Raw genomic sequence first — 243,281 nt, 5'->3', positions numbered from 1 at the left:
AATTGTTTTGATTATTTCATAATTATAAAGATAATTTTTAGCTCTTTTTTTTCGACTTATGATTTTCAATAGAAGCAAGAAATATAATACGAACAATTCTTGTTTTAATACTAACTATATTATGCCCTTTCTTATTACTGTTTCATATCTTCCTCTGAATGTCTTAAAAAAATTCAATGCTCTTTAAATGCATCATCTTAAAGTATAGTTTAATGAATAGCAATAATATTAATTGATTGCATACATTCACGATCGTGAATGCTCGTTCAGGATTTCCTCATTGATAAAGAAAAAAAACCATTGATATTATATATCTAGAAGTCACAAGTTAATCAAGAATCCAAGATGGCACAATCAGGAAGCGGAGTAGGAGAACGTCTAACGTCAAGGCCGGCCATCTCCTGCCTTCCACATCACACGCTGGTTAAACAACCACGGCCATTGTCACAATACTGTATATATTGTATACTGAACGTAATAAACAAGAGAATTAACTATTCTCATTCAACGAATGCATTTGTATGACTGCAAACTGGATGTTTTGATTTTATTTTCAACAAATAAACAGAGTTTGATAATAGTCATCTTCCAAGTAACGATAAAGTGCCAAATCCTGTTTGAGTGTATTACCACAATATTGTTCGCGATTATGGATGGCCGTAGTCTATTATCCGATGGGTAAGTTCCATGGAATATGTATTTCTATAGATTTAAGAGGAGTGGTTATTTTTTGCGTCTATCAATTACAACGGCCGGCCCACTCGTGGAGTTTAGCAATGCGTCTTGGCATTCGGCGCTGATCTCTCTTAGATTTTCACTATTGGTATCCACATTAAGTGTGCAATCCGCACATTATTCTATTGAGAACAGGTAACGTTTGCTCCGTACAATGGATCGCCCGAAAATATTAACTTTCACACAAAGGCCCAACATTATATATCTACTATAGAGAAGTTCCTCACTCGTGAACAATGGATTGAATGAAAGACGAAGTGGTAAACAGTGGTTCCTTCATAGATCTAGCTCGGTGCCAGCGACCATTGTGCTTTGTGAGCTCCGAGCGATTCAATTTTAGAGTTCCGTGACAACGAAAAGAACGATGCTGGATCAGCGAATTCCGTTCGTTATTTGTACGGACTTAAAAATATCGAGGAAATCACGGAACCTTTTAGAATTAAACAAAAATTGCAAATGTTTGCAATATAGATGTGCAAATACGTAAATATATACATTACTTAGGACACTAAAATAAAAGTTTACGCATTTAGGAAATGATGAATATTTGTCAAAATGTGCATAACATAAAATCATAGAGACCTTAAAGAGCAAACATAAATTTACATTTTTGGTTCGTCTCACGCTTGTAAAGGACCTAGTATGTTTACATATAATAAATCCAAATCTACCGAGAATATTTCGAACTCATTAAGAAAAAATCTCAAAAATAAATGGACTAATAGGATATTGACATTTTTATTCTATGCAAAAGAGGAAATAAAAGGCTCAAGGGTTTGAATACTTTATTATTTGTGAATATACAAAGAATTGCTAGGAAGTTCTTAGTGGCTCATTGTTCCTAGACGACTCGCGCCGGCGCTTTACTTTTACGTGCTCTTAAGAAGGTTCGAAAACCGATCTATGTATTAAATACCATTGTATGTACTTACAATAGTATTTTAAATACTTTTAACTAGTAATATGTCGGAACCGATGTTTTGTTAACTGTGAATCTTGGATAACCAGTTGCAATTTCATATGGAAATGTTATGAGAGAAACAGATAGATTACCGTATACATACTTAATGCTCGTATTTGGGATCATTCGAGAAGATACGTGACATATATTAATTTATGCATACGCCTGCATTTCGTCATATAATTCATCAAAGCTTTAATTGGTATCAAAGAACTCGGGTTATATAATGTTATTATGAGCAATATAAGCAATAATAGTTTAAATCAGATACGCGTTGAAAGCGTACCTTTTAACGCTGTTTCGCCGACGCATTGTCTGCTCGCCTCGCCACATCCCAAAGGATTCGTGATCGTTATAATACCGGAGAGCATTTCCATAAAAATCATTCCCGATGGTTATCTCCCGGGCAGGTTGGATTCTTTTTTTCGAGTGCATCATTTATTATGTTTAACAAAAAAAGGCCTGGGTCCAAAGCGCCGCCGCGCGCCGTCCCTTCTGGGAAGTGTTCAGATTCGTTTGACACCGTTCCGTGAGATATAGAGCGCCGAGTGGACATCGCACTTCGAAGAATCCGGACGTCCACTTCAATGAGGTGCTCGCTCAACACTTTATAATTACTCGCAGAACATAAACCTCGGATCACATTTTGTATGAAATATGAAACTTATTTGAAACTTGGAACTTCTGAGTTGGGCTAATTTTTTGATTATTAAGAGTCTTTTGTTATCAGTGATGTTCGGTGCCCGTGAATAACAGTTTTCCTATCCAGGATTACGAGCATTGTGATCTTGGGAAAGGGTTTGAAAGGGCTATACTTTTTTGGGTTCAGATCACGTCATTATAATATGCTTATGGTCTTTGGATGTAACGTGTAACCGTCGTTGCGCAATTTCCCACAGTGTCCCAAAAGTAAATAGCTCCTATTGAATCGTGACACAATACAGGGCCAAGAGTCAGGTAAAGCTCTCCGCGGGGGTCGTCTGTAGAAGTTATATGTTTCCGTTTCTTTGTTGGAACTGAAACAGCGATTAATAATTTCCCCGTCTGACCGGAGTCATTGTCACAGCTCCATGCTGTCTGACAAGATTGACTCCTGACAATTGTCCGCTTTTATGCACTTCATATTTTTGAATGACTCGCGTCTCTGATTACCTGGCCGGTGGCTCATGATGGCTATTTTGATTAACAGGTACATATAATGTTGACGTGTCATTGCAATCTGTTTTCTTTGTCGACTATTCAATAATCTTAGGTACATGTTGAAATAACTCTAGTAAATATATATAAATATTAATGTCATCTTTTGTCTTTTTTGCGCGCATAATTGTCCGTGTATTGCGGCGTCGCGGTATTTCCTGTTTGCGAAATTAAATTCAAATATATGCATACTTTTTGTTGACCGCATCACTCGGCGATGTTCAGCTTACTTGTTTTTTTTGGACGTCGTTAATTTTATAAAAAACGAATATAACGAAATAGTAAAGACTGAACAATATCCATGTATCAACGCGAGCTTTTTTATTTTAAAGCCTTAAGCATAGAATTTACATTTTTTCCTCTCATCTCCGACCTTTGCCTGCGACATATTTGTTGAGTTTCGCTAATAATATTGAGCACGCCGAATATAAATTCTCCAATTATATGACAAGATTGAAGATACAGCGATAAACGGGCAGACATTTGGAAGTCAACAGTCTAAGTATTCAAAGAATGCGAACCGAATCGTCACAATAAATAGAGTTTACGCGAGACATAGCGTAAGTCTGCCAAAAAGACGACTGTGAAACAACCAGCACACGCGTGGGCACACTTCCTGGCGCGACACGTAATGAACCTATTAATGTGTTTTATAAGAAAATAATAATATCTTTTTTTAAATATAGTAAGTTTAAAAGTTATTGCCGCCGTTGCCAGACATCGAAATGTCTTAAGAACTTGGTACGTCAAATCTTAAACATTAATCGCTGTTGGCAAGTGACAAAAAGTTTTCGGCCGTATCTAACCTGGAGCGATACGTATCTGTTATCTCTATGTATATATTATTATCATTATTTATGTTTAGGAACGTGTATATAATGAGTTGTAATTCTTGATAAATCTTTATAATCTTCATCGTAAGTGTGACGTGGAACCATTCTACAAATATTTCCAGTAACGATATTCGATACTATTATCGCTGGCACGTGATACACGTGAAAATATATCGATCTGTAACTATTTTAATTTAATACCTACTAAATTGTTAATTAATGGCTTCTTCCATAAAGTCTTTGATAATATATTTGTATGATTGTTTACGCTTTAAAAGTTTTGTATGCAATGAAGTAAGGACACTCTTTGATACATCACAGTACCGTGTTTATATGAATGTGTCATTACTTAGATCGCTATTTGAAAGTACGCATGGACTTACAGATCAATAGCAAGTCGCGTTCAGACCTTCAAAAGATAATTGTATATCTCATAATCAATTTGAACACGTGAAAGATATAATCCCCAAGCTGGTTGTAGCGAGCGCCGTGATAAAGTTTCTTTATCTCGTCATAACAAAATATGTTATTTAAAATCCTTTCTTAATTGATATTACTATGTGTGTTAGATGGACTCTGGTTCGAGTCTAACAGGCGTGTCGTCTCGGTATGTGTCACCGAGCCTTAGCGGGCTACTTGCACTCTACTTGTACTTTTAATTGAGCGTCGACTATACAGGATGTTCAGGAGATACAAAATATGACTTTACCAGAACCATATACACCTTATAATATTTAAGAATGACTAAATTACACATCGTTACGTGTAATATGATATGCGATAATAGTGTTTAAAAATTCAAAAGTTTAAGTTTGTTGTGGGTATGTAGAGTCGATGTTGTATATAGTGTAGGGCACCCTGTATGTGAAAGTGCGGTGTGCGACAGTTATCGTGTTTTTCTCTGGGATCCGGGTCAGCATCACGTAACGGGTGTAACGGGAGACGGAGGCCAGGTCGTACAGCGGGATGATGTACGCGGAAGTGGAATACATTAAACGTATATGCCGACTCTATTTAATGGCGTTCTTAGAATCACTCGACCTATGGAATGAGGATTTCGTTTTTATAGCTCTCCGTGTTAAGTATTCTTCTTTTATCGCCATCGAATAGATGGATATTTGATCGATTACAATATTTCGATTGCATTACAGAAATTTTAACAGCGATATTCAAAAAGATTTTTTATTTCGAATGCATCTATAATGAGTATGTTTTTGAAATAAATATAAATAGTAGTGTAAATGTGTGCGTGTAATGTTAATACGACTGTCAGTGTCAAAAACTCGCTAAATGTTTGTTCAATGAAACTCTTGAGTCGAGGCGAGTCAAAGAAAGCAAGTTCACTGCCACGGTTTCACTAGCCTCGCCGCTGCCTTTGCTGGGGCTATTTATCTACGATGATACAACATTGACATATTCCACATACGAATTATGACACATTTTTTATTTTACTAATATACAAGAATATAATTATTACTTAATGTATTTTTTATGACATTCCATTCGCCATTTTGTTGCCAATATCTATTGTGCCAATCTCAAATAGTTTTTTTTTAATGTTTATACATTTGTGATTCAAAAATTTAAAATAAACTTTTTTAAGTATTATCGTAATTATTAAGTTGCAATATTAATATATTGTAAAAAATAATGTATAAGACGAAGAGCAGATGTTACTTTCATTGTCCTTGTTAAAGTTGTTTATCTGGTACGTTGGTCACTGCACTTCAAGTAGCAACTCATACGAAGATCCTGTTCTACTCGCAAATCTTATATTTTTATTCATCCAAAGCCTTCTGATATAAATCAAAATTTAATAAAAAAAAAAGGAAATTCAGAGAATGTTGTCTATGTTCTTTTAAAAAAAAACTCCTATTTTGAATATTGTTTATTATAATGTCTTCATTGTGACAAATGAGAAGGTCAAATTTAAATATGAGTGTCTTTTATATAGCTGTTAAATGTAATTTATTGGTCTATTGTCAACTCGCTTCTAAATTATCAACCGTATTTAATGGTGAGTAAAACAATTACTACTGGCAAGCTATTTATCGTCTTCTTAATTATTATAAATAATATTGGTCACGTCATTAAGTTGAACAATGTTTTATTGGGAAAGTGTTTTGAGAATATTTGAATATCGTATAAGAACGCTTGATGGGTTGATAGTAAAAGTTAGACAGTCTATCATTTTGTTTTTAACGTTTCCGTTCTCGTTGTTTTCTTCAGTGGCACTGGAAGTTTGAATCTCATTGTAACGTTATAGGTTCAACCTTGCCAGTTTAAACATTTAATTGATACTTTATACTACGTTACAATATACAATTATAGTTTACAATGAAACAAATGTTTCTAAAATATTGTAAAAATCATAGTAATGAAGATTTTTAATCTGTATTATATATAGTGTGATGTTGTATATGTTCGGGCCCCGTGCAGACTGTGGGTGATGTGAGATCGACAAGTCAACAGCTGAACCTTGAGAGTCTGCCAGACTTCGGATTCCATAACGCTTCAACCACCTACGTGTTGCGTAAAAGCTGAATCACAAAACAGAAATGTTATGAGCAAGCCAGAGTCTATCGCTGTGTGATTCAGAGCGGCCGGAAACTTCGCCATGTTGGCTCGCCGCCGCCATGTTAATAGCGTTCCGGAAGTTGCGCGCGCGCCGTCCGTCTTTAGATATCATTTCCACGTCGCGGGATTTGTGTCGGAAATATCCAGCTTCTATTTCGGTCAGCAACGTTTTTCCGCTTCAAGCAGACCCACGAGTTAATCATACAATGACAACTGCGGCGATTATTTTTAGAACAAATTTGACTCAAACAGAGTTCAGATATTCGTAATTAAGTCTGCTTTCGTTTAGAACGACGCGTAAATACAAAGATATTTATTGAGTAGGTCTGTTCGCAGACGGTTTATATATATAAAATGAGACGAATAAGTTTGTGATGCATCGCTGTCTGTCTGCAGCAGAGCGGGGTACGGCTGGAAATTATTCAGAAACGTTACGGAGGAGGAAACTGGCGACTCCGTGATTACTGGCCAGAGCCGTGGCACTAAACAAGCGAGTCATGATATACACAAATGGCGTGGATTACTTACAATATCTGACGCCATCGGTCATTTGTGTTGTTCTTCCGGTGTCATAAAATGTTAAACATATCGAGGTGTAGCGTTCATGGCTATACGCGACCCAACACAGGTCTAATCACAATATTTACCCTCCATTGAATACCGATAAGGCGGCTACTTCCGAATGTGTTAACATGTATTGTTTGCGTGAATTGTTTTTAAATCATCGTCATAGTACAATTGGGCTCACCATAACCTGATGCTGATTACATTTTTATATTGTCTTTATTTATATTTCTTTGTCGCTTCGACCTTCTTTTGTTTCGATGAATCATAGATTAAGAAGAGACAAGTGTGAGTGCACGCAGCCTTAGAGACTTATTGTTTTCACTTTTTTTCCTGTGAAGGGAGCTGTGGAATAAAGAATCCAGATTCTAGGACCTCCAGCAATAGTCTTGGGAAATATTATATGTTATTAGCGGTTGTTTTTTTGTATGGAAGCAGTGGTGCGCGGGCGCGGAGGTTGTGTAGGAATGCGGTCGGGCGGGAGCGGGAGGTTGGACAAAGGCTCTGGAACTGGTTCTGCTTCCTGTACGTGTCGGATGTCCTGCGGCTTCCTTCCCCCTCCCCCGGCTCCCCCCGCCCGGGCAACGGGTTGAGAGAAACCAGGGCTGGCGATGAGCTCATGATTACATATCAAGTATTGTTATATCGCCATAAAAAAAGGCTTTGAAAAATAATTACCTCATAAGTACGAACAAATAAAAGTACGTAAATGGCGTCGTAAACTCACTATATTATATAATTTTGAATCTGTATAAGTGCATTATTTAAGGTCGGGAAGTATTTATACCTTCGCCGTAGATTATGTTAAAAACAAAACAGGCGTTGTATAACTCTTGGTTATATAGATTAAAACTATATTTATTTGTACAATAATAATATATAAGGAACTATATTATTTTCAATTACTATGCTTAATATTATATTTTAAAACGCCGCTTGGATGAAACGTACATAATAGTTTATATTCCAGTAAGAATGGACTTTTCCTTACATATTAAAATGGCTTGTTATGTGTACTGCGTTGTTAAATCACTAAAATAAATTTAAACAATATTTGAGACAGCCCTAGGAGGTCGGATCAAGGATCGAGGACAATCTCTTTTTTTGTTTTTGCTGCGGTCGACGTAATATAACACGCTGGTCTCCAGGATGGACTGCACTCGTTAATTACTTCTGTGACACTTCACTTGATTCTCTATGACCACAGTACATTCTCTTTGGAGTACCAGCCTATGTCATATAGGAACTCCTTCGTTCTTTTAAACTCGCGAGGAAGAATATTGTGTGCATGAATATATGAATAGATTTAATTAATATTGATTATAGCATTCCACGTGCTGTTTGTTTATCTCTTCGATTGTATAATGTATTTATTTTTGTACCTATGTTTAATTAAGTCGTATGTAAACAGTGTGTACAGTTTACGTGTGACGTCATTTAAAATAACATCGTTATTTGGAGAAATTGTATTCATTGAAGACACGTGTATTCAACCGGAGGACGATAAGGATTTCCTACACTATTTATAGAACAAAAACATAATTTAGTCTTATAACAATTGTGTTATTTAAAATGTCCTGAATATATTAGGTATCCTAAAGAAAAAAGATAATTCGTTTCAATCATCACGAAAAATAAATATTTAATATATATATATAAAAAAAATTAAGAATAACAAATATATTTATCAAAGTTGATCGCGAATTCATTTGACAGGATAAAAAGACGAAATGAGTTGACACTTGACAGATTGACAACAGTGTTATATATTTTTTTTATTATATAATAAAATAAAACATAGTCTGTTTACGAGGAAGAAGAAATATGCACCGTAATTAATATAAATGGCTTCCGTATTTGTTATTTCCATTGTACTTAATGACGACAATAATTGACAACTATCTGTGTATTGAGAATAATTGTGTTTCTTTAATATACAATATGTGACACGAGTTGTTACAGTATTTATATAATTTATTATAATATTATACTTGGTAACTTTCAATCTTTAAGTTATCATAAAAACAAATAGATTTCCGAACGTTCTTTGATTAAAATTCTAAGAAAATTATTTATTAATTATTTTCATCGAGATTCGAGGATTTAAAAACCAGCGAAGGCGTTATTTGGGTGTTATTACTGTAATATAGGTCATGGATGAGGAAGTTTTGCATTCAGTCGTTAAAAATGAAATACGAACAAACGAAAAAACTGATAATTACTTATCGTTATATACAAATAAATAAGGTTAAGTCCTAGCGAAGGATAGCAAGAATGTAATAAAACATCATTTAGAAATGTAGGATTTGATTCCATGGAAAATTTCTGAAAATTTTAATATTTAGTGAAAACTGATTTCAATAAAATAGCCAAATAGCAATACAAAGCAAAAAGGTTGTATTAAAATAACCAAAATAATAAAAAAAAAAAAAAAATTACAAACTCTTTGATCTTGTATTTGAATGTAAATGGTTATGGTATTATAACAAATTGTCACCCCGGTGTGGTGGATTGTCGTTTCTCATACTTCAGCGTCGCGTCGCCATTTTAAATTGTTTGTAAATAAATGTATTTTAATTGAGCAACGGACATCATTTCATAAGATATTGTTATATATTTTGTAATGTAGATCCGCTTGTGATGCACGTGCCACGAATTTTTGCAATTGTGTTACTCATTGCAGCCTCAGTGCTTATTGACGTGGGGATTTTTTTAAGTGTCGCAATACGAAAGTCGTTACCCTGTTATTTATTAAGATTGCCAGTGAAATAAACTTTGAGTGTGATTAACATAATATGTATAATATATTATGTAATAAATTTAGCTAACGTCTCATATGTTCGGTATAAATTATTATCTTTATAATTATTATGAACGTCATCGAGAATGACAAGTGTTAAGTTTTCATGCGAAATTTACTGAACGAAATTTTACACTCATATAATATCTATGCATGAATAGAATGAACGAAGACCTATGAAAAAGTTTTATCAACACACGGGATAAATCATTTTAAACGATTTTTTTTTTGATAAATTAACAGAAAATTTAACCAAAATTTACGTAGAAAAAAATAATTATGAAAGTTAATGTTTATTGTTTTGTATAGAGTAAATATTATTATAAAATTATACCGAGAATCTTATCTTTGAGAAATTTTTCATGAATCATATTCTGTCGAAATATTTGTCACTTTAAAGCGTCGATATAAAAAACATAACAGAAGACAACGGCGTGATAAAAATGTTATAAAATAAGGAAAAAAGAATCTGTTGAACGTAACGATCTAACATCAGACATCCTAGATTACGTAACGCGATAAAAAATGATGAAGTCTCAATAGAAATGAATGAAATAGAAGCCGGACACACACGGGTTTCTCACAATCAACTGCCCTTTGTAACCATTATTATATATTTATCATAAACAATACATTCTGTCATTAATTAAACCAACGGGTGCGGTTTTTTATATTCAGCATGAAAAGTCACGTAACGTGACGTTTGATTATTTTTTTTTAATTTTTTCATTATTTGGATTCCGTAAGTATCGAATGAAATGCTTATGGTATATGTAACTATTTGAAGCGAGATACGATCACGATTTATAAAATCAATAGTTTTTTTTTCTTTATAATAATCATCATAGGTACTGTTAAATAATACATCCGGTTACATAACGCTCCTATTGTTTATTTTAAACTTGCCTTTATTTTTTTTTATTGAATAATATTTAATTTTAGAACATCAATAGAAATGTGTTTAAACGAATCCGTTTCAGATCGAATGATCTAACCTGAAAAATCATTATACTGGTTTGTTTCAAGGAATTAATTGAATTTAAGATGTGTCCTTAATTTGCAGATTCTCCTGACTATTCTTATTATAATGCATTCGTTCTATTCGGCCCCTTAAACCTACACCTCGCTAGTCCCAGGCATTGTTGAAAATACTCTCCCTGAAACTAGGGACGGCACCCGCACGGTGAATCCATGGAATGATGAGAAGTTCCACCTGTTTGTTATGAATTGATTTGTAATATTTAACAATAGTTCTAAATAACTTTCCCTACACGATTCACACTGAAGAATATAATCTTAATGAAACACAATATGTATGTAACAAGACTGAATTAAAAAGTTGGTAAACTATCCGTCCACGGTCCAATATCATTTTGTTTTCATTTTAAATGTAATGGATGATATTATTGAAAGAAAATCGTAATATATATAGTATTTTTCGTATAAATTAAATAAGATAGAAAGAGATTTAATGTTTACTCTTTGTTTCTTGTTCACGTGAAATTCCTTAAACTCAGAAAGTGTCGTATCCATTGGAACGTAACGGGAGAGATGTGTACACGTCATTGTTATATCAACGTGTTGTTACATTATTCAATGTTTGCTTTAATTACTTACTCGCGGCAAGTAATCTTTGCATTGCTCGGTTCTATTATTATTTCTATTCGATATGAAGCTACTTGTAAAACTCTCGCTCGCATACTTCATGTTCAATGTCCACACGTCTATAAAATTATGTACATACAGAAAAAAGTTTAGTTTACGGATATCTGTGATTGTAAATTCACTGTCATTTCGGTTTCAAAGGATATTGAGTTGATTTTTTATTAAAATGAAATATCATCGTTTTCGAAAGATTAAAAAAAACACAATTTTTTTAATGTATTTAATTTCATATACCAAGAAACAGAGTTGTAGCTATAGCTAAATTAGAATGAGTTAAATATCGGAAACCGTCAGTTACATATAAAAAATAAAACAAAAAAACAAAGCGTCACTACGATAATGTTATCACACACGAAAGCCAAGATTAGCGACATCCTACACACGTAAACGGAAACCGATAATCGTGATCGATAAAATAATTAATATGAAATACATCTGTCCTTATAAATTGGTCACGAATGTAGAAATCGGGGGCCGACGACTCAGGCACGCGATACCGTCACTCTTCTGCCCTGAGAGGAGAACAATACGATTTCTAACGTTCATAAAAACAAAGATCATGCAACCGTTTAAAACTTCACGTGACAATTCATCACTATTCACTATTCATTATAATACAGTAATGAGTTAATTTTACAATTTTATTACTTATTATTATAGATGACATACAATTTAAATATGACAAGAAAAAAAGTTCTAGTACATTCGTATTAGGTAACTATGTTGTCAATTAATAGACAAAATGACAAATGTTTTTTTTTAATTTTTAATGACGCTATTGACACTTCATTGAATGACGTTTTTTTAAAATGTGTTTTTATATATTTTGTATAATATTTTTTGTTAATTTTATATAAAACTGTGTAATATTATAATCGGATTATTTTTACAGATTATTGAACTTTGTCATAATTAGCGTCAGAACTCGTCAAATCTACTCGCGAATCGTTTCTTAGTGCATAGAATACTTTGTACTTAATAATTATTAATCATAATGTCCGTGTTATCGATATGTACCCAAATAAATAATACAAGTTTTTATCAAGTATTACAAATTTCTTCATTTATTCATTAAAAGTTATTGCAAAAAAAAAAATCGAAACTTTTTTTGACATACATGTACATACATGTATATGTAATACAATTTTTTTACCATAAAAATATTAAATATTATTATCTTAATTATTGTTCTCGTGCAGGACGTTGTGTTGATGATCTGTGCAATGAGAAAGCTGATAAGCGTTATCGCAGAGTCCAACTGCCCCGGAAACTGACCGCTCGATTCTGACGTCCTGCACTCGGAGACCACGTACTAGTTCCTTATTGTTATGTATATTTTACATACATAGATACTATATAAGATTATTTATATAAGTAATATCAAACTACAGACACCTGACTATATTCTGAAACAGTTATATGCCTATATACTTTGTACATAACGCATGTACTGTATTTACGTGTAGAGCTCAGGGCTGCATTATATTTCTTTATCAGTCTGATGTCCAAGATTTTGTTCATTTCACTTTACTAACTAAGGTCTTATGTCCGTCAATTCAGCTAACAAATGTAACAACAAAGTACTAAGAACTACATGTCCAACTTTAACTACAATATAAGTAAATAATATTATTCTATATAAATAATAATGAACATGTTTTTTTTCGCGTATATTGTAAGTTGTTATAATTTAACAACAGTTATCTTCTAGTTGAAGAAATTGATAAGTTTGTATATCTCAATGTCATAAAAGATTAGTGAATATCAAACAATATGAAAAAAATAATAATAATGTACTTATACTAAATAATAAAATAATTGCATGTGTTATTTCAAGATAAGTGCATTATTGGTTTCCGATAAAAGAAGGTAAAAATAAACAAAAAAATAATAACAGTGTAGTTTGAAACACGTGCATAATTAAAGATAATATAAAAATTAAAATTAATGTTAGATTTAGAGTTTATGTTCAATTGTTTTGTTATTATAAAAGAAATAAGAGATTGCTGTCACAAAATATAGTATTGTTGTGAATAGAATGTATTACATAATCACAGATTAGTCAAATGTTGGTGTGAAGGACGAGTTTGAAAAACGTCATATAATTATTTAGCTATTATAGTTATCTTTTGTTCAAAACGAAAATCAGTTAATAAAGTCGGACATATTTAATAGATAATTTCTTTTTTTTTATCTCAAATTACTGTCATTGTCAAAATATTAGCATATTTTTTCATAAACTGTCACCTTAGGTCACGTCAATTCGAATAAAATTATGAATATTAAAGACTTGCTACTTGCTAGAATCCCCGAGGGTGAAATTCATCCTTTTATTTTACTAGCGAAATATCGAATTACGGTCAGTTAAGATTAATCTAGCAGCTGTAACTGCTGTAACTAAAAATGGAGTCATATTAATTTTCTCTGGATGGCGCTCGTTGCGGACTACAGGAAGGGTGACTAGACAGGCACCAATTGAATCAATTGCGAAAAGAAATCAAGATACTATTGTGTGCGTGAAGCGTTCCATATGCGTGTGTGTGTGAGTAACATTATTGCTTTATTTACAATTTACGATGTATATTTTTTAGATTGTCTGAATTTTCATAAAAAAATTGACCTACATATAATAATGAACATTAGAAACCATTACAATATTATTGTTTATTGAACGTATTAAAAACATTGCTTTATTGTCGATCGCCTTTGTATCTACACTATTTCTCCATATACATGTTTTTAATGTTGGCTATCATATGTATTTAGTAAGTAAATTCATGTGGTAGGTAGTAGGTACAGAGCACGACAGATGTTTGTTGAGGCGAGAATAGTTGGAAAGCGGAAGGGTGGCTCAATTGGCGCAATTGCCAGTAATTGTGAACGGAATGTCCGGGCGACGGGCGTCGGTCTGTAAGTTTCAAATATTGAACACTTGCGGTACAAACTTCAACGACTTCTGATTACTGACTTCTTATTTCGCCTGTTTGAACTATTGTTTGTATTGCGTTATAAATTATTACTAATAAATAATAATGTATCGTTTTATGTCAAAGGAAATTAGGATTTTTCAATTGACATTAATCATTAATGACATTGATTCAACTGTTGCCATACTAATATTTTTACTGACAGCTTTGAATTCAAGTAACAATTATAAAATTTCTATTCACATTAAATAAACTTAATAAAATATCTCTTTTGATCAAAATTAATTTGCTATGCTAGAAAATACTTATTTATAATATTATCATTCACACAAATTCTAAACGTTAAAGAGATCTTTCTACAAGTCCTTCGATGCTACGACTGAGCAAGGATGGCAGCATTATTTTCAGCCATTCAAAGTCGCCACTATCAGTTTTACTACAGTAACTGCATTCAAATAGCTATCTTTACTGGAATTAGTCTGTTTCTTGGCTGCAATCGAAGTCTCTTTAAAAGAATTAAATACTTTATGAGATATAAAGTAAATTGTAAAGGATAATATGAATAAATAGTTTAGAAAGGTATATATAGAGGTTTTCTTAATAAATTATTAGCGTGTTTAAGAGTTTCGAATGCCAGTATGAAAGTATAAGATAAGGACTTTAAGACTGTCGTTTCTATAGGTCTTAAGAGAATATTATAATTACATATTTTTTTAATTCAAGATCATCAATTATTTTATATAAAGATCTGTGTAGTGTCGTACGGTAGGTGAGTAGTGTAATGCAGCCGGTCACGATCGCCGTTCACGAGCAGGCCGACGCGGAAATCACACACTTCCGCGTGCCGCCATCTTGACGCACAGATTCACTGCTCTTGAATGTCCCATATAGTGATACAGTTATTGGTGTAGCGTTCGGAAATATTATGCAATTATTATTATTATTATTACTACTTCGAAAATTTTCATTATATGAATTATTGTTCAAAACTTATATTTTGACCCTGTTATATTAATTACAATGTCAAAATATGGAAGTGTTGTATTGATTTAATGGTCTAAATTATGTAGTTACTTTCCACTTCATATGTCAGAGGGTAGTTATTTTCCGGCTCGTCGATTTTCACAGCGCTGTATACATAATATTAACGAGTGAATGGTTTACAATACATAAGAATAAATTATGACATCTCATTAGACGCAATAGTTTTGTGCAATCGAATACTATTTACATGGTTATAGAGTGTTAGTAATGCAAACTGTATTTCTCACCCTCTCACTCTAATTACGGAACGTGTGTAACAAAAAGAGATGACCCACTTACTAACACCGGTCGTACGAGATCGGGCTCGCGCCGTTGCACATATTACGTGTCTGAAGATGTAGTTACGATTCGTACCGATTCATGTGATTTTTCCCGCCCTAGTGACTTTTTGTTTTTCGGATTTTCTGTCTGCCGTTGCGTAAACAACTGCTAGTTTTGTTTATGTATGATATTGATAATTGTTATAAATGAAACGATTTTATGAATAATAAACCATCTTGTTAAAGATAAGTTTTGATTTTACTTTCTTTGTATGAGAATTTTGTTACGACTTTGTTTATGATTACAGATATAGACTTAGGTAACTTAGACTTCCTATTAAGCTCTCCGTCTTACAAAACGGAATAATGTTACAGCTGCATTCCACACTGAATGTTTTGTTTTGAATTTTGATATCCAGATGTTAACTATTTTCTCATTCAGGATAATATGTAAAAAGTAGAAAGACATCATCGCGGTAAAAGGTACGCGAGATAAAAGGTTTTATTATAATTAAAAAAAACATGAGCAGTAATCACGTACATATAATTAAATGTCATCGTTTGATGGCGTCATTTATTATCTGTATACTTACTTTATAAGGAGGTTACCACTGGATGTGGTGTGGGACGGTATGAGGTGGTTGTGTGTGGTAGGTGCAGGTGGTGGTCACTGGTGGCTACGTAATCCACAGCACTTCCTGAAGGTGGCGCAAGCGAATGTCGGCCGGCAAGCATTTCGCGCTACTTTCGTAATCCGTTGCGTGGACTCGCCGCCCCGCAGGAAGTAAAAGTTCGAAGGTAAGAAAGTAGGTCTCCGCTGTAATTGGCAGCCAGCCTGCATACTGATGCCTATTAATAATCGAGCACCTGTATCGTCAGGACATTTAAACATAAAAAAATTATATCCATTAATACCTTTTTTTTTTTTGTTTCAATAATTTTATTTTCGTTCCAGCCGGTGAGAATTTATTTTGTTTATTAATTTTTGAACCATTGACGTAAGTGTTTAAAAAAAAAAACTGCGAAATTATTTCGTAATGTTTATTATTTAATAATGTTTTATCATTTGTGATTTATTTTGCTGCGTTTTTTTTTCTAACATTATGCACGTTTAAATCTACTAACTGTCATTCTTATTCCATTGATGGCAATACATTAATCGCGCCGTTACGTGCATATGACATAAGTTGCGTTGGCGCTAACCCGATACAACTGGGACACTATTCAATTACGTTCATTATGTTTATAATTTCACATGCTCGAATTTCTTTTATTATACAATTAGTTTTATGTTATTATATAGTTTTGCTTTATATTTAAACAGCCGAAGGGTTATGTGTTTAGTGTAGAAAAATTAAAACATGTTTAGTGTTGTATATTAATCGTAAAATATCCGACTAGTGATGTGTAAATATTTTTAATTACGATTTAAGGAAACGGATATTTTTAAATTTCATATTACTATGTTATGGTGGATAAGGGGAAATAAGATTCATTATACACGTATGTATATACGTTTCAATGGAATTGCCAGTTAGTAAAAATATGTTTTCCTGTAACGCACAGATTTCCTCTTTACTGTAACATGTTTTGTAAAAATATTTTATTGAAACATAAGACAACTTAGTATAAGTGTATCCAATTTGAAATGCTGTGTAATGCTATAATAGTGGATTCATCTTTAAATGAGCAGCACGCTTATTCTAATTGTAAGTTTAAATCATAATACTACACACGAAACGTTTCCCTTTTCTCATTAAATACCGTACGTTAATACTAATATGCGAATATTTATCTATGAAAACTCTTAACGCTCAGTATGTATTGTGACCATGTGAATGTAGACTAAGGATTCTCACCCTTAAATTCGGTTCATGTTATAATAAAGTGTGAGTAAAATTTTAATGGTAATATAGAAATGTATTAACGATCTATATAGTAAGTACTATCGTTGTTATTTTACGAGTCCGAGTGAATAAATACCCAATGTTTTGGTTACACAGGAAGCATCGAGTGTCGTGTTACAGAGCAGAGGCTGAGTTTGTTGGGTGTATTACAATTTATTATATATTATTCATAAGAAATAAACATTTATTGAATAAATACTATTTTGAAATGTTGCGAAATAATCGTCTGTACGATGTCCTTGATATAAAAGTATGTTTTAAGTTTTTGAACGTAAAATTCATTCAGGCACTTAATTGCAATAATTTTTTTAGTTCCTCGTAATTTTAATACTTGTTTACTCAAACATAACATATTTCACTCATCTTAATATCAAATCGGCGAAAGCTGCTGTCGGAAACTAATTATTTTTTAATCTATATGTCATATTATACAGATTAAAAAGAAATAATGATAACCATAAAACAGTTTCCTCTATTTCCGTTTCCGTTGCCCTATCGCATTATTAATATTTTAAAAGGAATATATTTAAGCGGGAAATATACTGCTGAGTATTAATAACACGATATTTTTCGGTGACTTGCGTCAGATGGGAAAATGGAAATGGTGTGGGCGGAGGAAATTCTGACTTCAAAGGAGGCCGGAAACCGGAAACGTGGTAAGGGTTAGACCGGAGACGACGCCCGTTTCCTTCGGAAGTACGGCGCCAGGAAGGTGGGTTGAAAGATAAATTCCCCGACGCCATATTGCCTCGCAAATCGATAAATCCGATCGGTTTTGCATGTGGGCTATGAACAGTTTCCGCGTCCTGTTTACGACCTCGTGAATAGCTGACATCTGGGAGATACGGACGATCACATATATAAGAACTACACAGATTTATATGTATAGAAAACCTCTTTAGTGCGTTTAACAGATTATACATATATCGTGTTGATTTTTGTTATTAAACAACTCCGCATCAAGTCGGACGCCAGATGTACAGAATGTTAAAGATCTATTCAAATAGTTTTTATAACAGCCAGTCCGCCAGCGAGTACACCACGAGGAAGGAAACGCGGTGATATTTGGAGTCTCGTCTGTAGGACCGGTTCCGCAAGTGTTATTCCGAACGAGATGTCTCTGGACTTTCCGGACACGTTATTTTTATAACGTCTCGCTCGTTCGTTATTCTGCTTTTTTGTTGACGGACTCCGAAGGTCACTAACTAGTTACTAATAAGCTATAACCTCACACACACAGGCCCTAGACTTTTGACGTTCGCGTTTGTAAACTACAGGTGAAAATATTGAACACGCGACTTATAGGTACTACATTAAAATATTATCTGTGTACTATCGAACGAGCAAGGAATTGTTATTTGTATATTGAATCGAAATAAAAATTATACACACCATTATCTATACATAAATTAATATATTAAAAATATATGAAATAAAGATGAAGTATGTTTCAAAAACAAAAACTCCGGTTATTCGTCGTATGCCTAAGAATTATCTCGAAGTTATATATATATATATATATGTATATATAATTGTCACACTTGATACATATATTTCTTATGTTTATGGATGTGTAGATAAATTTTGAATATGTATAACATCGTCTACCTAACCGCCTCGAGGTCAATGTCACTTGAATAACAAACTCAGCATAATTTGACAGTATGGTATAATTTGAAAGTGATTATCAGATCGCCATTTTGAAATACAAGATTGAGTAACACTCAGCCAATCACCGAAATAATATTAATCTTTTAAAAATCACTCATTAATTTTCTTAACAATTATTAGTCTAACAGGTCACTATAAATTCAAGTTATTATAATGTTGATTTTGTTCATATGTATAATAAATGCTCTTCGAAGCTCTACTGTGTCGGTCTTGACTTCCTCCTTTCAAATACCTTTAAATATCTCGTCTATATACATAATTGTTGATTGTTCGTTGAAAACTGAGACTTCATATTGTTAACTTTAATAAAATATTATTCTGTTGGAGCAATTTAATCGCAGTTAAAATGAGACCGTGACCCAGATTTAAATTTTATACTTACGTCATGTATATATCATTTGTATATTCTGTGGTTTAGTATGAAATGTCGTTATAATTTTTGAAAAAAATATATAAATATAAAACCAGAAAGCAAGCAGGCATGCTCGCTCGGCGTGACAGCGGTCCAATTGGTTGAGATTGCATATTTCCGCTTGCCGGCTTCCGGCCGATAACACCAAGACGCAACGGTCAATGGACTTTCTGCTTTAGACCGTCTGTTTAATCTAGATTCTAAAACTATTATATATATACATTGGTTTTATATTATTGCTATATATACATTTTTATTTTAAACTGGGTTTAAATAAAAAAGGTTTGTTAAGTTTGGATAGTCTATCAAAATATATGTCAGCGTAAACCGCACTCAAATCGGCTTAGTCGTGTTTGTAAATAAAAAAATAGAACGAAAGAAAATCCTTAGCATGGGGTCTACTACATTGTCACTACTCTACACTCACGTAATAATTTTAATATTCATACATAGGTGTGTGAGTGACACACATGTGTGAGTGCATGTTATATATATATTGCACCTCATACAATTGTGTCGTAAATTGATAATCAGTATTTATTTTAAGCTATCACATAACATATTATTTATATACATTGTCAAAGACGTTTCAAATTATTTCACTGTACGCCACTGAGAGGATCCGTTATTGTGTAGTGGAACCAAATAATTTGTTATGCAAAAGAATGTTGCCCACTACAAAAAATGCTTCCAAATATTATAACACTAGTGTTTTTAAGTACATACGATCCTTTTTAAATATATAAGTTTATATTTATTTATTTATTTATTATTATATAATTTAATAATATCGATTTATCAAACTGTGCTTGTGCTTTCCAAGGAGGATCCGGGACTGATTGAATTACATGCAAAGGCCAGACAGTATGAATTAATTATTAAAACTTAACGCATATATATAGTAGTGTAATATTTGTTAAATATAACTTATGATAACATTTTACTTCGTCTTTCTTTGACAAGGTTATTTCAACGAGACGTCAAGTTAAAAAATCAAATTTAAAGTTAATATAGTGTGATTTAAAATATATATGATATATCAACTGCCAGCGAGAAGCAGGAAAATAATAAAAATATTGTTAAATTATTCTGATAATATTATTAAGTAAAAGTCGTGTAATAAAATTATCAATAGCAACAACTGACTTCCTTTATCAACGTTGATGTCCATTGTATGCATGTTAGCTCACTTATTATGATTGTATTGCTAAATACTTTCTCAGTACGTTACATTACTATATTTTTCGTAATTAGTGCATTCAAATAAGTTTTGATTTAAAAATTCTTTGTACTATTCACATTATTACATGACATTGTTTTATTTAATATTTAAAAGCTATTCGCTATTAGTCATTCATTCAATTGTTTTTTTTTATTTATGGCCTTCATGAACGCGAAGTATGAACGGTATTCAGCCAATGTCACGTACAATTATAAAGATGACGGGCCTCTTTGGTTCTTCTTATACATACAATGTTAGATTATCCTCTGTACGTGATCGTGTTGATCGTGGTCACCCTACGTAAAGGAAATAGCTGAGAGCGAGGCGATCGCAAGCGGAGCGGAAGCGGTCGACGTTCCCACGGACAGTCATCCGTTACTTCACCTCGGACATCTTGGATTATATCTTATAACATTCCTTTGTTGCTTATATTAGGAATTAAAAGATATGTTCAAAGCTAAAAGATAAATGGTCGAGAGGAACTTAAACACTCCGAAGACACGAGTCATACTAAAGACACAGTAGCGCAGGCAGCTTCCTAGTAGGATGAAGATTGATGGTTTGTTTAAGGAAATCATTTACCTTATGTCGTTGTCGTGCCAAAGAGTTAATAAACCAGTTTATTTAATGCACCTAATTCGGTACACATTATTTTTTAATTATTTGTTGACATAATTGATAAATTTTTCAATAGCCTGTCTCTCCGGAAGTTGACATGGAAATACTTAAGTAATTTTAAAAAATTGTTTTATTTATTTGATGTTTTTATATAACAATGCTAGCATTATCTCAAAGATACAAGTTCTCTACTACTCAGTGTAAAAGTGTCTAGGTATGGGTTGAGGGTCTTTCGAAAAAACCTAGTCAGATTACCTTCCAATTACCTCCCTGGCTTTTGGCGAAATAGGAACATAATATAAGAGTCCTTTATAATTTATTGAGACGTGACAGTCTTAAATAAAACATTCATAATACTCTTTGAGCTACTGTGGTAATGACCAAGAATGAATTTAATTTTGCTTTCCCTTTGATATAAATCTATTTACTTTTCGCATATTCAAGAGGAAATCATGTTAAAATTGCAGTTGCAATTACTGATTTCAATTGACTATAACTATTTTGTTCCCATCTATTTAATAACATAATTTCTTATAAATTCTTTTCTTTGGTTTAATCCTTGTTTTTAGATATTAAAACAAATTATTAGTTCAAGTTTTCGAAACAGATTCAACTCCTTAGCTAATCGCGCAGCTCGAACTAACCAGTCTCAGTCGTAGTAGTGTGAAGGGAATCCGCCCCTGACAATATCCGACGCGCTAAAGGGTTTTATTGGGTCTCGGAGCGAACATGTGACGGATTCAATTTTCGTTTATCATTTGGAGGGGAGCAGCTTATTGTTTCTGTTTAGGTATTGCAAGAGATTACTTGTTGGATTTTCCAGAATGGAACATCGGCTTTTACCATCATTTTAGGACTGTATGCAGTTAAAAACATTTTCCATTCCACAGGAGGTCTGTCTGATAGTCATGTTTGTGTTAATGCGTACATTGAGATACTTAGACTCATCTTTATCGTCCCTCGATTATCTCTTAAATGTTGTCCTTTCCATTTTGTCTTTAATCTCATCTTCATATCAAATATCAAATGTATTTCGATTCTTGTATAGTGTTACTAGTAGCCGTGATCGTTCTGTCACGTGTGTCGACCCCACAGAGATCAGATTGAGTTCTGGGACAAGCAGTTGTAGTTTGGGGGACTTATTATTATTTTATTCATAAAACCTCCTCCCGTGAAATATAAATTTGGTACCTTTATTAACGTCTTCCTAATAGTTAATTTGCATTTACTTAGTGAGTCAATAATGTAGGACAGAATGGTTTCTTGTTAGAACGAAGAAAAATATAAATAACCTACATATTTTAAGAAAATAATAAAATAAAACATTTGTGTAAACAAAACATCACCTACTTATATGAGGACAAACCTATGAATAGAATCGATTACAATCCTAAAGAGATTAAATGTTAAAGATATTTAATGAACAGGCATTTGATATTTCTTGAGACATATAACGAGCTTAATATTTCCTTGTATCTCATTATTTATTGTGCTGTGTCATTTATGTCTGGAGGTAAAAAAGAAAACGTTTATGCTGTCCTTCTTGCATGACGATTTATTGATTTTACCCGTGCAACTTTTTACATTATATCTATGGTCGAATTTAAAACAGAACAAAATATAATGGAAATTGTGTGTTTTAATTACATATGTCAATCAAATGTTTGTCAACGTTGTGAATGATGAAGCGACTAGAAAATTTAAGAAGACCTATTCAGCTATTTCGAATTTCACGTAACCAATTTTTTAAATCAATCCTTATACATAGGAATGGTAATAGGAACTTTATAGCTCAATTCTAAAACTATTAAACAACGAAAAAACGCTGGCCTAGATACAATGTCATGTATTTCGGGTGTTGTACAATGAAGGTTGTTGTTTACATTTGAATATGAACCGATGTCGCTCGGAACCCACAACACCAGCTGATCTCATTGTTTAGTCTACGAACGAACAGTTCCTACAATTCTCAATATACATATATGACGTGCAATGATACAGACACAAGCGGGGCTTATAACAGACATCGTACTGTTAATGTCATATTTTAATATAAGCGGTTTAATTGTTTGCTACAACGATCAGTTTCTGCGATAAAATTTGTAGCTCACAGTCCTCCGTTCATATCTATAATTTATCGGTTCGTTTCCTTAATGTTTAGATTACTTCGAGACCATAACGTGATTAATAAATACTCTGTAATTTAATGTGTTTGATGTAATGTTCTCTGCGACTTCCATCTATATTTTATATACAATTAAATTAATGAAACATCTTTTCAAATACGAATAAAGTGAAACAGTTCTTGATGGGATACTAATTTACTATTGAATAATAAGGAATATCGAACGCGAACGCCACATGAAGCGCTTGTTACAAAGGTTATTGTAATTTAAAATGTATAAACCGAACAGGTCACGAAGCGTAACGACTCCTAAGGGAGCGGAAGTCTTGCACATCCGGAACCACGACCCGGAGATCCGCGACGACTTAGTTACCAACCGTCGTGACTTACGTTCATTTGTAACGTTTTAAAATAACTTTTCACGGAACTTAAGTTTCATTTAACCGAATATATAATTATATTTTTGAGTTATGCTTACACGGAAATGAAAATAATATTACCTATACTAAAACGCATATGTCAAAGATATACTTTGACAGTTCGTGCTGCATATATTGTGTCAGATTTTTGACGTCCAATTTGTCTTTGTCTCCAAGTATCGGGGTATTTGAAACCTGTATTTATAAGATACTAATAACATAATCTTTATTGCGATGCCCGATCCCGATGCCGTCTCAGTCGGAGCTCACAGATAACGAAGATCAAAATCCTCTGCCGCCCCTCATATCGTGTAATCCGAGAGTAAAACTAGAAGCCGAACAGGTTATGCGTTTCATATTATTACATGCTATTCCTCTATAAGACCAAAGTATACATTTATATATGAGGCATTATTATTATACAATTTCTAAATTATAGGTATCGTTGTCAAACTGTTTTAAATTACATAAAGAAAGGGATGTCAAACGGCAATTCATCGACCGGGAGCATCAACGAGATCCGAATCATCCGCTACAAATAACTTGGCATCCGACAAAATTATTTATTGAAATCAATGATTCCGTGGTCGTCCGTAAGCTGAGGTATGAATAAAAAAATATATCAATGACATAATCAACCTCTTTGCATGAGTTGTATACAGCCAAATTGTTAATAAAAATACACTCTTTAGGATATGCAACGCCAGCTCTAGGTTGGTATATATTAAAAGCGGTCGGTTTTCGAATGAAGCTGGTCGTCTGGGTGCTGGCTGGTGTTGCTTGGCTCGTAACAGGTTCCTCCTGGCCCCGGGCATCGTGGCAGACATTTTTATCAAAGCGACTCCACGAGAATTCGCCCCGATAGCATCAGCTAAAATGACTCTACAGTTGACCGCGGCTCATATGAGAGACCTCGCTGTCGCTTTCTTTGAGGTCCCAATCCTTGTTAATTTTCTTAAACACATACCACCAGAGACGGAGGAAGATGCTTGAGGAATAATACTATTTTTATTACATTATATCCCCTTTTATTGTTTTTATGACATTTACATGTTTTTTGTTATATTTTAATAAAGACATTGAATAAATATCATTGAGCTTCGTCATTGAGTGTTCTCGATTTGACCGTGGACGAATCTCCTCTGTTTGTTCCTTTTTTAGCGTACGGTTTTGTTTATTAATACTACCGAGGCGTCCTTTTCGTAATATTCGTTTCACTTGTTAACGCTGTAGATATCTTTCCGCGTGCGTTTAGTTTATATGACGTAATATTTCAAGAATAGTTGGTGTAGTGATGTGCGTCGGCGCTCGGAATAGCAATCGAGACGGATCGCAAGCCAGTGGCGTTCGCTTTGTGCAAGTGTAATATTAGGATCAACACACGTGACTCATCGGACTCCCTTTGTCGTAAACAATCGAAGATGACACTATTATATAGAGAACACGAGAGTCGCGTAATACGGTATAATTTAATTGGATTTGTAAGACCATAATAACAAAATCAGTTATTTAAAAACATATATAGTAATAGGTATGGCCGTGGAACGAGAAATAGATTTTACGACTGCCTGCGGCCCGATATTTACGCTTGTTTACACTTGAGACGATTTTATAGGAGCAACGACACCGTCCGCTCCTCGCCGTATTAACACCAGCCTGTATTAAAGGATACTCAATAGTTCATGATCATTGCGAAATGAAAGGAACTCATTAAATATTATTACTCTTTCTATTATGTTGTTAAATAATTACGATGCTTTGAGTATTCAATATAACTCTGTTTGTTTTGTGTTTTAGAATAATATAGAAATGTTAAGTTTGTACAGACGTGAAATAACTTGTATTAGTCGTAGATCTGTATAAGAAACAGAGGTGACAGTTACATACAAATAGATACTTCCAAAACCTTTCTTATTTTTTTTTTAAATAAATTATTGAAATAATATAACACTTAAATCGTTGATTAATTCATTGAGATGATTATAATTTGTATAGTAAATAGAATTAGTCACCTCTAGATATTATAAAGCCTAACATCAATGTCAATGTCATTACTGACAATCACTCCTAATATGGCTTCCGGGAATTAATTGTTTCTGTATAGATTCCTGATGTCATTAAAGCAACAGGCGTATAACATTATATGTCAACGGAGATTGTATTAGCTTCTACATTGAAGCTGATTACATTAAAAATAAATATTTCAAAATATATAAATAGATTTATAATAAAGAATGAAATTTATATTAACGCCTTGTAGCCATCCAATAGACGGTCTTTTGATCAAGATTTTATTTCGTAAAACTTAAACATATTAGCGTCAACCTTCATCTTGTAAAGTGAAAGGAATTTCTCTACTGATTTAATTTTCAAAGTCTCCTGTGATGTCTCTTCGGAACACAAATTATCGACTCGGTTTGATCCCACGGCTAAAATAAAATATCATATTTCCTGTCAGAGGCGAGATTCAGGCGTTTGAGTGCCTTTTTTCATCATTTTTTCAGGGCTCGAAGTTTTTTAAAGTGCGTAACACATGTTTGTCCAACATAGGCGACGTCTTTCAATTATATATTTTTTTGTCGTCTCGTGTTCTACTTATTTATATTTTTTGAATTCAGACCGAAAAATTTCATAATCAAGACTGACGTATGATATGACGGTAAACATAGAGAAATAAATTTGTTTGAAATATTATTTTTCCTCCGTCGGAATAACTGATACGAAGAAATATGGAATAGTTCGCAGTGTAGCGGTAAAAGACGGTAGAATTGTGTAATAAAGTGGGTCATACTATACACAAGTGATCAATATGTTGTGTTTATTGGCGTGTATGTTGTATGTTAGACGCTTCTCACGAGCCCGCGCCGCGCCGCTTGCATAACGACCCACAACTCGCACGTTATATGCCGTAACACAGCATATTATGTAGACCTCACACACCTTCATCAGCAGTAACAATAATAGCGAGCCGAACCTACAAGCATTGCACAAATATTCAGACAGCGACGATTTTATTCGACGTCCTATTTAAAACTATCTCAAATGACATTATCTGTTAATCTAGACAAGGGGCGCATGCTGAATCATTGTAGAGCTACCACAAAAGGTTGTCCGGGTGTCAGGTTACGAGTGAAGAAGCTTCGACACGAGACATCGTCGATCTGATGAATGCCTGAACATCGCCACCGACAACAAAAGATCGTATTGCTGAGTGCAATCGAATCTGCACCCATTCCTCGGAAGCTGCAGGCGCCAGCTGTCTTCGGAGTATCAAATGCCACGACGATAAAGGATTCTTTAACAAGAAAAACGTAAGCGAATCGCTGGCACGTTTCAAAGGTTTTTACGCTAAATAGGTTTCAAACAGCGAAGCTCTGTTGTAACTTACACCGCTCGCTTAAACGAAATTCCCTTTCATACTCGTAGCATTGCTTATAACTGTTGTTACGTGAAATTTTATTTAAGGATTATTACGTTGTAAGAACGTTTGTAACGGAATACATATGAGATAAGAGACGATATATATTACAAGCGATACGCTTTATGCTTTATACGATTTGTTTATGTTTTGCGTATTGCGTTGGATAGTAATGCTTCGATGAAAACGCGTGGGTTGTATTTGACAGTCGTTTTAATAACTAGACTACTGGAAAGGTTAGTCATGGGAGATAAGAAATAAACGTGGAAATTAAACTCGCGAGATGATCAATTTTAATGTTCAGATAAAAGAATAATGCGATTTGTGTAATGCAGATGAAAAAAAAATTATTTGAAATATAAATCTAATGCGTTGTTCTTATATAAAAATATAAAACAACACATATATACGTATAGTGAACTTTCCACCGTTATAATGTGTGCATTATCAGAGGCCTCTGTGAGGTATTGTCAAGGAAGTGCCGCCGGAAACGATCCCAGAGACGCGGGGATCCGCCGTCCTTGCGTTTCCGTTTCCAACTTATCTGATACTGTCCCCAGCAGTTTAAACATTTGAATTTCTAAGTAACACAAGTTTACAGCTTTAGAAGTGGATCTTTAATGGAAACTCTTTACCTATTTAAGATTTTTCCTTATATTGTGATTGTGACAATATTAATAAAGAGTCAAAGGTGTCATACAAAAAAAAAAAAAACTATATCACTCGTGAGATTTTCAAGTAAAAATATTTCTCGCCTCTTGATGCTCAATCAACGACCAATTCATCCTCCTTGATGATTTGTCTGAATTGGATAAACATATTGCTTGCCCTGAAACTAATTTTCTTTATAATCTTATATCAAAATAATTTTAAAAATCTGTTAAAAGAATACCTTATCACTGTCCTCAGTGATTACCTTTAAGTGTCTTAACAATCCCGAGGCAGATATTGGTTAATAAACAAAATACGTACATACGTACTTACTGCTTACATTCCAATCGTAGAAATGGGATATTTTAGACTTCTGTGTCGTTATTTTTTTGCACAAAACGGTTTCTCGTCTCGATATTCTAATTTCTAAATATAAAGTCAAATTACTGCGAATTTGATCGAATTTTGTTCTAAAAATTTCATGTTTATTTTATTTAATTCCAACATCACTCATCGATATCATCAAAACTCATTTTTAGAATCGTTAAACTTTAAAAGTATCTCCAGTCATTGCCACTATGAGTTATTTCCACTATGAGTTACTAATTGCTAATTGCCACTATGAGTTAGTAATTGGTGATATAATAATTTGTTAGTATTACGTGATGAATTTCTTTTTATTTATTTAATAATATAAATTTTTCTTTTTATATATAAAATATTATTTTCCTAGTTTTACTTCAATTCGCATTTTTATCGCATTGTAAAATTAAAAATAATTTTCTTAGTAAGAATGTTGATGTGGAACTGTTTGACTAGTAAATATTTTGGCAATGAGCCCGCAATTTTAATGATTTGGTAAAATTTAATGTTAATAGATTATTCTTATCGAAATAACCATTTCTATCTTTACTAATCACGTTATATATATATACGAAAAAATCCCGCGAATTGAGGGATATATTGTGCCAATATTAATAAAAATAAATTACAAAATGGTTCTCAATTAATATACAGAACGTATTTGTTTGTCAATATTCAAATGATTTCAATGAGAATAGACTTAAAGGAATAAAACCATAAAGTATGAATTAAGAAGAAATGTCTTCTATATTTCAGACAAGTAAATATTAATAGTTCCGAAAATAGCCATCAGATAAATGAGATAACATTAAATCAGCACAACTTTCTCTGCCTGGAAGACGAGAGCTTAACTCACGAGCCGCTGTATAAATGTAACACTAACAAATAAAACAAGGCGTTGCTAATTCAGACGGATGAGGTTGGAGCTCATATTTTGAGGGATGGCTGGCTCATTAAAAAACTTGAACGGGCTCATTAAAAAACTTGAACGGGCTCATTAAAATACATTTAACTGCACCGATAATTACCTCGGACTGTGCTTTTGGAAGCTCTCATATTAATTGATCAATAAATAGTTTACGCCGGTTAATGTGTCTCGTATTATTGAGGAGGTTTAAGAGAGTATATTCATAACTGACGCGCTGTTATTATATTAAATAAAACTGAACTGTTACCACAAGTTTGAATTCTCCTACACACGGATAGTTTTCCACTTTTTTTATCCATAATTTCACTTTCGTATCATCATGTGTGAAGATTTATTAATGAAAAACTGAAAACGCTGCGTGTGTAGTTCGATCGTGGAAATGTGTGAAAAGATACTACTGATACTAACAAAAAAAAATATACATTAAATTCGTCCCGCTTTTAGCACAATGCCAATGAATTTTGGGGTAATATATATAATTCGAACCCCCGTTTATTATAGCGCCCATATATTTAACTTGCACATGTCCACGTGCAGCTCTCGTCTGACAAGTGTAATGACGTCCGTGGATATAGTTCTCGGAAGACGGGCCGCGAGTGAAGTCACCTCGCTCGCTTCCTTGGTTATTATTACATACAAACAATATCTATTAATGTTATACGCTTAGTTACTGACACACCATTATACTACTGACTTAAATTACAGATAACATACAATAATTAATGAAATTTTAAATATTTGACGTATATATATGTGTAATAGTTATTACCACCTCGGTATATAGAGCCTTTTTTAGACCTAGAGCCTAGTTTTTAACAGGTATCTATTAGTATTAATTAGTGTTCTGGTTGTAAATATAATCAATTTAATTTGTAATTAATGTTAAGTATATGATTAAATTAGGAGTAACAGAAACCAAATCCCCCATTGGCGTCCATTATGACGACAGATGTAACAACAATGGCGCGCCGCGGGAAGACAGTTTTATAACGCCTCATTGACTCCGCAATTGTCGTACATTCACACTGCTATTATTTTACCCCTCGAGGGTCCGACAAACAAAAAACCTCTTCATTGAAGAGATTTTGGCTCCTCAATGGACCTTATTGCGTGAGTTATAGATTTCATCAACAAATATACATAATGATGTTTTTGACTCTGTTACCTTTTCGTGTAACGATATAAATAATTCGAAATAAATATATATTAATTATTATATGAAAATAACGGACAATTATTGAAATATGTACTATTACTTTAACAGTATTTATGAATATAAAATCACGTCAAGTCTTCTACGATCACCCGCAGCCATCTTTGTTTTAATACTGCTCTAACATGGAATTTCACGTCTATGGTATTTTTTTTAACTCTTAGCGATGCTAAGTAACGTTTGTTTAAATCATTCTGATGATACGTAACATTTTAATAAAAATATCAAATAAAATGTTACTAGGAGTTTAAAGGTCGAAATAATTTTTTTATCAATAAGTATGAAGTAATCTAACAGTAGAGTAATGATCTTCATAACTGCCACTTCTACAAATAATGCATTCTGTCATGATTTCAACCAGAATGTGTATAAAAACTAAAAGCCCCATCAGCCCCCTGATTGGAACCACATGACACGGAGGAATAAATTAAAAAACAATCACCACATCGTTTAAGTAAACAGAAAAAAATGTTTAAGCATCGACAAGGCGACGTCGCTCCCGAAAACAGATTCGTTTAACGGCAAAAACTAAAAGCTCAACAGAACTCACCTCCGCACAGTCAGTTAACGTAAACCGTCGCGTTTTTGTTTCAAGGGTTCAAACTCTCAGCGTGGGAAACGTTCGGATCAGGTGGCACATGTGTTCATGGAGTTTAAAAATAATTCAACATAACAAAATACTGATGTAGGTGTAAGTCTTCGCGGGGGACAAGGAGTCTCCTGGCTGGTGGTCCGCGAACAATAACAAAGCATCTCGCTGTACCGGCTCCAGCTCTGATCAAATTCATTCGTGGCGTTTTGTAATTATCTTTTATATATAAATTTTATGGTGCTTCATGAGATTGAGATGCTTTTCAAACCACAGCGTTAATACACTTTCTTATAACATAAAAATCGTCATCAATCTAGTCGAATTAGATGAAATGTAATTTTTTTTAAAGAAAACAGTCAAAAGACATGTAATAATAGAAGAGCTCGAAGATGATCGCTAACTGTAACTAGAAGCCGTAAGACGTAATTTACGATCTAAGGAATGGCAAAATCAATTCAGTTTTCTGCCGAGAGGAATGTCTTCACAAAAAACAGCGTTACACGACTCCGTGGGACGGACGATGCATTGGTCGAACATCGACGTGGGTGTCCGTCATGAAAAACGTTATTGTGAAGCGATTATAAACTAGCGATGCGTTATGTTTTGTGTATGAACAAAACATTCGATATTACACGGATACGACTCCCTCGCTGGATTTAGCGATACACAGATGAAGTGGACAAAGTGGAATTCAATGACTTTCTACGCTTCTATAACATAAATACGGATAATATGAACAATTATATAAAAAGTACGACGTAGTACCGACGAATAATATTATTATTACATCCCTGATTTACTTAACTATATCTTCTTGTAAATGAAGACAAATCCTTTTTTTTTATTTTAAAATAAAACACTTCACGGTTGGTCATGAAATGCCAATATATATTATTTCAGAACGCATGTTTTCATCGTGAACTGTCATAAGCGACGTCTGCCAATACGGAAGCTCGTTTATGACACCAAGACTGGGTCAAGAACAGGCAGTTATCCTTCACTACGGACGGAAACCCTTCTAAAGGTTCCATTAATTACTAAAAATAGCCTAAGATATATTCAAACGACGTATTAACATATTTTATATATTAAGGTTGGCGTGTGATTTATTTCATGTTGACGATAATTCGAGAAGTACTGTTATGTAAAGGATAAAAAGCAAGGTGAGGACGAGATAGTTTATAATCTTCTTACTCATTGTTTTATTGAGAGACGTTTAGCTAGAAGTCATTGTCAATGTCTGAGAACCATTGTTCGTGTAATGGTTGTAACTGCTTTAAAATGGTTTTGATAAATCCTGATACGTTAACGCTACTTGTTTGTGTAAAAATACTTGGAATTTTATTTCATTAAAACCTTTTTGGATGATTGTCCCGTTTAAAACTGATCTAGAATTCTCATAAACGTCAATGAATTACTTACCCGCTTAAATTTGTATTACGTCAGCGTGTACTTACAGTCCGTGTAATAAAACTCTGTGACAGCAAACAGTGTGTTCTTTATTTAATATTTTATCTGAACTGTAAGTACAAATTTAATCGTAGCCTTGGTGTTACGTAAAATATATATAATGTTTTCGATTACACAATGGAGGTATGCTTAATCAATCGGTAAGTTAGTTATATCAGATGTGTAACAGTTATGTAAGCAACAGAGAGAAAGCACTGGCCTTGGCAGTGAAGCGTGTGGAGTGCGGTCTGCGCCGCCACGTGAAACGACGCAGTCTCACAACACACGCCACTTTCATCAATTATTATTTAAAAAAAAAACACGTTCCATATTTAAATCCGTTGACTTTTATTTTATACATTCCTATTTTAAATCGTAGAATTCCCTCTACTTAGGAATATAAGTGTTTTAGTTTATTACCAAATATTATTTTTCATTTTAACATACATGTATTCAAAATGCGAGTCAAACTTCCACTATTATATAAAGTTTTTTACGTTTGTTTATTGATTTTAATTACAATATATAGAAACCGTTTAAAATTTAAATAAGATATGTTTTATATCTGTTAATATTCATCTGATAGTAACGTTAGAGTTGGTAATATAATGTAATATGTTTACGCGCGAGTTTTCACGCACCATACTTTCATTGTCATTGAACCTAGAAAGCGGGGATGTTCCATTGTCATCAAGTGGCTGAGAATGTACTCTCGCTGTAACAAGATCTTAAATCATCTTATAACTAGCGAGCTATTGGAAAATTAATTACCGTCGGCTCGGCTGCAACACGTAACAGATAAAAAACTATCAGCTATTCAACTACTACCGAGACTTACAGTTTAAAATTGATTAGTATATATTAAAATATAAAACAAAAAATATATAGGTACACATTATATAGTTTTATTAATTTTGTTTTTCCTTATTGTATTTATAAATAAAATTACATAATAGTAACAGTATTTTACATATGAATATAAAAACCCATACAATGGATGAGTTAATTACGACAGTCGTAGGGCTTCGGGTGACAGAATCAGTGATCCCTTCATGGGAACGGAGTGGGCGAACATTGCTTCACTGACCACGAGAACAACAACCACGGACACAAAACTGTCTTGAGACGCGTTGGTACTTAAAAAATATTGAATATTTGCATATAAGAATACATATTGTTACTTTAAATACTTACATACACCGTATTTTAGTGTCGGCGGCAAATAAGTCAGTATAAATTTTGCGCTTCTTGTACGTGATTTGTTTTCGTAATGAACTGAACAAAAATAAAGTATTTTTTTATGACCCTCCACACCTTTCTGTAATCTTAAATCAGTGCCTACAACGAGAAATGCTCAGGAACCTCGCTCCATTGGCGGCGTCGTTACGGCATCCCTCCAATATGACCTCGATCCACAACACCATCTGACGGACTACTAAGTAATTACTAAAAATGTTTTTAATGTCAATTTTTATAACAAGGTATTAGTTGAAACTATAATGCCAACATAAGAAAATTAAAAAGGTAAAATGGAAGTACATAACTTCCAATATCAATAAAATAACCGTTTTTATATTCCTTACAAATAATATAATAATAAAAATTTTACGCAACTTAATGTTACGTGAATTTTTACAACTGAATGAAATGCGTAATAGCAGTTAGTTATCTTTAAATACCTACTTGCTAAAATGATTTCCGCACAGCACAAGATTAACGTGGCGTTGAGGTAATTATTCATCGGCCTTGACAATCTCTTATCGTTCAGGAAAATAGTCAGGAAATTACTTAATGTTTACGTATAAGAAATGTATGTTCTTTTGATTTGTAAAAGTTATTTATACCTTCTCCGTATCATTCAGTATCAATATATATAAATATAAAGACACTAAGGAAGTACATTTATTATAATTAGCATCAGATTACATATTTTTTTACTCAGTCTCAATGGTATGTCCATTCATGTTATTAATCAGTAATACTTCCTAGATTTGTTTACAAAAAAAGAACAGAGACAAAAGGTAAACATTACTTATGGATAATGATACAAGATTGTCCTAAGCAGTGGTAAATTCCACACCATTTTTCCGCAATAAGTAAATTTATTACTCGTATTTATTATCTGTAAGACGGTAATCACAATCGTTGGCACTCGAAGGAAGTGAGCGGACGCGGCCTTGACATTTCCCGCCGCCGCTATATGAGGAAGTGGGAGGCAAATCTTTGCCTTCCACCCTGTATGCTACTTGCGAGATGATCATTGTGCTATTAATTGCTAACAAAAAGTCTATCAGCCATTAATACTTTCATGAGAATGAACTAATGACAGTTGATACAAATACAAAATAATACTGGACATAAAGTTAGCTATAAGGAAAAAAATTTTGACCAACCCCATATATTTATGAAAGCGCTCGCTTCCCTGAGCACAATGACACCCATCATTTTCATATTAGATTTATTAAAAAAATGTTTAATACAAAAAAAAAACATTTCTATCTAATGAATAAGTTAATCATAAAAATCACGTTAAAAGCAACTGTAGCATAATTCGTAATCGCAGGACGAATCGATGTCAACACAATGATTCCACCCGTTCAATAATGTCTCAATAAGAAAATAAAAAGTCAATATGTGTTATGGTCGGGAGAACGCATTAAGAGCACAATATGCCCGCACGGCGCTGCGTACTTCAATCAGAGCTCGAGACGTTAATAAAACCCTTTTGTGAGTACATTATTCACGAAACACGCCAATAAAAAGTTGATTGAGATCCGGCTTCCTAACTCCTACGTCTTTCGACAAATTAACGTTCCAGATTTCTTGGTTTCTAAATACGGACACATCAAAAATATAAAGACAAACTAACCAGGGTTTTTACTAATTATTCTTATGTATGGATAATAATCAAAAAGGGAATAATTAGTAAAATAGTAAATAAAGTTTGTGGAAACTGAGAACTAAATGTTTATAAATACTTGGCGCGTAGTGACATCTTTTGTGAAATAGCGACGCTACAGCTATCACTACTGTCACAGAGATGTCATTACTAATACCCATCTTTTGAGTTAATCTAAATTATAAATCCGATGGTTCATGATAATTATCAATTTCACGGACTTGCTCGGTTTCCCTGAAAATCATAACCAAATGTTCATAATATTAAATAAAAACAAACACACATTTATTAATTTTATTATATTCAGATACATATATTTAAAAGTGCCCAAGTATAATATATTCTTATATAAAACAAAACAAATTCTTTTAAGATTACGAGGTAAACACAGGAATAAATTTTCTATTTTTATTTCAACTATTAATTATCTTATGAATATAAATCAATAGGACGTGTGTTTAAAAACATTTGTATGAGCGTTGTATTTTGACAGAGCGTAATACTTTTCCTTGTATGTGACCGGAAGCGATTGCTGCCGTATTCCCAGTATCAATTCCCATAAACCGATTTTCTCATAGCACATACGTGATAGCGTTGTATCTCAGCGTCGTAAATTACCCTGTTACACTGCTTTGACCGCCAAATACCAACATTTATATTCCATGTTTGACGCGGCCGAACACTACGCATCTTAAGTTGATACTCTGTGTACTTTTCTTACATTTGAACCTTTTATCTTTAAACAAATGTCAATATATTATTTAATGTATGTTATAAAAATACGAAACGAGAACAGAATACTATTTTTCAATTGGTTAATGATTCTTATAATTAAAAATTGGTGACAAATTCGGTAAGGTTTTTGAACTCGACTAGAACCATTGTTGACATTTGAAATGTCAACTGTAAACACTAATATGGCGTCCAAGATATTGAGAGTCAAATTTTATTCATCATTAATCTATAACAATGTAATATTTAAATAAAACATAAGTCGATTTTAATCCAATAGTATAAAGGATAAATGTTTTATAAATGTTGAACGGTCGTTGAACCTTTTATTGTTTTAACCCTTAGTCTATTGTATTGATAATTGCATATATTAAAAAAAAAAAATAGGCAGCCAATATTTTATCTGCACAGAATTCTTAATACATGTTTTATAGTCGCTAAAGTTGTAATTATATTTCAGCCTATGGTTAAACCTCTAGGGTCTCGTTTGTTTAAAGTATTTGAACTTTAAAAAAACTCTTGTGACTTTTTATGGCGTTCATTACATTACTAATAATTGGGCTCGGAACATTTTTTTTTTTATAAAATATTTATATTGATCATAGAGGAGTTAGTTAGTTTTAAAATAACGAATGTAATGCATAAATCAAGAAAAAAAAAGAAACATGAATATAATTTTATAATATCTAATACGTTTTAGATATTGCTTTATTATATGCTTTAGCAAGACATATTGTTATTATATTTTTAATGAAAGCAAGAGATTTGGATGTGTAAACAAGTGATCGAAATTCCTTTCAAGAGAACAACGTCAAGTTATTTATATATATATATATATATATATATATTTATGTACATAGATTTAGCATATATAGATATAAGCAGTGGTGTTGTGATATTTTTTTTTTCGGAACGCGTATATATAATTACATAGACAGGCCCATCCTGGGTAAGCGGCCGCTCTGTGCGTACTCAATTCCCAAATTTAACGACGAGGGTTGATTTTTCAGGATAAACCTGGTGGCGAGTTTTTTTTTAGGACTCCCAAAGGGGGGCGAGATTCCCCAATTTTCTTCCGTCGGCAGAATCAACATTAGAAGAAAAAAAATATACTTTTTTGCTTTTAACGTTTATTGTAAATAAACTTTAAATCCCGTGGAACCGGTTCAGAAACCGGTTCACGTTTTTGTTTCTGTTCGAGTTCATCAGAAAAAAAACGTTCCGGACGCCGGTTCACGGTTCGGAACAACAAGCCGGTTCGTTCGGGTTTTTGTTCCGGTTCGGGTTCGGTTCAAATCCTTGTTCATAATAATAGAAATAAAAATTCTTTAAAAAATAAGAAAAAAAATCTGCAATTCCTTTTATTATTTTTTTCAATACGTCAGCCAATTCTCGTTATCACAAGTCATCTTTAGTTCCTGAACGCGTTCCTGTCCAAAAAGGAACCAGAACGACGTTCCGGAGCGTTCCGGCTCTACAACACCAACGGATTTAAGACTACAGCATAGTATACAAATATACCTAAGTATAACTTATTACAGAATAAACATATACAATTCTAGATACTTTGGCAGAATATAACAATTTATCCTTAATTTAATCTGTGTACAGTAACCTGATGTTTTAAAATGTAGTTTTATTGAAATCTACTTCGCATTATTTAATTGTAGACTTAACAATACTTTTAAATCCCAGCCATTTGATAAAAATAAATTATAATACAATTAATGTATATTAAAAAACTTAAAATGAACAATTCTTATAATTATACTTATATATAGGTATAGAACGCAAACTTGAAGGAAATTTGTTTCCCCAGAATACCTTGTAACAACATATCAGCTATACAATAAATTTTATAATCTCAATTTAATTAAATAACCTTTTGTATTGTTTTTATTAAGAACATAACAAAAAACATATATATATACTTTATAGTCACGTGAAAAAACACGTACGTGAGAAGATATAATGGCGTCCCAACTCTCAGTTACTGTCTATTATATGCCTACAATTCATAGTGGACTATGAGGGTTTGTGATTATCATGCAGAGAGCGAATAAGGATCTGAATAACATTTGATGACAAGCGTGCCTCCTTTACATAGTTATTATTCACATTTGGCACATCGCTAGGGTCATCGACCTCAGGACTCTCGTAATAGTGGACGAGTGGGAAAAAAAACATAAACTTTGGCCTTTTTTCACAAGTTTGAATATTGTCAATCTCGAATAACAGGTATATATGTTACCTAGATTATATATTATTTATATCATTCACGAATTATCTTTAGTTATTTTAAATAGTAATGACTTCGGCCATAGTACCTACGTTATAAATCATATGTATCGTGAACAAATATCATCTCTTCTGAATCGCTCTGCCAATAAAAATTATGTTTCACATTGAGCACACAGTCATAATTATTGTCACACGGATTTTATAAGAACTGAATTATTCCTTCATAATTTCCTGCCCTATGTATCTTGTGAAATTTAAAATCGTATTGTAATTCCCCTAAGAGACTCTCCACAATGAAATGCGTGCTTAAATATTAAAGAATATTGTCTGTTACTTCATAATATTGACGAGAATCTATCGATTGATAAAGTCAATTTTGGGTAGTCATAGTATCAGGGAGCATTGTTTAATGTTAGTGGTAGCAATAAATAAAAATGATGACTTCTTCATAGGAACAGATAAATTAATAATCTAAGGAATATAAACAACTTAAAAATAAAATTAAAAATCAGTACATTGAAGTCTAGAATTTGAATAAAACATAGGAAATATTATAAGAAATGTTTAATAGCTTGCGAGTTAAATTAGAAGTAATTGTAATCGATAGACTCGTTAAAAACCTATGCAACAAAAAATAACGTTTGAAACTAAAGATATATTAAAACTGATTAAAAAAAATATAAGTTATTAAACCAATAGATAGTATCTTTACGGAAAATTTGTAAGATTTTTACGTACCTATACATAATTAATATATACATATAAATTATAGAACGTTTCGGGAACATGTAGAAGGCTACCACAAGTTTGAATAGCTGCACTACAGACGAAGCGTATCCCGTTTCTCATTCAATAAGTTACGTTAATAACACATACTTGGGGTAAGAATGCAGATTTCTTTTGGTTTATACGAATAAAAGAAATAAACTCTATGAAAATTAAAATATTTTTAATACTAGTTGACATCATATGAAGCATGTTCTTTACTCGTAAAATTTCTAAGCTTTCAATAAACCAAGTTAGGTGGTGAAGCAGACTTGCTTAAGAGACGAAACTCCTCATCATTCCATGGATTCACCGTGCGGGTGCCGGGCACATCGCGTCGCAAGGAGAGGAGCTTCGACAGTGCCTGGGACTAGTGACTAGTGACTAGTGACCCAGGTGTAGGTTTAAGGCCCCTATTTAACGCGCGTTAAACGCTCACCCCCAAATGTTTTTATCAAAATATTCTGAAATAGATTTTCAAGTTACAAATTGTTCGCAACACCCTTGAGTCAAGTGAGATAGTATTCAACAGAGAACAAATCTAGATGCCAGACAGTTCCTTACTTTGTGAGGACTTAAAATCTTTATATGATAAATTAATTAAAAACTTATGCTTTCTTTATTAAAATCACATTCTACGATCATCAAACAATACGCAACGCATTACTACTGAGAAAAAAATAAATAAAAGAGTATAACTTTTGTACTTTTGTATATAACTAAATATTAAGGTAACGTTAAATACGATTTTTCTTAAATAAAGGAATATATTTTTATATAACTCCATTAATTATATATATTCGTATTATACAAAATTGATATATATATATATATAATCATATTATATTACGGAAGCCTTGGCTGGCATGTAATTCTTCTCTAAGTTCGCAGTTTAATCCAAGATACGTCCAGCATCGATCCTAATAGCCGTGATAATAGTTCAACGTCATTCAATGACCGTCCTTTGCAGTTAAAATAATTTGTTTTGTGAATTACTATACATTAGTTTTTGTAGTACTAAGTATGAAAAGTTGCTAGAATATGGTATCCGTCTTTCGAAATTTACGTAATTTTTTTTTCATATAGCAACACTAATTAGTACATATATGAACTAGGTTTAAAAAGACATAAAATCTTAAGCACTACTGAATACTTGACTGACCTTATATCTTTTTTTGTCATAAAAGTACAGGTACACTTTATCAGTAAACAGACGTAAATGAATACCTGCTTATATTTCTTGAAGTAAGTCGCTTATTTAACGAGCATGAAAATGTTTCACAGATGCAGTAAATGTACAACTGACTCGTCAATATCAATAAAACTAATCTAATGTCCGAAACAAGTTAATAATAGTATTAAAAACGATGACGACATGGTAGTTTTGTAATATTTGCAATTCTTGCAAGCGCCTGCCGCCTTCGGCATACAAAGACAATCGGGTCCTAAGTCCTCACGTAGAACGGTCACCGACATTTGTCCTCTCTTAACTGTCAACCGTTTACCGCGAAAATGGTCATTTCGAAGAAACAACCGGAAATAATAAAGCCTTTCGAAATGTTAAGATACGCACACGAGCTTTCCTCGAACCGCTGGCTACGTGGTTTATTTTTAATAATCATAACTCAAAAATTCATTACTTGTCGACTTTTTTAATTCATTTTTATTTTTGTCTTGTACACATTTCTAAACGTACCTTATAGAGTGTATATGCCACGAGGAAAATTCTTAATTTTCCTACATTTCATGTAAATGGATTTTATAAAATTGTATTTTGATTAGGCTCAGTAATTGAAGGGGGCAATTAGTGTGTTGAACTGAGTACAGCAAGGTTATCTTTGTATTGAGTAACCGAAGCTCGTAAGTAAACCCTGATGTAAGAAGGAGTGTTGCAACCTTTCCGTTGACGCAACCCACGGCTGGTCCTACAGACGTATTTAATAGTGTCACTACCGATGCGGAAATAATTATTACATTGCGTCATCGCCCCGAACAAGTTTTGTAAAGACGCGTCTACATCGTCAGACTCCGATACTTATATTAAGTTAACTAAAAAATACATTAATGATATATAAAGTTGTTGTTGTCGAGCGTTACCAATAAAATATTCGGACGGCTCACTTAGAATGCTGAATACGCCACTCCCTCCACGATTCCCGATAAGCTCGGACGGTCATTATTAAAAACACAGAACACACCGGTCGACATAATAGCGTCACCATATTGGGCGGAATAACATTGCTCGGTGTGTTTCCGAACAATAGATTTAACAGTAAGACTGCTTCTTATTCCGCTCGGATACGGACACAGAGAGGCCGGTTGAAGTCAGTAAATTCCGTACATTGTAATTCAGATTGTATGTCGAAACGAACGAGTCGGCATGCGGGTACGCGGATGCCTCCGCACTGGTCGACGGTGAGGTTTAACGCACTTGTCACTATAATAGAATTATTTAAAAACATCTCAGGCCTATTTTAAGATGGCATCTCATCAAATAACATTAATAATACACGTTCAACGTTATTCTATGATGAGAGAGCGGTGACTTCCTCACCATACGTCTAGTTTATTAATCAATAAATGTCTCGCGTGTCGTAAAAGTGCCTCATTTAAAGACCTACTATATAACTCACATAAATCTGGTTAAGAAAACTCGGACCCCGTGAACCCGAGCCAACATCACACGGTATTTCAAAAGCATCTTTCATAACGAGCTCGTAAACTCGGCCGTTTATGAAAAAGTTTGTCATTCAGTCTTTCAGAAGACACTTAATAAATTAAAAACATATTTGTCTGCTTAAGATGTATTCAGTTCTGACGAATATAAAATAAGTGTCCATCTAATAATTAGACGTCCAGAAAAATAAAACTTTCACAATGATTGTCCTCACTCATTAGCGTGCATTAAGAGGATTTTTTCTTATTAATATTAGTTTTTTCCCGCGTCTCCACTCTTATGGATGCTGATTATGCCAACAAGAAGACAATAGCCATTTCCTAGGTCCTATCTATATACCTACAACATTTTATTCAAATCAATTCTAGTTACTTCAACATCTAGAATAGTTGTTTAAAGTTATTAATAGAAAATGTTTCTTTGTTTAAACGCGACTTATAATGTCAAAAAGTTTATTTAATTTAGTATTATTTGACATTATTTACTCAGATTTAAATGACATAAAAGTGGTATACACAAAACATAAAAAAACAGTTTTGTCGAATGTTAGTTAGTTTTTATTTAAATGCGGACCTTCGAGTGTAACGAGTAACTGTATGCTGTCATTACAGATAGAACTGGCGGTGCTGGAGATTGTATGGAGTGTGCTCAGACGTGTCGAGATAATTTAAAATGTTATGAGTCGTCACAACAAACAACTAAACAATTAATGAATAAGCAATCCATATAAATACGTATAACTTCATATAAATTTTTCGGTAAACAAAGTTTACGTGAACGAATTAAATCTAATTAAGATTTTTTTCAAAAATCATTGAAACATTAAAAATTTCTAATCTTAAATCTGTTCAGAACGGTTTGTTAATAAAAAATTTATGTTCAAAAAGTACAACTTGCTGTTCTCGTATAATAACTAACACGAAAGTAATTGAAAGAGCAATCCGATATTTTCGGCGTCCCTTTTGTCGGCATTTTTGCAACTAGAAACCAAGAAGGCACTTCAAATTTTCCAAAAGACGGAAATGTACTGCGCCAGTGTTTGTCAACAGATCGTGTTAACCCATTGTTCCCTCATTGTGCAACGATACGTCAACATTATGAGAATTCTTTGCTTATCGTTTTAAATAATCAAAATAAAATACATATAAAAAAAAAAAAAGCCAACGGCTGTCGAAATTTTACGAATCAATTGTAAAAGACGCCGCGTTACCGACAAAGCTACGAAAAAAGTACTTCAATGAAATTATTGTACATTTTACACAACATCGATTGTAGCCGACCACTGTCGGAAAGATATATGAGTATCCGATTTTATTATTACAATAAAAAAAATGCGTTCAGTACCAAATGTCATTGAATAAATTCTTTTACAATAAAATATAAAAACTTTTTTAATTTAATTTTTAAACAGAGAATAATAATTGTTATTTTTTTTTAATTTATCTTTTTCATTTGTTAAAATCTCCGTTCTCATTTTAATCTGTATTTAGCATGACGTTAATCCGTTTATTTGTATAAACAAAAACTCTTGCTATATTTCTTTGAACTTTAAATAAAAATATCCTACCATCCAACTTACTATTGTTTCTATACACTATAAGTAAGGTTATAGAAATACTTTATTTTTTTACTTTATATTCCTTATTAATAAATGTTTTTCCCTTAATAACCATACAATAAAAAAACCAGATTACAGGTAGTTAGGGAAATACTGCCGCTAGAATTAGTCACGACAGATCAAGGAAAGATTTTAATTCCTGAGAACTTTGAAGCGATGTATAGGTACAGTTATATATAACATACAATGTAAAACCACTACTTTGTCTGGGTTCACGTGTGAATATTATTTAACATTCAAAACATTTAAGTGTTTCACAATGCCATTCCATTATGTAATTTTATATTTTTTATGTAAAATTATAATTAACGAGTAAGATTATCACTGCTATGTTGTATTCGATTAAAAATATATTAAAAAATATTGCACCAACCATGCCATTGAAGGTTTTTAAGATAAATAAAGATAAGTGTTTTTTTTTACACGACAAATATTACTTTACTTACTTACACTTAAGAAAACTATGATCTAAACGCCAAATTAATGCTAAAATCAATTTAAAACATCGCACAATAAAGCTGCAAGATGTATTGAAACTAAATTGAAAAAGCAAATAGCAATAATAGATACAATCATTTTTTAAATCGAAATAAGGATCCAATTACAACATTATCATCGAGTGAATACTGTACTATACTTTCTATATAATACGTTAAAATAAAATGAGTAAGGTAAGTTAATTCATAATGGGCCAGCAGTAAATAGAAAATAGGACATAAATGCTTTATTTATAACATACGAACAATGAAGAGGAGTTATGTGAAAAGAAATGCAGTCCGCCTTGCCTTAGAAAGAAAAAAAACATGTCTAATGGAGCTATTGATGTGATAAAATTTAAAGCTAACAAAGTTTTTTCTCAGTGATAACCGATTTAATAAAGTTATGTAGATACGATGACGTTACGTTGCGTTACGTCAATCAGTACCGTAACGTAACGTAACGTAACGTATGTCTGTTTAGTTTAGTATCTATATTATTAAAACTTGTCCTGTTAAAATAAAAGAAAACGTCAGTATAATCATATCAAGAAGAAATGAATTTGCTATGAAAAGTTTAGTTTCAAATAGTTTTTTGAGTAGAATAACATCTACCAATTCTATAAAATTTGAGAGGGACACTTCCTTTTTTTTTGATGTAGCTACTCGCACAGAGAATAGACTAAATAAATGCCTACATTTTTAATACATGATGAAAAAGATCATATTATCATAAGTCAATTTAACCAATGCCCACAATGATCATAAAAAAACTAATACATAATTCGTCAGGGTTGATATCTATCCCGAAATTAACAGATCTAACTAAAAGTCGACCTGAGACGACATCTAATTAAACGTTCTTTATTGATGTCCAATAAACACCAGATAGCTTAGGAGTTATGGGACAAAAACATATCAGTGGCGATAAATTATATCTGAGATAATTTAACTAAATATTAAATAATATTGGAGACGATGTGGAGTGCATTGAGCATAGCTTACTTGGGAAACGTCTGTGTCAAAAAGAGGGACCCCTTACCTATTAATAGCAACTGTCAACTGTCAACTGTCAATATGCAACATAATTGTTTAAGGATATCTTTGTTGACCTTAAGTTTGTCTCACTACAGACGGAGCGATAAGACTTTTTCATTAATCTTAACCCAAACTATGGCTTCTACAGTTTATGAGTAAAAAAAGCATGGTCTCTTGGCTGAACGCTACGACCCATCAAACCTAATTGCACATAAATTTAAAAAGTTATAAAAACGTTCACAAAGGGTTCTTGGCGAAGTGTAAAACTTTTGTATTTATATCTATACTATTTGGTCTTAATCGCACTACAAAATGATACTTTAACAGAGAATTTGAACGTAACAGTAATTTATCTATATGTTGAAATACATTTTATATCTACTTATTTTGGTTAGAAATTAGGAGCACAAATTTTAAAGATTTCGGAGTAACCAAGATTGTAGTAAGATGTAATCAAAAATTTTAAATAATATAAAACCCTTTAAATGAAACTAGTATTATTCGGATTTACTACGCGGATTTTATTATTTAAAAACTACATAATCCCGACGTTTCGGTTACTTTGCAGCAACCGTGATCACGGGCAGACGAGGACACACCTCGTCTGCCCGTGATTATGTAGTTTTTAAATAATAAAATCCGCGTAGTAAATCCGAATAATACTAGTTTCATTTAAATGAATACTCGCGAAAATCTTAGATCTCATTAATATAAAACCCTGTTTTAAGATTACGGTTTTTGAATTAATGTCACGGATAAAATAAGTTTGGTTTTGCAAAGTGAATGAAATATTTAACTGATGCGAAACTATAACATGAGTCTTGTCTCGTTTGACAGAAATAATAAAATTATGTGATGTTTTATATTACTCCATACCTTTATAACCTTCTTCTATTTACTCATTTTTATGGTCTAACAAAACAATAAACTTTGACACTCCTAACGCCATCTGTTAGAGGTTAAGAGTAAACGATGAACCGTTAAAGATTTAATTTCTTGAATTTTTATGACATTTATAAAGTTCTGGTGACTATTTAATTAAATGAAATAGTAATAATTTTTAAATATAAAGGTATAAAACAACTTCTTTATTTATAAGGCTTCTGGAAGTATCATCCCAACAAATCGAAATTGTTAAGAATGTTGTAAATGTTAAAAAAGGATTTCAAATCATCACTTAATAGATTCACATTTTTATTTAAAAAAAAGCAAAATAGAAAACATGAGTTCTTGCAAATATTAGTTTTATAGTCGTGGAAAGAATTAAAGCACATCAAGAAGTTACTCGTATGGATGTTCTATAACAGATAATTCAAGTTTTTAATAAAAAATCTAAGAAGGGACGAAAAGAAAATTGTTTGACTTGTTACTGTTCTCAGAATTACTGAAATCAAGGTTTTTTTTTATCTGTTAAATTTTATTTCCCAAATTGCAATTTTTTAATAACTTTTATACTACGGATGAAACTGAACAGAATTAAAAAAAGAGATATAGTTCCTTATATGTGTATATTCAGATGTACATACATAATGTTCAGAAATGATTTTGTGTTATCTTAATTGTATTGAATTTTTTTATATATTGTTGAATTGATTATATCACCTGGTCAATTCGTTGTAGTAAAAGATATTTTTGAAATCTTATACATAAATGTGATTAATAAAAAAAATAGCTATGTTACATAATATCTGTATAAAAATATATAACCACATTTGAAAAATAAACAATTTGTCAAACATTTATAAATTCTGATAATTTCGTTCTTTTGTTTTTATAACTGAATGTAAGTATAAATTTTTAAGTTTACTTGTATAAACAATTGGATTTGTAAATTTAAATTTAACATAAAATATCCATATTTAAATATAGCTATATATATTGCTTTATAGTAAGGTAATTTAGAACTCTTTTTAGTATATTACATATTATGTAAATAAAACGCTTAAATATTTCGGCTGTTAGGTGTAAGACCGTTGCCTTTCGTAATGTTGGGAGGATGTAAAAAAAATAGATTTTAAAATTGTCAATCTGTCAAACAAATTAAAAAACTCAAATGCAGCCGATAAATTCTTCTATTATTTTACTGTAATAAATGTATCAAAATTGGATATTACCTAGGGATAAAATGCAAAGTACAATAAAAGAACTTTTGGACGCCTTAGGGTAAATGCTCTTACAATATTATGGCTTTAATGTGTTGTAGGCTAATGTATTAATCAATATTTATTTGTTAACGCAGATGTAATTTAGAAGCTGATACCGTTTTAGACTACATCCAGAATGATCCCAATTACGGCAATAGCAGCTTGACAATCAAACAAGCCAATGAATATGCACAAAGACTTGCACTTAAAGCTTCTAATGCTAAAGTTTTTCTCAAAAAGTACGAGGATCTGAAAAATCGCAAGTAATAATTTATTATATATTTTTTTTTTAGAATAAGCCCCGATAATACACATAAATTAATCTGTAACTCTTTATATACTTATTTCAGCACTGATAATTTGTCAGATATGGTTGTATTATTTTATAAACTGGTGTGTGAGGATAAGAAAACAAGAATCTCAAAGCCCAAAGTGGCGCCAAAACCTGTCATGGGCGACAACAAGCACCAGATCACTAAAGATGACCTTCCCCAGGTACTATTTGAAATTCAGTAATAACATCTCTATAATCTTATATAAAGAGAGTTGTAAATATATATATTTAACATTAAATAATTGATTACAGATTAAAGACAAATTACTGAAAGCTGTTGATGAGAGTAAGAAGTTGGTAATGAAGTCGTTTGAGGAAAAGGAATCGAAGCTGAGACCGAATTGGTACAGCAGTCTGGATTTACCGAACTGGCAAAAAGACCATCCCGCTATGTCCTGGGATTTCCCCAAGGAACCAGTACCAATAGTTGCTTCGTTAGGTTAATAACACATATTAATTAAAACTCGAACCTTAATAATATTCATTTCTTAAAAGTTATTGTATTGGGTATACATTTTAAATATTTGAGTATAAAATGTACATATTTTAAGTTTTGTTCCACTTTTGTCCTATTTCATACAATTGAAAGCTTTATAATCACAATTGTATTAGATTATAATGTGAAAACCATTTGTTTCAGCTGGAATCCCAATAGCGTCGCAAGAAAATATAATAATCGAGGAGCTTCTGTATGTATTTTCTGGCATCCCCGGAAATTTCATAGTCCATCAACCTGTTAAGGATGTATTTGATGCTAGAACGTTTCTAATATCTGAAGATTTGGACGACGCTTTGAGACAAATTGTCCAACAAATGTTGCCATTAGCTTCAAACTACTCGATAGTGAGGAGGTTCATAGAGAACTGTGATATGTGGTCGGGTCAAGTGTTGCATGCTTTAGTTGCCGGCATTGAGGTTTTACTAAAAGATTATTATGTGAGTTTATAACATTTTTAAATATTTCTCACTTTTAGTTACAAATCAATCAGATTATATCAAAATTATCTTGGTCATATTCTTACGTACAGGAAATGTTCAGCGAAGAATAGATAAAATAATTTGAAGCAATCAGAATGTTCACCCTGACTGTGTTTATGAATTTTTCATTATCTATTATCTATTTGAAGTTTTCATCGAGGGTCACATTAATTATATGTACCTTAAATATCTGTATAATCTGTGTTTAAGGTTACCGCCCTCCATGTTTCCAGAACTCTATATTAACCCTTTCTCTCTGTATTAATATAGCCAACTATGTCTCTATATAAACTATATCTCCATATAAACTCTATTTTAATTATAATGGGAACATTTGTGAATAAAATTAATTTCTTCTGCTAAATTTTCTCACAACTTTTACGATAAGCACTTTAAAAAAAAAAATTCTTATAACAAACTTACATAATAACAGAGTTATTTCCAAGGAGTATTTATATAATAATACTTTAGGACTGTGACAGTTTGAATGTTATTCTATGTTTCCAGACCATGCTGGCCCAACTGGAAACGGAACAGATGTCATCGAACTTGACGCTGCAAAAGCTATGGTATTTTGTACTGCCCACCATGCACACCATGCAAGTGTTGGCAGCTATAGTCACTTGTATCGGAAAGGTGAGAATATTCATATGGATCCATAAAAAAAATCATATCACTTGACATAGTCATTAAAAAATCTGCTATTGTGAATGATTTTAAATTTATTGTTAAAAATTGTTTATAATCTCAAATGATCAAAATGGCCTTTACATATAAATAACTTTTATATGTAATATTGTTGGTATTCACTTAGTAGTTGGTATTCACTTAGTTTAATTAAGATTGCCATTAAAATTATCTTTCCAGAGTGAATTAAGAGGTGGTGCGGTTCTGACAGTATTACATGATAAGACGAACACGCTGATGGGTGATGCGAGGGCACAAGAAATATCCTTATTTCTCACTGAGAGGGCATGTCGACCTTATTTATTCATATTAGACCAGTGGATACATAAAGGAACGGTTATTGACCCATTTCAGGTAACAAATAATGAAAAAAAAACATTAGTTTGCTATTCTGTCCACAAAATTTATAACGGGCCATTACTAGCAACACAGCTAGTATCCATAATATTATATACCGACATATAATATATTTTATTCTTCAGGAGTTCATGATAGAAGACAATGAACTGATCAACAAAGAGGAACTGCCAGTAGATTATTCAGCGGACTACTGGGAGAAGCGGTACTGCATACAGAGGGATAGAGTGCCCAAGTTTTTGGAAAAATTCACAGACATCATACTAAGGACGGGCAAATACCTGAATGTTATCAGCCAGTGTGGTAAGACCTCCATACAAAAAACTAGACTGATTTTGATGTAATTGTTTAAAAGAAATGAAAAATTTGTACAACTAAAGATAATACAAAGATTGCTTACATTGATGTGAAGCACCAGGTTTGTCTTTGTAGATGATATCAATCTGATATAATTACTTGCTATTTATGATTATTATTTTGCATATTTATATATATATAATTAATTCCAAGTAATGTACCAGGAGATGTTTCCGTTCCAGGTAAATCAATAACGAAGCCGAACACAGAGGAAATCAAATATTCACTCCGCGAACAAAACTATGGAGCTATAATACAGAAGGCCTATTCATTTGCTAGCAAGTCTCTGTTGGAACTGCTGTTGAAGGAGTACGATCTGATGGGTCGCTTGAAATCCGTCAAGAACTACTTCCTCATGAGCCAGGGTGACTTCATAGTGCAGTTCATGGACGCCACGGAACAGGAGCTGTCCAAGAAGATTGATGACATCATACCTTCCAAATTAGAGTCGCTCCTGGGTCTCTGTTTGAGGTGAGCTGGTCTTATATGTATTATAATTATTTGAGGTAGGAATCTGCTTGGATAGAGTGAATTCTATTTAAATTTAAAAGTTTGTAGTCGCAGTGCGGAGATGCAGTACTAGAGTGGCTAGCACAGATTTATTACAAATACAAATGGCTTATAATTAAAAAAATCCCCTTTTTAAGAGCAAACTTAAAAACATCGTTAAATATATACAATAAACATGTATGTATTGTTTTTTCCAGATTATCAGCCGCTAGTCATGACCCCTATAATGAGGACATGAGAGTTGAACTGCTGCCATACGACCTGCAATTCCAGATGTTCAAGATACTGTCCATTGAGACTAAGGATGAGAAAGGTACATAAAGCACATTTATATGGCAAATAACCACCAGTTTAAAAATCATTTAAAGAATTCTGATAATATTTAATCTACACGTTGAAATAAAATTCTCGGATAACATTTTGAGTACATATATATATTTAATATTAAATATAAAGAAAAAATATCAGTTCAATAATATAGCGTTGTAGCCCTATTACCAGTTATTACGAGATGTAACTGGATATTGCTGATTGTATAAAAATGTATGGAATACAAAAAGAATGAAAATTCACCGCCTATAACCGGTTATAGCTGGATGTAACCGGATTATGTAATAACATTCTAGGATACACGTTACACAGGATAGAGTCCACCTATAGCTGGTTATGTCTGGTTGCAAAACATTGTTCCAGAATACAAACAGAACAAGGAGTGCCCTCCGCTGTCTGGTATTGAGACGTTCTCGTTCGGCATGGAGGTGAAGTGGCCGGTGTCCCTGATCCTGAACCACAAGGCGATCGCCTGCTACCAGATGATATTCAGACACCTGTTCTACTGCAAACACGTGGAGAGGCTGCTCTGTAGGTCAGCGAGCTATCTCATACTAATTAGCTGTTAAGAACGCAGTGTGATTATGACCGGTCAATGACTGACAGTATTGCACAGATTATAACAACATATCTCTTGATGATCCTTAGTTACACATTTTATCCGATAGGAGGCGCTAGTGTATATATTATTTTGTGACAAGGTCTTAATAACAACTTCCCGATGGAGGTCAATATATCTTGTCTCCTGTATAATCCCGACTAGTCTTCGCTTCCTCCTCCCAATCTTCTAAAAACTTACAATCATCTCGCTGATATTATATTTTTTCCATCTCGGGGTGTGGATGTCTGTTAGTCTCTGTGTGCAAGTATCGGAGCGGTTGTATGTGAGACCGGCCCGTACTGTAACTGACGGCGGGGACGTTACGTGCTGTATGCAGTCACGTGTCACGTGTCCCGCTGTTTGTGTTGCTACTATAGTCTGACTTATTATTACACGTCCTAACAAGAGCCCGCAGTGACGCCCCAAATAAATCTATTAGGATTGTAATGAGATCTACATACTCCCGCGTTTCGGTTACCTCGCAGCAACCGTGATCGCGGGCAGACGAGACGTGAATGTCTGTCAGTCTTGTTGAACCGAAACGTCGGGAGTATGTAGTTTTTATTTTAATAAACCACGCGTAGTAATCTCTAAAATATTAGTTCCACGCATTAGAATTGTATAGTTAACTAATAATGAATTCAAACGCACAACGCGCCGTTCACAGGGTGTGGCTGTACAACAAGGTGGTGAAGCGCTTCTCGGAGGCGCGGCTGTACGCGGACTCGTTCGCCCTGAGGCAGCGCATGCTGAGCTGCATCCAGCACCTGCAGTACTACATGTGCGTGGAGGTCATCGAGCCGTCCTGGTGTCAGCTCATACAGAGCCTGGACAGCGTGAGTACCGACGAGCCACGAACCTATACACTTCAAAGGGAACTGGTACTGAATGTGATCAAAGATTTTAAGCGGTCGTTTTAATTTAACTAATATTTTCGGTGTTGCTATACGTTATATTTTTTTTGTAACTGCATAGTCCCGAAGCTGCGGTTGGTTGGCAGCGCCCGCGACCGCGGACAGCGGGTGTGGTTTTATAATAATAAAGGAATGCGTTGGAATCCGAAAAAATAAGTTTCACAAGCAAATAGTTTTTAAGGATTTATTACGCGTTTTTAATTATCCTAACTGTGGTCTGCCGACGTTCCGGCTCGGCGGACGAGACGGGGCTCTCACGTGTGGTTAAAATTATTAAAACCGCGAAGTAAAAGCGAAAAATATTAGTTTTATTTGAATGAATACTCGCGAAACTCTTAGATCTCATTATATACTGTCTTAAAGTGTCAACGGGCTTACTAATATGTACAGAATTTTTTTAATGAATAGCAACACAGAATAATCATTCCTAAATAGTAATCGTTTATGGCAACACTTAAAAGGATACAATTAAAAAAAGAAAAAACTTTTTTCTTATTAAATATTTGTTAATAGTTTTATCTGATACAGCGTTTCTTAAACTATTCCCCTGTTAGTCGATTTTATCCAATTTACTATATACTCTTTTGTCTATGAAAGGTATACAGGAGGGGATGTATTTTTTTTTAATGTTTCACTTCACCGTCGCCCGTAATGAAGTTGGCTGTTTAAAGAAAATTATTAAGTTTAAGTGAAGTTTACATACATTAGGAGTTAACTCAGACGACGTCACAGATGTCGTCCGCGCGGCCTCACACGGCTAGCATTATGACACGACATATTTACTGTTCGATAAATTACGACAAAAAAATCATAGGCATTTTTCATGGAAAAGTCGAAAAAAAAATTTATATTGGCTCTTAATTTCTGGACAAACAATTCGTGGTATTAATTTTTTTTTTGTTTTTAATGAAAGTCATATATTTTGATAAAAATTTATTTCTCAACGCATAAGTGATATTAATTACTGTAATTTTTTTTCACATATAAACTTTAATATAAATACAACAATACTATTAAATAATGTTAAAATTTCAATTTCTTACGTGAGCCCGTTGCCTCGTGCAGCGAACTGTGTTATCTGTAGTTTAAAACCGATCATGAGTTCCGTTTGTCATTTACGGGATGTCCATTCGTGTGAGGATTTTCTTCAAAGCAACCTCCAGACCGTTGATTTTGTTCTCGTACGCGGAGAGCCTTGATTTGATTTCGTCGAATTCTGAAACGTGTGTTCGTCTGCTTATAATAATTTTTGCGTTTTTGACTATTCTTCGTTCCAATCTCAAGGATTGGCATCGTTCAAAACAGCACTTCCCGCCCTCGATGTCCTCGTAATCATCGCCGGCCTTCATGAGCGGTTCAGGTCTGGGTATTTCGATTCGATTGTTCTGATTCGGCATCACGATGATACGAAACCTCGGCAGAAAGTGTGGAAAAAGACATATTCGCTTGGCGAACGGCTTGATGCATAACATTTGGGGCTTGATGAAGTGTACGTTCTGTAGGTATGCCGGCAGCCACGACCAGCATCTCCTCGGCTTGGTGTAGGCTTTACCGATGAGAACGCTTTCAAAGTAGGAAATGAGCTTAACACGTGATATGTGACCCACCAGCTCGGCGTCCGCTCGTATCTCTTGTGTGTCGCTGACGGCTAGACCGTTTAACAAATTGAACAACACTATGGGCACCATGAACACGAACACTGTGAATATAAGGTGGCTGGTCACCGGGAAGGTGCTGAACTTTATAGAACCGGCGTCGAATTCACCGGTCAACATGACGATCGTCTTGAACAAGGAACTGCCGGGGTCTTCAAAGAAGTCCTCGTCCTCGTCCTCCGACGCTCTCTCATTCAGATTCGGTGCCTTCTGATCTCCTTCCGAAATAACTTTCCTGAACAGCGTGTAGAAACTTAGAGCGAATGCTATTATAAGAATGCAATACCAGAGAAGGAATTTGAAGAAATTCCAGGAGACAGTACGCAGCATCACGATGTTAGTTGACAGAGTTGGAAATTGACCGATTAGCAGAACAAGTTCAGCTGATGATAGTAATATGGCGACAGCTGATAATTGTTGTTTAGTCGATTCCTCTGCAGCATCATAACCAAGAATCCAGGCTGTGACAAATATTAAAGCTATCTCCATCCAATTTTCTATGCTCTGCAAATATCGTGTCGGTGACACAAGCAGTTGGAACAGCTCGCGCATAATCAGAAGTATCAATCCAATGACAGCTCCGACGTGAGTCAACACATTCAGGGCTTCAACGGATTTATTTTTCCGTCCTTCGACTCCGTAGCCCAAAATGATATATAGAATCAAACACAGCCACAGGAGAGAGTAGAAGGTTATGTTTGCGTAGAACAGGCAACTTATCCTTTGCCATTTCAAGTAAAGGAAACTCGTTATGACTGGATGTTTCAGGAGCGGTCGCAATTCCTCATTTCTTGTCATGTATAGGAGCGCTTCCGTCTCCGGAGCTAAAATGGCGTCACATTTTCTGATGCTGTCGTTATTATTGTTCGATTTTTCCATCAACGGCACCTGGCACAGTTCGTTCTCCAACGAATTATTCGGATACACCAGGAAGCTGTATTTCATATGTATCTCGTAATTCTCGTCACTCGGTCGCTCGCTGTTCGTCGTTATGCATTCGTCCAAGTAGGTTTCTAGTGTTTTTGCGTTGATGTCGGCTAGCGGGGGCTCGTCGAACGCGTTATTGAGACCAACGCACGCTCCGTTTCTCAGTAAATCTAAAACGGTTTCGCTGTCGCCGCTCCTGGCAGCGTAGTGTAGCGCTGTATTGTCCTTCATGTCCTGGTGGTTGATGTCGACGTTAACTTTGGGATGCTTCAACAGTAAGTTCAAGCAAGCTTTGTAATTGATCTTCGGACTCTCGACAGCTTTTCGCATTCCTTTGACGGTGATTTGCACCAGGGATTCGCTGTTGACCGGGTCGAACAGACTTGAGTCGCTGTCTATAAACATTTTAAGGATCTTATGATACCCGTTGTGGCACGCTATAGCGATGGGTCGTCTGTTGTTTCCTGAACAAGTGGCGTTCACGTCTGCACCCGCACTGAGTAACGTCTGCACGACCTTTTCCAGTCCTTTGTCAACTGCCAGTTGCAACATCGTATTCATGCCGTTATCTGCCGCAAGCATGGCTCGATGTTCGTTCTTTCTACTGAGCTTAGTGAAGTCTCTTATAAAATTATCTTCTTCATGTCTTAGTAAATATGAAAACAGTAAATCCTTGTCGATACTGGGCTCAATGTTTTCTACGGCGGAATCAAATTTTGGCAGTAAATGTGGAAATGCCTCTTTCAAATAGTACCTTGCTGTCTTGCCTTTTATATCTTTATAAGTGTCTAAATCGATTGGATCTTTTGAATACTCTAAGATCAGGGTCACGACCCTCTCTAGACCTTGCTTAGCTGCCGAATATACAGGTGTTATACCTCTCAGATCTGGGGAATTAGCGTTGCATCCGGCTTTGAGAAGCTTCTCTACCATATCCTCATATATGTCCAGGTCGTGTTCACGATCTTCGTCTAAATCTTGTATCTGCTTGATGGCCATCAGTAGCGCGGTGTTGCCTTTCCACCTCGTGTCCAGATCTATTCTGTCGTCTTCTAGGAGTACTTCTAAAGCCTCAGCGTTACCGTTCTCAACGGCGAAATGGATCGGTGCTCCGCCATGTGTTTCGTTGATTTTATTAACTTGGACCTCATGCTGGAGTAAGAGTTTGATGAATTCTATTTTATTTGGTTCTGAAACAGCGATTTCCAGGCAGGTCTTGTAGTCGGGGTACGGGTACACGTGCTCGAGGTCGACGGCACCGTAACTGACTAGCTTCTTGAATGTTCCGTAGTCGTTGGAACGGAGCGCGGTTCGCAGTTGCACTTGAGGATCGCCGCCGAACAGCGAGCCGCCTCGAGACAGACGATTGTTCATCTCGTAGCTGTCCTTCGTCATGTTTCATTAAACTCGACGCTGTAATTAGAAAAAATGGCCCTTAAACTGTAGTGTCAATGAACTTCATTGCTCCCAAATAAATGTTTGCAATTAAACAATTGGTTACAGCAAACTAATTTCTTTCTCACGAGTTATATCTTTTAAAGCGAGCTTTTATCTTGAGGATTTAAACGTGTTCTAATTCGTTTGAAGTAGGGTATGTTTGGACGTTGTAGATTAGTTCGTAAACACGCGTGTGAATCCGCTGTGATGGAAGGAAATGAGTCTTTAGCTGAGCGTTAATGTTTGACATAACGAGATATAATTTACACCACTATACTAAATATTGCAAGCAAATAGAAGCTTTTCCTTAAGCTTTTTCATCATGCGATATAAGTCATAAGTAAAAATCATAGTAAATGTATATGTTTGTTTAAAATAAACCGTACAAAGAGCTCTCACGAGCCCATTATTCCCAATTTACCTGAATGCCATAAAATTAATGCATGACGCGTGCGGTGCGAGACGCTCTGATATAATCAAGTAATTGCCCCCGTTTTCCTTCCATCACTTGTGACTTTATTGTTAAACTAAGCTTTTGTTCCACCGTTTCTTCAACAATGGACCTTATGATCGCAGCACTAGCATCTAATGTGCGATCTCACCTACGGTCTTATTAAGTCCAATTTGTATGGGACTATACTGCTCCGTTTTAATGAGCGAAGTATTAATGAGTGTTGTTTTTATCCGAATGGTGTTTTAATAAAAAATCTAAACGTACGTATAATATACGTGATGTTCAACGTTCTGTTATCTCGGTCGCGTGGCGTGACTCGGGATTCGTAACGGCGATTTGTTTTAGCGTTCCGGATTACAAGAAAAATATTTGTAATACCTTTACGGACCGCGACTGACATATCGTTTGGAAGCTATGCATGCATATGACAGTGTATACGACGCAAATTTATTCTGATTAACTTAAAAATTTTGCATATCTTCTACCGGCTAAGAGTTGAAGGCTGAAAACTCTAATAGTAAGGCTGGCGCCTCGTCTTCAATCTCAAGCCTTTAAGATGAATATCCGTTCTAAATTTTACTCGTTAATAAACTGGTTGCTCCATATTTTTTGTCTCTTCGCTTTCTCAAATCTATCTCAGAGGTTAGTTTTTATTGAAAGCTTGAAGTCGTCTCAATAGAAACACCGTTTACGTAAAATATAATTTAGATTTAATAATTTTAAAACAATTTATTATTTACATAAAAAAATAATTCTTTAAATACATCGAGTAAGTTCACTTAGAATAATCTATAAGAAAATAATTTTGTCATAATATATTTAAAGTTAATTGATATTTTAGTAATTTTCTTAATTTACTCACAAAGTTGAAATTTTCTAAGCATTCGTGTTTATTCTTGAATATTGATATAAATTAAAGATAATTAGTTATATCATATAAATATAGTATAAACATATCTATAGTTAAGATAAACGTTAAACAAGACAAGATTTTATCTAGTCATCAACCATTAAGCCTCCTGTATTACACTAACAAAAAAATGTACCCAATCCTATGTCTCACAACATTATTTTTGAATACATTATATATATATATTAGTATGAACAAAAAAGTTTATATATATGTTATAATTTTACGTTCTAATTATAAAAAAATATGATTAAATTATCAAGGGTAGGAATATTCTCGTGAGATTAAAATCGTCTCACCTCCCTTTTGATGGTCGTTCGTAAATTATTTTCATACAGCCTTATGATATTAACGTAATTTATGTTAATAAAATCCGTCATAATGTTTTAACTTTACCTAAAGTGAGTCAGACAGTCGTTAAGGACGTGGTCTAAGAAGTTACAATATCAATTTATATATATTTTTTAAACCGGAGTTTAAATTTAGAATAAATAAGGAACTAAAGGCGTATATTGGATAGATTTTAATAAGTCACTTATATTTAAATCCTAGATAAATGTTATCTACCCTAAGGTCAATAATAGTGGCCATGTCCGAATGAATGCCATCAGTTGTTAAAAGTTGTAATCAATAATAATAATGCCAATGTTCTGTTTGAACAGTTGTTAATACATAGTTGGATTGATGCTTGATAGTTAGCTTCCGTTGTTACAATATTATATCTGTGATTGTACCGTTATCCATGTTCGTAATCGCGGTGTCGGAACTGGAATGCCATTTAAATTGTGGGTTTTGAATTAAAAAAAAAAATGAATTACTATGAACATGCCATCACAGTCTTTGGTGAAGTTATTTAATAAAAAATATCTAATAACTCTGAAGATTAATTTCTGTTCAGAATATTTTATCTCATATTGAATCTTTCTATTTGGTAAACTATGTATAAATTAAATTAATTTTTTTATAAGTAATAAAAAACGCGTTTTACGAATATTATTTTTGTTTATGAAATATTCCATTGGTAATAAGTTTATTGTTTTTTTGAATTATCGTACGTGGGCGATGCGCTGCCTAATAAGGTGAACAAGGACTGAATCAGCGAAGGCTTTATATATTAAATCATATTGGGAAATTCAGAGTCATAACGTTGAAATTAACTCACAAACATTTATATTATTTAATATTGTATTATAATGAACTAAAAATTAGAAAAATATACGTTTTGATGACATTTCTATTGTAACACTAAGTTATAAGTAAACTGCGTTTTGATTTAAGACTTTAAAATTTATTGATATAGATGAAAATTATAAATAAAATCGTATATATAAGATCTCACAGCTTATATGAGTTTCTTAACATTTCGCTGAGCTCGCACTTCAGAAGTACGACTTACGTTAATCTCAGTCAGTGCAAGCGGAGCGTTACCAATGTTACTGTCGTAAATATTTACGAATTATATTAGAGTAATTTACTGGATTGGTTACAGAGAACGCTATGTATGTAGTTTGTCGGTGCGAACCTGTGGTAAGGGTTATAACTGCCTACAAACAGACAGCTTAGTATTACGTGCATATGTTCTGTACAAACTTGTGTTAAACGTACAGATAAACGGCGATTAATAAGAGTAAACGTAAACTGAATGATACTTGGTAAAGCATTACCTAAATCAAGAGAATTTTTATTAAATTATAGGTAGAAATTAAGACTGAATACTTTTCAAGACTTTTTTTGCTTCAACTCAACGATATTGATGTGTTGTCTCGAAGTGTCTCGTCTAACATTCTCAGAGTTAGTTACGCTTGCAACACCTCCGCTCGTCTAAATGCCTCTACAGCGGTGCTCGATACCGACACGTACTTGAGATTTTTGACTGGATTGAAAAGGAGCTGTTACGTTATATCCGTGTTTTTGTTTATGTGTTACGAATTTCCTCCTAAACTCGTTATAGTAATTCGATTCCAGCATAGAAGTCGATTCAGTAAATAATGTAGGTATATATAGGTAGCTGTAAGTCGTTTTATTGACCTACTTTAAAGAAGTAGGTTCTGTGTTCGGATTACGTTTGTATGTTCGCGATTTTATACGCAACTGATATCACATTATTAAGGGGAGTTTCTTTACGTTTCAATAATAATAATAAATGTCCTATATATAATAATTAAAAATATTTTAAATTTTAGCTTGAAATTTATAATATTATTATTTTATTTATAATACATTTGTAATTTTTTTAAGTATTCGAAGTTAAAACTATTCTTTACGTAAAAACTGTATCTGTCAGTAATCTACATAATGAGATCTAAGATTTTCGCGAGTTTTATTCATTTAAATGAAACTAATATTTTTCGGATAAACTACGCGTGATTTATTTTTGTAAGTTGTAGTAGTTTTTTTACAACAATAAATCACGCGTAGTTTATCCGAAAAATACTAGTTTCATTTAAAAGTAATCTACATACTTCTTAAATATTTAAATTCAAACGTAACGCGCCGCGCCGGGTAGCGGTTTCAGTTGACTGTAACAGAACGCTAACATTTGATGTTTGTTTTGTATTTGATACGATTACAGTCAACAGCCCTTTCACCTTTATATTAAACGTACAACACGGTTTACGAATTGTTACAAAAAAACTGACAGTTTAAAGTACGGAACACGTGGTAAGGAAAAATTAATATACTAACTTAATTACAAATAAGCGTAAGCGAAGTTGCGAGTTCCGAATCTATTTCGGTGCGGAGTTTGCGATGTTTTTTTTTAAATAACGTTTCCACCGACCGTTGTTGAACACTTCCCATCTGTTACGCACGGCGGACGGGGGCTTTTGTACTTTTAGTTTTGACTTGATACATCTCATCCGTTATATACAACCCACTGACATTAAAATTATTTAAAAAAAAAATATTAATCAGAAAGTTTGTGTGTTTTTATGTAACACAATAAAAAGGAACATACATGCATTGACGAACGACGCCGCGGACTTGGCTAGCTTAAAGTGATTTCACATACACATCACTGCTTGTATATGCAAACTGTATGTCACCATAATTATAATATCGATAGTTGACACATTTGAATAGCACATCCCTATTTGGATGTCATTCTATGGCTGATAACTCGGAGCCAAATCGAGTGTGCGCGACCCGCTTGCCGGTTTTTTGTGTCGGAAGTCACTAATGTATTCACCAGACGAATGAGATCGCATCATGAATTACTTTTTCCCATCACTATTTAAATTTAGGAATCGATATTAAATATTCCAATTGTATTTTGTATAGATATTAATAATGAACTTAATGAAACAATTCATGCAGTAGTAGAATTGAGTTATATAGAAATTGCATTGCGATGGGTAGATCACTGAACAGTGTTAAAATGTCTAAAATTACACTCGGTAGAATAAATAATCGATTTGTTTAGATTAATTAAACAGCCCGCAGCTTATGCTCACACACACACACACACACACAATATCTATATAAAGAGAATAGTATAGTATAGTTATAAAATAATGTTGAATGTCTCATTATAATAAAGTTCACAATCAATACTCATGGCGAGTGGAGCGCCTTCGTTCGGAAATCACTTCAGTAAATCGCTGACTTTCAAATTTTAACCTGTGAGCCGTCTTAGCGTCATATACATTATGTCATGGGTATTCGTGTGTTGCTTAACGCTGTATCCCATAAAATCTGCGTACTTACATGTGAATAAATTTACCGAAAATCATTAGTCTTACGCAATTTACGCATCACAACAGCTATTCGATTTGCCAGACGTAATCTCGCATGCACGAAACTCGCGTCCGTCTCCTTATATTCCGATATTAGTAATCACAAACGGATATCATCTGGGAAGTTTTCACCCACACTAATAAAAGCGATCGCAAATTACGTTTAGATTTTTACGTAAAATCAATTTATGTCGTGATTCCGTCACTGTAACCGCAAAACTAGACGCAAAACATTATACAGCATTGCTAAGGCCTAAGTCTAACCAGTTTGATGCCAGCTTCCCGTTTACTGCTGGCGTATCTATATTTCTCGCTGGTACTAGAGCACTTTGTCAATTAAACTAGTCGTTGCCCGTGTGTTTGCGTGTCCTGTGGTGACGTCACCGCGACCTTGCTACAGGACCGCATCATCCGATCCCCAATCCAATGTTTGCACCCACATATGTTGTACAACTTTGACCTTTCTTGTATGTTTTATTATTACGAAACTCGCTGTTTGCTTTGTTTGAGTGTGGTTAACAATATTTAATTCTCTTCTCAATAGTTTCTGAGATTACTCTTAATATTCTCTCGTTTTGTCCATTTGAAACTCAATCCGATGTAATTAATATATGCAGTAAAATATAAATCAATTAAATCGTACAGAGTAACGTAAACACATCTCTTTGTCCGTAGCACAAACAAACAGCCACTTTCGCGTCCATTCACCACTATTATCTTATTAAATTCACAATTACTATTCTTATCGAAGATTTCAATACATTTTCATTCTAATACCAACCTGTATGTACGTTTTATCCTAATATCCGAACACTAGCACTGTACTACAAGTGAGTTCTCATACCGAACGGCCGTTTCGCTCGGTGTCTGAGTGTGACATGCGCCCGCGCAGCTCGGACCCCGCTCGCAATATCGCTGATCCTGCGCTACTAACTCAATTAACTATCGTATTACAAGAACATCGTTGCGAGCCTGATAGCGTTGTGTGCGGAGTTTCTTATAAGATCCTTCTTAGGATTTGTCCATCGGAAATTCATTAGGATTGTTTGTGCCTTTTTTTTCCATATATTTTTGCTGGTTCATTTGTTTAGCTATTCTGTGACGTTTTTTTACGGTGGGCGGGGCGTGTTGTAGGCGGGCGCTCTAAAGGTTGCATTAGTCAGTCGTGAATTCAATACACTTGTTGACTACTGTAATTGTTCACGAAGCGTATAGTTGTTTGTTAAACAGCTGAGAGATTTTTGTTAACAATTGGAAAGTTTAAGATTCTTTCTGTTCCTTTTCTCTTTGGGAGTCGAGCCGACGCGACGATATCTCTGATTCATGCCCCGTTGAACTTGAAATGGAGACTTAATTTACCCTATTCATATATTACCACAAAAATTGGCGAATGATCATTTTATATTTAATTTATCATAAATAGTATTTATGAATACAACGGGTGTATGTCTTCGTCGGTACACAGTCAGCTGTGTTATCTCTAAGGATATCCCATTAGAAAACAGTGCGTTTAAAAGCATTCCAAGATATGAATCATCAAAGATAAGATCAAAGACATTTATCTGCTGCAGGTTGACCAGGAATCTTGGTGTAATAGAACCTTTAAAATCATCTACCAATGTTTTTTTTTATTTTCTCATCTATCAAAACTTGAGTCTTATAATACTATTCCTATACCAAACAGATCCTAATATTTTATCACTTAAGTATATTAGTTACGATCAAGCGACCTATCCGCTGTAAATGAATGCGGGCGTCCTTTCGTGTGTGTAACAGACATTGCAATACCTTCCCACCTCAGTAAAGAAAAGATCAAACGGTGTTTAAAAGTAAGTGGATGGCGCAATCAATATTAATTAATAGGCGTAATTAATTAAGCTAATGGTTACTTGTAAGAGAAGTGCGGCGACAGTCAGGTTATAACGCTAGTTCATTTTAATATTTAGAATGAAATTATAGAGTTAACGCGTGAAGGTCACCTCAAGGACTTGGGATTTTTAGGTCTTTATCTGTGACTACCCAAGTGCTGTGACCTCTAGTTTAGTGTGAGGTGAGGTAAATCTGCCCAAAGTTCAGGGTAGTAGTCTATGAATACCGGACCTGATCCCTGTACATTGTGATTTGGTATCAGAATAGTACTGCTTTGAGATTATCTCTGCTCTCCAAGAACATTGACGCATACATCAGGTATGTCATCGCAGTAAGTTCCTTGCATTTATTTCACATTCCAGGTGAATAACGTAGACGAGGTTCTGGAGCGGCACAACGACTTCTTGGAGTCGTGTTTAGGTGACTGCATGTTGACGAGTCCCCAGCTGTTGAAGGCGGTCACCACGCTGTGCCTCGTCTGCGTTCAGTTTTGCACTTTCATACAGGTGAGTCGTTCGTGATCCGCTCCCGGTATCACCGTTCTATGTACACACGTCCTCTAGGCTCCTCGCAGACGACAGTCCCTTCAGCTCGCTTACAGTGGGATCCCCTTACCTTATACGAAACCGTCGGAATTCGTAACAATAATATTTAAAATTCTCGCTCAAGACATTTGATCTATAAACAATACTTTCGGATAGTTGTGTAGTCATCGAACCCTCTGCACTCTACAATACATAAAATTATAAATATTTGTATATATTTTTTCTTCATCCATAGAAAATATTTATAAAATATATATTTTTATGTACCTTAGTGTTTAAACCCAAGGAAACAGCTTCTGTATGGTTTCCAAGGTTACGTTGAAAATTGTCATTATTCAATTGACTAAACGCTTTTAACGTATATACAAGGGGATGCCACTGACGCCGCCCCGCCACGCCACCCTCTTTATTTGATGTAAATCTCAATCAATCTCGTTTCTTCATTAGTGCTCATTTTCCTGTACATGTCGTGTTTGTAGATTCTGAATCGATTTTCTTCAAACGATTACTGATAATACTAAGTCGACTTTCCAAATCGACATTTATTAAAAACGTCACCATATCGACATTTATATCAAAATGGCGCCCGTCCTTATGATTTTGGCGCTAAACGAGTTTTTGTGTTATTATAACTACTTTATATTTGTAATTAAGTTATGTTTCCTATACTATGTATATATTAATTTTGTTTCAACACCCGTACCAACACATGTCACCTTCTAATTTTCTGTTTATTTAATGAAAACTACTCTTATATATTCTTCTCTATGTGATATTGTTGTATAGCAATATATATTTTTTTCATCTAAACAACTATAAACTATGTATATTTGTAGAGCGAATATAAGTTTAAGAAATAAATTTATTTTTTATCGTATCATAATTGCAGTGTGCATGTTAATGTTTAACGCCTCTATTCTACTAGTCTAGAATTCGTAGTATAGTATAGTATAGAAGCTTGTGATATTAATTTTGTTTTGTCTTGTTTATGCGATCTAACATATAATTGGCAAAGGAGATGCGAAAGTACTTCGTGGACGCCGAGTTAAACAGTATGCTCGGGACGTCCTGTGATAATGATTACGAGGTATTGTTTACGAACGGGACTATATACACACACAATAGATTTGAAAGTTATCCCTCAGTATGGAAAATGTTTGATGGTAAATGTATATTTTGATCTCGACTAGTCCTTAATGTGTTGCGGGTAGTTTTGTATCTGAGAGAGTAATGTTCACAAACCAGGCGAGTATTCAATACACACAATAATTCTAGTATATTTATATGAACGTAAACATTATATTGTCTGTATCTCTCTTTATTTCTTTCATGACTCTTCTGTATCTTTTGTTCAGACCACGGTAAGTTTTTTCTGTCTATCAATTTCTTTTTTCTGTATTCCTTAAATGTAGTGTTGTTAATTTAATGTCAGTATTTTTGTGGATTTAAACAGAGTATATTTACTAATAGTCTATGGTCTCATGATCTGTCAGACGTTGATGACAGTTGTCTATGGTACCGACTTCCCTACAAATTTATACATCGTTTTTCCAACTCTATAAAAGGAAAGTTATTTCTTATCGTTTTTTAACATAAACCTTAGGATTGAGCTTTCTGAATTTACGGTAAAACTTGTCGCACAGTTTGGGCACTAACATACACTCGCTCTCGTCATAAATGCTGTTACAGTAATAGACATAACTTTAAAAAGCGCTTTTTAATTTGCATTCTGTCGTCTTAATAATTCTGTTCAAAGTGTTTTCTTTGCAAGAAGCATCGTATAATATGAATAAAAATTTGCTATCAGCCTTTGTGTTGGTAGCTATGAAGGAGCGACAGACATTTTGTGAATAAGATATTTAAAAAACACGCCTGCCATTCATGGGGCTGTGAAGCCTCAAACATTGAATTCAACAAACAAGAATTATCAGTATTTAAAAGTAGGGCTCGCTTTAAAAGACAAACTAATTTGGTGGCGCTGGACTGCCACACGATTGGAAGTGAACAATCTTCCCAAAGAAAGAGCATGTACAACTGTTCTCGACGTAAACGTCGGACGTGACGTATCGTAAAAGAGCCAATGGTGACCACATAGTCCTTTTTTTATTGTAGTATCAAGTAAAATATCAAATATATTTCCTGTCGCTGTAACGGTATTTATGACGAGACAACGCTACGTAAATTTAACAAAGTAAATTAGATCGTATTTAACGAGGGATGTTTCCTTTGATCATTGTATTACCACAGCTTACACAGCGGGCAGACAGACTATAACATCTGTAGTAAAATGATGTCGCATCTCAAACACTATGAAGTGTCCTATAAAACGGGAGACGAATAATCTCTGAGAGCCTGACGAGACCAGGAAGTATCCCTTTCAGATCCTCACCAACTAGTTTGGAACCATATTCCTCTACCATTGTTTGTATTTTTCTTTAATCTCTCCTCGTGTGCCGTCCAGAGCGCGGAGTCCACCCCCGGCCCGGGGTGCGGGGGCTCGGCGGACTCGTTCTCCCGCTCCGTGTCCCGGTACGGTCTGAGGTTCACGGCCGCCCTGCTCTCCGTCCTGGCGATCATCGAGCGTATGGCGAGAGACAACAACACCAACAAACTGCTCAACATATCCGCCAGGTGAGACTCAACTCACACTCACACACGACCTCCACACGGAAGGCGGTGACTCGGTCTGTCAGGAGCCAATTGGTTAACTTTATATGATTTGTCTTAAATATTCAAATTAGTACGTGAGAAGGCTGCAAACTCGGTCGACCGAATCATTTCTCAGACACATCTCATTTTTTTAAATCACAATAGATATATATTATATATTGTGTTTTCCAAGAAATACATTTTATTCAATAGTGACGAGGCGCATGCTACATCAAACTCGTAGTAAAATATTTTCTTATAAACATAACATCGTAATTTTCAGATTAAATTTCAACACATACTACGTGAAGCAGTTGGAGAAGTTCTGTTCCGACGAGACGCTCCTCGAGACGGACAAGAAGACGGGCGCCTCCTAGCATCCGGCCCTGCGCGTCACCGCGGTTTAAACATGGCGCCATCTCTTGAACAGAACACGCACTCGGGACATACTACTAGAACTGCCCCCAACATACTAGCAACGCCATCTATTGAACAAAACGAGTACTAACAGTTGTAGACAAACTATTCATTATCACATCCAAATTAGTTTATTGTGTAAACAACGCTCTGCTACAATATGTGTAGCTTATAGTCGAAATACAACACTTCAGAGCCCTTCGGGATCCCGTTACGTGAATAGATAAAATGTTCCCGAATTGAAGTTTAGGAAAATGTTAAATAAAATTAATGTAGAGTACGTACTAAGTTTAGATCCGAACAGAGCTTGTACAAGACTATACATTCGATAATAGTGCTATGAGATTAGGTTAAACGCTGATCGGCTGTTATTTTTATATCACACCGAGATAAGGCATATCGATAACTTTTATAATACCTCTCGATGCATGCGGGGAGTGTTTTGAGCAAAATAAAATAAAGCAATTTCATGAGTGATTATCAATAATGAAACAAGCGCAGTCCCAAACGATGACCGGCATCGAGCGACCCGCGTCACTAACGGTACAAATTACAAAGTCGATTGAAATATTTTTTAATACAAAACACTTTGTACTCTAAAATAATATTTTTTTAACGAGCACATGTATTAGACTGAGATAAGAGAATTAAATTAACGTAGGATAGGGAATTAAGATTGCGTGATGCTGATGACTTGGAGGGCCTTGAATATTTTTTAAATATCAAATTTATGCGCTCTCAGTAAGAGATCTGTTGTATTAGGACGTTAGTGGAGACGTTAGTTCTAACCGGAAGTGCGACGTCTTCATATAATTAGATAGTAATTAGTGTTTAAAATTCCTTGCCATAACGCGCCATGACTTTAGTTAGCTGTGAACGTACTTCCATAGCCGCTGATTCTTTCCCAGCGAGTATTTTCTATTACAGTCTCTTCGACAATACGGGATAGTTCTGCTTGTCTTTCTAACAGCTAGTCGTCAAGTTGTATGGCAGCAGTATTTTGTTTCCTTTCCATTTACAATAAAAGTCACAAAATTGATAACTAACAATATTTTAGCTGAATAAATAATTATTTTTAATCTGCGTTTTATTTAAAAACTGGCTGACACCCGGGACTGGTCTTCTTTTTTTTGGTATGTGAATAAAATTTTCGTGTGCCAGTAGTTTTATACATAGCCATATATAAAAAAAAGAAATATCCCTACCTTATACTTTAAATAACTTTGTATTGAATAAGTTCTGTATTTCACTTTCTAGGAATTTAAATTTAGAGCGTGTATTTTATCCAGTAGTAGGCTGCACGCGTACTACTAGCGACCTCTATCATTTTATTCATGTAATTAACCTTGGGACTTTAATATCTCACGTAACATTAACAAAAAAACCTACTTAAGGGACTCGGGCATTCAAAACCCTCGAGTCTCTAATGTATGAACCTTATAAATCACGTCGCGTGAGGTTGGTTTTAGAGAGCGCTATCTTTTTAAGCCCACGTTAAGCGCCAGTCAGATCCTTTCAGCATACTCGTAGCATAATCTGAGCTTTGTTTCATATATCTTTACGATTTTATTCAACTTAACGTTTTCGTAAGGCCCGTGAACTATGATGTTTTAAATAGGGAGATACACAATAATAGCATCACTATAAAAAACCTCCAAATTGTAGACCGCTTCTTAGATTCCATAAACAATCCTTAAGGGTGCTTCACATTATACTCAGGTACACTCCCAGGTGTAAATCAAAGTCTCCCGCCACATCTCAATATTCTATAATTTTAACAGACTCCAATACATCTCTTTCAACATTCAATTAGTTTCACACATCGGACTACAACAATAAATACATTCTCTAGGAGCGGGACACGACATTTCATTACAAGTTGTGACTAAACCCTTTCCTAGACACCGTGAAGCGCCACTCAACTCTCATGATACATGCGACTACGGGATGCAGGAACTATCTATAAGACGATGCAAAAATATAGACACGTCGGGGACGGCGCCAACCCGCGCGACTAGCGCCGGGAGCGGGGTGACGGAATGAGGTTTAGACTAATATTTTCTAAATGAACGACTTCCAAGGTCACTTTTTCACATCGAGTTATAAGTTTAACATTAAATAATTACTCGCTGTGAAAAAATTATCCCAAATTAAATTAAGAATATTCTTTATTTTATAACTTCCTCTGTAAAACTGCTTTACATATAAAGCAGATACGCGGAATCATACCATGCTGGTTACGAGGACGCGCGCTATCCCCGACGCATAGTAAAAACCAAGAGCCAATAGATAGTGATACAAACAAGCTACATTAAAATAACTACCAGCCCTTTAAAACACCAACACGCGACACTTACAGCACTTTATATACAATATCACTGATGCTAGACTATAGTGAGGTGAGATCTGTACAGATTTGATTAAAATTGCTAATATGTATATCAGGAAACAGATTTCAAACAGTAATATAAATTAATTGCATACATATATTTTTGTCCATACTTTCGTTATGTTGGATAATCAAAACGGGGTAATTTAAAATTATTCCACGTGTCACCGGACAAATCGTGAATCTATGCAGATATATCTTAAGATAAATCTTTGAATCACAATCACCTCCACAAACCTCACCCGTACATCGTATCTAGGACTTAATAAAATATCTAACAAGTGAAATGGTAACTGAGACTATGAAATAATAAAAAAAACGATACAAATTCGGTTCTCGACAACAGAAACAGCTTCCGCCGATTACACGCGCCGTGCTAGTAACAAGGCGTCCGCGACCGACGCTTTGGCTCCGAGTATTTGGTAACAAATTCATAGTTTCAGAGCCGGATTGTCATGAGGAGCGGCGTGCGGGCGGCGGGCGGGCGGCGTGCGGGGAGGGACGGAGCCGTCGAGCGTCCCGTACAGGAAACCCCGTGTGACATTCACAAGCATCAGACGTCTCCCATGAGATACATATCATGACAAAGTTTCTCCAGGTGTTAACTCGCACTGCAGTCGGTTCACAGTTCACTTCACTAGGACTAGGGACTAGACGGCGGATCACCACATGTGCGTCTCGCGTATCTCGCTGATGATCTGCCCGGCTCGCTGGAGCGCCTGCAAGTATCAGGTACGAAACAATTAATAATGGTCAACTAAAGATGAAGTCAGGGCTGGTTCGAAGCTTTGATAATCCCTTGAACTATTATGTATGTGTGTGTGTGCGTGTGTAGTATAGCGGGCGGTGACCTTGAGCATGTCGGCGGCCTCCCTCCTCCTCTGCGCGATGTGCTCGGACTCGTTGAGCAGACTCTCGGCCTGGTCCGACTTGTACAGGTGAGTGACCAGCTCCGACTGGAGGTTGTCCTTCACGTAGTTCACGAGGAAGTGCATCACAGCCTTCGGAACCGAGTCCTTGATGGACTTACGGACGATGTAGAAGTACGACTTGATCAGACGCTCTGGAAGTACATTCACTCATTCATGAACGGTGAACGGTATGAAGGAACGGTTCGTGCGATGACGTGAAGATGCTGTTTGCGTGCAGTTATAACATATAAAACATGAACATGCCGCGTCTAGATATTAAAGGTTAGAAAGGATGTGAAAATTAAACACTAGTACAGCAAGTCGATCACATTTTTTGACAAAGCGGAAGCGTCAAGCAACAAGCGTCGAGATGGAAGGTGGCAGGAAACCTATAGTAACGTTAGTGTCGTCTCCTCACCCACGAGGTCACCCATATGGTTCAACTGCATCATACAGATGCCATCGACTACCTTATTAGACTTTTGGTACACATGCTCCCTCCCACCTAGCATCAACCAAAATTATCTCATGTATATAATGCTATATGCGTACTTTTCAAGATACATTTAAATGTTAGTTAATAAAATGAATGAAAATCACAAATAACAGTGACATAGTATATAGTCTGTCATTGAAATGATCTTTCGGTTTACCACAGATAATAATTTTTTTTCATTTTCATAGACTATTCAACTGTCTTTACAACTATCTGAGATATGTATCAATCTGATCGGTATTAACTGCGCCGTACGACACACGGCTGTTATCAAACACATCAAGACCTCGTCTGGAGTGCCAAATATCAGAAAAGTGACTTGGCTTTGACGCACTCCAGTACTATCCTCTGTATAAACGTGTATTGATAAATAATCTATTGATACATATATTTCTTGTCAGTTATTGATCTGATTTTATAAAAAAATCAAGTAACATAAATTTCAATCTTATGCTCCGGTTATTGCAATAAATGGACTATTGTCATTGAAAATTTATACAATGGACTAGTCTTTGTATGAGTAACAGACGTACATATATATATATACTAACCGATGACGTCGCAGTCATGCTGCTCTCGGTCCGACAGTTTCCGGGAGGTCTGGCTGGGTACTTCCGGCAGCAGGTTGACAGGCTTCTGAGGTGTCAAAGCCTTATTCTCCGGGCTGCCGTTCACCTGGAGGGATTGCGTTAGTTAGTTCCACGACCTCACACCTTACTATATGCGGATGTTTCCATTTCTTACTTCAATCATTTTTACTCGCGACCGACTGAATATACATTATGTATGAAAAACTTTAAATATTTCGTACACAGTCACTTGATGGACTCGGGGTAAGCATACTGGGGTTTAAGGGTTTTTAAATTTTTTACTGTTCAGGCAACTATAGATATAATTTTTTCCGAATTTCTCTGACATTTAGATAATTTCCTGGTGTTATATAAGTAAGTCTTAATGCATCAACCCACCTGAGGCGCAGAGTCGAAGTTGTTCTGCGGCGGCGATCTGTCCTGGCCGTCTGTTATAGCCGGCACGTGCTGGAAAATTAGTTAAGAACGATATTTAACTGATATTTAAGGAAAAATATAACAAAACTAGCCATTGCCCGCGAGTTCGGCTGCTACTAAATGTTCTTCCGCCCGTCCTCACACAATTCCAACTTCATGTCGTCTTTATTCCACATACGAAAACGTCAAAAAAAAAAACATTAAAAATAGTTGCCATATATAAAAAATGGTGATGTGAAATGCCTTATTCGGTATGATAACTATAATTTACAACTTAATTAGTATGTAAATTTTAGAACCAAACTTACATGACTGCCGGATGAGAGGGAGTCCATGGGGGTGTAAGCCGTGACTTGTGTTATACCGAGTGAGGCGTGGTCAGAGTCTCTGCATGCTGTTATTTATTTCATTTGTCTCGTTAATGTGGGATTTAATTTATTTACCTCGAATATTTTTGCCAACAGTACCAACACGGACCCTCTCTCACCCATTTGGCGAAGTAACAACTACAATGATATGATTATTTTAGTAAAATTTATCCTCAGAGACGGCGCTTCAGCTGCATTTTTAGCTCGAGAGCGCTTTATGCTCCATCTATATCACTGAATAGTGTATGCGAAAAAACTACCAAATTCTAAAGCTATCTCCTGAACTAAGTAACAAACAGACGAACATTTTAGCTATAACATCAATTATCATAATTAATATTCTCCCAATCATTCCGTCAGACGATACTTTAAATTCTACTAATCATAATATAAAAAAATAATCTATTTCTCAATCATTCAGTAAATTTTATAAAATTGTAATACAATTAAACATGGACATAATTTACAGTAAGGCTTAACTATAAGGAAGATAATCTTATACTGATGTATCGGAAGAATGATTGCTTTATATGTATATATGATTGTGTTAGTGTTTGTTAGTATGTAAACTTCACCAGATGATATTCTTAGTTAATATCAGCCTTTGTTAGCTCCACATATATAGCTTATACAATATATATATACTTTAATGATAGTAGCTACCGTAGAGGCGGGCCGAGGTTTCTGTCTGAACATGGGGCTGTGGTCTTCCACGATGCCGTCGGTACTCTTCAGGAGGCCCGACACTAGCGCCGCCTCGCGGTGGAAGTCCGGATGTTTAGTATTGATGTACGCCAGCTCTATGGCCACCAGATTCTCAACCTGGAACATATAAACAGATTAAAGTATAGAATTTTTAAATTGTTCATTTTATAAAGATTTAAATTATGAACTTTAATATTTTTTAATTTTTATGGAGTACTAAAACTTAATTTAAACATTATTGTTTGAATATATTAAATATAAAGTTTTCTTATATGTGTGCGTTCGTGTGTTTGTGTGTGTTTGTCTATCTATAAACAGATGTCTACCATAGAGTTGGTAGCGGGCAGACGAGTTCTCAGGAGTTGTGTGACGACGTCTACAATCCTCTGGTGGAGACGAGGGAAGCGCTGCATCTCCTGCTGTACTTCTGTACCGCAGTGCTGGACGATGCGCTGCATCTCCTCGTGGACCTGGAACGTACAGTCGGTTAAATTATTTACAATGTATAATAAAATCGTATCCATATATATGTCAATAATTGTTATTTAGTTAATAACTATTACATTTGTTTGTATACGAGTATAATATTGGACTTCTTAGTTCGAAAAGCCTTACCAGAAATCACAGCAGAATAAAGAGCGCCGAGATTACTTAGAATTACTCTAAATATCAGAATCACGAGCACAAAAAAATGTTCAATATTTGATAGTTCACAGTATAATACTGGCTAGTTGTTATTAATCATAGTTGTTTTTGGAAGGTGTGTAAGAACGGCCGTACTACACGTTTGAATGTGTGACCTCTTCGCTCATAGTTAGGTATCCTTTCCGTAGTTCAATACAGACTGATGTTACGTACAGCTTCAACATGTTGCGTTACGCTGTTTGCTCCAGAGCTCTCCAAACAAATGTATTGTGACGAACCCCACACGCGTTACACAAACACGCCGATAATCTATTAGTCTATGATGAATGTAGGATTTTATCACCTTAAAACTTGCATACATTTATACTGTTATGGCCCTGTCGTAATGATTCTCACTTGTCATAATTTTAGATTGTTCAACAGAGCTAAGTCGTGAGTGATGCGAGTGAGCCTGATATGCCATACCAATTCAACGCATCTCTGCGAGGGGTCCTCCAGCCGCCTGATCTGCCTCTTCACCAACAGCTCGAAGGACACCTCCGGCACGAAGAGCGCGGGTCGCGGGCCCGTCGCGTTGCGGATGGCCGTCAGGATGTCCATGCGACTCAGACCTGGAAAACACAACACGTACTAAATCAACCAACATCTTTCGTAAATTATTAAATCAAATAATTCCTTAAAAATGAACACATTTCACATCAAGTTTTCATTAATTGTCTATTTAATTTTTCTATTAACTTAAATGTAATCTGTTATATATTTTCGTAACAAAATTCATTTAAAACGTATCTAACACCACACCATACAGTCACTTCCCGCGCCAATCATATATTAATCTTAGTACGAAAGCGGAGATTTCAAGTATAAGCCTCACCGACTAGTGGATGTATGGAGTCCAGCGTCCGCCCGAACGTCTCGTGGAATATATAGCAAATCCTGGCTCCGCCGCATAGTTCCGTGGTCTCTATGTTCCTGGCCGTGCCCTCTATGGTAGAGCAGTACGCGCTCGCGAACTTGGTAATAATCTGCAGTAGAGTCTGAGACTTATCGGACACGTCCTCGCCGTACGAGTTCAGTAGAGACTGGAACTGGGATATCATCACGTTCACGCGGACCTGGAAGAAGCAGTGCTGTATGAATACAAGCTACATGTACATACAACTATATGTATTTAAATGTCTTAGAACTTGTTAGTTAAAAATGCTACAAGGCTGAAATATTTTAAGGCTATATGTGTTAGATGTGGCACATGCAGGTGACGGACAGGCAAATATTATGATGAAATGACTGTCAATTCAATACACCTTCAACTCCGGGAGACAATCCCGTATATGATGCATGAGCAGTCTGTTGAGGGTCTTAGCGAGGTAGGGCGTTCCGTTCCTGGAGGCTATGGTGGGATACTTCCTCTGCAGGTACGTCGCCTCGTCCTTCAACGAGTCCTGTAATAAAATAATTTTCAATAAAATATTCTAAATGCTTAAATGAAACTAATATTTTACGGATTACTACGCGTATTTTATTCCCGACGTTTCGGTTCAACAAGACCAACAGACAGACATCCACATCTCGTCTGCCCGCGATCACAGTTACTGCGAGATAACCGAAACGTGGGAGTATGTAGTTCAAAATAACAAATTACGTGAAGTTGTCCGTAAATATTAGTTGCATTTAAATGAATACTCGCGAGAGTCTTAGATCTCATTAGCAGATGTCATGTGTGCATGTTTGTTGTTTTGTCGCGTAGGGCATACTGAACAGATTTCGATGTAACTCTTTAATCATATAGGTGAGACATAAGAGTAATACTAGGCCTTATCCTTCATTGCCTGTAGTTTATATTAGAAGACAGACCAGTAGTCTGTAGTGTGTAACCTTTGAAATAGACGATAGATGTCGCTGTCTATCGGTGAATGTATTAATGTTCTGAACACGTCACTATCTCCCTGACCGCAATACAAAACCAAAGCCGACAAAACCGCGGACGTGACTTGTACATTCGTATTTTTTAAATTAATTTTACTGTTTTTTCCAGTCATAGCAATTTATTTCTCAAGTATAATAAACGCATGTAACCGTCCCGCAACACGTCATACGCTTGATCAATACTTGTAGGAAGAGTATTTTATTTCCATCGCTATTGTTTCGAAGCTATTTTCAACTAATTTTATATTGTTATATTTTTTATTATAAACTAATATCTAATTTTATAAAAGCATACGCTGACTTCCTACGAAACAATACTAGGTTTGGAATAATCAAAAGCAACTTCCGACTCGATATTCGGGAACGTTCGGGGATATTCGGGACAGTTTGTGTCTACGTATTTTCCTTTGGACATCGCTTCAATGTCAAATGTCATAAATTAATTTAACAGACTGTTTGTTTGTGCTCAACTATTTTTCTATAAAACCGTGTAATATCACGTCTTCATACTTAAATTTCAGTTATATTCGAGTTCAAGAGTAGATTGTCGCAGATGATGCAAAAAATAACATCAAACAGTTAAAATTTAATCGATAATTACCATGGATTCACTAATGATTAGAGGAGGTTAGACGCGGGCCAAACATGGCTGTGTAAACGAATTCTTCATATTAATAACAGAACGGCCGACTTTTTTGTATCAATTAATATTATAATCTGTACAGAATAATAACACAAGTCTGTAGCGACGAACTTGTTGCTTAGATTAAAATAACTTTTTAAAAGCTTTTATTTATTAGGCACTTGTTGTATAAAACGTTTTAAGGTAGGATTCCTGTAACCTCAACGTGCTCAGAGACAATTACAAAGTTGATAGTGTCACATAGCTTACATCAGATTCCATACACGCACTTATATACTAATAATACATACACACACATACACTTACACATGCACACACGCACACACTCATATACTATCTTTACCTACACACACACACACATATCTATATATATACCGTTATGGACTTCCTGTCGATGATGTCCTGCTGCGACCTGTTCACCACGCCGATGATACCCAGCTTGACGGGGATCACGCGCCCGCACAGGATGTCTATCGCGTCCGTGCCTGAACCCAGAGACAACAAACTCTCACGTTACGACAGACCACAAACAGAGAACAACGCTTTATATAAATAAAACTAGTATTGTTCGGATTTACTACGCATTTACTCACACCACCACCCTATCCAGTTAGCTACCGTTGGCAAATCTTTGTTACAGAGAGCCCAACATCTTTGTGATGCTGACCACCTAGAGGCCGAGCTGCAGCATGTAAAACATGCTCTCACCAGCAACAACCTGCCCGTGCCTCGCCAGCATCGCAAGAACCACCTGAAGCCACCCACAGTTGAACGACAACCTGCGATACTACCATACGTGAAGGGAGTTACTGACAGAATAGGCAACATCTTGAAGAAGGTTTCCATTAAAACTATTTACAAACCACATAAGAAAGTGAGCCAATTCTTGAGACCAATCAAGAGTAACATTCCTTTACAACAAGCGGGTGTATACAAACTCGATTGTGACTGTGGCTTGTCATACATTGGACAGACGAAGAGGAGCATCGGTACTAGGGTTAAAGAACACATCTCAGACATCAAAAACAGGCGCGCGTCGAAGTCAGCAGTGTGTGAACACACAATGGACAAACCAGGCCACTACATTCGTTTTGATAAACCTCAAATCCTCGCTCGGGAAGACAAATATATACCGAGATTAATTCGCGAGGCTATTGAAATTAAAAAACATCCTAATTTCAATAGAGAAGATGGCTGGAATCTATCAAACACCTGGGACCCCGTTCTTAAAAATATAAAATCCCATGTCCGTAACCACACCGCAGGACCTCAAGACACCGTGAGCGCATTCTGCCGGCATCCAGAGCGGTACGCCAGAAAATTAAGAAATCGATGGCGGTAGATGATAAATAACAAGGACCAACTGACAGACATTCACACCTCGTCTGCCCGTGATCACGGTTGCTGCAAAGTAACCGAAACGTCGGGATTATGTAGTTTTTTAAATAATAAAAATCCGCGTAGTAAATCCGAACAATACTAGTTTTATTTAAATGAATACTCGCGAAAATCTTAGATCTCATAACGCTTTATATACTTCAAGTTACAACGAAACATTACCCAATTATAATACTGGCATTCTATATTCAAAAATATTCGTATCATTATTGCAGACGATAGAGTAAATTTTTTTTTTAAACATACGATTGTGATTTAATAAAATTTATTATACAGATACGATCGATTCATGATCGATTAATCGATAAGCAGTGACGTTCATATTTTAACAGGAACAGACTATATATTCCATTGCTTTAATTTTGCTCAAATTATGTAAATTAACCTGTAAAAAGTACCAAACCTAGGAACCTAGTAATACATACCGACCAAGTATAACTGGCATAAAACATTTCAATCACCTGCGTCCATTAAATCAAGTTTGGTGACCACAGCGAGCGTCCTCCTTCCATCGGGGTCGACGTCCTTCGCTAGTTTGATGGCTTCGCTGGTGGCCATGTCCGTGTTAGCGGCCGTCACAGCTAAGATTATAGAGTTCGGGTTTGCTATATATTTGACTATTAAGTTTCTGATTTGATTTTCTATATCTTCCGGTTGGTCACCGATAGGCACCTGTGGATTACGGCAAGTCTTAAAACATTAAATGCCTTGTTATTTAACTTAAAGGTTGGAATTTGTGTTCAACTCACTTTAGTAATGCCAGGTAAGTCTACGAGTGTCAGATTGACCACTCGGGTGGAGTATATTTTCAGGTTGATGGCCTCGGGACATATTCCTTTGTTACTGCCAGCCATACGGTCGGTTTCTCTCTCAATTTCCTTTCTTATTTCATCAAAATCTGAATAGATCTTGTCTTTCGTATGCAAGAATTTGCCCCATTCATCAAGATTTACTGTACCTAAAACAACATGTACATATCATAACTAAAATGTAGAGTATTTTTATAGGAAAATTATACATGTCTATATATTATAGGAGATATAAAGTATTGTGTATTTTTAAACATATAGTCTGCTTGTTACGGCATGTTGATCACCTATTGATGTCATTCTTAGTACATGTAATGTGTGTTACGGACACAACTAAGTCGTAAGTCCAGAACAATACAAACCTTTTGAGAATATGTTTTGTGTTAGCTGAGCTAATGGATTCCAGGAATCATTCCCATCCTCCTGCCTCTTATATACTGGAGTCATTAACATAATTACATAATATACAAAGTAAACTACAAATATATTTAGACTTATATGAATAGTTAAGGACCTAATGAAGTGAGGTTTAAATGAAAGTTGTTTACGTGCAACACAATAGTGAAGGTTATGAACACAATATTGAATCAGTGCGAGTGTACATTGTGATGATTATAACAAAGACTTAAAAAACACAAACAAATGTAATGGGTTCAAGTGAATCATGTATAACTGGGTTAATGTGGATTCTGTTATCGTAGTAATTGATATAACAATGAATCAGTGAGAAAAATATGTTTGTGTTCATTTACATAATTCTGAAATATATATATTGATTACTATAATTTATCTTCTAATAGCTAATAAGGGATTTATCACTTTTGGACAACTTCTTATGTCTATATGATGTGTTTTGATGCGAAATATGATGGATATGTGATGTACCTTCTTCAGCGGACCGATGCTCCTTACTGTCTTTGGGGCTGTACACCAGTTGCAGGATGAGGGGTCGGCGAGTTACAATACCGGGACCCCGTGGTAGGAAAGACCGACCCACCAAACTTTCTATCACGGAACTTTTGCCAGAGCTCTATAAAGAAGATTTTATTATGGAGGCGTGACGACGCTTGAATTTATTCCCGCTATATAAATGTTATATAACTTCATAATCAACGAATGCTTTATAAATATTGTGCATGAAAAGTGATAACTGGCAGGAAAACCTATACTGGTTAAAATGGGGACAAAGAATTTCAGTGACATCTTTACATAACCGTTCAATTTATTCGAAGCGTCCACTATTTCCATAAATGTATTCTGCAAAATTGTGTTGTATAAAATAAAAATATAATAACCTGAGTTCCCAATACGATTATTTGAGGCAATTGGATGGCATCGGCTCCAACGGTATTAAAAACATCTTGCAGCTTATTGATAACAGGAATAAGCGCTTCCATGTTTAATTCTTCTTTACTAGCGACTGAGATTATTTATAAAATATGAACACAACCTTTTATTATACAAAGGATAGAAACTTTCAAATTATTTAATTATCAAAACACATAAACCGACCGGTAAAAGTCGGCCATATTGATTCGACAGAACTGAAGAATGAAGATTGTAATTCGGAGTTCGGACTTGAGAGACAGTAGTACAGTACTCAAAATTGCAGATACTAAAAATGATTTTTAAAATCGATAGGTTACATAAATTCATATCGTAACGAAAATAATAGTGAAATTCAAATAATAAAATTCAATTATATTTAATTAAATTATATTAGAGTTAGACTGGTTACTGTTTATTATTTCAAAATATTTTCTTTTCTATACTAAATATTACTTAATTATAAATAATTACTGTTTAGCTTTTATATTACCATATTTTTAATACAAACAATTTTATAACAAAAAATTATAATATTTTACTTTTAAAAATTTTAGTACTTGTATTAAAAGAATAAGAAAGTTATAATGTTAACCAATATATCTATTAGTATTTTAATTTCTACAGTGTTTTTTTAAATTATGGTTGGTTATAAGCTTTGCTGTACACATTTATGTATACTTAAATAAAAATATCGGGTGAATTTAGAAAAACTTAAGATATTAAAAAGGAATCATTTCAATATTCCTACTAAGTAAGATAATATTAGTCATTTATAGATAAGTGTCAATTTTATATTTTCAAATATCTAGATTCTAGAGCATAAAATATTAATTTATATAAATGACAACATTTTTTGTTTTGTCTGTCTCATTCATAATACAGCTGTCACTTCTGAAGAGAGTACACTTACAGATCAACAAAATTGGTTATATGCTATTTTCATTTTGTGTTTAGCATTTATTTATTATATATAGTGCTGATGAGTTAATGAAAAAATTATAATAATATTAAAAACTATTAAACGGAATCGCGAATACTTATAACACGGTGTTATTTCAAGATGCTTGAAGTTACGGTAATTAATAATATAAAGAGTATTTTATCAGTTACCTATATTTTTTTATATTTTATTTTATAAACTCTTTCAGGACGACTCGGTTGATGCTGGTCGTTATACTGTTAATGCAAAATCTATAGATTTTGGACCGTGGCACATATCGTACAACATAAGCTGTATTTTGCCCAGTGTATGTTCCACCAAAGTTGTTTGCGAGCGAGATGACGATCAGTTCTGTCAGTTTTGTATGTGAGTAGGTTGTATACCTTGCAATTTAAAACGTATCATACTCATTATATCCTATATAAATATTTTCCATTTCCAGATACTGTAAACAGTTAAGCATTCCACACTTTCCAGATATGGTATTTCCTAAGAATATTCTGTCTTTGTCACACAAGCATGGAAGCAGGATACATTTTGAGCCTCTGGATGCTTTACGTAGAGTATCCTGTCGTACTGAGGCTATTGAAGTGGCTTGTGCGGAGGCTTGGCAAGAGGCTAGGTTTGTTATGATATTATATACAAATATTTATATTCCTTTTTCGACATAATAAACTTATTTTAGTTAATAGCATTCCATTTTTAAATATAATCTTTAATTATACTTAATGCAGAAGAAAGTATGCTTGCTTTAAAAAAAAGTTACTGTACTCTTTGTGTTAACAAGTAATAAACATCACCCACATTAACAACATTCCTGATATATTTGAATCTGTATGGGAAATTGTTAGATGGTTAAAAAATATTTCTGTATATATCTATTTCAGACCTGATGCAGAGAAGGCTAAGAAAACTTTTGACTGGACATTTTCGACAGATTACAAAGGAACCTTGTCGGACGACATCATCATCCAACCAACCGATGAGATGATCAACATAGAGCTTTTGAAACGCAGGGATCAGATACTCTTCTATCACGATCTCACCCTGTTTGAGGATGAACTGCACGATCATGGTATTTCAAAGCTGTCCGTTAAAATCGTAAGTGACAAGTAACACTCAAAGAATTTGTCAAATAGTTAAATACACTTAAATCTTTTCATCATAAAGATGTCATTTTTATTTCTATCTTAAGCTCCTTATAAGTCTCAGAAACTAAGTTCTATTGACACCATTTGGTAAATTTTCAGAGAGTGATGCCAACATGCTGGTATGTCCTTCTAAGACATTTCCTCCGAGTGGATGAAGTGTTGGTCCGAGCTCAGGAAACGAGAATGTTTCACATGTTAAATTCAGATTATGTCCTTAGAGAATACACCCTCAGGGAGGCGAGATCTCATGAAATAAAAGTATGAAAAATAATCTTTATTTAAGCTTATTTAATGGTGACATCTGTAAGAATACATTTTTTTTTTTTGGTAGATTATTGAGCTCAGCCAGGATTTAAATTTTTTTTGCCGTTACAATAAGGTTTTATATTATGTTGTATGAAAAGTTGTTTTAGGTTAGGTCCGTGGAATCTGACTTTCAGGTGTAACACAAGGCTATAAAATTGCTTGTGGTCCATGAAGTAAATGAAAAAATACTTACCTCTCTATTATTTTGAACCAATTTGGTAGACGATTCAGCCAAAATATGCTTATAGTGAATATGTGTGGAAAAATTATATAATTTTGATGGCATTTTGTTTTTGTTGCAGTTGAACGTTTATCAAATGAAGGAAGCCGATGATGTCATACCATACCTGCCAATGAAAACTAGGACTATGGAGAAATTAGTTGTTAATACGAAGTCCGACTGATTGTGGTGTGTCCGTGTAGCCGTATGTGTAAATGTCTAACCAGTTATAGAGGTTTTGGTAAATTCGATGTCATTTTATTTATTTCACCTCAAATGCTCAATGAAAGAAATGTGTTGTAATTTTTTTTTTTATGTGATCATTTGAAAGGAAATTTGTTAATTTTGTAAGTAAAAATAAATTGAATATGTCCCGGATGAGCTTAACGCGTCTGGAACATAGATAACTAGCATTTATTTTTGTTTGCTGATATTGTTTTATTCACCAGAAATAGTTTCTTTGTGTCTATTTTTGTTTATTGTCTCCTGTTCTAAGATTTTCTGTTTTTTTGCACGACCCGGTTAGTTTCAGCCTATGTCTTCACAACATATGCATACGAGGCAGTGTTTGTTGTGGTATTATAATAATGATTATCGAATAGCTTCAGAAGCCCTCCACCGGGACAAGTAATTTTTTTTTTTTAAATGGTTTGTTAATACAAATGAACTAAATCTCTAAAAGTGTCAGTGGAAGTTCCATCAAAATCTGTCCGTCCTTTCAAAGCTTGGTAGGAACAAACAACCGGACAAAATTTTAATTTTTTTTTTTTGACATCTGTACCGTATGCACATACTACATACATGGCCTCAGTCGATCGTTTTATTCCTACATTCTTATGTACGTCATTTTTTTATTCTGTGATTTCTCAAATTCTGTTTTCTGCTCGGATGCTGGTTATCTCGTCGCATTATGTATTTCTTTTATATTAAAGACTGCAAACCAGCAGATGGCCTGCTTGATGGAAGGTAGTCACCGTCGCCCAAAGACTTCTTCAACATGAGAGATGTTGCGGATGCGTTGCCGACCTTGATTGTCGAGGAAGGGGGAACGGGTAACTGGCTCTCTCACTCATCGGAGGAAACGCAGTGAAAGGGTTGCACCTCCCTGGTCGAGTTAACTCTATCACCCATTAAGATCATCTTTGGATGTTCGAAGTCGCTTTTTAATTTATATTTAAATTTTCCATGGTGCTTAAGTTATATTTGAATGAGTCGGACTTAGCTAACGTAAGAAAAAATCTGGAGATCAATTGAAATCTGAATGTTAACTTCAGTACAGTATAGACGGTTAAGAACTTTTTTATGTTGTTTCAATGAAACTAATATTTTTCACACATCTGGTCTGCCCGTGATCACGGTGGCTGCAAAGTAACCAAAACGTCGGGAGTATGTAGTTTAAAAAAAAAATTACACGTAGTATAATTCGGAAAAATGTTAGTTTCATTTAAATGAATGCTCGCGTAAGTCTTAGATTTTATTTTTAATGTTGTTTCGATGAGGTTGCTGTTATTAAAAAACTTTTGCTAGAGTGTCAATACAAACATCTGTAACAGCAGAGTATTGAATTTCCAGTGGTAGTAGACTCCTGGATGTTCTGGTACGAGATGGACTTTCCCACCACCCGTTATCTTACTAAAGCTGTGTCCCGCAACAACTAACCTTGATTTTGAGGACAGAGATGAGGGTGCCACGAATCATTCTGTTGTCTATGAATAAGAGTAGAAAAAAGTTAAGAAACAATTAGTTACGGTAAAACGATTAGAAACTTATAAAACGCGGCTGTTAGTTATTGATGACGTTTATTTTATGTTGGTTATCTTTTAATTAGGATCTCATGTACGAAAGCAAAAAAAAAAATTCATATTCTATTTTTTGTTTCGTGACGACATCTAACCATCGAGTGCATAAAACAGGTATCCCAAGTTCAAGGTGTTTGAAATTCAACCTCGAAAGGTTAACTCGAGTTGAGTTTAAATTAAAACACAATTTATGTTGAGTGTAGAGATTAGTAACACGTGCTTCCAATGTCAAACGCATTCCGTTTAAATGTCAGATGCGTTCAATGTCAATGTCAAAATACTGGTATTGATAAGATCATAATTATTAGAAGTCAAAAATGTGGCTCGTTATCGGTAAGATAAACGCGTAGAATGGGGGGGGGGGGTTCAATGGATCAAGTGATCAAAAAGTGTCGGCTTAGAATTTTCCATTTGTATAGGACTCCAGCACCCTCTATATCATTATTTCAATCAAAACAATTTCTAAACTTTATGACGCCTTGAACCCCGGACGCCAATAGTAAGAGGGCTTCTGGGTGGTTACAGTAATCTTAAAGTAAAAAGGTATTCAGCCATTTTCGATCTTATCCCGAGGATCAACAACTTTGTTCCATACTTTAGCTTAGTAAACATACCAATGAGCTTTCGACGTAATTCCTAAAAAGTGGTTTGTCAGAATAGAGAAGCTGTGTTCTGATTATTTAGAGCTTTTTTAAACCGATGTCAGATATTGAGGCATTCGGGTTCTTGGTTCTATATTAGCTTTAAAGTGAGTGAAGTGAGTCATTATCAAAACTAGTACCAAGAAGCTCGTATTCAGACCCTATACCTAATGTTATATAAAATAACATTATACAATATCTTATTTATGACGTCTAATACATCCACTCACGTGTTACAACTACAACTTTACTTCTACAATTGTAAAATAAAAAGTAGGTACTTAAAAGGCTCGCCTTTTATTGTAATAAACCTTCTTGTTAAACTCTGCTTGACATTTAGCACATGATATGATTACAGAGCATATTTGTATCTCTTTAGTGGTAATGCAACTTAAGATGTCTAGATATTAAAGAATTTGCAGTAAAATAATGTTATATGCAGGAAAATATACTATTTGTGTTCAATTTAATGATGCTTAAAGCTAAATACTAATTGGCTAACAACTTTCTATGTTTGTGACTGTGTTCCATCTACACCAATCACCGTTGATGCGCTTACATTTACAACCAATGGAAACATTGCTACAGATTTGAGCAATATTTCAGTTGACTACAAGCTAATTTCAGCAGAAACGTTGTTGGCTATTATGACGAATAACGATAGCGTATGTAATATTTTAATCAGTGTGACCTTAACGGCTAGTATAACATAAACTCCGTATATCTGATTTCAGCGACAGCTAACTAATATTAATAGTAAGAACCGTTTTATCTGGATTTAAACAATTTTATCACAATTAATTATAGTGATAATTGGCCATTATGAAACTTTATCTTTTATCTTTAAAATTATCTGGGACCTTATACAAGCGATATAATTCCGTTTTGTTCGGATGTCCACATCTTTATATCCTTATTTTAATTAAATTATTTTTATTTAGTAAATTCTTGACGGAAACAATCTCGAGGAATGAAGATGCTCCTGGGTAACTAGTTACTTTATAACTGTTAGGTTCCAAAATACTTAAACGAACGTTTCTTCTATTGACGTAAGAGACGAAACCTCTTAGCATTCAATGGATTCACCGTGCGGGGTGCCAGGTCCATCGCGTTGCAAGGAGAGGAGCTTCAACAGTGCCTGGGACTTGCGACCCAGGTGTAGGTTTAAGATGCCCCTATGTAGCGTGCGTTAAACGCTCAACTCCACTAACAAGCTCCTCTCCCTACCAAACCAAATTTGAAAAGAACCTACTAGGGCTGTCGTCGAAGTCCGTTCCAAGAATGAATTGATGTGAGTTCTGCACAGGCCCAAGTCTTTTAGTAGGTTGTAGAGAGATTTAGCCGTTACACCTCTTGCTCCCACTTCTATCGCCTATAAATCCACGACTAACCTATTTCGAGTGAGTTCATTAGTGAGCTCGTAATATTTGTTGACCTTGATGGTATGGTCTTTGGGGATGTTGATATCCCAAGGAAGCGTAAACTCTATCATGACAACGCACTTTAAAATTCGCGAATATAAAAATATATCGGGTCTGGAGGCCGACGCACAAATATCTCTGGGATTTTATATTGCTTCTTATACGTATCCATCATTATAATCCAATTCGAAGTCGCTTTAAGAATGGAGTAAGGCTTGACGTTTGATTTTATAGTCCTAGTGTCCTCTCTCACAAAACCTACTGATCGCTCGTTTGTGGTTATTTCCCTTTGCACTCTGACTACCGAAAGACTAACCGCTTCACGTATGATTTCTAGAACCGGTACGACGCGAGTATTGACCGCTATCCAGGAGTTCCTTACATCGGATTAACAAATGCCTAGCAGTTCCAACTGCCTTCTCACAGACATAGCAAGTCTTTTCGGTACCTTTACCCCATCTTACTAAATTACTCTGATCTGGGAGAGTCATTTGGAACGCATTGAGATAGAATTTTATTAATGCTGGCCACCAATCATGGATTAAGGAGCGCCATTTTAGTGCTAATGGGATGCAAAAATGTCCTATATCTAACCACTCGTTCTGCATTTCTAAACTCATTGCATGGATCTTATATTTATCATTCTCGTCTTGCCGACTAAAAGACTTCAATATATCCGTATCTTGGACTTTCTTACTTGATCCTAACCCTACTCTGTTACTTTGTACTCCTACCATAAACTGATGTGGAATTGAAGCCTTGACTCTAGCTCTGGGGCATCTTTGTCTTTTGGGAGCGATGTGACGACGTCATCATGGGATTTCCCCAGGATGTATCTCTTGGAAACTCTCAGATGTTTTAGAGCTCCGAAGGCCTTTTTAGACTCAACCCAAAACTATTGCGATCCCTGAATATATCCGATGACTCAGCCGTTAGCGCGAGCCCGAGCCACAACTTTAACATCTTTATGACGCCTGCATTTAACTTTGACAAAAGGGTTTTACTAAAATCATAGACGAGGAAAGGCCAATTTAAACGTAAGGTTAGGTAATTGTCGTAGATCTAAGCTTTTTTAACGTTACTGATCTGTTGGCTATCTACCTTGTTTAGATCGTTTGAAAAGCTATCTACTATATACTTACTGAAAAAAAATATGGAAGAAATGTTAACAGAAATAAACCAGAACATCTGAAATAGAATTTAAAAACAAAATTTTTATACTGTTGTAAAATAAAAACCGACAGTCCGATAAAATGATTTAAATTTAATCAATCTTTTATACAAAATATATCAAAGATTGTTTAAATACATTATATTGTCATATTATACATAGATACATGTAATGTTTGAACTCGAGCAATGGTTGTGTGCTGTGTCGGATGATCCTTGGCGTCTAGTTTGTTGTGTAACCGAAAAATACATTATTTTCTAATGGGATATAAAATTGTTTTAGGCTTTTTAATAATCTGTGGTAATATTATAGTGGTTTTTTCGTAAATCTTTCACGTGGATATCTGTTTTTGAGTCTTTATTGTGTTTTAGATGTATTATTAATCGGGGAAACGGTAAATGTGATCAAACTTCAATTCGAACATAAATTAATAGCCCAAAATGGCCTTGCATGGCCACCAATGGTGAAAGTGGCTGTAGGGAACGAAGCTTTGATAAAGCTCAAAACCAGTGTCGAGGGGCAATCATCATGCGTCGTGAGAAGCCCTAGAGGTCAGGAGTTTGATATATTCAATACTCCTCCTAGTGACAAGTTAGTAATAGGAACAGAGTTTAAGATTTTACATTCATACAATTCCCTACAACATCAAGATAAATTACTTATTTCAATGTAATTATTATCCATAAACGTGGCTTCAAATACTTTCAAAGGTATGAGAGGTGGTCGGACGGTTGTGGTGTCAGGATTAAAGACGTGAGATCCGAAGATCTAGGCAGATGGCGCCTCAGTTCCACCAGAGGGAACAACTCCTTGACAGGATGGAGTGAATTGCATGTACTTGGTACGCATTGCCTTATAAATTACATACTATTTTTATATAAAATTTTATCGAATTTACGAATTTTTTTTTCATATCACCGAGAATTTTACAAATTTACATTTAGATAAAAAATTTTGGTATCTACAAAAGCTTCGGTAATTTTAACTTCCTGTGGAAAGATTCTGCAATATTTTATTCATTTGTGAACAGAGGATACTACACGTTACGACGCCCCTCCGATATCACTCCAGGATGGGGCTCAGGCCAAAGTCGAGTTGTCGTCATTGGACAACTCCTACTGTGTGGTCGCTAAGCCGTTTTCGGATAGTTCATTGGTACCTGGAAAGTGTAGTGTAACTTTGGACCGAACAACCAGAGCGGTCCAGGGTAATTGGCAGGTATACTTGGGCTTACCAGGACAAGTTTCCGAGTTGCAAACAAATCGACACGTGACAGTCCACAGTAAGGATTACTTGTGTTTTTATTTTGAAATTCCTTTATTTAAAGATGGTTTTAACGTTAAAGCTTTTATTTAATTTTATATGTGTGAACTGTTACTTTTTTTGTCTGTACATATATTGGTATAGAAGTCGAATGATCAGCTGGCTTTAGTTTTTTAAGATGCTGATATTGAGTCATCATTAGTAGAGGATATTTTAAAACATTCCATGTATCACGCCACGAGGTCGTTACCTTAAGACCATTATTGTTATAGCCGAACGTCTGGATGTCGGATATGTGCATGCGAATAAAAAAATACATTTGTATTGCAACATATTGAATAGCGATAAGGAAATAACGTTCTGCAGATTCCAGAAAGCGTCCAACATGTACGGATTCAACGTCGTGGACGGTTTGAGCGACGGAACTCATAGGTAAAATACGAATGTACTCACTTGTAAATGTGAATTCAATGAGGTTAAATTTTTTGGAACGATACGTCCTATCGAGTCACTAATAACCTTGTATTTTGGTTTGTCATTGAACTTATGGGTAATATTATTACTTATTTTTCAACCATACATGCATATCACATATAAAAATATTTTTTGTGACAATTTTTAAAGATACAATGTTATAATCTATATACTACAAAATATAAATAGCTCGTATCAGAATTTTAGGTTTATCTAGAATATTTTTCTAACGTGAACCACAGATAATTTTTCATAAATCGTATTTAAATTACGATGAGATAGTCATATATCTCTTGTAGTATTATCATAAAAATGTAGAATAAAATAAAGTATAAAGACTTTATGTACACTACTTTGTATATAAAGTGTATCTGAGGCTTCAGATTATTTATTTATGTATAGCTACTATGGTGAAGGGTTCGCGCTCAAACAGTGTGGGATGACAATTGAAAGCCCAAAAAGGCAAGACTACGGATCGTGGAGGTGTTCTGTTGGGGTTCAGATGTTGGTTGGTACAGTGATGCAGCCACAGACGCCGATGCAGGCGCTAATAAGCGTACCAGTACCGAAAACTCTTAACTGTAAGTAAGGCGTATCCAAGGTCAACGTCGGGTCGTCCTACGTAACGTTCATAACACATGCTTTAGACGAGTATTTGTTATGTGAAAGCTAATATATAAATTCAAATAATTACAGCGGTTGCGAATGCTGACGATAAAGAATTGATGTCGGTGTTTGTGACGGTCGACTCTCCTTTTACAATATCTTGTCACGCGGAAGTATCCCTGAACTATTGCTGGTTCCAGCACCCCAATGGGACTCAGTTTACTCCTGTGGCGTCTGAGGGTGCTGGTCAGTTGTTTTGGTAGGGATATTTATCTTATAGCTTAAAACCTAATCTAGCAGTATGTTGGTCGGGTCCCTCAATTTATGAAGAATTTTTTAAATATATCGAAGTTAGAATATGTTATATGTTTGAGATAGGAATATGCCGTCAATAGATTTCTTTGGATATACTGGAAAGTAAACAAAAAAATGTCTTTCAGGTATACAGGTCAGGGTTTGGATTTAGGAGACTGTGGTGTCACTTTTGCTCACGCCAATTCATCGGATTCTGGTATTTGGAAATGCTATATGGGTCCTCGTGGAACTGCTGGTATTGAAATGACTGACAAAGTTCAGGTCAGAGTAACTGGACCCTTGGCTGCCAACAAACAGAGGGTTTCTGTCTCTGTTGGAGACAGTGCCACGTTGTATTGTCATACAGCTAACGGCAGGAGAGCTTTGAATTACTGTAGATTCCTGTCGCCAAAATTTCTAGGACTAAGTGTCGACGAGACAGTTACAAAGAACAAGTAATTTTACTATTTAACTATTACTGTAGCAAACTGTAGTAACTATTACTGTAGCAAATACATTACAGAGCTATCCTGGATCGGTTTTACTTCACACCAAACAGAAGCATCGATGTGGGAGATTGTTCCTTAAATATAATATCAGTCCAAGAGGAAGATGTCGGTGAATGGACCTGTGCTGCAGTTGTCGACGGGGAGGTCCTTGAATCCAGGGACACAGTAACTCTGTACATTGGAGGTAGTCATAACGAATCCATGGAGAATTTACGCTTCATGATTTGTAAAATTTTAATAGACATCACATTTCCAGATCAATCATATCCCTTGTACCAGGCTGGTCTCATTGGGACGGCGGTTGGGGTTGCCGTTCTGGTGTTCGTGTTTATTGGTTTTATGGGCTATAAGCGCGGATGGTATCAATTGCTTGGTCTGCGCCCTGCTCGTCAAGACAGTAGCGCCTTTTCTGAAGCCCCAGTAACCTTTAGCACTCGCAGTCGCTCGTTGACATCCACAACCTTAAGCAGCTGTAGTTCCGAGGATAGCGCAGTTCAGAGGCAATGAATGAGTCTCTCTTATAAGGCTCGCATTTTTACATTAACTGTCTCTTGATGATTTTATAGAGTTATAGATAATATGTAATACTGTGATTCAGTAAATATATATTTTTTAATAAAAAGTGTTTTTTTTTTTTATAAAATTATGCAGCACTTTCATTTTTTTTTATTTTCATCGACCTGGGAATCGATATTTATTTAATTTCAGTATCTTTATTATTTTATAATCAATTTTATGAATAAAATTGCTATGTTTTTTTGAACTGACAAAACATTGTTATAAACTAAGACTTCTTTTTAATGTAGGCATGTATTAAATAATTTTCTTTCACAACCTTGACTTTATTGAAGTTTTATTTGCCATCTGCCGTTTATTCATAAAAATGTAAAGTAAAAACAATTGTCCGTATATAATATTTTTATTAAATTTATAATAATAATTTACGACTGACAGATAAATGACATTTAACTGGTTTATATTAAATAAAAATCAATGTTTTTCATCATATCCGTGTATGATCTGTTGAATAGTTACTTTCGAGAAGAATTTATTGATGCTCTTGATGATAGTCTTGACGATTTGTTTGATAGCTGGCGGTGCGAGGTCGTCCATCAACTGCCGCCAGTTCTCGTTGGCGAATTTCAATGTAGTTTCAGCTGTGAAAGGATTAAATGTGATACATAGTATAATGGATTAACAGAAAATTAAAAAAAACAAGAGTAATTACGAACCAAACTGCTTACAGAATAGGATTGAAACAAGTCTTTAAAATACATACTGTATGTCCTTTTTAAAAACACACTCTGTGATTAAATTAAGTTTCTTCGGCCTGTAATGATCTAGTTATTTATCTTTTGATGTTATGGTCTAAGCCAGGCTTATTAAAAATAAGAGTAAATTGTAATGGTATAACACATACGAATAAAAAACATGCTTGTTAATTTTTAACACGGGTAATTTATATTATTTAAAGGTCTAACGAGCGGCTCTTGTTGTTTGAAGTCTAAGATTGATGTCTATATTTATTTAAAATAACTATCCGTTATAGTAATTTCATTGTAAAAACTGGCTTTAACATGATTTAATTAGTAAGAACACTATCGTATTTGAAAAAATCGTATTTAAGTGTATTTATGATTACCGAGTTGCTTGTTCCCGTCGAACAAGTTCTTGAGGTCTATCTTCGTTGTTGTGATGTCGTACTTGTAATTTGGTGCCACAAGTTTGAAATGCGTGCCCTTATCGTCCTTCACGTGGCTCAGGTTACTGTTGATTTGGACTTCGATGCCGTCTGCAGATATTTAACAATCGCATGTTTTATAACGTTCTCTCGATATTATCTTAATTACTTCTGTGATGGTGTCCGCTCACAGATACTTAATCACATATTATTCATATATTTTGATGTTAAGTTAATGTTAAATGTGAGTTGAAATTGCATTGATTATTATAAATGTTATAGTGTATCAATATATTATGTATATATATTTAAATTAATATACATTTATCGATTTAAATTCAATAATCGTTATGTATATATAATTTTTTATATAACATTTATTAATTTTAGATTTTATTTATAGAAGAGTTAATTTTATTTACAAATCTATACCCATAACCAAGTTCAAGTTGGACCTGTAAATCACCATATTGTGCAAAATGTAATCAAAACATACTCGCAGCTTTCCTAACATATTCGAGTCTTAAAAAACAAGCGACACTTACGTCAAAATACACAAATATATTGAATTTAATAATTTAAAACAAAGCAAATGAAAAATGTGAGAAGAGGCCTTTATTCAGCAGTGGGCTTCGATAGACTGATGATGATGATGATGATGAAATGAAACATTTTATCTCTCACAGATTGTAAGATTGAAAAGAAATTACAACGAGATGCCGAAAATTGTCTGCAAAATACTAACGTATTTAAAGAGATTATACAGTATGGTTCTGCTGTTGTCTTGTTCCGTGGAACTGTTGCAAACTAGTTTTATCACCGTACATAGTTGTGTATTTCATTTAACTGACTATTATAACTTAAATTCTAGTTTATGTTTAGAATAATCCATACCACCTTACATTGTGTTGAAAAGAATTTGGTTACATTGTTGTGTTAATTTAACTGCAGTTTAATTTGAATCATAATATGTTAGTGTGGATATCATGTATTTGATAATTAGTAGAGATTCCGTTATTCATTCAGTCTGTGTTTTTCTTTTAATTCGTTTGTTTTTAACGAAATATTATTAATAAAATCTTCATTAGGAAATTAGTTTTCATTGTACAAAATTAAAGCTGTGTTTAGTTACGTATTAATTAAATGTTAGGGATAGTTTTTGGCAATTTTTGTTGCTTACCACAGTCAATCAAAGCGTCGCCGTGACCTCTGATGGGGAGTATTAAAATCTGACCGTCAGCTTGGTACTGTGCTGTTAAACTTAAATTTCCTTTAACTTTAAGTTCAAATGATTCCTGCTTGTCACCCAGCTGCAGGCTACATGCAACAAAAAGTTAAAAAACCTTATCATACAGATCACTCTGTGTTATCTTCGGCATATTTTTTTGTTATTTACATTTCATGATTGCTAATTAATTTGCATACAATGCGTCTTCGAAGAATCAGATCTATTGATTGCAATCGATTTTCCACAAAGCGCAACCGCATACATAAATAAAATTAAATCAACACTAATTATGAAACTCATTATAATATCACTATATTATGTTTTATATTTTGTTATTTTGATGAATCAATTATAATACGTACATAATATATATATATATATATATAATGTATGTCTGGTAACTAACTAACTCACTAACTGTTAATGAATAATTAATGAGGATTTCGTTGAATAAAATCTTTGAAGCAATAAGACGTGACTGCCAGCTGAAAGAATATGTTTATGTGCATGATAGCTCAGTCTGTGAAGTGGTTAGGACCTAATATATTGAAAGGATGTAGGTTCGGATCCTTTAATTTTTTTATCCCATATTGCTTTCTTGGTAGAGAGGAGCTTGAACGGTGGAACGTAAAGCGAGCTTTAAATAGGGGCCCCTAAACCTACACCTGGATTGTAAGTCCCAGGAACTGTTGAAGCTCCTCTCCTGCAACGTTATGGACCCAGAACAGTGAATCCATGGAATGCTGAGAGGTTTCGTGCTCTTATATGAAATTTAAATACAAAAAAGGTTACTAACTTAAAACCGGTCAGATCAATTTTGCTAAGGCCGTGCATCTGAGCGTCAGTGAATTTCAGCTTGAGTCCATTCCCGTCTATGATGATGTCGTTGAGATCCACTGGGTCTATGGAAGGCACGCCGTACTCCGGGATACCCTTGGTGAAGTGCGGAAGACATTCCAATATTTGTTCTTTCACGCATTCAGCGAATTTTGAATCATCTATATTGCACGGGTGGATGAAGGAGGCTAAGAAATAATTAATTGGGTTTATTAGAAAGTGTTATATAAAATGTATTATACATATATCGTAAAAGTATCATGTTTATATACAGCTCTTTAAATTTTGAAGTAAAATTATCAACAACGAAATAAAAAAATTGCTGAATTCTAAAATGTTCTGGCATTATAAATGAAAATAGACAAAAAATGTATTTTAGTTGAATGCTTTGTGTTGTAAGGGAATGGTATATTAATTTTAAAATATTTTAAAAAGGAGAAATTATGATTGAATATAAGAAAAGTATATGACAGCATCATCTGCATATGAGGAGATATTGCATTAGTATGCGAGAATTTCGTCCTGCAAATTAAGCTGTTGAGCAATCCCGGGACTAAATAATTACAAAAATTAAATAAGTATTTTAATCAGACATAAATTTTCCGGGACTCGACAAGAAATGCTCTTGACATGGAAAAAATTGAATAATTTGTAAATATTATGAGGAAAATTTATATAGACTTCTTCGTAATCTAGTCTTTTTTTATAGATTTATTAAAAAGAATGTTGCTAGTATCGGTATGTTGTCAAAATAATGTCCGTCTCTTTATTTTATTACGGCAATAAATCATGGAATTTTATTGAGAATTGATTAATATCTCCTTTACTAATATAAAATCATAGGACTTCGTAGAATAAATGTCTTTAATACTGTAATTCTCTTGTAAATTCAGATAGTTAACAAATAAATTCTATATAGAGCTAAATATACTGAGTAAGTTTTGTTTAGTTAAAACGAGTTGTTTAATTCACTTACTCATTTCGATAAAATTAATTCTAATCACACTTCCGAGAGTCATAATATCAATTGTGACATTGAAATTTTTAATACAAATATTTTTTGGTAAATATTTCTTACTGTATGGACATAAGGATCATACTATTCGGTGCATTCCTATTTTATCACACACCTGTATAATACTGTAATGTGAGAAGTTTTATTAATTAAAAACTGAACACGAGCCGTATGTAGTGTGGTCACACAAACTTGTGGTACGCATAATGACTCCGAAGACACCAAAATTACGATTGTAGCATAAGGCCATCCGTCCGTTTATAAGGTAAGTGGCATTTCTGTTGTGCATATAATACTTATTCTATTTCTGTGTCACAGACACGCATGCCGCCGAGACAATGCATCTATGGTAGCAAATTATAATAATTTACTTCGGATTATAGTGTAGGGATTTAGGTAAAAGCGAATTATATACAAAATAGCAAAAACGGAGTGTTGAATGTTATTAATATAAGTTAATTAAATCGATAAATCGATATACTTATCATGAATTTGATAAAAAGATACCAAGTTATCAGCTACTGATGACAGCTAAGTATTAAAAAATTCATGTCGTGTAGCGATCGATTTTACAACAATGTTGCTAATACTAACTACGTCCTACGTCCGTCAGCGTTTCTGTCTGTGTGTATGTTTGTCTCAGTTAATTTTTGAAACGGCTGGGCGGATTCGATGGTATTGTCACTGGAAGATAGCTGATGTAGGGAGGAGCGATGTAGGCTATATTAAAAATTGTCTTTAGTTTTATTGACACAAATATGTCATAAAAATACTAATTCCTGGAGAAGACAAACAAGACAAGACAAACACAAGACAAACCTTCTTATAAATGCTTGTTTCAATTATTTCTGTGATTATATATATATATATATATATATATATATAAATAGTATTCTGTACTACATATATATGTTTATATATATACATATATGTGTAGTACAGAATTTTTTTAAATGTATTTTTCCGTTATCATATAATAAATTAACTTTAATTATTTTCTATTCTATTAATACACGTTAGGTATCTTACACACGTATAATCAATTCTAATTGTAATTTAATGATGCATTTTCCTTTATTTCTTATATATAAATCGGTTTTCTTTTTATCTGTAAACTTGTTAGTCTGTGTTAGTCAATTGTTACCCCTTAAAGGCTATAACTAAAGGTTAGTTTATTGGATGTTTGGGATACTGAATAAGTTCTACCAGACTCTTGAATTTGAATAAGCATCAATCTGTTTTTGACTCCTATTTTTGTTCCTGAATTACAGAGCACTGCATAAAGAACGTCTGGCGAAGTCTCAATACGAATGATAGATGATACGGAAGGCTTAGTAATTGTTTAAACTGCAATGAAATACAATATCAATAAACAAAATAACTATCGATATTCTTAATAATGATTTTGAAGATTTATATAGAATTAAAGTAATTTTGATTGTTTCTTACACTACTGATAAAAAAACATGTTTACTGTTCAGTAGTAGGTGCTGTTAAATTCGGTCTTTCATCGTTTTGTTGCTTATGTTCACATAAAATACAACTAAGTTCGATTAAATGTTTTTTTTTTTTCAAAAGACTTCATCCATATTGTTTCTCGGATGAACTGTTGGTAGGATGAAAAATTTTGTCGAATTACGCCAAAAAATCTTTTATAATTCTTAAAAAATCCTCAAAGTATAAACTTGAAGTATCGACACAATTAAATAAATATAATGACCGACTGAAATGAAACTAAGCCTTTTCGGATATGCTACTAGATTGATTGCTTCAGACAGGCATTCACCTCATCTGATCATAAGGTTGCTGTGAAGTTATCCGAACGTCGGGAAATTAAATAATAAAATTACATGTCTATCCAAAAACCTTCCATTTGAATTGTGTACTCGTGAAACACCAGTCGTTAATTAAAATAACAACGAACCCGTATCTCAAAGTTATATATTTCAAAGTCATATCCAGATCATATTAGTAATAATTTATTCCGAGAAAATACTTACGTGTTGTGAAATTATTATTCTTATATCTACTCATCTATTGTGTCCCGCCGGCCATCTTTGGCGGACAAACAATCTATACATCAAATAATACTAAACAGGTTTACATAAAAACATAGCTTGGAATATCGCAAGAAATAATACTATAAATATTCCTACGACTTTGAGAGTTCGTCAGGATATTTGAATGTTGATTTTTTTGTTCACGTAAAAATTACCGCACTGATTTAAAAAAAAAAAATCCAATAAGGATAACATACAGGTTATTTAAAAAACAATCGTATCGTTTACGAGGGAAAAATGACTTAACCGTCATTTTTGTATCAATTCGTATGACTCATAGAGCTGAGTTTTAGACACCCTGTTTATTTTTTTTGCATATATTATTCGTTTCTTTTAAAATAAGTAAATATAGTCGCTTGGTGTAGTTGGGAAATCGTAGCTATGAATACTTGATTGGAACATACATATGAAAAACGTTAAAACTGTAAGTGTTGAGTTGTCGACTTTAAGTACGAGTATTACTATATATATGCAGAACATCAGTCTTATTTGTTTTGTTATTTAAAAGACGGAAATTTAAGTTATCGCGGCTTCATCTGTCCTATCAATTTTTAATGCTCAGTGTTCGTAATGACTATTTATTATTTATTATTTATGCTTTAAATGCAGCTAATGGCACAAATGTTACTATTATAGCCATTATTAATATAAATTAAAAAAAAATTAAGAATTTTATAAATTTTGAATAGGTAGCAGTTATTATAAAATCTATTTAAATATTTCAGCTTTTAATTTGAAACTTTTACTCTTTTTTTTTTTTAAGTGAACAGACAAAAGACGAAAACTAAGCAGTGCTCAAACCAGATCTATTATAATCAATACTGTCCAACTACTAAGTTTCTTGTATGGTTGTATTGTTGACAATTAATATAGATAAATGATAATAATCAATTAAGTTATTATTAATTTACTCACAAAACATTATATACAACTGAAATGGTAATTCAACTGACATTCATAATGAAAAGTACATTTCAAATGACTCCAGAGTTTAAGGTGTTTATGTTCTCAACTTTTATAATAATAGTTAAAATTAAAGGTTTTATTATAACTATTTTATGATGAAAATAAACCCGACAAGTACGTGAGAATAAGCATCATTCTCTCTAAGGCTATGACCGGCGCTGAAACACTTCGTTCTTATACAATAGCTGTTAAGTGGCTACTATAGTGGACATTGGAAGCAATGGTTATTTTTTTTCATTTTCTTTGTATTGGACTGAAATTTTTCGTCGTCCATCCATTGAATGTTTTTGGGAGATGCCATTTGTCTATAGATCTTTAGTTAAGGGGGACACATAGATTTCTATTTATTTTATTTCGATAAAGAAATATAAACAATTTAATTTTAAAAGTTATATATTACAAATAATCATAATAATCGTAACATCAATAATATATATATATATATATATTATTGATGTTATGTTATATATATATATATATATATATATATATTTATAATAAACTTATCGCAATTATTCTTACATTTTAATTTATATTTTGTAATAGTTTAATTATAATAGATCTATAAAAAACTTATGACTTACGTAAGAAACCCTCTTCAGCTCTGGTGCTGTGTATTACGGAAAGGGCCACAAAAATAAAAAATGCCTTCATCTTGCACAGAAACTGACGATCGGACGAGAGTTGAGCACTGACTGTATGTCTCCTGGCGCCGAGCTTCATATTTATGACCGTCGCAGGTTCATGACCACGGCTTTTTTTTATGGCATTTTGATATGCATTGTATTGAGACTCTAAGGTTAGGGCAGTCGTTGCCGTTTGAGGAAAATTTTTAGTTTGAATAAAATTAAATAACAAAAATAAAATTCAAAACGATGAGGCTGTGATTGTTCCATGTTTAATAATAGCCACTATGGAGTGACAAAAAAAAAAATTATTTTCATTCAATAAGAAATGTCATCGTATAATTTTTTTTTTTTAAATTAAGTGAGACATCACTAATGGCCGCTTTATAAGTCGGAAGACTCTATGTTCAACGTTAACCGAGTGTATAATAGATTACGTTGTTTAATGTTTTTGTATGAACGTGATTCTGATTTTCCTTTTTATCTTATTGAATAATACTTACTGTAACAAACGTGATAATTTACGATAGTTATTAAGTACTTATCGCCTTCGATTGCTTTGTCCGCAATCATAGAAGTCTGAGTTTAATTAAGGAACATAGTTCTATTTCGTTTATGTGTGTAAAGCCTTTCAATAACAATTTTTACAGGGATTTGAGTAAAACGATGACTAAAATTCACAAATTTTGTTCCGTAATAATAGGATGTTAGCGAAAACTATTTGTCATTTAGATAGGGGAAATTAAAATATATTTTTTTTTATTGTGAAGTCCGTAGGAAGGTTTAATTGAATAAATAATATTTTACACAAGTCAAAAACGCACTCACAGTCTCAATGTATTAATCAGCGTAATTCTGGCTTTGAAGATAATATTTTCTGGAGGAGTTAGTACTGTCAAATTTTCATCTAGTTTATTATCGAAAAAACCCAAAAAAATTATGAATGACAAACGATGAAACCGTCGGTGTTTAAGTAAACGACTCAACTTGTACTGAGTCAAGCAATTATTTTTTAGAACGGAATGAGCGCTTTACTTTTAAGATTAAATAAACCAATTTTTTTTATGTTCAGTTAGTCAGTTTAATTCGCCGATTTACTTAGATTCAGTGCTTTCTCTAGACACTTTTACCGATAACAACAACCCAAGCTATAGCCCGAATAAAAAATATTTCATTAAATATATATATATATATATATATTTAAATAAACATAACATACATGTCGGTTAACTTTTCTGTCCTTCATATTCACTTTTTTTAAATACAATATTCATCTGTTAGATTAAAAACTATTGTAAAATCTCAATTATTAATTATTTCAAAACAATACTTTCCCTTTTCTAAAGGAATTACTATGTGATTGAAGATTTCCCATCAAATTGCTTGCAAACAAATAATCGATTATAGTAACAATGTAAACTAGTATATGCAAGTAAAGCAGTAAGTTACCTTAGCGTGTTTTATTATTTAATTTAAAATATCAAAGTCGTATCCAATAAAAAGGTTAACTATATCAAAGATCAGGGCGATATTAATCAGTGTGAAGTTTTTTTCAAGGTTCATATATATATATATACTCGTATATTAAAAATATTCTAATCTTTATAAAAATCATATACTCGTTAAAAATTACGTACGATTTTAAGGTGAGATTAATAATGTTTAAATTAAAATAGACGAAGGAATCATCATCATCATCATCATCAGCCTATCGGAGCCCACTGCGGAGCAAAAAGCCTCTTCGCACATGGAGAAGGAAAGAAATATCAAATTAATATAGAATAGAGATTTTCAGTCACACTTAATTGGTTTATTTCCTCATAATATTGTTTTTAATTTAGTATATTTTCAAAATTAACCGAATCGAGCTGTTTTTAAAATGCAGATGTCGTCGCTGATGAATTATTTAATATCTCCATATTCCATTGAAACAGCGAATCGTAAATCAGATTCTGTTTACTTCAATGTTCACGGAATAATTGTGTCATTTACGTGTTAAATATGTTAATATCGTGATGGCAAAAAAATTATATCGTGCTCTTGTTTATTGCGATCCCATTTGTTTGGATATAAAAGTTATTTAACAAACGCTAGTGCGTGAAAATTTATGTTAGGCACGTTGTTGAATTACAGTTGTGCTTATAGCCTTATCACAAGTTTAGTGTACGGGGCGTCCCTAGTTTTCATTTATATAGCCAAATTGAAAGTATGTGAGAAGATTTTTGAATGAAAAACTACTTTTAATATGTTGTGTGAGCATCCAAATCTGTGGTGGAGGTACTCCGGCGAAAATCGTGTCTCTGTCATACCATATTTGATATGTGCTAACCAGTAATATAGCCTGCATTTAATGTAATAATAGTTATAAATAGCCTCTTAACAAAACCCGTATACATAGTACGTCATATAAACATTAATTACATAAATTTAAACCTTGTCTATTAGTTCATTTTCTCTTATTTTCTGAATATCTGTTTGCCAGTCTACAAAGATCTCCTCCAATTCATCTAATGTACGTACAGTAATTTTGATTGATGGAGTTACAATAGTTGTTAAAAGCTCTAAGTACCTCTGTCTAATTAGAAAAATATTAATAAGATAATTATAAGATAAATAATCGGGTAACCACAATGGCGTCTAAGACTTTCGCGAGTATTCATTTAAATGAAACTAATATATTCGGATTACTAAGTTTTATTTTATTATTATTAAAAATATGCATCCTGCAAATATTGCTATTATAAACAATTTAAACCATTACACATAATTTTGTTCTTACAGAACGCTGTTTTTAATTCACTTAACTGACTGTTTGTCTCCAAGTACTTTTTCTGGTTCATAACATACTGTTATCTTTCAGGACACTGATTGTAACGCTCGGCTAACTATATGTTGTAATTATAGTTGTGAACCTCAGCGACACGTTATGTTGAGTAATTTTTTTTTCTCATTATTATTTTGCATAATGTCTTTTGTCTAACGTCATTGCTAGATCAAGTTGATTTTTATTGTCATTTTTTTATTATTATATTGCGCCTATAATTGTCAAGTTCTTTGTGTGTTATAAAAAAAGATTCATTAGCGAGGAAAATAACCAATATATACTGTGCTGTTAAAGCTGCTCATAAAACGCAATAAAAATATTTATGCACATACATATATATATTTTTTAACATAGAATAATGTTTTTTATGTTGAGATATTTTTCAACTATTTTCTTAGTTATTTAGTCGTAGTTTTGAACGTTTTTTTGTTATTATATTTTAAAAAATTCGTTTTGATATACAAATAAACAAATCGTTATTCAAAGTTTTTTTAATGTAGCTTGTTCGCGTTTTGTTTATAATATTTTTTATCTCATCATCACAGAATTATATACATATGTTTTTTTCTGAACATTGAATAACATTAACTAAGATTGGTTAAAAATGTAAAGGGATGTAGGTGTGTAATGGTTTACCGTGGTAACATCTAATATCACCGCGATTTTTCTGACGTACCTTCCAATATAAATTTTAGGATTGGTTTGAGAAAAAAAAACTTCTAGAGAACATATACTTATGTCGACCAAAAAAGGTAGATTTTTTTAAAAACTGCGAATGTTTCAAGCCTTGGCATATAGTAGCGAACTCCACCTTCAAGTGCTTCTAAGAAAGGCTTTCTTGAGTTTTACAGACAGACGACAGATTATACGACGTTTCGTTTTCCTGTTTCGTTCTGAATCCTCGATTATACAAGTAACCATTGGCACACTGAGGAAGGGCTCGGCTATTAATATTACTGATTTAAAAATTAATAATGTACTAAAATTGTAATCAGACATTAATATAAGAATAAGATTCATCTCATCGTGTTCCTTAAAAAGCCATGTTATTAAAGCCCCTTCCTGGTCGTAAGAACGCTCACTTCGCGTATTAATCAATAACTCATAGCCATGTGTTTATACAAACATATATTTTGTTTGTTTTATAATAATACCACTTTTTGTAGCACTAAATAAGGTTCTATGAATAAAAAATATTTGAGGAAACTGTTTATGCTTAAATTTTTATTCGCGAGGAATATTTATGAGGATAATAAATGAATAAAAGACGAGGTCGAATTATAACGAATAGTCGCAGGTCACACAGGGGTTACGATTCTTTGTTCGTTGTTCGTTCGTTCGTTCGTTCGTTCACGGCACAGGCGGGAGGACGTTTCGTAATAAGGGTGTTGTATTAGATTGTAACTAAAACATTCTACTAGACTGAACAACAGATGATCTTAAGGTTTTTAGAATATTATTAATTTACAACATGAATTTTATCCAATGGAAGATCAAGCTGGAATAATGTATTTTGTTTTTGTTTTCAACTGATTAGTACAGCTTGGAATATCAACGTTTAAGTCAAGACGCGTAAAACGTGACGCCTGTTCACAAGCTTCCTCGGAAAGTTTCATAGAAATGCATTCCTATGACAGTTAAAACAGCATACCTAAATTCACAATACATTTTTCTTGTTATGTCGACTTCTTAAGATATTTCTATCATTACTTTTCATTGTTTTTGAAATAAAGACTATATATAGAACTGTTTATATTATAATTTATAAATGATGTATAAAAAAGCATCAATATTTTTTATCTTTTTAGATGAAATATTCACTAATCTGAGCTGTTTTTTTTTGAATGTGCTCAAAAAAATATAAAAATGTCCAAAATATGAAAGGCGTTTCAAGTTCAATGCGATGTAGCAAACTGGTTGTCAATAAGTCTGACTTAATCATGCCATTTTGCGAACACCATTTATATGAAATCAAATTTGATTTCATATAACTTAAAGATTAACTTTTTGAATAAAAAGTCTAAAGTTTATTGGCTATTAAATTATATTTTTGGTTCGAAGTTACAAAAATATATACAGAACTTAATTCTGTGTTTTTAGTCAAATTTAGTTGGCTATTTATAGATTTGAGTATATTTATAAATATGAACGTTTGGGTGCGCGTGTGTGCGTGCGTGTTTGTGTGTGCGCTTGACTTTTGTTTCTATGCGAGCGTGAGCGCTTGTGTATGTTTGTGCGTACGTGCTTGTTTGTTTGTACGTCCGTTTCACAATACGTCTTAAACAAAACAATATCGATCGACATGATAGTTTCCTTGTAGGTAGCTGAGGTATTTGAATCACAAATACATTGCTTTTAACCCTGGCTTAATCTAGCTCGATAATGTGATAAATATAGGTAGGTATGTTTCTACTAGACCTTGTAATTATTTTCAGTTTAAAGTTTAATTATAGTATATTTTAATATCGTCGTTGTCTTTTATTTCTTAGAGCATATTTATTTTTAAATTAGTTCATCCTAAATTAGTACGTCGACACAAAGTCAGGCGCTAAATGGATGCTAGAGTGTCTTCTATATATAATTACAATATGTCACCGCCTCATTGTTTGGGACCAATGACTTAAAATCATAAAAAATGTATTTTCGGTTAATTTTGTCGTGTATAAGACATTGATAGTTTTGTCAAAACTTCCATATCGATGAATAAAGTAACTTACGAAAGTTGAGACAAAAACTTTTGCTAAATTAAAAAGTTTATAACCTTTCTCTTTCTACATATTTTTTTAAGCCATGGCAAGATACATTTTTATGCCATGGCTTCATTCGTATTGGAAACGTGAAAAAGATATATTTAATTTATAAATATTCTTAAAAAATAATACTGTCATTAAAATCTAGATACCATTAAATGTGATATCCATTATTTGACATTTAGGTGCTAATTTGAATTGTTCTTTTGTGAGGTAAATCATTTAAAATTCACTAACCCATCTTGACTGACATTGAGAGGTGAAATGACAGGTCGAGGTGAGAAACTTATATCGGATTGCCGTATTACCGAGCGACAGAGAAATAACTATAATAACATGTAAAATAAAACACTCGCATAAAAACCGGTTAATTTAAAATATAATTAATTTTATGAAATAAAACAATTTTATGCTTAACAATTGTTCATCAAAGTGTGAGATTACCTCTGCGCTGTATATTTTAAGTAATTACGAAATAACTATGATTAATTCGGATGAAAATGCAAAAATTTTTGTATCTAACACATATTTGGCATCGTGACGAAGTTGTCGGCAGCGTATAACAGCTCATTAGGTTTGATGGCGCTCTTAGGTATGGAGTGATGATATCGAGGGCTGTATTCCGTTCTCATAAGTTTTAATCATATTAATGAAGTTACTAGAAACTCGGGACGTGATACATTTACCGCAATAGAATGTGACTTATATATCAATTTATGATATCTATATATATATAAACGTGTATATTTATGTTTAATAAAACAATCAGCTGTAAATTAATGTTGTGTTTTTATTGAACATAAATTTAGTTCGTTGTAATGGTATACTTATGACTGTACTTAGTATCCTTAGACTATAATTAGTCACCATTGTTCTGATCTGTTACGCGCTGGTTTTTAATTTCTCTAAACGTTGTATAATTAAAACTTATTTACTACTAGTTTTTGCCCGAGACTTCGTCCGCGTAAATTTCAGAATTAGTAATATATAGCTTTTACCCGCGACTTCGTCCGCATTGGATAGTTTTTTTGTATAGTAGTATGAAAACACCTGAGATGTACTTTTTGTTCGTATGTTTGAATTGTGCCGAGATGGGATGAGGCCATACTAAGTGTGATTGTCATAGGTTACGTTAATACATTTTAAGAAGAAGATAGGTTACTGCAATACATTTTTATATACGATGTTTTTAGTTTTTCCTTCCTTGGCCAGAAAAGTAATTTTTCCCATGGGAATGCGTTGATTTCCTCCGGTCAAAAGAAACTCATGTCCTTTCTTAAGTCTCAAACTATCTCCTTACCAAATTTCATTTAAATCTGTTCAGTAGTTTAGGCGTTAAAGCGATCGGCCCACCTGAATTTTCCCATGGGAATGCGTCAATTTTCCTTGCTAAGAAGTAGCCTATGTCCTTTCTCGGTTATTAAAATATCTCCATACCAAATTTCGTGTAAATTGTTTCAGTAGTTTAGACGTGGTTGAGTAACAGACATACAGACAGAGAGACAGAGTTACTTTCGCATTTATAATATTAATGTATGGATAGTTCTGTGTATAAGTATAGTATATAATTGAATAATGACGTACGTCACGTTTATGACGTGTCAATTAATTTCCATTAAAATATCCGAGTTTGTTAATCGAGTTATCATTTATAATAGCCGTTGTGGATCCTTTTTTTCTATGTTAGATCGGGTTGAAGATAACGCACTTGAATTTACTACCATGGTTAATACCGGTAAGCCTCAGTAGTGCTTATTCTAAATTCGTTGCTACAAAAATGACTTAATTCCGTCCTTTGTATTAAAGACCATGTAACGTAACAATTATTGTTTCGTAACAACATTAAAAATAATACGTACAATATAATTCGGAGTTGTAAAGAAAATGAATGGTAAATATTTATATAAAATGCTTTAATGGCATCCGGCTGCAGTTTCAAGTTGTCTTATTATTCGACTCATTGGTACGCCCAATTTCTTTCCCGTCTTTAAAATTAAAGATCCTTACGTAATAGGTACCAATTAATTTCGATATGTCGATGAGTTCAGGGTCCTAGGATTGTCAAGCCTAACCTTAGGGTGAATTTGGAAAAAAATTAACTCTTCTGAGTTCTGTACTGTATATACTATTTCGAGCTTTTCTTCTTACAGCCTGCATCCTAAATCGTTTCGATGATCTGCAAATACCTATACCAGGTGTGCCATACAATTCGTTTCAACAACAAAAGCCAAATCCTCATAAGACATTTGGATTCCAAGATACATGATTTCTTGCTTAATCCTAAACGATGGTCAAGAATCGATTCTCAATATTCACCACCTGCAGTGTTGTGAAAACAAAATTATGTTTTTATTGTTGAATATAAAACTTGTTTCAGATACAATTATCTTCGGATATAAAAAGTCCTAACTGGTTTAGACAATGGTTACATTAATTTTCTAGAACGTGTAATATTGCTACACACTTACAGCGCTCAGATGCTCGTCTAGTTTTAATCAACTAAGAAATTGTAACGCTTACATATTTCAATTTAATAATTTGCGGAATTGTTATACAAAAAAAAAAAAACTTTTAATTAGCAAAAAACTTAAATTTTTATTTAATTTTTTTTATATAAACATGTAGTAGGTACGGACAAAAGTAAGACATTGTGAGCCATCCGCCATTTTTTTCATTTTTTTTTTAAGCATGCAATATTATTCAAACCAAGTTTATAAGATTCACATTAATAAGTTTCTTCTTTAACACAACCTCACGAGCTACTGTTACTGTAAGAAAGTAGACAGACAGACATTCATAAGCATATCATTTTAAGAATGCTGGGCAGTGGATGTGTTCACTGTTGCGAAACAATAAAATAGACATAGATAAAGTGTTAACTTTATAAGAGACCTCCAAGGCTTCGTAGCATTTTATCTTACAAACTAAATATATTAAAATATTAATTTTTCCGCGACAGTATGTATTTCTATTACAACATTGAAGGGAATTGAACGGTTCTGGCAACCTGATGGTAATGGTAAGTAATAAGTTGCGAGTGGATGTTGCGGTGGTTGCTTAAGGAATTTTCGAGACGTTATTAAACAAACGGTACGAAAAAAAAATAATTTTTCACTATATATTTACGTAATCATATCCATGCCTTATCTGTGATCCTTATTTTCGTTTTAGGTGACAAAGGTATATTTACGAGGATTTGTACTCAGTCGGACTTTGCACGTTCATATAATAAAAACTTATAATTTATTACTTTGTAAATGTCAGTGTTGCTATTTATATCATCTGTTTGTTGCTCAAATTATAAGGAAAAATGTAATTGTTTTCAAATGATAAATTACGCTTAATTATAATAATGAAGCAAAAATTGCTTGTGTGACCTAATTTATTGTCACGTAAATTATAGATTTACGTGAAACCTTCTTTGATTAAGACTTTTTATTGAGGCGGAAAATGATCAAATGACCTCTTAGTACGGGTGGGACAAGATTGAGTGTCAGACTCCTACTGACTTTAAACCCCCGTACCTTCTCCCGCTCCGAGCCAGGCAGCGTTACATCATTGCGCTTGCATCCGCAACCCTAGCCTGATACGCCACTACGAACCACTACTTACGAAACGTTTGCCAATTGACCTAAATTAATACTGTTTTGTGCGAAGATTTATGAAAGAAAATAAGTTAATGGGGTTTATGTAGCGTTATGATGGAGCACCATAATTTCCTAACTTCCTCTGACTTGATAAGTTTCTATCGACAAACTATAAGAGTGAAAAAACGCATGCAAAACAAATAAGTCGCTATAATCCTTGTCGCCGTATCGGGATAAATGAGTTTAAAAATTTACTTAAATTTTTAGACAAATAAAAAAATGGATTATTTTATAAAATTGTTACGAGTATGTAAATTTTATTATCGATACAATTGTATAAAGATATTGTACTTGCAAGGAGTTTAGATATCTTCTCATAAGAGTATTGAGTGTTAAGGCTGTATGTTATAAATATTAAAATATATTATATATAGAACGGCTCTCTTTATATAATTACTTGTGAGAAAAAACAAGGAAAATAACTTGATTGATTTATGGTAATAAAAAAAAAATATGCTTAGTAAGTATGAGAATGATGTATGGATGTCTCTTGCCCTTTAACACCTTAATTACTTAACGGATTATGATTAAAATTTATATAAATTAACATTAAATTAATATGTGGGCTACAATTTATCTCGGGATTCCGTGTTATTCCAGCATGACACCTGACACAGAATATACAAGTAGCTGATTGGCTACCATATTTGTATATTGTTTTAAAACACTAAACATGTCTCTCTGAGCTTAATGTCAAAGTTGGTGTTCATGTCGCGGGTAAAATTACGTATGACATAAGTTGTGTAATGATGCAATAATTAATAGTTTTAAATTATTGTACTTTTGTTTATAGTTCGTTCAAATTATTCTTCTTTAAATTGTTTTGTATTTAAATATTTTAAAAGTATTAATAATATTAGGTACATATTTCGCTTCAACCATTGATTAACAATATTTTTAACAGCAATGTACTATAGAATAAACAAAGATTTTCTTTTCTCCTATATACCTTTATCCTGGGAAATTGTTAATTGTATGAAAACTTTTTTTATGGAAATCAAACGATAAAGCTCCTGTTATGAAACACAAGCAATATTACTAATTTGTGTTATCCCAGAGACGATCAGGCGTCGCGTGTTTTTAATGGATTTGCCGCAACATCGACCCGGGGTCCCTTTTTAAGTAACTGTGATATAAATTCCCCAGTGTTTCCCTAATTATTGCTAAATAATGATACAACTGTTTCCAAATCTGGCTTTATATTTTTTATGGCGCAATAAAATTGATCTACATAAAAGGTATTTTCTTATAATTTATATATTAGGTGATATAAGTATCTCTCATAAACATTTATTAATAATAATCCTTTAGTATGGTTTTATCATTAAATACTATACTATTAGTATTGTACTGCAATACGCTTATTGCTTATCGTTATTAGAAAAGGTACAAATATCGTTATGAAAGATTTGGCAGAAAGCTAGATACTTATATTCAAATAAAGACCTTAAACGTTTTGGCTTGTTGGTCTAGACTGCAGACAGCTTATTACTAGGCAGGCGCCTGACGTCCGAAGTTATACAACTACAGCGTACTTTACGAGAAATATTTGAAAAAAAACGCGAAATGTAACACAGTTTGAGATTTATTTTAAAAATGATCCATTCAATGGACTGTGTTGTACAAAGCCAAAAGAAATACATAAAACGAACCAAGGTTGTGTGTGAATTACGAATAAAAATTTATTTTTGATATCAAATATCGGTACATGTGAAATTGATTTCTTGTAATAGTTTTCAGTATCTGTAACTGCGGGATCGTTCGTAGACCACTGATCAGTTGTTTGCGGACCGTCACCGCGGCTGGACGTACTCTTGTGTTGTTTAATCCAAACGAGAAAAGGCCGAAACTTCGCGGATCGTGTTTGATTTCGCGTGAAGTTTAATATTATTATTAATTATGTATCGTGATTAGTAAACAGGAATATAAAACACTTCGGGTTCCCGAATATATATATTTTTTATTTTCTGGAAATAATAATTATTGGTACGTCTTAAAATATTTTATAATTAATGTGAGCGTTATTTATAAATTTAATATCAATAGTTTCAAGGTTTAAGTCCTTTCCGTTCAAGTTAGTTTGACAGTTCAACGTCCTGTCCGCGGAATTATTGTTCTTATGTAACTTAACGCATTGCAGACTTTATTTAATTGAAAAAAAAAATTCGGACATTAAAAGTAAATTTTAAACTTTCATATATTTCACATGGTTGATTTTAAAATTTGCAACCACGGAAACATTAAGTTTGTCCGATATGATATTAGGTGGTTTTTAGAATGAAAAACATTTCCGAGGATATTCCCATTGCCTGATATCAGGTAGTTTATAATTTTACAAAAATTTCATTTACATGGGTTAATTGTTCATGTAAATATATGCGTCATTTAAAGGAGAGGCATCCAAGCAGGAACATTGTATAGTGAAATGGTACTCAGTCTTAGAGAAGTAGGCAATATATAATTAGTTAACTTCCCTCGTCAAAGCTCTCGAAATATAATTTCTGTCATATCGGAAATATGAAACGAGGCTGTGAGGGGCAGCTACTTAAATATTAAGTGGTAGACACTTTAGTTGAAAATGTAAGGACATGAGAAGAAATATTTAGTGAGATTAAAAAATGTTTTTTTAATTTGATAAACAGCAAGTTCAGATTTCTATGCCGTGGAATTAATAAGAAGAATATATAATTATATAAGCCTTACTTCGAATATGTAGAGTGTAGACATTCTGTTATATGAAAAACCAACAAAATATAAGGATTTTATCTAATTGAAATCTTTGAAAACACGTCATAAATTTTTTATATAAAAACGATCCAGCGTATTGCCATTCGCTTAGTAGATTCCTATTAAATTTAACTAAAAAAAATATATTTTTTAAACTCCTTCACAAATATTACAACAGAGTTATTTATAAAGAAAACGGGTATATGGATATTTACTTGGTATATTTTTTTTACCTAGATAAGAGGTAATACAAACCAAATTTAACAGACGTTGTTATACGCGAAACAAGTGACAAACAGTTGCAATAAAAATAAACGTTGTTGTAGAGCACAAATGCATGTCGCTTGCAACAGAATACCCTGCTTCCTACTCGATAAAAGCTTTCGACATAGCTATAATTGTAGACTGGAAGCCTTAGCTAACATATTAAGAGACCTAACTTTGCAGAAAATAATGACCAGTTTTAAGGATTATAAAACAGAAATGGAAACCTAGTTCAGTTCAGTTCAGTGGTAGAAGTAGAAGAAGTCAGAATGTGTCAAGGTGTGAAGAGTGTGAATTGGGAAACAGAGACTTTGATGGGGACTCCAGCACGCGTCTCGAAATGGGAGCGTTTCTTCCCAAGAGCCGCTTTATCCCATGTCGGGTTATTTGTAGCTCTGATGCTATACACTGCTGGCGGAGGTTTGGTAAGTTTCGATTATATTAGTTTGAAATAAATTAATGACAAAGCGGCCCGTAATCCGATACCTTAATAATGAGCATTAGAAGTGCTTATAATAAAACAACTAAATAGGCTGTCAATTGTTTCATTGCAGCTTCAAAAATAATCAATATATTAAGAATATGTTTTACTTACAGAGAAGTTTATGAATAATAATAAACGAACATGTACCATTCAACATAATTAATAACTTAAAAGAAACAGTTTTTAATTCCTACTTAAAATAACTTATTGCGTCCTATTGCGGTACATAGTATTACGTAGTTAATATAGCTAAAAGTCAGCAAACTCATCTTCGAACAAACATACAGGGCTCTCCTTCGTCAATTCGTCATCGAAACTATCAAAATAAGTCGTATCGCCAGGAGATCGCACTTTGGGAATAAAAGGAGCTGGTATTCGGTTATTCAAGAGACCATCCCAATCGATCTCTGCAAACCATTTGTGGTTCTTAAAATCTAAAACCCCGTTCTTAAGATTTCCGAGACGCCTGGTAATGTCAACCTGCAGAACGCGCGAGATCAAATCTCTAAGTTCTTGAGAAAAATGATTTGGACATCGATATTTACCGGCAACAATTTTTTCATAAATTCTCATAGGATCGGAAGCGTAAAATGGTGGATGTCCAGCGCTCATTTCAAACAAGAGTATGCCAAGCGACCACCAATCCACAGACATGCCGTATCCTTTGCTCAGGATTATTTCCGGTGCCAGATATTCGGGAGTACCGCACAAGGTCCAAGTTCTTCCGCGTATCAGCTTACAAAAACCGAAATCAGTTATTTTAATGTAACCGGTTCTTTCTATAAGTATATTTTCTGGTTTAAGATCGCGATAAACTAATTCACATGCGTGTAGATATTCGAGAGCTAAAACTACTTGGGCACCATAAAATTTTGACGACCTCTCCTCAAATTTTCCCAATTTTCGTAAATGAGAAAACATTTCACCTCCAGCCACGAATGGTAGAACGTAGTAAAGGTAGACATTATCTTTGAAAAAGTACTTCATATAGACACAGAAAGGAAAATTAAGGCCGCATAGAATTTTCTTCTCATAGTAGCTATGTTCGATCTGCTTTAACTTCACAATTTTTTCCTTTTCCAACATTTTCATAGCGTAGTATCTACCAGTATGTACATGTTTAGTTAAGTATACGACGCCAAATGCTCCGGTCCCCAATACTTTTTGCTTCTCAAAGTCACATAATTTTGCATTGGTCTGAGGTTTTTCGTTCCAAGTATCAATAAAATCTTGTCGCAGCTTACGCAGGTATTGGCCATACTGTTCCTGCCTCACTGTCGAATAACCTCCTAAAGAAGGCATCGCTATAGTTCTTTTGGCATCATCTGCCATATTTATGATTTCAGCCTCGGAAATCAGTTTGAACAAATTATTCAATATAATGTTTCGAATGGCCGTTTTTACCAATATTTATTGCAAAAAGGAGCTGTCAATATTGATTATAACCCTAAAAATATTCTTCTGTTTTTTTTGTCAAAAAGATTTTTTTGTTTATTTTTTTTTATATTTTTAAAAATATTATATGTTTCGTGATAAAAAAAAATATGCAAATTTTGTAAATGATAGTAAATATTTATCGTATTTATATATAGTTTATGAAAATATAGTCTTCATATTATTAAGTTTTAAACGCTTTCAAAAATGTCACGTGTAGGATGATAAATTTGACGTGATCATTTTTATATTTCTGTAACAACAGATATTTTTAGATGTGTTGTTTTATGTATTTGGATGAAGTTTATATAGTATAGAGAAATATATAGATGGCTAAGCAAAATTACACCCAACAGAACCACAGGGACCATAGACGCTATTTGGATATGTTGAAGGCTGATTTTATTAAAAGATATGATGAAAACATTAAATCAAACAGTACACCTAGTGATTTTGACAGTATCAAAGCAATTGGGAACGGCGCCTATGGTGAGGTGTTTTTAGTGAGAAATAAAACCTCTTTTACATATCACGCTATGAAGGTAGTTGAAAAAGAAATAGTGGTAGAGAGGAAACATGTAAAACATTTAAAGTTAGAGAAGAGAATTCTTCAAGGAGTTCAGTTTCCTTTTGTGATATCTTTGGAAGATGCATTCAAGGATAATGTTTATCTGTACTTTGTTCTGCCGTACGTAGCTGGGGGAGAGTTGTTCACTTACATCCAGAAGTATGGAAGTCTTTCGGATCATTTGTCAAAATTTTATGCGTCTCAAGTCACTTTAGGTTTAGAATATTTACACCATTGTGGAATCGTTCACAGAGACATTAAGCCTGAAAATATATTAGTTGACATTAACGGTTACTTGAAACTTTGTGATTTTGGTTTCTGTAAAATTATTAAGAAAAAGACATGGACTCTCTGTGGAACTCCTGAATATCTAGCTCCAGAAGTGATAATGTCGCGGGGATACACATTTTCCGTTGACTGGTGGGCGCTAGGTGTTCTCATTTTTGAAATGGGTGCCGGGTATCCACCGTTTTACGCAAGTGATCCCAGTAAGCTTTACGAAAAGATTTTAGATGGTGTGTACAAATGTCCAGATACGTTATACCCCGATTGTAAAAATTTAATAAAATTGTTATTGCAAGTAGACCCAACTAAACGTTTGGGATCACTGAATAGTGGTGTTTACGATATAAAACGACATCCTTGGTTCAATGATATATCTTGGCAGTCAGTTCTGCATCAGAGGGTTCAGGCTCCATTTGTACCTATAGCACCTTCTCCTGGCGACACTAGCAATTTTCCTGACATAGAACAAATAAAACTTAAAAAAGGTTCAAAATGTTATTACGAACAAGAATTTCAGGATTTCTAGCTATAAAAAAAACAAGTAATTAATTAAATTATTATAATTAAATATACTTTGTTTTAGTATAATATTAATTATTTATTATTTCCTAAAATGTTATTACTTATAGAAATAATTTAAATTCTCAAATAAAGAAAATTTGAAACTTTAACGATGTTTCAGTAAGCTAACAAATTGGTGGTTATGGGTTTTTTTATTTATTTTTATTTATTTTTATTTATATTATATTAGCTATAAAACATTCCAAGGCGGTACATGAGATGCAAAAAAATAAACTGAAAATTTAAAAGCTGTAACATTGAAGTCTATCATGAATGTCAAAACGGGACAAACAGCTGTCAATATCGTAAACAGAAATTTGTGACAATCAGTACATATGAATCCTAAACATTTAGTGTATATTGGCCAATAAATCAAAGAATAGAATAGAATAGCGTATATTATTATGATTGATTTATTCTATGAAAGCAGAAAATTAATAAATATCATACATTGAACTGAAATGATATTTGATAGGAAGGAACAAAAACAAGTCTCATATTCATACGAACAACAGCTGAATCACAAACGTTATTTGGATGAATTGAAACAAGAATTCTTGCGATTGTACAACACCTCTTCAAAGTATGAAAAGAGCGTAGATGATTATGATGTCGTCAAAATCTTAGGGGTTGGATCGTTTGGTACTGTTTTTCTCGTACGTGATAAATCAACTCTACATTATAGTGCCATGAAAGCATTCGATAAAACTCAAGTAGTTAAGAAGAAAAACGTCAAACAAGTTATCCTAGAGAGGAAGATACTGCAGAGTATAACATTCCCCTTTTTAATATCACTTGTTTGTTCATGTAAAGACAATTTATATCTCTATTTACTGTTACCATTTGAAGCTGGTGGTGAATTGTTCACGTTAATCAAACGTATGGGAAATCTGTCGGAACCGCTGGCACAATTTTATGCAGCTCAAATAGTGTTGGCCCTGGAATACCTTCATCATTGCTGTATTATACACAGGGACGTCAAACCAGAGAATATACTTATAAACGAATCCGGTTACATTAAACTTGCTGATTTTGGTTTTTGTAAAGTGATAAAGAGCAGGACTTGGACGATATGCGGCACTCCAGAGTATATAGCGCCGGAAATTATATTATCCAAAGGTTATACGTACTCCGTTGATTGGTGGTCCTTGGGAATACTGATATTCGAAATGAGTGCGGGATACCCTCCCTTTTATCATTCAGATACAATGAAGCTTTATGAGAAAATTCTTAGCGGGGTCTTCAAGACCCCAGATTACGTCACGCCACAATGCAAAACTTTAATGAAACATCTTTTGGACACCGACCCCAGTAAACGATATGGTTCCCTCAAAGCTGGCGTCTACGATATTAAGAGTCACGTCTGGTTTGAAGACACCAATTGGCATTTGATTTTGCATCAAAAAATGTATCCACCATTCATACCCGTCCTTAAAAATCACGGCGATACGTCAAACTTTCGAGAACTGAGTGATATTAAACTGAAAAAAATATCATCGTGTCTATTTCAAAAGGAATTTGAAAATTTTTAGTTATACAAATATTAATATTTATTGTAAAAATCATTTTAATCCATAATTATATAAATAAATATTACATTATTTATATGAATTTATTTCATTGTAGTCAACAAAAGTATATTCTGTAAATGTTTTGAAATATTCTGATACACTTTATTTATGAATAATTTTAACGTTTATTTTACATGTATTTTAGGTTTTCCGTGCTCTTGAATATCCAGCGGAGATGGCAAAGCAAGAATATCTTAGAGATCGACTTTTGACGGAAAGATGGAACCTTATCAAAATAGTCGCCGATTATTATATAAACGGGACAGCAGAAGTTAGTTTAGAAAAAGTCATCAGTGATCATTTGGCTGTTTACGAAAAGGTAAAAAAAAAATATTCACTACAAATATAAAATAACTCTAAATAGTGGAAGAATCGAAACACATGGACTTGATTTTCAAACTAATTAACGTGTAGACCAGACTACAATACTTCATAAAATAGTAATGTACTTAACAAATTAGTTGACAAGAGAAATAATTTCGATTGACTTAAAGAGAAAGAGACGGAATAACATAATCTATGAAAGATTCTTATAAAAATAATTGTAGTAAATCTTTTAATTTGTTATCATGATGTAATGTATTTGAGATATGTTACTGTTCTCATCATCTCATAACAGATGTTAATGCGTTTACTGTCTTGATTAAACTATTGTTATAACATTAATATATTTCCATTTCAACGTTAGCTGTGACTAAATAATTTTATGTATGAAATGCGAATGTATCTCTCGGGTAAAATCGCAGAAGTTGAACTGAAGCTGAAGTAAAAAAAAATTATAATTTTATAAACTTTTTAACAAATATGACGTGTGTTACGCGAGAAAGCGGATATTAGCGCTATTAACTTGGAAGTATTTTTATATGATAGAGGAGTTTCTCGTGATCAAGTTAATATTTCCTGTTAAAAAATATTGTTTATATTTCAAACATCTTGGACGGTGATAAAAAATTTATATACATTAATAACAAAATCGTCTTTCTGTTTATTTACGTTAGAATTTAACTGATGTTAGGACGAATCTGAATTAATTTAACGTGAATGAAAACGGGCTGGGAAAACATTGAAAAACATGTGTACGTGTTAGAAGTTTAATGATTTTCAATAATATTTTAGGTTCTGGAAGACGCTTCTGGAAATGGTTTAGCTTTAGACATAGAGAATAATTTCCCACCGCTCGAAGAAAAGTGGAGTGTATTGCAGGCTGTGTTCTTTTCGTCCACAGTGCTCACTACAATAGGTGTGTAAGACCATGTAAGCATAACAGACAATGTATAATATATACATTTGAAAACAAAAAATAATATATATATTGTTTTCTTATTAAAAATAAAATAATATATAAGTATATATCTTCAATAATGTGAATTATTTTTGTAATAAACCTTCTAACCATGAGTTACACACATATATAAAGTGCTGTAATGTTTGTTTTGTTATAGGATACGGCAACATAGTGCCGGAGACGTTTTGGGGGAGATTATTTTGCATCGCATACGCACTTATAGGTATTCCCCTAACACTGACAGTGATAGCTGATTTGGGAAGAGTGTTCGCTACAGTTGTGTCAGTTGTAGCAAAACAATTACCAACAATGCCGAGTAAGTCTCTCTTATATTTATGCGTGGTCTGCGATCACGTGCGTCATCTATAAATCTTCCGACTGCGATCTGAAAACTCCTCACACACTCTCACAATATATATTTAATATAAAGTTTTCAACAAACATAATTTGCTTTATATTTTTATTTCATTGGAACGTATTGTAGGAAGAGTAAAAATTATAGGCTGCCCTTGTTCTAAAATATGTAAGTACATACTTGTGCCAAGTCAAAACTAGGTCAGAAACCAAATAAATACAATCCTGATCTCCATATTCTTAACGACTTGGAAATCACGTCTTTGTTTATGATTTTAAAAGTATTCGAGATTTTATATGTAAATTATTTTTCATTAAATTGTTAAACGAAACCAAAGGTCAACTATATTCGATATATCAATATAGATTTATACCGATTAATATCTTTGTAATTAAATACATACATGCATATATATCTATTTGCTGCTCAAGTATAAGAAGCAACGCATACTTTTTTCGTTAAAAAGTTATATTGTCATAATTCCTGATTATATTTTGTTTTATAATTTTATATGAAGTTCTCCCGTCATAGAATGGTGCACTCGACTATCGGAGGCCAATCCGGCCGGACAGAGGTCCTTGTATGCTCTGTGGGCGGTATGTTTCCTATTCGTTTACCTCTCGGCTGGAGCGGGCTTGTTTAAAATGTGGGAGGATGACTGGACGTTCTATGATGGGTTTTATTTCTGCTTTATTACAATGACGACCATCGGTTTCGGTGACCTAGTTCCAAGTAAGTTATACCACTTAGCAACTACTAAACACACAAAGACATCCGTTTGTTTGGGTGTAGTTGAAATCGTGTTATATTTTAAGTTAGAAGCTAAGCATTAAATGTGAAAATATTTTAGAGAGACCCAAATATATGTTGCTGTGTACACTGTACATACTTATTGGTTTGGCGCTGACGTCTACTATTATCGAACTTGTGAGGCGACAGTATGCTAGGTCTTGGCAACAACTGCGAGCTCTCTCCGGACCGTTCGCAGACACATTGAGAAGACTCGGCGACGCCGGTAGGGGTGTCGACGTGTCCGCCTTACATAACGACCTGAGAAAAGTTCTTACCATTGTAAGTAGCCTTCCCGTTTAAAACAAGGATCGTGTTTAAGCCTTGACCTAAAACAAGAATTTAGCCAAGTAATTTACCCATGTTGGATTAGTTTCCGCATGGCGTAAAACTTTTATGTTAAAGCTATAAAGCCTGTGTACTATTTGTTTTATAACACAATGTCGGTTAGATGTTCGGACACAATGAACGAAGTACCACATAAAACCTAAACCAGACCTTGGTATAATTGAAATGATAGTTTAGATTGAGGACCTTGTGTAACACGTCTGGAGTGTTCGCTAATGAAATTCCAATTGGTGTTGATACACGAGTGCTGTCGAGTTCAAACGGCACGTGATTGATTACTAGCAGACAGATGAACATTTTCATCTTAGAGAGACGCCGAGTATGAGATTATTGTCAGACGTTTGTACTATGAAATAAATGTTTGAAATCTCGATTGATTGATCTGCGTACTCTCCAAGACTATAAAACTGTATGCTATCGTAAGATTATGCTTTTTAAAGTAGAGCGTATTATAAATATATTAAAGTATTATTCAATAGTCCCATAGCATGGTGTAAATATAGATTTGATTATTAAATGATTTTAGTTTTGAATACCGCTTGCATTAGAAAGAAATGAGGTCGGCTAACGCTTCGCCATCCCAATAGCCACCCTTTTAGTTTTAGTGTCCTATAAAGTTTCTAATAGCGCTGTAATTTGTTAAACAATACAGCTGATCTATTTTTATCAAACGGCGATAGGATTCATCAATAAATGTGAATCTGCGGTGAGAAATGCTTTCAGTGCGGTTGTAAATTCTTGACATACAAAACATTCTGCTTTGGACCGAGGCGTCTTAAATATTTGATTATTTGTTAAAGTATTTTCATTTTAATATTTAGATTAAAAATCGCTTCAAGTATAAATTAAGATAAAAATTAATTCTGATAAAAGTTCCTTACTTCTGGTGACATATTTTCTTATTAATTTAATGCGGCTTCTCGTTGTCTTATTTTTTAAAAACCCTTCAAGTTTCACATCATATCAAAGGAGACAGTGTCAGTTTTTCCTAAGTTTATTTTGCTGCTAATATCAACGAATATTTACGAATGATAACCTGTCAACTCCTCGTATATAGCCTGCCGACGCACACTTGTGGGCAGAGTACGTGATGTTTAGTCCAGGCTTTCATCGTCACGCTACGTACGGATTATTAACGGACTTAAATGGATATAATATTTTTCCGGATTATGCTACGCGTATTTTATTGTTTTTAAAATCTACATACTCCCGACGTTTCGGTTACTTTGCAGCAACCGTGATCACGGTATGTAGTTTTTATAATAATAAAATACGCGTAGCATAATCCGAAAACTATTAGTTTTATTTAATTGAATACTCGCAAAAGTCTTAGATCTCATTATTAAAAGACTTCATTCATAAATCTTTGTACGTCATAATATTAAGTCCTGAAAGGGAAACGGGCAATTAAATGTATGTGCTGTGATGATGTAAACTTTAACCAATCATACGGGACGGGTATGACACGTACCAGAGTTCTTCCGGATACGTGAGTCGAAGGTTTTATTTCTAACTAGCTGTTACTCGCGAATACGTCTGCGTTAAAAAAAAAAGCATTGGAAATCCTTTAAGCGCCGCATGTGCCCCGGCTCCCGCTCGCGAGTAATTACGCTTAATTTCGGGATCGGGATAAAAAGTGGCCTAATTTAATTTGCCAATTAAAGTCCTGCCATTACAGAGACTAGCCGGAACAAACAGACAGACAGACAGATGAAAATAAAAAAAAAGTTACTTTACGCTGATATTAATATTACAAACAGGCGCTCCAATATTATTTATATGTATAGATGACATCGTCAAATCTACATTCTTTTATGTTTACATATCAATTCAGATTCATTATACACTTTACGAGACATAAAATGGAGTTATGCTACACCATAGCGATTGTTACGGTCGTACGGTTCACTGTACACTGGACGTATTAGTGATGCCTAATTGTTATATAACGATCGATGCGGAGTACATAAGTAGGTATATAGTAAATATTATGTTCAGACAAAGAGATTTTAAGACTATATAGCATATTGACTAAGTAAGCACCAAGTATAAACTTGAAAATACTTTGGATGAGACTGCTAGAAGCATTTTTTTCGAGAACATACTATTTTACAAAGTTACATCATCCAGACTGATCCAAGAGATAAATACAGTGATCACTCATTTCGTTTAGTATAACTTTCTGAACTATTTAGCTGTTGAATTATATATATTTATTGCATTTGAAGTATCTCTTAGTTTACAACCGAATGACTATTCTTTAAAAAGTATTAACATAGTTATTGTTATGATGAGGCAATAATGATTGTTATAATAATCAGATATATTTAAATGAAGGAAGTAAGAAGTACATTTGGTTTCATATACCTTTTAAAGCATTTAATTTTGAATAAATATGATTTAAAACGGAATATAATTTCTAATCAATGAATATTTTCAATACAATATGTAACAGGATGCTTCTTGCTAGTATAATAAAAATAATTTCCTCGATAACGTTGGAGCTCTCTTATAAGGATGGTAAAATAATTGCATATGACTTTATCTATCAAGTAAAATTATTATAACATTACAAAAATCAATCCATGTATTGTTTTTACAATATCCGTTTCTTATATCTCAGAATAGAAAATAGGAATAACTAGAAAATGCAAGACTTACAATTTATATATTTTATTTTAAGAAATATATATCTTTGAGGACTGTTTCTTAACGACATCCTGGTGAAATATATATATATATATATATCCCAGAGGATATTGGTGCGTCGTTCTCCAGACCAGACATATTTATGTATTCGCGAATTTTAAAGCGCGTTGTGATGATAGAGCTTACGGTTCCTTGGGAAAGCAACATCCCCAAAGACCATACCATCAAAGTAAATAAATATCACGAGCTCACTAACGAACTCACTAGAAATAGGTTTTTCGTGGATTTATACGTGGTAGAAATGGGAGCGAGAAGTATAACGGCAAAATCTCTCTACAACTTACTAAAAGACTTGGGCCTCTCCAGAACTAATATTAATTCATTCTTGGAACGTACTTCGAAGGCAGCCCTAGTAGGTTCTTTTCAAATTTAGTTCGGTAGAGAGAGGAGCTTGGACGGTAGAGGTGAGCGTTTAACGCTCGTTAGATAAGGGCACCTTAAACCTACACCTGGGTCGCAAGTCCCGGGCACTGTTGAAGCTCCTCTCCCTGCAACGCGATGGACCCGGCACCCGCACGGTGAATCCATTGAATGCTAAGAGGTTTCGTCTTATATATATGTTACAAAGAACCATTTAATAAGGCAATTAATGTATTAGAATAGCTTAATGTATTAATAAAAAACACTCGATATATATTTAAGAAGTAAATATATTCATTCGTGTGAGTACAGAGCCTAATCACGTGAGTAAGGCTGGCATAATATTGATGTGCGGATCCGAGTGCGTCATTGACATAAGGCAATGGGAGGTTTAATGGGAGGGGTTGAAGACTTTATGGTCTGAGACGATGTACCATAAACACGAATGACATTTACATTTGTGTGACCAAATGAAGTAATCACGCTTATCATAAACGAAAATGATTGTAATCATTATAACTGCGGATAAAATCATTGATTCTTTTAAAAATCAGTATTAGGTATGTCTGAAAATACAGAGAAGCAAGAAGTGGCGTAAATCAATAAATATATATGTATAAATATCAATCAGCGTGTAAACTTTGCTTTGAAATATTCATATAAGTTATATTTCCAGGTGACGATGCCGAAACTCGGTAGCGCTAGGGACTCGCTCGGCGAGAAGAGGCAATTGGAATTTGAAGCAGCCGTCGAGGCTGTGATCAGGGAGATAACCAGCCCAGTGTCGAGTCAACCGAAGCCTCCAGTTGTCCAGATTGTGATATATGAATCATCAGTTTAACTTGGACTGAATGACGCTTTATATTATAGACAGTTTTAATGCCCCAACTAAAACGATGCTTAAGCCTATGATTTGTGTTCTAAGGTTAAACACGTTCTCATTTATAAGCACTTGCTCAGCTCAAGCTCAGCTACATCTTCATATAACAATCAGCTAAGACTCTTACACCCAGAAACTATGCATCAATATACTCTTAGTTAATTTTTACTGTTCTCTATATATAGTCGGATAAAAACGTTTATTGTTACTGTCACCATTAAACTCAATGATGCAATTATAAATACTCGGCTTCCAATATCAAAAACGTTTCCCAAGCTAATATATTGCGATTGCAATAATAATAGATTTTTGCACTCCAGATTTACCTCTCGAACACTAATAATATATCGCTGAATGTTTCTAAAAAAAAACATTTTAAATACAAGCTTGATATAGATGTACTACAACTATAAGATAAAGTTACTCTAAGCTGGAACAAGATCACGTAAAATACTCTTATTTTAAGAGTGTTGATTGTGTTCTAACGAAAGCACTATTTTCCTTTGATTTCCAACAAATATCTTTTCCATTTCTTATCGAGAGTACGTCAGTATCTATAATTTTATCAGTATTCTCGTGACAATTTGACATTTAGTTTCCGTCTGAAGGTCGATGTGACAAGGGTCCTATAAAACTAATTACGTGTCACGCTGAAGAAACATCTTGTACCACGTTGACATACATATAAATTATATTTATGACCTTTATTAACTTTATAATATTTATATATATATATATATATATTTATATAAATATCTGTTTAATTACTTGAAAATATATTGTGTATGTTTAAGGCACTAACGGATAAGTTATCTTTTTTTCTATATAAAAGACATCATTTATTTTTGATAGGTTTTATAACTTTATCGGTTTTTTTTATGACTAAATATTTTGTATCGCATATGTATTAAATCAAAGAACACGTTGAATATTCAAAAGTATACTAATAACGACAGTTACTATATTGTTCCTTATAATAAATTGTTACATTTCATTTAGGTCTCCTATTTAAGTCGAATACTTTATTAGAATCGTTAATTTTTATATTTAATAAAACGTCTGATATCTAAAGTGTTATAAATGCCTTTTTTTATTAATTAAAATTTAGCATCTCCTCTCATTTGTTATAAAATAAGGTTGTGCGGTAATTGTGTCTTATTAATAATTACCATTATATATATATTTGTGTAACGGACAATAGTTTTACTTGTTTGATGAAACAAAACGTTTTTTGCTTCGATAATGTACTTAGAGCATTCTGAAGTCAATAGATCGAAACTCGGTTATTTGACGGTATGCGGTCGACCACGTTCGTATTTCGTCTTTCTATTTTATAGTGCAATAAAATATATCCCAATGTTTGTGTAATATGTATAATTTATAGTGTAAACACAGTGCCGTGTCGGTTCGATGCGTTTAAGTGTCGGGAACCGATATACTAAGAATATTAATAATAGATACTTAAACACATTGCATCTAAACTGGGCTTTGTGATATATTAATAACGTTTGAAGCTATGTTAAAATCTTTGTGATGTGCAGAATACATTTGTTAAGATTGATTATTGTTTGATTCTCTTTTCATTTAGTGTGTAGCAGTTTTTTTTTATAGCGACCATTAGTTTGTGTTTCTAAACGGAGTTAAATAAATATCCAGTAACTGTTTCTAGACGTTTCTTTACAGCGGCTGTATTTCATGTTTATTTTCGAATTCATGAAGCATTTTTAACTGTTATATATACACGTTTATTTGCTGTATTTTCTGTAACGGTCGTTTAAAAAGTACGTGTTTCCGTGTAATAAGTAAGGAAAATTTTGTATGGTGGCAGGAGAAGTCGAAGGAAAATCATGTTTGTTTATTACAATGAATTATTATAATAGATATACGTAAATTTTATTATGATGCATTTTGATTCATTATAGATGTTTGTTTTCTAAGAACAGAAGCCACGCGAGGTCGGTTCCGACAACTCATGATAATATGTAGTAGAACTATTATTAACATATATAAAGTTGGAGGAAGTGAAGCAAATATCTTGCAACTAAACTAATACTAATTCTTACAAAGTCTCCGTCCGCATGAACTTCAGAATTGGTGTCAGAGAGGAATTTATAAAGTGGGTAAAACAGTAATCAACTGGAAGTGACAACTATAGTCTGTCACGTGACAACTATAGTCTGTCACGCGACAGCAAACGAAATATAATTCTCGTGCATGTTTTCACAGGAAGTGCATGGAATTCCGCGAACAATTATAACCTATATCCTATTTTGATGTCTGACCTACATTACTCTAAAAGTTTCATTCAAATCTATTCAGCAGTATTTACGTGAATGAGTGACAAACATACAAACATTCATACAAACTCTCCCATATATATTATCAGTGGGATTGACATTACGCTTAGAATTTCTAAACTTTATTGAAGTAAAGCAGAAATAATTTAACGCTGAAAATTATTCTCATGTGCGTTACCTCTACCGTTGAGAAATATATCTTCTTAAAACTCAATACAGAGGAGAGTTTAATGTACTTATCTTAAAGATGGCCCAATCCAATAAAAATAAACTTATACATAATTTTTTTACGAGTTCATAAAAATAACATTTAGCTAATCAGTCTTTATTTAATATAAAAAACATAATTTCTGCCCTTCTAGTTGTCGTAGAGAAAACAAATACATCCAAATCAATATAATTGTTTATTTTTTAATATATTATTAAAATCTACATTAACGTCGATATCTTGACATATAAAAAAATATGGCAACACTGACGTATTATATCCTTTTACTAAAAACTTTCATCCTTCGATAAGTTCCATTTATTTTTTAAATATCTTAGTATTGACTGTATTTTTTAAATGTTTACTCACGTTACAAACAGCTGTAAAAGGCAGGTGTGGAAACATCAAAGACGTTTAGTGCACTTCAATATAAACACAAAATGAAATGTTTACAAAAATACGTAACAGATGAAGAGGGGAAGCGACTCTCATTGAAGGAGTGACATAAAAATGTATAAGTAAACAGTTTTTCATACGCCCCTAAATAAAACGGAGTATTGTCGTATTATTCTCACATTTAACGATGCAACATATGGCATTTATTTTCATGATGTGGGTGTTTCGTGCGAAAGGAAACACATCTCTATCGAGCTAGCGATAATATTAGAATAACATTTAAACGACCTTATCGTAATTTTAAAAGGAACAGAAAGATTAAATTTATATCAAATTAAATTTATATATTCGGGTAATCGTCATTAAAAATATTTTTAATAACTGATTCGTTTAACGGAAGAAAAAAAATGATGTCCAAAAATCTTATCATTTTACAAAGAACTTAACACTCTATTTTTAAACACTCAAGAGTAATATCTCGACTGGTATTCGCAATATTTCTTGATTTTCACGGGAACATAAAGTCACGTACTAAAATTACGAAATAACTTTTATTGAAAACGTTTATTAATTAGTTATTTAAATAAAAAATACAGGAATATTTTGTTTAGTAAACGAAATATTCAATGTACGTATTTTATATGAGTTAATGTCAGGACCATAAATAAATTAATCAGCATTACTTTTCCTTCACGTTAATATATTTAAAATGTAAAAATTAATCTTTGTTTTGAAAATTCATAGTATATGTTCTTCCTTCTTAGACTAGAAGCTATTTCTGAAATTTATTGATGGAATAACTCAGTTAGAGCGACACTATGACTTAATATGATAGTATAAACATAACCGGTTTATTACTATGTAAGGATAAGATAAGAATTTTCATCTTAATAGCAATGTTCTGACGTTTCAAAAATAGTCTCATCGCTTCTATTTTCTTTTTAAAGCGTGTGAAGGAGTAATCTAATGGCTGCTATAAAATTTAATATTAAGATCCTACTTAGTCTACTCTATAGTGCACTTAGCATTTTTAAATTCGCGCTGTTAATATGGAATTTCATAAAGTAATTTTCAGGATTATTAATTTAAAATAATACACAAATAAAATATAATATTTCTGATTCACTAAACATGTTTCCAACATTCAGTTATCTGTCTCGGGATATTGGCATTTTCTGGGAATTATTTCAATATTCAGTGAAAGATTTCCCTATAATAATGCAGTATATTTCTGTTCGCTTCGTCATTCAGCTGAGATACTTGTAATACAATAACTGAAAGTCGTTTAAAAATATCACCTGTCTCGTTAATTAGTAGCGGAGATGCGGTAGTCATATTAAATGCGTGCCAAATAACAAGAGCTGAAATTCTCTTTACTTCTCAACGGAGACAATAAAACGTCTCTAATGGTTTGAAGAAATATTCTATATTTATGAACTATTTATTGTTAAAAGTGAACATGTTCATGTCTTGGATGCATATTCCCCTAATCGGTGTCATCTTTGAATTGTAACAAAATGTAACATTTCCTAAATAGCATTTAAACTAAGTGCATTATATTTATTTAATACCCTAGAGCCAAAATTGTGCTTCCTTATAAGATCTGTATGATGTTTTTATTCGTATAATTTAAAATGACACGCTGTGATTGTGAGTGAGTTTCGATTTCGACATTCGTTATTCCATGATGCGACTGAAAGCAATATAACAGAAAGGCATGAAAATCACTGTTTTAATGGACATTAAACATGCTGTATACACTAAATGTCAGGTCGTTGGCGCTGACTGAGTTTGATTCATCAGTCATTGCTGCTATATCGATGGATGTTTACAATATTGGTACTCTGAACAAGTGCGTACAAGTACTAGGTGTAACATCTGCTTCCTATTTGATTACGAACTGTAACTGCTCGAGTATTTTTAGACGTTGAATTGATTTAATATTATCTTGAGAACTAAACGATGTCAGTCACGATCGTAAGCTTAGTAGTTTTATGAGTTGTTATTGGTGTTGTGGTTTATTTTCAAAATATTTAGATCCATAGCTTGTAATATTCGCTTTAAATGTTTGACAACTTCCCATATATGTTCGTATTTACGTTTATTTTTTTTAATACAGATATAAATATCCCTAATATTTCAATCATGAATTAGTTATGATATTCTCCTGGTTGCTGACACCAAATATTTGTAATTTAAATGAATATTACAGGAGTAACTGTCGATTAAATGCTTTGTTTTTACCACGCTTTGTTAGCTTCATCTTTATGTTTGTTAGTTTGTAACCGACCTCTTTGGACACGATTTTGACCCGCTTTGTACGGTGAGATTTCATTTAAACTTGGTAGACTTATCGAGGGCCGACGACAATACAATAATTTTATTCAACTATCCTAATTAGGATCTTCAGGATTAAAAGATATTTTCCCGTGTCCTTTACGTGAGAGCGAGAGAGATAGTCCAAGAGAGTGGTCTTCCGCAAGTGTACTTCTCTGATTCGAGCACTGGGCTCAAGACAATAGTTGAGAGTTTTTCGCTATATTCTAGTGACTCTGATAATAATATAGAATGCAGAAAAGGCAATGCAGGAATCTATAATTAACTTGTACAGCGATCGTATTAGACTAATATTATTGTGGAAAAGCTGTTAATGCTGGGATAAGTCCCAATATCGATTTAAGCAACGATCTTATACAAATAATTGCCACCATCATCATTATGAAATGATCAAATTATAAAGGACTGTAGGATGCGGTATAAAAATATCAGATACAAACCGATGTGATAAAATATATTTGATTTTACAATTTTAGTAAGAAAAAAAAATTCAAACCACGCTTCTGCAGTTAGCCGAACTAAAAAGAAGAAAATATATATTTTTTTTAAATTCAATTTATGGATAAGAGTGATAAATAAACGAAATTATTTTAATGTAAAAAAGCGTGGGGTTCTTATATTGATATTTCTTAATGCTGCTCCCACCAGTATCAAGTTATATGAGGCAAGTGTGAGCTGATAGCGAGAGAACACATATCCACGTACACATGCAACCCCACGCTTTTTTACATTGATCTAATTTCTTTCATTTAACACTCTTATCCATAATTTGAATTATAAAAAAATATATATTCTTCTTTTTGGTTCGGTTTAGTCATGAAAGCGTGGTTTTTTAGTCTTTTTAAACTGCTTTAATAAACTGTTCTTCAAACCTTTTCGTTTACGATCTATATATGTGTAGACTGTTTAATTCATATGTATGTAATCTGAATGTATTTGAACTCAATCAGAACAAACTAGCAATAGTGATGGGTGTGTTGTTTGTCATTAACGAGGGTGCGACTTAATTGCTGTAATCGCATGCGACGTCGCATATGGCAACGATAGAATTGTAATTAAAACCTATGGGACATTTAGCTCATTAATGCTCTAGTCATTTAAATTACAGTTTAAAATCGTCATGTTTATATAGTTTTAGCGCCGCCCAGTCATGAACAAAATACGTTAATTAATTCTCCCGTTTTCTTGTTAAACATAAAATAAACAAAATTTATATAATAATAGAATGAGTATATCACAGATTAAATTTGCTGTATTAGTTGTGAGCTTCCTTAAAATTAAGTGGATGATAAATTTTTCGTGACCTAGTTAATGTTAATGTATTCTCTGATGTAATTTTATGAAAAACTTAATATTTATCACGAACATCATATTAGGATAAATGCAGCATAACGTGTGATCACCTGGTGCTTAAGATTTCTGATATCTGACTCAAACGACCCAAAAGTCACTTCGTAAATGTGGTTTCAATCTTCTTTAAACTCTACTCACACCTAAAGAATCGCATTTATCTGTAATATATGAAGACGAAATGATTTGAAAGCATTTTGCAGGAAAATTGCAAATCAATAGGAACATAAAAACTCGGAAAAGTTTTAAGTCCAAATTTCTTTGTCATCATTTCAAATATTTGAAATAAAACTGTCAAAGTAACTTTAATCTTCACCAGAAACAAATGGCTCCGTTGACATCGTTCGCGTATTTTACGACTAAAAAGACGGCATTTCTATTAGTGATAGAAACTTTAGTCATTATTTACATGAACTTTGAACTGTATTGAACTTTATTATAACGTAAAACTGTAATTGACGTTTATTTAGATATTTTTAAATATAATAAGCGAACAGAATTTAGCGTGTCCGTATTTTACGTAACTTTCATATCGCACGAAACAATCCGAGGCGTTTATTTCCTATGTTACTTAGGGTACAATAATAGTTTTTCATTTCATTTACTTTTCGTGATCCACATTATACATTTGGGTTAAGCCGAACTGAACGATAAGTGTATATAATGTTAAAAGAGTATGGCTATTCTTTTTGACAATATATCATTATTGATTAATTTCTTTGAGAAAAATATAAACAATAACGTGTAATAACTATATCAAATATTGAGATTAAATTAGGCGAAAGCATTATTCTGTGTTGAATTCAAATAATTTGTTTACTCTTTGAATATAATTCATCATTGTCTTCATGTATGTGGTCGAGTTTTCGAGACTCTGATTATACAGAACCACTTAAATTCTCGTCATAAACAAAACAACAAAATCTATTTAACACGATGCAAAACAAAATTTGTATTTAACGTTAATCGATTTATTTTATGTTATCGCTGTACCCCATTTACAAATATATAATTTTATTATTATTTCTAACTAATATTTCTAAATTATAACTAACTTTTGAATTGCTCGTCAAAAACTTAGTTACGAGAATGAGAAGAAAAAACTTTACACATTTTTCAGTCACTAAGGATTCATAGACCTTCTTAAATAATATTTCTCAAAGGTATTCTTTAAAATGAAAAACTTAAATGTCCCACGATTTAAAGGCACAATCATAATATACAGAATAACTTCTTTAAGACTGTTGGCATTTTTATAATTTTTTTTTTATATAATTTTATTAGTCTTTTATACGTCTATATTTTTAGGGGACATATATTTTTTATATGCACTATATAAAAAAAGCGAAACAAGATTACAATTGAATTAAAATTGAAAATATAAAATTTTACTGAAACCTTATAATTATTTGAAAGCTAATTCTTTATAAAATAAATAAATTAGGCATCTTATCTAAGAAAGTAAATGGTTATTTAAGAGATATACGTAACTTACAATAAACATCACGTTTTAATGTTAATAATCGTTTTGATTGCTATTAGAATATTATTTGAATTAATTATAATGTTAATGTGATTTGATTGAACATTCTTGTGGCATTTATTTTTACATGATTTTGGACAGTAGTCAAATAAATTAACATTTATTAAGTTTTATACACGCTTAAACCACGTCTGCACTATCACTCAACATCTTAAGCGTTTAGTTAGCGAAAATTTATCTATGACCAACTGTTAAATAAGACGCTAAAATTAGTTTGAAGTTGATTCCTCACCAATGTTGCAAATACTAGTTTAATCAAAGATCATAATATCGTAGTATCTATCCATGCTTAAAGACGACTGCCTGTTTATTGTAATTTTAATAAATATTCCACAATATTATTTTATATAACATAACTCTACTATAAAACGTGTTGTTAATGAGTTACTATTGAGAGCCTTGTCTTGAAATCAGTTATTACCAGACGATAAAAGTTTTAGATCGCTATTAATGCCGATAACATTATTATGTAGTATATATATAGTCAAGGTAAATATAAAAACCTGTTCAGCTTCAGTGAAGTAACAGTTCCCTTTGCGGGGATTTACGTAGCTTCTTCTAAATGCCAACAGTTACAAAGTTAAACATGAATTGGGAATTAAAAAATTGTTTATTAGATTATGGTTATTATAATTTCCTTAAATTCATATTTTTTTTATTACAAAAACTCATGAAAGTACTAAGAACATTATTATATATTCGTGTCGATAAACATTTGTTAAATTCCGTTCGAAAATGTAGACCAAGGTTTTAAAACTTGTGTGGATTTTTAATGTGGTTTGATTAAAAGCAGTTTTTATTTGAAAAAAATGTATAACAGCTTGTCTCTTGGGTTTGATGTACATAATAAAGAAAAAGGTCGTCCTTTGGGTATACCTCGTCGTGGAAACCGAGCAATTTAGATTTGAATATTTTTATTTACCTAATCCTATTTTATCTATATTTATGATAACATCTGTGTTACTGTAATGTTTTTTAATGAAAATGTTTTTCGAATAAGATGCGTATGCATATCTAATATGCTTTTAATATTTTTTTTATATAGTTTTTGTTATAATATATTTGAGGTAACTACTGTCTTGTCACCGTTATAATTTTGAGGTATAAGACCTAAGTGTTTTGTTTATTTTTAAGGTGTGAAGTACGAGTTTCTCCCCTCAGTTTTTGAGCAGAACGCTCTCATCAGTTAGCGATCGGAAGAATGCTAATGCGTTTGAGATCTTTATCGGTCTTTGAATAACTGTTATTTTAAATATGAGATGTATAAACTATACATTGTATTTTTATCGTTTTATTTTATTACAGAGAGGATGTGAAGCAACAAAACCACTGGTGATCCTTATTCATTGTATGAAATATCTTACAGCGAATATCACGTGACTGGAAGACATTAAGCTTTCTGCAGCTCGTGGATTGATTAACCCATGAACTGGCCAAGAACTAGGTAACCTACTTAATGTATTAACTTTTGAAGAAACATCCCTTTTACTATGATAATTGCATGTCTTTTCGTTTCAATGTGTACAATATGATATGGAAGTCTTTCATGCCCGTATCATAACATTAATAACTACTTCAACTGGCTTCAGTTTAATGATACAGCCTTTTATTCTAAACGAAACACAGATACCTTCTGTCAGTCGTAACAAACTCATCGTTATGACAACCCTTTTCTAAGTGTTGATTATGGGAGTGACTATTGAGTAGTTGTAGCAGTAATTTACTAACAGTCTTCTGATTGTGATCAGTATGAAAATATTTAAATCGCGACGCGGTCTCTTCGGTCTCTTCTGAGTTTTAAGCTTACAACGTTTCAATTTTACGGACCGTATCATATGTGATGTAAAATTTTTGTATTCACATAATTTTTTTTACATCATTTGCCTCGTTTTGTTTCTTCTTCCTCTTCTGCTATCTTCCTTTCCTTCCCTTTTATTTGTAACTTGATTTTTTTTTATTCATTCTTTAAAATATTGATATGTTTTAAAAATTCTAGTTCATCCACAAAAAAAAAAAAAAATATTTGTATAAAGTCTGGCCTGAGCGAAAAGTTTCAAATAATATTTTAGCATTTTTTTAGCCGAGCTAAATGTTCTTTGGTCACGGTAAAACAAGGCATAATTAATGTTACACTTAGCTTTGTTAGCTGACGTTCTAGTTGGTGGTTGTAACGAAGATTCCATTAAGCATATTTAATACATTCTTAATAATAGATCGAAAAGTTAAGCAAAATACAAAATTAAATTTTTTAAGATAAATATAAATTGCACGTATTTTCATGCATAAGCCAAGTTTTTGGGTATGTTCTGTTCATATAAATGAGCGTAATAGTCGTAATAGCGTAATTGCATAGCGTTCTAAGTACCTTTATCTCTACACTCGTAAGAACATAAGTGATCTGCCAAACAAAAAGTGTTGGTAAATCTCATAAGAAGGTCAACGCTTTTAAAGTGTGTAGAGTTTTTTATGTTCTGTTATCATAGAAATGGATTGAATCAATTTTATTTTACCAAATTATTTCCAAAAAATGGAACACGCGAGTTTGGATTCGTAAAGTAAATTTTAAATTACGTTTGCACGTAAAGCTTATGATGGGAAAAGTTGCATTGGCGCTGTAAATATTTGATATTGATGAACGACATCAGATACTGTGTACAGAGAGAGTTTTTTTTTATTTCTAAGTATTATTTCATAGTATTTCAAATGATTTGCATAGAATGCACTGCAAAAATATAGTATGCAGGAAAGTCCATTAAAGTTCTCCAAGCAGTTACCACATCGATATAAGTCAAATTAATTTAAATAAGACGGCCTGTAAGTTGTTTTATATGAAGAATAATTTCTTCAGAAAATATACAGGAAATAAAAAAATACTTGTAAGACTTCATCAATGGTAGTTCAGTATTGATTTGCTTTGTTCCGTTGAATCTTTGATTGTATTTATACAAATATTTAAATAAAGAAACAATATTATAAGAAATATATTGACTTTTAAAAAAACAGACAAGGATTTTATTAAACATTAATTTGGAAGTTAATTAAAAGTAGATTTCTCTCAGTTTTTTAGACTTTTCTGTGTTTAAACACCTTTATAAAATTTTATATGTTAGGATTTACTCCCACACTTTTGTAAACTATAATTTTTTGAAACTTTTGATGTAAAATATCATTTCTTTTAAGTCAAAATAATATATCAAAAAAAAAATTCTTGCGAAAATGGACAGCGAGGAAAAAAACAAGTAATGTATATTTTTTCAAATTCACTCATCGCATGATATCATTCTAATATAAATCAAGTCACAGCAGAATATGCATTAAACATTAAGACATGTTGATTTTTTCCTTAAGTATATCAATGTATGCATCCTTTATTGTCTTCATCGTTGTTTTGTAAGAATTCTATAAAGCTATAGAGCTTTAGGTATAGACCCATACTCAATGCTTTACGATTTTGTTTACAAGACCATCGATATCGTCACTGGCTACGATTGACTGGAAATTGTTTTTACATAGTTGTATACGTAAATAATATGTTATTTTTTTACTTGGAAATAACATATAATAATATTTGGAAATATGTTGATAATTCAATGTGATTGGATCGATCCTTTGAATTATTAATTGTACAATAAATGTAGATCACTAAATTACTTTAAATTCAAAAAAAATATGCAAGCACACGTAATAAATTTGCAGTCAAAAATAACTTATTTCAGGTGCATCCTTTATAAACTACTTATCAACTTATTAAAATCTCTTTACATATATTAAATTTATATTATCCATTTTATAAAACAAAATAGATTTGTTTTTTTTTCCAAAAACGAGTTCTAGATAATGTTAGACCCGGGGGTGAGCGCCCCGGACACAATAGTGCCATTAGCAGACTGTCACGGAATGAAAAGAACGAATCGTCGGCACATTTAATACAGCGAACGAAGAGTTGATACAAATAAAAGCCACGATATTTTCCTTTTTAAAGAAAAATGTTAAGAACAATATGGAATGAGTATCATTTCACAAATACCTATTACTTTACAATTTTTCTCCTATTTGTCCCCTTGAAATATAATACAGAGAAAATGAGCACAAAGTTCCAGTCTATTAATTCAAACGATGTCTGGTCTTGTAAAGGGCTCAAGAAGCCGAGTCATGCTTTAATTAAGAAAGGGAATATCTCGCCATTTCCGAGTTATTTATCATAAAAGTCGACAGGTAGATGCTGATATACTATCTACTTCCAATGTGCCGTGTTCCAACGTTTGGTACATTAATATATTTAGCCGTTATGTAATACAATATAACGTATTCCATTAATTGCCTTTCTCATATTCACACTCGCCTTATAATATCTTTCTTCTGTAATATGTGAAATATGAATTTGGTCTTTCATACGCAACAAGAGTTAGATCCCTTTTCATATCACATCACTCTAATAGACCGCTGAATCTCGTCAGCAGTAGATGAACACTGCTGAATACTATGTAGTTTATGTATTTTTATTATTTAAGTGTGCAATAAATATAAAAAAGCTTTAAATTTGTTATCGATTATAATAAATACGATATAGTCACCGTTCATGAAATCTCAAACCATTTTTTATCAGCCATCAAACGTTACATGAGTGTACGTTTGAAAGCATACAGTAATAAATATATTTTAAGATTCGTGAACTTGTACATTTGTAGTTTTTCACGGTGATGAATTCCTTCTTTTGCCGATTTCTTTGTTCTTATTAAAAGGATCATTGGCATTAACCGTCGTCGCAGGGCTCGTAGGGTTCACAGCGCTATCATTGGCCTCTTGTAATGTTGTCTCTTCAGCCGTGTTCTGTCCCTGTTTATCCTTTTTCGCATTTTTCAATGCTTGCAACATTTCTGGAAGAAATATTTTCACATAAAATATGTTTTTGGAGAAACTAAATTTACTTAAAAAAATAAAAACTTTCGCAAGTAATAAAATCAACATTCCGACAGTTCCTTACCCCGTCTAAAATTACCAGAAAGCGGCATTCTGACTTCGTTTCAATTCAACACTGAGCGATCATGTAATTTTTACCTGAATATTATCTAATAATCAAAATTTTCTACACGTCATTGTAATAGATTCCGTACCACTTGTAAAATCTGACTTCTCGGCTGAGATGTCCATGCGTTGTTTATGAAATTTTACAAAAGAGTTTATACTACTATTATATTATTTGATATATATATTTTCGGCTATGTAATTATATAGGTCAAATTTATATTTTATATTGACTTTCTTTCTTTCTTTGCCCTTCTTGTGCCGGGAGAAATGTGATAAGAAAAATTCTATAGACAGGACCACATCAATCACGGTAAGCTGTATGAAGAGTGACGTCATAAAAATATAAAATTCGTTTTATAGAAGAATAATCCCGTAACGGCTAACAGTCGTTAAGCTTATCTGATAAGGAGACCTACAAATAATGGACCAAACAAATCTTTTGTTATTTCAAATACTACATTATTGAATAGACAATAAGTTTGTTTTCGATAAATAATTAATGTGATATAGCCTTTGTATAGCATTTTATTTTACCTATCTGAGTCTAGAATAATATTAATCACGAGACTTCAAGTATGCTTAATAAAACAGACTCTACACATATCAAGTAAAAGGTCTTCAAATAGAAATATGGAAAATAAACACAAAGAATATGCAAAGTTGCTATATGATAAGTTTTTAAAATTTCATTATAAAAATTCTAGTAATGTGTTTGCGGTGTAAAAAAGTATAAGGAAAAATATTATTGTAAGAGTTCTCACTTTAAAACAGAGTAAAAAATATTACATCACATAAAGTAAAAGCCTCCGAGTTTAAGAAAATCACAGACTCTGTTTTCTCTGGACTATAAACAAGGCTTAAGCGTTCTCCGAAATTCTTGCCTTGTCTCAATTTAGGAGACTATTCCGCAAATTTCATGATCCTAAAACTTATCAGGACAAACAACGTAAGTACAATTTATAATTAAACTAGTTTTTGCATGCGACCTCGTCCGTTTCGACTTCGGAATGGAACTCGGAGTGAAATATTTAAAAAATATATGGCAACTCACCAGGAGCAACATCTAACGTCGGCGTCACGTGACCTCATATATAATTCAACTGTTATTCAATAATCCCACGAGAACTACACAATGTATTGGGATAGATCACAACTCATGACTTATTTAAATTTTGGAACCCCATTACTGTAAAGTTATATTAAAATCAGTCGAGTAGTTTTTACGTAAAAGAGCAAAAAACCATCCATTCGCCATTACTCCATAGATACAATCATGATATTTGTATCATCAACGTGTCAAATAAACCTGATTTAATATTACTCAAAGAAGGAAGAAGGCGTGTGCTTCTTCAAAGAAAACGTTATACAGTGGCTTACCTAGATGTCGGTCAATTCATGGGTTAATCAATCGTCCGCGAGCTGCAGAGTGATAAATGTTTTCCAGTCACGTGATATTCGCTGTAAGATACTTCATAAATCAGGAATTTCAGTTATAAATAGATTTTCTCAAATAATATGCACTATCCATGGTAGTCTTCTTTAATAGTATAAAACTTATGATAAACAGAATGTTCAATGCCTAAGTCATGTAGCATCATTGATAAGAATTACGTGACATAGGCATATGTATTACAAGTATATACTATATGTAAAAATTTTAATGAGTATGACATTTATATCAACGTGTGCATATTTCTAAACTTATGTATTTAGCCAATTCTCTGCAGCAATTCGCTTGTCGTTCAATTTACAAAGAGTTCCTACCTACCCAAGTAACATTAATATTAAACTTATATCTTTAAAACTGCTAAACATAGTTATTAAACTACCCTGTTAAAGAAAAGAAGAAAAACGATATTAATATACAATTAAAATACGTATTAAAGCGTAAAGCTTTAAGCTTGATCACACAAAATAAAATATGCTTTACATTGCGCATCACGCGATTCTTGCTTGAAATACATTGTTTATACACGAGGTATGTTCTACAAAGAAAGGCAATTTTATTTTCAATCTAAAAAATATATAAAACTTTAGTCTTTAAGAATATTGTAAAGTAGAGTGAGTATGAGTTATTTGTTTAATAACTGGAGCGACGAGATCGTAATGGTAATACGAGAATTCTTGTTTAGATCTATAATATTGATGTAATTATATTAGGAAGATAGAGCAGTTAGATTTAGAGAGCCTTGCTCTACAAGTCAGACTAGCATTTGCGATTTATGAACATTATTATCATTTAGTGAATATTTGTGAGCATTTAACAATTGTTGGAGTATTAAAATAGTTTTCATAATATTTAAAGTATTATTTATTATCCGATGTTTCGTTTGCGTTGTACTTAAGTTTAAACAGAAACAAGAGTAATGTTTCTAAACATAACATTTCTCGTCTCTAACCGAAGCCTTAGGGCATATTAAGCGGCCATTTTATGTACTGCATGTATCAGAATTAATAATGTTGCCATACTAACGCTTTTTTTTTACATTTGTTTGTTACGATTTTTTATAGTGTGTAAGGAATTAAATTTACTTACTTTAATTTTTTTGGGAAAGTAAAGCTTACTCGCAATTCGTATAAGCGTTAGATCTTGTGGTATAATAGAATTGCGATTAGTTAAATCTTGATATTGATTGTGACAAACGAAGATTAAAAACAAAGGGAACTGAGTAGAATGAATTATAAGTAGAATTGAAAACGCGTAGCATCAATAAAAATTTCATAATAAATTAAATTAATAAATAAATATGCATAACATTTTGTATGTTAAAATGTTATCAAATAGACAAATAAAAAAAGACCAACGTTGATTTGCCTGATAAAAAAATATAGCAATTGTGATTATAGAAGCAATTTAAAAATAATGTTAACATAAGTGACAGGAGACGAAGAATTTTAATATCAGATATGTTAATATTTTTTTTTTGGAACGACAAATAACCGGATGTTTACAAACAAAGAATTAAGTTAAAGACATATTTTAAAAGAAAAATAATCGACGAGTGTCCTAACATATCGTCCTTACTTCATGGCGAAAATTATGTATATTTTAAAATAATATTCTCATTCAGGGGTTTGACAAGACTTTCTTGATTTCTCATAAATTGTTTTTTATTAGGTGTAGGAAAAAAGGCATTGTCACGTAAAAGCGCTTCACTTCCTTTACTGTTATTTCACACATTTTTCTCGAAGATTTGACTGCTTTCTTCAAATATTTATTAAGTTGACTGCTTTGTTAACTCTATGTTGGTTTTTTGGTACGGACGCTTGTTTTATTTGTCCTGATTTCGGTGAATTATTTTTTTGTATTATTATATATTTCGTGTAAAGTTAAGTTAATGTACCCATTTTAGAATTAAAATGGAATATTCTATATTTACATCCATTTTATAAAACATACATATAATTCAAAATTATTATTCTTCTAAAATGTATTTAACAAACAGATCCTGAGCACACCATGTTTAGTTTATGAACAATTTAAATCATTATTGAATGACTTGTATAGAGATAATTTGTTTTATGTCAAATAAATATGTAGGTCGTGAAAGTATTGTTTAAAAGTAACAGAATAATTAAGGAATTAATGTCAGTTATATCAAAACAAGAAACAAAAGAAACGGAAATGTTTTAATAAAATTTTATTTTTAAGCAACGGACTTTGGCTTACATAAATGAAAATTAAAATTACTTACAAAAAATAAACAGGTAATATACGGGCTTGATTAATAGCATGGTTTGTTTTTAATGTATTATAAAGCGGATATGGTTTTTTAATAGTTGAAACGAGAACATTCTATGGCTATCTGGCGATGTGTGATGTGTCAGTGATTTATGGCGCGGAGGATAGGTCTTCATGAACAAAACATGCGTTCTAAACATGTAAATAATTACTTGTTTTTTTCCATTAACATCTGATTATTAAGAAAGAATTTTTTAAACTCAATATTGGCGTATTCGATTTTATCGAAATGTTATGTAAGTTATGTTTTATATATACCTTAACCTTGTTGTCTTTATTCATACGAAACTCAGAAGTAGATTTGAACATTTTCGTGTGTTCAAAATATTAAATTATATTCTTTGTATATATATTAAAAATTATATAAATCTTTAATTCAAATTAAAACATAATTTAAATCATAACTTGACCTTTAATTAAAAGAACTGTCTAAGTGTTTTTGCATAATGTAAAAATAACAGAGAGTTATTTATAACTGGTACTTTCCTTGTTTCATAATATTTCTCAATGTGATATTTTCAGTACCCTTAGTCCAAGTTTTGCATCGTGACTTTACATACGCATATTTTCCCGTACCTCATTCAACAGGCTACATTAATACTGTAAATTGCGAAGATTTGTGAATGAAAAACTGCGGACTCTCCTTGTATGGCGACGAGGTCACGTGGACTAAGCATATACTGAAGCAAGGTCCCCATTATAAAACATTGTATATAAAATAGTCTTACAGTGTTATACTTATATTATTAAGATTTTTTAAATCAATTTATAGGTATAATTTTTCCCTAACATTTGCTTATTAATATATTAAATATAAATAAGTTACGACAATATATTATTTAACTGCACGGACTGCTCTTACTTTGGAACAATACGTGTTTGTTTGTATGAAAATGTTCTAGAATTATTCCATAAGTTGTTTCTCCACTACTAAACTGCATTTAAGATCAAGGGCAATGCTTTTAAATATAAATAAAAACGAAGTAAAAAGAAATTTGAAAGCTTTAAAAAATTAAGTTAAATTTAATAATATTAAATGAAGCTCCCAGTTAATTTAATATTCATATTAATATTCTAAATCTATTGTAAATATGTCTATAAATAGATTCATAAAAGATTTTTTCTATTCAATGAAAATAATATTTTTAATCATATTATTTCTACTTATACATACATTATCATAAATTTGCTTAAACTGACTTGATATTAAAAAAAATAAATAAAAAAAACGAAGCAACAATCTAATAAATAAGTTATTTTAAGATTTTTTTATAACCTAACTAATGGCTCAGATGATTTAAAATTTATATAATTTTAATATAACACAACAAATTATGTTAAAAGAATAGAAAAATGATAATTTTTAATTGAGTATAAGAATTATTCGGTAATATTGAAATGCCAAAAACAAGAAACCGCGACGCGCGCCATTTTAATTGTGATGACGTCATTAGACACGTTTTAGCAATGTGAGATGCCACGAATCAAGTGAATTGAACCGGTTTGATTGAGACCTTGATTGTGTCCTGGAACTTGCAAGACATCCTTACTGTATAGCTGTAATTGAAAAAAATACTCTTTGCTTCTTAACCTTATTTAATATGCATAAAATATCCGCGGTCGTTTGCCCTCGAATACTTTACTTGCTGAAATTTAGAAACGACATTATATATCAAATAATTCTAGAATCGGCAAGCGGAAACCGGTGATAAGGTTGCATATATATGTACAATAGTGTTAAAGAGATCCAGAGTAAATATTATTAAGGAAAGATTTGATTTAACGCGTCATTTTGATTTCACGATCATGAAGAGTCGACGATGAAGCGAGTAAATCCGGACATATTTTTTTTCAATATTGCACCAAATGTCAAAACAGGTTCGAATCTAACAGGTTGTTAAACTCATGTTATAACTTAAAAATAATATCATCTATATGTAGGAGCATTAATAATGTATAAAAAAATTAAATAAAAAATATGCTCATACTCCGAAACGTGAGATCAATAATTATAGACTATGAGAGTTATCTATTGACTAAGAATTTGCACACATAAGAGGATATTTCAATTTGAAAGTGTAAATAAAAAGGGGAATTAATATATATTTATTGTTATCTAACTATCTCGCTACGTCATGGAAGGCAATTTGTTTTTCCCCACCTGCTCGCATACGTGACAGTTGAGGTGAAATTCAACTGTCAAACAACGGAAAAATACTCTCCGGCGGGTTTATTTAAGGTCGAGTATAAAAACCAATTAAAAACAATTACTACCAATACAAGTCAATATAAAACTTTAAGTATTTTATGAATCAGTGTGATTCTGACGCCTTTAGGACTAATCGAACAAAATATATCAAAATTTAAAATTATATAATTCCTTTATAAAGATTACAAATAATTTAATTCGCTTCGTTTATGTATTGATTCGCTACTTCTGTGTTATTTAATTCGTTGGAAAGTAAATTATACCTACGGGGTATCGTTAATGAGGAACGATTGATAAAGTCAATGAATAAGTACTGTAGTTTACAGATGCATGTTGATATATAAGCTAGAACAGGTATAAAATATTCATCATATTCATCGACGGTCCTTCAATTCCATGATGTGAGATATAAAATTAATTCTTATCTGAGCGAGGTGCTATTACAAACATTGTTAACCAACGAATGCAACAAATTAGAGTTTTATTTACGGTCAAACGTAAACGTAAAATATAGTTTTAGATTTTTTTTTAGATGTAGTTTTGTATTTAAGCCGAACAAAATTAGATCGTAGAAACTGGCTGAAAACATTGTGCGACATCTTGTTAGTAGGGACCGATCAGAGCGGTATATACTTTTCGGTGTATAAGTAGTGGTGAAATAAGCGATGAAATCCTTAATGTTTCTGCTTTTGCTTTTCAATAATTCCATAAGTCCTTTTTAAGGACCTATTGTGAAAACATATCTTAAGCACACTTCCAGTATACAAAGAAGACGGTAGTTACTTTAAATCCTGCAGACCGGCTATTAGTTTACAGAAAAGTATAAAAAAAGACGAGCTTAGAATTGACCGAACATGCGTAGTGACCAACATAGTAAGGTTATGTATGCATTTAAAGTTATTCTGCTACTTGTTTTCCTTGCATAGTTGAACTTCACAACCTCCTGCAGCCTACACGAGGTAGTCGCTCGGACGTGAATCATTTAAACACAAAGTAACGTTAAAGTGACATTTTAAATTCCTCATTAGAAAGAATCTGGTCTCAAATTATTTGTACACGTACTGAACTTCAGGCCGATTGATGTGACTTATTGACTTGTGCATACATTTACGTATTGATTACTAACAGAATAAAAATCTATATAAATGTAGTTAATGTTATTAATTCGTGTTTGAACATAACGGCGGTGTATACCAATAATGTTTTTTCCTAATCAATAATTATATGTAGATATATATACGGTTATAAAAACATTGCAGCTGAGAAGGCTGGTGCAAAGTATCCGATACGTGACATTGGAATGACCTCGATTTAAATTACCATTTATTAAAAAAAAGATATATAAAAAATTGTAACAGATTAAATCAAAAACTAAATTGTTTTCGTTATATTAATATGTAGTTTTTAATTTAAATTTAATTGCACTAAATAGGTGTACGAAATTAACATAGTTTTTGTTAAAAAAGAAAACTAAAAATATTTTTTAACTATTAATCTACCTATATGACGATTGAAATATTATATTTTTTGTTTATATAAAAAGCCATGTGATGTTAAAACGACTGAAACTTATATTTTATTTTTTTATGATAAAATGACTTGATCGGATTAGCTGCGATATATTTCTGACCAGCTCACTGGCAAAACCTCAGTCACCAGACATTGTAAGTATGGTCCTGTGACGCTTTCCCCAAATGTCATATTTATTTTATATTATATAATTACAAATTAAACAAATAGTTACGTAATATAATGATAATTTTCGTTTCGTTATATTTTGAAGGAAACAATTTATACGTATCAGTCCTAACCATGTTGATGCTGCGAAATTGTTTATAAGATTTAAGCATACAATTTTTATAAAAAACTTATATCTCAATACACTTATTTAGAGGTAATGAGTGGTGGTGACCCGTGGTTTTGTGGCCCGGGTGCAAACTGAGGTAATATTTTTATATTTGTTATTTCATAATATTAATATCGAATGTGGATTTGTCAGAACAAGCGATTGTTTTTTCGGATTTAATCTACATAAGTTTTTTTCTGAATAAGCTAGTTCGATTGTAATTATATTCATATTTTTCTCTCCAAAATGTTTACATGTTGTAGCATAAGAAATTATGGATATTTTTAAGAAAAAAATTTAGTAAACATGTTTTGCTACAACCTCCTCATATTAAGTAAATTAATTTTGGGTTATTAAGTCCTTTTACAACGTGTCAAGATGGCCGAAGATTTTGTTATAATTTACTTGTTAGATGCATCGAGATACTGTTATTTTATTAAAATTATATATAAAAAAAATGTTGTGTACAACGCAGTTTATTACTTTTAGGATGTATTATAGATAAATTGTCAGATAGTAACAAGTCTTATCTTTTGGGCATTGATGTGCAAATCGATTTCACAGATCTGATAGCAGGGTGTCGTGGTTTTTCTGGATGCGACGAATATCAACTTGCCGTTGCAGCACGGCTTCTCATTGAGATCATCATAAATGAGTCCCAGGCTGAAGGTGAGCCCCGGGGGTATTCTTTTGCATCTCGACTGGGACAGGTTGATGAATTTGAACTGTTCCATTACTGGTACGCATTTGTAAAGCTTCACGTAAACCGGCTCTAAGGTCTGATTGCAGAATCTGATGTGCTGAGTCGTGACGCCGCCCCGCCTGTACTCGATGCGATAAGGATTAGGGTATGACACTAACTTGTTCTCACAAACGTACGAAGCTGTCTTCCTCAAAGGACTGGAGAAGTATTTAGATATCTCAATAAATCTTTCAACTTCCGATTTGAAGGCTTCGCTAGTTTCATATTGTTCTTGTGCCTCTTCTATATCAGCTTTCGTCTCATCGTAATCTGTTAGTAAATTATCTAAAATAGTGTTATTATTCTCATTTTCGGTAGTTTTCATTAATTTTTCTTCCGTGTTATCGAACACGGGCATCGGTCGGCTGGCTCTTTTTGTTTTATTTTTTATTTTATGGTTCATTATTATTACAATTAATTTATAAGCTATTTATAAAAACGAAAAAATTTTTGGACAGTTGGTATAATTCCAATTTGTCATCCAATGTCATTTGTATTGAAAATTATTATAATGAACTGCGGTTTTGAGAATTGGTATCAAGGAGATCTTATGTGGAAAATTAAAAAAAAATAATAACGTTTCTAAAAGTATAAACTATTTTTGTTGTTATTTCCTTAAACTTCTTTAAAAAAAACGTCTTGTTAAGTTTTGCTGAGAATATTGTCCTACGAAATGAGATCATAAAAATCTCTACCTAACCAAATTTGAAAAGAATCTACTAGGGCTGCCGTCGAAGTACGTTCCAAGAATGAATTGATTTTAGTTCTGGACAGGCCCAGGTCTTTTGATAGATTTCTCATTTTAAAATTTTCAAAGCATTACTACTATGGAAAATACATTCCAGGTATAATTAAATTATTTTTTTTTTAGTTTTATAAATATATTTCATCAATGAATATACGAGCTATTTACGAAAATGAAAATGTTGTATTTAGAATCAACAACAAATATTAAGTTAAAAAGAAACACAATAATTTTGGTGCACAATAAACTGTGCAGAGTTCAATGAGTTCGTGACTAATGAGGATTTTTCGTGATTCTTTTAAAGCTGCAATAAGCATTGTTACAACCGACTTCCTGTCCTCTGAATTTGCAATCATAATATCAGAAATTAATTTGTAAAGAGTACAATATAAAACAAAAATACTGCGCTGTATTTCATACGTAGAAAATGGATTAATTAAGTCAAGAGATCCGCGTCATCGATTTTTAACACAGTTAGTAATAATTTGCAAACAATACGTGTATAAAATTATCCTTAATTGGTGATTAATGAATGAAATTTGTATTAAAAGAAGTAAAAACATTGTTTTAATTTCAATAATTATGTATTAGGACCGCAATATCTTTGACAGGTGAGGACATTGACAGTTTTGCGTTCTGAAATCTGTTGTATTGATATTTCGATGTAATAATTATATTCTCATTTAGTTAAAACAGTTAACAATGTACATAGAAAAATATTATTTAACACTATTTTACTACTTTGTACTTGGTTAATAATTGTAATAAATACCATGAGGCAAATTGAAATTACTATTTTGTTGGCTATAACTAAACTGCTGAGTTGATTTTGATAGGATTTTCTATGTAGATAGCTAATGTAATAAACAGTAACTCTACTCTTTAATATTATTTTTCTTAAATTCCGCGTTGGAATTCACGGTCAGGGTTAGTCGTAATGGAGTTTGAAGCGACCCAGACTGGCTTTGACGTCTCCGCGTGTTGGAACCGGAACATTGTATTATACTAATTTATATTCAATATCAACGAGTCAATAATATTATGATAACATTTTTATGCACAAGTTTATACGTTTTATTATATAAGGCCACGATGTGACTAAACTATGCATGTACGTTGTTCTCATATACATAACTTTATTTAATAATAACGAGCACTAAAAAAGTAATATATAAATGTATTATTAAGCTACTATAGTATAACTATTTAACATCTATTTGTTGTGTATCATAAAATAATTTAATTGGTTTTATTGGAAATACTCAATTACTAAATTTTTGTAGTTGGTACAGCCTAGCTGTGGTCAAGTAACTACAGCTCGAACATGGGCTGGCTCGACCGGGGAGGTACCACCCTCTCATAGAAGATCGGCGTGAAGTAGTCATTAATGGCTGCGTTTCCTCCGATGAGTGAGAAAGCCGGTTACCCTTTCCCTGTTCTCACCCTCTCCTGCCATTTCCTTATTCCCACCCGTCCCTCATCAACAACAACCAAGATTGGTAGCGCATCCGCAACAGGGATGTTGGGGTGTCTATGGGCGACAGTGACTACTGCCCATCAAGCAGGCCGTCTGCTCGATTGCCACCTCTGGCATAAAAAATAAATAAATATGTAAATACAAATAAATAGAAAATACAGATTCCAATGCAAACCTTATCCGTAGAACCATTTTCTTCCAGCTATCCTTGCGGTATTGGATTTACAAAAAAAATAAATGAAATTATGTACTAATATTAGTTTATGTACATAATTACAACAATGATATTATTGTTCCTTTGTCGTATTAAAGTTCTGTTTTCTATGTAAAACATTAAAACCAACTATCGTGTACTTTGAGATGTGAGGTAAAAAAAATAAATCAAATAGTTATATTATTTTATCTTATATCGAAGTTTTAACCAGACCATCTCAATATATAATTTTAATTTATCATCACATGAAATAATAACTAATTAATTTATTCTTAATTATTATACTATTGTGTTGTTTGACATACTATCTATTATATCTCCCACTTTAATTTAATTATTTTAGCCAGTTACTTACTATTTCATTGTTAGATTAAAGTACTTATAAGTGTTCCGTATAAGTTCGACTGCAACAATCTCTGTATTATTCCGTTTATGTTTTATACAGTAAATATTCATGAATAAATATTTCAAGTACATCACTTTATAATTTTAATCGATAGCTCCTAGTATTTAATTAATATTCTTCACCTGAGTACATTAATCTAACGGAAATATCTTGTTATCGAAACAAGTAATTCTTGTGAGCGGAGTGTCAGTCAACGCGTTTTATATAACACGTAAATAATCGAACATGTGTAAACGTAAATTTCCATAAACTCCACTTGTAAAGTAGCAGTTAATAAAGACAAGTAATCAATAAAACTTTGATCGTCTGATTAACCTTTAATCGTATGCGCGAGAAATTACGCTAATTTCTGATTGAAAATACTTAATTGTTTACGTAAAAATTGTATAAGCATTTCAAGTGTAATGAAACGTGTTTTAATATTGTCAGTAGTTTTGCTAAGTCACATAGCGGCGGAAAGCACGACTGTCAATTAGTATCCTAAGTGAGATAGGGTGTAGGTGCTCGTTGCCTTCTGTACCTACACCGGTATAAGATTTGTCTCGTATTTATTTTATTTAAGGCTTTATGGGTACCAAACAACAAAGAATAAAATTAACAGAAAAATAATTTATGATGTACGAGAAGCTAATTGCCAAATGGCAATAACTACCAGACGACCTGAGTTAGGAAAACATTGACATGGAAAATTATAGTAAGATACATACCAGCACATACTACTGCATAACATATGTATATACATTTAACTTTTCTCTGATAGATATCAAGCCTTGACAAAATTCTTAAAAATATTTACTGTTTCAGCCTTTCTTACTTTCAAGGGCAAAGTATTTAGATTTTTTGCGTGAATAATGATTGTATGTCTACATAAATTGGTTTTGAAGTGAGGCATTTTAAGAACTAAATGAAGGATGTGGCACATCTCGTCTGCCCGTGATCACGTTTGCTAAAAAGTAAACTAAACGTCGGGAGTTTGTAGTTTTTTACAAAAAAAAAACACGCGTAGTTTATCATTAAAATATTAGTTTCATTTAAATGAATAAAACTCGCGAAAATCTTAGATCTCATTATTTTAAGAACTAGTTTGTGATGATGACGTGGGGTTGGGAAGAGGGTATTTGGAGTGGCCGTAAAGGCTATATAGTTGTGAGTAAGCTGCACGTGGATAACCTTATTTGACAGAGGGTGTGGTCGTGGCATTCAACTTAGGATATAAATCCATTATGGTTGATGGAGTATTATTAGAAGAGTGTCATGATATTCTTTAAATCACTTCTTACTTTTCTGTTTCAAAGCAGGGGAAGGCTCTGGATGCAAATATAGAATTTTCAGTCTCCTCGATTGTCGTTGAAGATCACCGTGTTATTTGACATGTTGAGGTTGCTGCAATCAGTTTTAAGTGGAAATCTCACAAAGTTCGTCTAATTTTCCTGGTTGTTTGGTATACTAAGGGATATTTTCATTCGTCTAAAAGTGACAGTCTTACAAACGTCTTGTTTATTACTCCTGTAACATAACAGATCCTTCTGTTTCCCAAAAAGCTAGCTGCTTCTTATGTCTATCATGGAAGTTGCAGTGCACGTTTTATCGATATCCAACATGAGGGTAACTATTACCTTATTCAATTGGGTTTGGAATTTACCTGTAACTAAACCTGTTTTGAAAACGGCTAATAGCAACGCAGTCAATGTAAAAAAATATTTTTTTTTAAATCTTTAACTACATTAGCGTGAATCCCAAAAAGTTTTTTGTATCAAAACTTTTTATACGTGTATGTCTTAAAATTATATCGGATTTGTGAACCAGTTTGGCGGAAATATAAGACAGTGTAAAGCTGATAATATTTAACATTTCTGATTTACAATCGTTGTTTAGATTTGTAATGTTTTGTCATATCTAGTTGATGAAGTCGCAGCAGGCTCAATCATAATTTTAACAAATGTCTTATTTATTAAAGTAGCATTTGTGATTGACTCTGTCTTGTTTTCATATTATTTTCAAATAATTATAGTTCCCTTAAAACACAATAATGTCGTCATTCCTTTATTCTGTTTATCGATATTATACAGCATTTACTTTGTTATGTAAGAATTTAAATTTTTATTATTGGACCGGTTTTTCTTGTATACAGTAATGCAATAAATAAATTCTAACGACTGACGAAATGATAAACATTGTTTTTTATTCAAACAAAATAATAATTACTTTTTGTTTACAATTTATGACGTAAAGATCAAGGAATAAAAAACAGTGTAGGCAAAGAGTTACAGCAAAAGATAATGTATAATATAAAAAAAAATTAACGAATTAATTGCAGCGTCTTCATTGATCAACTTAAAGTTTGCTTGTTTTTTAATGTACTAAGTTAATTTCTGATAGTTCACATATAAAATAAATTATTTTTTTCGTACACCGTACATTATGTTTATACTAGGGTGGTCTGAAAAGTTTCCGACCTTAACCTAAAGATGGCAGCACTTGTAGGTAAAAGCTACTGTATTTCGTTTGATCATCTGTTGACAATTACTCACCAAAGTTTCAGTCATTTTGGACGCGCAGTTTTTTATGTGACAGTCGTTTGAGTGAGTTGATGTGAGTTTTTTTCTAAAAATGTACAAAATCGAGTATCCAGCTGTAATTAGCTTGTTTTTGAGAGGCAATACGCCATCGCAAAGAACAGATAAGTTGGATTCTGTGTATGGGGACTCTACACCATCATTTACCACAATAAAATTTTGGGCTGCTGAATTTAAAGGTGGCCGTAAGAGCTTGAGAGATGATGAACGTTCGGGACGTCCAAAAACTGCAACTACCGACGAAAACATCGCTAATGGTGCTATATGACCGCCTAATTAAAGTGAGAGAGATAGCAGAGGTTATTAACATGTCAAAAGAAAGTTTTTGTCACATATTAAATGAAAATGTACATATGAGAAAGCTTTCCGCGCGTTCGGTGCCTCGTTTGCTCACGTTAGACCAAAAAAGTGTTCGAATGAACATTTTCAAAGCTCTTTCGGCGCAGTTTAGGCGAAATAAATCCGAGTCTTGGCGCAGATTTATTACTGTAGATGAAACTTAGATACACCATTACACGCCCCAAACAAAAATACAGTCTAAACAGTGGAATGCAAAGGGGGAACCGTCTCCAAAAAAACAATAAGCTGTCTTTCCGGCTGGGAAAGTGATGGCGTCTTTTTTCAGGGATAGTCATAGAGTTATTTTAATCGATTATCTTCAAAAAGGTAAAACCATTACGGGAGAATACTATGCGTCAGTACTTGACTAGCTGAAGGCAGAACTTGCGAAAAAACGGTCACATTTAGGAAAAAGAAGATCTTGTTTCACCAAGACAACGCACCGTCTCACATCTCAGCGGTTGTCATGGCGAAAATCCACGAATTACGGTTTGAACTGCTTGACCATCCTTCTTACTCACCAGATCTAGCCCCAAGTGACTTCTTTTTGTTTCTTCATCTAAAAATTGCGCTCGGACGACAAAGATTTTCGACAAATGAAGAGGCAATCACCTTCGTGAACAATTATTTTGCAGAGAAAAATGCCGAGTACTATTTGGACGGCTTACAAAGATGGGAGAATTGCTGAGAGAAGTGTCTAGAGTTGCAAGGACACTATGTTGAAAAATAAAATAAAAAGTTCAGTATCTTTGTTAGGTCGGAAACTTTTCAGATCACCCACGTATTTCCAGGTGCGTCAAACAATTGTTTTCTCTCTCTCACTTTATTTCTATCACTTCTTTTCGTTCAGAACAAATAAAATATGATATATTTTTAATAATAAGTCTTAGACATTGTTGTATTAATTTATATAATAAACAATTTATAGTCCTAATAAAAACGCTTTACAAATACTAGACACATCATTAAATAGTTTCCTATTATTCCTTTACTTTCTTAATTGACAGCAAAGTATTGGAAATATTGATTTGTATTTATATTACAAATAAGAAATCTGAAATTAACGGTTCTATTAAAAATAATATATTAAAACCGCTTTACTCATCACTCCTTCCTGTTCATATTTACATTTTAAGGAAGTTATGTGATAACTTTATAGTTAATTCGAAGGTCTTGTGTAATCATTGTTAAAATTTAATCGAAATCTTCTAGAATCTTCTATGAATATATCCAGTTATAAACATCTTAACTAGTTTTTGCGGAGCGTACCCACGTCATGATGAGCAAAACGAAATATCGCAAATCTATTAAATATTTTATACCCATAATTATAACTTCAAATGTATGTATTTTATTGGTGTATGAAAAAGTTAAATATAAGCATTTTAGTTGTAAATTTCTTTTGCAACTGTAATACAATATGTTTAAGGAACTACATAAAGGAAATTTCTCATATTGATTTAATTATATGTGGAAAATGAAAATACATGACTTATTAGACCTTTAAGGTCTGTTAAATTCAATATTATGTAGCGATCTCCTAAGTTAAAACTTAATGAACACAGATAATACAAAAAAAATATTGCTTTTTTTATATATAGGTTTTATTAAATATTCAAAAATAATTTAATATGAATAACTTTAGTGGAAATAAATGTACTCATTAATGAGAGTACCAAATAAATAATCGTAGAACGTGTATGAACTTTAATAAAGCTAACTGATTCAAAATATATTAAGATAGATTGAATTTATATTTATATCAATAAAAAAAGATACGTCATAAAAACGTAAATAAGATAATAAGGAGAAAATTTCAACTGTCTTTTGATCCTGAAATAAACCGATGAACGTGCTCTGCAATAAAAAGATTTCCACACTAAGTATAGTAATATACACTATATCATAGTCATAAATCCATTTTTATATTAAAGTGCTATGATGACGAAGAGCAGTAAAACTACTAAAAGCTCACTTTATTATGTGTTAATAAGTCCTATATAAAGATCATTCGTTCATAGCACGTCGGTAATTTGGCAATCGTTTGAACCATGCTTAAATCTCTACTGGACACCATTTAATTATTCAACATATAAGATTTAGATTAGGGATTTTTTTGTAGGTGCAATTGATTGTTTAAAACAAAAAACAATGCTTAACTACTGCTAATACTGACTTCAATATTATTTATTAACGCCCCAAAGTCTAAACTTCACGTACCTGGTATAAATTTTTGAGCGGAAGGCGGTTGATAATATAATCAATTTCTTGCTTTTCTTGACCACGTTTGTATGAAATTTATTACGCTGCTGGGGAATCAGCTCATATGTACTGATAACACTCTTTGCAAAATAAACAATTGAAAATTCGAATTCTCAAAGTGATCGTAGGCTTTATATAGGACACAGTTTACCCTCTGAAACCTCGCGATTGCATTCCTTGAGAGTCAAGTAAATTTCTGGATACTCTGAAGATGCTTTCAGATTTGGCCTCCACCATCCCCTTTATTGACAAGACTCTTCTCCGAAGTCTAAATGCAACATCAAGTGTCACGTTAGTGTCAAATTTTGTAAGAAGGCTTCGCGTATAAGTTTCCTGAACCATAATCTTCCATTTTAAAATTCTCAATACAGAAATGAAATCTAAGATTTTCGCGAGTATTCATTAAAATAAAACCAATATTTTTGGATTTACTACGCGAATTTTATTACTTCAAAAACTACATAATCCCGTCGTTTAGGTTACTTTTCAGCAGCCCGTGGTCACGGTTGCTTGGAAAATATTTGTTTTGTTCTCAAAACAATATTACTATCGAATACACATCATATATTATTTCTTTTATTTGAATATAGCAAGATACTGACATGTTCAATATTCGACCAAATATTATGTAGATTCTCGGCATCCAGCCGATTACAATAAGAGGAATCGAATAGCCCTCATACCGAATAATAATCAAATTTCTTGTAAAAATGTACTAAATTTTGTTTTTCAAAAATCCTATGCTTTCGATTTTAAGACATATATAACACTTGTAAAAGCTTCATCAATTAATGTAGGCTTGTTAAATTATGACCGTAATACTTTTGTTTCTCGAATTTAAAAGAAATTTTGTCTTTCTTAAGTACTTTACTCTCCTTGTTATAAAAAAATATTTTATTTGTCAACAAACTAAACATCTGAAACTGGATTCAGACATCGTATTGAGTCAAATCCAAGCGAAACTTGTTTCAATTTTGAGGCTTATTTATTTTTTGTTATTATAAAAGTCTTAATGTTATTATAAAGGAATAAGACAAACGGACGTGTGTTCTTTACGCCTTGCAAGTGACGTCAGCACCTCGTATATAGTTGGTTGCGCGCTTGTTCCGTAAATAGTTAGTGGTGAGAAGCGGCTAAGCCCAAGTCCTGAGTTAAGTTAAATAGTGTTCGCCAGTCACGGTGTCGAGTTGCACAGGTAGGGGTTACATTTTCTAATGAGGATCTCATTTTGTACAGTGATAAAAACTGATATATTAATGTTTGCATTTTGACTAAAGTGTTTCAAAACAAAGAATTTGTCTTTTGTTCTAAACTCTTGTGTTATAATTTTTTTATTATTAAAAATCGTTTATCATATTTTTGTAGATTACTGTTTCATATATAATTAATATTTTTTTTTTTGTTGAAAATATATATATTTTTAAACATTAATATTTTAACAAAATTAAAAATAATTTAAGAATATAATTATGTATCTGTCATTTACTAATAGCTTTTATGTTATAAATTTCAGACTTCAGTGGTTATCATTTCAGTATCTTAAAATTGAATTTCAATAATGTGTGATATTTAAATAATGAGTAGGTACTCTTAAAAATCACAAGGATCATTCAAGAAGGGTCCAAGCATGAACGTAATAAGTAACAGTAATTAAATAAAACGTGAATTCTGGCTTTTGCCCCTCAATTGAATTTTAGTTAAAAAATAAATAAATTCTAAAATAATTAAGAATGAATAAAAAGATGTCCATTGTTTATTTGACTTGTTGTAAGTACATGTTAATCAACATGAATTATTCAAAAAGTGTACTGATTGATTAATTAAATATTTTTTTCAAATACAATAACATTTTCCTATGTAAAATAAATATGAAAATAGTTAGTGTAAAAAGTGAAAAAAAATAATCATACTAAACGTATTCAAAGTCTACTTACTTCAGCTAATTTTTGCGTTTTTTTTTGTTTTAATATTTTTTATATTATAATATTATAAGCAGGAAAATTTGGTAGACAAAGTTTAAATGCCAAGTTTGATATCAGAACAACAACTCTGTATAATTATTTATTGGCCTTTAATGCCGGAACAACATACATAATTTATTTTTAGTTTTGATCTCTTTTTTTTTATTAGACTATAAAATAACTCGCAATATTTTTACATGATTATGAGACAATTTGTTTAATATTCGCATACCTAGAGAATACTGTGCGTATGTCGACATCGATTTAAGAAAATTATAAAATCAACTCGTATTTGTATCTCACAAAATTTGTCTGTCAATAATTTTGTATAGAATTTTTCTGAGTCCTTTTAAAACTAACACTTTTTCAATTAATGTTTAATATTATATTTATTCAATAAATTTTTATTTTTAATCGGAAATAGAAGGTATCTTCTGACGTAATAATATATCAGTATAATTAAATTTTTTTGCATTAAAAAAAAAACTGAGTTAAGATTATATTGGCATACTAATAGCCTTTGTGTTAATGAGCCAAAAACTTCATTAGACCTTTTATTTAAACGTGGCCAAGAATTATTTTATGAGGTTGAGGATAAAAAAAAAATATTTCACATTTCTTATATCCAAACATTTATGAATGATGTCTACAAAATAATGTAATGAGGAAAAAACAACTTAAAATATTCTACAACATTGTCAGGTAGATAAGCAAGATGAGTTACGCTGCTGCAGAAACAGTGGCGGCAAGCAGCACTTGGGCAGCCACTAACCTGTTCTATGTGCTGCTAGTGCCAGCGCTGCTGCTATGGTACACATACTGGCGCATGTCCAGGAGGCATATGTATGAGCTTGCAGAAAAGATCGCCGGTCCACCAGGCTACCCCCTCATAGGCAATGCTCTGGAATTCACAGGAGGTTCCGATGGTAAGATAAGAAATTATGTTGCACAATAATTATTGCTTTCAGCGTACTTTTATTTTTTTTAAACGTATGATGTTCGTTGAAGGTAAAATAATAATAAAAAACCTTGCTCTATTAAAAAAAAAACATCATATCGAAACCTATTCTTAAGTTACTAGTTTATTCGCAGAAATATTTAAAAATATAATGAAGAGGAGCTTCGAATTTAAAAATGAGACAGCCGTTAGAATTTGGATTGGACCCAGGCTCCTCGTGTTCTTGTATGACCCTCGGGATGTCGAGCTTATTCTTAGCAGCCACGTTCATATCGACAAAGCAGAAGAATACAGGTTCTTCAAGCCCTGGCTTGGAGATGGCCTTCTCATCAGTACCGGTAGATGTTAAAATATTTTGATATATTTTTTTGGCCATAATTATCAACTTCCTAGTGGAAGCCAGTTAAAATTATAATAAGCCAGTTAAAATTATAATATTAAAACAAATATTGTTACGCAATGTTTGTATACGATCTGGTTATTCAGGTCTGAATTTATACCCGATAAATATTAAGATGAATATTAATAAGCAATACTATATAAACAATAAGGATTTTTCCTTTTATCGATCTCAAGGTCATTGAAGAGATACCAAATATTAATTGGAATAGTTTATTTCTCTGGATTTTCTTATTATTTTCATATAAATAATTATATTAAGGTCAAAAATGGCGTTCCCACCGAAAACTGATCGCTCCCACTTTCCACTTGAACGTTCTCAAGAGCTTCATCGACCTCTTCAATGCCAATTCACGAGCCGTGGTCAACAAGCTGAAGAAGGAAAGCGGGGAGTTCGATTGTCATGACTACATGAGTGAATGCACCGTCGAAATTTTGCTCGGTAAGTGAAAACATTTTTTGAAAAAATAAATTATTTTTTTGGTATAATGTCGAAGAAGAAGTAAAGTACAAAAAACTTCCAGAACTCCATATGAAGAATGGAAGCATCTTATAAGTTTTTATTTGATGGAAGATCAGTTCACATCTTAGTTGGAGACAGTAAAATTTTATTTAAATTTCACTTTTGTCATACCCTTTTAAACCACCTGAATGTTTAATTAAATGTGCATAAAGTCATAAGGAACTGGGTCAAAACAATTATTTGAAAAACGTCAGTGGTACGTTTTAAATAGACAAAGATATTGAGAGTATATTAATCAAATTAGTTGTAATAAAAAAATAAGTAAATCTAAGGCTTAGGTTACATACAGAAAGAGCTTCTAGAATAAAAACGATTTGCACATCCAGTCACGTTTTATGTTGTTTTATGTTGCTTGTATTAACACTGACCGCTTTGGCCGGGCAGTCAAACGTACTTGAGTTTACGCTCTAAATGACAAACCTTATGTATAACAAGGCAAAATTGCTATTTACTAGTCCACACGGCTTCCTACTAAAGCACCTTCCAATGTTATCCTTATATCCATATAATCGTAAACGGTTGACCTCGTCAATTCTACGCTGTGAAAATATATTATTAAAATTTAATTATTAAATACAAAAAGTTTCTTCCTAGTATAATTTATTCAAAATATTTTATAAATTAATAATGAAGCATAATAAGTCAACAAGTAATATTAAATTTGATAAAATTTTCTGTGTCTAAAGGAATTATGCGTATTAGTTTTTACAGTTTAGAAACGTAAGCTTTTTGGCAGTGCTCACGGTGAACCTCCTCGATAGGCCTGATAATTTTTCTAAACACATTAGTACCGACTTATTGTATTATTATAAAAAAACATGTCGAAATCGCGCCCTGCTAATGTGTATAGTAATAGAAGCGCGCACGTTTCGGTGATTCAATTTGACATAAGGAAAAGTACTTGTTACGTATTACAAGATCGGCTCGCGACCCCCCACAGTCACACGTATACTAATGGGCAATAATCACCATCAAAGGTTTTGAAACGATGGAGCGTGACAATCACGATTACAAAATTAGTTAAAGGTTAAACTAACCAAAATATATTTGGGAAAATTTACGTTGAATTCATAAAAAAATTATAGTAGCGGATATATTCTATTTTATTATTTATGTAATGCAGAAACTGCTATGGGAGTCAACAAGAACACTCAAGACAGTGGATTTGAATACGCCATGGCTGTCATGAAAATGTGTGACATCCTACATTTAAGACACACCAAAATCTGGTTGAGACCCGACTTACTCTTCAATTTTACTCAGTATGCAAAGGTTCAAAACAAACTTCTCAGCATAATCCACGGGTTGACCACAAAGGTATGAATAGAAAGTTTAGCCTCATTATTATTCATAATTTTGACACCGTACTGTAATAATATTATTTTAAAAGGTTATCAAGCGGAAGAAGGAAGAATTCAAATCCGGAAAGAAGCCATCTATCCTTGAAACAGAAGTCACAACCAAAGACACCAAGACAACGTCTGTTGAGGGATTATCATTCGGCCAATCTGCTGGTCTCAAGGACGACTTGGACGTGGACGAAGATGTCGGACAGAAGAAACGTCTTGCTTTCTTAGATTTGCTACTAGAAAGTGCTCAGGGTGGAATTGTCATCTCTGACACCGAAATCAAGGAACAAGTTGATACTATTATGTTTGAGGTTCGTATGTTTATATTAATTTAAAATATAGTTACTCGGTTTTATCTCATATATAATAAATCTCTAACAGGGTCACGACACTACAGCTGCTGGAAGCAGTTTCTTCTTATCGTTGATGGGTATCCATCAAGACATCCAAGCCAAGGTTGTTGAAGAATTAGATCAAATATTCGGTGACTCAGACCGCCCAGCTACCTTCCAGGACACGTTGGAAATGAAATATTTGGAAAGGTGTCTCATGGAAACACTACGTATGTTCCCACCAGTACCAATTATTGCTCGTCATCTAAATCAGGACATCACTCTACGTAAGTTGGTTATACATATGTAAATATAAATTGTTTATTTATAGAAAATATAATTACTTTGTTTTGATGTACCTTAACAGCCTCCAGTGGCAAAAAAGTACCAGCCGGTACCACCGTCGTCATCGGTACTTACAAACTCCACCGCAGTGAGAGCATTTACCCAAATCCGGATAAATTCGACCCTGACAACTTCCTTCCGGAACGTTCTGCTAATCGCCATTACTACGCGTTTGTACCCTTCTCAGCTGGACCAAGGAGTTGTGTTGGTACGGAGTAATTCTTAAAAGAGACAGTCGCTATTCTTAAAATTATCCCAGATTTAACATAATTTCTATTTTCAAGGTCGTAAATACGCTATGTTGAAGCTAAAGATCATACTCTCGACCATCCTGAGGAATTTCCGCGTAATTTCGGACCTTAAAGAGGAAGACTTCAAACTGCAGGCCGACATTATACTGAAGCGAGCTGAAGGTTTCAAAGTTCGTCTTGAACCGCGCAAGAGGCTAGTGAAAGCCTAATCTTAACAAAACTATAAATAATACAAATTCCTATACGTTTAATCTGTAATTGTGTATATTTTTACAGATTCTATTTCATGTGATATCTGTACTGAATAAATTATTGTTAGCTATTTTCTAAGTATGACGATGATTTGTCAAAAGGGTGTCAGTACTCATCTCATGGGTGTTATTTAGGTAAAAAAATAATAATAATTTGCATATTTTTTAAGGCGTTTATTAAATTATATTTTTGTAAATAGTTAATTACATCGAGAACTAAAATTAGGAAAACCATGACCAATAAAAATTAATAATAAAACCTGCTTTTTTTTTTAACTGTTATATGGTTCTTTAACAGACTATCCAAGAATAATAATATGTCTAAAATACAGACATGTTTCGCTATAATCATATAGATCACATGCTGCTCCGTAAAGCTCTTATGTCTTCAGTGGTAGCTATTCTCTCCAATAACGCCTCGGCTTCAGATTTTTCATCTTTCATCTGGTTCGCAATCAATTTCATCCTAAGAAATGATCAGTTATAAAGCACTTCTGCGAAATATTAAGAGAAATCAATGAATACAAATCTCATCGACCGGTAACATCTCACCGCATCACATCCAGTGGTGTCCTGTTATGTTTCGGACATATGCAAGGTATGTAATCGTGATGCTTCATATGCAACCACCAGCTGGCGTGCGACAGTTTCCATTCTATAGTTTTGTATTTAGCTACAGTGCATGTGTTAGCCTCTCGCAACAAACTGAAATAAGACGCCATAATCTCTTGTCCTGAAAATATTATAAAAAAACTCATAGTCATATTTTTTTATATAGGCAAATGTGCTTCGACAATTTAAGTGATATATTTAGCATATTTATAATAAATACAGATAGTGTTATTTTTAGACACACATAATATTTTTTATGCTCATTACGAATCGGCTTACCAGCCCTTGATTTTAGCTGCAAGTGCTTTTGGGTTACAAAATTATTGTATATAAAGAGTGATTCAAAAACATAAATGATACTTATAATGTATGTATGATATATATGTATATAGAACAAATTAGTTGAAAATAAAATGAAACCAGTTCATGTAGGAATAGTTTCGTTAAACTTTAACAATATAACGGACTGATATGATCAAATATTGGAGATGCTAAATCTTTCAAGGAATGTTTATAAATTTTACCAGCGGATATAGCCATCATAAGTCTGGATTGCTCTGCTTCTGTTATATAAGGTTCGTTGCTATCAGTTTTATAAATAATGTCTAAACTATCACCGGCTTGGATCGTATCTCTCCTTCCTTTGTGTTCCGGAGGCTTTAAAGGAAAAGCTTTTTTGACACATTTTCAAAATAAAATTTAAACGCTTTAGTAATCAGCTTTAATGATTGTATTTCATAGTAATGTAATCCAAATATACCGAATAGAAACTGGATTTTTATAGAACGTATTATCACTTTGTGCTAATCAAGTCATGGTCAGTTTTGAAACACTCACAACTAACTAACTATTCAGCCTAATGTATTGAAATACTTCACTATTTACATCAACACAAAATAAGCCGTACATAATTCCAATTCAAGCCCATAAAACATTGGAATGCTTCACGTAAATGCTGAGTTCCAAGTTCAGGTTTCTCCCTTCGTAAATGAAGTTCTCCTAGAAGATGTAAAGCACGTCCGAGATGTCTTCTCAACCCATTCTCCATTGCCATGGCTCCCATTTCGGTTAATAATTTAGAAGCGAGTTCATGATCGCCCAGCCTTTCATTAATAAATCAAACTCATCCCTTATTCATATTCAATAAATGTATAAACTACTCGAATTAAAACTATTCAATTTAAAACCGCTTCTCTTTGTTTAAGCTCACAAATGAAATCTACCTTTGCATAACAGCCGCGAGGTGCATCCTCGTTTCACAGAGACCATCAATGTCATTCATTTCTTTATAAATGACGAAAGCTCTGTTTATTGTCTTCTGGGCGTTATTTAAATTGTTCATCATTAATTGACTGATACCAATTTCTACTATAGCTTCTGCTGTTTTTAATGTATCATCGGCTTCAATTTTAGAACATGAAACAAAATGGTTATAAAAAATTTGCTATGGATGATAAGGAATCGGTTACACGTTATACATTTACCATCTTTAGCTCTTCGTTCAGCAAGCCTAGAAAGCCTTTCTGATTTCGCTGTATCCGTGTCACGACACGAACGGGCTTTGCTGAGCAAAACGCGATGTAGTTGTAGAGCAGACGCCGAAAACAATGTCTCCTTCGATACAGTTTCATCGTCGTCACCCTCGTACAGGAGCCAATCCTTCATTACGTGTTTATATTCAATAAAAATGAGATAGCACTTCATATACTACGAATAATTAATTAATTTTATTTAAAATAATCTTACTTTTCCAATAGAACTATCTCTCACTTCTGTGAGGATTAGAAATGGTTCTTCGGGATCTGCTTCTGGAACTTGGTTTCAATTACAATAAGCTTTTAAATAAACAAAAGTGTGTTATATATAAAGTGAATTTAAATGAATACTAGCGAAGGGCTTAGATCGGGATATGGATTGTAAAGTAAGTCTTTTTACTTTATTTATTATTTCTGAAAAATATTTCAAAATATACACGAAAACCATTATAAAACAACCTAGCAAATTCTATGTGATGATATATTAGAATTTATCGATAGACATTAAAGAAAATAATTATCGTGTAAACTATTTCACATTATACTTGACTTTGCGATTACTGTACGGTAGTAGTGATCACAGGCAGACGAGATGAAAGCTAATTCAATGAAATAAATTCCATTGAATGTGTTAAAAATAATGTATTCAACCAAAAATGTAAACCCTTTCATAGTTTACAATTAAAAAACCGTCGTCAAAATTCGCAATTATGTATTATTTGATTAAACTTACATTTATCTAACAAAAATATAGCGTAGTGGTATTTGCAGCAGCCTTTTTGACGACCACCATCCAACAGGAACTGACTTGATACCGCCATCGACGCAAGAAAAAATTTCTCTGCCAGCCACAGTATACCTTTTCCCAATTCAGCGTAATGCAACGCCAAACCCAATAGCTCTAAAGCTTCTTTCTTCGTGTTTTCTAATTGAACGATTTTTTTATCACTAGTTTGTTATGTATTTGGTTATACAAAAGATACAAATATTACGTTTATCTCTGTGTTTTTCAGCTCGTATGAGACCAGCGCTGATGTCTTCTAAGTAATCCTCCCTGTTCCTAAGATCTACGACGATACCAATGTCATCTTCAGCTAAGAGCTGGATGTTGTCATATATAAGGTCCTGCAAGTAATCTGATGATTCACAAAAACCAGATTCTCTCAGTTCCAATATGAGACATTCGTGAAGAGGAAATTTTCGCCTAAAACGATAAATATTTTGTTGCCCTTGAGCGACATTGAAGCGGATCAGGTATCCGAGGTCAAGGTAATTTATAAATATGTTTTAATTCACCTCCTTATTCCTTTCGCATCTAATGCGTTTAAACCAAATAAGGCTCTGTTTCTTAGATTTTCTAGACTGTTTTTTGTCATACAAGCCATTAGCTTCGGCAGTTGCCGCTTTTTGGGGAGGACCCCAGCTTCCATATTTTGCATCATCGACATTTTTATTTAGTTCAATCTTTTGATCGATTTTATTTACCCGTAACAATATTCCCACTGTAGCAAATTTCAAACAGAAGTTTATTAACTTGACAGTGTGTTACTAATTATTAATTTATTTCTCATTTGACATAAATGTCATGACGAAAAAAAATAGGAAGCAAAAAAAAAATGGCCAGTTTTAAGCAAATGTAAAATAATTCATAATAATAGCAATTAAATCATTAATATTTTGCTTTCAACATTGAAATGATTATAATGTCTAGACTCTAGAATAATCTGAACATGGTTGTACTTCCTAGTATTAAACAGAATCAAACCCGTTCTAGAGCTTAAGGTCTTCGCAACGATTTATTGCTTGACCACAGATTATATTTAAGTGGAGCGATTCAGTAATAATTTAATCGTAATATTTCCATTCGCATGAATAAAATAGTAAATACTTTACTTGCGTATGTAAAAAAGTACGATTTATTTTATGCTACAGAATAAAAGCGGCTCCCTTTTGATAAAAATACATTTTTATACATGTAGTATACACATATTGCATATTTTATCTGTCTTAAATTCAAACAATCCTGCCTGTGACTTCTTTAATACTTTTATGTGGATTTCTAGTGTCTCCTCCAATCTACACGACACTGGCAGAATATACTGTGCACGAGTTGCACGGATGAAGGCCATATTAAAAAAAAAAATGTGCATATCTGTCAAAAATATTCCTATAACATAAACTAAGGAACTAGACAAATATATACCAAGAGTAATTGTACATACATTAATAAACACCTTTACAGAATTTGATTTAATTTTATTTAAAATCCGAATATCTCAAGGTTATATAAATTATTATTTATAATCATATTATAATATTGTATCTGATACCGAACTTTATGAGTTTTAAACAGGTTTTTATAAAAATAAAATTACTTTAGACATAACCTTTTTTTAACTATAGTAATTTTTTTTTAGTAATCTAAAAGCTATTTTGGTTGATATTATAGTTGGTTATAATTTATGTGATTTTAATCAAAATTCCACAGACTTATAGCCAACGTATTTAAAAAGCGACTTCATTGTCTGTACTATTTTCACAGTAATCGGTTAATAATAATTTAAATAAAAATACTTTATTCTCAAGATTTTCATCATTACTTATCAAATGTCAAATGACAATTTGGAATCGATTACCCAATGAATCGATGCGAACCTGAATCGATTAGTTTCAATAAATCTTAATTAATATTAAACATAATCAAATAATGTCACACAAAGACCTTTTATCTAAGAGAGTTGCAAATAAAATGCAAAGACTGATATTTCTATGTTTTTTTGTCAAATCAGTTATGTTCTGACCATTTTATTGTAAAGTATCCTTCCTAAAGATAATAAGTTGTATACATTTAATATATAGATACGTGTAAATATATATGATAGTACATATATATTACAATGAACATCTCATATATATATATATATATATATATATATATATTATAAAATAAAGTACCCCTCGCCACGTCTGTCTGTTCGCAATAAACAAAAAAACTTTTGCACCAATTGTCAAGCGGTTGTCACCACTCGACAGCATGATTCTCGAGAAAGGTTTTAATATATAAAATGTTAAGGTTTTGCATTGTCTTGTGTGTACATTAACGATATTTGTTGAAGATGTCGAGAAAAATGAGCCGTCTGTCAGCTTTTAACGAAAACGCTGCCGAAACCCTTTGAGATATAACAAAACAATGTATGGTGGAGTTGTGTATTTTATATAGGTCTACGGAAAAGTCCGCGATAGCATATGTCTATCTCTTAAGGATAACATACTTATATCCATTTTACAACTCTTAAAAATTGGCATTCCTAAAGCGTTTGTAGGAAAACTGTTTACATAAATACGGTATTAAGTCTTATCAAAATAAATTACTACGTTTTCAAGCTTACATCAGCATCTGTAAATTACTTTTTAAGTCATTTAAATGGCTTACCATTTGCAAGTTATCATAATATAAGTTTAATAATTCTCAAAACTAAATAGGTTATTTTATATTTTTTGTTAAGAGCCCGTGCGAAGTAGAGGCTGGTACCTAGTGTGTATATATTGATTGTTACACATTCAGTTAATTTGTCTTATTTCTCATAGATTGAAAGATAAAACATTACATTCTTAGTTCCATATTAAAAATGTTAGGAACTTAAAAATAGCAATGGTTTTTTTGTCAGTTGGTTATAAAGATATCAGGTTCGTGACGTAACAAGGAATTTTCCGCGAGGTTCAGAAAAAAAATATACAATAATTACTGAGATCTGCTGGTTATTGGAAATATATTAGTTATGCAAAGGAGACCGTGTTTACGAACGAGTCGATTCGCATTCCATTAATGTGTTGGTGAAGTTGCAATTAAATTAATAAAATATTACATTTTACAACCCATTAACATCACATAAAACTGTGATATTCCTAATTTATCAAAGTACTACATATTGGGGTATTTTTTTATCAATCGACAGTGATATTTATAGCGAATGTTATATTTTGTTTTCTTGATCTTGTAGTTATTTTTTGTAATTCATTCAAGAAGGTAATCGTTATTTCATATAGATATAGATAAAAAAAATACCGCAATATGTAATACTTTGATAAATTAAGAATAACCTATTACAGATATTATTATATATCTCTCAATTTATTACTAATAATATAATTCATTAATACTAATATGTGCGAACTATTAGGTATAAATTTCGTTGACTGTGATTTATCCAAGTTGATGACAGAAACCAGGCGACATAACGATACTAAATTTAAGTAAAAGCTAATTGATTTACGATATCACTATGTGGTTTGAGAGCCAGCAAACATTGATCAGTATAACATTGACAGACGATCTGTGGAATACATCAATACACATTACGTGATAAAATTGGAGTGTGTGTTTGTTATATTAAAATTAATGCTCTTTACCTAATATGGACGCATACACTTAAATGAGATTAATGTTTTCGGATTTACTTAAAATACTTAAAAAGTTTTGTTTCACCTCGTCTAGTCTGTCCGTGATCACGGGTGGTGCAAAGTAACCGAAACGTCGCGTCAGGATGTAGTCAATATAATTAAAAACTCGTAGTAATCATAAAATATTAGTTCTATTTAAATGAGTACCCGCGAAAGTCTTAGATGTCAGGATGTCAATACTGTTCAGTGTTCACATACACATATTTCTGTCATTTTTATTTATCTGCTTCTTTCGATTTGTCTGTTAAACGACTGCACCGATTTTGAGGGGTCGTTAAGTAAACAGCTGGTGTCATGAGGGACAACTAAGATAACCATTCACATGACATTGGCGAAACGATAAGGAAACACCACTAACCAAAATTACCTTTGTTTTTAGAATTGTATGTATATTTTTATTTGACTTTTATTATCATTACTTTTGTTATTATAAAGCTAGTGTATTAAGAGTTTTATATTTTCAATAAACGTTGGTATATAACACCTACTTGTTTTAGAGCTAAGAGGACCTACTACTTTCAAATAAAATGGGGGATCTTTGATTTTATGTGTAGGTAGTTGATGGAAAAATCCTTACAATAACATAAGTAAAATAAGATTCTGGTGTAATGTAAATATATAAAATTTCTTTATCTTTTTATTTATCAGGGATTACACTGGATACTCCACGATTTTAATCTTAAGGTATTTCTAATTCATACACTCCAAGTTAAAATAACTGTGGAAATTGTACCTACTGCAATTATTTTTTTTGATCCCATTAAATAACTTATTGTAATCTAAATGTTTCGCAATAAATAAATTAATATATATAATCTTACGATTATTTATTTAAATTATTTTATTTTCATATATTAATATTTAATACGACAGTTATGAGTTAAAGTGATTGCATGAATAGCGTTTGGCAAATAATAAACATTTGACATGACTTGTGTGAAGGAGTTGAACAACGTCATTAAAACTTAATTGCAATAACAAAATTTTCCACTTTGTTTATCTAGAATAGTAATATTAATTCAAATTGCTTATTATAAAGCGCGCCCTTCGAGCTAAATCCTGTTTATATATCTAACTAGATGCTGTATACATATATAATAAATGGCTAGTGCTGCTATCTATTGACAATTTTAAAACGTTTATATTTCCAAGTAGTATCGCATGAACCCTTCAGATATGATATTAAATAATACAGATAATAAACGGTAGATGGCGCTATTTTGAACAAATATATCGGTCAAAGTACCTGAGTTTCATTAGATATAAAGGTTTCTGTTATACAATATATATTTTTTGTCGTCTTCAAAATTACAATAGGCTCTTTAGTAGGATGCTATTAATTGACGTTGTAGTAAATTTGACTTAAAGCGGTATAATTGTTTCTGTGAAATAACAAATGTATATGTTAATAATGTTTTGATTGGAAATTCATGTTATTCAGCTCACGTTTGTAATGAGGTCTTTCAAAATATATCTGCCTACTTCCTTTTACTATATTGTCTTTTTCTTTTTATTAAAATAACTTCAGCATAATGGAACAATATAATAGTTACCTAGTAAAACCTTTATGTTTACTTTTATAATTTAAAAGTGCATAGCAAAGACATGGAATGTGAAAATAACTATTTATAAATTTTTAATCCATATAATTATTTAAGGATCCATAATATAAGTATAAATTTTTAATCTTTAATACAAATTTTTCATTTTTATTTAAATAAAATTAAAAAAGTCAGTTTTTTTAATTTATGATTTATTTTATAACCTACATCCCCAAGTAACCGTAGAGACTTGTGTTGTGAAATAGTAGTTTTAAAAAAAATATTAACGCCTGACATAATTTTGTTAGCAACGGCGGTATCTGGTATTTTAAATATTAAATCTCGAAAGTAAATTTCGAAATTTAAAGAAATATGAAACGTAAATATTCTTTAATTATAATCAGTCAGCTGACTGTTAATAAAACTAAAGTTAAGAGATTTTTGAAATAAATATTATATAATATTTTAATTGTAAGTAAGTTTTCATCGTTTGAGTTTGTAATTTTGTCAAAATTAAGATACGAGAAAATATTTATATAATATTTTGTAGTCTTGTAACAATATACTTGACTGTAACGACAGTAAATGTAGAGATTTTTATGAATTAAATTTCAAATGTTGTTGAGAATGAAGAACAAGCTTATTACAAAGTCTTTCGCTGGAATCTTCGGATAGAATCAACTCGAACAAACCAGCGTACAGACACGCTACTGTCTGATGGTCACATTTAAATTGACGTGTACAGAATTCAACTTCGGCCGTGACAAAGACATTTGTATGATGAATACTAATACATATTGTCTGTTCAGCGAAGAAAAATTGTGTGATGAGAAAATTATGTTATTTTCAATCAAAAACTGCAAGTTAAGACATGTACCCTACTTTTGGGTTATTGTTTTTTTATAAATACTTTTAGAATTTGTTGAGAGATTTATAAATTATAGCAATTTCTGAAAAAAAGAAAATAGTCTTTATCGCCTCCTTCCTTAGTATGTTGAGATAATTCATATGGGAGAAATCTGAGATTAATCAATATTATGCAAAGAGGAGAATGCAGAAAAAAGCAGGTACATAAAAAGTTATGCACTATGTAAGACACTGAAAATAGAGTAATTTTTAAAATAACCGACAGGAAAATATTGCAAATTATTTTGTAAACGCCCAGCATGATTAAGTGATTTTCGCAACAACTTAGATAATATAGTAATTTAGATATTTTAAAGTTTTTATACCGTAAATCAAATTCTCATAAAAATTACAGGAACATTTTGCTGGTAGTAATTTTAGTATGTAAGTAGTATAATCATTTAAACATCCGCCGCTCTTTGTGTTTAGGATTTGCGAGTACCGTTACTTGAAATGAGGACACTGCTCAGGCGCCTGAGATTTCCGTAAAATTTATATTTTCCGTTTCCTCGAAGGAAATATAAATATATAACATTATTTTCGCATATCTTCTGTTATTAATATTATACAAATAAGACGCACGTGATGTATCAGTTGATGTTGTCTTGCCATTACATGATAGATCGCTTTAGTTCCTAACTCAACTAAATTCTTCTTAAAAGGCGATTCCAAAGGACATTTCACAATTTGTACAGAATCATTATCATTATTGTTTTGTTTCGAGCACTCCGTGATTCTCATATTCGTCACCTGCCCGTATTCAGCTTCCTCCGTATGCATGAGATCTTAACGCGAGCTTTTCATCTCAGGATAACGGGATAGCTCCCTTCAATTTCGTTTTCGACTTTCGTTTTCGTGCCTTCTGTCTCCGTTAGCCGACCTCTTGCGTCACCTCAGCAATCGAGTTTTAGAAAATGAAATTCAGCACGCCAACGTCCTTCTTTATATGGTAAAGTTATTCTCTTTTGGATCTTCGTTTGCGGTCACCGTTGTTGTGTCATAACTACCGTCCTTTGTCGCATTCGCTTTGAGTTACGTAAGAATCGATTATAAAGTATACGGGATCTATCTACGTTTCCTTTTAAGATTACTTTTATTACGACCCTGGATTAGGAACATATTCTCCATTTTAATATCAATAATGAAACAAAATTTACCTTGTATTATAAGTATTTGTTTATATATTTTTTTGCCTGACTAACCGTATCCTTTACCCTAATACTTTCACCATAAACTTCTCTCTTCTTATGAAATATTTTTTTTCAATAACAGTTTGTTAAATATTTTTTTTAACTATCCTAATGAAAAATAAATTTAAAAATAAAATATCTCATTCCAGGATCTGAAATTATAATATTACAAATTCTATAATCTCCGTGTTTAAAAACTGTTTTGTTAATATCAAACTTAAAATCTGGTGCGGGCTATTGATAATTTAAGTTCCCGAGGGCTATTTAATTTTTTTCCTTTTCTGGGACACCGTCAGTAACTCATAACTCTATCTAACGCTAGAGCATATTGTTTCTTAAACAGTCATTGATTAGTTACGAACGTATCTATTCTGAAACTTTAAAATTGTTATTGTTATTGTTATTAGTCTTCTATGGGACCTCTTTCTAATACATTTTTTTTTAGAAATGACGTCTAAAATTTCATTCGTCTATGTCACATTTATTGTTAGAGTGTTGTCCTGCAGTCTCAATTTCTTAGCACTAAAATTCTTAACAAATCTAGTTATGTGATTGCATATAAATTTCTTGAATAGTACATTGCAGTCCTTTTCCTGTACATCCAGTCAGGTAACTAGCTGATTTCTCGTAAAATAAAGCTTAAAAATTTAATCACAATATTCTATTACCTTTATTTTGGCCGCAAAAAAGCATATACATACATATACTGTCGAATTGAGAAACATCCTCCTTTTTGGAGTCGGTTAAAAAGTAACAACTTTTGATTTTTTCCTTGACAGATATATCCGTATGTATATATTAATAATATAATATAATATTCCGATGATCTAATATATGAGAATAGAAAAAAATCCACTTTGATTGATCAAATGAAAATAAGTAACGGAAATGAGACAAGAAGCTTCAAAGTCAAAACTCAATCAAACGTACCATTTTCTGATGCAGAGTTTCAGTTGCGAAGTAAAAGTCAGTAATGAAGGACATTTGTCCAAGATGCCCTTCTTATCTTAAAAAATTGATAACTTAGATTGTTTCCGTTTGTGGGGATTAAATAAGGATTTTAGTCTCACATTTTGATATTCCTGCATCGACTTAAATCCGGGTTTGAGTTAAATCTATCTTCCAAAAAAATTCTTCCCGACATCAATAGTTTCACATAAAACATTCATGTTCAAAGTTTTCATATTTTTGGAATGTATTTTGAGAAAGCAAAACAAACAAAACAGATCACTATCGTTGCAGGTCGTATTTATTACTTTCCTAAATCTCGAAATGTATATAACATTGCAATTTTCATATTAAACATTTACTATAGTGAAGGTTTACTGGGAAATTCCAACGAAATTTATTACAATAAGGATTTCTTCGCATTGCCTCGTCAAAAGAAACACGGTGTGAATCAAGATATTGCCTCCGAGTCGTGACCTGATTATACTACATTTAAAAACTCACCTATCGACTTCGAAACAGGAATGTCTTGCTTAACATATGAATTAATTATTTAAATAACCAAAACGTCATAGCCCATACAAGAAAAAAAAATATTTACGTAGCATGCAAAAAATCTAAACGAGTATGTATTACAACTAAAACTTAAAGTCATGCCATCTTGACAAATGTCTGTTAGGCGCAATTTTCCGAATATGCGTGAAAAAATATTCCGGGATGGAAAGAGATGGAATCGAAATTTCCTGGCGTGTGAGAGAGAGGAGGAATGTGCTAGGCTGCTGAGGTCAGGGAACCACAAGTGGGTCGTTCCATCCTTCGCTGGCTGTTGAACTTGGACGTTGGTCGCATGATGGAAACACGGTTTTGTATACAACGTATTTATTTCTTTCTAAGTGGTGCGACCATATTCCTTATTAGCATTTTGTCAGCGTTGCCTGCTAAATAGTGCGTCTCATTACCAAGCCTTATGAATTAATATATATATATTGTTTAAGTCTTTGCTCTACAAGAGCGTTGTATTGTAACAAAAGTCTCGATAATTAGACTATTTCGGAGGTTTAAGGCATACCACATTTAATCATCTGCCGCATTTATGATTATCTGTAAATCGATCCTGTTAATAAATTTTAAATAAAATTAATGAATGTTAAAAAGAGAGTAATATGTTCTGAAAAAGAAAAATACCGGTTTCAACCAAGTCACAGGGTTACGCTTAGACAAACATGATTTTGTATCAGAAAAAGAAAACAAGTTAATATGTTGTTTTTAAATTTAAGAGTAAAAATTATTTCGATTCGTGAACACGTCCGAATGACGCAACCGCCGAAATGGTCACCGGCGGCCATTTCACTTTGACCAACTTACGTGCCGCGACGATGAGGATCGTAATGGGAAAATTTTACTGACTCAGAATAACATATTTAATTAGTGATTCATAGGAAATAAAGATGTCGGAATCATTTGAATATCATCGGGAAATTTTTGCGAAACGTTAATTTTGGGGATGTAAATACCCGTCGTGGAAATTTGGTTTCTATTTTTTATTCAATTATATAGTAAATATTTAGATCTCGAGATGAAGCATTTGTATTTCGATAGCCATAACGTAGTTTTTGTTGTGGTTGTTTTTTCAATGTCCGAAGGTTTAAATTAATATCGTCGGTTTATTATCGATATTTTTCCTAACAGACGTCGCGGCGGTGCGTATTTTAATTAATTTTATAATTTTCGATTTAGGTTTACTTGTAATAGTCATTATTTTTTACTTTTATAAATATATAAAGCTGTATCTTACTTGAGACTTTGTCTCTTTAGTTACCTGGGACGGAATAGACCAAGAGTTAGAATAGTAAGCCTGAAATTAATAAATGAAAGTTACATTTTTTTCTAATAATATTTATACATTACCTCCTAATTTGTTTCTTTGTGTCACAACTCAGAATTAAATGGCAAGAAAATATTCATATTTCAATCTGGGGATTTGAAAAAACTCTTCAATACTATTATCAGGATTGTATTATAAATGATGTACCTAAATTAATTATAACTTGCTTCATTCAGCGACTTTGTTAAATAAATCTTAGGTTTGGGTTCAGGTTGAACTAAATAATGTTTGAAAAAATAGATATAGCGAACAAGCAATGCCAATTATTTTATCTAGATGAGCAGAATTTTCGCGAAAGTTTCAATTGCAAAATTAAAAATACACACATAAAGAAAAAACCTATAACACTGTAAAGATTGAATTCAAGTTCAATAGCAGTCCTTGCCTGACGGAGCATTCAACAGCAAAACACTGAACCCACCACGCACGTCCATAAAACTGTATTACATTGAGGTCTATAATAATAGATTTAAACTGACATTTTTGGTAATTATTCGTTGTATAATTAGGATTCAAAAGTGCACAGGCTATATTGAGTTATAAGTCGTGGAGGCCTGGAGGTTAAAGGACCGCCTCTCATGCATCATCAGTCTACTCTTTAAAAGACAATATTATGCTATGGTACGAGAAATATTTCCAAAAATTATAATATTACTTATTTTAAGGACAGCTGTCATTTTATTACAATTGCTAATAATAAGCCAAATGGCTAGTCAACAAGCGATTACCCAGAAAGCTTTGTTTTAAAAAGATTCCTAGAAATTTACAATATAAAAATATTCACTCCAGTTTCAGCTGTCTATTGATAGCGGATGGTAAATAATTTCGCTTCTTTTGTTTAATGTATTGCATCTCTTACCTCGTTGTGGCAACAATTGAGTAAGCGGAATACATAGCGTTTGTTCTTAAAAGAAGAAATGTTCGTGGGTCATAAATTATGGTGCACTTTGAAATTGAAAGCGCTGTTAAAACGAAAGTGAGCATGGTTGTGCATCCATGCTTTTGTGTTACATATTTGAAACAATGAATAAAATTGGTCTAAAATTTAAAAGTTTACTATTCTTAGTTTAAAACAAAAATGAAACGGTTCCGTTAATTTCGTAATAAAATAAAAGGAACAGTTGCGTTGTGGTCAATAGTAGCAGGCAGCCTGGTAAAAAATATTAAATGAAGTAAATTATTGAATAATGCTCTGAATTGTATTTCAATTTATTTAAATTAGAATATGCTTCATTTGAAATACGACATTGAAAAACGCAAACGTCAATTAAGAAGTATCTACAACTTAACAACTATAAAATTTATTAAAACGAACTTGTAGAATAGATACATGTTAGAACACATGCAGTTATAATGAGTTTAAACTTAGGCATAAATAAATAAAAAATATTCAGATCCCTTATCGTGTGAATGCATGTCAACATACAGAAGGGAATCTGAAATCAAAGCGTGACTGTAAATTTTGAAACAGGCAATGGAAAAACACATACAGATCTGACAAAACGTTCATGAATTGCATGTTTCCATAATAACGTGCTTAAAAGAGTCCCTTATAAAGAGGTCATGGTAGATCAAACACGTGGAATATCTTCATCACTTTATAGAACATCACGTTGGGACGCATGTGCACTCGTTGCGAACCACGTGTTTGGAACCTTCAGTTGTTAAAAATCTAAATTCATTTATGCCTGTAGGTTAAGAGGACAAAGGCCTTTCTTGGTAAACCGATGTGTATATTTGATGCGATATGATAATGAAATATTACAAGATACAGATGTGATTATAAGAAATTTTTATGTGTCTTGTAAGACAGACTAAAATATTACTGATGCAACTTTAGCTATTCACCTGAATATCGTCTGCCAAACAATGATATGAATAAGAAAGTGAGTTTGGTGGTAATTATTCCATTTCAGAATGCTTTTTATACCTCGGCAATGGCTTTAGACTATTACTTTATTATATCAACCAGCCCAGGTGGCGATGAAAATGTTTTTTTCTGGGACTTACGGACTGATTATTGCTTGTATATTCATCAAAATTTTGTGCCATCTGTAAAAATCCTCAGGGTTATATACTGTTGCGTATCAGTCAGAATCTCTTCAGTTCAGACGTAGCCTTTCAGATGTAGCATTGAAGTCCCAAAAAAAAAACGCAAACGGCGTAACCCTCTGCAGATATATTTTAAAGATATATCAATACTATTGTTATTGTTAAATTCTCAAGACATGATTATATTTAATAAGAGTACCCTTCACCCAATTTAATAAAAAAAAAAAATGTATCCGTTAATATATGCAAACGTCTATCATTCTGCCCTAAAGTTTTAGTTCCCTGTATAAAATATATTTTTTTGAGGATTTTTTCAATCCTTATAAATCATTTGAATAAGTTATCAGTAATGTCACTTCAGCTGTTGTTAAAATCTAAATGCTTCGATATGTCGCTTTGTATTAGCAGTAACTATTTCGTTTGGTCGTTTCTCACGAGCAATTCAGACGTATTCTAAGCACGTAGGTGCCAGCGAATGCCAGGACGAGTAATGTCAAATCAATACTAACTGTACTGGCCAAATATTCAACTAGAGATCGTGACTTCGTCGAGAAGGTATCATGTTACAAATAAGGACTCCACAATGATAAGGAGCCCATAATAAGATGTGATTCGGTAAGGTCAAATTAATAAGAAACATTTGAAATAAGTTATATTTTAACATGGCAGTGAAACGGAATATATGTATGAATATTTTAGGATTTTTTCTTTCTTTATGAACATGGTAAATGGCAAAACAACTTTTTGTTGATATTTTAGTAACATGAAATTTCTTGACAGTTCAAATCATTTAACCGCCGAGCTCATTACGAACAATGATATGTAAAAATATATAAAATTAGTGTGAAGATTTTTTTACTCAGAAAACAGGTGTGTTTAAAGTGAAATAAAATTAAAAAGTATTATTGCAACAATAAAGCATCACGACGTTACAAATAAAATTTTAACGTGGAGTCTAAGAATAAAAATAAAACCGGTAAATATGAAAATGGTTACAGAGTAACTGGACCCCGAAGGAAGCAAATAAAACTGGCAGAGTGATGTCGCGGTCGTCCACTAGTTTATATGGACATGATACATGGGGATACACCTTAGAGGAGGCAGTCTAACTGGTTTCACGTTTACTAAGCAAAATGAACCATTACAGTTATGCCACTGCTTGAGTGGATTCCACTAACCCTCGAGTTTGCTGAAGAGAATATTAAGCAAAAATTGCCAACTAATATACTCTATACATGATTTTATCTTATTCTATACAATTAATATTTTCGTTCTTTATTAATAAAACACATTCGCTGTTACCGATGTATCTATACAACTATAAATACTGATCCAGAAAATACAATTGGTTCAATATCTTCCAGACCTCTCATTATAATATATTACCTCTTATATTATACATTTGACAGGTAAAATTAATTTGAATCATTTTTAAGTGTAAAGACAATTATGTTTTGTTTTGATTTAAAGACAAGTCGCTAGCCTTTGAGACTCGCATAATAATACTGTTGCATTGCGACACGAAGATTTTCGTTGTGTTTTGAATCTGTTTCTTAAAAGGTATACATTAAGTCACTTTTGTTTATACAAAGAGGTACGTCTTAGTACCGGAGCAAGGTTTTACTGTGTTAATTGAACAAAGCCTTCGGCCTTCAACAAAGGAACCGCATTACCATGGCCATGCGTCGTGAAACCCACTATACCTGCGCAATTTAATATAAGACTATGAGGTCGATACCTAGCGGCCATTGTAAGGTCGATATAGCCTTCTAGGTAAATATGTAGCCCAATGTTGAATCTTAGTGCCGCTGTCATAAAAATTTTAATGCTGCAAGCGTGTATTTATTAAATTATGCATTTAAATAAGATCTGCGTAAATCCTTTTGTTATTTTCATTAGTTTAAGTCAACATACAGAAAAGACTCTATCGTATTATTAAAAATGTATGTGTAAAGACAGTATAAAAGGCGGGGATAGAATCTTTGAAACAATCATATAACATCTATTAAAATTTCTATCAAAATGAAAAAGATAATGAACATGAAGGATGTAATTAAAAGTCTACACTAAAGCTGAATACAAAAAGTCACAATTTCACTAAAGGTATGTCCTGTAGGATAACTATCCTGAACTCAGCGCAAAAACGGAATGAAACCCTTAACCAACTGTTACCGTTAGGATAAAAAGAAGTGGGAAACTCGTTTGTTATTTCATTACAGCGAGAGGGCAATCAAAAACGTAATCATTGCACTTATTCGTCGCACGTCTTCTGTTTAGGAATGTAGCTACGTTATGTTCCGAGTATTACCTGATTGTATATACCGTTGGACGACGTTACACGGACAGATGTTACCGTCATTACAAGAGTAAATATCGCTGCTGAAAATAAACACCGTAAAGAATTTTTTAAGACGACTTTTTTTATATATCAACGAAGATAATCGTAATAGAATTCGGCATATTGTATCATGATCAGAATCGGTCTCATCAGAGTAGATGATGTAACACTGAGCTCATGAACAATCTTGTAGAACGCCATTCATCAGCCAGATAAACAATATGCAATCAGCGTCTAAAATAAATATAAAAACAAACTAAAATACAAGAACGAGTAAATTTAAATGCGTTCATAATTTGCAATATATTTTGATATTTTTCTCGTTGTTGTACCTCACTCGCCGTATGTTTCTGCTGACATCAGAGTAGCGGCGCGGCTAACGGTGTCACTCGTAACATCTTAAGTCACTCGGCCTTGGCCTAGCGCACTATCCACGTACAATTCAACACACACATTTATTCATAAAAATAATTAATATAATTCATAACTTTATATAGTGTTGTCGATTAAAAAAAAATATTTTTTTATAAGTATGGATTGCATTTTTTTTACATTTTAATTATATATAACTAATCAACGTAAAAATTATAACGCATCACATTTAGTGCTCACCGACTTTGAGAAACGGATTATTGTACAATAGCCATTCAGTAATGTCTCTGGAATTAAAAATTTCAAGGTTGCTCTTTCGTAAAACAATTATCACAATAAAGTCAACATGAAGGAAACCGAACCGTTCATTAGGCGTCCATTGTTCGAAGAGGCAACTCGCGTTTATAAACTCACGTCTCTATATGGAGTTTTCAATTAAATAAAATATTATATAGCAGTTTTAATTAACTGGCTTGTTTGCTTTTGATAACTCGACAGCGCTGTTTCCATGAATAATGAATATATTATACAGGTTTTGTTGTCTGTGTGTGTGTTTAATCGCATATGCAGAAATACATGTATGCACAATAAATAATGATAAGTGAGATTACATATGTCATGAATGCCTTAATTATGTTATTTAAGTACGTTCTCTGTTCACATAAATATTTTTATGTCAATGTCACTGAATATATATAGGTCATACAGAAATACGCTTCATAATCATTATGTGAAAGGCTTTATGCAGATTATTTGTACACAATGGTATTCTTTAGGTTGTGACACCATTAAAAATATTAATAATATTATCCAAAGCATTATCTATATAAGTCTGAATATTTAAGAATATAATGCCCTATAACGCCGATACTATTTTAATAAGACTACACTCAAACTACGAACAGGTTTAAATAAAATAAACAAAATGCAAACATTATATTTTATTTTAAACTAACCCTATTGTTGTAATTGCTGTGTAAAAATATAATATATTAGATTATTCGAATCTTTTTCATTATTTGTAAATAAAATTGATAAGAAAATATATAGCAACGTTTATTTACATAGAAAACGCCATCTGGTGGTAATAAAAACAAATCATTCAAATCGCCATATATGTATGGCTGGCTAATGCGGGCTTGTCCATACTTAAAGGGCGTCTTGACTTTACTTTGTGATTAAAAATAGAATTCATGCATGGGATTACATGATGTCAAGCCTATCCATCGTTATGTTCAAACAAAGACTTCAAATTTATTGTATACCGCTCACAATAGATATATCAATTTATACTGGTCGTTACATTACTTTGTTAGACAGAAAGAGAAATTAAAAAACCTTTTGAAATACAATATTGGTTCTTAAAGAAGTGAAATGTTGATCTGAACTCAATAGATTACTTGTGGAGTTTTAAACGATGTTAGTCTTTATTTTATATTTGTACGTATTTAATATAAATTATAACAAAGTAAGGTTAAAATAATAGATGTTCTGTTCCTTAATTAAGTCGTGATTTATTTATACTTGTATGCAACAATATGACTTTATCATCGCCTACACTATTTTGATGTATTGACGGAGACCATATTATGTAGTGTTCTTGCCTTTTAAGGATCCGAAGGCCGTTACTAAAAATAGATATATGTTATAATGTTTTTATTCACCTATATATATATATATATATTAAAATATATATATATATATATATATATATATATATATATATATATATATATATATATATAATTTTTTTATTATTTTTGTTTATTATTTCAATATATAAACCAGGTGGCTAACGACGTCATCTCTGAGCGAATTTAGTTCAGTGACGCGGATTTATTTCCCTGTATAAAACTAACATTACGTATGACATTTTTTTATTTACAATTTTGTTTTTAATAAAATATATTGTAGAGGAACCATTACCTTTAGGACTTCCAAATAACAAGATGCTTACAACCCAAAGACTAAAAACAAATAATAAATACATTTTATGGCAACACTGAAAAGAGGCTTGGTGTCTTATAGTTATATCACTATTAGTAACTTTTTAATAAGTAATCATTTGTAAAAAAAAAAATGCACACAAAATCCTTTCAGAAATACAAGAGACAATTTTAAGTAAATTTATTCAATAATTTAAATACGTTTCTTATTTTCTTCTGAAGTATAGTCGGTCAAACATTTGACATTTACGTAATGCAAAAGAAAATATATCGCTTTCTAAGTAAGAGAATCGTTTTAGAATAACAAAATTATTTTAAAATAAATCATTATTCAGGACCTCTCATCTCATTTGGGATGCTGGCAAGGTGATTCAATGACAAGGTATTCAAAAACTTATATGGGTTATTCGAAGAAAGCAAATATTTGGATTTAAGGGGTCCTATTTGAATTAATGTAAAAATTGACGTTAAGTTCATGATACATTAAATTATTTTGTTCTTCTTCTTCGTCGCTAGAGTCTTTGCAGACTCTTCGTGGTTATCACGTATCGGTGATCCGTGATACATGATGACTTATATAGGAAGAGATAGTTGCAGTGGTTTCCCCTTGCCTTCTGCACCAGCACTTTTTTGGGGCTATTTAGACACCAAGGCGTGCTGTAGCCTGTTTCAGCCAGTGGTGTCTCTATACTCTTTGAAAGTACATATGACTCGGAAAAGATCACATTGGTACTTGCCAGGTTTCGAACCCGCGCCCTCGCGAATGAGGGCCTCTTAACCTTCAGGCCACCACGACTTTTTTTAAATAAATTTTTTAAAATTATTTTGCAGATGTTAAATATATATTTATATTTTTACAATATTTTCTTCACAGTATAAATTGTTACACATAAGAGTATCTGAACAAAAACACTCATATAACACAACGAAGTACTTAGAGTGTAAAGTACTAGCATCAGTCTGCGACTTCGTCCGCGTGGACTTGAGAATTAGACTAAGAGATAAATATATAAATAATGATAAAACAGCAGATATAATGTTAATTGTTAACCAGCGTCAACGGACTAACATCTATAGTCTGTGTCTGTGATTTGTTAATAGAACTGTCATGACGGATCCCACTTAATATATACGAATGAAGGGACAAATTACGAGTATAGCCTATATACTATTCGTATGTAATAGCTGCATTTATATAAAATTTCATCAAAATAAATTAAGTAGTTTCAGTGTAACAGAAAAACAGACAGCCATACATACACATACCTCGGCATAACTAAATCCTCACAAACTTTCTCGTTTGTAATATTTTTAGGCTCAGTGCATATAAAATAAAATGCTACATTAACTTAACAGTTGCATGCTAAGGCAGGTAATAGATTCGTGTATCAAAAAAATCATCCAGAAGTTCAAAGTAAGAGAAAGAAATGTGTTTACGAACATGTATACTAAGAATTATATAAAATTTATGCACAGTCAGAGTATAATATCAAAAAAGTCACTATATTGGCAGCTGCTTGGTTATTATCAGGTGACATCATGTGTTGTTTCACTAGTAAAAATGTTTCTTGTGTGCGAAGTCTTTGTACATGTACATTAAACGAAAATTATTACTTAGTTTCAATAAATACGTTTATTTAATTTTGTTTTTATTAACGTTTTTAAACTAAATAATGTGTAAATATTACGGTATTGTAAATTAAATTAATATAATTTTTTAATAATATAATAGAGACATTTGAAATACGAAAATCAATTAATGAAGTGTGGATAATTTTAAACAAATACAAATATGTCCAGTTTTGTACTTAGTTCATTGTTGGTAAAAAAAATATTTCCTTTAAAAACTTTTATTTATTTTTAAAACTATTTTTTTAAGATTGTAAGGCTACAAGTGTGTTAATGAACATTAACACTACACATTTAGAGATTTCTTGAAGCTTTGAACAGAGATAACATGGAATCAAACAAAGAAAATCACACAAAGCTATAAGATAAAATTAAAAATATAAATACAGAGTTAATTCAATTAAAATAATGATTTATATCTAGAACATATAAACTAACTTTAGGTTACGAGGGCAATGAATAAATAATGAAAACAGGTGTTACACAATGAACAAGTGTATACATAACCGTAACTTAGCGAACATGCAACGAACATTATCAAGTTGGCATCGCTAATACAGACCTTGACCGTCACTACCTCGCCTTTTCCATTTTACAAAGATTATTATAAAGAGCGTGTCAAACTAATACCGTTGACGCTACGACCTCACAGAGACAATTACGACGTAATAGTTTAAAATTCTTCTCATTGTGTAAACTTGTTTTTTTATGTCGGCTTGTTTTCACAAAGGGATTTAAAAGAAAGTGTATAATACTAAAGAAATATTGTACAAAGGAAAGCATTTGAATCACTTTTTGTCTGTTCACTCTAATGTCAAACTAGGATCTAAGTAAACAGGGAACATACACGCTAACACATAGACTGCACGTGCTATATATTAAACTAATTTCAATTTTAGTTATTTTAATACATTATTTAAAGCTATGTTCTCTTTAAAGTAATCAGATGTTACCATAAGCGACCATTCAAGAACACGCCGACCTAATTTAACGTAAAATTTATCATCAATTTTGTGCTTTAAGTTCAGTTCTACAAAAAAATCAATAAATATTACACATATCAATTTCAGAGATTTCTTACATTAAAGATTTAGGAAATAATACGTCAATGTTTTATCCAATTCTAGTAGGGTTTGAAACAAAACGTATTTGAAATTTTAAAAGTAATTTCTTTTCTATTAATCTTTGAATAGTCCGAGCGTCGAGCAGACTTGGCCGCAATTTAAGCCTAAGTGATGGCTTGTGTAATTTGTATAATATGTTTATCATTCTGGTCCGTTGTGTGTGGCCTCGATTTATAAAGAATACCTCAACTATTATATTGAACATGTACAATTTTTCACTTAATTATAAGTCGTTATAAACCAGATACCAATTAAACAAATGATCACATAATTCTCGAAGTCTTTATAAAACCTTTAACAAATAATACATTATTTCATCAAACAAATGTAGCTGTTTATTTTATACATTTATTATTCACATAAATCGAAATAAAAATGTTAATACTATGAAAGATAAGACACTCCTTTGTGTACAATTAAAAATAATAAGTCTCTGCTTTATCAAAGACGTTATCTTTGTGATACAATAAAGAAATACATTGCACGAAATAACTTACCACGTCCGAGATAACATCTACGAACAGGAACTCTAAAATAGCTTTAGTATATCGACGGATCAATTGTAGGCATTGTAGAAACGCGGTGGAAGACTTCACTGACTCGAGAGCCTATAAATTTCTTCTTATATATGATTATTCACCATATGAAAATATAAAACAAGGAAAATATTCAAACCAAAGTACATAAGAAGAATAAATCGTGTCTCCTTTGCTTGTTTAAAAAGATACATATTTATACGTTCACATTTATTTATAAATTTTCTGAAACAATAGATCCATACCATAACAGCATTAGGAAATTTAAAAATCACACTATGTTTTAAAATAAAATTTTCTTATAACATTGATAAGAGACATACATAATAATTGTATTATTATTAATATAACATTCAACTGTTGGTAAACAAGAAGGATAAATTCCATTGAATTATTTATTTATGCCATACATAAAACTCACAACAAATATATAACTCACGACAGAAATGAGTTATATCGCGTTATCTGTAAATTATATGTTCATGAAACCGCCAGACCTGTTTATAAAAAGTTGTAGGAGAGCCATCTTCATTCATGAAGGCTTATAGAGTAGCTTCAAAGTAATGCCTGGACGTTTCTTATATAGACCGGTTCGTATCCTGCTTGTCTCGTGCTGAACCGAGACTTGCGACATTAAAGAACCAGAATATAATATATTCTCTGTTTAAAAATAAAGCCACCTTGTAATTACAACTTCAGTGACTTTGTAGCTACTTTATTATCCTTACGTAATAATATAAATAGGACTTTAAGTAAGTTCAGCTATCTGGCTAAATTAATCTTTACAGAACTATTAGTATAATAATAAAAATATTAAGGGATTTTTTTTATTTAAATTCAAATAAATAGAATACTTTATAAGAGACGGTTAAAAAATACTTCATAGAGCATAACATTATAGTAGCCTACAACTTTATACTTTAACTTTGCTAGATATACATATGTCCCTAGAAAATAAAAAGTTCTTGATTATTCTGTAGAATATTCTCTGGAATTTATTGGAATAAACGTTTATCGATAACAATATTGGGTTACAAAAGCCATTAACGTGTATACACTTAAAATTTTGTGTATTTACTAACAACAGTGTTATCCCATAAACTTTGATAACTTTTATGATTATATAACATAATATTTGATACGAATTATTTCAGACGAAATAAAAATTATTTAATATCAAAGAATGAAAAAAATAAACGAGGCTTTAAATGAAACTTCAGCACAATAATGATCTTAAATATTTTATATAAATATATAACAATAACAATTATTTATGTAGGTCGCCTATGACACCTACCCATCATTTTGTTTGTCGTGTGTAAATGTTACGCTCTAAGTGACGGAGTCTTCGACCTCAAGTCACGAAACATTAAATGTGCTAAATTCGTCGAACTAAGTCAAACTAGACGTGACATACCTTTATTTGTCTAGACTAGAACATGCACAACGCATCACATACTGCGAGTGAATTGAACGAGTGATTTAACTATAGCCAAATTTATTGAGATAAATTTCTCATGATTTCTTTATGGCTGTATAAAATATTTAATAATTATATTTGATTTCCTGTATATTTTCATGTATACTGAATGTATAAGATCCCACGAGCTGAGATTTATTTTTACGACTTGCTCGTAATGTTTTTTTCATTACAACTATATAAAAAAGCAATAAAAGTGGTATCCGATTTGAAAGTGCTGGTCAATACTCCGTAATTTGGGCTAATCAGGCTCTGTGATTTAATTTTATATAATTTCTGTTGCACAATATTAATTTACCTGAACAAAAACACAATAAATTAACGTCCGTATGATCATCTCGACTTGAAACATGAGAAAAACATCTTAGGTGGGTATTAGTATTTTCAACGAAATATATTATGAGCAGATCTTGTTGGAAACAATGCCTTAAAATACTCTAGAGGCTCGATTTTATACGAAATACTTGATATATAAGATTCTGATGTATCATGAAGCAGATATTAAAAGTGACAGGGGTCAGTGAGCTCTCACTGGGTCAGTCGCGAGTCGGAAGCTTGCCCAGGCTTGTTCTGAAAGTACTTCTTTTGTTGGTGTCTATGGGATATTATATTTTTATAGTTTATATAAAAATATGAATTCTAAGGGTTTTAAGGTAAGAATCACCGATCTATTTCTCAAAGTTTTTTCACCAAGCTAATATAAAATAATACTATTTATATAAAAGGTTAATTATCATCAAAGAAAAGTAAATTTTTTTTTCAATGTTTACAGACATTTATGTTTTCAATATAAAAGCCTTATTTTAAAATTTAAATTAACATACATTTTCCATTCAAGGAATTCGTTTAGAGCGTAAGTCGTCCAGAAACACAATTTAAATGAGTTATTTATTTTCAAAATATTTTTTGTAATATATTGAATAATATCAAAAATCATCGCGAGTTTGTATCTGAGCAATTATGTTAATATATAAACGTATATAATTGATCGCAGTGGATGTTAATTAATGTGAAGTGTGACAGATATCTAGATCAAATAATAAATAATAGCAATAGATGAAAATATATATATATGTATGTATATAAGGAGTAGTTGTATGTCATAATGTTTTTAAAATTGACTGCGTTTTCTTTCACCACCTAAATGATATACAGATTAATAAATGCTACACTACATGTCATGTGAGACACATCAGTGACGTCACCTTTAATATACTCCAATACGTACCTTGTTTTGTGTAAAGAATTAAAGTCAATAAAACAATATATCTATTTCAGCAAACCTCCGTGATACCTATAATTCTCGCTGGGGACGACACTGGTCATTCACCCCGCCGTATCTAATAGCGGAGGTTTTATATATATTGAATTATAAAACATTTACAAATATACAGTAATCATTGGAATTGTATTAGATAATTAATTCAATAGACACATATGTATTAAAGGACTAAATATTTTTATTTCTGTTATTTTCATGTAAAACACTTAGCTCGTCAAACAGCACAGTAGGAAAGGCTCAAATATTTCGCAACACGATCTGTGTGTATTTGTCAAGTAATTAAGGCTAAGCAAACATTTGTTGGGTCTTTCAACCACATGTAAGTGACTTCTAAGCCAGTAATTATGGTATGTAATATAAAAAAATATTTATTTACTAATCACTTATGTGAAGGAATGATGATTATAATGAATGCTATGAAGAATTATTGTCTTTGAAAAGTGGAAGGGTTTAGCCACGTTCAGCGTTGAACATCTCAAGCGAGGTTCATCTTAAGTAATTCATTGAGTGTTTTAGATAAAAGAAACATTCTTTATTATTATTATATTCATACATATATAAACGTTTATCATAAAATATAATTCTCCATCGACGAAGATGATGTATGACTGGCTGTTTGAATAGTATTATCAAAACATGTCTGCATATGATGAATCGAAACTTCACGCAACACACACCTTGTCCATCTGCATACATGCGTGATATGCAACTGTATGCAATGTGTTCCTGTGGATTGCGAAATCTCATTCTTCTGTAAAGTGTATTATATTTGCCATTTGTGTTCGAGTCATCTGGCGGACCGGGCAATATTGTACAAATTGTATTCAGGTAAGAAAGGGTGATAAGCATTGAGGACTTATTTTATCATTCTAAGCTTCAAACCAGTCAAAGCTCAGAGTTGGATATACAAAAAATATTCAATGAAATGTCAATCATTTTATTTAGAAAACTAATGATTAAGTTTTTTTTGTGGATGTAATGTTTAAATGAGATCACTGATAGTGGTTAAATTATTTGAACGAGTTACACTGAGTTAACGCATTCATTATTTTTATAAAGCCTACATAACATAATCATTATTTATATGGAGAGGCGTAAATATGTATAACTATTCAATGAAATAATTCCAAACCCAGGGATATCATTGGCACAGAGATAACCGGACAGACGTACACACATTGCATGTGGTTTACACAAACTGCACAAAACCATACGCAATCTGTGCCTGTGGTTTCAACTTCGATACAATTCTTCAGGTCACACTGGTAAATGCGTTAGGTTGTGTATTTGAACGTATGTCATTTCCAACAACCGCCATTGTTGCCTTAATGGTACCACAATTGGTTGAAGTTAAACTGTTCGTACTTTGTTGCAAAACAACCAAACAGAAGTTTTACAACCATTTTATTATTAATATTATATTGAAACAGCTTTTGAATAAGTTGAACTTTAAGCGCTTAAGCTTTCCTGCATCAGAAACTTTCGTTAGGTTAGGTTACGCTTACACAATATATGTTTACATATAAGAAAATTTTGAGTTAGTTGTGGTCTTTTTTTTCTTCAAAACTGAAAAGAGATGTTTAATGTAATAAAAAAAAGTGACAGTAAAGGTATATATATCTTAAAATATAATTCAAAAGAAAATATTTCATACAATTTGGTTTATTTGGTACAATAGAAGAAGGACCGCTGTCTGTTAATATAACTGACTATATATAATATTAGTCATACGTTAAAAAATATTTAGTTTTTAAATATAATTTCAATGAGCGCCTGCTGTCAGCCTCACCTTAAATGCTGCCAGGAAATGGCCTCGCAAAACCGATCCTTGGTAATTTTCTCCAATTTTACTTCTCAAATATTAGAGCCTTAAATGCTATGGACTTGGTATAGTGTTTAAGCGTAATAAAGGTATTTTTAGGATTCCATCCTCACATCCGGCATTTAAATAGCAGATGCTCAAAATTTTTAAGACAAACTTAATTTATAAAGTGCTTAATTGGTTTGAATGTCTCTATATAAGCGAAATATTTTCATGAGTCTTTGAAGATTTTTTTTCTATGTACGCGTTGAAGTCTTTTATTAGACTAGAACGTATAGTACGTAATAACATTTACTAAAATTAATCCAACCAAATGACCTCACGAATATATTATAAAGAAACGCTGGTGAATCGTAAATAACGAGATATTTTCCACTTCAACGTAAATGTACAACAAAAAAAATGAAAAATATAAATCGTACGTTACAAAATATGTAACAACATAAGGCACAATCCTTTGCCGTGTGAACTACAGCAGATGTGCCCTCACAGTTTTTTCTAACTCTTCACTAGTATCGCCATAATTTACATTATAGTACAGTCTTTGGAATTTATCTAATAAATTGTCTTATATATCAATTAATAAAAAAAAATTATAATAACCGGGAAATTTTGTGCCTATATATAATTCCTAAATTTTTATTTGCATATATGTATTTATGCACATACCATGTCCATACATGAAACCTTCCAGGTGACACTTTTTAAACTATTTCCTACAACTTTTCCACAGCTCCAAATTGATTCAATGTGCTTCAATACCCTTTAACAATTTCGAGTTTCAGCCTATAAATAAAATTACGCATGCGATGCTGTGATCTCTCTCATCTCAGTGAAATGAGTTTAATATATGTCCGACTGTCTTGGTCCCTAACAAACGTGTAACGCACATGTCTATATAAAGACGTTATACCACACATCGGCTTAATTGTGAAATATAAAGCAATTATGGCAGATAGGTCCTCAGAAAATTTTAATTATCTATTTCCTGATGGACACCCTACAACGATATAATCAATAATAGAACAGGATACTGCAGGCTCTTCTAATTATTGTGACTTCAAATACTCGATATCCGGTGAATACGACACTTGTGCGAATCAGGTACTGATGAGGTCGCTATTTACTGTGATTTTCGGATTTGTATTTTTTTTTCATAGAAACGTATTTCAACAGCTATTTTGGTATAACATATAAAATATTTTCTTAGTTTTTCCTTAATACTCATAAACAGCTACGTTATAATGAAATCTTTAAGTGAATTTCGTAGTAAATAGCTGGTTATTTCAGTTCATTATTTTAGTTCCAGATCTTTCTCTTTTTTTTCTGAATGATTTTCAATAAATTGGATCTAAACAAAAACAGCCTGACAAACAAAATAATTCTATGTTTTTTTAACTAATATTTTCGGATGTACTACGCCTTTTTTATTATTTTAAACTACATACTCCCGAAGTTTCGGTTACTTTGCTGCAACTGTGGTCACGGGCATATGATATGAAAAACAAATCCGAGAATAATAGTTTATGAATATTCGCAAAAGACTCATTCTACATGTTTCTTTTTTTATCTATACTATTGAAAATTTAATTTTCATGTATATAAAGATATACTTTTTTTACTTCCAACTTATTGTTGTAAAGGATGTAAGTAATAAAATCCATTTCTTATCAAAAATTTCTCGAATTGTTAAAGAACACTCTCTATAGATAAATAAACCTTATTTAAGTACAATAGCTTGAAAATTTCTGCTAAAAATATTATCTAGACTTTATCAGTGAGAAGATGATTTGGATTACACAACACAAAGAAATAAGTTTAAATGTTCCTTTAATTTATTTTTATTATAACATATATATATCCAGGATAATAACCGTTTAAATAATAAGGTTTTTGTATGAGTACAATGATTTAAAGATTATTCCCTAATTAAATAGCCTCTAAACATATCCTCATTGTAATGAATTTCTAACAACGTAATAAACAGTTAGTAAAAATATATATTTACATATACACAACTCAGAGAATCATTCATAAGCTAATTAAATATAATTTTGCATCACGTCAAGTCCTTTACTATTTTGACTTTTCTGGCTTATCAAGTTCAAGGATATCAAATATCACCACAACCAAAGCCACACCCGAAAATCATAGACTTTAATGAATACAAAGCACCTTCCATAGGCCATACTTCCGGTGAAATCAAAGCAAAAAAAAAATTGGAAAAAAAAGTTCTAAGAAAAAACTTTACAAACACATGACAAGAATAAAGGCAGATGGCGCCTCCTGGACGGAAATCGAAAGGAGGTTTTTTTGATCGAAAAAATCTCATGGGAACATTTTTTAAGTGAAAGCGTGATTTAATTTTTTGTCTGAGATTTAATATAATTTTCGTTATACATTTTTTTTATCTATCAAAACTAATTCAGTAATATATTATATGTATTAAAATTTTTAAAAAAATGTAAAGAAATCAATAAAAATAAACTAAATAAGTTTATGTGTTTTAGAATTATTAATAAAAATATCTATGAAAAGAATAAAATTTTCTTACTCAAGTAAAATACCGAAGTCTCATATACAATATGTATATTGATATTGGCTAGATCATTTATTTTAAAATAACATATAAATAACAATTACAAAAAATGTCTTATATATATGTATGTACATATGTTTGAATATTAAGTTGGTAAAAACATCTTTATAAGTTATTTTTACAGAAACAAACACATTCTGATTTAGGTCTTGGTCCTGAAGCAGTTCTTGGTCGAGAAGCTTCAAGGGAAAAATTGAAATAAAGTTAATATAATACTTGAGGTGACAAAAGATTGGTTTTTATCTCAAAAATATAAGTATATTTACATAACTATGTATGTATATCAGAATCATCAAAGAAAATTGATCCTAATCAGCATTAATTCTAACTGCATTTTTATTTTTATAAAGTAACATTATAGAAATAAAAATAGGAATGTAAAAGATAAACAAAATACTCATAAAATATAAGGAATCCTATTTTTTGCTATGACACATAGTTTTGCATTAATTAAAAACAATCAAATAAACATATAATGAATGCCTTACAACATAATATAAAAGAAGATTCATCAAAAACTATGAAGGAGATGTATGTAAATGTATAATGTTATCTTTAATAGAAATAGAATAAGGTTCAATTTGCAATGAATAATATATGTACATATAAGGTACTAGCGTGGGAGAGTGCCGCAGGTGGGGCCGTACAAAGCGTTCGCAGATGTACTTCCCATAGTTGCTTAATAGACGCTTAATAAAATAAGGCTTTGACGAGCTTCTTACATTTTATTAATGGAACTCTCTGTATGTTTCATATGTGAAGGTAATTATCGGAAACAGTATTCTGGATATTATGTGTGATTGCTGTTTCGTTGAAGTCTTTTATATGAAATCTGTTTCTCGATTATATTATGTAAAATTAGAGGTGTGCATAGTTTCATATTGGGTGATAAACTTGGATTTACTTTATATTAAGCATAAAAGCAGAATCTGTGAACGTTTTAATGATCAGAAATAAAGTAAAAATATATTTTCGTATGCATCCTAGCAAAATGTTATTCTCGTTTCACTGGTTTTTTTTTCTCAATTGAGATAATAAAGAATAATTTAAATTCAAAATTGCATTTGAAAATCCAGTAACAATACTTAATTCGTAAGACATATCTGCTGAGAGCCTGTAATAACAATTTACTGGATACAATAAAAAAAATCTATTTTAAAACATGAAATTACCAAAGAAACTTTCATTTTTAATAATCGGACTCGTTCAACATGGAACGAGAAATCAAATCATCCCTCCTAACACCTGTTTAATATACTTCGATAGTTGCTATTGGTACAAAAAGTTTCCATTTCACAAGGTGCAGGAGAAAGGAAGAACATCATTGGGGAGACGAGACATTAGACATTTAATAATTAGGAGAAACAAAAGTTACTATGAACAAAGCCTAACAGTAAAATAGATTATTAATTATTATTTTACAGCTCCACATATAACATCTGTTCTTTAGAACGTATCGTAAGAATTCAATGCGTAGCATTTAATATTAGAGGATATATTTCAATAATTAGTAACAACTCTAATCACACATACAAACAATTTTCAAACAAATACTTTGAAATTAAAAAAGATCTTGTCTATTGTCTGCACTGACCCCATCCCTCGCAACCAAATCAAAAATAAACAAAATAAATGGCAAATAAAAGCTAAAGTATAACCTTGGTAACACCCCGTCATCTGCCTTTTTGACCTTGTTATTATATGGGTCATGAGGATACCAATAATATGCCTTTTCGCCATAACAATAAGGGCTAGTTTGTAATAATTATTGCCAAAATCGTAATTTACAGCCATTGTCTAAGATTGATGACTCTTTTAACTGATCATTAGTATTTCGGTTTGGTGACAGGTGCGTCCTCGTAGTCTTTGATTCATTATAAAAGTATAAAAACTATATTAATCGTATAATGATATAACATAATCAGAGTTGTTTTAAAGCTCGCATACTTGTGTGTTTTAAGTTATTAAACTATTATTAATGGAGATTCTAATCAGTGTAATTATATTTTTGGGTCCGTCAGAATTAAGTTCTGTATAAAAATATCTTAAGTACCGCTCAAAATGAGCACATTCACATAGGTTTCATGGAAATCATGTAATTACACCATGGGCTGTATAACTCGGTGTTCGCACGAAAAGGCAAGAATTAAAAAAAAAATGAAACACGTACAGTTGTAATTAACATTTGAAGTTACACTTTACCCACGACGCTAAGACAATGAGACTCCCACATAGTAACTGTCAGACAGCGACTTTATCATAGACGAAAAAAAAATTTTGAATTTAAAATTATTTAAGAATCGATAAATAAAAATTCAAGTGGTGAATGCACGTGATTTGATTGAAAAATATTTACATTATTCCAAAGAAAGCTGTATCAACATACGTATATATCACAAATCAAATCAATTATACTTTAGGGGCTCACAAAACGTAGGATATTTATATATCTACTGGCCTAAATCAAGATATATATAAAATATGTATGAAACAAGCAAATACAATCGCAAATACGAATTGTATAATAGCCGGTAACACGGTATAATACAGGCGACAACGTAACTGCGTGGCGCGCAATCTTCCGTGATAGTGAACTTGAAGTTTTTGCGTTAACCGTTAGATTGGGCTACATACCGCGGTCACAACTCCCGCCGCACGATGGCGCCACGTATCGCGTTTCCGTCTTACACGTACTGTTTTATTTTATTGTGACAATAATAACGACCTTGCCGGCAAATGAAGCCTGTACAGTTATATGTTACAGTAGCTATACGTATATTGATAAATAATTTACTAAAATTTTAGCATTTAAATGTGTAATTACAATAATATGTATATATTCATTATTTTTATACATATAAAAAAAACATTATAAGTCATAAGGTTTAGAATTTGTTAGCAGATATAAATAATATCCAGCTATGTCATAAAAATACGTATTTTCAGAATGTATAAACCTCTCTAATATCAGATCTAAGCTTTGAAGGCTAAGCGCTCGGGTCAACGACCATTGCCAATGTCAGCCATCTTGAGTTCCGCGGTCTTGGTTCACGTAAGAGGCTGTAATGCTGCAATGGTGTGAGTTAATGTTCGTTTTTCTATGTCAGCTTTGTATGTGTGTGTGGAGTGTGTACACGCATTTATATTGCGACTGTGTGCGGCGATTCGACGCTCAGAACAGTACTGGATGTTTTCGATCAATGACTATTGCCATTTTATACAAGCATTTCCTCCAACTATACTTTGATTTTTCACGCACAAAAAACACTATAATGTCATGGTTATTTATTTGGCTTTATGATATTGCCATTTTTATATCGTATACTTGTCATAAAATGATAGCCTTTGGTCGTTTAATATAAAAGTTAGTGTTACGTGTTGAAGTCCGTCTGAATGCTTCTCGCCGTACGAAGCGAGACGGAGTTTTGAAGCATACTCACGTAGTTATCGCTTAAATTACGAGACATCATAATAAAATTTTGTACACTTCACGCCGCGTTTAACATAATGGCAACAATGTTTTAAAGAATTGTCTTAGAAGCGGTACATGTGTTGTGTAATAGCTGTGCTTGTATGTTTTAATTTATATCCTTAAAGATATATTTGAGTAGTTTATATGGAAAATTAGAACCAGAAGATTTCCAAAGAAATAATAACACGTTTACCAACAACTGGCAGCCATATTCCAAACTGCTTATGTTCTTAAATATTTTTCGAAACATCTGAAATCTTAATTTTCAAACGACTTTAAAATAAAAAATGGTACAATCGACAGCACATTTTTAATACGTAAGAACTTTGACGTATAACTTTAATATATTAAATGACTCTATCGATAGTTCTCAAAAATTGTTTTTATAGAGTCTTTTACCTAATTAAAATAATAATATATCTGTCTTGGTTAAAAAGTATTTTTGTTTAAAATATATTCATTCTACGTAAATTTCAAAAGCGATATTCCTGAATTAATAGTTCGTAAGTATAAACCTGTGTTAAATCGTTTTTAGTTATAAATAAAACTGTATAAAATAGATTAACAATAGCGTAAGAAGCTCGGCCTCTCTAGGGACCTTCACAAAAATGGTACTCCAGGGCGATAACCTCAAACAATTGTTCTTCGCGAATCACTTGATTTATCAGCGGCGCGATCGACTTCATGACTTCCGCATACTGAGTTAAATTTAATAATATAATAAAATAAAATTTACAATTTCATTGAGAGTTATTAACCTATTTATTGGTTACTGTGACTTTAAACATTAAAGTTATTACTCACACGCTGTAATATTTCAAATATATCTATCATGTAAGATTTATATGTAGATATTGATTGTACCTCAAATTTTATTATAATTGTTGTATAGTAGGACGATTCGATTTGTAGCTATTCTCGAAGGTAGAAAACACTTAAATATCGTACATTCATATATTAATATGTACGTCGTATGTCAGTTTTATTTCTTTTGAGGTCGAATCGTCCTGCTAATAAAGCCGGTCCTGATGTACTTCCGTTTCCTCCGCCATTGTTGGACGTTTCCTTATATGAGCGCGTTTGAAAAACGAATCTATTTTGTATTCAAGAGATAATGTTTATTGAGAACAAGTTTGTCATATTATATACAGGCTACATAATGTGTTGCCTTATGTATAGATGAGGTCAGATATATAAGAATTGATTTCTAAGCAAATAATAATTTTATTTCTCAAAAAAATACAATGAATTAACGTCATCCCCTTTTGCCCACAACGTACATCCAACGGTCACAACGTTTTTCGATTGTAGTCATAGCCTTTTCTTCTCAACTCAATAAAATATGAATGCAGCATCCAAAATGTAACAAACGAAATAGATTTTTATTTGCTACGCATTTATTGTCTATATTCGCCTGTATAGTTTTCCGATCCCGATCACCTGTAGCTTACACTACACTCCTACTACCTGTGCGAGATTCACCCCCAACCTTTTAAATATTATAAATAGCGTGGGGTGGATCACAATACAATACAATTAAACCAGCGTGGGAACTAAGTTTATGAATGAATGGGAAAAAGCCTACGATTCACCTGTTGGAAGTAACGCGGAGGCATCGGCCACAGTTAGGGATTTAAGTTATTAACAGAGAAACACACACACATTTATATAAAAATATCCCTGATATTGAAGCATTTTAATTTCAATACCTATTACTTAGCATCTAACCATAAATACTATTACAACCACAGAAAAGGAAACGATGAATACAAAACTGAAAAACATTACATAATGTATTGAAATACATCAGGATAATAATTTGCAAGTCGAGCAGATTACGCAAGGCTAGCATTGTTTTTAAGAGTGCTTTGAATTTTCTATATTAATATAAAAAATCTTATGTGATATGTAGTTTTCAGTGGACTTTTAAATGTTGAAACTTATTCGCATTATGTGAACTCATGTAACATACGTGTAACTGAATTGATTACTACCCTCATCTGTTTAAAATTTCCTTGTTTTGACACCACGTATGAATTTTATCAAAGCTTTTGTTTATGTGATAGAGATTTGTACGTAGTTTATATTGAATATAAATCAATAAATTCTTAATGAGACACGTTTATTATATTATTTTTAACTTTCAATAGAGTTTGGTTTATAAAAGATGGTGAAAAGGAATTTCAAAACGTAAGTAAAGTAAAAAAAAAGTAAGTAAAGAATTATCAAGATGTCTTTAAAAGTAGCTACTGATATCTAAAAGACAATATTTTATATCTCCATAGTACAGAAATATTAGATCAAGCAAAATATGACGCTGTCACCTCTGGAAGACATGATTATATCTACAGAAGAGTTTAGATAGTTGTTGAAACGGTCATCCCTCAAGTCTGCCTCTAGTAATGGATAGTTTTCAATTAATTTAAATGTGATTTATTATATATGAATAAAATTTTATTCTCCAAATAAGAAGTAGTTTAGTTTAAAAATAGCTTTCAACTAACGAATTCAATTGCAACGAAAATCGTAGTCTACTGAGCATGTACGAACTTTATGGTACAGCAACCTTGTTGATGCTAAGGTTAGTTAATCAATGACTAAGAACATATAAATTTGGACAGGTGGCCTGCAACAGAGTATGCAAAAAATATTCTCTAGTTCCTTCGTGATTCCAAAGTTTTATTTAGACTTTTGTAGGGCAATTTGGTTGGGGGAAGCAATTGTTATCTATATTGTGAAGTGAGGAATACATTGAAAAATATATCTTTTCAAGTTTAAAACTATTTTGTTATTAGCATTTATATCACAAATATAAAGTGAGCAGTGAGAGGAATATAATAAATGCTTTATAGAATCTAGATTTATTTCAAGAATAATGCTGTGAGATCATACTTAAAACCAAGATATCAAGAGCCAGAACGTCAATCGCCCACGTAACATGTTCCAGTAAGACGGGGAGTAAATCAAGACGACCTGATATTTAAAAGTGAAATCATTATAATCGGTGTTACATAATTTTGACTACAAAATCAAGAGGTGATGCAATAATGTTCAAAACACATGAATCTTACGGTATCTCAATGACACGTGCACTCTGCAAGTTAAATCATCACCCGCGATACTAAAACCTCACTAACTTTTATATATTTAAAGTTATACGTCATAGAGTAACACTTACACATGACAAGTTTAACGATTCCTTATTATCTTTGTAATTTCTTATCTAATATGTTTAAAAACGAACGTAATCTCGTAACTACAGTACAGGAACGTTTAAAAGTAATCCCATTATAATATCAAATTTAATGAACATTTACAGAAACACTAAAATGTTTTTAATGCGGCATTTTAAGGACGATGATTCGCAAAACAAAAACAAATCGATTCCGTAATTGACACGTGACCGTTTTCTATTATGTTAATGTTATACAAAGGTAACTTTTTCGGAAAAAACATATTTAGAAACTAAAATTACTTGAAGTAACTTAATGATGTCTCATATAAATGTTTATTTGTTTTCCCGGCTGTAACTTATTGAAGGAACTACTAACGTTTCGCAATTATTCCCAAATTCTTCACTGTTTCAAAGCGCCTCTTTATTTGTGAATGTGCAGCTCGCCGCTGAACTGTAATATGTAATCAATCATGTAATATACTTATAAGTATTACTGTTTTTTAATAAGACTGTCCTTGACTGGTCACGTGCGCCACGTGATAAGTGATTTGTAGATCAACAAATCGAAATTCACCGAGAATTCTCCATACATTAACGGTTCGCTCTTCACATATACGGCTTATTATCTTCTATTAAAATATTTATTTATTATTAAAAAATTACAATGCTATTCAAACTTTAAATGAAAGTGTTTAAAATCGGTCAAGTTTAAATTTTGTTAAGATATGGTTCCGTAGTGTTATTCCTAGTGTTATATTTTTTTCAAGAATTTCATAGTACTATTATATATATACATTTATAATTAAATCAATGAATCAGAGACATTGCTGTATATAGTTAATCCAAGATCTCATCTAGCATTCGACAATAAATGACAGAGTGTATGTGTATTATTAAAATGATCAATATTTCATGAATATCCAAACATTAAAATGTGCCTCATTGTTATTCAGACATACTTGTCCACTTCCAGACGATGGTAAAATGAAAGGATCTTTCAGAATCATTCGCTTATCTCCTTCTGTATTACATAATTCATCCGCGTTATAAATCTTTTCCAATTCTTTCCAAAACAAACATTATTTTTCTCGAAACTTTACAGATTACTTGTGGAAAAATACTCTCATTTAAGGCTGTATTTATGAATGATATAAATATATTATAGGAACACAAATTATTATGTGAAAAATCCCGTAACAAAGATCCGTTTCTGCGCGTCAGTCTTTTGAAAATTTTATGGTAATTAAAACAAATAAAAAAAAAACTACTCGTATTTGAAAAAACATATACTCGTATTATAAATAACATATAGTCGTGGTACCGAATTTTCGTTACGTAACATTTCTTTTGCTTCGTGACTAAAATGTTTTGATTGTTTTAAAAATAATATATGACAAAAGGTTGTTGAGGTTTAGAATTTAAAAACTAAATATAGTTACATTGTAACGGACTTATGTCTATAATTATGTATATAACGACCGAACTAACAGAGCTAGAGTCTTAAAGCAATAGCAGCCAAAATATCACAGAGAATTATGGAGAGTAATTCAGTTTTGCCAACACATTGCAGGGTTGTCCTGTTTTGTACATATTTTGATGGAATATAAAATCTTATTTGGCCAATTTTAACTTACCAGTGACCAAGTCCACTCTACGAGAAGCAATTCTCAGGAAACTGCAAATTTATATGAAAAACGTAATTTTGAATTGCTGAAAAGATAAGTTAATTAAAATTATTGAAATGCAACTTCTATAAAATATTATTGTTGACAATTTAAATGACAAATAATATATATAATTATGTATTTGAATAATAATGGTTTATGTCATAAAAGATTTTTCTTAAATGAGAAGTCAAGCAAGTCACCTCTTAAAATAAAAAATAAATAAAAAAGCTAACTATACGTATTTTGATTGCAAATATATTAAGATACTCGGAATAAGTCAAATATACAAGAGTGCTGGTACACGTGGGAGTCACTCTTTATATCGAATCACATCATATAACATAAAACTTTGTTTGTCTATCAAATATGATTTTATTTCCGTATACTTTATAGTACATCATTTGAGACGAGATATATACATATTATAATTTTAATCTGCTTTTTAGTGTACTGCTATATCCGTTTTTTATGTTTGTAATTTTCAACAATAATTTTTTTAACCATTAATATTTTTCTTAAATATCATTTACATATTTTGTATAGACGATTACAAATTGAACAAAGCTGATAGTATTTACATCTACCCACGTTTTAACTTCTTATGTGTGTCGAATTCATAAAAAAATATCAAATTAAGACTTATTTATTTATAATAAGATGTACTGTGGCGTATACGGACGCCATGCCCGTCTGACAGACCTGATGGTAACTGTCACCATCACTAATATTGTACAATCAGACGTAAGACTTTCGCGAGTATTCATTTAAATGAAACTAATATTATCGAATTACCACGCGTATTTTTTTTTTATTAAACTACATACTCCCGACGTTTCGTTTGATTTTCAGCAGCCGTGATCACGGGCAGACGAGATGTCTGAGATGGGAGTATGTAGTTTTTAAAACAAACAAATAGGCGGAGTATAAACCGAAAAAATATTAGTTTAATTTAAACAAGTATTGTAATCACCTGGTTTTGAATTAATACCCATGTTTACTTGATTACACTTCAACCTTTACAGCTTTTTGAATGTTTTCCCATAAAGCCTCATCTCTTAATTTATTTGTTTAAATAAAATCTTTCTTACATTCATTTGTAATATAATGTTATTTAGACTGTATTTTTTAATACATTGTTATTTAGCGGGGAAGCTCTTTGTTGACAAAGTTTTTTTTTTCTCAAAGAAGATTCCAGACGAAATATAAACGAAGAGGTCATTTGTATTGAGTGCTTCAGCTATTCTGTCCATTATATTTAATAGCAATAATACAACGCATAATGTAAGCTACGATTTGTTATTTTGTACGATGATGATGGTATTTCCGGTAGCAGGTACTGCCAGCAATTAAACGTCGTGCTTTACAAAAATGTTGGTGACAATTTCCCTCATATGACAATTTTATCAGTTTCATAGAGTCGTTTAAAGTCCTTATCAAAAACCATGAGATTTTAGCTTTAAGTTTCTCATTGAAACAGATTGAAAACCGTGTAAAAACTGCAACCACGTCTGCAAAACATCTACACACATAACAACACACACTTATAAAATATCCTTAATATATAAACTCATTAAATCTCCATCAGAATATAGACTTAAACACCACAACACAAGGGCTAAAATCATTTGAAATACAGCCGACGTATTGGTTTGTAGAGGAATATTTATACTATAAAATATATATGACATAAGTCTGAAAAGATAGTACTAGAAAATATACTGTATATTAATGAAAGTAAGGTTCGATTTCGTGGTGCGAGTTCTTCTGTAGGTTGTTTCGTGCTGTGTGGTAAGTATTGCGTAGAATATTGCGCGGAGGCCGCTGAGGGTCGATGCCTTATACACGTGAGCGAACCGTTAGCTTACTTCACATGGAAAGGAAAATCTGTGAAATAATAACGTTAGCAGAACATATATATGTAATTATTTATTATAAATACGAATACTGTTATGTTGAAGGATAATTAAATAGCTTGAACAATTTTTCTCTTAATTATTCTGCTCTATGTGATTACTCGTTACTAAAAGGCATACGGCGTCATGCGCTTAAAGTTTAAGACAAAATCAGTTCTCTACAGAATGAATAAAAATCAAATATTAGTCGATTTTATTATTATTTACAGCATATCCGTTAATATCTTTATATAGCAACACTAATTAATTATTATTTAACTGAAGCTTATCTTTTATCTGTTATATATTGCGAAATAAGAATAGGAAATGTTTTAGATCAAGGTTCCATCGGTGACCAGAACGATCTTATTCTGAATATGTTTAAAGGTCGCCATTCTGAAAATGGAAGCGGCGAAATGGGTTAAACCAGTTTTATATTATAACGCGTTCCGTTTGTTGCTATCGGTGACGGAATTTTGGAGAAATTAAATTTTGACGAATTTCTTTGGGATGTAGAAGTTAATTTGCACCAGTAACTAATGTTGATGCCAGATAGAATGTTCATGTATATTATTATGTACAGATATTACGATGACTTATTATTAGTGCGTCATTCAGATAAAAGTATACCTACACATATCTAGCAGATCTGGAGATGTATTGAAGTTGTATGTAAGTTTATTATTTAAAATTAAAAAAAAAATCGGAAAAGCTTTGCTTATTTTTCTACTTTATTAATTGTAAAGGTTTCTATTGTAATAAATGTCGTAAGTCACGAGGGAACCTGACCCGCTTTATATCGACACCGACATGAGGTGACCCATATGACATTCAGATACGGGTATTTATTAATTAGTTAGGTATTGTTTATCTCAGGCTGATTCATAAACCGAGCGAGGTAAGTCGACCGTCCCCATTTTTTGCCACAAACAACTTTAGAGGGCATTACCCTTTCTTTCTCTCAAATAAAAACACACAACGCGAACGTATTAACCAAAATGGTTATCGTTCAATAATATATTTGATGAAACGATAAAGAAATTTAACGAAGAAAATATCTTTCTTTATAACAGCGTAGGATTAAATAAAAATATTGTTCAATAACGTAATTAGTAGTGTATTCATAGAAGATAGAAAATGAAATCACATTTCAACATATATATGCTTTGAAATCGCTTACGGAAACGTTGGTATGACGAAAGCGTCAGTTTACCCTAGACATTGGTTAGCTGTGAGGTTGTCATCGGTCATCGTCCGTACACCCTCCCGCCAGCCTCACCTCCGGCCTCTTTTGCAGAACCCAACCACTTTAGAACGGCACCCGGCGGTAATTACACCAGTACGGATATGAGAAACAAACCGGATGAATTATTACGACTGAATTTAAGCACTCGATTTGATTCCGCGTACAAATTAATAATTGATTATAAACAAATAATAATTACACTTTAAAAACAAATACTATAATATAATTCAGTTGTTAAATAACTGTTCTATTATAGTATAGAATTTAAAATAAATAAGCAGAGTTAATTAATTTACAGAAGTATCGCAATTTTTATTCAAGCCGACATGCTATTAGCTGAATGTCAACAATTTCTCATACAATAATATTAGTATAACTCGTTGCTGTGGAATTTCCAAAAGTTTATTATAGTCCAAGAATCGATATTGAAGCGAGAAAATAATCGAAATGCTAGTTGATGTTAAAATTGAATCGATGTTTGTCAATAAATTTGAATTCTTACCTTGACATTTAACTATTATTTAATTACTTTACGAATAAATCATATTATATCAATAAACCTAGTTTTCATATATAGCGTCAGTATTATATATTTATTCAGCTAAACATTAAAAGCCCATAAATTTCTGCATGTATAAATACCTCAATATAATATACTGTGAATAAAACAAGTTCATAACAGTCTGCTAAATGACACTGACATAAGAAATGATCGTCTTCAGATACGTGACTTCACATTGCACAATATTGTTTTAATTGAACGCACAATTACCGCGATCGTCCGATTTGCTCCAGTTGTTAGCGATTAGCTTTTTGTAATATCTGCCCAAGATTTACAGTTAGCCTTCTGACTGTTGCCGAGTTATACCAAGTTACGAGAAACTTGATTGTATTTAATCGATTAAGCCCGCAAGTCATTGTTTATGTCAAAACTACAATTTTTTTTTCTAAAAATTACATGTATGTACTCATATCAGCTACCAAATGAGATAATTTTCGTCTTTTAAGACGGTTAAAAACTTAAATTAATTGAGCACTTGGTTAATGACTCTCAAGTTTTGAAGATTTTAGAGCTTAGCTGTAGTCAAGTTACTACAGCTCGAACATGGGTTGGCTCGACCGGGAAGTACCACCCTCTCAGAGAAGATCGGCGTGACGTAGCTTTTAGTGGCTGCGTTTCGTCCGATGAGTGAGAGAGCCCGTTGCCCTTTTCCCGTTCCCACCCTTTCCTGCCATTTCCACCCCCCTCCCCTTCCTCAAAAATCAAGGTTGGCAACGCATCAGCAACATCTATGTTGCGGATGCCCATGGGCGATGGTCACTACTGCCCATCAAGTAGGCCGTCTGCTCATTTGCTACCTTTCACATAAAAAAAAGTTAATATCTTGTATAATGTCTTAATTCAATATATATATGTAAATCGCAATGCAATGATATTCAATACTTAATTAATTTCCCATAACAGACGAGATAAACTTAATGATTTACAAAAATTTTAAACTCTCAAATCCTAAATCTGTAGAAAAATATGAAACTTCTTTTGTTAAATGAATTTTTTGTATATTTCATGTTTTATGGTATCTACGAGTATCAAAAGAATTTCAATCTGTGGTACAAATCATTTTCCCAACATTCAAAAATATTACACATCTCTCTGTGAAAACTAAACTTTGGGATAAATAGTAATGTTATATTTTACAATAATTTATTTAAAATAATAAATACATTTAATTGTCATAGGAGTTAATAAAATGAGAGTAATTTCATAGCAAAGAATAACTCAATTTGCCAGAAGCGAGGTCTTCCTGAATTTAAAGAAAAAGCGTCTGTCCGCAGTCGTGTATTTCGTTGATTAATTTATAAATTTTCTAAATAATGCCATGCAGGTCACGTTCGTATATATTTCAATATGTTCCAATAGAACACTCGCCTGTATATTAATATCTGCGTATACATATGTACATTATTTCCGGTGTCTAGTGTGGGCTCCCGCATAACGTCATGTATATAAGTTTAACATTTTACTTTATTGTGGAGTAATGTACATGTAGATAAAAAATATTACGTTTCGACGACAACTAATTGCTTTCTTTGACCATACATGTGACTTTTCACTTGTTATCAATAACAGCTTATACCCGTGTTATGTGCTCGCATGACTTATCGTCTCATCGGGTTACTCTTAATTCTTCCGCTGGCTTCAATTCTATCTTTTATATTCTTTTCATTTTTTGTACATCAAACCAGCAAAATCATCTCTCCTTCTTACCATTTGTAAGCGGACAATCTTGAGTTCGATGGACATGCATCTATTGAAGACTTGGTTAATAAAATCCACATTATTAAAGCTGACCTCCGAGCGACCATAGAAATGATTGAATTTTTGATCTGTTTGCGAATTCTTCGAAATCCTAAGCAATTATTTTTTGGTTTCAGACATTTTTACACTGAATTGAAGTTCAGAAACTTAGAAAAGTTAAGTTAAGTTCAGAAACATCCCGTTCGGGGTTCTCAAGTAAAGGCGCTTAATTATATTTAATATCTTTTTGCCTCAACAAATTGTATCTCATTTGTGATATGTACTGAACGAAGAGTTAGATATTGAACCAGAAAATTTATTTGCAGGTGAAACGTTTAAATAACTATATAAATTGAGATTAAATTAAATAACAACAATAACTTTTTTTTTTTTTAATGAAAAAAGGTTTTTATCCATGATGTCTTGGTAAAAAAAAAAAAAATTTTTTTAGCTGTTAATTACAAATTATATATGAAGCCATACCTTCATTAATTACATTATGATACCTGATCTGAATTAAGGCATAAATTCATTAGAAATGAAACAGGAAACAAACATTAAAAGATGATTCACAATTGCACAACTTACAACAGAAGCGGCGGATGACACCATTCGCTAATACTAATTAATGTACTATGTTCTAAATGAAAGAGAATTATCTATTAAAAATTACAAATGCTTTTGCCTAATATATATAAAAATGACTCATTTTTTTATAAAGTTTTTGACATTAATGCATGTGAGTAACCAAGACTTTGGACCCATTTTGAGTATTACAAATGACTCTACATTAGTTCGATATTTAATTAAACAGAGAGCGCAGTTTGTATTCGCCGTAAGTTATATTCCTACGCATATATATAGCGCTGTTTAAAACAGTATTTCGTACTGTTAACTATTTAATCATAAACTGCAATCAGTCTTAATAAAATGTGCGTTTTAAACGGTAATCTTTTCTGTTTTGAGAATGATAATTTAATTAAGTTGTAGATCATAATTAGACTAGAGTAGAAGTAGATTACGATATCAGAAATTTTACAAATGTTTTCTGGTACGCGATTCCCACTTCTCTTAGATAATCTTAATTAATACATAAATAATTTTAATTTTAAGTTGATGTGTAACTTATTTTCGTTACAGAAATTATATGATAATGCAAAAATTATTCCCAATCACTAAATTCAATTTCTTAAGAACGATAATGAAAAATATTAATGAGATTGATAATTTTTTTGGATAATAATCACATTTGTTTGAAACAACGTCTCCTGATATAAAATATTTTAATACGAAATTTATTCCAACGGATGACTGCTGTCAGAGACGTCATCAATTAGCATCGAGCTATTTTTAGTACGAACGGTGATATTCCGTTTGCAGAGAGGTCCTTTAAATATACTATAACACATTACAATACACAAACACCGTCGTAGCAACATCTTGTTATCTAACTAGACATACGAACCATTCAGATTTATACGAGAATATCATTTGTGTTACATAAATAACTTTTTACTAAAAACAATTTTATCATGCGCTGCATCTATAAGTTTAAGTTTTTAAAGTAATCCAATGAAAATTTAGTTAAGATCAGTTAAAATAAAATATGAAAAATTCCAATCTTGAATTGCAACGTATGTATGTGCTTTTTTTATTTGTATGTGAAATTTGAACAGATTGCTATCCGTTCAGGGGATGTAAATCATTTTTTATATTATTCTTCTAAATATAATCTCTGATTTGATCCGTTTAACCTCTATACACTGACGGTCAGACACTATCGAATGAGACGGAACACTAAACGTAATTTGACAGGTCGTTGTGAAAATTTGCACCTAAATTCTAAGCTACGTGCATGTTATGTTATTAAAATTATACCTACAATCCTGGTTCTTCTCTAGCAATCGAGCTTGAAATAATCAAATATACAGATTATAATTTTATACCGAGACAGGCTTATTCAAGAAATAGTAGTAATTAAGTATAAAATATATATAAAAAAAATATTAAGTGTTATTAAAATTTTGTATAAGTCCTCTAAAATGTAAATTTTGCATAACATTGTTAAAGCACCTACGCCTTAAATTTTCATATAGATATTATTTATTTGTTTGGGTAGGGTGACTATGGTTTTTGTATTGTATCGTATAATTAGCAGTCGTTTGGAAACCAAACTTTAACGCTGCTGTATCATTTTATTCAAACATCTATATTTGCGTCGCCATATCCGATGATACAGTAACTATCTAGACACCGTAAATTAAGTTCTATATAGTTTTTTTTTAAAACGACTATTTATAATGAAATAAAAACGACTATTAAATCTGGAGTGATTTAGATAACTCTTCAATTGAACTTTGATTAGAAGTAATTTTCTAATATTCATATTTTGTGTGACTCTTCAGACTAATTTTCATTTTTAAGCGCAATAAATAAGTTGTATCAAGAATTATCGTAGGAATCAGTTAGCAAAACTGGAGTACAGTAATCAAACTTTGATCATTTAAAAAAAAAAAACATATTTGGTTGCTAATTTAGAAATTATTTATCTTTAAATTAATTTAACACTCATGTGACGCGATTGAAAATAATATAAATAAGTCAAATGTATGAAACGACGACAATAACTTGCAATAACCATTAATGCAGATGACAAGCTAATTAATATGAAACAGAATTAATTTAAATAAATTGATTACATACAGTTTTGTAAGTCTATGAAAACAATGCATTGACCTTACTTAACATTTAAAACATTATTATCAGCTTTTGTAACCAATAAATGACACATTCCGTAATTGTATTACGAAATTGGAGAAACTTTGAATGATATTTATTTATTAGAATATTAAGAATGAAGGATACATTTAAATATGAATTTAATATTACAGAAATAATCAATTGGTATTCGTGTATTGTCCCGTGTTAGAATACAAATTGGATCAGCCTTTTCCAAAGGGGGCGATAACCTTCTCTTATGGGGCCTGAAGTCTTAAAGGGGGGCTCAAAAAATAGGGGCGGTATATAGAGGTATGACTGGTGATTAGTAATTCATTTAGCTAGAATTAATCATAGTGGTTTTTGGATTGGTGAAAAAATAAGCTGTGGTTAAATAAGAAATTATTCTTAAAGTGGGAAATAGAGAAAAAAAATTGGAAACCCTTCAATTAGATGAATTCTTGTATTATTTAGGTGTTTAACTATAAACAGTTCTGTATATAACATCACACGTACACTGAACAGACGTACGTTGTATATAACACACCACTTTTACTATATATACTTTCAATTGTTAAAAAAATTAGCGTCAATACAGAACGGTGTCGCGTTAAACGTTTGTAAGGAGGACGTATGAATATTCATGTGATTTGTCACTAAGAATCTCGAACACACTTTGTGAGGATCCCGTATCCATTTTGTTGGTTCTCTCTTCAGACGCATCAATGATTGTTTGTTCTAAAACAGACGCATTTATTTTAAATATTCATTACTTTTTATAGCAAATTGAACAATGAGTTATACAAAATATACTTTTGTTTATGTCGAATATAAAAGGAGTGCGTTCTTCATCGAGAACGATGGTTTAAAAGTAGGCTATTTTGATGATAAGTATCACATTAAAATTAATATCTGTATTTTTATTAATCTGTGCTATTTAAAGAATAATGCGACTACATAAATTGTTGGCAGTGTTATTATAAATACATTTTTATATAAACAACAAATAAAAAGTAATGATAAACATACTTTGTTAACATAATTGCGCCCGACTCCGATGGAATCAATTTTTGCAGAACCAGTAGTCATTAAATCGTAACAAGTTTCTTAATATTGAATACAACGTTACACGAGTCGACCGCAGTTTCCAATAAACAGTACGTTTTGTTTTAATTACACTAACAAAATAGTCGTTAAATTTATTTGGTGTCGTATATTTAAATATTATGAGGATTTCAGACGAATAGATTTTAATTATGATGAAAGTTATGCAGGTGTTTCAATGTCACGACCATATTTTATCGTAATAACGACGCTTGCTGCCAAAATTTTGTTTGATAATACACCTGCAATGAATGATCGTGATAAGCGTTCGAATTAAACCAGCAACTCATAACACTGCTCAGTCTTTAATTTACAAGCCACTGCATGCATTATAAGATACCTCATAACTTTCAGGTTGTAAATTAAGTTTAAATTGTAAATTTATTTTAATAAAGGGAGTTCAGAATAGTTTTTGCTTTCCGCCTTCCGTCTGTAGCTAACGTAACTCGCTTATGACAGACAAAATATAAAAATTTTTGGGGTTTACTCATATTTTACATTCGTTGTGTAGCGATTGCGTCTGCGTGGATTATCTTCTTTATAGTAATAAAAAAAAATCAATAAAGTTGTCTACGTAACTCTTCATTATATCTGCCAAAGGAAGTTCCGTTATAGGTCCATCCCTTTCAAATATTAGCCGGAACAAACAGATAGACAGACATACAAAAAAAAATTGTAAAAACATATTTTTATGTATTAGGTACGCTATAATCCGTATGCAGACACTACAATTTTATTTATTTGTATAGTTTTCATATGAAAACTTTGCCTTAAAATATATCCAAATTTATAATATTTAATCTAATGACTTGACTTCATTCACAAGTTTGTTAGATTTGATAAGGTGATTTTATCAAAAAAACGCCTAATGTATTTTTAACTGAACCACGTAAAGAGATTCAATTTACTTTTCGTTTCTCAATGTAGCATTTATAAATAAGGCTTTCACAAGGTTACATCTAATTACTTATTAGCCCCAATTTTATTAATTGCATTCATTAAGAGTATGACTGAGCTTATAATAAAGCTGGTCTGACATTCTATAACCGCAAAACGGTTATTTTTACGAGTATTTAATTGCTGAAAAAAAAAATTTACTGCTCAGATATATAAATTACGAACCTATAATTTCCAAAGGCTATAAAATAAATGTAGCCACAGCATCTTTTGCTGAGAAAGAAATGCCAGATAGAATACACGAAATGTCTCGGTCAGGGGCACTGCGGGTGCGGCAGTTCAAGGGGGGAAGGCGGGGGCCGGGGGCTGCGAGGTGCGGGGGAGAGAGGTGTATGCGCCGGCGCAAAGCGGAACGCTAGATCGTGCTGCACCGTCGAGCGCAACCGCTAAACCCACGACTTGCGTTGCAACACTATTGTAGCAATTGTAGCAAGTTCATGTTGGCCCTTAGCCTCATCATTAACATCTCGTCGCATGTTGATCTCCTTTTTTCATAGATTTTTATTGTAATGATTAAGACGTTGAAAAGTACATGCTCCTTTATTCAATTGAAATGAATTTAGCTCATGTCAAATAGTAAAAAGATATTAACTATTAATTGTAGAATTAACGCTAGTATAGCTTGAGATGGAAAGGACAAATAATGTAACGGAAATGTTATTACAAATCTTTTTATATCAAACTTGATCTTTACTTTGCGTGCTATAACCGGTATGATAAGGCTCGTAACGTTATAGAGTCTGATGTAAGTGCTCCGTGGAAGGCTGCGGCGGGTTGTTAGGCCTTATATGAGTTACGGCCTCAATTGACAGACTCAGCGTCGGTAGCATTGCCACTCTTGGATTAACTATAGCTTATACTAGACCTAATCACAGCAAAAAGCAACAAAATTTATGGAAGCACAACTTTATCAGAAAATGTAGTTTTATGTATATATTAATTCCATACCATAAAACCTCTTTAATAAAAAAAGGAAATTAAATAAATCGAATTGATTCTTTGATTGTAATGGAACCAGCTGACCGATTTAAAAAAGAAAATCTCTATCAAAAACGTCCTTATCGTGTCGGAATAAAATCAATTTCCATTAAAGCAGACTCCGGAGAGGTCGTCGCTCTGAACCAGTATTACCGGATTGGAAGAAACTTTTTATGTATCACCGACGTGTTTACACAAACGACCGACATTACTTGTACATATCTATCAACAATACTATGTACGTGACTGTTCAGGTATTATGTGTCATTAGGAAGTTTTTCCTCTCAACACCATACTTCGACCAGATTTTATAATATTTTAAAACCATTTTAAACAACTAAAACAACCAGAAGTCATTTCTTCTAAATTGACAACAGAACCAATGAACCATTATGTATTTGTTGTTAATTCTTTAATAAGAATAAATATTACATGTTTAAACTGTGTTTTGAAATTAATTCGTTTGCTATCAAATAAAAGCAAAAAGATTTCTGAATCTTTATAATAAAATCGTTTATCAATACCTAATTTACAATACTTGTTATAATTGTAGCATTTATTAAAATTAAAATAATTTATTTGTTACAAACATATCAATAAACATGAACTGGGTCAATGTCAACAATATGGAAAATGGCTAAAAATTATAAGACTCCCTTTCAATTTAATTTCACTGGCTAAACTCTGTGATCCCGCTACATGACCCATACGCATTAGGGCAGTGTGTGCTGGCTAAGCGCTTCTCTATATATATATGTATACAATTCTATAAGAACCGTCCGCATGCGCACAAATCGTACGGCATTCCTGCGCCCGCGTCGGACGTCTCGATGCCCGGCCAGAGAGAGACGGCCTGCGAAGAGGATCTCGTCTCTTTCTCCCACGCTCGCAATCCTTTCCTTTCTACCTGTTGCACTATTACAAAAACCCGGTCCTTTAAGCCGCTACCTTACGTGAATTGAATGAGGATTGCGGGAGTCTACGTCTCGGCCCATATAAAGATAGGGCGAGCTATTATGAACACTGTTCGAGACAGAACTCGTCGGGAGTGTTGGGGCGATGTTAGTGACGGTGCGGGCAAAAAACGGCCGTATTTGTGTGAGACGATTGCATAATACCGAGGCGTTTGGGGAACGGCCCCAGTACGTGATTGGTAAACAAATCATTCAGTAGGTATCTCGAATACATACCTTTTGTTTGTTGTCTTCAGTTATAAATATAAAACATTGCATTATATCAAACCGTTCATTGAATTAAATAATAATAAACATATTATTTATGATATGGGACACCGATAATGTTCCTGTACGTTTTCGATGTTGACACACGATTATAAGTTACGTTTATTATTTAAGTACTCATATAAATTGGTTCAAGAGATTTTGAGCACTGACACTGGAACTGTACTAATACATTCTAGTAATGCTAGATGTTTGATAAAAGGCCTCACTTGTATTGTCCGAATGTCTTAAAACAAGATTAAGTCGGATCTCGAGAGATATACAATAATAAATAAAATCTATAAGAGGATAATTAATTCCTTCGACTGAGTCGTTGCTTGATAACTTCTGTGTCTTTTTAATAGACGTACATCCAACTTAATTTAGATCTATACAACGTTACCACAAAGCTCGATCGTGACGCGCTTGACATTCGGCACGATCCGTGATCTTGGCAATGGGCAATGGTAGCGCAGCGTCGTACCTTCACTGACTCGAAACACGAATAATATCTTCTAAACAGTCCAATATAACTCTTATGTCACATAAATAGAGTATAGTTTCTAATGTACATGAAGTCGAATAGGTTGTTTTTCGTCGTGCATAGTTATTGCGGTCGCTGTACCCAAGGCGCCCGCGCTCTTCGCCCCGCAAGCCTTTTGACAACCGGTATAAGTGTAGTATGTATGAATATGTATGCTTAAGAATTTTCTGTCAGCTTAAGAGGTATGCTGTAATTTTGCTTTTTGTTTTACTTTTAACAGTCTCGAATTTTTAAAGTGCCTTTTATGTAATATAACTATGTTTTGGTTCGATAAAACTTAAACGACCGTTTTATTGATTAAGGAATATTTGTTTTATTATAAAATGTTTACGTTTATTATTTTTATGAAATATAAAATGAATATGCGAATTATATTATTTTCTTTTCTGTATAAATACACGATACGACATTAAATTATTGTATATAACTTAATAATTAAAGTGGTAGTAAAATAAATCAAGCTATTTATCACTTGTAGGAAAGTTATGAACAGGTTTGATGCATTTCATTAGTCATGATACTTAATCGATCAGGACGCGAAATCTAAGTACCTTATAGAAGCAAAGCTTCTTGTAACGTGTAAAAAAGGATCTTAAACAATCATTTAAAACATGTAACTATTTCACTTAACTAAGTAGTTTGAAATTTTGTCAAACAATAATAATGGCAAACGTATATTGCCTGCACACAATACCGTTGGCTTGTGGACACCTGATGTATTGCATTTATGTAATATAATCAGAGTTTTATTGCTAACGTATATCGAATACAGATTTTAAATGTTACTTTACATATATATAAAGACATACCGATACGTATTTTGAGTTATTTCTGAGTCTTTATGTTTTGTCAGATATAAATTCCTTTTCTTTTATTCTTCACAGTTAATTGAATATTTCATCGCTCTCCTCTCGAATAAAAGTACGTAGATTATAAGTTATTTTTGTTTTTTTTCTCCCTCCAAGCCATGTCTGCTATTATTTCGAGATCAATGACATCTCAATATTTGACTATGAATATTATATCAATATCATGCAAATCAACTTCTATATTGCATGCATAACTTTGCATCAATTTAATCAAATGTTATATATTATACATTTATTAGGCATGTGCTGTACATTAAATCATTGATTGCGAATTGTTATGATACTTAATTAGTTTTATTTAAAACTAAAACAATATCATGAACGATCACGGTTGCTGAAAAGTAAAGAAAAATCCGAAAAATATTAGTTTTATATAATAATCATTATGTATTACGAAATAAAAAATATTCTTTTCAGATTTTTCCTTAATAAATTCTTGCATACCATAATACATAACCCAATTTTATTTGACATTTCAGTAGTGATAATATTACTAATTAATTGGAATAAAAAAAATCTAAATATACTTTTGTGTTTTAATTATTAATTCAAAGAGATAATTGGAAAACATAAGTCTACAACTTCCTTGACAATGATTGTATTTATCAAAGTATGTACTGTTATTATAAATACCTACAATATTGTTTCCAATTTTAATCCTTCATATACATTGTGCTCATATAACAATAATATTTAATTATTTATCATCAAAGTTAATCAATCAATCATAATAGAAATAACATTAAACTTATCTAGGTACTAGACGTATAACGAAGCTGATTTAATTAAATGAATTAATACATTTTACAAAATTCTTTCAAAGTAAGCGACAATATTACTATTGTATTGCGTATTTTGATAAGAACGAGTCAAATGTAATTATTTTTAATGTATTATCAAATAAACGGACAAGTACCAAGTGAAATTAAGTGTGACAACATCGTCTTGTATGTATAATATGTTACAAACTGAACTGGCAACTAAACTTAAAGAAGGTTACTTGCCTAGAACTTGAAGTTGAATCGGAGGGGAGCGTAAGTTGCATAATACGGAAGACGAGTCGAAGGAATCATTACTAGTCACAAAAACTTGTAACAAGAAATGAAAGCCTACCCTAAATATAGAACATAAGAAAACTTGTCAAAGTTAAACAATATTAATATTATTATTATTTAATTTTTTTTTTTTTTTTACAAAATATTTCATCATACAATTAATACATTATCTTAATTTAGTTTCTGATTACAAGCAGTTAATAGATTTCAAAAAAAATTTGGAACAAAATCCTTTTTTGAAACGGTAGCCAGCTAGGTTTTTTTAAGCAAAAAATATTAACAAATCACTCAACAGCATCATTTTAAGGTCGTATTAGACAGAAATTTTCAAATACATCAATATTTAATTAATAAATCTGTAATAAATTAATGTTTTATTGTTTTTCTATTTATATATACACGGTTAAAATAACTTATGTATCAGCCACACAAAAGACGTCAAAGCATTATAAATATTTATTAAAAACGAAACCGTTATTTAATTAATGTCTGTAATTTTAATTTTATACGTTTGTTAAAGGTCTTCGAAGATGTTTATACACTCAGCGTGTACGAAGTGAGGTGCGGTTATACTTTGATACGGGTTTTTTGCTCACTTCCACTAAACAAGAGACGTAATCCGCAAAAAAACTAAACAGTTCTCGCCAGAGCAATGTAAAACCGTTTCGTTAGGATCATGGCCGATATAATCTCTTTTTTTTTATATTCGGACAGAAAATTCCTTCATGAAATATCAAGCAAATTCTTAAGCACCTCTCATAATGACGTCTTAGTTGAAGTTCAATCGAAAGATGAGATGTGTCCATTAGATATTTTAAAGTACGGAAGTTGGATACAATGATTTCTATTTGTATTTAGCAGGAAATATCAAGCATTGTCAGGAAGTTGATTATAAAACTAGGCTTTGAAAAATTCATTATACATTTTATTATTACAAAGGCAGATTGAATGTTGCCGTCCGCATGTAACTTTTGGTGTAGACGGAGTCAAACGCCGCTGTAATTAAAAGAAACAATAAAATGGACACAGAAATTTTTGTTATAAAAGTTGCTGTAAATGGTTTTGTCTCTGTTATTGTTCATATTTTATTTGTTGTTGTAAATCCCCGTTTTTCTAAAACGGTGAATACCCAGCATTAGTTTCTCTAAGGATTCGTTTGTTCTTAATCCTCCTGTTACTTAAAAGGACGCCGACATATTTTGTTAGTGAGAATTTTTAAAGTCATGAATATTCAAAGATCCCGGAGATGATGGCAATATCTACGATTCTTCATATTTAAATTAGTTGCTTTGTGATGAACCTTAATAACGAAAAACCTGTATGAATATAGATGTTCAGACATCAGTATTAAGCCTCCGATACTAAATCACAATTGTATCTGCTGTTATTGTTTTATAGTCTTTACCGATCTCGTGACTCATCTAAAACTGATCTTGGTTCAATATAATTCCTGGAATTATTATTTGTAAGACCAATTTTTTAAACTATAACCAATATTTTTATTTATTCTATTTAAACGAAAGCAGTTCCAAACATTATTAAAATTAATAGAGTTAAACTATACACTTTTCAAATAAAAAAATCACCAGGTAAGTACAACAAGTGAATTCAAGATAAGAATCATGTAAAATTTTCCGATACCATTTATACAAACCATACAATCCTAAGAACTGTACAGTCCCAAAAAATCTATTATGACAGAGAAATGAGTATGTGCAAGCACTTTTACTGGAATCTTTATTAGTTGCGCGAGCGCAGGGGCGGCGCGGGCGGACCTGTCCGGGCAACGGTGCCGCGATCACACCTACCGACGCTCAGTCCTCTCTTAGCGGCCAACGGTACCGCATGTCCGCTAACAGAAAACATACGCGAACAGCCGTGCAGTGTTATGATGCAAACCTGTGTTAAATGGATTGTATCGTCGTATATTTAGACTAGTGTGAAGTGTTTATTTATCGAAGATGCCGAAGATATTCCTCATCAAGAAACGACTGCATGAACAGCAGCTAGGCCTGCAAGAAGGGCAGGAGTTGTTGGGTAAAGGTGACCCGCTATGCCCCGGTTCTCCACTGGACGACGGTCCGATACCTCTTCTGTCCAAAAAGGATAAGGAATGCGTCGGTGAGTCTGGCTTCATGACACAATACGCCCATTCATCGCTTCAGACATCTTTTTGTAACTTCCATCGTCCTGTTAAAATTTATAACGAACTCTTTCATTGCATTCACATGTTCTCTTCTATAGTTTATCTTAAGAAATTATTATTTTTCTTACTACTTCAGTACCATTGTACTGGATGCTGTATGTAGATACCGTTTTTCATAGCAGTAATTTCTTGGTGATATTTTTATTTACATCTTCCTCCATAACGGCCGGCCGACAAACCAAAAAAAGGATACTCGGTCCGAATCCTGTTCTCGGCCGACAAACGTCTACCTGCGATCATGTGTGACTTGCGTGATACTAATACTGTTGTCATCTGATTTAAAGATAGTCTAGAGCTTACATTTTAAAATAAATGTCAAAAAGTTTTTCGTTCAACGATATCTAAGAGAATTGTAATTACCCTTGAACATATAATATTATTGTTTAAATAAAGGAAGCCAGACGTCACCGTGTTAACGGTGTCAGGTGCTTGGAGATGTGAATCATTATACTAACTGTTCTGTTTTTGATTTTTCCACTGTTTATTCGCGTCTAGTTGCTAAAATATCAATATCTTTATTATGTCTCGCTCGTTCTCAGCTTACAAAATGTTTCAGTCAAATAGAATTTTCATTTAGAATTCATTGTATTATTATGAATGCTCACATGTTAGGATGTCTATTGTTTAAATGCAAGAGTCCTCAAAAACAAACCTATAGTCCGATATAAATCGTATCTATCAGAGGAATTAAGATTAATTCAACAAGATGATATGTGAATGAGATTCTAGGTACCAAAATTTTGAGTACAAATGCAAAGAAATAGTCAAATTAAATACAGATGATGACTTGTAGTATATTGATAGCTATGATGATGATGATCATGATGAATAAATAGGAAGCTGTGATGAATCAGTGGTCGAGTTGAATCGTCAGCATTTGCCGGCGAGGTGTCAATGATTGCGGCACAATGGCGCGTTTCCGTCGGCCATCGCTTTGTATTTGGGTCACTCACCGCAATCGCTGCCATATAATTAACCACGATTATTACGGTTTTGAATAAAACACTGTTTTATTAAACAATGACATTGAATTTTGCATCTGATTTCGATTTTTTCATTTTACTCATTCGTCTTTTGTTCTGGGAATCGATCTCCGAATTCGAGGTTTCGATGCATATCTATGATTAAAAGGTCTGAGGAGTCTCATTGACTTTATTATACATACATACAATATAGTCACGAAAATTCAACATAGAACATCCATTAGCGAAAAACATATCAACTTTACCGTTACGAAACCCGCATATGTCCCTTATCGGAACGTTTTCAGGGTTGCCACCTTCCAATCTCCTGGAAGTTCCTTAATACAGCCATTCAATAAAAAAAAAACAAACTAAATTAATATTATCGTGAATGAAAACATTTTAATTATCACAACCGAATGTATTGATACTGCCATGTTTTAGCTCTTTCTTTTAATATATTTAATTTACGGTAAATGAAATAATTATTATGATTATATGATCATTTGTAGTAATCTCCGGACGACCGGAAAACTAAGATGTAGCAACCCTAGCATTCTACATAAGAGACGAATATAACTAGACATTGTATTCCAGGTGAAGTTACACCTGTTCAAGCACTTGTTATAAGGTCACAGCGATAGTGGGGAAGTTATGAGGGTACCAACTGTCAATTACGTACATAAAATTTCTAAACGTTATTTATTATATAGTGAAAATAAGGTATTCTAAGAGCGCTGTCTCATTTCATATAAAAGATTTCAACGCGTCATCGGTCTTTGATTAATGAGATAAGAATTATACTATGTAGTTGTACAATTAAGTTTGTAATATCTTTTTTAGTTTAGTTTACTACAAAATAATCTTCCTTCGTTTGAATCTGTTGAATATTAACTTCCCTTATCGATAGTAACAAATTTCTCGTTTTACAAAAGTATGTGAACGTGTAGAAACAGGTCTCTGTTTAATTTGACATGTATAAAGAATAGAAAATAGAAGTCTTCCGGACAAGATGACGATACATGAACTGTTTATCAGCTGACTAATTAATTGAAGTTCTTAATTACACGAACTGGTAAATGAATGTCGTATTTAAATGAGGTGTGTTTTTTTTTATAATTTATCTTTTATATTTTTAATTCGTTTTAAATTATATAATCTTTTTTATCATTATATAGTATATAACACAGTTTCATAATTATCTTTAAAAATAATGAATGCTGTCAAAACCAAACAATATAATAGTTATCCTCGCAGCGAAAAAACGGAAGAAAATTCAATAAAATGGCAACGAAAATTTAAACCGTTATCGTATTTTAATTCAATACTTTATTAATAGCGTGTCAAGAACGTAACAGTCCGTAATAATTACATACGTGTTATATGCGCACAAACATATATATAACTTAAGGTCAAGGGCTATGACGATTACAGTCACACAAAGCTATTAACTGTAATTGTTGATTCAGAGCTGTTAATATTCACTTCCATTTTATAATCTTCAAATCAGTTTTATTTGAGATTCACTAAAACATCAATCGTCTCTTGTGAAAAGTAATTCATTAAAACCAAAAAAAAAAAAAAAAACACAAGTACGCGGAACATATGCATGTCCATTGTGCACTAAGCCATTGTACGCACCTTTTTAACGTTTTGCCTTTACAAAGATTTGCGATCATAAAAAGTAAGATTGCATTCACAGTCGGAACATTTCTCGGAATGTATCCCAAACAATTGGAGTCATTTTCAATTACAGGCTTATCTTATCTCACCCATTTCTTTTAAGAAGATTTTCTGTTTGAATAAACTACTTAGTATTTAATGTATGCACATTTATATAAAGCATTTCTTTGAAGGATAAAGTGAAAATAATAATACCAGCACCACTAACTAGAAAACCTGGTAAATATATTCGCATTGGCCACTCGTATCCAAGAGCTCCGTTTTTGTGACAAGATGCGCCACACGTGAGACATTCCTTCTAGGAACATTCGCATATGTTAATAGCGTATGGTTCTTTGGATGCGGGCAGTTTTTAATTGCCCGTCGTATATAGGAAGGGCATCTGCGCTTATTTGTAGACAGTTTTTATCTCAAGCTATCTATTTAAGTATAATAAAGTCTCAAACGTTATACATATTTAAGTGTTCGCTTCCGTTAATGTTTGTCTTATTCTCTTGTAAAGATCTCTCTTTAGATCTGAGCTTGTCGATTCCCGCAGATTTCTTTCTGCATCCCAAATTTTTCTAAGATATGACATGAAACAAATAAGCATCCATTCATCCAAGCTTTTCTCTTACTAAAAAAAGGTCTAATTCATATACCTACAATTTTAAAAAGAAAATTCAATATAAACAATATTATCTCATACATTTTCCATTCCAAGCCTGTAAGTGTTGCTACATGAGAGTGCTGAACCCTATAATTATCGTCTATAATTTATAATAACCAATTTAATGAACCACTGTAACCAATATGCTCTTTAAATTACTGTATCGACCTTGAATTTTAAAATTGTATCCTTCATTGTTTGCTTACAACATTTAATCCCGTTTGCTTGTGAATTTTCAGAGAAAAATATTGTAATGCTAGTAATTAACTAAGTCTTAATTTTAAAAAGCTTCTGCCAAAAAATTTTAGAACAATTGCTTCAAAACGAATAGTTAATACGCTCTTAAACTGTTCTCAGAAAGATTATACTCGTAAGCTATAATGACTTACAGTTACTTTGTCTAAATTATAACTAAGAATACAAGTCTTATATGAGTTATTATTTAGAAGCCTAAACATGGAATACTTCGTAGAGATTATCTGGTACTATGACAAAGATTTATTGATCACTTAAATGCCAAAGGATTTGATTTCTTGACATAAAACCCATTCCTTCTTATCAAAGGCCTTAAGGACCACCTAGACTGAGGTCATGACTTCGTACGTCACTGAACATCATGGTTTTTCTTTATAATGTTACAGTTTTGATGTAAAAAAAAAAACTATTCGCACGCATTAGTTCTTAGAGTAAGGTCATTGTTGTGTCATGCAATAAAGATTACTTCGTGTAGCTATTTAGGAGCGATTTGTTGTAAGCCGTTCAAAATGTATTCTACTTCACAATTAATGAACCTGTTGGACTGCTTAAGAATGTTTAGATTCGATTCAGAAATACTCAAATATCTGCATTTGAAGAGTTTCCTTAAATCTGTAAAACATTAAATATTCATAACGATAGTTCACAAACTTTATTATCTAATAAATTTAACGGTTCTCTCTTAACAAACCACTGAGATACCTCGTTAATTACTACTAGTTATTAATTAAATGAATTCATATATTACTTGTTTCATATACCAACACCAAATTAATCGCGTAGCCTTGAGCACTTCGACAAATATATTTGGGTCATTAACCCTTGCCAAATCTGGTTGTGATTCACGCTGTGATCAAAGTTATAATAAAGCGTTGAACAGTTTTTGCTCCTTTTCGTTTAGAGACAAGAAATAGGTAGGTATCGTTTTTTGTAACGCTCGTTATGTACCGCGCTCAAAAAATATGGAAGGTCTTTAGAATGTAATCTCATCGTATAACGCTTGAATTTTTTTAATCAATCTATCATGTTTAAAAAATTATTAGGATAAACGGAACTTAATAAAGAATATGAAGTAACAAGACATACATTTGAAGAGGAACACTCAAACAAAACACATGCGTCGATAAAATAATACAAGACAAGAAAAAATGTCCTTCCGAATGACCTCAACCGTTCCCGTACCGTCAACCGTGTGCTATCGGTACTTGGGCTTTAAAAAAAGGTTCAACGGAATTTTATGTTCCCTCCGAGGCAGTCCTTCATAGTTGTCTTACATTTATAACGCGTTAAATGCTAACAGCGTGCGATAACCCTATAGTACGGACGGACTAGTCCGACCGCTCGCTAGTTTTTATTCTTGTTTGCTAGCGACGAGTGAACCATTGTGTTACGCTGAAGTATTGTAACGTCGAACAAATTGAATCTCCTGATGATAAAAACTAACCCTGAATATACCAAGCATCTGAATACATACATAGAATTATATACATATCAGACTGTGATATTCAATGATCAATTATTTCAGTTTTAAATTGTACCGCTAATGATTCCTATATCAGGAGCTCGGACATTAATAACATGTACCCGAGACCACAGAATATTTTTAGTGCATTAACTTCGCATAATGATATGTTGAAATGATTTTTAAGTGATATCATTAAGGAAGTATCGACGAAACAATTTTAATAGGCCATTTATAACTGTAAATCATTATTGTTGCTACGTTTTATATATTTTCAATAAAACACCATACAACGAACGACTATAGCATGCTAATCAGCACAGATGGACAACATAAACACTCTTTGTTTAATGTATGCGAATTCTAACTGACGTAGTTTAAGCAAATAGAATACGTATATCTATTGACATTAGAGTCAAATACGCTTGTATGTAGTCGTGAACGAATATAACTAATTAATGCCAAAAAGTGATGCGAAGGCTGGCTTTGTAATAGCCAAATAATGAGTTGCTCGCGTTCAAGGTTACACGTACAGTTTCTCGGCAGGAAACAGCAAGAAACTGAATAGATATGGACATAGTAATTACGGGGCCTTGACTTACCGTTTAGAATAAAACCCGCGCTATTTAAATAGACCTCGTTAGCAAACTCTCAATGCTGACTGTAAAAATACGCACAGAGATGTCAATACATATCTAAGTAACGATAAGCATTAGCCACCATCAAATGTTATTTAAACTCTTCATTTTGAGATGATTATATGGCAAGCTATTAGAAGGTTTATAAATAGTAAAACTTTATATACCAATAAAAGCTATTTCATGGCTACGGGTCAAATAACCGTGATAAATGACCAAACCAGATAATTCTAATGAATTGCTTGGAAACTCATTTTCTGTGATACAAACCGCAAATATTCTCATATATTTTTTTATATTATTTAGAGATATTTTTGTGATATTCTACTATTGTATTTGTATGAGAGTAATATGAAATAAACACGTATTATATGTAAAAACATTCTTCATGTACTCTTATCTTGAGCCTTGATATGTTTCTAGGAATTCCTATATAAGAATACTGTCATATTGATAGATATCTGAATCAGATCCGAAATGTCAAGCCTGCCCGCGCAGACGCTTACAATTACGGGTACGAAACAAAAAAGAGGACACAACAATGCAGGCAGCGTCCTTGAGTCCCTAACAAAAGCTGAGAAAGGGCAAAGGAACTTGTTTCGACCAACCTTGGGACTTTCACTGGCTACCTACGCATATTTGCTCTATTTGATTGAATATTAAATTGCTTCCTTCCTAATGTGTTTGAAAATCATGCCATAAGGTCCCTTCTATCATTTTAAATCTAATTAATAAGTACCAGTGCGAATTACAATTAGTACGATATGCTAAATATCTTCATAAAGTAATCTTACTCTAGTGATGTTTGATTTCTTTCAAATATATATCTACATCATCCATAAAATATTTTTGTCGAGTCGAAATTGAATTTGGTATTTTGTGAACTGGCGCATCAATTATAATATGACACATACATACATACACTACAATGCTGTAGGTGTGTATGTGGAGGCGAGTATTACCGTTATGGAGGCACATACCGGTGACGTGAACGACGCCATACGAGACGCTTTACGAATACGATATAAACCTTCAAGAATAGTGATTGCTTAATAACAGGTTCATAATAAACCAAGACTTTACATAATTTTTGCTTTATTTATATTAATTATTATCATAATAGTTTCATATTTATACCAGTTTTTGTTCAATTTGAATTGAAAATTTTGTTTTGCATATTACAGATCGCGATGTCTTTGGACAAAGCAATGGAGCTAGTAGTGGGCAAGATCGTCGCATTAAAGAACCAAGAAGATTTATATCATCAATATTAGGAGGCGAAATTCCTTATGGTAGCCATAGGGGACACGTTCTTACACAGGCAGAGAGAAAACAATATTTGCCAGTTGCTACCGAAGAAAAGAAATCTGAAGATAGACCTCTAATTAAGGAAGAGAAAGATCTCTTAGAAAGTGAACCAGTCGTCCTGCCATCAAGAAAATCACCTTCACCCGAATCCATACCTTCTCCTGGAATAGACAACAGTATCACATGTCAGAAAGTATCAGTAATACAAAGAACCCCATCACAGTCACAATTCCAAAAAAATAAGAAAGAATTGTCTGATATAACAATTCCAAATACTTTGCCGACCTCCGAACCAGAGCAAGACCAGCCTATTGATTATGCCATTGCAAAAAAACGAGGTGAAACGGAAGATGAAGAGACAGAAAAGAAAATACGAGAACAAAGAAGAACTAGCAGCTCGAAAATCGCAAACGGAATTCTGGCTCGACCTGTGTTAGTATTGCGAAATCGGCCAGGAAGCATTAAGATCCCAGGAATTATTAATGCCGCTGCTGGCCATGGTCGGTCAACTGGCAGCAGTGGTTCAGCTGGTAATTCTCAAAGCAGTGGTGGCTCAGGAAATTTCAGCTCCGGTGCTGGAAGCGCTGCCCCTTCATCTGGTGGGGGTGGGGCTCTTGGCGGTGGTTCGGGCAGTGGTGGCAACGGTCGAGATGGTAGATCTAATTACGGCCCTAATAGTCCCCCAACTGGTAGTCTACCACCGTTCTATGAAACCTTGGGACCCTCAACTAAAAATGGACAAAATACATACAATGCAAATGGTAACTTCTCAAATGAGTTTAACATGATTAATGGTTTTAACATGGATTGTGAGAATACCGAAAATGCAAATACAAATTTCTCAGAGCAGAGCAAACAATATTCTCTAATGCAAAATGCCCACTACGGCTTAGCTCTTAAAGATGAAGAAATTGATTATGAGAATAAATTAGAGAACTTAGGAACCATTGGTAGTTATGGAAGTAACTTTGATGAATCAATGGTCGTTGATATGGGTGAAGATGTTATAGATAACAACCAATTTTACACAACTTTAACTTTTGCACCGAATGAAGGCATTCTAGGAAACCTATCAGATTCAACAGAAGACTTTGCAAGTTTACTGAATAATCATGTTGAGTCTATAACCGACTCTGAATTACGTGAATCTTCATCAATTACTCCTGACTCAGTGCACAATCCAGTAGACATTGAATCATTGGCAGAACAAGTTAGTTTAAGTCGACAGTACTACGAAAAAGCCAATTACTTAGCATTTGCAAGCCAAGAACAAAGTTCAACGTACAATTTTGCCAAGGAGAGGCCAGATTTGCTAATGCAGTTAAATCCAGCATTACTCCAACATAATGAGGGACAAATGCAACAATTACAAATTCACGTTCAACTCCAGCAAAGACAACAAATTTTGTCGCCCGTATTTCCATTCACTAGTCACTCTTTAGACCTGGATTCACCGACAGGGGTTTCGCTGCCATCACCCGGTGGCAACAACTCCTTGGACAGTAACAACCACATCGAGAACTCTGCTCTCAGCCCTGCTGCTGCTGTAAGTTTGAAGAAAGGCTCTATCAACGATAGCAAAATTCAAATTTTGCAACAAAGGGTAAGCATTATTTGATTTTAAGGCGAAGCTTTGGTTTATTTTGTCTTCGGTGTCATTGACATTGAAGCTTTATAAAAAAAGAACAGTCGTTATTATATAACGCTGAGCCTGAATCAACTCATGCTTTCACCTTTTGCAAATTATGATATTGTTTTTAGTCAAATAACATTTTAAAGGACAGCTCTAAACGATTAAGCTCAGCCTTATAAATTGTTGACAGATTTTTGATTTTTCTTTTCAATTTGGCTGTCCTAAAGAGATTAATATATTTTTAACAATAACTTTTGATTTTTTCAGTTGGGCTTACCAGCGGAGCTGCCATTAGAATTTATTAATGGCGGTCATGGTGTTAAGAATCCATTAGCTACTGAAGCAAACGCTAGACAGAGGGAAGAAGAAAAAAATAAACAAGTGCTTGTAAGCGAAGATGACCCGACAAAATTTGTTTGTAGAGTGTGCTCGAAGAACTTTAGTTTGCAGAGGCTTCTGAATAGACACATGAAATGCCACTCTGACGTAAAAAGATACCTTTGCACTTTCTGTGGAAAAGGCTTCAATGATACATTTGATCTTAAGAGGCACACAAGGACACACACTGGGGTCCGGCCTTATAAGTGCAATCTGTGTGAAAAATCCTTTACCCAAAGATGTTCGTTAGAATCTCACTGTCTAAAAGTACATGGCGTTCAACATACTTATGCTTATAAGGAAAGAAGGACTAAGGTAATGATATTTAAAAATTGATCTATTAAATATGTATTTATTTTATTATATAAATAAGATTAATACATTACGATAAGTTATTTATTTTTCATATTTAAAATTGTTTTTTAGATGTACGTGTGCGAAGAGTGTGGTCATACAACATCGGAACCAGAAGAACACTACATGCATCTCAAGAAACAGCATCCCTATTCTCCAGCTCTTCTGAAATTCTACGATAAGAGACATTTTAAATTCACGAACGCGACTTTCGCCAACCAGCTGCTGGGACAACTGCCCATGCCAGTACACAATTAATTAAACATTACATTGACTGACTTCTGTACCGTTACTTCATAATTTATTAATACTTTCAATATCTCGGTACAGAGTTGTGTAATGATATACGAATTTATTCCGTCCGTTGGTTAATTTAAAGGACTTTGATTATGTTCCCAGTGTGCACGGGAAACAGCCTCTGTATGAAATTCTTGCATTTATTATGTATGTCTTCCAAACAAAATGTTTGCATTCAAAACATTTTGTTCATAAAGGTCTAATTCCAATGACAGAACACGCGTTATTGTTGTTCTGAATTGAAGATAACTTTATTTTTCACAGTCGAGGTATATCCTTATGCCCTATTATGGCGTGACTGCAATTAAAAATCAAAGTATCGGGTATTATGTGCAATCTTTGGTGATGGTACGGGATTAATGTAAGTTAGCTTTAGGACAAATCGTAACAACTAGCTTTAGCTCGTAGACATTTATGATATTGACATTGAATTAGTTTCATTTCAAATCGGATTTTATTGGGCGTGGAATGTAGATGGTGCTAAATGCGAGGAATTTTTCTGCCGCGATTTGGAACGAAACTATGATGATTTGGATGACACCTCTTGTCCAAATCATAATACTTCCGTCAACTCCTGTACGGTTTTGATATAACTATTAACTCCACAATAAGGAATCTCTTTCCTCGTTTAGTGATATTAGCTTCTAATCATCTCACAACATATTAACACAAATTATGTCACAAGTTTTGTGTGTTATGTACTTAATGTTATGTTTGTTTATTTTTTGTTGGTACTTATTGTAACATAAATATTTGTAGCTCCTCTAATTGGGCTTAAACGAAGTCGTACCATGTTAAAATGCATTTTCAGAATTATTTATATTATTTAAATTATAGAATCGGATGCAGTTCGTGCTGTGAGAGTGTGTGAGAATAATCTAAATGTGTAATTAAATTATTAAATGCGTTGTTTGTTGCAGCATTTGTAAACGTCGAAATAATTGTTATGTGAATTGATTTAGATAATTTAGGAGAAAGTTCTTTATTTTATGCTCAATTTTGGTACATTTGCGCTTTCACAGCGAAGCTTGTGGATATAATGAAAATTGTAAATATATCTAAATTTAGTAAATTAGTAGTAAAAATTGTAATAATATTATCTAAATATTAGTAGTACCTAATTAGCGTTTATGAGATTTTTAAAAGATAATATTGTTAAAGTATTTTTTACGATTGGATAAGTTTTGATTGATCTGAACGTTTATTTAATATATTGGCTTATCAAAAGGTTTTCGTTTCATAGTATTGTGACAGCGCAATGTCTTGAATAGTAATCTCACGATTTTTGCATTTATTAGCATTTTGAGTCAATTCTCAAAGTTGATGTTTCTTATTTTTTAAACACTCTTGTTATTCTGTACTGATAAGCAATATATCAAGATTAAAACAATTAAAATTTTGTTTTATTCGTGTAGATTCTTCCTCTTATTATAAATATTAAAAGACTGAAATCTTAAATAAATATAGTCATCGAGAGTAACCTCTAATAGAAAGCAAAGGACCGAGTTTTGTGTTGTAATCAGGAGACAAAAAACAAACAACACGTATGAAACGATGTGGATATGTTTAGCGTTAACTGGCTCCAATTTAGTTTGAAGTAACCCTAAATCAAGTTGGTATAGCCAATTTAAATAAAAATAATTTTAGTAATTTTCTTTAACATATTTTCTGTTTTTCGATAACAGTTATTGTAGAATAAAAAATAAAAAAAAAAGATTAAAAAATTCCGCAAGCTGGCAACACAACGAAAATTTGTTTAGTGTGGGTCGTTTACATTTTTCGTCTTCGAATATTAAAATCGGCGATAGAGAACTAGAATTAATGAAATGCCGTTGAATAATATTTTTGTTGATCTTACCCAGGAGTGTTGAATATATTTTTTTTCATTATTGTTATCTTAATTTTGACTGTCCTATAATCATATTTAATTATTGAAAAATTACATTACAACAACGTTGTGATTTTGAAGACATTCTAAAAACAAAACCTGATTATCAAAGATATTTTCAATAAGTAACAACATAATGTATTTTTTCATCTCTATTCAATACAAAGAAATAAAGTAGTATCATTGCCTTTCATAATTAGCTAACGAAAATAGGCATGACGACAATATTAAAAATCGCCGATTCATTGATTTTAGAGAAGTCAGATTTTATAAATTTAAAACACTAATCGGCCATTTTGTCTGAAACACCAATAGCATCGTATGACGTCACACTTATTTGATCTCGCTGTCCACTGTTGTTGTTCTCATTAATGAGTATTTTTTATATTAATTTTCACCCTAGATACTTCTTAAATATATTGAAACTCGTTTTTAATATTACTATATAGTACCCTCTAAGGTTATTAACTTATTACAACAATAAAGTTGTAATTTTTATTTGTGAATTGCTATTATTATTTGCTAATTTAGAGTTATTACTATATTAAATACAATAATTATACCTATTAGTACGAGTAGTATTTTACGTCTTAGTAAACGTATCCAATCTGATATGATTCCCCGAGCCAATGTGTCGTTATTTGTTCAAATTAATTTCAATTACTTTAGATCAAACCAACAAACATTCATCTTGCCTGCTCGTGATCGCGGTAGCTGCAAAGGAACTGGACGTCGAGATTATGTACTTAATAATAATTTTTAAAATATCGTACTATTCGAAAACCTTAGTTTCATATAAACATTTGAACAATTAAGTGTAAGATTTCCCAGAGAATTATAGCCCATAAGATCAAAGCTATAGGTTCTTACAATGACGGATGATGAAGATGAGGAAAAACCAGCATCAATTGAGTGCCACGTTTGTGTTTCTGCCCAGTGTGGATGTAAGCATGCTTTTTCACTACTTATGTGGATCCATAGCTGAAGTGAAGAACCTTCATGAACAGAATTCCAGTGTTATTGGTGAAAATCAAAGCTATCAAGAGTTGGCACTTCTTGGATATTTATATTTGCTAAAGATTTATCTCCTGGTACAATTATACTTCCTTCTAACTCTACAGTTCTTGCAAATTTTTTAGAAGAAAGATGAAAATCAAAACTAGACAACTGCGAGCTACTAAAATGTCATCCAGAATAATCTGGATGTTTATAATACACACACTACTTAGCATCCCAATGCAACAACTTAGGCTCAATATAAGAAAGAGAGTTGTGACTTAATTTTAAGTAAAGGTTCTCATTAGTAAAGTTCAATCAGAAACCAGGGACCAGTTAATAAATAACCTTTGTTTTGAACTGAGGTAACAGCTTCAAGAGATTATGAAGAGAGTTGCGGTCAGACCATGGGATGATGGGATTCTGAATTCAACCCTCATCCAAGGAAAGATACCAGACACACAATAATGAAATAGGATGGATAGTTAGAAAAAAAACTTAGCAAGAAAATAGGATGATAATTCAAGAATACTGGATTGTTCACATCCTTTAAGCATCCATTGATAGTGGGTTCTTCTGATTTAATATGTCAAGACGGCATAGTGGAGATGAAATGTCCTGTCAGTAACCAGACTTATCTCAACTAAAATTCCCATTTTTAAAAATGTTAAACCTAACAACAAATGCTTTGGCCAAATTCAAATAGTCTAAATATTCACACAATGTTCTACTACAAAAAATGTTAAAATTATAAGTAACTTTTAATGAATAATATATTTCACTTTACTTGAAAATGTTATAAAATTTTGGATAACCTGTGCACCAACTGTTTAAAAAATAAAATAAACACAAAAATACTTTCATTTAATAAAAGAATCTTGTTCATTAATCAAACCATAAGCTATATTCATCGCATCGTCCAGAAATCTAATTGATGAAAAGAAAGATGTTGGTTTCGAAATTGAAATGACCAGTGTATACCGAGATTTTGTTGCGACATTTATTTTAAAAGAAAGTTTAGTTAAACGGTTAGAATCCAACCCAAAAAAAATCTTATACTTCGACTCGGTCCATAGATACCTCGGGTATAAAGGGTCTGTTATTGGAAATTTATTGTTTTAATCGGCGATATTATAACTAGTACTGAAAGACTTTCTAATTAAAGACAGATTGATATGTTATATTGATAGTTCTGCAAAAGCTTTGAGAAAAGTAAACTTTATCAAACTAGCGATGTATATCAATTGAAGAATAAATAATAAATAACAATGCTGACATTGGACAGTGACTGCGGACTTAAAACGTTTCATTAACCGAAAATAGAGCCTGAAAAATATGATTGCAAACAATAAACGTATGAATAAAGATAAATTGATAGATAATTTACTTGAAAAATCAAGCATTAGCTTTGAAATATACGGGAAAAAATATTTTTATGAAAAATTATTAGAAATTTAAATTAAATTATACTTAGAATTTCTATATATATTTCAGATATTTATCTTTAAAATTTCAAAGCTGTTTTTGCCCCTAAATATTATATAATATTATAATGGTAGGAACAAAAGTAATGGAATCCATTTTAATATATTTAAAAATGACAAACTTACAATTGACATTTATTGTCATAACTTGAAGGATGAGGTTATGAAGTTGAGCTGCTAATCATTTGTATATGCGATCTCAAAGTTTATTACAAAATGTCTTGGAACTACCTTTTAAACGCGAAAAAAACTAATACACCGGTAATAGGTATATAAATCAACTTCTATTTAATCCTTCAGTTAATTCCTTCAGTGAAATAAATCAATATATGTTATTGTATCTCTCATATTTTTTCTAGAAATTTTGCGCTACGCTAGTAAAAAGACTGGAGGAAGTACAAAGAACACTAATTGTAAAGTGAAACCCAAGCATAGAGGTTGGAAAGTTCAGGATGGTCATTTTGTTCAGACTGGTCATATGCTGGCTACTCAGCTGACTTCTAGATTCCACCCTGGTTTAAATGTAAGCTATCGTAATAAGCTCTATATTCTCTCATATATGATTTAAAGGATAAATTCCTGTGAGATATGAGAAATATGATTTTTTTAACTATTCTTATTATTTCAGGTGGGTATGGGTAGAAATGGAACACTGTTTGCAATCACACCTGGCAAGGTTGTGGTGACATGTGAGAAGTTTGAACCGAATTGGGATCACACCTGGGTGAAAAGAATCTATGGTGGTCGTGAACAACAGACTATATTCAAGAAATATTTCAATGTCATACCAGAACCGCAGCATAACAGATTTAAATTGGTAGATGAAGTGTAAAATAATATCTAGATTTATGTTTAGAGTTAGCTTGGAATGTAAAAAGTAATAATAATGTTTTAATTTTTTTTATTTTATTTCTTCGGCAGTTAAAATGTCAGCCTCGGATTACAAAAAAAAAAAATATGAGAATTTATTGAAAAGCATAATATATTGATGCTTTCTAAGTAATAACCAAATTATAGTTTAGGACATAGAATAGTTTACTATACATAGGCCTCGATGCTTGGCATCTTATAATCTTATAACCTAATAATTTTGTCTTGTGGATTCAAACGACAGTATTGGATTTGTGGAGACAGACATGTATAGTATGTTAAAACTTTATAAATGTTATCTCAACTATTAGTAAGATATAAGGTCCGTCGTATGACCAACACAGTATGACTGATATGGTTTGATGCTCTAGACAGTTAACTAGACAGAGTTTGGGAATAAATCATAGTCTTTGTATTATCCAGATGTCTTAAGCTAAATCACTGTAAAATTTTTTTCATTCTCCATTTTGTATTTGAACACCAAACTTTTAGATTTATAATTTTTACAAATTGTATTAGTATCAAATTAATTTTCAATTATGTTCGTTTCCGAACTACATATATCTGACCCGTAATGGTAAATGATGAATTATTTCTTAAGTAGTGTTCTCTTTGCATACAAGCAGGTAAATGGCTTTTATTTAAAATTTTTAAGAAAGTAATGAAAAATACATTTAGCATTTATGGAACTGATATAAGTGTTTAAATAGCACTTCGTTTGGCAAAACTATCGCTTTTGTTATTAAAGTCAATTCATTTGTTTTATTATACAATAATTAAGATATGATTGTTGTTAAAATTTACAATATTAACAAATTTCTTTTACCTTGAGGTTAAAATTTTTCAAATTAACGCCATCTATCGTGAATATAGAGAGACGCTTCAGACTGCACGACTTTAAAGGTTTCATAGTCTGCGCGAGGAGTATGAAGATGGAATTGTATTATTCCATCCAACTTTACTTAATATAAATTTATTTACTACCCAATGAAGTCCTGTGCAGATCGAAGAGATTGGAAAAATATTAAAAAAGGTTTTTTTAAATTTTAACATATCTAGACCTGGATAATTTATTATGAAGGGTTTTTTGGTTACGTCCGATATTATATGAATTAATAATAATATTTTGAGATGGCTCCACAGTACCTGTACCACATGAGGTAGAGCGGGACAGATAAAGCAAACTGCCTTTGCTAATTTATTTGTGATTATTATATGAATATCTTAATCAAATCTAGAAAGGCGTCATAAAATATAAACTGTGGTAAAGGAAAAACAAAATATAATGACTCTTTCGTTAAGTACGTTAAGACATTCACCGTACAAGTCACTATACAGCATTACGTTTGATGCATCTTAAAAGGCATTGTGAATGACGAAATCCACAACTTGTTCTTTTAATTTGGGTTGTTTTATAATTTGACGTTCCTTCCCGGCTAGAACCCGGTTCGCTGCAAGTCTTATTAGATTCTGTTTTACTTATTGCTGTATGAGATCTGAACAACAGTTGGCCTTTTTACTGCCCTTGTATTTATAGAATAGCCATTTATTTTATTTCAGTCCACACCTCCCGTAACTTGATGTCACTTTTGGGTCAAAAAATAACGCAAATATTATACAGTTGTGGTGAAAATCGTTTTGACTTACAAATATTTATACAAATTGAATTGGAACTAACTGTGACCATACTGTTACTATGCCATTTACAGATTGTAATGGGCATTAACAAAAAAATCGTATACTTCTTTATTTCTTCAACATCACTATATTTCCCAGTAGAGGACATTTTTCGATTCAATTTTATGTGATGGTGGCCGTTTTATCCACATATCTTTTTGTCGGTTCAATCAGTCAGTAAGCAGCCCAGATAAATAATAATTTATTTATAAACTAGTATCGAGATCCAGATCTAAATATGTCCAAAAATTCACTAGCCCAGATAAAATCTCGTTCGACGTATCAGATTTTTAAACTATTAGTACATTAGTAAGGTTCAAACTATGCTTTAACCCCCAAAACTGTGGCATTAGGCCATATTTTGACTTTCAGAATATAATTGAGGCGAATAATCTATTTGCCACTATGCTGAACAGAGTAGTGGACTATGGCTTCGCTAACACTGGTTTCGCTTTTGATTCAGCAAGTCTACACATGTTTTATTAATTAATGTCATTGTTTTAAAACATTCATTGGTGATATTTGGTTGTAAATTGTCACTTTTCTACTTAATGTATGTATAAAAATATATGAAATCTATCCGTACATAAAATTGTTAGAACAGTGAATTCATTCTTCACTTCTGTTCAGCTTTCCCAGTACATCAATCTTCTGTCTAGCGAAGAATAACAAATATCAATAGTTCTCTTATAAAATTATATTAGAGAGACTTTTCCCCAATTACGACGACGACAATTGACGAACGTGGTAACTTGGTGGTTATAATTTTTTTATTATTTTAAGTACATAATCCCGACGTTTCGGTTACTTTGTACCAACCGTGATCGTGACGAGACAAGACGATTCTCATTTCGTCTGCCGAAACGTCGTCTACCGAAACTTCCGAAGTATGTAGTTAAAATAATGAATAAAGTGTAGTAAATACGAAAAGTTGTTTTTATTTAAATGAATACTTGTGAAAGTCTTAGATCTCATTAAGGTCTCCCATAAGTTGACGTCCAAATAAATAAAAACCAAACGAATTCATATTTTTTGTCACTAGAGCCATCTTGGGTCAAAATATTATTTAAATGAATGCTCGCGAAAGTGTTAGATCTATATCAAAATATTATTATTATATTAAGTCGTAAATTATTAAATAATATTTATATTTGCCGTTTGGAGGCAGGAAATAATTATTCAAATTTGTATTTATTATTATCATTACGAAGTTTTTTCGTTTTATTTTTTTCATCAACTTAATTCGTCCACCATTCGTCGAATAAATGTTTTGATTTAATGAATTGAAATACTCAGGCGTATAATAAACTGTGATCACTCTACCTCTGGACATAGGTCTCTTAGTCGATATCTAGAATTACTCCTTAAATATATCATCTTACTCATCATTACCCAGCTACGTAAGGCCTCATTCACTTAGTTTACTAGACCCGGCTTTCACTTTAGAACCATTTCCCCCCAACGACCATCGATCCTGCGGCGTATGTGGCCTGCACTCAGCAACTTAGCTTATTAATCCGTTGAACTATATCGGCTGCCTTAGTTATCTGGCGAATATCTCCGTTTTCGATTCTATTCCTTCGAAAAACACCCGATTAAGAAAACTAACCGGACAAAAAGATTGTAATGGTTATTTTCTACGTATTAAATCTACAAGTAATGCCATAAATTTAGTATAAAATAGATTTCCAGCTAGTTAAAAATCGAATATAGAATTATTAATCGAGTGCATGAACTAGTACAGTAAAACTTGTAAGTTTGCACACGGTGTTGAATATTTCACAATATCAGCTGTTCCGCAGTAACACAAAATAACAGGAGCTGAGCTGGCTCATGAAATATGAAGGAAGCGAACGTGCCGTGAGGGACTAACAAATTTTATTGCCATATAAATAAGTTTTAACATAAATCAGTTCAAGTAGTTGTTACACGTTGCTCAAGAATAACCTTTTTTGCTTACTAACGTTGATTAATTTGTCACGGATTTATGGGGTTCATAAGTCAGCACATATTTTTTGAGCACAGCTTAGATTTAATACATTATAACATTGTCCTAGAAGTATAAGTATATCATACATAATGTACTTTTTAGAGAACGTTCTTTTTAAGTAGAATTCAATAGATGTATTAGGTACCAATAATCAATGTCCGACATATATTTTGAAGTTTTATCTACAAGCAAGGACACATTTTGTTACGAGTCATATTTTTATCGTTTTGATTAGCACCAAAACGAGCTTATTATAATATACGTGTTGGTTAATCTAATCCAATACAAAAAAACTATTATTTTAAAATATATACAAAGTACATTTTATTATTATTTACTGAAAATACCGTGGTAGCAGAGCGAACTGCAGGTTCATTGGATAGGAAGCTTCTTGGCTTTTATATCACTGTCACAGATATCTTGTCATCATTTATGGGATTTAACAAAGGGAGAAACGAGATAAGGCACAGGGAAGTGTCTGTAGTTCTTCATCGATAGATACATTTATAGGTATTTACGTCACGCGATTGTTTTATGAACCAAAAATCTGATCTGCCACCTTTAACAGTTCTATACAATAAAAATTGTGTGGATGTCAGGCACAGCTTGTGATGTAGTAACTATAAACAAAATTGTTGATAGTAGAACCGATATCGTCCCGCATTTAGATATTTCATTTTCTGGTCCACTTTCTATCTTTTTTGATATTTTTTTAGTCTTGATCAGCTTCAGAATCCATGAATAACCGGTATGATCGCAACTAAAGATGCTGTGATCAAACTATGTAACATATTTATCAAAAGTAATCTGTTTTGAATTGTCAATGATATGTATATAAACGTCATTTAATAATTTTAATCTATCATAATTTAAGGTTAACAAACGGTTGGGTGACCGAAAGACAGAACGTATTGTTAGTGTTACAAATATTAGTCATATATGTAGTTTAGACTACACTTACACTTATCAAATTCTGGTATATAATATGGTAAATTTTGAGTCTCCAAATTCAGAATATTGATTCTGCAGACACGAGAAATTTTTAAAGAAATCCTTTTAAAAGAAACTCAGAACCTGGTCGGTCATAGGGCTTATTAACTAGGCTTTTTGGTTGCAGTCGGATAATTAAAAAAAAAATAGATATTTATCTATTTTTAGGGTAGCATAATAGGAACAAATTGTATTACACTATTATAATGCTATAAATAATATTGAATAATATAATAGAAGTAAAAAAAAATCTTAGCCGTCTAAACCTTGACTTCAGTTCAGTATAAGGAACGGTGTCTATTTGCACTAGTTTTAAAATATATAGCAAAGCAATCCGTAGGTACGTTTGTAACAGATGTACGAAACTTGAATATGTAACATAAAAAATAGCAGGTAGGGAGAGGAGATTGCTGATTTTCCGGTCCTGAAATAACGTCCGGTGTCCGGATGTGAACTGGACCTATGGGTAACTAGTTGCTGGTACTGTATTAGTGATCGTTGATTAGCGTCCTATTTTTGGAGGTCAATGCTTCATTCATTTCCATGCTATGAGATATATGTAAAAACATTTTTATTAGCAGATTTTTTTGGGATCAATTTATATAGCAGCAATAATACAATGACTTGGTATGTGTATTGCATAATGTAGTTTACAAATGGAACATAAAATGGATATGTCATTTAATAAAAATATATAACAGCCTAATCTTCTCTGAGGTGCTCTCAATAAATATGGCGTGCTCAAAATTTTCCAATTCTGCATGTAATTTCTCTTCGAGCATATTGCTGGGTGCGCCCATTTGGCCAATAATGTCTCACACCCCTGCTGCAGTAACTCATTGCTAAATTAAACTTATTGCGAAAAAGAGAAACTTTTTGCGTGTATGCTCTTAAATTCAGTTTTATAATCTTTTTGAATAATTGTCCCATGAGTTTAAAAATATTCTGATATTGAAAATTTGAGAATAAATGTTTTTGTAGGACTGAACGTCCACCTTTCAGTTATTTAAGTACAAATTAAGTTATATTTAAAATAGTAACCTTTACAAAAATTTTACTTAACAGATTAACATCTTAACAATTTTTGCATTAGTATTCTATTTATTTTAATTGTCTTACAGAAAGTCCTATATAATTTTAATATTTCTTTAAGTAAGATAATACAAATGATTAGTGACCTTGTATTTATAAAAATAGAGTTAATTTTAGTATTTAAGAAACACTGGTTGTTCTTGTAAGCTCCAATTAAAATCATTCCTCTAATGAAGCTCCCGACAAATGCAGACAAGTCTGAAGTGACATGTCTCAGCATCGTGTTATAATGACCTACAAACAGACAACAGAACCGTTACCATACGTTTGAGCCATCACACTAAATACGGAAGGTTTCAAGTTTTCCATTCATAAACCTTCGCAAGAGATAGACTCAACAAAAAATAGAGAGGGCCATGAATGAAATACTTTTAACGCTCCGTGTGTACTATGACGATACAAGCCGGTAGTAAGGATAGCACTTTACGAGTGGCAACGTTTTATTTAGCAAAAGCGGACCTTGTTTATTGTTTCTTTTCTTATCTCAAAGATCTATTTCAAACGACATATTAGTTTAATAATAAATTATATAAAATAAGATTAAAATATTTGTATTTACGATCTTAAGAGAAATAAATTTTACGAGAACTCGTTTAATAAACTTAATATGTAAAAACTTGCAATTCATTTATATTTCTGATGCTCTATTGCTATAGCGCATTGTTTCATAGCTTTTCACTTAGCTCAGCAGACTGTATACGTTTTATATCTTCCCATCTACTGATGTCTATTCAACGCGACTTGGTGCTATATTTAGCAAAAAGCGTCTATTTAGTTCAGTGCATTCAATAATATTCCTATTACTTTGAAATGTTATGTAATAGTCATGTTGATAACAATAAAGAAGAATTATTTTCTAACAATTTTTTTTTTAATATTTTTTTTTTTTAAATCAGATAGCATGAAAACGTAACTATTCTGTATTCTGTAATTTGCTTTTAACATTTGAACTGAATTTCATCAGGAGCACATATAAGTGACTGGCTGAAAGGAATTAATGATTAATAGTTGGAAATTAAAATTGTTTATATTGAGATTGGTATAGTAGAAAAAAATATTGGCGTTTGAACCGAGATGTCGCTTTTGCTGGGAAATTAAAACAAACTTTGTAAATTTTGTAAAATAATTGATATTTTAATTATTTTCATTTTGATGTTATAAGTTAAGTTCGCTTGAGAGTATTGGAATTAAATATATGGTACGGGTGGCTTTATCAGAGACGGCATATTAAAGCATTATGTAAGTGTCGTTCTTCTAAATCATATTTAAGTAAATGTTTAAACTGTCTGATGCAGTTCAGTTGCAAGATAATGAAAATATATAATAAAATGTACGACCTGAATCTTGGGAAAATATTCCCTAAACATACATTATCTCTTGCCATTTTCATAATTTTTCTTTTGTTTCAATGATAAGTTATTGTAAAAAGGGTCGTTCTTAAACTAACATTAGATAAAGACATAAAAATCAAAATAAACAAAAACAAGACGGAGTTTAAATGTGGAAAGATTATAAGTATATATTTAAATGGAAGAACTATGTTCTTAACATTTTATGTGTAGTAGTTATTGTTATTTTTTGCTGAAATTACCACTGATCTTATATATATATTACATGACACAATATTTGATTTAAAGCTATATAGCAAAAAAGTAAAATTTCTCTTTCTGCGCAGTGTTTTTATGATTGTCAACTTTAACGGATAAAAGTTTGGCTATCAACCGCCCACCGTAAATATCGACCCTACGTTGGTTGGACCCTTTTTTATGTGTCAGTAATTGTTTTCATTTGGAGAAATTATGATTCTCTAACTTTATCCGCAATTGTGTAACTTCTGGACAACAATGAAAGCTTCGAAATATAATATTTGAGGTCGGAAAATGGTTCTGAAGTTATATCGTGTGCAGTCGACATGACCAGTGTAGTTCTTCACAGTATTGTTTTTATTGGAAAGGCATTAGGATAGTATTGATTCAAACCCGACATCAGGTGATTTACATCGCTGCTTGGTAATTCGTTGGCTGACGGACGTCCAGTATAAATCAATGTTGGACCCCAGCTAACCGGACATTTATCTCCTTTCTACGATAAAAAACTGGTGCCGGGTTAAAATGTTAGCCTGATCGTTGTAGGACGGCGTATTTATTTTCTAGATTAAATCTTGATACATGCGGTCATCTGTTCGGCGTGGACGCAGTTGATATTGGACATATCCTTAAAATATCTTCTTCTTCTCAATCGAATCTTAAAGAACGTCTGGAAAAAAACAACAATAAAATACTTTAACTAAATCGTATCAAAATAAATGTTATATCCTTATCCTTAAAGTATGATGTCATAAAACAGAGAAATATGATTTAGAACACAAGTTATCTATCAAAGTCAAAGATAAATAAGGGAAAAGATTGCGACATCGAGTATAATATTCATGAAAAGACATAATTTAATTCCCTGAGACAGCTCGCTCGCTTGAGATTAGGCTTGTCCCGAAAAAACGTGTAATGAAGGAAAATCGAGACCGAAATTTGAAATTATGGACTAACAAATATTACCTCCTTTATGAGTAACGACTAACGGCCTTTAATATTTTTTATGTTCTCAAAGGAAATTATAATAAAATTATGAGTGATGTTTTTTCAGTTGTTTATCAAGCATTCATTTTATTTTAGAAGATACCTAGTTTCTTATAAATTACCGGTTTTCCTTTGTATTTATACATTTTTGTTTGAATTTTTTCTTCGTAATGATTGTACTGACTTTGTTAATAACTCGATATTGATTTGACTTGAATTAAGAGAGTAATTCAAAATACTTTGTTCACTCTCGAACAAACATATGTACAGTGAGTTGCTAAATTAAAAGGGAGAGTCACATTTTTAATCATACTTTTTCTTCAGGCGCTTTTGACTGCAATTCAAATGGTGTAAGTGGTCCTGGAATATATTTTTATGTTCACAGCACCTCTACAAATCAACTTGAAAGTAAATTTCAAGTGTTATGGGTTTTGTTTAGTTTGTAAAATATTTTACTATCGGGAGACGCGCACAGTCCTTCACACGTGTAAAAGTGAAATACGTAACTCGACAAAAGAACCCTGATACATGGGGAAATTGTACCATACAATGTATTTTTATCAATTTCGGCGCGTAATTAAATAAATCGCTGGAAATTTGAAAAAAATAGGATTTCCTCAAACGACATTTACGGATTAATTCGATAGACTTACTGTTCAGAAACATTTAGTCCAGCAAAACGGATTTTTTTCCGTGTTAAATCTATCGGAAGGAAATTGAATTTTGCGGTAATGATACTTGATTTAATAATTTTTTTCGGAGCTTGACTGTCTTCATAACGGGGAATATCAAAATTGATTATTCATTTTGTTACGAACCGTAAGAAAAGTGAATTTTATTATTTCACCAAAAAGTGCCAAAGTCTAAGGAGAATAATAGGATACTTTTTTCTAAACGGAGTTTTAGATTCTGAACTGGACTCACTTCGTTGTCATCGATTCTCTTCATTGTCGCCAGAACACTACTTATATACTAGGCCTGCAAAGGCTGCTAATACATTATTTTGCCTTCAGCGAAATACTTGGTCACCTTTCAGCTCCACTTCGCGACTCGCAGTCCAATCCCAATGCTCCTGCATCACCATTGTAGGTAACTGGCGTGTGCTGCTCCTCTTTAAAGAGTCTGATCTTTCCACCTCCATTTCTTCAATATAATGTCAGTCACTACTGAAATCTGCTGGCATAAACTCCTCATATTCTCATCTTCTGTAATGTTCCTCCACTAGATACGGAGGATCACTTCTGAGATTTTAAGACAAAGATTCAAAGCTTCCTTGTCAGATCTTTCATTACTTCCCATATTTCAAAATCAGAGACGAAACTGTTTATACACATACGATTATGAAAATTGAATTCAATAAAAGATAAATGTGAAATTGCTAATATTCAATATGTGAGAGTTTTTTAGGTGAAACTGAAATATTATATACGTAAAAGTTCAAATTTTATTTTGGAGCCAGTGACGCCGGCTTGCTTGCCAGGGAAATAAAACAAATGATTAAGGCATTAATGCTTTGTATTGTATTGTGTTTGTGACATTGTGTTTTGTATCAATTCCAACCAGCGAACAACGCCTCGGGTTACATTTTAATTTTCCGCTTTTCCTTAAAATTTATTCCTTTTGAAGTGATTACACACATTTTGGATTTTAATTTCTTTTTCACTGCCGGCTTTCTGGCTTGCAGCTAATTAAATGAATATTGCATGAATTCTGATTTTAAATCCGTTGTACCACGTTAGCAAAAAACTGCATAGTTTTGTGTGTATTTTAGCATAGGTCGGCGTAAGCTTACGATGTAAACAGTTAATTTAGCTTGAAAATTTTTAATAGAACTGAAATTTTAACAATCACGACTAATGTATTCAAAAAATTATCCTCTGAAACTTTTTCAATACGATACATAAAACATATGAATTCAAATCTTGTTTAGGTATCATAATGGCTGTGTTTTTCACACATTCATAGGATTGGGCAGTGAGATAAATATTTTTAAATTTGGAACAATATGGCGGACAGCGGGTTGCCATAAATCTAAAGATGACTGTAATACTCGAACACAAACGGAATCGCTTATGAAGGGCACAATTTTAGATATTTGTATTGGATCCATAAATTGTATCGAATTTCTTTTTTTTCATTATTTACAAAGGAAGAAATATTCAATGTGACTTACTATTCGATATTTTTATAGTTAAAACATTTTATTCTGTGACTATTTGTTACTACTCGCTTTAAGAACTTTCCAATCAATGCGATATACGTATAACGGGAGAATTCTTCCATACATAATGTACTTAGTATTAATCGACACGTACTAATGAGGGAGCTTAACGATAACAGTGCAAACGCATTACTCCACCATTAACCGAAACGACATCGCTGTTGGTAGCGAAAAGAAATGGAAAATGGTTGTTTTGTTATTACTCTGCTGTTCACCTGATATTTGAAGCAATACGATTTATTATTAGTATTCGTTATGGAATGTATTGTAATGAGAAATCGTTAAGTTCTGTAACAAACTGCCTCGCTCGACGCCGCCTCCGGATGCTTTTTAATTTTCCGCTAGCCCACAGATTTATATGTTTTCACTTTAGCCGTCGATTTTAACAATTTTTAATTTAAACGCTACGTTGATCCCAAAAAGCTGGTGCTTCAATTCTCGTTTCACGTCACCGTTTCGGGCGCTGTTATTCAAAGTTATTGTGAAGCCTTTTCGCGTGATGCGGTCGTCAATTTTGTGTCAATTATTTTTAATCAATTGTATGATTTAATCAATCAAATTAATCATTTTCAATCAATCAATTGTAACGATCAAATATATTGCATTCGTGGAAAAAAAAGGTATCGAAATTTACCCATAAAGAAATCAGTTTCCGTTTCAAAGGATCACACAACAATATCAATGTAACATCTAGTGTATTGTATGGAATGCTTCATAAAAAATTTACTTTATAAATAAATTGATTCAAACATATAAGTATTTAATATATTTTGATATAAAGACAATATTACGAATATACAATAAAAGTTAGGTATTATAAGGTTTCTTTTTGGTCATTCCAGATTTCAAACTGTAATTATAGTAGAAATTAAAGATCAGACAATGGGATTTTTCGTTCTCATATTAACGCTGGTTCAATAGATGGTAATTGAGTCTATTTCCGGAGCTTTTCGACATCTAAATTGAGAGCTCCATTCGCTCGCTCTTTGTCCTCTAAATGCAATGGTGCCCAATTTTACTGAAAATATACCTACAGATAATTAAAAATTTATTGAAGACACTTTTAAGATGTTATTTAAGATAATTTTAAGTAAAATTGTATAATGTTTATTAGGTATAATAATAATAAATAGATCTGAATAGAATTAATTAGTTTTATAGATATAGGAACCTCGACGTTCCCATCAGCTTCATCTAGTGTTTTGTTGTTCATTTAAAATTTATTCTTTCTGATTCTTAACGCGTCAGTTCCTATTTTGTGCATTCAACCTGTACGAAACAACGATTCCAGCATTGGCTGGGGGAGATTCCGGAAAATTGCAAACATAAAGTTTCTAATCGACGGATCTTTTATTCCCTAGCTTTCAAGATACAGCCCATTAGCTTTGTAATGGGGGTTGCTTAAAATTTATTTTATCATCTTCTGGCACGTGACGTCTGCTAAGACTTTCGGGAATAATTAATGTTTATAATATCAAAGTTCTATTGTAATGACTGCCAATTATGACCCCGGCTATACGCTGGATATCTGATTTGGTGTTGACATAGTAATTTCAAAAGATGATTCAGTGTTGCCTTTAAATAATTTTATAGTTATTAAAAAAAAAAAACTTATTATTATAAGTCATCCTCAGTACATATGTATGTGTGAAATGTTTGCATTTTAAAATCAAATAGATGTGGCGATGCGCGCGATTTATATGTCTCTCTCAGCGGGGAGCAGACTGCTATATATTACAGCCGGTGTAACCGTCCGATAGCCTAGAATATCTACTTACAACCTTAGACTGATTAATAAACCTTACATACAAGCGTATAAGAACTATTTTTCTTTGTATAAGCTACTGTGTGTAATGTGTAGAACGAGGCTAATTTAAAGGCGTACGTTTAAATACTAATTGCGTACAAAACGGGATTTTAAATGATGCACTGTGTTAACAACATATTATCACGCATTTGTGGGTATGATCAGAATTTATAATAAAAGTACACATTATACAAAAACATAATGTAACTTTGGCTATTATAAACATAACTATAGGTATATGTAAACCCCTAGAACGCATGATAACGGCGTTCTATATGGTGTAATGCTAGCAGTAACAGAAATTAAATCTTTTATTATCTTAAGACTTGTTTATTATTCATCCATTTCAAAGGAACATAGTTTATTCGAATTTTACACAAAAAATTAAAAGGAACTTAAGTTACAAAATAATTGTAATTTACAAAGAACATATAACTAAGGTTTTTTATGTAAATCCGTTACTCGTCCACCTAAAAATAATGGAAATCTTGTTGTTGGTTATCCACTTGTTTTTGAGATGTTCTAAGAGAGTTTTTGATGTTAAACGACGACAAACGAGAACATCCACGTGATTTTATGTTTGGTAAATCACCAGCAGACATCTGAAGCTCTTCTTTAAGGTGTGTTGGGGATTTAAAGACTTAGTCGGATAGGGTCGTATAGAATGAGTGTGAGAATATATTAGAGTCAACAGCTTTCAACGGATCCTTTCACATATTTTCTCTGAAACCATATAGAGCGCGATTATTGAGCAATCAAAATATAAGGCTGGGACGCGTGCCCATAGCCTAACCTAACTCTGAGTTTCTTATTGGAAGCCCTAGATGAAACACTAGAAAATCATCAATATATGAACCGTGACGAAAGAAATATTAACGGTTGCTGAACAATTGTGTCAGATCTACTAGGTGTCTCCTGTCTCTGGAGCTTCTTCTTGATCGCTTTGAAGAAGTAGCGTCAAAGCGGGGTATGTCAATTAAGATGTATCAGCCAGATAAGAAGACATTTGATTGACCGACCTGAAATAACTTACGGATAAGCCATTAAATATGATAATTAAAAATCCGTTTACCTAAATTTCCTTAACATATTTTAATTAATGAGGTAAATTTAAATTCAAGGATAAGCATTAAACAGTAATGCCTCCCTTTTTATATTTTTCCTTCCTTTCGCATTCTTTAAGCATTGTGATTTTTTTACTTGGAAGTTAAAACAACTTGGCTAACAACAAAAAAGAAAAGCAACTTAAAATAATATAGATTAAACAGAACTTAAAAAAAAATAACAAACAAACAAGGTGCCTTGTTCATACTGCTATGTGAAATGAAAGCGACTACAAAAGTTACGAAGTTGCCTCATAAATCATGCTGTCGTCTTACATTTTCATTGTATCAGCGATAATTTATAAATTGAACTTTACAACTCTTGAAACAGAGTGTAATTCAAGTGTATATATATGTGTGCACGACATGAGCCCAAGGGAAAGTGTAGTGTAGGAACAAAGATAAGTCGGGATTGTCGCGAGGCTCGTCTGCGTTGAAATTACAACTTGCGGAATACAGAGGCTTCAAGCTTTTGTTTCTATTTGCGAAATGTACTTCACTGGCTATAAATTTCATACACTAATGGCTACATGTTTTAATAACTTTATAATGGTTAAGTCTACTGCGCCATGTTGCAACTGTGGGCCAATAAGATAATCTTAGTTTTTGTATCATTAAGAAAAATAAAAATATATATCATATAATGAGTAGCATTATATTATTTCTTATTTTAAGTCTGTTTACTTATGTCTAGAAGTTAAGCTCACCTGATGAAACTAATAGAGAATTTAATGAAAATTATGT

General features: G+C 32.5%; 15 protein-coding genes and 3 long non-coding RNA genes across 33 annotated transcripts; 12 read left to right on the top strand and 6 right to left on the bottom strand.

Annotated features, from left to right (window-relative positions):
- The first annotated feature begins 24,060 nt into the window (after positions 1-24,060).
- LOC116766610 (uncharacterized) lies at positions 24,061-25,030 on the top strand. Its single transcript, XM_032656525.2, has 3 exons — positions 24,061-24,280; positions 24,377-24,540; positions 24,630-25,030. The coding sequence occupies exons 1-3, from the start codon at positions 24,185-24,187 to the stop codon at positions 24,928-24,930; spliced, it is 561 nt and encodes a 186-aa protein (XP_032512416.2). The 5' UTR covers positions 24,061-24,184; the 3' UTR covers positions 24,931-25,030.
- Positions 25,031-47,006: 21,976 nt separating this feature from the next.
- LOC116766135 (gamma-tubulin complex component 2-like) lies at positions 47,007-67,885 on the top strand. 2 transcript variants are annotated; one of them, XM_032655826.2, is made up of 16 exons: positions 47,007-47,160; positions 47,237-47,404; positions 47,492-47,636; positions 47,728-47,914; positions 48,116-48,411; positions 48,961-49,089; positions 49,321-49,494; positions 49,623-49,800; positions 50,037-50,325; positions 50,562-50,677; positions 51,058-51,229; positions 51,963-52,131; positions 63,558-63,701; positions 64,756-64,827; positions 66,202-66,371; positions 66,673-67,885. In XM_032655826.2, exons 1-16 carry the CDS (start codon positions 47,090-47,092, stop codon positions 66,764-66,766), a joined length of 2,574 nt encoding a protein of 857 aa, XP_032511717.2. In that variant the 5' UTR covers positions 47,007-47,089; the 3' UTR covers positions 66,767-67,885. The 2 variants fall into 2 exon arrangements, with proteins under 2 accessions (XP_032511717.2, XP_032511718.2); XM_032655827.2 differs by lacking the exon at positions 64,756-64,827.
- Positions 53,130-62,265, bottom strand: LOC116766134 (transient receptor potential cation channel protein painless). Of its 2 annotated transcripts, none has more exons than XM_032655824.2 (2): positions 62,108-62,265; positions 53,130-56,204 (listed from the first exon to the last, which is right to left on the bottom strand). In XM_032655824.2, the coding sequence occupies exon 2, from the start codon at positions 56,184-56,186 to the stop codon at positions 53,325-53,327; it is 2,862 nt and encodes a 953-aa protein (XP_032511715.2). In that variant the 5' UTR covers positions 56,187-56,204; positions 62,108-62,265; the 3' UTR covers positions 53,130-53,324. The 2 variants fall into 2 exon arrangements, with proteins under 2 accessions (XP_032511715.2, XP_061378769.1); XM_061522785.1 differs by lacking the exon at positions 62,108-62,265 and adding an exon at positions 61,298-61,600.
- Positions 67,886-68,557: 672 nt separating the features above from the next.
- Positions 68,558-79,695, bottom strand: LOC116766136 (dynamin-1-like protein). Of its 8 annotated transcripts, none has more exons than XM_061522787.1 (17): positions 79,399-79,695; positions 78,989-79,133; positions 78,466-78,540; positions 78,044-78,252; positions 77,756-77,966; positions 76,272-76,381; positions 74,632-74,769; positions 74,202-74,442; positions 73,793-73,938; positions 73,009-73,152; positions 72,623-72,799; positions 72,053-72,115; positions 71,571-71,639; positions 71,154-71,277; positions 70,525-70,611; positions 70,047-70,258; positions 68,558-69,914 (listed from the first exon to the last, which is right to left on the bottom strand). In XM_061522787.1, the coding sequence occupies exons 1-17, from the start codon at positions 79,498-79,500 to the stop codon at positions 69,858-69,860; spliced, it is 2,310 nt and encodes a 769-aa protein (XP_061378771.1). In that variant the 5' UTR covers positions 79,501-79,695; the 3' UTR covers positions 68,558-69,857. The 8 variants fall into 8 exon arrangements, with proteins under 8 accessions (XP_061378771.1, XP_061378772.1, XP_061378776.1 ...); XM_061522788.1 differs by having other exon boundaries at positions 72,641-72,799; positions 79,399-79,694; XM_061522792.1 differs by lacking the exon at positions 70,525-70,611 and having other exon boundaries at positions 79,399-79,694.
- Positions 79,696-80,325: 630 nt separating this feature from the next.
- Positions 80,326-82,466, top strand: LOC116766316 (TIP41-like protein). Its single transcript, XM_032656138.2, has 6 exons — positions 80,326-80,507; positions 80,581-80,738; positions 80,815-80,994; positions 81,260-81,473; positions 81,623-81,781; positions 82,132-82,466. The coding sequence occupies exons 1-6, from the start codon at positions 80,493-80,495 to the stop codon at positions 82,231-82,233; spliced, it is 828 nt and encodes a 275-aa protein (XP_032512029.2). The 5' UTR covers positions 80,326-80,492; the 3' UTR covers positions 82,234-82,466.
- A 512-nt stretch (positions 82,467-82,978) lies between these two features.
- Positions 82,979-90,849, top strand: LOC116778674 (uncharacterized). 3 transcript variants are annotated; one of them, XM_061522805.1, is made up of 10 exons: positions 82,979-83,101; positions 87,453-87,672; positions 87,792-87,922; positions 88,112-88,363; positions 88,617-88,776; positions 89,221-89,399; positions 89,515-89,683; positions 89,865-90,173; positions 90,242-90,411; positions 90,484-90,849. In XM_061522805.1, the coding sequence occupies exons 1-10, from the start codon at positions 83,047-83,049 to the stop codon at positions 90,732-90,734; spliced, it is 1,896 nt and encodes a 631-aa protein (XP_061378789.1). In that variant the 5' UTR covers positions 82,979-83,046; the 3' UTR covers positions 90,735-90,849. The 3 variants fall into 3 exon arrangements, with proteins under 3 accessions (XP_061378789.1, XP_061378790.1, XP_061378791.1); XM_061522806.1 differs by lacking the exon at positions 82,979-83,101 and adding an exon at positions 85,596-87,381; XM_061522807.1 differs by lacking the exon at positions 82,979-83,101 and adding an exon at positions 85,599-86,957.
- A 278-nt stretch (positions 90,850-91,127) lies between these two features.
- LOC116766412 (circadian clock-controlled protein daywake-like) lies at positions 91,128-98,759 on the bottom strand. Its single transcript, XM_061522808.1, has 5 exons — positions 98,599-98,759; positions 93,933-94,161; positions 93,089-93,225; positions 91,870-92,019; positions 91,128-91,384 (listed from the first exon to the last, which is right to left on the bottom strand). Exons 1-5 carry the CDS (start codon positions 98,735-98,737, stop codon positions 91,218-91,220), a joined length of 822 nt encoding a protein of 273 aa, XP_061378792.1. The 5' UTR covers positions 98,738-98,759; the 3' UTR covers positions 91,128-91,217.
- A 10,679-nt stretch (positions 98,760-109,438) lies between these two features.
- LOC116766501 (TWiK family of potassium channels protein 9-like) lies at positions 109,439-123,311 on the top strand. Of its 4 annotated transcripts, none has more exons than XM_061522865.1 (9): positions 109,439-109,517; positions 109,595-109,735; positions 111,036-111,277; positions 115,901-116,074; positions 116,872-116,995; positions 117,198-117,356; positions 117,927-118,127; positions 118,246-118,466; positions 122,278-123,311. In XM_061522865.1, exons 3-9 carry the CDS (start codon positions 111,122-111,124, stop codon positions 122,440-122,442), a joined length of 1,200 nt encoding a protein of 399 aa, XP_061378849.1. In that variant the 5' UTR covers positions 109,439-109,517; positions 109,595-109,735; positions 111,036-111,121; the 3' UTR covers positions 122,443-123,311. The 4 variants fall into 4 exon arrangements, with proteins under 4 accessions (XP_061378849.1, XP_061378845.1, XP_061378847.1 ...); XM_061522861.1 differs by having other exon boundaries at positions 109,595-109,847; XM_061522863.1 differs by lacking the exons at positions 109,439-109,517; positions 109,595-109,735 and adding an exon at positions 109,876-110,307.
- Positions 111,409-112,771, bottom strand: LOC116766498 (cAMP-dependent protein kinase catalytic subunit alpha-like). Its single transcript, XM_032656373.2, has one exon. The coding sequence runs from the start codon at positions 112,666-112,668 to the stop codon at positions 111,586-111,588; it is 1,083 nt and encodes a 360-aa protein (XP_032512264.1). The 5' UTR covers positions 112,669-112,771; the 3' UTR covers positions 111,409-111,585.
- LOC116766500 (cAMP-dependent protein kinase catalytic subunit alpha-like) lies at positions 113,001-114,158 on the top strand. The gene has a single exon (XM_032656376.2). The coding sequence runs from the start codon at positions 113,100-113,102 to the stop codon at positions 114,147-114,149; it is 1,050 nt and encodes a 349-aa protein (XP_032512267.1). The 5' UTR covers positions 113,001-113,099; the 3' UTR covers positions 114,150-114,158.
- On the top strand, positions 114,398-115,775 carry LOC116766499 (cAMP-dependent protein kinase catalytic subunit alpha-like). The gene has a single exon (XM_032656374.2). It carries the CDS (start codon positions 114,646-114,648, stop codon positions 115,714-115,716), a length of 1,071 nt encoding a protein of 356 aa, XP_032512265.1. The 5' UTR covers positions 114,398-114,645; the 3' UTR covers positions 115,717-115,775.
- A 7,241-nt stretch (positions 123,312-130,552) lies between the features above and the next one.
- Positions 130,553-136,153, top strand: LOC133319257 (uncharacterized). The gene is made up of 2 exons (XR_009752938.1): positions 130,553-132,056; positions 135,935-136,153. It is a non-coding gene; the product is annotated as an uncharacterized LOC133319257 (long non-coding RNA).
- Positions 135,146-135,755, bottom strand: LOC116766433 (uncharacterized). The gene is made up of 2 exons (XR_004353242.2): positions 135,597-135,755; positions 135,146-135,489 (listed from the first exon to the last, which is right to left on the bottom strand). It is a non-coding gene; the product is annotated as an uncharacterized LOC116766433 (long non-coding RNA).
- A 17,093-nt stretch (positions 136,154-153,246) lies between the features above and the next one.
- LOC116766300 (cytochrome P450 4g15) lies at positions 153,247-158,826 on the top strand. The gene is made up of 9 exons (XM_061522713.1): positions 153,247-153,393; positions 154,862-155,085; positions 155,252-155,455; positions 155,779-155,958; positions 157,163-157,356; positions 157,430-157,699; positions 157,770-158,007; positions 158,088-158,273; positions 158,350-158,826. Exons 2-9 carry the CDS (start codon positions 154,875-154,877, stop codon positions 158,523-158,525), a joined length of 1,659 nt encoding a protein of 552 aa, XP_061378697.1. The 5' UTR covers positions 153,247-153,393; positions 154,862-154,874; the 3' UTR covers positions 158,526-158,826.
- LOC116766299 (uncharacterized) lies at positions 158,594-162,162 on the bottom strand. Its single transcript, XM_032656115.2, has 10 exons — positions 162,011-162,162; positions 161,707-161,918; positions 161,448-161,639; positions 160,926-160,993; positions 160,664-160,838; positions 160,403-160,580; positions 160,087-160,282; positions 159,704-159,836; positions 159,120-159,300; positions 158,594-159,033 (listed from the first exon to the last, which is right to left on the bottom strand). Exons 1-10 carry the CDS (start codon positions 162,160-162,162, stop codon positions 158,925-158,927), a joined length of 1,596 nt encoding a protein of 531 aa, XP_032512006.2. The 3' UTR covers positions 158,594-158,924.
- LOC133319205 (uncharacterized) lies at positions 159,589-162,958 on the top strand. Its single transcript, XR_009752884.1, has 2 exons — positions 159,589-159,754; positions 161,728-162,958. It is a non-coding gene; the product is annotated as an uncharacterized LOC133319205 (long non-coding RNA).
- A 50,874-nt stretch (positions 162,959-213,832) lies between these two features.
- LOC116766467 (transcriptional regulator ovo-like) lies at positions 213,833-225,242 on the top strand. 2 transcript variants are annotated; one of them, XM_032656314.2, is made up of 4 exons: positions 213,833-214,142; positions 221,061-222,730; positions 223,085-223,510; positions 223,622-225,242. In XM_032656314.2, the coding sequence occupies exons 1-4, from the start codon at positions 213,983-213,985 to the stop codon at positions 223,805-223,807; spliced, it is 2,442 nt and encodes an 813-aa protein (XP_032512205.1). In that variant the 5' UTR covers positions 213,833-213,982; the 3' UTR covers positions 223,808-225,242. The 2 variants fall into 2 exon arrangements, with proteins under 2 accessions (XP_032512205.1, XP_032512204.1); XM_032656313.2 differs by having other exon boundaries at positions 221,061-222,787.
- Positions 225,243-228,338: 3,096 nt separating this feature from the next.
- On the top strand, positions 228,339-229,114 carry LOC116766505 (large ribosomal subunit protein bL27m). The gene is made up of 3 exons (XM_032656382.2): positions 228,339-228,482; positions 228,574-228,737; positions 228,843-229,114. The coding sequence occupies exons 1-3, from the start codon at positions 228,431-228,433 to the stop codon at positions 229,044-229,046; spliced, it is 420 nt and encodes a 139-aa protein (XP_032512273.1). The 5' UTR covers positions 228,339-228,430; the 3' UTR covers positions 229,047-229,114.
- The last annotated feature ends 14,167 nt before the right edge of the window (positions 229,115-243,281 follow it).

The sequence above is a fragment of the Danaus plexippus genome, chromosome 15 (assembly GCF_018135715.1).
Source record: "Danaus plexippus chromosome 15, MEX_DaPlex, whole genome shotgun sequence".
Taxonomy (NCBI): Eukaryota; Metazoa; Arthropoda; class Insecta; order Lepidoptera; family Nymphalidae; genus Danaus; species Danaus plexippus.
Note: the sequence above shows the minus strand (reverse complement) of the source record. Positions and strands in the feature narration are given on the sequence as shown.

Coding starts and splice junctions, on each gene's coding strand:
- LOC116766499 (XM_032656374.2), top strand. CDS start 114,646: ATGATATTTGATAGGAAGGAACAAAAACAAGTCTCATATTCATACGAA.
- LOC116766316 (XM_032656138.2), top strand. Junction 80,995..81,259: donor GAGGCTTGGCAAGAGGCTAG/GTTTGTTATGAT, acceptor TATCTATTTCAG/ACCTGATGCAGAGAAGGCTA. Junction 81,474..81,622: donor CAAAGCTGTCCGTTAAAATC/GTAAGTGACAAG, acceptor GTAAATTTTCAG/AGAGTGATGCCAACATGCTG.
- LOC116766467 (XM_032656313.2), top strand. CDS start 213,983: ATGCCGAAGATATTCCTCATCAAGAAACGACTGCATGAACAGCAGCTA. Junction 214,143..221,060: donor AAAGGATAAGGAATGCGTCG/GTGAGTCTGGCT, acceptor TGCATATTACAG/ATCGCGATGTCTTTGGACAA. Junction 222,788..223,084: donor TTCAAATTTTGCAACAAAGG/GTAAGCATTATT, acceptor TGATTTTTTCAG/TTGGGCTTACCAGCGGAGCT.
- LOC116766300 (XM_061522713.1), top strand. CDS start 154,875: ATGAGTTACGCTGCTGCAGAAACAGTGGCGGCAAGCAGCACTTGGGCA. Junction 155,086..155,251: donor ATTCACAGGAGGTTCCGATG/GTAAGATAAGAA, acceptor GTTTATTCGCAG/AAATATTTAAAAATATAATG. Junction 157,357..157,429: donor TCCACGGGTTGACCACAAAG/GTATGAATAGAA, acceptor TTATTTTAAAAG/GTTATCAAGCGGAAGAAGGA.
- LOC116766135 (XM_032655826.2), top strand. CDS start 47,090: ATGTATCAAAATTGGATATTACCTAGGGATAAAATGCAAAGTACAATA. Junction 47,405..47,491: donor GAGGATCTGAAAAATCGCAA/GTAATAATTTAT, acceptor TACTTATTTCAG/CACTGATAATTTGTCAGATA. Junction 63,702..64,755: donor AGTTTTGCACTTTCATACAG/GTGAGTCGTTCG, acceptor TAATTGGCAAAG/GAGATGCGAAAGTACTTCGT.
- LOC116766610 (XM_032656525.2), top strand. CDS start 24,185: ATGCCGTCTCAGTCGGAGCTCACAGATAACGAAGATCAAAATCCTCTG. Junction 24,281..24,376: donor TAAAACTAGAAGCCGAACAG/GTTATGCGTTTC, acceptor TCTAAATTATAG/GTATCGTTGTCAAACTGTTT. Junction 24,541..24,629: donor GTGGTCGTCCGTAAGCTGAG/GTATGAATAAAA, acceptor TACACTCTTTAG/GATATGCAACGCCAGCTCTA.
- LOC116778674 (XM_061522805.1), top strand. CDS start 83,047: ATGAGAGATGTTGCGGATGCGTTGCCGACCTTGATTGTCGAGGAAGGG. Junction 83,102..87,452: donor TGTCGAGGAAGGGGGAACGG/GTAACTGGCTCT, acceptor ATTGTGTTTTAG/ATGTATTATTAATCGGGGAA. Junction 88,777..89,220: donor TTGAGCGACGGAACTCATAG/GTAAAATACGAA, acceptor ATTTATGTATAG/CTACTATGGTGAAGGGTTCG.
- LOC116766500 (XM_032656376.2), top strand. CDS start 113,100: ATGGCTAAGCAAAATTACACCCAACAGAACCACAGGGACCATAGACGC.
- LOC116766498 (XM_032656373.2), bottom strand. CDS start 112,668: ATGGCAGATGATGCCAAAAGAACTATAGCGATGCCTTCTTTAGGAGGT.
- LOC116766505 (XM_032656382.2), top strand. CDS start 228,431: ATGTCTTGGAACTACCTTTTAAACGCGAAAAAAACTAATACACCGGTA. Junction 228,483..228,573: donor AACTAATACACCGGTAATAG/GTATATAAATCA, acceptor TATTTTTTCTAG/AAATTTTGCGCTACGCTAGT. Junction 228,738..228,842: donor GATTCCACCCTGGTTTAAAT/GTAAGCTATCGT, acceptor TTATTATTTCAG/GTGGGTATGGGTAGAAATGG.
- LOC116766134 (XM_032655824.2), bottom strand. CDS start 56,186: ATGACGAAGGACAGCTACGAGATGAACAATCGTCTGTCTCGAGGCGGC.
- LOC116766299 (XM_032656115.2), bottom strand. CDS start 162,162: ATGTCGATGATGCAAAATATGGAAGCTGGGGTCCTCCCCAAAAAGCGG. Junction 160,839..160,925: donor GAGATAGTTCTATTGGAAAA/GTAAGATTATTT, acceptor CACGTAATGAAG/GATTGGCTCCTGTACGAGGG. Junction 159,837..160,086: donor TGGGCTTGAATTGGAATTAT/GTACGGCTTATT, acceptor TTTCCTTTAAAG/CCTCCGGAACACAAAGGAAG.
- LOC116766501 (XM_061522865.1), top strand. CDS start 111,122: ATGTGTCAAGGTGTGAAGAGTGTGAATTGGGAAACAGAGACTTTGATG. Junction 116,996..117,197: donor CACAGTGCTCACTACAATAG/GTGTGTAAGACC, acceptor GTTTTGTTATAG/GATACGGCAACATAGTGCCG. Junction 118,128..118,245: donor TTTCGGTGACCTAGTTCCAA/GTAAGTTATACC, acceptor AAAATATTTTAG/AGAGACCCAAATATATGTTG.
- LOC116766136 (XM_061522787.1), bottom strand. CDS start 79,500: ATGGAAGCGCTTATTCCTGTTATCAATAAGCTGCAAGATGTTTTTAAT. Junction 73,939..74,201: donor CTCCATACATCCACTAGTCG/GTGAGGCTTATA, acceptor TGTGTTTTCCAG/GTCTGAGTCGCATGGACATC. Junction 70,612..71,153: donor GCATGACTGCGACGTCATCG/GTTAGTATATAT, acceptor GGTTGATGCTAG/GTGGGAGGGAGCATGTGTAC.
- LOC116766412 (XM_061522808.1), bottom strand. CDS start 98,737: ATGAAGCTCGGCGCCAGGAGACATACAGTCAGTGCTCAACTCTCGTCC. Junction 94,162..98,598: donor AGCTGAAGAGGGTTTCTTAC/GTAAGTCATAAG, acceptor ATTATTTCTTAG/CCTCCTTCATCCACCCGTGC. Junction 91,385..91,869: donor CGACGGGAACAAGCAACTCG/GTAATCATAAAT, acceptor ATCCTTTCACAG/CTGAAACTACATTGAAATTC.